The sequence below is a fragment of the Polypterus senegalus genome, chromosome 1 (assembly GCF_016835505.1).
Source record: "Polypterus senegalus isolate Bchr_013 chromosome 1, ASM1683550v1, whole genome shotgun sequence".
Lineage (NCBI taxonomy): Eukaryota > Metazoa > Chordata > Cladistia > Polypteriformes > Polypteridae > Polypterus > Polypterus senegalus.
In genome coordinates this window covers 154198815-154487172 of record NC_053154.1, presented here as the reverse complement: position 1 = coordinate 154487172, position 288358 = coordinate 154198815, and the positions used below count along the sequence as shown (strand labels likewise).

The 288358-nt window shown below is 38.3% G+C and overlaps 1 protein-coding gene across 2 annotated transcripts; it reads right to left on the bottom strand.

The window, feature by feature from the left end:
- Window positions 1–46564: 46564 nt before the first annotated feature.
- On the bottom strand, window positions 46565–283855 carry uggt1 (UDP-glucose glycoprotein glucosyltransferase 1). 2 transcript variants are annotated; one of them, XM_039760741.1, is made up of 41 exons: window positions 283839–283855; window positions 280569–280707; window positions 279615–279697; window positions 258014–258144; window positions 256758–256870; window positions 252316–252490; window positions 242112–242208; window positions 241938–242016; window positions 214095–214195; window positions 205258–205357; window positions 187795–187855; window positions 178757–178848; window positions 173952–174102; window positions 158247–158366; window positions 157662–157747; window positions 143177–143312; window positions 142854–142985; window positions 138810–138974; window positions 138351–138471; window positions 133515–133613; window positions 130332–130355; window positions 125339–125433; window positions 123464–123670; window positions 123134–123265; window positions 122591–122721; window positions 118817–118912; window positions 104711–104813; window positions 99970–100049; window positions 99485–99674; window positions 90464–90622; window positions 89051–89136; window positions 84951–85035; window positions 84464–84552; window positions 74920–75024; window positions 65568–65652; window positions 60238–60420; window positions 59833–59993; window positions 58059–58173; window positions 52738–52854; window positions 52333–52501; window positions 46565–50762 (listed from the first exon to the last, which is right to left on the bottom strand). In XM_039760741.1, exons 2-41 carry the CDS (start codon window positions 280703–280705, stop codon window positions 50737–50739), a joined length of 4617 nt encoding a protein of 1538 aa, XP_039616675.1. In that variant the 5' UTR covers window positions 280706–280707; window positions 283839–283855; the 3' UTR covers window positions 46565–50736. The 2 variants fall into 2 exon arrangements, with proteins under 2 accessions (XP_039616675.1, XP_039616683.1); XM_039760749.1 differs by lacking the exon at window positions 130332–130355.
- Window positions 283856–288358: the final 4503 nt, after the last annotated feature.

The following is a 288358-nucleotide window of genomic DNA, read 5'->3' as shown; positions in this document are numbered from 1 at the left end:
AACCAGTGTTATGATGGGGTTAGAGGTGGGGTACAAGCTCTGCTCCAAAAGAAGCTTGACAGATATGTCCCATACATCCACTGCTACAACCACAAACTGCACTTACTGGTTGTGCATGCCATGCAGAGTGACCCATGTGCAAATACATTTTTTAGCCTGTCTAGTTCACTCTACAACTTTTTTCACCACCACTATGTGCTCAATAAACATGATGGACCTTGTCTAAAAAGGCTGCTTGAGATCAGATGGACAACCACTATGAGGTGACAAGGTGCACTGTGGGCAATCAAGAACAAATCCTTAGTATCCTATCTGAGATGACAGAGGATGATGATGCTGCAGTTGACCTGTGCACCGATGAATCAGGCCTGCTATGCCAAATTAAGAGGCATCACTTCTTTGAGATTGGAAAGTTCCTAGTGCGGGTGCTTGGTGTCTTGAAACCAGCAAATGCTATTCTACAGTCTCAGTCAGTTGATCTGTGCAGTGCTTCTGAGGTTGTTAGTGCAGCACTGGACTCCTTAAAAAACATCCGTGAGGATGACCGTTGGAGAGTGTCATCTCCTGCTGAGGATGAGTCACATCCAACAAAGAGAAGGAGAACAATGAGCAAACACCTGGGTCAAAGTGTTGTGCTCTCAACTTTGGGCCATACAGACTCTGGTGACCCTACCATTTCCCCCCATCAGTCTCTGAAAAGATCCCTGCTCAACATCCTTGACAGGGCCATTTCAGAAATGGAAACTAGATTTTCACACAAGAATATTGACCTGATGAGAGTCATATCTAGTCTTGCACCCAAATCTAGCGCATTTCTAGATCCCACCCTGTTGCACCCTCTGGCTGTGATGGCTGGCACTGTAGCAGATGTTGTAAGTCTGAAAAATGAACTTCTTGTGGCAAAACAGATGCTGCTCAAAAAATGTTCAAAGGAAACAGACCTGTCCACTGTGCATAAACTCCTGCAGGAGTACAAGGAAGCCTTTCCTGAGTTGCATAAATTCTATGTAACAGCCCTGGTAATTGGCATGTCTTCAGCATCGAGTTCCTTCTCCACTTTGTCACAGGTCCTAACCCCCTATCGTCACACCATGTTGCATAAAACAAATAGGAATTTGGTTATCTTGGCCCATGAGAAGTCTTTAACAAATAACTTGGATATGGATGAATTTGTAAGAGTTTTTGCAAAGGGAAACAGGAGACTGTTGTTGTAGAGTGGATTGAGGATAAAGGAGAGTAGAGCTGTTCAGTTGCAAAACAAACAAGCTTAAAACAAGACAAAAAGAGAAGACAAGAGTTAAAAAGTTCTGTTCTAAATCTGTTGTGTTCTACAAATTAGTTTGAGAAATATAGGAAACAACATGGTGAGTTGTTGTTTTTTTTAATGACTATGCCAACCCTTTTTAGTTTTGTGAATATTGAGAGGTCTTATTTTATTCTTACTTTATTTTGCAAATTTATTTGAGAATTAGGCCATCCAATTAAGATACATTTTATGTTGTTGGTTGTAAAGATCTGGATGGATATTTTATTTTATTCTTTACTTTATTTTTTTTTTTTTAATTCTGTTTTTCAGTTTTATTTTTCAAGACTTGGTGAATTGATTTTTTTTTATAACTTGGCCTACCCTTTTTAGTTTTGTTAATATTGGCAATAGTGAGAAGTGTTATTGTTGGGTTCGAATATATATGATATAGGTTATCCAATTAAGGTAAATGTCATGATTTTAGTTGTTATAATCTGATGAGGAATATTTTATTTTTTGTTGTTTTATTTTTCAGTTTTCCACCTGAGGGATTGCTACCTTATCGTGGTCAGGGGGTTTGCGTGCCTCAGTGACCCTAAGAGCTACACCAGCAGAAGCTTAGCCTTCAGCTGGAACACCCAAGTTGGAGAGGTCTTAGGGTAGAGGCCTGACAAAGTGCAATCTAATTACATGACAAAAACAGTTATCCAGAGCACTCCCACCCCAACCCTACCCCTTTCCCACCTCCGTCACCACCATGTGCCCCTTCACATTTCTGTCTGCCCCCTCATATATGCCTGTCTAGAACCGGCCCAGAAGGAACCAGAACTTTTAAGAACTGCTTTAGTGAAAGCAGTCTGTTACATCTCTTGTCTGCATTTCAAATCCATTTCAGAAATAACTTACAATATCTGCTATGTATATTAAGTGCCTGTTGGCTAGCCATGGCAGTGCAATGCTCACAGATTTCTTGAATGAAATCACACATATGAGTATGGTTTCAATTTATTTTAATGTAAATATTTTAGCAGTTATTGGTTGGCTCATAGTACAGCAAGTGTGATGTGCTGAAATAAAGAGTTTTAATAATGATTTAAATGATAAAAAAAATAAAATAAAATACTAATGATCAATATCTGTAATAAAAAGCTTACATAGCATGCACACACACTGTCGGATTTTTGCCATGAATCCAATTCTCCAAAATCTACTTCAACACAAAGGTGCATGGAGGGTTTTCAGCTAATGACAAACAGTAGGCTGCAGGTCATGGTTGCCAGCCTTAAATGAAGTATAGATTTTCACTTCTTCCTGATTTCCCCTCCCTTACAATGTGTCTGCAGCATCTTGTTTTGTTATTTTTTTTTGTACTAATAATATTTATTGAGTGTTGGTGGAATTAAGAGTCCTGCACAATTTTCTAAATAATAAGCCTAGAAAGTATTACTAAAACTTATCACTGAGTTAAATAAAATTGATCTTGTTTCAATGCAATTCATTTTTTTTAAATAAAGGTTTACTGAGGTATTACAGTATTACTGAGTGCAAACATGGTGGTTGAATTGTGTCTACACAAGCTGCTTAAACTCTGGGGGCTTCTTTTTGAACTTTGTATGCTACCCCATATTCTCTTGGGTTCTACCAGGATTAATTGCTATTGAAGTGAGAGTGAGTGTGGGCATGTTTGTGTGATGTGTCCATATGAAAATGTCCCAGCATGCACTGGCATCCTGTCTAGTGATGAGACTGCATTTCACCTGCCAGAGTGCTAACTCTGGACAGCAGTCTCTGTGAGCCAGTAGATGGCATGTCTTTGTTAGTCAGGACAGATGAATCACTTCTTTCTTAGCAGATAGTATCCATTATTAACTCTTTACATACTTTTGAATGTTAATCCATCTCATAAATTCAACAGATCATTGTAGGAATTGTCACATTTGAAGCAAAATCAGACTTTTTTTCTGGATTTACAGTGCTAGACAGAAAATGACTGCATCAGCAGCAGTTTAAGATTTCATTGATAACACAAAGAAATCTTCTAATTCTTCTCTTTAGACAAACAGTTAACACTTTTAGCTGCTGTAAAAACGACTCTTACTGGGATTTTGCAATGCGAAACCTGAATCAAGAGACAGAAGAGCTGAGTGATGGCCTGTCATGCCCAACTACAAGTGGATGACGATAGATAGATAGATAGATAGATAGATAGATAGATAGATAGATAGATAGATAGATAGATAGATAGATAGATAGATAGATAGATAGATAGATAGAGTGGTGTGAAAAACTATTTGCCCCCTTCCTGATTTCTTATTCTTTTGCATGTTTGTCACACAAAATGTTTCTGATCATCAAACACATTTAACCATTAGTCAAATATAACACAAGTAAACACAGAATGCAGTTTTTAAATGATGGTTTTTATTATTTAGGGAGAAAAAAAGTCCAAACCTACATGACCCTGTGTGAAAAAGTAATTGCCCCCTTGTTAAAAAATAATTAATTGTGGTTTATCACACCTGAGTTCAATTTCCATAGCCACCCCCAGGCCTGATTACTGCCACACCAGTTTCAATCAAGAAATAACTTAAATAGGAGCTGCCTGACACAGAGAAGTAGACCAAAAGCACCTCAAAAGCTAGACATCATGCCAAGATCCAAAGAAATTCAGGAACAAATGAGAACAGAAGTAATTGAGATCTATCAGTCTGGTAAAGGTTATAAAGCCATTTCTAAAGCCTTGGGACTCCAGCAAACCACAGTGAGAGCCATTATCCACAAATGGCAAAAACATGGAACAGTGGTGAACCTTCCCAGGAGTGGCCGGCCGACCAAAATTACCCCAAGAGCGCAGAGACGACTCATCCGAGAGGTCACAAAAGACCCCAGGACAACGTCTAAAGAACTGCAGGCCTCACTTGCCTCAATTAAGGTCAGTGTTCACGACTCCACCATAAGAAAGAGACTGGGCAAAAACGGCCTGCATGGCAGATTTCCAAGACGCAAACCACTGTTCAGCAAAAAGAACATTAGGGCTTGTCTCAATTTTGCTAAGAAACATCTCAATGATTGCCAAGACTTTTGGGAAAATACCTTGTGGACTGATGAGACAAAAGTTGAACTTTTTGGAAGGCAAATGTCCCGTTACATCTGGCGTAAAAGGAACACAGCATTTCAGAAAAAGAACATCATGCCAACAGTAAAATATGGTGGTGGTAGTGTGATGGTCTGGGGTTGTTTTGCTGCTTCAGGACCTGGAAGGCTTGCTCCTATCCACTATACTCATTAATAAACACACAATAATTACAATAATACAATCCTCCACTCCCAGACGCGTTGCCACCCTTCCACCCAGCTCAGCTCACCGTCTGGGAGCTCCCACAGTCCTTTTATATTCCCTGACCCGGAAGTGTTCCAATCCCCAGTCCATATGATTCCTTATCACTTCCGGGTTGGATAAAAAGTCTTCTTCTTCACCCCGGAAGCACGTCATTCCCCTTGTCCATGTGACAAGGAGCATATGGCAAATAAACATCGTTCCTCCCAGCAGTGTCTCCTAGTGGCCCCCATGGTATCCAGCAGGATTGTGCATAAAGACTCCAATGTCCATGATGCCCTGCTGGTCTTCAGGGCACCCCCATACTGCAGGGAGGGCTCCATCTGGCAGCTTGGGGGTATTGGCCGGGATGAACTGCCGGCCATACACCACACCAGCCTATGCAGGACATTCAAACTTTGTTCTGTATATTGCTTCTTAGTCCTGAGACAAAAAGGGGGAACGGCAGTGCGGTTTCGGTCCTCTCCTTCTGGCCGGAATGATTGGCCATCAAGTCAAGGACTCTATGGGCCCACTCATCAACTGTCTCATCTTTCCATTGCTTAGCAGCAGAGATGAGTGACCAGTCCGTCTCCTTTTTAAATGTTTCTGTAATAGAGGCTTTTAAAGGTTCCCATTGTTTTAAGAATTGAGGCTCCTCATTTTCATTCCAGTTTAAGGAGTCATTCCATCTCCAGGCGGTCCCATTTCCTCTAGTCCCATAATTCACCGTCGCCCAGGTGGTGCCTAGCTTTTGGCGTAACACCTGCGTACACTCTGCAGCATTTGGCTTAACACTAGAATTACTAGAGCCTACGAAAAAAACTTGTAGATCTGTCCCACCTTAAATCGCTTCTTAAAACCGTTCACAGCTCTCCACTAGCGTCTTTTGTCATCTAAATGTGCTGATAAACTCAATCTGCAAGCAGCCGGCTATTCCATCCCCGCACCGACTTAGAACTTGCACAAATCCTGAACGCGACTGAGAGAATGAAAAGTGAAAAAAAACTCAAAGCTAACCTTTACAAGTATCATAAATTGCACCGGCTGTTCCAGACTGAAATCAAATGTATGTTTTTATTCTACAATAGCAAGAATAAGAGCAGTTTACTTCTCAAAACGGTGTCGTGAGGGATCGAACTCGTGACCTTTTGCTTACCAATCAGCAGCTGATACCTTTACGCTACTGCATCAGTTACAGTAAATACACGTCAGTATTGCCTGCTAAGGCATTTTTTTTTCTGCAGTTACACTTTAGAATAAAAGCGCATTTGTTCTGTTATATTTGTACCTTTTGTAAAAGTGTTTCTTTGATATTTGGACTTCAGGCTTCATACATTATATAGTTTATGCCTACATTTTGTCATTAACTACTAGAATATGAAAAATGTTAATATTTTAAAAATGTGTTTACACAGATTGCTGTATAAACGGAGCACACATGAAATGCGTGTGTTCCAAACAACGATCTATTATTTCCACTCTAAAACTTCACTCCCAGAAAATCAATCAAGGCACGAGCTGGGAGAAGTATGTGCACGTTCTAAGTCGGTGGGGGGATGGAATAGCCGGATGCTTGCAGCTTGAGTTTATCAGCACATTTAGATGACAAAAGACGCTGGTGGAGAGCTGTGAACGGTTTTAAGAAGTGATTTAAGGTGCAACGGATCCATGAGTTTTTTCCTAGGCTCTAGTAATTCTAGTGTTATACATGTCATCCAACTGCTTAACACTAGAATTACCAGAGCCTACGAAAAAACTCGTAATTCCGTCCCATCTTAAACTGCTTCTTAAATCCCTTCACACCTCTCCGCCAGCGCCCTTTGTCTTCTAAATGTGCTGATAAAGAGAAGCTAGGAGCAGCCGGCTATTCCATCCCCCCACCAATTTAGAACGTGCACGAACTTCTCTCAGCTCATGCCTTGATTGAGTATCTGGGAGTGAAGTGGAGTTTTACAGTGGAAATAATAGATCGTTATTTGGAACACACGCATTTCATGTCTGTTCAGTTTCTACAGTAATCTGTGTCAACACATTGTTAAAACAGAAACGTTTTTTATATTCTAGTAGTAGATGACAAAATGTAGGCATAAACTATATAATGTATGAGCCTGAAGTCCAAATAGCAAAGAAACATTTTCACAAGAATAACACAATTGCGCTTTTATTCAAAAATATAACTGCAGAAACAAAAAGCCGCCTTAACATGCGACATTGACACCAGTTTGTTGTAACTGCCTCCGTGGTTCAATAGACTCAGCCCCGCTTGGGAATCAAGGGGTCACGAGTTCGATCATGCGCCCTTCCGTTTTGAGAAGTAAACTGCTCTTATTCTTACTGTTTTAGAATAAAAGCATACATTTGATTTCAGTCTGTAACAGCCGGTGCAATCGGTGCAGTCGCGTTCAGAATCAATCCATACAACCCCATCTGACACGGCTGTTTTCACTAAAGACGCGCTATAGCTCTGCAGTGTACCACGATGCATACTAACGCCAAACAAGACACCCCGGTTCTGACACACAAACGCTGGCGAAGCTGCCTTCTTCGTATCTCACCGTCACTTGCTTTTCTTTTATTCAGTTTTATTGAGTGTTCCTGCCAGTCCTGCATGTTGCTGTATGCTGTTTCTTTTGTACTCCAGGACATGCAGAGGAAAGAATGGTAAAGACCAGTAACTTCGGCGCTATATGCAATCATCAGACACTCCCCATCTGCCCGTGTCGTTCAAACACAGGAACATATATTGGTGTAAAAGTATCACAAAAGTGCACTTTTATTCAAGTGCACTTTTCCCATCGCCTTTTCCTGTAAGAAGCAGTGTACACACTTCTCTCTATGCTGTGGTTTCTATTACACACCTGAAAGAAAGAGGCAATACATGTGAACATATCCAGCATACAGCAACATGCGGGGACTGGCAGGAACACTCAATAAAACTGAATAAAAAGAAAATCAAGTGACGGTGAGATACGAAGAAGGCAGCTTTGCCAGCGTCTGTGTGTCAGAACCGGGTGGGGGGGCGTTAGTATGCATCGTGGTACATAGGCAGAGCTATAGCGCGTCTGTATTCTGTTTCTTTTGTACTCCAGGGCACGCAGAGGAGAGAATAGTAAAGAGCAGTAAGTTCAGCGCTATATGCAATCATCAGACACTCCCCATCTGCCCGTGTCGTTCAAACACAGGAACATATATTGGTGTAAAAGTATAACAAAAGTGCACTTTTATTCAAGTGCACTTTTTCCATCGCCTTTTCCTGTAAGAAGCAGTGTACACACTTCTCTCTATGCTGTGGTTTCTATTACACACCTGAAAGAAAGAGGCAATATATGTGAAAATATCGCACTAATGCAATATTATTTGAAAACGAACAGCGTCAGATCGGGTGTGAATTTATGCAGGAACTGGAAATTCTCTGATGCGGGACCTTCCCCCAGGGAAGAAAGTACAGTGTCAGGTGCTCATTCAGTGTAATAGAAACCATAGCACAGAGAGGTGTGCACACGGCAACAAGTACACGTGTCGTAAATGTAGGAAGGACGGTCCTTGGGTGTGTGGGAACTGTTAATATTTGAATGTGATGATTTTATATAGCACGGAATGAAAATCAGCACTTCTTAGCATTGCACCATGCAAGCTGTCGTATCAATCGCCTACTGTAACTTGCTTTCTTTTTCCTGGTTATACAGGTAGTTTTGAAAATAAAGTGCACTTGTTTTGTTTGCGAAATAAAGTCTGCGTGCACTTTTCGTGGCATTACACGTGTATTTTTTGAGCATGCCCGTTTGAGCAGTATAAAAAGTATTGAAAAGTATAACAAAACAACGGGCAGATGGGGAGTGTCTGATGATTGCATATAGCGCCGAAGTTACTGGTCTTTACCATTCTTTCCTCTGCATGTCCTGGAGTACAAAAGAAACAGCATACAGCAACATGCGGGACTGGCAGGAACACTCAATAAAACTGAATAAAAAGAAAAGCAAGTGACGGTGAGATACGAAGAATGCAGCTTCGCCAGCGTTTGTGTGTCAGAACCCTTGGGGGCGTTAGTATGCATCGTGGTACACTGCAGAGCTATAGCGCGTCTTTAGTGAAAACAGCCGTGTCAGATGGGGTTGTATGGATTAATTCTGAACGCGACTGAGAGAATGAAAAGTGAATAAAAAAAGCTAACCTTTACAAGGATCATAAATTGCACCGGCTGTTACAGACTGAAATCAAATGTATGCTTTTATTCTAAAACAGTAAGAATAAGAGCAGTTTACTTCTCAAAACGGAAGGGCGCATGATCGAACTCGTGACCCCTTGATTCCCAAGCGGGGGCTGAGTCTATTGAACCACGGAGGCAGTTACAACAAACTGGTGTCAATGTCGCATGTTAAGGCGGCTTTTTTTTTCTGCAGTTTTATTTTTGAATAAAAGCGCAATTGTGTTATTCTTGTGAAAATGTTTCTTTGCTATTTGGACTTCAGGCTTCATACATTATATAGTTTATGCCTACATTTTGCCATCTACTACTAGACTATAAAAAACGTTTCTGTTTTAACAATGTGTTGACACAGATTACTGTAGAAACGGAACAGACATGAAATGCGTGTGTTCCAAACAACGATCTATTATTTCCACTCTAAAACTCCACTTCACTCCCAGATACTCAATCAAGGCATGAGCTGAGAGAAGTTTGTGCACGTTCTAAATTGGTGGGGGGATGGAATAGCCGGCTGCTCCTAGCTTCTCTTTATCAGCACATTTAGAAGACAAAGGGCGCTGGCGGAGAGGTGTGAAGGGATTTAAGAAGCAGTTTAAGGTGGGACGGAATTACGAGTTTTTTCGTAGACTCTGGTAATTCTAGTGTTAAGTGATTCGATAAATTTTAGCCCACCGAATCCCTTGGGGTCTTGCAGTTCTGACACCACATCTTTTAACTCTTGGATGTCCCAATTTCGATGTATTATGAACATGGTGGGGTTGTTAGTGGAAGTTCCCAGTTCACTCGGCTTTCAGGTAGAAATATCAGAGGAGGACAAGGGCTCCAGGGCTCACCCAGAGGCAGGCCAGTCCTAACTTTTTCCGGAGCTGGTCCTCCAAACCTGGCTGGAATTGGTCCTTTATTGGTCCTCTGGGCAGTCCCACTCAAGGAGCCGCTTGCACCGTTTCTACCCCATGTTGGGTGCCAAAAAACTAAAAGTCAGGAATAACAGGCGATGGACACCAATGTAGAGTAAAAAGAAATTTCTTTATTCTTGGTAAGCAGAAGACCGCAGCGGCTGTCAGCACAGTTCCACTGACAGCTCAAGTCAGATAGCAGCCTCCTGTCAGCAGGAAGTCTTTCCATTTTTATACTCAGGTTGTTTACGAGAATAAAAAGAGGAAGTGCAGCAGTTCATTTTGATAGATTGCTATAGCTTGTGGTCACACTCTGGATTGGCACGTGCAGAAGCACACAGTGTTTCTTACAGATAAAAAGAGTTGTCAGCACATTCACAGTCTTAGGCAATATGCCCCTACTAGCTCCTCACGTACACAAGACCAGTTACAGCAAGTTTGTCCTAACAGTGACAGGGTATATGCAACTTCAGCAGATTAGACAATACTTAACTTCCTCATTCTTTGCATGCACATAGCTTATACAATATTAAAAGTAACATCAAAAGATAGTTTGACATATTACATTAGTTTCAAAGAAAATAAATTCTTAAGCTTAGCATTTTGAATTCTATTAGAAAATCTGGGCTGACAAAGTACGAGTGTGGAAAGTTTACATCAGTAGTGTTTGGGCTAGGATTTCAACCCTGGGCTTTGCAGTTATGAGGCAGCAGTGGTAACCACTGCATCACCCCTTAAAATAATGGCTTTAGCCATTACAACAATTCACCCTGAGCTAGCTAATAGGGCTTGAAATGAATGGGTGGATGTTTAATAAACAATATTTTAAGATGCTTTCATAACTTTTATTTAAAGGTTTTAAAAAATGTACTTTGGCACCATGAGTGGAGATTACTTTAAAATATCGAGATTCTACTTAACCAGGGATTATGAGTTTAAAAAACAGAGACAACTGTAAATGGTTTAATATACACTGGGATGCAAAAGTTTGGGCAATCTTGTTAATAGTCATTATTTTCCTGCATAAATCATTGGTTGTTACGATAAAAAATGTCAGTTAAATATATCATATAGGAGACACACACAGTGATATTTGAGAAGTGATTTACAGAAAGTGTGCAATAATTGTTCAAACAAAATCAGGCAGGTGCATAAATTTGGGCACCACAAAAAAGAAATGAAATCAATATTTAGTAGATCCGCCTTTTGCAGAAATTACAGCCTCTAAACGCTTCCTGTAGGTTCCAATGAGAGTCTGGATTGTGGTTGAAGGTATTTTGGACCATTCCTCTTTACAAAACATCTCTAGTTCATTCAGGTTTGATGGCTTCCGAGCATGGACAGCTCTCTTTAACTCACACCACAGATTTTCAATTATATTCAGGTCTGGGGACTGAGATGGCCATTCCAGAACATTGTACTTGTTCCTCTGCATGAATGACTTAGTGGATTTTGAGCACTGTTTTACTGTAGGTAGCAGGTGTTTATCTTGGAATGCTGTGTTCTTTTTCCTCCATGCATAACGCCCCTTGTTATACCCAAATAACTCAATTTTAGTTTCATCAGTCCACAGCACCTTATTCCAAAATGAAGCTGGCTTGTCCAAATGTGCTTGAGCATACCTCAAGCGGCTCTGTTTGTGCTGTGGGTGGAGAAAAGGCTTCCTCTGCATCACTCTCGCATACAGCATCTCCTTGTGTAAAGTGCACCGAATGGTTGAACGATGCACAGTGACTCCATCTGCTGCAAGATGATGTTGTAGGTCTTTGGTGCTGGTCTGTGGGTTGACTCTGACTGTTCTCACCATTCGTCACTTCTGTCTATCCGAAATCTTTCTTGGTCTGCCACTTCGAGCCTTAACTTGAACTGAGCCTGTGGTCTTCCATTTCCTCAATATGTTCCTAACTGTGGAAACAGACAGCTTAAATCTCTGGGACAGCTTTCTCTATCCTTCCTCTAAACCATGATGGTGAACAATCTTTGTCTTCAGGTCATTTTTGTTTTGTGACCCCCATGTTACTACTCTTCAGAGAAAATTAAAGGAGGAGGGAAACTTACAATTGACCCCCTTAAATACTCTTTCTCATTATAGGATTCACCTGTGTATGTAGGTCAGGGGTCACTGAGCTTACCAAGCCAATTTGAGTTCCAATAATTAGTTCTAAAAGTTTTGGAATCAATAAAATGACAACAGTGCCCAAATTTATGCACCTGCCTGATTTTGTCTGAACAATTATTGCACACTTTCTGTAAATCCAATAAACTTCATTTCACTTCTCAAATATCACTGTGTGTGTCTCCTATATGATATATTTAACTGACATTTTTTATCGTAACAACCAACGATTTATTCAGGAAAATAATGACTATTAACAAGGTTGCCCAAACTTTTGCATCCCACTGTATACACTCACCGGTCATTATATTAGGTACATCTGTTCAGCTGCTTGTTAATACAAATATCTAATCAGCCAATCACATGACAGCAACTCAATGCATTTAGGCATGTAGACATTGTCAAGATGACCTGATGAAGTTCAAACCAAGCATCAGAATAGGGAAGAAAGGTAATTTAAGCGACTCTGAACATGGCATGGTTGTTGGTGTTAGACGGGCTTCTCTCAGTATTTCAGAAACTGCTGATCAAGTGGGATTTTCAGGCATACCAATCTCTAGGGTTTACAGAGAATGGTCTGAAAAAGGAAAATTTCCAGTGAACTGCAATTCTCTGTCTGAAAATGCCTTATTGGTGCCAGAGGTCAGGGGAGAATAGCCAGGCTGTTGTGAGCTGTTAGAAAAGGCAACAGCGACTCAAATAACCATTCGTTACGACCGAGATAAGCAGAGGAGCATCTTTGAACACACAAAACTTTACTTTTTGCTTTTGTGCAAAAGTGATATGAAGCTTGTCTGTGTTAATGCTGGTGACTGATGAAAACGATTTTTTAACAATGCTGACATAACAAATAAGTTCATTGTTGGCATGAATGTCCATATTAGATATAACTTGAGATACTCCAGGGTGAAGGAATTTTAATTGTAGTGCTGGGTTTTTATAGCTAAGAATTCTGATATTCTAAATAAAGGAATCACATGACAGTAGTGAAGACACAGCTGAAAGAGGAGTAGATCTCATCAAAAAGTAAAATGTCATACTGACAAACCATCATAGATGAAATGTTGAAAGCCATCACAGGAATTTTCCAACTTTATCAAAGACAGTGCTAATGTTTTTAGACTTATAAGTATAAACATTTGTCTGCAGTTCTGTTCAGATAACACACATACTGCCAAATGGAACAATTGTCAAATGTTTTCATTAAAATATTGTGTGGAGAACATGAATCTGTTATTTTTTGTGGTTTTTTTTTTGGACCACCATAATATATATACTTAATATATACAGTATTTGTATCGGTTATCCTCTGCAAGATTAGGCTTACTGTGTAAGTTTGGAAAATTTAACACCATGCTTTGACCTGCTGTTCCTCACACTCTCTTATTATTAGTTATTCTATCCAAGCCACTGGCGTTCTTTCTAAAGAGGGGAGGTAAAGCAAGAAGTACTGCCTGTGTTGTGACACCTGTGTCTTGTGCTTGCGTACTGAAGTTACAGCTCCTATTTTGAATGAAGTCTTGAGATCTGCCTTTTCCGTACAGTAATAAAGTACCTGTATTTGCCTTTGAAACCTAATCCAACCACAGGGGATACACAAACCAGTGTTTCTCCATGCTGGTCCCAAGCCCGGATAAATAAGGATGGCTACGTCAGGAAGGGTATCCGGTGTAAAATTTTGCCAAATCAATAAGCAGACAACAATACAAATTTCCATACCGGATCGGTCGAGCCCCCGGTTAACAACGACCTCCACCAGTATTGTTAGTCAACAAGGTGCTGGCGAAAATTGGGCTACTGTTGGCCGAAGAAGAAGAAGAAGAGGGGAGAGATGTGAGGAAGGTAAAGAGAGTAGAACCGAGGGTAGGAACTTTGCATGTTGGCAGTATGAATGGTAAGGATAGAGAGTTAGCAGATATGATGGAGAGAAGGAAGGTTGATATATTGTGTGAGCAAGAGACTAAATGGAAGGAGAAAGAGGCCAGGTGGATCAGAGGTGGATTCAAATTGTTCTATCATGGTGTGGATGGGAGGAGAAATGGGGTATGGCTTATTCTGAAGGAGCAGTATGTTAAGAGTGTTTTGGAGGTGAAAAGAGTGTCAGACAGAGTAACAATTATGAAGCTGGAAATTGGAGGTGTGATGATGAATGTTGTTAGTGCATATGCCCTGCAAGTTGGGTGTGCGATGGATGAGAAAGAAGAATTTTGGAGTGAGTTGGATGAAGTGTTGAACAGTATACCCAAGGGACATAAAGTGGTGATTGGAGTAGATTTCAATGGGCATGTTGGTGAAGAGAACAGAGGAGGCGAGGAGTTGAAGGGTGTCAAGGAGAGGAATGAAGAAGGTCAGATGATAGTGGATTTTGCCAAAAGGATGGGCATGGCTGTGGTGAATACGTATTTTAAGATGAGGGAGGAACATAGGGTGACATACAAGACTGGAGAAAGATTCATACAGTTAGATTACATCCTATGCAGAAGAGTCAATCTGAAGGAGATTGAAGACTGCAAAGTGGTGGGAGGGGAAAGTGTAGTTAAGCAGCATAGGATGGTGATCTGTAGGATGACACTGGAGATGAAGAAGAGGAAGAGAGTGAGGGCAGAGCCAAGGATCAAATAGTGGAAGTTGAAAAAGGAAGACTGCAAGTATGAGTTTAGGGAGGATGTGAGACAGGCACTGGATGGCAGTGAAGAGTTACTAGAAAATTGGGCACCTACAGCAGATGTAGTAAAAGTGACAGCAAGAAGGGTGCTTGGCATGACATCTAAACAAAGGAAGGAGGAAAAGGAAATGTGGTGGTGGAATGGGGAAGTACAGGAGAGTATACAGAGGAATAGGATGGTGAAAAAGAAGTGGGATAGTCAGAGAGATGCAGAAAGTAGACAGCTATGAAGACGGTGAAAAATGGAAAGGCAATTGGTCCAGATGACATACCTGTAAAAGCATGGAGGTGTTTAGAAGAGATGGCAGTGGAGTTTTTAACCAGATTGTTTAATGGAATCTTGGAAAGTGAAAGAATGCCTGAGGAGTGGAGAAGAAGTGTCCTGGTGCTGATATTTAAGAATAAGGGGGATGTGCAGGACTGTAGTAACTACAGGGGGGTAAAACTGATGAGCCACAGCATGAAGTTATGGGAAAGAGTAGTGAAAGCTAGGTTAATAAGTGAGATGATGATTAGTGAGCAGTAGTATGGTTTCATGCTAAGAAAAAGCACCACAGATGTGATGTTTGCTATGAGGATGTTGATTGAGAAGTATAGAGAAGGCCAGAAGGAGTTGCATTGCATCTTTGTGGACCTGGAGAAAGCATATGACAGGGTGCCTCGAGAGGAGCTGTGGTACTCTATGAAGAAGTCGGAGTGGTAGATAAGTACATAAGAGTTGTACAGGACATGTATGAGGGAAGTGTGATAGTGGTGAGGTCTGTGAGAGGAGTGATGGATTCATTTAAGGTGAAGGTGGATTAGCTCTGAGCCCTTTCTTATTTGCAATAGTGATGGACAGGTTGACAGACGAGATTAGACAGGAGTCTGAGATGTTTGCTGATGACATTGTGATCTGTAGCGAAAGTAGGGAGTAGGTTGAGGAGACCCTGTAGATCTGGAGATTTGCTCTAGAGACGAGAAGAATGAAGGTCAGCAGGAACAAGACAAAATACATGTGTGTAAATAAAAGGGAGGTCAGTGGAATGATGAGGATGCAAGGAGTAGAGTTGACGAAGGTGGATGAGTTTAACACTAGAATTACCAAAGCTTACGAGAAAACTCGTAAATTCGACCCACCTTAAATCCACTCGTATGTCTCCATTCAGCGTCTTTTATGTTGTAAATGTGTCGATAATCCCCAACAGCAAGCAGCCTGCTATACCATCCCCACCACCGACGGAGAAACTGCAAAAACCTCTCCCAAATGAAGCCTTGTTTATCAGTGAGTCAGGTACCTAGGTTAAAAAATATATTGTTATTTGGAACACATGCATTTCACGTGTGTTCCATGTCCACAAAGATCTGTGTAAGTGCAGGATGACAGAAATGTTGAACACATACCTAAAAGACAAACTTTTTCCATGTTTTAGTACTAACAACAAAATGTGGACATGAAGTGTATAATGTGTGAAGACTGAAGTCCAAATATCAAATAAGCACTTTCACAAAAGATACAACTTTAACAGAACAAATGCACTCTCCTTCTCCCCCCAAACCCCACCCAAAACATAACCAAAGAAAAAGAAATCAGGTTAGTGTTGTTTGTTGTCCTGACTTCTTGGGTAGTATACTCGTTAGAGCTGCTGACTCCAATTCAGAAGGTTCTGGGTGTGAGTCTTAATGTCTCCTAAAATAAATGTTTTGAGTAGTGAGCTGTTCTTATTGTTACTATTATACAATAAAAGCATACATTTGATATGAGTCTGTAACAGATGGTGTAAATGTAAGGTTACCGTTTTTTTTATTCAGTTTTATTCTCTCAGTCGCGTTCACACTCGCCCTGATCTGACATGGCTGTTTTCAAATAAAGACGCGCTATAACAGAGGTGAACTCAAAAAAGAGAAAGAGAACAGAAGCCCACCCCGCAAGAAAAGTCCACTCATATATACAGTGCATCCGGGAAGTATTCACAGCGCATCACTTTTTCCACATTTTGTTATGTTACAGCCTTATTCCAAAATGGATTAAATTCATTTTTTTCCTCAGAATTCTACACATAACACCCCATAATGACAGCATGAAAAAAGTTTACTTTAGATTTTTGCAAATTTATTAAAAATAAAAAAACTGAGAAAGCACATGTACTGTACATAAGTATTCACAGCCTTTGCCATGAAGCTCAAAATTGAGCTCAGGTGCATCCTGTTTCCCCTGATCATCCTTGAGATGTTTCTGCAGCTTAATTGGAGTCCACCTGTGGTAAATTCAGCTGACTGGACATGATTTGGAAAGGCACACACCTGTCTATATAAGGTCCCACAGTTGACATTTCATGTCAGAGCACAAACCAAGCATGAAGTCAAAGGAATTGTCTGTAGACCTCCGAGACAGGATTGTCTCGAGGCACAAATCTGTGGAAAGTTACAGAAAAAAGTCTGCTGCTTTGAAGGTCCCAATGAGCAGAGTGGCCTCCATCATCCATAAGTGGAAGAAGTTCAAAACCACCAGGACAATTCCTAGAGCTGGCCGGCCATCTAAACTGAATGATCGGGGGAGAAGGGCCTTAATCAGGGAGGTGACCAAGAACCCGATGGTCACTCTATCATAGCTCCAGAGAGGAGAACCTTCCAGAAGGACAACCATCTCTGCAGCAATCCCCCAATCAGGCCTGTATGGTAGAGTGGCCAGACAGAAGCCACTCCTTAGTAAAAGGCACATGGCAGCCCACCTGGAGTTTGCCAAAAGGCACCCGAAGGACTCTCAGACCATGAGAAACAAAATTCTCTGGTCTGATGAGACAAAGATTGAACTCTTTGGTGTGAATGCCAGGCATCACGTTTGGAGGAAACCAGGTACCACTCAACACCAGGCCAATACCATCCCTACAGTGAAGCATGGTGGTGGCAGCATCATGCTGTGGGGATGTTTTTCAGCGGCAGGAACTGGGAGACTAGTCAGGATAAAGGGAAAGATGACTGCAGCAATACAGTATACAGAGACAGAGTGCTCTTGACCTCAGACTAGGGTGACAGTTCATCATTCAGCAGGACAACGACCCTAAGCACACAGCCAAGATATCAAAGTGGCTTCAGGACAACTTTGTGAATGTCTGTTGAGTGGCCCAGCCAGAGCCCAGACTTGAATCTGATTGAACATCTCTGGAGAGATCTTAAAATGGCTGTGCATCGATGCTTCCCATCCAACCTGATAGAGCTTGAGAGGTGCTGCAAAGAGGAATGGGCGAAACTGGCCAAGGATAGGTGTGCCAAGCTTGTGGCATCATATTCAAAAAGACTTGAGGCTGTAATTGCTGCCAAAGGTGCATCGACAAAGTATTGAGCAAAGGCTGTGAATACTTATGTACATGTGATTTTTTTCAGTTTTTAATAAATTTGCAAAAACCTTAAGTAAACTTTTTCACATTGTCATTATGGGGTGTTGTTTGTAGAATTCTGTGGAAAAAATGAATTTAATCAATTTTGGAATAAGGCTGTAACCTAACAAAATGTGGAAAAAGTGATGTGCTGTGAATACTTTCCGGATGCACTGTAAGAACAACGCAGCTGCACCAGGCGTAAAGGCGAAAGATGACACTGTTTGGATAAAGGACAAAATCCGGCGTCATCCTGCCAATCACCTGTCCTTCAAAGAAACAGCTGTAAAAACTGTATGTGTTGTCCGGGCCAACAAAAAGTATTTGGTATTCTGAAAATTGTGTTACTTCTGTATTTGCCATACCAAGATTTAACCTGTATTTTAGGGGTTGGCAAAAGTTAGTTTACAGTTGCTCATATGGAAAAAGACATGTAGGTTATGACTGCTACACTCAAACACACTTCAATAATAAGAAGACAAATAATACAAATAAATAATACAATAATTAATAAACAGTAATACAAGAATAAACAGTGTTTTTAACATACAACAGTAAACTTACTTTTGCCTAGTCCTGTGTGTGTATACAGTATATACAGTATATATATATATATATATATATACAGTATATATATATATATATATATATATATATATATATATATATATATATATATATATATATATATAAATATATAAACTGTTCAGAGAGATGAGATGTGACCTTCTCAGAAAGACAGTTTCATGTCCTGTGAGACTAGACTTTGTGCCAAGATATTTAACCATGCCCAGAGACAGAAAAAGACAAAGAGTAGATGACAAAGTAAAATGTCATAAAGAATTCAAAAACGTTGGTGCAATACACATACAGAGCAGGTTAGAGATAATGGAAGTAGGAAAATTCGAAAGTCGCAAAAAATTATAGTAAAGATCGCATTAGCGCAAACAAATGGAAAATATTACTCGGTGAAATAATGGAACAGCGAATAGTGTTTGAGGATGTCTGGAGGAGAAGAGAGATAAGGCAGTGAGACAAAAGGACAGCTGCTGTACAGGCTATTAAATGTTTGAAGCACCGCACGAGATGCAGATCACAAGGCATGGCAGCAGCAGCAAGCCAGCAACTAAGTGAGCAAAGAGGAGGGAAAAAAAAACAAAAAATTGTATTTGTTTCCCATTGTATTACTGTTTAAGAGGGGTTTCAGAGGAGCGACTGTGTCTCCTTGGGGTGCGTTCAGCCCCCTCTTCACAGCGGCGCATAGCACAGGCGTTCGGGGGGTTCAACCCATCAGCAGGACTGGTATTTGCTTCTTTGGGCAAGGAGGAACAAGATGAGCACTGCCAGAGCCCTACAAAATGACCTTATGCAGCCCACTAGTATGAATGTCTCTAACCAAACAATCAGAAACAGACTTCATGAGGGTGGACTGAGGACCTGACGTCCTCTAGTGGGCCCTGCGCTCACTGCCCGGCACCATGGAGCTTGATAGGCATTTGCCATAAAATACCAGAATTGGCAGGTCCACCACTGGCAGCCTGAGCATATGTGACAGATGTGAAAGGGTCTGGAGAAGCCATGGAGAATGTTATGCTGCCTGTAACATCATCCAGCATGACCGGTTTGGTGGTAGGTTAGTGACGGTTGTGATGTAGGGCCGAAAACAGGACAACCATTCTGGGACTGGATGCTGCACCCCACTGTGCTCAGCTGAGGGTGGGGAAATGTGATGGATGGCCGGCAGTTCAACCTGGCCGAAACCCCCGGGACGCTAGATGGCGACTTCCTTGCAGCTTAGCAGTGCCCCGGATTCCCACAGGGCACTATGGGAGATGGAGTTCGGCTTCACAGCCCTGCAGGGTACCATGGGTGCCGCTGCAGGGAGACACGAGGACTTCTGTTTCCAATATAGCCCAGAAGTACTCCCAAGTCATGGGGACAGAAGGACAGAAGTACTTCCGGGCTGAAGAAAATACAAGTTCAGGTGAATCACATGGATGGAAGGACAGAAGCACTTCCGGGTCAAGGACTATATAAAGGACTAGTGGAGACCCAGCAAGAGCCAGAGTTGGAAGGGTGTGTGACGGAGCTTCTGGGAAGAGAGAATTATAATTGGGGATTATTGATTCATTATTTATTTTGGTGGTTGTGGTGCTTTGGGGCACAACATTGAAAAAAGAAGAAATGAAAATTGATTCTAAGAGATTTTATCCCATTTCTTACGTACTGTCTGTTGGGATAAAGGTGAGCAACAGCGCCACCAAGCGTCCACTTTGTGACATGGTCTAGGGAGGGCTATCCATGGAGGGACAGACAGACCTCTACAGGCTAGACAACAGCACCTTGACTGCCATTAGGTATGAAATCCATGGACCCATTATCAGGCCCGATGCTGGTGCAGTAGTTCCTGGGTTTCTCCTGGTGCATGACGATGCCCGGCCTAATGTGGTGAGAGTATGCAGGCAGTTCCTGGAGGATGAAGAATTTGATACCACTGACTGGCCCCCACACTTGTTTGACCTAAATCCAATGGAACACCTCTGGGATATTATGTTTCGGTCCATCTGATGCCACCAGACTGCACCTCATACTGTCCAGGACCTCAGTGATGCTCGGGTCCAGATCTGGGAGGAGATCCCCTATGACACCATCCGTTGTCTCATTAGGAGCATGCCACGACATTATCAGGCATGCATACAAACACTTAGGGGCCATACAAACTACTGAGTACGATTTTGAGTTGCTGCCATGAATTTCGGTCAAATGGACTAGCCTGCTGCATCATTTTTTTCACTTTGATTTTCGGGGTGTGTTTGCATTGAGCTCTCTGTAGGTTGATAATTTTCATTTTCATCAAACGATGTGGCATCCTTTCATTCCTATCACATTATCCAGTCCATATCAGTATAGATATCCAGCAAGATTTTTCTCCCATTGAGATCTGATGTGTTTTCAAAGTGTTTTTGAGCAGTTTTATATATAGATTAGCATTACAGGAGCATGAATTAAAAACAAAGTAATTTATATATACAGTATTAGGCATGGACCACTGGTGCCCACCTACAATGACAGGACTGAGAGGTAAAGAGGTAACTGGATTAAAAGTTAATATATTTGAAAACAGATAAAATACTTTTTGTATAGTATTTAAAGATGCTACTGTGTTACACTTTTATGATTTGGGTTTTTAGCATGATTACCTTTCAAGTTATAAACGCTTTCATATTTAACAGCCATAAACATTCATTAGCTCATTACTTTTCCAATTTTTATGGCTTCTTTTTTTGATATGAAAAATATTATATACAAAAACACAGAAACCCAGGATACCATTTCTCCCATATGCACCCCAGTAATCTCCTCAGAGATACTTGCTGACATGATGACTGGACGACAATCAAGTAGGAGAACTCTTGAGTTGTGCGTGTTGGAAGATATTTTCAATTATGGCACTTTTCAAAAGCACAGCAGCTTGTATGTTTTTCTGATTGTCATATTGCTTAGCATTACAGGAGTATGAATTTGAAAAAAAAAGTAATTTAAGGACCAAATTGCATTGTGTTTTTATAGAATGAGCCATTAACAGTTCAATTACCATAAAAAAACACATTTACTTTTCAGCCTTTGGTATTCATTTAATTGAGTTACTCTTCAGCTTGCCTACTTCACTCTGCTTTATATGCAGAGTGGTTTTCAATCAGATAGAAGTGTTACCTGATAGAACAGGCCTCTAAATTCCTTTTAGTTAAACATTCAGAGTTAAACATCTGTGAATATTTGCTGCCCTCTGCAGCCAGCCAAGGTGAAGTACAGGTCTCCAATCTTTAGTTCATGTGCTGGACCATTAGTTCTCAAATTTGATCATAAGAATACTTGTTTTTAATAAAAAATAATATATTGTCTGGGGTCAGTTCCTTTTTGGAGGTCACATGCAGAGTTAGCAGCTTTTCTATTGTATTAAGTCTCTAGCATCTTAGGCATCTATAACGTAGCCAAGGCAGCTGAGACAGATGGTTCTGGCTGAAGAGAAGAGAACTGAGGCAAGCACAAGCAGAAGACTGTCCATTCTTTATCTGGATAACTTGGGAAAAAGTGTGTGATTTCAAAAAACCCAAAGCATTGAATGATTTCTGGAATATCAATAGATGTATTTATTAGCTTCAGGGTATTTGGGCAGTCATTGGAGACGACACATCAATCACGATGTCCTGTTTCAAGAGTAATACGGAAATTCAGTATATATAAGTTTGTAAGCAATAATCACCCGATTTGTTTGGAACACCTAAAAAAAGTGCAGTGCACTCACCTCCTCTGTCCAACTAAGTCATCAATCAAACTTCCATGGGAAAGGAGTCATTAGAAAGTTAGCTAAGTGAAATGACTGAAAAAAGAATAATTTTCCAACATTGGACTATACAGTTTCATATGACATATTACATTTTTAAAAAAGCACTCTAGCCCTTCTTATATTGATTCCACTTTGTCCAAGACAAGACCTTTTCTTGGAATAATAGCTTTGTCTTGGTTAGTATTCAGTTCCTGGGATGGCGAAGGCCAAATGGGGTAGATGAGAAGAAAACAATGAATGGTAAAAACACAAATTGTACTAGGAAATAAGTGATGCATTCTGGGTTTTATGCTGTTATTATATTTGCCAAGCAAACTACTGAGACTACAAAAAAAAAAGTGTGTTTTTGTTATTCAAGTTCCATCAATAAAATAGTAAACTGTTTGTTTACCAGTCACACAGAAATGGCTGAGCTAATTTGAATTAAATTTTTCATGTGTGCTGCTGTTGGTCTAACTTTATAATACAGGCTATATGGGGAATTGGAGAGAAGAGTTGTAATGGAGCAGGAAACCCAAAATCCATTGCTGATATGGGGACTGCATACAGGCAACAGGAGAGCACTGGAGACAATGGGGAGGACAATGTTATCAGTATGCACAAAGTTTTTGTATTGCCCAAAGAAGGATATAAGATCACAGGTACAGCATTTTACTCTTAACCAATTTGGGTAACAATTTTATTGTCTCATTGGATTGCAGCTTTTGTCTAAGACTGCAAGGATCAATGTTCCTTTGTTTCAGACCTCCAAAAAATATTTAAAACAAAATACCCGTTTAACGCTAGAATTACCAAAGCTTACGAAAAATCTTGTAGATCCGACCCACCTTAAATCGCTTTGCACCTCTCTGTCATCGTCTTTTATCCTGTAAATGTGTCAATAAGCAGCAAGCAACAAGCAGCCTACTATCACATCCCCACACTGCCGCACAGTTTTCTCAGCTCGTCTCGTTTCATGTGTGTTCCGTGTCTACAGCAATCTATGTAAACACATCCTTAAAACAGAAACATTTTTCATCCTTTATTAATAATTGACAAAATGTAGACATGAAGTGTATAATGTGTCAAGCCTGAAGTACAAACATCAAATAAACACTTTTCCCAAAAGGTACAAACATAAAACAAGTGTGCTTTTATTCAAAAATATAACTGCAAAAAAAGAACCCGTGTTAGGGTGGACATTGACACCCCATTGATACGACCGCGTCGGTGGCGCAACAGTATCAACTGTTGACTGGTAATCAAAACTTCACAGGTTTGAACCCGGACAAATCCGTTTTAAGAAATGAGCTACTCTTATTCTTACTATTTTAGAATAAAAACATACATTTCATTTCAGTCTGTAACAGCAGGTGTAAATTTATGATACTTGGAAAGGTTTGTTTTTTTTGTTTTTTTTTTTATTCAGTTTTAGTCTCTCAGATGCATTCATGATCCCACCCCCCCATCTGACACTGCTGTTTTCACATAAAGACGCGCTATAACAGAGGTGAACTCAGATGATAACGTTGGTTCTACATTGGGGAAAGAATGCACATCGCACTTTTGCCATCGCTGTACTTTGTATATGTACATGGGATGCTCTGCAGTGTACTTGTGACTTTACGCTGTAGGAAGTAAGTAAATAAATAAAGGTAATTAAGTAAATAACATTCGACCCGGCTCTTATATACAAAGTACAGCGACAGGAGCTTCCACGGCAGCGATAGCCTCTTCAGTACACGAGCGACTCTCCATGCTAGTGTTTAGATCTGGATGGTGCATGTGCCCAAAACATTAATATTTATATGTTACTTACATAAAAGCCAGATCAAATGCTATTTAACGTGACCGTGAAGTCACACGTAAACTGCAGAGCTTCCTGTGTTTGATCGACACGGGTACTCTGACACAGTACATGTGTAGTGAAGTGACTTCAGCTGCAGGTGGAAGCTCCTGTCTCACCCTATACAGCTGTGTTTGATCTTATTCAGGAAAAGATCCCAGTCACCCACCGGGAGAAAGACTTTCTGAGACTCTTCACTACGCGAGTGACTCTCCACGCTAGTTTTTAGATCTGGACGGTGCATGTGCCCAAAAAAAAGTCTATCTGCATTCTCGTACCATTGCTTGCATACTAAAGTGTCAGCAGGCATTTTTCGTGGCATTAGACGTGAAATTTGTGAGCATGCCCTTGCCAATCAAACAGAGGAAGCTCTGCTGTGTACTTGTGACTTTACGCTGTAGGAAGATAAGTAAATACATTGAGGTAGATAACATTCGACCTGGCTTTTATATAAGTAACATATAAATGTTTCTTATGTAAAGACCATCACAAAACATAATCACAAACAGAAGTTTGCATGATACATTGGTGAGCTCTGTAAGCCATGCTATTTTTTTTGGAGGAGAGATGTGGGGTAGACTGACTGGCATGATGACGCTGGACTTCGTCCTGTATCCAAACGTTGCCATCTTCCGCCTTTACGCCTGGTGCAGCTGCATTGTTCTTATATGTGAGAGGACGCTTCTTGTGGAGAAGGCTTCTGTTCTCTTTCTCCGATCTGAGTTCACCTCTGTTACAGCGCGTCTTTATTTGAAAACAGCAGTGTCAGATTGGGGCGTGTGTGAACGTGACTGAGAGCATAAAAATGAATGAAAAATGCTAACCTTTCCAAGTATCATAAATTTATGCCGGCTGTTACAGACTGAAATGAAATGTATGTTTTTATTCTAAAATAGTAAGAATAAGAGTAGCTCACTTCTCAAAATGGACTCGTCCAGGTTCAAACCCATGAAGTTTTGATTACCAGTCAACAGTTGATACCATTGCACCAACGAAGCAGTTTAATCAATGGGGTGTCAATGTCGCACCGTAACGCAGGTTCTTTTTCTGCAATTATATTCCTGAATAAAAGTGCATTTGTTGTGTACTTGTACCTTTTGTGAAAGTGTATATTTGATATTTGGACTAAAGTCTTTACACATTATACACTTCATGTCTATATTTTGTTGTTAGTACTAAAACATGGGAATAGTTTTCTTTTAGGTATGAGTTCAACATTTCTGTCATCCTACACTTACATAGATCTTTGTAGACACGGAACACATGTGAAATGCATGCTTTGCAAATATCTATTTTGTTAGCCTATGCAGCTCTACCTGACTCCTTGATAAACAAGGGACAAACAGTTGGGAGAGGTTTTTGCAGTTTCTCCGGTGGGGGGGATGGTATATCAGGCTGCTTGCTGCTTGGGATTATCGACACGTTTACAATACAAAAGTTGCTGAATGGAGAGGTGCGAGCAAATTTAAGGTGGGCCGGAATTACGAGTTTTCTTGTAAGCTTTGGTAATTCAAGTGTTACGTGGGTTTCGTGGTTGCAGAAGTACATGGAAAACAAACTACCATCAATAATGTGTGAAACTGTACGTAAAGTACTACCTATTATTTTGTTATGTTATATCTAACCAGTGGAGTGAGACAGTGGCAGCTTTCTCTGCGTTAGACAAATGTGCAGATTGCAGTTTCGACGCATGGTGTACAAGTGACAATAAAACTGAAATGAACTGATGATGCAGTATTTTTTTTTATCAAAGGAAAGCCAATGCTGTCATTTACCTGAATATCATTACAAACAATATAATACACATAAGCTATGATGAAACAAAATTAAATGTCATTTTTTAGCACATGCCAAGTTGCTGTTCAGAATATGTTAGAAAGAGAATGACTAAAGATGGCATTATAACTTTGGTTATAATGGTGCGGCTGTTTTAATCAAATCTGCGCCTCCGAATTACAGCTTTGATCGCCAAGGTAAGAAAGGTGGCGGTTTAGCAAACATTTACTCGAACCGGTTAAAGTGTATAGATGTTATTTTCGGTAAATTCAAGTCCTTTGAGGATCTTGCCATTGTTATTCACGGAGTTTCTCAGTTTCTAGTATTATCCGTGTAACTTTCATATTGATAACCAGTGTGACTTGAAAGTAAAAGAATTTATGAACCTCCTGGACTCTTTCAATTTGAGCCAGCACATTAGTCAGTCAACACACAAAGCAGGTCAAACATTAGAATTAGTGATTGAAAAAGGACTAAAAGTTGATGTGAAGCAGATCATTGATCTATCAGACCATTTTCTCTTACTATTTAATATAGAAATAATGATAGAAAATATTCATAAGAAGCATATTGTTAAAAAACGCTTCTTTAATTCATCAGCAGCTTCAAAATTTACAAACATTCTAGTGCTAACTACAATAGTGAGAATAATGTAAATAGTGAGGTGAACATTTTTATACTAAGGTGAGAGCTGCTGCTGACATAGTTACTCCTGAAAAGATAGTTAAAAAATCTTCTAGCACTGTTATACCATGGAAGACCCAAAGAGTGTCTGATCTAAAGAGAACATGCCGGAGAGCTGAGCATAAATGGAGAAAAACTAAACTGATTATCCACTATGAGATACTGAAGGTTAAAATAACAGAATACAACAACATAGTCCGTCTTGAGAGGCGATGTTATTTCTCTAGAATTATAAATAATAATGCTAGTAATCCCAGAGTCTTGTTCTCTGCAATTGATCATCTGCTAAATCCAGGTCACTCAATGGAATGGCTCCAAAATACTTCCAGTGAAACTTGTGAGGCTTTGGCTGTATTTTTTAATCAAAAAATTCATGATATTAGAAATAATATAGTATATCATGCCTATACTGATTTTCTTAAACCCCGGTATTCCATTATAAACAAGTTAAATTATTTCACCAGAAAAGATTTACCCGATTTATATTAAATAATTTCTCAACTGAGACCCTTCACCTGTGTCCCTGACCCAATACCAACAATTTTTTTTCAAAGAAGTATCAGGTGTGCTAATTAGTAAACATGTCATTAGATACGGGGGTCTTCCCAGACTGTCTTAAGACTGCTGTAGTTAAACCCCTGTTGAAGAAAAATAATCTTGACTCCTCTGCTTTTGAAAATTTTAGACCTATTTCTAACCTGCCTTTCTTAAGTAAAATTTTAGAGAAGGAAGTCATTATGCAGCTTAATGATCACCTCAATAAACTTGCCATTCTTGATAAGTTTCAGTCGGGTTTCAGAACAAATCACAGTATAGAAACTGCACTCGTTAAAGTAGTAAACGACTTGCGGGTAAATGCAGACAGAGGCCGTTTATTTGTTCTCATCCTCTTAGATCTGCATTTGATACTATTGATCACAATATTCTTAGAATTAGCCTTAGTCAATGGGTGGGCCACTCTGGCAGTGTAGAAAATTCTTTGTTAGTTGTGGTAATTATACTTCAAAGACACATGATATTCTATATAGTGTTCCACAAGGCTCTATCCTGGGTCCACTGCTCTTTTCAATTTACATTCTTCTGTTAGGTCAGATTATCTCGGGGCATAACATGAGCTACCACAGCTATGCTGACGACACACAACTGTATTTATCAATAGCACCTGACAACCCCGACTCTCCTGATTCACTGACACAATGTCTCACTTGTGTTACTGAATGGATGAGTAGTAATTTTCTCAAAATAAATAAAGAGAAAACAGAAATTTTAGTGATTGGCAATAATGGATATACAGTAATGAGGTTATTAGAAATAAACTTGATACATTAGGTTTAAAACTCAAGAATTTGGAGGTAACTATTGACTCTGACCTGAATTTTAAATCACATATTAATCAGATTACTAGGGCAGCATTTTTTCACTTAAGAAATATAGCAAAAGTTAGACCTCTTATAACATTGCAAGATGCTGAAAAATTAGTTCACGCTTTTGTTATCAGTCGGCTAGATTACTGTAACGCACTCCTCTCAGGACTACAAAAAAAAGACATCAACCAATTGCAACTAGTGCAGAATGCAGCTGCTAAAATCTTATCTCGGAAAAGAAAATCAGAGCACATCACCCCAGCTTTGATGTCACTACACTGGTTACCTGTGTCTGTTAGAATTAACTTTAAAATACTGCTGATGGTTTACAAAGCCTTACATAATCTTGCTCCATCTTATATTTCAGAATGTCTTACACCTTACACCTCTGAATTGTAACCTTAGATCTTCAAATGAGTGTCTACTTAGAATTCCAAATGAAACACTTTGTAGGAAAAGACAGGATCTGCATTCAGAACTCAACCTTTTGACAACTAAAGAAACAGAGCAACTCATTTATAAATGAAGACATTATTACTATGAACATGGAGAGAATACTAATACAATCTTAGCTAAAACAAATCTAATGGATTTATTTTTTCTTGGCAAGAAGTTAAGTTCACAATGCAATCCCAGCAATTACCAACATAAACTGAGACAAAATCATTGACCATAAAAATACAATGACTGGACTGGCCAAATGTTCCATTCTAGTTTTACAAAGAAAACTAGAGGGGTGGGAATTCTCATACATAGAACAGTACCATTTGTAGCATCAGATGTAGTATTGGATCCTGAAGGGAGATATGTGATGGTCATGGGAGACTTATCTAACTGTAAAATGATTTTGATAAATGTTTATGCACCTAATGTTGATGATAAGGAATTTATACAAAATTTATTTGCATCCATTCCCAATCTGAACACTCATAAACTTATAATGGCTGGGGACTTTATTTGTGTTCTAAATCCACTTTTAGATAAGACTTCCTCCACAGGGGGAACGGCAACTAACACCGCAAAGATAATTACAAAGTTTATAACTGATCACAACTTATCAGATCCCTGGAGGTTTTTAAACCCAAATTCAAGAACATATTCTTTCTACTCACCAGTACATCATTGCTACTCAAGGATTGATTACTTCTTTATAGATAATAACTTCTTGCCTAAGATTAAATCTTGTAAATACGATGCTATTGTTATTTCAGACCATGCTCCGATGATCTTGGAGCTGAAATTACTAAGCCCCATACACTCACCCCGCAGATGGCGTCTCAATCCGCTTCTATTAGCTGACGAGAATTGTACTGAATTTATATCCAAACAAATTGAATTCTTTCTAGAGACAAATACATCCCCTGAGATCTCTGCAGGAATACTCTGGGAAACTCTTAAGGCCTTCTTAAGAGGACAGATTATCTCATATCTTTCCCACAGAAATAAATCGTAAGAAAGTAGCAGAGATAAAAAGCGAAATTACTAAAATAGATGAAGAACATGCCAGACTACCAAGCGAGACTCTACATAAGAGGAGGCAGGCTCTACATTCAGAATTAAACCTCTTGACAACTAAAGAAACCGAACAACTAATTTACAAATCCAGACATCATTATTATGAACATGGAGAGAAAGCTAATAAGCTTTTAGCAACAAATTCACAAGCAAGATGTACGCAACGCAATCTCGTAATTACTAACACTAACGGAGATAAAATCATCGAACACAAAAATATAATGTACACTTTTAGAGACTACTATAAATCCCTATATACTACTGAGTTTAAAGAAGACAATATACAATCTAATGCATTTCTGGATAAATTACAGATACCACAAATTGACGCTATTAGTGTGGAGGAGCTCGATAAACCTCTGTCATTATCAGAATTACTGGATGCTATAAAGTCACCCAAGGTGGAAAAGCAGCAGGCCCTGACGGCTACCCTGCAGAGTTTTACAAGAAATTCTCCGCTCAGCTAGCTCCCTCCTATTAGCAACATTTACAGAAGCCAGAGATAACCAATCTCTTCCACAAACCTTTCGCCAAGCACTAATCACTGTCTTCCAAAACAAAATAAGGACTTATTACAATGTGCATCATACAGACCAATTTCACTTCTGAATAACGACGTTAAAATACTCTCTAAAATCATAGCTAGAAGGATGGAGAAAGTGCTCCCTCAGTAATATCACAAGACCAAACTGGATTTATTAGGGGCCGACACTTATCTTCAAATCTTCGACGCCTGTTTAATGTAATATACTCACCAACTAAATCAAACACCCCAGAAATATTATTATCATTGGATGCAGAAAAGCATTCGACATGATTGAATGGAAATACCTTTTACTATTTTGGAGAAGTTTGGGTTTGGCCCAACATTTGTGCATGGATTAAATTACTGTATACTAACCCAGAAGCTTCAGTTTGCATCAATAACATTTGCTCAGACTACTTTAAACTAGAACGTGGCACAAGACAAGGATGCCCTTTGTCACCACTGCTGTTTGCAATTGCCATTGAACCACTGGCAATACATTGTCGAAATACTGATCAGATAAAGGGGATTAGCAGAGAAGGACTGGAACAGAAAATCTCATTATATGCAGATGACATGGTACTGTATATATCGGACCCAGAAAATTCTGTGCCTGCAGTCTTAGCAGCACTCACAGAATTTCAAAAGCTCTCTGGTCTCAGAATTAATCTGAATAAAAGTGTACTCTTTCCGTGAATTCGCAAGCATATAATATTAGATTAGACACCCTTCCTTTTATCATTGCAGAACAGTTTAAATACCTCGTAAACATCACAAGTAAACATAAAGCTCTTTATCAACAAAATTTTTCGCCTGCATGGAAAAAATTAAACAAGACTTGCATAGATGGTCAACCCTTCATCTCACACTAGCTGGAAGAATTAACACTGTTAAGATGAATATTCTTCCTAAGCTCCTTTTTATTTCAAAACATACCAATATACATTAATAAATCGTTCTTTAAGCAATTAGATTCAACAATAACCTCATTTATTTGGAATTCTAAACATCCACGCATCAAAAGAGCGACCCTACAAAGACAAAAGGCAGAAGGCGGCATGGCTCTACCTAACTTCCAGTTTTATTACTGGGCGCAAATATACAGTCGATAAGAACCTGGACACAAATAGAAGAACATACACAGGCATGGACCGCAATAGAAGTAAAATCCTGCAGTACTTCTTTGTATTCCTTGCTTTGTGCTCCAATAAACACACGCTATCGGCAATACACTAATAACCCAATTGTGCTCCACTCACTTAGAATCTGGAACCAATGTAGAAAGCATTTTAAGACGGAGAAGCTTCTTTCTGTGGCACCCTGCAAAAGAACCACCTCTTTCAACCCTCACAAACATATGCAGTTTTAATATCTGGAAAAATTTGGAATTAACTTGCTTAGAGATCTTTATATAGACAACGCCTTTGCATCCTATGAACAATTACATTCCAAATTTAACATTCCAGCTACAAATTTCTTTCACTATCTTCAAATCAGGAACTTTGTTAAACAGAACCTTCCAGATTTTCCTCATCTTGCACCCTCATCCACGCTGGAAAAATTATTGCTCAATTTCAAGGAGTTAGACTCCATCTCTACAATATATAAAATCCTTTTACAATCCCTTCCTTTCAAAGATCCAAGAGGACACTGGGAAAATGACCTCTCAATTAATATATCAGAAAAGGAGTGGAAAGTAGCAATGCAGAGAATTCACTCAAGCTCCATATGCAAAGCATACAATTATACAACTCAAAATTATATATCGAGCACATCTGTCTCGACTAAAACTCTCCAAAATGTTTCCAGGACATGATCCAACCTGTGAACGCTGCAAATTAGCCCCAGCCTCACTAGGTCACATGTTCTGGGCCTGCTCCAAATTAACATTATTCTGGACAAAAATTTTAATTACCTCTCAGACAGTCTTGGACTCACAATCCCTCCTAACCCATTAACAGCTGTGTTTGGGGTTCTTCCAGAGGGTCTTAAAGTGGAGAAAGACAAACAAATTGTGATTGCATTCACTACACTTTTGGCACGCAGACTTATTCTGATAAACTGGAAGAACCCAAACTCTCCTCTTTTAAGTCAGTGGGAAACTGATGTGTTATATTATTTAAAATTGGAAAAATCAAATACTCAGTTAGAGGATCTGTGCAGACTTTTTCAAAACATGGCAGGATCTAATCAGTAATATTTTGAAATGATTTTATAAAGCACAGAGAATTTGTTGATTTAGGTATTTTTAAAAGCCTTAAATTTTACACCGTTTGGCTTGCTCTCTCTCTCAAGGGTGGGGATCGATCTGTTCTTAGCATTTTTTTTTGTAAAAACTTGATTGCTATGTATTGATTGTAATAAAATTAAAAAAAAAAAAAAAAAATACAATGCACATATTTCCAGACTACTACAAGTCCTTATATACTACCCAGTTCAAAGAAGGCAAGACACAATCTAATGTGGTTTTGGATGCATTATAGACACCACAACTAGATACTCTCAGTGCAGAGAAATTGGATAAACCACTGGCACTATCATAATTGCTAGATACTATAAACTCACTTCAGAGTGGGAAAGCAGAAAGCCCTGATGGCTACCCTGCCGAATTTTATAAAACATTCTCAATTAAGTTAGCTCCCCTCGTATTACCAACATTTACAGAAGCTAGAGACAATAAAATTCTACCTCAAACATTTTGCCAAGTTTTAATTACCGTCTTTCAAAATAAGAACATATTACAACGTGCATCATACAGACCAATCTCACTTCTGAATAATGATGTTAAGATACTCTTCAAAGTCATAGCTAGAAGGACTGAGAAAATGCTTCTTTCAGTAATATCACAAGATCAAACTGGATTTATTAAAGGCAGACACTTAGCTTCACCCACAAAATCTAACACCCCAGATATATTATTATCAATTGGTGCAGAAAAAGCAATTGATATGGTGCAAAGGAACTACCTTTTCACTATATTGGAGAAATTTGGGTTTGGCCCGAACATTTGTGCATGGATCAAATAACTGTATACTAGTCCAGAAGCTTCAGTTTGAATTAACAACATTATTTCAGACTACTTCAAACTAGAACGTGGTACTAGACAAGGATGCCCCTTGTCACCACTGCTTTTTGCAATCGCCATTGAGCCACTAGCAGTTCACAGTCGAAATGCTTATGAGATAAAGGGGATTACAAGAGAAGCACTTGAACAGAAATGTTCACTATATGCAGCTGATATGGTACTGTATATATCAGATCCACAAAATACTGTGCCTGCAGTTCTAACAGCACTAAAAGAATTTCAAAAGATTTCTGGTTTTTGGTCTGCACCCAAAAGTAGATTGGAAAGCTTCCCTTTTATCATCGCTGATCAGTTTAAACACTTAGGTGTAAATATCACAAGTAAACATAAATCTGTTTTATCAAGAAACTTTTGCTGTCTGTATGGAAAAAATAAGCAAGACTTACATATACAGTCAACCCTTCAGCTCACTTTAGCGGGAAGAATTAACACTGTCACGATGAATATGCTTCCTAAGCTTCTTTTCTTCATCAATAAATCATTTTTAAGAAGTTAGATTCAATCATAACCTCATTTATTTGGAATTCAAAACATCCACGTATCCAAAGAGCGACCCTACAAAGGCAGAAAGTGGCACTGCTCTGCCTAACGTTCAATTTTATTACTGTGCAGCAAATATAAAAGCTATAAAAACCTGGACACTGACAAAAACAAATGAACACACACAGGCTTGGTCCACAATAGAAAAAAATCGCGCAGTACTTCTTTCTATTCCCTGCTTTGTACCCCAATAAGTACAAGTTACCGCCAATATAGTAACAACTCAATTGTGCTTCACTCACTCAGAATATGGAACCAATGTAGGAAGTACTTCAAGATAGAGAAGCTTTTATCTGTGGCACCTCTGCATGAGAACCACCATTTTCCACCCTCTCAAATGTACGCAGTTTAAAATGTCTGCAAAACATTCAGGATTAAATCACTTAAAGATCTGTACATAGACAATGTCTTCACATCCTACAAACAATTACACACCAAATTTAACTTTCCAGCAACACATTTCTTTCACTACATCCAAATTAGAAACTGTGTTAAACAAAATCTGCCCCATTTTCCTCACCTGCCACCAACCTCTATTCTGGAAAAAATATTGATCAGTCTTGAGGACTCAGACAGCATTTCTGTAATATATAAAAAAAAACCTTTTACAGCCCCTCCCTTTCAAAGATCCCAGAGTACAGTGGGAAAAGGATCTCTTACTCAACATTTCAGAAAAGGAATGGAAGGCAGCCATGTACCGAATTCACTCTAGCTCCAAATGCACAAATCATACAATTATTCAAATCTAAATTATATATTAAATGCATCTGTCTTGTTTAAAATTGTCCAAAATGTTTGCAGGGCAAGATCCAACCTGCAAACGTTGCAATCAAGTTCCAGCCTCATTGGGTTGTATGTTTTGGACTTGCACCAAATTAACATAATTTTTGACCAAAATCTTTAAATGCCTCTCAGACAGCCTTGGAGTCACAATCCCTCCTAATCCATTAACAGCCTTGTTTTGTGTACTTCAAAATGGGCTTAAAGTGGAAAAGGACAAACAAACTGTAATTGCCTTTACTTCACTATGGGCACGTAGACTTATCATGCTCAACTAGAAGAGTCCTAATTCACCTCTTTTAAGTCAGTGGATAACTGATGCTATACATTATCTGAAATCTGAAATATTTATTTACTTATTTTACTTACTATTAAAGTTTTATTCTGTTGGCCTAGTTCTCTTTTTTTTTTTGATTTGTTTTCGAACCTTGTTTTGTAAAACTTGACTTGCTTGTATAGAATGTTATTTGATTTTAATAAATTCAATAAAATGTTTTTAAAAAATGCTCTCTTACCTTAGCCAGTTATACAAATATACTTGGGCAAAGCTGCCTACTTCAGCTAGTCTTTATCTTAGTTCCTTTTACGGTAAAATAAAGACTGACAATTTAGTAAATAAAAAAGGTTCAATGTTAAGTGTTTCAAACACTTACAGATGTCATTCTCATATTGAAATCAGAGAGTAGGTGTTTTTTTTTTCCTCCTCCCATTACATGCACTCTCTGCCAGTGACTATTGACCTTTTTTTTTTTCTGGCTTGGAGTTGCTCGAGCGCATAGCATTTACAGCAGCGGCAACATTTTTGGGGTTGTTGTTGACACCCATACTTAGGCTACCAAATAAAGGTTCTTTGCCTGTCTCTAATTTAGAGATGAGAACTTATATTTCACACTACTGGATGCAGCATGTGGCTGCACTACCAACCAATTAAGGTCTGTAGCATTGTGATTGCATATGTATGAGGCTGATTAGCATTGTTCATATATGGTTGTTTGAGGGTGTAACCAAGTGGTGTTTGAGGCCAATCTACAATTGCACATTTGCAAGATGATTGTGATTTATAAAGGCTAAATTGAGTAGAAAAGTATGTATGCCAAGTTTTATAAATCAGATTGGGTTTTCCTGTTTTTTGTGAACACACCTCGTACATATTCAGTTGTCAAGCAAGCCTTTCCCTCAGAGGATCATGCTGAAGGCATGAAGGACTTAGACTTCATGGAAGATAGAGAGGCCAGTCAGTGCAGTTTGGGACTTTTCTGGGAAATAGCAGCAGACACCTTTACATTCAAAATGTCCACAAGTGATAAATGATTCACAATGTTTGTGAATGGGACACATCATTGCCAGAACAAAAGCAGCGACAGGCATGGGAAACTTGTAGGAATTTACTACAACATTTGTAACATCTTAATATTCCTCGTATGTATACTACGAGGAATATTAATCTAATGCAGCACGCAAGGAGCTTTGTGTGTTTTTTGATGCGTCTTCTAAAGCTATTTGGGCTGTGGTCTACATTAGAAGTGTTGGCAAAGAAGGGAAAATCAATGTGGGCTTTGTCTTTGGAAAAGCCAGGCTGGCTCCTCTATCTGAGCCTAAGATTCCTCGGCTTGAACTGTGTGGTGCGGTAATGTCAGTGGAAATGGCAGAGCTCATCCTCCGTGAAATAGACTTACAGCTGGACACGGTTAAGTATTACTGTGACAGCAAAGCTGTCTTAGGCTACATAAACAATCAGACTAGACGCTTCTATGTGTATGTGCACAACAGAATTCAGCGCCTTCGTCAGTCAACAAGGCCTGAACAGTGGTTCTACGTACCTCTACATGAATATTTGAATCAGCGAGTAACTCTTTAGTCCTTTTTAAGAGGTCAACAGCTTCTTCATCTGAAGACAAGGGCATAAGCCCATCATCCACATAAAAGTGTCTCTCAACAAACTGCCCTGTGTCTGTGCGCACCTGCTTCCGCTGCCCTTCTAAGTCCATAAATGGCAACTGCTGGTAGAGGACTGTTGCCAAAGACCTGAACTTTCATCCTGTACTCCACAATGTCCATAGACATGTCGTTGTTTCTATACCACAGGAATCTTAAGAGATTTCTATGGTCCTCCCTCACAATAAAACATTAGAACATTTGTTGAATGTCTGCAGTCAATGTTACTCTCTCCCTTCTAAAGCGGATCAAAACTCCTAACAAACTGTTGTTGCGGTCTGGGCCTTTAAGCAGCACATTGTTCAATGATGCATCCAGATGCCGAGCACTCGAATCAAAGACAACCCTACCCTGATTGGGTTTCTTAGGATGGTGGACCCCAAAAAATGGCAAATACCAGCATTCTTCATTGTTCATCAGAGTCGGTGCTAGCTCTGCATGATCATTTTCAAGAATTTTACCCATAAAGGTCAGAAACTGATCTCTCATCTCAGGTTTGCGATTCAGTGTGTGGTTCGGAGAGGCAAGCTGAGTCATAGCTTGCTCACAGTTGTTAGGGAGTCTTTGTCTGGGCATTTTAAATGGGAGTGGAACTACCCAACTGTTGACGTCATTGCTATACATTTCACGGTCCATATTATTTAAAAACATTGAATGTTCAATTGATGGAGCCAGATCATTGTCATTTATTGTATGATTGATCACTGTGCGCCCAATGCTGTACTCTGAAGTACTTTTTCCATATACACTCCTGGGGCCTCATGCATAACGCCGTGCATAGAATTCGCACTATAACATGACGTAAGCACCAAAGCCGAAATGTGCCTTTGCACAGAAAAATCCAGATGCAGGAATCTGTGCGTTCGCCCACTTCCGCGTTCTTCTACTACATAAATCGCGATCAGCGTGAAAAGTAACGCTCGTGCACACACTTGCTGTCCTTCCCCCTTCTCCTCCCAGAATTACGCCTCTTTGAATATGCAAATCAATATAAATAGCCCTAAAGCTCAGTATTCTGTGAAAAGACAATGGAAAAAGCATGATGGAAAATGGAAGAATTTCAGTGAATACCAAGTGGGGGCAAGGAATAACGTACTATTTGTTGGTTTAAACAGTGGTATAAACAACAAAAAGAAGCTGATTGACTGACATAGCATGTCGGAGAAACTCGGAAGCTCCGACGCTCAAGTTCACAAAGTCGCACAGTGCCCAAAATAAAAAAGAAGTTGTCACATATTAAAGTCGCCGTGAAAAGTCTGAGTGTCATATGAAAGCTTATTAGGGTACAGAGAAAAAAAAAAGGCACACAGTAGGAAAAAACATCATAAACTTCATCTTAAAATTGTTTAGTTAACCAATTTCTCAAATCACATCATAATTAAAGTAGCACGTTAAATGCTTTGTTTTGATCTTTTGCTTTATGTGTGTGAATCACTACGTGCTTCCGCTTTCTCCGACAGGACACAGAATCCATTACATTCGTGGTATTACAGCTCTCTGAATAATTAAAATATTGCGATGTATACGTGATATCTTTTTCATGATGATAGGAGTTAAAGCATGTTATTAAACAGGGGAACACGGTGCGTGATTGTGCACGACCTTCGATGAAATTATTGTAGCAGTACTGTCTCTTTCAAATGTACTAATCTCCAATTCCTGTGCTTACTTTTCTTTCTCCAAATTCCCAATCGCCACACAATCAGCTCTGTAATAGACGTTAAGCCATCTGTAAGCTTAAAATGACGATTCTTGAAAACTTTTAAGGAACATTGAAATATCTTTGTAGTACATGTTTAATTATTCTATCCATCTATCCTTCCAGTGTCGGGTCAGCCCCAGAAAGAATACAGCACAAGGTAGAATCAATCCGTGAACTAGCTAGTGCTGCGGAACCATGTCCTCACATTTTTATTTATTAACAATACAGATTATTTAAATGAAGTTAAAGTTTTATGTATATAATATAATCAACATATGTTGCTGCATTTCATCTTAAAAATGATATCGTCATCATATGTAAATACGCGCTTTATAAAGTGGCGCAGGTTGTGCAATATTATAACTGTAGTGCAAGTTTACAGTGAGGTGATTGTACTTATCAGTACGAACAGTTCTACAAGGAGCACTTGATGGACTGATTGACTGTTTAAAGTTTGTGGGCTGAAACTGTTTCTGAACCGCAAGGTCCGTACAGGAAAGTCTCTGAAACGTTTTGCCGTGGCTGAGGCAGCATGTGCTTGATGCTGTATACCACTAATTCTTTCCAATCAGCTGCTGCTGTGATTCCCCACTCAGATACAGTGATATAAATACTCCGAGTGGTGCAGTGAGAGTAATATGGAAAAAGATGATCCGCTGTGGCAACCCTTAACGGGAGCAGCTGAAAGAAGAAAAAAAGGTGCAGTGAGAGTAACAACGCTAAAGCAGTTATGGTATTTGGAATACTATGGCTATTCCCTTGACCATTATATTGTTACAAGTTAATTACAATCAGATGCATTACACTAATAAACAATATGCGGTTAGTTTCAGTGTACAGTATTTATAAAGCCGTGGCAGGAATGTAATTCTAAGAAATAAAGAGTAACCACACAGGAACAATAGCACTGTTTTGACGCTGGGTGCCGCCAGTCTGCAAAACCGAGCGGAGAACTTGCGTATGACAAGATATGAGGTACCGTGGAAAAGTGCGTGGCTTTATGCGAAGTGTAGGTTTTATATATCGCGATTTGAACGTGGAAACATTCTTACGCAACATTTCTGTGTGTATGCACCGTTTATGCATGAGGCCCCCGTTGTTTTGTTTCTCCCCGCCATGGCGCTTCCCTTCCTGAAGATGAATTAAACTTTCACACGAAGTGAGGGAAGTTGGTCACCCATTGAATAAAATGTTAGTATTAAATGAATTCACACTTGGCTTGTCTGCGCACCTCAAAGGCATACCTCACCAATAACGACCCAACCTAAATCAAACTTCTGTGCAAAGGGTGAATCATGGGGACCGTTGATCTACTGTCTGACTTTTTGTGCTTGTAAAATGTCTCTCACCTAGCAAAAGGAGGATTTCCGCTTCAGGGTCAATCTCAGTGTTGTATTTTGCCACAGGTTTTAGATGGGGATGATACATAGCAATATTTGGAGTTGGTATTTCTGACCTGTTGTCAGGTATCTGATTGCATTCGATGAGTGGTGGTAGAGGCAAGTTGATTTTTTCACTGACTGATTCAATCCAGAAGCCTTCTGCTCTTCTCCCAGACATGTCAGTTATTCCAGAGCAGGTTCTAAGGGAATACGAGTAAGGTTGACCATGAACATCAAACAGTTAAAAAAAAAAACTCTGACCAGGCAAGTGAGCGATTGCTCTGGTCATCAAGTACAGCATGCATCTTGACTGCTTTCTCTCTCTGACCCTGGGGAAACACTCTGACGAGACATATTTTGGCACATGACTTGGGTAACTGGGCTTCATTACAGACTTTGGTGCAGTGGCAGGTAACAGAGGAAGTGCCTATGGAATCCCTTTAACCTTTCTGACCATTATCTACTCCTGAGACTGTATATTCTGAATCTAGAGGGGGTGGACCAGGGTGCATTGCTGAGACATGATGGTCACTGCTACACTCTACACATTTAACTGGCACTTTGCAGTCCCTAGCTTGATGAGTAGTAGATGCACATCATTTGTAGCAGATTCTGTTGTCTTTAAGAAAAGCCTTTCTTTCTTCCAAAAACTTTGCCCTAAATGCTCTGCACTTTTTAAGTGGGTGTGGTTTCTTGTGAATGGGACACCTTTTGTCCGAGTCGTCATTCTGCACTGAAAGAACATGTTCCAGTGAATCAACTTTTGTGTCAATATCTGTTTTATGTGCAGATATAGGAATTTGTGAGTGTTGTTGCTGATAATACGATTTTTCTCTTGCTGGAGTGCCGTGGTTACTGAAGAGGATGAAACTAGGGTCATTCCTGGCTCATGCTTCTTGACATATAAATGTAGTGAAAAAAGAAAAGGGGAGGAAGCGTCCCTTGTTATTGGCCTTATACTTAGAACCACAGGACATCCATTTCTCTTGCAAAGCGTGTGGAAGCTTCTCTACAATGGGATTTATACCGCGGGCAGTATCTAAGAAGGCAAGTCCAGGTAAGTAGCCATCTCCTTTTGCTGACTGAAGTTCCATTAAAAGATCTCCTAGCTCTCGCAGCTTGCTATAGTATTTGCTAGAGATTCTTAGAAAAATGTCTTAGCCTTTTAAAGAGAGCATCTTCAATTACTTCTGGTGCAGCATAGCACTCATTCAGTCTGTCCCAGGCTTTCCTGAGGGCTACTTCAGTATTACTGATGTGCACTTGATGGATTCTCTTTACATGCTCAGATGATTCCTTTCCCAACCACTTTTTTATCAGGTCCAGCTCTTCTGCTGCTGAAAGCCACAAGCCTCCAGTAGCATTAGTGAAGGAAACTTCCAAGCCCTGAAATTCTCGGGCCGATCATCAAACTAGCGAAGTCTTGAATTTATCAATTCACGGCCACGCCTAGCAAAGTCTGTCATTGGAAGAACCTGAGTTTGATTCATTGTGGTCTGATTGTGAGGCTGTGCATAGTGCTGAGGTGACAGACTGAAAAAAATCAGGGCATGGCTGGGCATCCATGCAGTGATCGTTTTGTTCATGTCTATTTATATTTGGATTATAATCATCAAATGTGAGATATGAGTCAAAAAGGCATCACGATCTTCTATTAGCCCTGACTGCTTTTCCTTTCTAGGCACAGGCATCTTAACGACAAATTGTGTTCACCACGTGATATGATCATCTTCAGAGTGGGCATCCGACTGCAAACCTGCTTCCCTGAGTGAATCAGCGTGTAACTCCGCCTCCCTGCTGGAGTGGATGCTTGCATGCTTTGACGCAAAATTATCTAATGGCATGTGCCTCTCTCCTTTCACAGACGCCCTCCAGTCATTGTATTCAGCTGTTTGTAAAACTTCGGTGTGCGCTTCAGCAGCGGTCGCTTCTCTTTGTAATATCAGCGTTCCCAATTCAGCTTCCAACTTGACTTTCTCCATGGCCATTCTAGCTTGCTCAATCTTTAACCGCGCTTCGCGTTCAGCAAAGGATGCGCGTGCACGTGCGGCTTCCGCATTAGCGCGGGCCCTTGCTACTGTGCTGACACAAGATGCGAACGTCAGTGCGCCTGCGGAGCCGGCAGGGGTGAGTTTGTCGATATCGCACATGCCACAATCCTACTCGATACCGAAACGGAATCCCAACTGCTGAGAGCCTTTTCACTGTACTGTTCTCGTCTTTGGTGTTTGAACCAGAAACTAAACAGCAGCCAAACTCTACTTCACAAAAGATCATAAGAGTCAGCAGATTGAGCCTTGCTCCAATTTTATTTCAATTTTATGAAGTTAGAGTGAAAATGAAAAGATGTAAAATACAAACAATTACTGATTTAAATAAACAATATAACTTCGCTCAACACTTATCAAATTAACTTATACTTACAGGCTTTGCTTCGATGGGACTAACACTGACGAATCTTGAAACATGCTGCCTAACTACTGACTTCCTATAATTCTATTTCCGCTTCCTTACAACTATTTACATTAATATTCATAAGGTTATATTAATATTCCTTTGAACATCAAACAGCTATTCTGTGAGGCAGAACACACCAATTTTCACACTCTAAATCATGCACAGTTTTATAAATGAGGCCCCTGGTCTTGTCACTTACAGTAATTCTCGACACTTATGCTATGTATAGAAAACACAGAGTACAGAAGTCAGGTGGAGAACTTTGTTTCATGGTGAAAAGATAACTGTCTGCATGTTAACATCATTAAAACCAACGGAACCGATTTTTGACTTTCACTGTAACATAAGCCGCTTTTCCACTGCATAGTACGGCACGACACGGTTCAGTACAGCTCACTTTTGCGGGGCTTTCCACTGGGAACAGTACCTGGTCCTTTTTTTAGTACCACCTCAGCCGAGGTTCCAAGCGTGCCGAACCGTTACCAAAATGTGACGTGTAAACTCTGCTGGTCACTGATTGGCGGAGAAAATCGCCATTACTGCGTCACTGAACTTGCGACACGAGACACAACAGACCCGCGAAGGTTCGAACTGGTTTTAACCAAAAATGGCTGTTCTGTGGTCTGTTGAGGAAGTACACACGTTCCTCTCGTTGGTAGCCGAGGAGCGGATCCAGCAAGAGCTGGATGGGGCGACGCGGAATGAAAACATTTTCCAGGAGGTCGCCAGCTCTTGGCGCACACGCTACCATAGGACTTACAAACACTGTAGGGACAAGTTAAAAAAAAAATGAAGAGCGAGCAGTAGAGGCGGCGCAACTATAACGACACGTGAATAATCCCGCCCACTCTAAAGCGGTACTAAACTGCAGTCGAAACGCAAACCGAGCTGAACTGAGCCGAACCAAGGTGAGCTGTACTGAACCGTGTCGTGCTGTACTATGCAGTGGAAAAGCGGCTATAGTCCTTCACAACCCTGATGGACAGTACAATTTTCTACTCTGTGGAGTGCTGGGCCATTAATATCATCTCAAGAGGGCAGGCTTAGTTTTATTATGCAGTCTGGATCCCCTTGAGGTAACAGCAAAGGAGAGATTGAAAACAAAATTGAGTGCTATTATGAACAACGCTGCACACGTTCTCACTGACACACTAACACTGAGGACTTTCAGCCAACAAATTATTTAGCAAAAGTGTGTCACGAAATGCTACGGGGGCTATTTTTTTCCCCAACAGTAACACGCCTGCATAATACCTCAATGTGGACTGCTATGTTAGAAGTTTTCGTTATTTTTAGTAAATTCCAGTATGTGTATTTATAAAGTATTTAGTTTATTTAACAAGCTTCTGTAAAAAGCCAAATTTTCCCCGGGGGTCAAATAAAGTTCTATCTATTTTACATCACTGATGCATGGCAGAATGTCCCTTTACTATGTTTGTGTAATCACATTGCCAATTTCCATTCTCATTCTTTTGAGTATGAAATACTCCACCAAACTGTTTTCACAGTGACAAAACGTACTTGAATACCTTAAAACTGATGTTTTATGAATGTGATGAAGACAAGCAAAACATAGAATACTAAATTTAATCTGTACCTGTCTTCATACAAGGTAGCAAATAGCATAGCTATGTCGATTTTTCTGTTCTAAAAACATCCTGCCAAAGTAGGAAATGCATTTTCATCACATTCATCTACAAAGTAAAATGTTAATACTGATATCCTTCAACAGAATGGTATTATATAGATAATATTCAAATATCAGGCAAGAGGTTCTAAGTACACAATGATTCAAAATGGCCAACATGTGCTCTGTTACTAGCTAGTACAATGCATATTCTTAGCAATTAATGGGAAATCTCTCTTAGTTAGAAATTAGTTTGCACAAAAAAATACAAATTAGATTCAAAACAAATAAAAATATAAAGTTCTAATACCTTCTTATCTGATTCAGTGTAGAATGGCAGCCAGAACTCAAAAAACAAATTTGATGGCATTATTATTTGAATTTCTCATGAATGACCCATTTGTATCAATGTCATAGATTGGGTAAGCAGGAGGTTCTGCACTCCGGATCTGGCTACAGATGTAAGCCAAGTTAAAAACAGATGGAGAGCTTTCTGTATACTGACCTAGGAAGGGCTAGATTGAGTTTCCCTAAACATTCAATATGACGTCTGGTAAAGCACCCATTTGACATAACATACTAGAAATTTTTGAAACAGCCAGCATTTCTGTCTGTATAAATAATGACATTTTATAAGTTCTATTTTTTTTATTGCAAATCATTAATCATCCACAGATAACATTACATAAAGTCATAAAATACCAAGAATAGTATTAAATTACCCATTTCCCCCATATACAAATACAATGCATATTTTGTAAAAATGTTTCCTTAATTACAAGAAAGATGATGTCTAAAACAAGACAACAACTTCAATAATTATTGGGCAATCTGAATTGCTATGCAGATCATGACAATTATACAGAAGCAAAGGTGCAATTAAGATTACTTAACAAAATAAACAACAACAAAAAAAAAAATACAGAGAATACAAAAAAAATCACATTAAAAAAGCACAATAAACTCGCAATCTGAAATAGAAAAATAAACCATCATGTAATTTTATCATGCGTCTGAATCTCATTATGAAACCACAAAATAAGAAGAAAAAAAAAAAAAAGAATTTAGTTTAATATAGGCAACTTATGAGAAAAGAACAACTTGTCTAACAAACAGTAAACATTGTGGTCTTTTAGACAGGCTTGAGCAGAACACAACATTTTTATTTCAGCCAGGATGCAAACCAACTATTTTGCACTAATTATAATTAATTTAGATAAAATTAATTTGGTTTCAATAAGAAAACTATTGCAAACAAATCATTTTATATTGCAATTGAGTATTTACCAAAAAAATAGTTTTGTGATGCAGATCTTGTACATGTGGCCATCAGAAAAGCATGCCTAATATACCGTTATGTACAATGTTCACTGTAATGCTAACTGGGCCTCTCTGACAGCTAGCCACTAATATATATTAGTGTGACTTACATGCCAGTATGTTAACAAAGCTGGTATGTTAACGATTATATATTCCAAATGTTATACTTAATGTGTTTTTAAATAGAAAATCAAAACACATTCACTTTCAGTCCTTCATTTGTTAATTACTAAATATTTATGGAAATTTCCAGTTGTCTCAGCACCGGCATACAAAAGGACAACCTGGAGAAGAATGCCTTGGAGGTTGTTTTTGCCTCCATTTTGTCACCTTGATCAGCTTTAGAAGAGGCCTAGTATGTTTAAAGTGTATATGAAAAGTCTGAACTTCTGTAGTACAGATGGAGAATAAATTGAGTTTTCAACTGTAATAGCAATCTTTTTACGGCGGCTTATACTGTAGGTAAGCATCTTTATTATCCCTATGTATTGGGTTGTAGGGGCCTGGTTTCTTACAATTCTTAAATGAACATTTCACATGATTAAGTCATGATTTTCAAGTCATCTAAGTGGGGCATGTTTACATTTTTATCATAAAAATGTATTTAATTCTGCCTAAATTCGTAATAAGTACAGTTTGCCCTCTGATTCAGTGGGGGACTGGTTCCAGGACCCAAAATTCGTGGATGCTTAAGTCCCTTTTTACAGTTAAATGCCATAGTATTTGCATATGACCTGCACACATCCTCTGATATATTTTGTGTCATCTCTAGATTACTGATAACACTTAATACAATGTATATGCTATGCGAATAGTTCTTACACTGTACTGTTCAAGGAATAAAAAATAACTTTTTTTCTTGTTGAGAGAAGCATTTTATGCTAATTCTTAGCCTCTGAGGGCTCACTTTGATTACTTAATGCTTTTTAGGAGCCATGCAAAGGGCACACAAAATACAATGCCAAAGGCCTTACAGCAACTTACAGTCGTGATTGCCACCTAAACAGCATGTGTGTGTCCCTGTCAATAATAACGGGCTTGTCAATTAAAACTTTAGTATTTAAATTACAGAGTACTGATTATTTGGAGCAGGGGTGTCGAACTCCAGGCCTGGAGGGCCGCAGTGGCAACAGGTTTTCATTCTAACCCTTTTTGTGATAAATGATCAGTTATCACTGCTAATTAACATTTCTTTAACCCTGTTTTTAAGGATTCAGTCCCCTGAATTGATTCTTTTCTTAATTAAATGACGGCCAAACATAAATGAGACATGAAACGAGCCAACAGATGACCAATTAAACTGGGGATTCAAACTCCAACCAATTACTTAGAGAGATGCTGATTCTTGCTGTTAATTAAACCAATCATTTAATTCCATAGCTTGTTGCTATTTTCATTCTGCCACAGTAGACATTTCCAAAACTGTTGATTTTCTGTTTTACTGAGACTTTCACCTTTCTTTATTTTCAGCTATTGTGTGATGAGCACAGGTTAGCTGGTCATGTGGCGGCTTGTTTTGTGTCTCATTATCGTTTGGCTGCTAATTAAGGTAAAAGAAACAACTGAGGGGCCTGAGTCATGTCAATTAAAACAAAGGCAAAAGAAGTTAATTAGCAAAAACTGATCACTAATTAAGGAGATGGTTAGAATGAAAACCTGCACCCACTGTGGCCCTCCAGGACTGGAGTTTGACACCCCAGAGGTTTTCAATCATGCATGCAATTGTATCAATAACCTTACTTAAATTTAAAGTCAATGCCCTATCCAGATACCTGTGGGCTGATGGACAAACTCACTTTCACTGGCTATGGGCCAATAAAACACTTTAAGAATGTCTGATTTTATTTTAACTTTTTAGTTAGTGATTGTTTAGTCTTGTTTTTTGGAGTGTTCTTATTTTCAGGAATATGTGTATGTGTTTTGTTTAACGGGTACAGTACAACGGGAAATGTAAAGATGGAAACTGTTTCCCATGTTGGCAATTGGTAGTACTCAGAAGCTGAGGTAGGAAAAAAAATTAGCAAGATAAAGCTTTTCTTTTATAAAAGTGATGATTGCCAGAAAACATAGTCCATTACGTATGGAGTAGTGCAAGCGTGCTTCATGTAAGCCGACCTATCCAACTGATAAACAGTATGGTGACATAGTAATTGGCTGCCATATAGGAGTTGTAAGTCTACTTTTATTCAACTCCTATTGCAGGAGTCTACAGCAGGGTATGCCTACAAATCACTTCCTTCCCATGGATTCAGAATAGTGCTCGGCACACAGCAAATTGAAGATTTGGATTTTTTTTCCAATTAATATTTTCAGTCCAGTGTTGATTGAATGTGCAGATGAGGAACCCACAGATATGGAAGGCTGACAGTATATTGTTCTCATAAAAGATTTCATAATAATTTGTTGGTAAATTGTAACAGATGGGCTTTCCGAAATTTTTTTGTCAATGGATTTAGACTACTTATTGTAGGAAAGTGTAATAACACAATTAGCTGAAAGTAAATGTATTATTTTTCACTGCTCTTCATAAAATCAATAAATGTGCTTGCCTTATTTAATAAACATTTACTATAAAACTGACTGAAGAAAAAATTCAAAAATTCTACAGGTAATTAAGGATAGTTTACTCTGAAAGTCTGGAGTTTGCCTCTAATCAAGACAGCGGCTTGCAGTGAAAAATTGTAATCAGAGAGGCTGTAAGAATGTAGACTTTGTCACCCATATTAGATTCTCAAAAGGACAATGTACAGTAAGAAAACTACATTGGAAAATAAAGTCTAAAACTGCGAGTCAGCTACATTTATCCTTATGGCATTCAAATTCATCAATAACATTAACACAGCATGAGTTAAAATAGTAAATCCCATTCAAAAAATACATATCTCTAACCTGAACAGACGTTTTAGAAAGAGTGGCTACAGAAAGTAAAGAAAAAAATGAACAGTGTGTGAGATTAAAAAAAAAAACATTTATAAAGGGTCAGGAAGTATCACTGGACAAATCAGTTGTTTTTACTTATAACAAAACAAAAGGATTTTGTAACAAAAATAAAAAGGATGTTTTCAGATTATCTCAAGACCTTCAAAGTACTTTACACCAATTTTTAGACTAGGCTGCCAAATTACTAACAGAATTCAAAAAGAAATGCATTTTAATTTATATGTTTTAGTATTAAATATATACCAAAAAAGGCACTTACAAACCTGCAATTATGTGCAACCAGTCTGTAAAATTTTAAGCACTGTATCCTTTGCAGAACAGATCATATTTACAGAGAAGAAATATACTTTTTTATAAGCTGTTTGTTTAGGTACTGTCAGCAGTGTGTGCATTTTCTACTTTTAACAGGAATCCATTACATTTTTGGTTCATGATTTTGTTAATGGGAGAAGGATAAGCACAAAAGAGCAGATTTTAAGTTAACCTGAGTTAAACATTTGATTTTCAAGGCCAAGCAAAGTGGAATACTCGGTAAGTCAAAAGTTAAAATCACTACCCAAAACTCGGATTCTAAATAGAATTTGTTAAGGTTACTCAGAGCCAATCATATTCTTTATTTCTGAAAGGTTCTGCTGCAGTAAAGAGGAAGTTGCACCAAAATGGATTATAGCAAAGCATGCTAAGAACTGAGTGCTCTTCTATGATATACCTGAAAACAATGTTGGTGGCAAAAAACTGAACACTGTCAATGTGCTATAAATTATTATATATTGTAAATCTTTATTATATTCTTTTAAAATGATATTGTTATTTTGTTTTATTTTAACATAGATCATACTTAATTTCAATGCAGTAGAATGCAACTTCATTATTTTGCATTCGGCTCTTAAATGATGTCTATGAAACAATAATGTATGTACTGTATTTCATATACAGTGTGGCTAAAACATGCACTGTTACAAACAGAAGGCATAAATATTAGCTTAAAGAAACTAAAATCCAGTAATTAACCAACATGCTGAAGAGTGACATTCTTTCACCTGTGCCAAAGATTTTAAATAATGCAACAAAAACTGATTCATCCTTCATCATTAAATATCTCAGCACTCTAGCATCTATGAACATATACAATTGAATGTCTGAAAAAACACAAAACTTTAACAAAGATCAGTTTAACTTTTAAATAAAAGTTGTAAGAATTCTGCAACACCCTGAGTTTTTAAAATGATGACAAATAAAACTCAAAAAGTGACACTTATGTGACTGATTAATTTAGACACATGATGATTTTCAGGAGAACTGTAATTTGAACAACTAAGAATTCTCTAAAGCAGCAGCAGAAACCTTTTGCTAGATACAAATCTTAAAACGCTATTTTATTTTTTGCTGTATTGTACTTTTACATTTTGATTCATGGCAGTTTATTAAATAAAACTAAATTTCATATTCCAGTGTGTTAAATTTAACAACTTACTTCATATAGTCGGCCCAATTAGACTACAATATTATATTAATTTCAACTTAAGTCTATACTACAGATTTTAAACAAAATTATTAATAGTCATTTCTGCAATAAAATAATTCAAATCTAAACTGAGACTGATTAATAGTCTGAATAATTTTTGAATAAAGATATAAAGATTGCAGAATTGTTTTGATGATGCATATAAAAAGCATTTCATATCCAGTTTACCTAAAGACATAATAAGCTGGACAAAACAGGTCATAGAAATACTTAGTAACAGTCTTATAGATCAGACCTAGACTAACTATACTATAACATTGGAAACTTTTTGAGAAGTGATAATTATAACAAGAACCAATTTAAATCAACCATTTAATTGGAAAAACCATAAGGGTACCCACTCTGTAAACACAATGCAAACTTGTCTATTTTTACGTGATCTGCAGGCTACTATTTTTAGAAATATATACTTTCATTTCATTCTTTCAACGGCATGTTCTATTACTATACTACTTATGTAAAACAATACAGAAGCAAACTAAATGACTGTTTAGTGAGGCATAATAATAAATGTTTCCTTCCAAAAAAAAAAAGCTGAGCACAACCAATCAACGCCAAATGTTTTTCTGATAGATTCATCAACTACTGTAAATGGATGAAAAAAACAGACCTACTGCTTAATGAATCTAAGTAGAAATATTTATCTGTTGTAGCCTGGGTGGTAAATATGGAATTTACCCTTTCCATAATTTTCACTGTTTAAACTGAACAGCTGGCTGTCTGTTACCACTTCATAGTAAACAAATAGTGATTCAATGTGTGTTGCAAAATTTCACATTCAGGTTTTTTTGTAGGAACATTTTATGACTTGTATATGTACTAGAAAGGAAGATTGTATTAAAGAAAACAAAAACTAAAACAAATATTTTAACATGTTGGTAGAAAACCACCAAGCACATCTGTTTAAATTATTGGATACAGCATTTTACAACACAGTGTTGAATATACTGTATGTCAGCTTAAGGAAACTACAACAGAATAAACACTGTAAAAATAAACTAGTCTACAATATGAAGGTAAAGTCATCAAATATGTGAGGGCATTGTTTAAAATATGAAGGAAAAAACAATCAATCAATCTATATCCAATACAGTGTATTTTTTGCTTTACTTTTACAGTTTTAAATCAGGTTCACAAAAGGATGGATGTTCATCATAATTTATTTTAACAAAGAAACCAGTCCACTACTTATAGGTCAGAGATGCTTCATTTTTAAAATATGGCTACAAAATAGTATGGGAATTAATGTACAAAATAGATGACTAATGGACGGTTTTAAAAGTACAATCAAGTGAAAGTTTTTTTTTTTTTTTTAAATTATTATCTAATATCCCATGATATTGGTTAAAATGGAATGAAGGAAGTCTATCCTTGTTTTTGATTTAAACAAGTTTGACATTTCATTACAGGATTTAATGTGTTTTCGATTAGTTTTGCTGTTTTGAACTTTCTCTCAAAAAAAAAATAAAATAAAAAAAAAAATTGTAATGATTTCTTCAGCAGGTCTTGCATAATTGCATTCAATGAGACAGTCTTCACATAAAAAGAAAATAACTCTTTGAACAGAGTTAAATTTAATCTTGATGCCAGCATACACGGGTTATAATTCAATGTGCCCATTATAATCTGAAAAGCCGAAAGGAAAGAAAAATTAGAGTTCCACGAAGAAAAACACGTATATATACATTTTCTGATTTAGAGTGATTAATTAATACAGTGATGAAGTCAAATCCCAATCATCATCCCATTAAATAAATTCAATTCAGGGTCCTCAGAAGGTAGGAGACTATGCTAAGAGCAGCAGGTGCAAGGCAGGATCCAGGCCTAAATACAGAACTAATCCATTACAAGACTCACCTATATACACACTTGAGCTCAAACTTACACACTTATAATTTTGAATAACTAATAAATGTAGCACTCGTGTTCTTCAGAGTGTGTAAAGAATAAACTCATGTAGACATGAGGAGACAATAAAAGCTATAAATGGATAACAAGTGTGGTATTTTGGAATCATTATGGTGGATCCATAAAACAGCAGCAGCATTAACCACTGCATCACTCTGCTGCCCAGTGTATAGAGCATCATAAAAAATTACTAAACTGGTTATGCATTATTGTAAATATGTAAGAACATGGATACATATTTACAGACTATTATACAAACTAGATACTAATATATTTTTAGTATGAATTTATTGAAACATGTTCAGTACAATTAGAACAGCTGCTAGTTTAGCTGGCTTAACTTCTGCCCTGAACAAAACAGGCAGGTATTACATACAAACTGTTAAATGTGTACCAATAAATCCAATTATTCTTTATCAATGTACATAATCTTGGGTATGTTTACAAAGTACCAAAGCTTGAAATGGCAATAGAATGCACAAAGCCAAAGATGTGTGCTGAAGTGTGCCTATAAATCTAACAAGCATTTATTCAGGCCAAAAAAATAAAAGCACAAAGTTGGCTTGGACCTTGTGAAGGAACACAATGATAAAAACAAAAGTTAATAATTGTGCACGGATCCAGACCTGGAGTATGGAATCTATATAAAGGTGAATACTACCATCCTGATTATCCAGTACTGAAATTAAGAGCTAAAACACAAGACTCTTCCTTGAACTTGTTTACACTGCTTACAGATGCAACAAACACTAGGGAATTTTAATTCATAGAAAAGACCTACATAGTGTCTTTTTATGCTGCTTTTGAAGAATGACATCATCACTACTCATCTGCAATTAATTACTGAATCTGTGTTAACTACAGTTATGTATCTATCTCTGTCTATTTGATACTCTGCTTTGTTGGTTTTATTATGATGTCACAATTTCCTGTACAGTACTTGAATTAACACATTTATTTATCTTCTTTAAAATATATTATAATAAACTGTTTTGGCAATACACTATGAATACTTAGCAAGAACGATGGTACATGTACATGGAATAACTGAAAAGTTTAACCTTCTTTTCCAAAATATTCAGGCACCATGATACTATTAACATGACAGAAGACCAGCAGACCAATACATGTTTATCATAACATTCATTCATTGACACCACATATTTTTGCACATGGTCAGTAATAAAAAGGCAGGAACTCAGCAGAACATTTAGCTCCAACACATTTTCTATAACTAATTTTATTGTTCTATTTTTTTTTTTAAATATACTGTAGAGACAATACAAACCTGGCTTTATCCTTTTGGTGGAATCATGGGTGAGGGGAATTGAACCCTTTTCTTTCATTTCTACAAAAGTATTGTATAATTGTTTGACCTCTTGGTCATAATCTGTCCACTCAGAGACTATTCTTACAGCTGCCTGTAGCTTGGGTTCTTTGGTCTGTGGGTTATTACACTGCAAAATACCATGAGAAGACACAACATGAAACACATTTTTAAGGAAAGGCAACTTAATTTCAGGGATTACAAAAATACTAAAAGACTGTATTTTGTTGCTCTTCAATATTATGAGTATCAACTTATGTATGTCTGTAGGTCTGATTAATGCCAAAGATGTACCTGTACTGCCAAATAAATAACTTGCAATATAACAACATAGTCATGATTAATTACATAAAGTAAAAAACATACCAAATCAATAGTCTTTGCATGTTTTTTAGAGGAGTCATCACACCATGTTTCACACCATAACCACTCCTGTGGCAGAGATTTAATAGGAACTTGATGGATCATGTTATTGGGTAAATCCTGTAAAGGAAATATAAATATTGCTCATGTTGTTTTAAAAATGTACTTTAGGCAAATTAATTAAAACTGTCTTAAAATACCCAATAAGACAATTACATTAATGTAATAAATATTGCAGATTTTCTACAACACTAAATAAAAATAATTATGATTTCCGTTAGAGACAACTTTATGAAATACTAATTATACTAGAGTTGTTCAGCTGCAGGTCTACCATGCCCCAGCTTTCCACAATTCACCCCACGACCTACCACAGTTTGTAGGAAAGGAGTAAAGCAGTTATATGATTTTTCCAATTCAAAAAAGAAAAGGAGCTGAAAATGATTTTTGACATGGAACAATGGCACAACAGAATCAGGTATGGACTCACAGAATAAAATGCTCAGTATATTAATAGAAACTTTAAAGTTTTTAAACAAAACTAATGAGATGTACAATTATATACAGCATATGCTATGACTCCAAGAGTTTTGTGTTTATCGTCATTACTGACATATCCTATTTTTAAGCATTTCATTTTAAATAATTCTTTTTTCTTGTATTTCTTCTTTATATTTCAGCTATATTAATTTTTTAACTTATTATTAACTTATTTATGTTTATCGTCGTCATTAACGTTTGTTAGATATCTTATTTAACTTGATTTTACAGTAGTTAAGTTAGCTATTTATAAAAGCACAATAGCGCTTTCTGACAAATTAGTATTACATATTATTTTGGTCTTGATTTCCACATCCAAATTCCTACATAAAGGCCCCTCTATGTAAAAAGCAGGGAGACTTCTGCATCATTCTGTCTCACCTTCATAGCCATGAACCCCAAGTTGCATAATTACATGCATAATTTGCAAGTAGCATATGCATGAATGTTTCATTAAAAAACATGACATTAGGCTACTTTACTTGAAAATAATACTGATTGTTAGATTTCTAAACTAGTATTTTTTAAATGAAGTTTAAAAAGCCGAGCTAATCCTGCATTTTCCATTATTGGCCAGTTTTTACTATCTATAGATGCAACACATGGTGTGTCACAAACAGCCATTTCCATTGTTGTGTTTGTTTAAAAGTCATTGTCAACAGTGTACTGTATATCAGTATTTAATATTTTTCTTTAATTTTTTTGCTCCTTGTATTAGGGCCTTACAAGTCAGATGAATAGCCATGACTGTGGAATTTTCAGGTTGATGATAATATGAAATATGACCAATTCATATTATAATATATTCTTTATAATTTATGTTATAACTATATTTGTGTGTATGTCTGTATTTAATGTTGTGTCCAGGTTTCCAAAGGACCATTTTGTTGTTTCTCTATACAATGTGCTGTATGTTGTCCTTGAGGCCCCCTTCGATTTTAACGAGGAATGTCTGAACTTTAGTTCCTTCCTCTTTCATTGTCATTTGTGGTCTGAGGATTATATTTGGTTGTGGGTTCCCGTTTATGGCACTTCCAACAATTTGTGTTGGATACTTGTGTAGAGTTATGTTTATTTTTATTATTTTTTCTTTTAGCATACTGTCCCTACTGGTTTTGATGTTCTAGAAACACCTAACTTTCAAAATTCACATATTTTAAATGCATGTTTGTAATGGTTTGCTTAAATATTTTTTTAACATTAAACTTTTAAAAACTACATTCTGTTCGATCCTCTTTAGAATGACATGGTAGCCTGGAGGAAGTGGCTAAGATGTTGTTTGAGAACTCCAGCTCCGAAGGATAAATGAAGTTTAAATTTTCTTGAATAACTTCCGTTCAATTCTGCAGTAATGTGGCAATTATGCTTAGCCATGCTGTAAATCAAAGACACATAACCAAAATGTTTAACATTATAAGCTTAATATTTCTTTTGGAAATCACTGAAGTAAATGCTCACACTGGACTGAGCAAGCAAACACCCAACAAAAAATTATAAGGTGGAGAAATAGTGCACAGCCTGAACATTGCCATTTTTTGTTTATGTTCTTTTGGTTCTTTTTTTAACATTTCCTTAAATGAACATTTTTTCTATTTTCAGGTTTGGGCTCTTTTGAACCATTAATGAAAAGAGAGAAGATAGGTAAGACCCATGCACTACAACTAAAGTGAAAAAAATGTCTTGCTATTACATTGCACTGTGTAAATGCAGGTTTAAAATCTTTTCTTTTAGAGGAAATGTCAGCCTCCCTATTTCAACATCCAGTACAGGGCAGATAGGACATATTTTATAAACATCCATAAGAAAGATGAATTACATTTTGTTGAAGCGGTCTTAAAATCCTTATTATATAGTGAATAAAATATATGAGAAGGCTTGTAATGTTTGTCTCAGATGCATACTGTGAATCATTAACCAGTTTTTAGTCTAAGCCTAAAAGACTAAAAGCATGTTTTACCTCTTCTGACACAGAAATACAACACTTAAAGGCCTTATAAGATTTTAAAGGCACTGTGTTAATAATAGTGTATTGTAAGAAACATTGAAGACTTATAGAATCTGTGATTGAAAGCAGCAATGCTAACAATGTATAACAAATTAACAGTATACAGTACATAATTTTTTCTCTTTCCTTTTTTACATTCCTTGTAAATGTGGAGGAAAAGGCTACAAGCTTTATGATGACCATTTAAAGATTTTTCTTTTTTTTTTCCCATAAAAAGTATTACAGCAACATGGAATCCTTCAGCATCTAATGGAGGCAGGGAAGTGATGTGCGAAGAATAAATCTGTATTTAGGGGTCTGACTCTCTTCTTTATTGTCTCTCTATTTAAAAAAAAAAAAAAAATTTTGGAACGGAGACTAGGGAGACAAGACATGATCTTCTCGGAAGACAATTTGACATCCCGCGAGACAAGGCAGTGAGACAACATTTAAAATAAGTTCACTGAGATCTAACCTAGCAGTTGTTAGAATGCTTTTGGCAGACACGCTTCATGTGCTATCAGCTCTTAAAACAATTTCAAGCAACAAGCAGCTCGCCAGCAGCAGCAAGCCAGCAGATGATTTGACTGCTACTCCTTAGCTTGCGTTAAGCCCCCCCACCTTCACAATATGAGTGGCAGAGATGCGAAGTGCAAAAGGACAGCTGCTGTACAGGCTTTTAAATGATCGGCGCAGTGCGAGAAGTAGAATAAGCAGCAGGAGCAGCAGCAACAAGCCAGCAGATGATCCAACTGCTTCTTAGTGTACGTTCAGCCACCCCTCTTCACAACGCGAGCAGCGTTATACATCCTGCGGAAAAGACATTTAATGATGCCCCGGGCCGGAAATAAAGGACAAGTACAGTATTGTTTTTACAAAAGTTTTAAAGTAAAAGTGAAAATAATGCATATGTAACAATTCCCATGAAAATAATCTCTAACACTAGAATTACCAGAGCCTACAAGAAAACTCGTAAATCCAGCCAACCTTAAATCCGTTCGCACCTCTCCGTCAGCGTCTTTTGTCCTGTAAATGTACCGATTTAGACAAGCAGCCTGCTATTCCATCCCCAACCATCGCAGAATATTCACTAAGTTCTCCCAGCTGGAGTTTTAGAGTGGAAATAATAGTTAATTATTTGGAACACATGTATTTCATGTGTGTTCCGTTTCTACAGAAACCTGAACCTTTTGTGAAAGTTTTTATTTGATCTTTGGACTTCAGGCTTCGCACATTCTATAGTTTATGCCTACAATTTATAACATTTATTACTAAAATATGAAAAACGTTTGTTTTAACAATGTGTTTACACAGATTATTATAGAAACGGAACATGCTGCTGCTAGGTGTCTTGTTTTGTTTTGGACATGCTCTGTCTCTAGGTGTGTCAAAGGACTAGGACATTGTGAAGTGTGGTCCAGCCTGAAGTGGGAAGCAAAATGGGGCAGAAGAGAGCAAGCTCTCTCTAATCTATCCTTTTCATTCTTATAATTATAAGTGCCACCGTAACAATAAGCTTCATGGCAGTAACTCCTGGGAAAATTGGAAATTATGATCAAAGCTGTCTTATTTTCAGTTAAAACTAAAAAAATGACAACAAAAGTTCAGAAGCAATGTCTCCAAGACTGGACAGTTAACTTTGTGAGCTGGAATGTTAATGGCGTGAATCATGAATTAAAGAGAAAGTATTCTCTTACTTAACAGGTCTAAATGCTAAAATAGTATTTTTACAGGAGACCCACTTATTAAGCAACAATCAGTTTCGGCTACATTCGACTGAGAGAGGAAACCAGAACACCTGGAGGAAACCCACACAGACATAGGGAGAACATGCAAACTCCCTACAGAGAGGACCGGAGATGCAAACCTGGTCTCCTTACTGTGAAATAGCCGCGCTGCCACCAAGATACCAACAGTTTAAAAAATACTGTTCCACCAGGATAACATTTGAATGGAGAAATGTTTAATGGAAAGTGTAGCGAGTCCATCTTTGCAAACATTTGTTGTTCAATCCACCTTGAAACAATTCTAGTGGATTATAAGGGGTAAAAAGTTACCAAGTAACTTCTTTTTTGTAAGTAATAATTATATTCAAAACAATTATATCTGTAATTTATAATTTATTCAAGTCTAAATAATTAATTTTAAAAATACATTCGTTTTTTCTCTAAAAAGTTTTTTATTCATTTAAAACCATCTCTCAAACACTGGAAATGTCAAAACAATTCTGTTGCACGATTTGAATTCAGCACACTAAAGTCTTTAAAGAACACCTCAAAGTTTTGATGAGAGAAAAATGTTTTTGTCTGAAGACCAGTGTTATTAAAAAAAATAAAGCGGAGAAAATAAGTATTGAACATGTCAATATTTTTCTCAGTAAATATATTTATAATGGGGCTATTGATATGAAATTTTCACCAGATGTTGGTAACAACCCAAGTAATCCACAGCTTGTTCAGTACTTTTTCCCTGTGTTACTCCACTTTATTACACATAATTTATGGACTTATTTGTTTTGATGTATTTGTATGTGTGGATTACTTGGGTTGTTACCCTTTAGTGTTTGCAGATTCATTTCAAAACAGCTACACATTTTGCTTGCAGTTTTATTATTTTCATTTTAGTAAAATAGATAAAACTGATATCTAAGAAACATAATCTAACATTTTATTTATAGTTGTCATGAGTAAGTAATAACTAAGCAAGATAAAAAATTGTACAAAAATCTTAACTCCTTCGATTCAACAGCCAATATGACCAGAAAATTAATCAATAAAACCATGTAAAATTAGCAACAAACCTGATCAAGATTGGATAAGCTGTTAGGGTCTTGGCTGAGACCTTGGTATTGTCCTCTGAGTCGGTCCCCAGCTGCTATTTTTCTGAATTTTTTCAAATCGACCACATAAAGAGCGCTGAAATACAAGCATGTTATCTTGTAAGACTGAAGAATTATTTAAAAGTATACAAAGATAAAGGGTGATCCTCCATAAAGTAAAAGAATAAAGAAATAGATTATATAAAATAGATGTCACTTATAGTGTGCATTCATGTGTTTGTCATGTATATTTGTTAACATATACTACCTCTTTAGTCAGATTTATATTAACATATATAATAGCAGCAGGTTTAGTCTCACTGCAGTATACATTTTAATCTGATGTTCACATTCTTTACCCAAGTTAAATATTAACCATTGTAAGTTTTACTAAAGCATTGTGTACATTTTTGTAATAAGAAACAAATAGTTGTTTAAAAATCAGTGAATACCAAGACATTGGCTGGCTATGAATACTTTCATCCTCTTCAACTGATTTCGATTTTTCAATGCTAATTGATCATTTAATTGAAAAATACCATTGTAATAGCATTAGGCTTAGTGTGTGATTGTTAAGTATAATAAATACTAAAGTGGTGAGAATGTTTCAAGGCTGGATTTTTTTTAGTATTCATTTTTATTTACTTTTTCAAACTAAAGAGATCATGGCCCACCATAATGTAAACTTTTTTGAGAAAAAAATAAGTAAAGGTGTTTTATTCTTCAGCGTTTGCTTGAAGACGTCTGGACCATTTCAAATTTTAAGTATATTTTGTCTACAGCCAGGTCTGGCAGAATAATCAGCTTATGTATCTCTTTCACAGGCAAAGGTATGAGAGCTCTGGAAGCAATGTGGGCCACTGACAATAGGTTTAGTTAACTGTTGTAGGCCTTTGCCCTGTGGTCCTAAACTGAACCACATTATCCCTCTGCAGCCAATATTAACTGTTCCACTGCAACCTGCATCAGTGATTCTTCAAGGGGGACACAAAAAGGAGGATGGCTGCCATCAGTAATTCACCAAGGGTGAATTCTCCTGCCCTCTGAGAAGATGGTTAGCGGCAATTCTAAAAGGTAGACCCAACCACCTCGTTCGATTGCCTGCAACGACCCTCTACCAATATTCGGGAACAATGACGGACCAACCTGGATGACAGTCAGCTACAATTCTGGGTCTTAAAGAAAATAAAATGTGAAAGTGGGTCAAGAGAAATAATTTAACAGCTGCTTTATGTGATTAACTTCTTTTCATTACATTCCCTTATTCCTAACAGCAGCTATGATTAGCAAAAGATTACATATATAAAAAAAAAAAACTTTTTTTAATCATTTAAGTACTGCAGAACGATAATAACATATCTTGGTTTAAAAGTTCACTCATGCTGTACATTGCAAAAAATGAACTTGTCCTTTGGTTTTCTAGACATGCTTGCATTTTAACAGGAATATTCTGTCAATGGCCAGCCTTTTTTTCTTAAACAGTAGGTTATTCAGTTTATCTGTGAATATGTGAAGGTCAATAATGTTTAAAGATGACCAGAAGTGTGTTTCCAGGAAAACAGCCATAATGATAAACAACACTCAAAACTCATCAAAACTTTACAAAGAACTTCAATAATTAAGATTACAATATTTAAATTAAGAATTCATGTAAAAATAAAATGTGTACTTTGTTTAATTTTTCTCCATGGCTTTAAACTTCTTACAGAAACATTTCTTTAAAATACAAAATTAAAAAAATAAAAATAATTAGCACCTGATATGATATTTTCTACCAGCTAGATGACTAGCCCAATAGCCTGACTTCCAAAAGCGGTACCCATCCATCTCTCTGCGACTATCACAGAAAGGAGTATAACCATAAGGGGCACCATCCAAGTCAAAATCTCGCAACTCCTTCAGATCAGTGCGGACTATCTGTAGAAAAAACAGGAAAGTGATTTTTTTTCTAACTCAATAGCACAGTGGAGCAAACAGCCTTGCTGCTTAGTATCCAGCATGGTTCCTGGTTACACTGATACATATCTGCAGTTTGCATGTTGTCTCCATACTCACATGAATATCCTTCAGAGATCCCCATTTTCTACCACAAACAGATGGCATACTCCCAAAACAGACAGGCAATTTGAAACATTATATTTTAATATATTTATGGTCATACCTGATCAGCATCCACAAAAATAATTTTATTTACTGCTAGTGGGAAGAGCACATCTAAAAACAAGATCTTGTAGCCCCAAATAATTCGCTGCTTCTCTGTCTGTTGATGAAGCCACCTAGGCCACTTGTATTGAACCAGTTCATATTGAAAACCATATTGCTTTGCCATATAAGGAATGAATTCCTAAAAGTAAGAATTAAAAATCAATTAAAACGCTCATGTTCAACATACAGATTCAATTAATACAGCACAACATGAGGCAACCACACAGGTCAATAAACAGTTTTAACTGTTAAAATAGAGACAGATAAAAATGATTTAATTTACTTTTGGGTTATTTCTTAAAAGATTATTTAACCTAAATGAGGGCAGTCTACATACTTTATGCATTTTTACAACTGAAAACTTGTACATTAAATGATTATCTCAGGGACACAATGAATTAGATAAAAAGGTTACTCTTTTGATATTGTGGTTGACAGCTAAAATGCAATAAACAAGCAGAAATGAAAATGGAGGAACACCATGTGTCATCTGTTTGCCAGCTCCTTAAAGTTTTTTTTATTTATTTATATTTTGTATTTTAAAGGGTTCAGTGGTGCTTCACTTGGCACCAATCTCTACCTCTCAAGGAAACTTACAGGAAGATAGGATGATTTTAACACAGAAAAATCATGGTAAAATGGTAAATGGCCTGTATTTGATATAGCGCCTAACTAGAGTTCAAGAACCCCCCTAGGCGCTTTACAACACAACAGTCATTCACCCATTCACACACACATTCATACGCTGATGATTATAAGCTACTATGTAGCCACAGCTGCCCTGGGGCACACTGACAGAAGTGAGGCTGCCGAACACTGGTGCCACCAATCCTTCCGACCACCACCAGCAGGCAAGGTAGGTTAAGTGTCTTGCCCAAGGACACAACAGCTGCATTCTCATGCCGGGAGCCAGGATCGAACCTGTGACCCTCCGATTGCTGGACCACCCGCTCTACCGACTGAGCTACTGCTGCTCATAATCTCTGGAATTGTAGGGAGAATTGAATATAAAGAGAGTCAAATGTATACATTTGTTTGTTTTTTACTTTTGTGTTACTTCGAAAAGGATTTAGGAGTCATATTGGACTCCAAGTTATCGATTTCCTGACAGTGTTCAGAAGTTATTAAGAAGGCAAACAGAATGTTAGGTTAAATAGTATGATTTATGTATAGTACAAGTCCAAGGAGGTTATGCTTAAGCTTTATAATGCCCTGGTAAGAGTACTGTGTGCAGTTTTGGTCTCAAGGCTATAAAAACAACATAGCAGCGGCAGAAAAGATCCAGAGAGGAGAAACTAGGCTGATTCCAGGACTACAGGGGATGATTATGAGGATAAATTAAAAGAGTTGAGCCTTTTCAGTTTAAGCAAAAGAAGATTAAGAGGTGACATGATTGAAGTGTTTAACATTATGAAGGGAATTAGTAGAGTGGATCGAGACTTATTTTAAAATGAGTTCATGAAGAACACGGGGACACAGTTGGAAACTTGTTAAGGGTATAGTTTGCAAAAACATTAGGAAATTTTTCTTTACACCAAGAACGACAGACACTTGGAATAAGCTTCCAAGTAGTGTGGCAGACAGTAAGACTTTAGGGATTTTCAAAAGTAAACTTTTTTTTGAAGAGATAAGTGAATGAGACTGCTGAGCATTATTGGGCTGAATGGTCTGTTGTCTTCTAGATTATTTGAATGTTCTAACTGCATGATGCTATCAAATAAATATGGGCTAAAATCCCTGAGGAATGTTTCCAGCACCTTGCTGAATCTATACCATGATAGTTCTGAAGGCAAAAGGGGGGTACAACCCGATACTAACAAGGTATACCTAATAAAGTGACAGGTGAGTATATGTTATCATTGCATTTGTATGAATAAAAAAAAGCAAAGTACTTGATAATATTGTTGTTACATGTGGCCATTTATGAAACTTGTCCTTCCAGCTAAGGTTTGCTTGGGAATAAGACCATTTGACTTCAAATATTTTTTACCTATTTGTTTACTGAAACTACACAGATAAGCATAAAGACCAAACAGATATTTCTGGGGAAGTTCAAGGTTTGAAGTTGGATAAATCAAAAACATTTTCAGCCAGAATAGCAGTTTAGTATAGACTAGACTAGACCTTTATTTGACTCTGTGAAAAAACTGGTCTGAACACACACCACAGTGACTAAAATAGTAGAATAAAAAAAAAAACTTCTAAAAGAATATACAGTTTAAGCGAGGCATTACTGTATGTAGGCACACTGGTGTTGATATAAAGGAGCCCCAGTAGTGTTACTTCTTATAAGTAGTTTGTTGGCTGACAGTACTCAGTGTCTGTGTTTCAGACAGAGTATGTACAACATCATTTATAATGGCATTTTGTTTTCATTCTCTCTTTCACTACTACCTTCCTTGCCATTTTAAACAGTTTCTAGATTTAGTGGGCTCTCTTGAAATGATATTACAGGCCACAGCACAGTGTACAAAGTCTTATTGGTAATCAGAGAGTTGTATGCAATTATCCAAATTAAAGGAGCCCAGTCTCCTAAGTAAAAAAGAGCCTGCTCCTTGTGGTACCCTAGTGTTGCTCACATCAATACTAGAATCACAGTACTTTAGTCTCACAAACTGTGTTCTGACAAACAGATAGTCCATTACCCAGAACACCATAACCTCATGTACATATTTCTGAGCTTTCCTCTTTAACGCTAGAATTACTGAAGTCTACGAAAAAACACATAATCCCGGCCTACCTTAAATCCTATTGTACCTCACCGTCACTGTCTTTTGTGTTATAAATGTGTCAATCAGCACAAGCAGCCTGCTAAACCCCATCCCCTCCACAGCCTGCTAACCCCCAAAGACCCCCAAAAGGCTGCTCAAATCGCAAAGAAGATTCTCAGTGCTGAAGTGGTTTAACTAGGAGAGAGGTGCCTAGAATTGTTGAGGGTAAATAATTTATTGTCACTTGGAATACATGCATTTCATGTGTGTTCCATGTCTACAACAATCTATGTAAACACATCGCTAAAACAGAAACATTTATACACCCATTTTTATGAAAACCGTGTCAGACCTTATAAGTGAACGGGACTGGGAAAACTGTGGATGGGGGTGTGAGTGGTGTGCGTGACTGGAAATGATTGTGGATGTGATTTTTTTTTTTTTAACTCAGTTTTATTCTTGAGTGTTCCTGCTCACGCTGAATTAGTATTCACCTCCTGGTCTGTAACGTTAAAGCCACACTGACAAAAAAGAGAGACATACGTATATATGACATTTGGAATAAATAATTTTATGACCTTGATGACTGTTGATTGTATATAGCCTGGAAATTACCTTTGTGTACTACTCTGTCCTCTGCATTTCCTGGAGTGCAAAAGAAACACCACCATGCACCAAAATGTAGAGAGTGGGCAAGATTGACTACAAACGCATGAAGTTATGCAAATGAGTATGAACAATATGAAAAATGTTGCATTAGTGCCACAATATTTTCCAAAATGTACTATACAGGTCTAGTACTTTTACAAGCAATATAAATTAACATTGATTATTACAAATGTATGTTTTTATTGTACATATAATATTAACAATAAGAGCAGCTCACTACTCAAAACAGTAAATTTGAGTGGGCAGCCAGTATTGAACCAGCGACCACTTGATTAGGAATCAGCAGTTGTTACTGCTTCTATACCTTTTGTGAAAGTGTTTATTTGATGTTTGCACTTCAGGCTTCACACATTATACACCATGTCTACATTTTGTCAATTATTACTAAAACATGAAAAATGTTTCTTTTTTAGCAACGTGTTTATGTGAACACACATGAAATGTATAAATTCCAAATGACTATATATTATTTAACCTCTATAACTCCAGGCACGGAAAACCTCTTTGCGAATTGAGCTGTGGCACTGGGTGGGGGATAGGATACCAGGCTGCTTGCGCTGATCAACACATTTACTACAGAAAAGACGCTGAAGGAGAGGTGCGAAGGAATTTAAGGTGGGCCAGGATTATGGGTTTTTTTGTAGGCTTCGGTAATTTTAGTGTTAATAAGGATAACTGAATGGTATTTAAAACACCAGAGAAATCAAAAAACAATTCTTATAGTTTTGTCGTAGTGAAAATAAGCCTTGTGGAGCAGATGGATAATTACATCCTTCACTCCAATCCTTGCCCGATAGGCAAATTGCAGTGGGCACATGTGGTTTTCCGCAAGAGGACCCATAGTCCAGGATCAGCCTCTCAAAATTCTTCATGATGTAAGGCAGAAGTTCCACTGGCCTGCTGTCATTAGCTGCCTTCTTTGGAACAAGAATAATGTAGGATTATTTCAACAGAAACAGCACTTTCTGTAGCCTTAAGGGTAGACTGAATAGATTACAGAGGATGGCACAAAGTTGGAGAGTACAGGGATTAAGAGCCTAAAGACTGACTGTAACTGGTTCCACAGATTTTTCTGTATAGAGAATTGCTTCCTCAGCTGTTTCCTGACTTGGTCTCCCAATTACGGACAGTCTAAACTGATGGTCAGAAGTTGACTCATCACTGGCTATTCCAGTTGAAGTGGTAATAGTTGTTTATGTCATAGGGATGGTGTGGGGGTCATTAGAATGTGGCAGTGGGAGGAATCATTTATTTTAAAAAGTGGTTCAGGGCATTAGCTTTGTCCATATCTCCTTCTAGCACCTGAGTTATACCCAGTCCATTTCAGACATCTTTCATGTTATTCTGAGCGAGTGTTTTCTATTTTAGCTTTGTAAGATTCCATTATTTCACTCAGCTTTATCTTCAGCACTTGCTGTACATCCTTCAGGACCTCCTTGTCAACTGAATTGAATGCACCCTATTTCTTATTCACGAGACCTTTTAGCTACTTAGTAATCCAGGACTTGTTGTTTGGAAAGAAGCACACTATCCTTGAGGATGCCACAGTGTAAACACAAAAGTTAACATAATCTCTGATGCAGTAACTCAGTCCTTCAATATCGTCCCCATGTGACCACCACATCCTTTCCCAGTCTGTTATTTGGAAGCAGTTATTCAGAACCATTTCCTCCTCCAGTCTCCACTTCCTCACTATATTGGTGGTAACAAGTTGCCATCTAATAACAGGCTTTTAACTGGGAATATGATTAACTAGATTGTGGGCAGATCTGCCCAAAGGTACCAGAAGTTTAAACTTAAAGGTATCTTTAAACTTTTAATAGTGAAGGTCCAGTTGGCTATTACCTTGAGTAGAACATGAGTAGAAAAAAGTAACTAAAATATAATGAAACAAATGTCAAATTACCTTAAATGTTGGTGAAAGATAGTTCTTCAAAAACCAAAATTTCACTGGTGTGTTGGTGTTCTTTAGCACTGACAGCATCATAATCCTAGACACAAAAAAAAAAAAAAAGTCTATCCACGAAATAAAAGCTATAGTTAACTACTGTAAAATTTTAAGGACAAAATCATGGCAGTCACAAAGAAAACAGTTTCAGTTCAGTCAATTAGTTCAAATAATGAATAATGGTAAAGTTGTATGTAATATTTTACAACTTTCACACAGTGGCTGGCTTTCAATTACTTCCTGTAATATTTGATTTTTTAACTTATTTTGAATGAACATTCACAAGTGTTTACTGTGAAGGCCAAATTGTTCTGTTTATAGTTCTAACAGTTCTGATTTATATGTAAAGTATTAGCATTTGTTGTACCAGAAAAAGAACAAACTGAAGTAACTAATGTAGATTAAGCTAAAACTCTGTATTTACAATTATACAGAATTGCAGGTAATATTTTGAGAATGCAGCCAAAATGACATGCTTAATCAATTCACTGCTGTTTATCATTCATTTAACAGTTTTATTCAGAACCTTTAGCATTAGATAGCAATTTAACTAAGAGGTTAAAAAAAACACACTGATGTAAAAAGTTCAAAAATACACCTGAATGCAGGTACAAAAATCTATAAATAGACACTAGATGGTTTTTATATGCTTGAAGATTTTTTTTTTTTTTAAACTTGTGTAGACCTGTTAAGGATTGGTGACGTTAAGTCCACCTGATTAAACATTGAGCAGTTGCATGCTGCATTGATTGTCTACTCCAACTTATTATCATCCTTGATATTATCAAGTTATATGGATTCTTGACATAGCGTTTTGCTTTTAAAATTCAAGCAGTGCAACTGGACAACATGGTCTATCAGCAGATACATATTAATATGTAGGCTATAACATGAGCATATCATCTGGCATACTGAAATAGGTTTGCAGTTACCTACAGAGCATATTCAATTCTTGGCCAGCACATTAAGACAGATTTACTTTAGTCTTTCAATATATATGGATGTGCTAAATTACAAAGCCTGTATGCTATATATCAATTATTACCAACACAGCCCTAACCTTGATCACTTTTGAAATGGCAACAATATGTTCTGCCAGGACACTGAACATGCCTGGCAGATGCTCTACCAATTCCACCTTGACAAAATTCATTTTGAAAGTGTGGTGATAAGAGCAAGAGCAACTTTTGCAAAATATTGATTGTGTGAACTGTGCTCCATTTAGATATATAACGGTGGGAACATGGATAGATGATGTCAGAATGGTAGAAAAAGCTGAGATGGGAATGATTTAAAATGCATGTAGAGATGCTGGTGGACAAGGAAGACACATGCATAGTTGAAATGACATGCTATGAGGATTTTGGCAGACAAAATGAGGAAAGACTGTGGTTAAACACTGTGTTAGGAGGAACACTGTGGTGGAAGTGGAGGGGATAAGAACAAAGGAGGAGGTAGAAAAATGAAAGGAATAAAGTAATATTTTGTAAAGAAAGGATTGCAAACCTAGGAAAGACTCAAGACTACCAGAGGCGAAAGAAGGGAATCTGAGTTTTTTTCCCCATTTGATGTTGTATAGTCCAGTGATTTCCAGCTCCAGGTCTCAGAGACCTCATATGGCTACATATATTTTGACAGGCTTAAATCAACTTTTCATTAGCTGTTGTATAGTCCAGTGATTTTAAACTCTAGTTCTCTGGGATCTCCATGAACTCAACTCAACGAATTTCACAATCAGTGCCTTACTCTTACTTTTAATTGAGGTTGTTTGTTTAGTCAGCATCCCTTTACTGTTATGCTGTCTTAAAAAAAAAAAACATTTTTAAATGAAAACAATCTCTATAACCATGAAAATTATTTTTGTCCATACTAAAATAACGTAAATTGGGCATACATGAAGCATAGACATCTTTAACCGTGCATACAATGTACAATTTTTTCATGATCTTAAGCCTGATTTTCTGAGTTGGCTTGAATTTCAGCTTCATCTGCACTCACTTCAAATGCAGTATGACAGTGGATGCAATGCCCAATAGCATCAAATGATTGTGCTGTCATACAACCTGAAAAATTTCTATCATGTTAGAAATTTTAGTCAGCTGTCTTGTAGGATAAGCAATCTTATGAGACAACTTTTTGAAATTGCCATGAACTTTCCTGAAATTAATTGTGCAGCAACAGCGGTGAGGGTGTATTGTACTTCTATAGTCTGAACATCCACATCATGGCATATCAACTGGACCTAACGTGTTTGTGCAGTTTGAGCAGGTATATGACTGGTGACTGTCATGAAGTGTAACTAGTCGCTTGACCATTGTTTCGAAAAATGGCACAAAATGCAATTTAGATGCATACAGGTAAGTAGTATTGAAAGCAATTTTTCTAAACCTGATATATCAGAATATATTTTTTCATCCACGAAGGATGACCAATTAGGCAACGAGACGTTCCAATAAGCAGGATCCAATTATGGAAGAATAATGTAAAATGTACACACCAACCAAAGCTGTGTCTGTGTTTTCAAAAATCTTCATTTATGCTCACCTGCACTGATGTTTTAAAAGTATTTCACTCTGCAAAGAGATTTCAGAAGTAGCTGTTTTTGTTGATTGAAAATGCTAGTGTAATGTTGACGACAGGTGAAAACAGAGACAATGTCTGTGTTTTGAAATGAAAACAAAGTAGTGCAGATGGAACCAAAGAATGCATTTGATCTCTTAATTGTATCCAAATGGTCATAGCCCTAAATGCTAAAGTAAAGCAATTAAATCAGCGCCACATTCACTTGTTTGCTCACCAGTAAAGAATGCTCATAATGAGAAGACAAGTGAAAATGATAATAAAGATACTGCATCTCTTTAGCACTAAATGTTCTTTGCACCCATATTATTGGTAATGATCAGCATTTGGAAATAATCAATGAAGCAAATTCTAAAGAAAAAGGCAACTTAAAAGAGAAACTGCAAATGAAATGTACAAATTTAAAGCTATGGCAAAGAAAACAAAGAATGATGCACTTATTGTGACACTGATTGAAATAAAAATCTTCAGCCTTGGTGTTCAGAAGACTGGTTTTGAAATTCATTATCCTAGGACATATATACAAATAAACATTATTTTAATAATTTTTACATTTTACAAACATACATTATTTTAAATGACTGCTAAGGTGATGAAAATTCTCAACTGCATAACATTTATGTATTGTCCCAAAAAGACAAGGGAATAGTTTCTAAGATGTGTTTTCAGTAGTGCAGATATTATTTCAGTCTAGTAACATGATACACATCCCATTTCATTCAGTTAAACCATGCACATAATGATAATCAACAATTTATGGTAATCATCCACTCCCACATAAAAGATTAGGAAGGTATTATGCAAGTTTCTTTTTTTACTCAACTATCTTGATTGCATTTAACATATTACTAAATAAAACTCCTATAGTGTAGCTTGTCCTGTGATTCTACCTATGCATTAATTTAAATGAAAGATCTTTCATAAAATATTAAAATTCTGGAAGCTTAAGAGAGTAAAGAAAACAAGATTTTCTAAATACAGTGCATCCGGAAAGTATTCACAGTGTATTACTTTTTCCACATTTTGTTATGTTACAGCTTTATTCCAAAATGGATTAAATTTATTTTTTTTCCTCAGAATTCTACAAACAACACCCCATAATGACAACGTGAAAAAAGTTTACTTGAGATTTTTGCAAATTTATTAAAAATAAAAAAACTGAGAAAGCACATGTACATAAGTATTCACAGCCTTTGCCATGAAGCTCAAAATTGAGCTCAGGTGCATCCTGTTTCCCCTGATCATCCTTGAGATGTTTCTGCAGCTTAATTGGAGTCCACCTGTGGTAAATTCAGTTGATTGGACATGATTTGGAAAGGCACACACCTGTCTATATAAGGTCCCACAGTTGACAGTTCATGTCAGAGCACAAACCAAGCATGAAGTCAAAGGAATTGTCTGTAGACCTCCAAGATAGGATTGTCTCGAGGCACAAACCTGGGGAAGGTTACAGAAAGATTTCTGCTGCCTTGAAGGTCCCAATGAGCACAGTGGCCTCCATCATCTGTAAGTGGAAGAAATTCGAAACCACCAGGACTCTTCCTAGAGCTGGCCACCCATCTAAACTGAACGATCGGGGGAGAAGGGCCTTAGTCAGGGAGGTTGACTAAGAACCCAATGGTCACTCTGTCAGAGCTCCAGAGGTCCTCTGTGGAGAGAGGAGAACCTTCCAGAAGGACAACCATCTCTGCAGCAATCCACCAATCAGGACTGTATGGCAGAGTGGCAAGACGGAAGCTACTAATTAGTGAAAGGCACATGGCAGCCCGCCTGGAGTTTGCCAGGCACCTGAAGGACTCTCGGACCATGAGAAACGAAATTCTCTGGTCTGATAAGACAAAGATTGAACTCTTTGGTGTGAATGCCAGGCATTACGTTTGGAGGAAATCAGGCACCACTCATCACCAGGCCAATACAAATCCCTACAGTGAAGCATGGTTGTGGTAGCATCATGCTGTGTGGATGTTTTTCAGTGGCAGGAACTGGGAGACTAGTCAGGAAAAAGGCAAAGATGACTGCAGCAATGTAGAGACATCCTGGATGAAAACCTGCTCCAGAGCGCTCTTGACCTCAGACTGGGGCGACGGTTCATCTTTCAGCAGGACGACTCTAAGTACACAGCCAAGATATCAAAGGAGTGGCTTGAGGACAACTCTGTAAATGTCTTTGAGTGGCCCAGCCAGAGCCCAGACTTGAATCTGATTGAACATCTCTGGAGAGATCTTAAAATGGCTGTGCACCGACGCTTCCCATCCAACCTGATGGAGCTTGAGAGGTGCTGCATAGAGGAATGGGCGAAATTGGCCAAGGATAGGTGTGCCAAGCTTGTGGCATCATATTCAAAAAGACTTGAGGCTGTAATTGCTGCCAAAGGTGCATTGACAAAGTATTGAGCAAAGGCTGTGAATACTTATGTACATGTGATTTCTCAGTTTTTTTATTTTTAATAAATTTGCAAAAATCTCAAGTAAACTTTTTTCACACTGTGATTATGGGGTGTTGTGTGTAGAACTCTGAGGAAAAAAAATGAATTTAATCCATTTGGGAACAAGGCTGTAACATAACAAAATGTGGAAAAAGTGATGTGCTGTAAATACTTTCTGGATGCACCGTATTTAAATGCATGCATGTATGTATGGAGGAATATTTCGGACAAAATTAAATAAATAAATGCGTAAATAAATAAAAGTACTGTGAAATGTGAGCATAAATAAATAAATGTGTCATGAAATGAGTGCCTAAATAAATATGTCATGAAATGAGAGCATAAATAAATAAATGTGTCGCAAAATGTTTTTTGTTGCTTATTTATTTATTTATTTAATTTTGTTCGTTACATTCCTCCAAACCATAATGCAATACGACTTGAAATAAAACTGTCAACTTCACTCATCAAAGTTGAGAGGGTGGGCTCTAACACACCCTCTAGTTACTGATTGGTGAATCGATAGCAGAGAATTAATTAGAAAGATGCTTACTACTGCCGATGAAATGGATTCTGCCGAAGATATTACGTATTTCAGAGAAAGAATTGAAGATTTATCGGAAGAAATTGCAATGTTGGTGGCCCTTTTAGACTCCGATATATATGAAACTATTTTTGAAAATATCGAAGAACTGGTGGAAGGGACTCAACTACACTCTGGTTCAGGTGACGCAGTTCCCTGCTCTGGATGTCCATTCTTTGACATTCCAGCTGAGACAATAGAACACCTTCTGTTATGCGGTTTAAAAGTACGACCGATTACAGATCTATATGGTGTATCGGAGAAGAGGATCACATGGCGAATGAGCCAGTTTGATATACGGCTGTAATATACTGCTCAAAAGAATTAAAGGAACACTTTTTAATCAGAGTATAACATAAAGTCAATGAAACTTATGGGATATTAATCTGGTCAGTTAAGTAGCAGATGGGGTTGTTAATCAGTTTCAGCTGCTGTGGTGTTAATGAAATTAACAACAGATGCACTAGAGGGGCAACAATGAGATGACCCCCAAAACAGGAATGGTTTAACAGGTGGAGGCCACTGACATTTTTCCCTCCTCATCTTTTCTGACTGTTTCTTCACTAGTTTTGCATTTGGCTACAGTCAGTGTCACTACTGGTAGCATGAGGCGATACCTGGACCCTACAGAGGTTGCACAGGTAGTCCAACTTCTCCAGGATGGCACATCAATACGTGTCATTGCCAGAAGGTTTGCTGTGTCTCCCTGCACAGTCTCAAGGGCATGGAGGAGATTCTAGGAGAGCTGGAGAGGGCCATAGAAGGTCCATAACCCATCAGCAGGACCAGTATCTGCTACTTTGGGCAAGGAGGAACAGGATGAGCTCTGCCAGAGCCCTACAAAATGACCTCCAGCAGGCCACTGGTGTGAATGTCTATGACCAAACAACCAGAAAGACTTCATGAGGGTGACCCAAGGGCCCCATGTCCTCTAATGGGCCCTGCGCTCACTGCCCAGCAGCATGCAGCTCGATTGGCATTCGCAATAGAATACCAGAATTGGCAGATGCACCACTGGTGCCCTGTGCTTTTTACAGATGAGAGCAGGTTCACCCTGAGCACGTGACAGAAGTGAAAGGTTCTGGAGAAGCCATGGAGAACATTATGCTGCCTGTAACATCATTCAGCATGAGCAGTTTGGTGGTGGGTTAATGATTGTCTGGGGAGGCATATCCATGGAGGGTCACACAGACCGCTACAGGCTTGACAAAGGCACCTTGGCTGCCATTAGGTATCAAGATGAAATCCTTGGACCCATTGTCAGACCCTATGCTGGTACAGTGGCTCCTGGTGCACGACAATTCCTGGCCTCATGTGGTGAGAGTATGCAGGCAGTTCCTGGAGGATGAAGGAATTGATACCATTGACTGGCCACCACACTTTCCTGACCTAAATCCAATAGAACACCTCTGGGACATTATGTTTTGGTCCATCCAATGCCACCAGGTTGCACCTCAGACTGTCCAGGAGCTCAGTGATGCCCTGGTCCAGATCTGGGAGGAGATCCCCCACAACACCATCTGTCATCTCATTAGAAGCATGCACCGATGTTGTCAGGCATGTATACAAGAACACAGGGGTCATACAAAGTGCTGCGTACAATTTTGAGTTGCTGCAATTAAATTTTGGCAAAATGGACTAGCCTGCCACATAATTTTTTCACTCTGATTTTTGGGGCGTCTTTGAATTCAGGGCTCTGTAGGTTGATCATTTTCATTTTCATTTCCATCAAACGATGTGGCATCCTTTCGTTCCTAACACATTACCCAGTCTATATCAGTATAGATATCAGGGAGGATTTCTTTTTCCCATTGAGATCTGATGTGTTTTCAAAGTGTTCCTTTAATTTTTTTGAACAGTTTAGTTTAGGTACTTTGACATGGAATGCCCAAAGCAGCGGCAACTAATATTTTGATCTGAGTATTTGACCCTTGTTTTACGAGTATAAAGTCAGGTGCATAATCGCAGCTACTTTTTCAAACAACTTTACAACTCTGATCAGTGGCAAACGTTGTAACAACATTTCGATTTCTTCCGATAAATCTTCAATTCTCTCTCTGAAATACGTAATATCTTAGGCAGAATCAATTTCAACGGCAGTAGTAAGCATTTTTCTAATTAATTCTTGTGCTATCGATTCACCAATCAGTAACTAGAGGGTGTGTTAGAGCCCAAACTCTAAACTTTGACGAGTGAAAGTGACAGTTTTATTTCAAGTCATATTTCATGATGGTTTGGAGGAATGTTACGGACAAAATTAAATAAATAAGCAACAAAAAACATATTTCGTGACATTTATTTATGCTCTCATTTCATGACATTTATTTAGCCACTCATTTCGTGACACATTTATTTATTTATGCTGACATTTCACAGTACTTTTATTTATTTGCACATTTATTTATTTAATTTTGTCCGAAATATTCCTCCATATGCATGCATGCATACATACATACATACATACGAGGTGTGGCAGAAAAGAAATGAGACTGATTTTTTATTTACCAAAGTTTTTATTTTTTTCAAACATCAATGTTATCCCCTTCAAAGTAGTTCCCTTGGGCAGCTACACACCGATGGAGACGTTGTTCCCACTGTTGGTAGCAATGCTGGAAGTCTTCAACCGGTATGGTCTTCAACATGTCCGTTACACTCTTTTGGATGTTTTCTAAAATCCCGAAATGATGTCCTTCGAGGACATTTTTCAGTTTAGGAAAAAGGAAAAAGTCACACGGACTGAGGTCAGGTGAATAAGGGGGCTGGGGAACCACAGGAATGCGTTTTTTCGATTGTCCTTCTGCTCAATTGTGAGGTTTTTCTGCACCATTTTGGCACAGACCTTTCGCATGTGCAAATGTTCAGTCAAAATTTGATGAACGGTAAATCTATTCAAATTTAATTGTTCACTCAACATTCTTAATGTTAAACGACGGTCTGATCTCACAAGAGTGTTCACACATTCGATGTTTTCATTGGTTTTCGAAATTGAAGGCCTCCCTGAAAAACTTAAGCTCGGGATATGTTCCCCATAGGCCTGTTTTAACTTTTCAAACGTCACACTTGCCGATTCTCCAAGCTTAACACAAAATTTAATAGCACAATGTTGCTCCAAATTCCGCTGTTCCATTTTGCGTGACGCACAACCAAAAACACAACTTTGCTAATAGCAGTCACAAAAATCACGTAGTTAACGGAAGGAGTTGAAACTCGCACCGAGCTATGGGATGGTACTTATACACGTGCTCTATCAAGGACAACAGCGCAGCGCAGGTCTTTTCTGCCACACTTCGTACATACATAAATACATTTACATGGCTCTTAATACCCCCTTAAGGAAACAATAAAAGGAAGAGTACAGGTTCCTTGGAAGGGGAACAATTAAAAACTTTGTAACAGTCGTACATAAAATTACAACCATAGAAAATAATTTACAAGTATTAGGCGGCAGTATTAATTATATGCCTAATGATGATGAAGAGATAATTTTAAAAGAAATGTGTATTATTGTAACTCTGCTGTATTAAAAAGCTTTGCTGACTTCACTGTGCTTGAAACCCTGTTTGAGTAAGTGATGGATGCACTCAGTGGAAGATTTATATGTAACTCCTGTATTTGGCTTTCTTTCATAGTTCAGACTTACAAATTCGTTTTTTGTTTTGCTTGACTAATACAACTCACTAACAATTTCAACCATGATTTAGCAATCAATACATGAAATGAACCTTAGGAATCGCTCATAAAGATGTCCTGATGCTACAGAGAAGATATTTATCACATCGTCTTTCTCCTGCTTTACTTCTTCAGTCTTTGCTCTTCCAGTTAATCCCCTATAAAAGAGTACATATTAAATATTGCAGACAGATAATAGTTATTTCTTTCATTTCCACAAACTTACAAAAATAAATAAATAAATCAGTCCTATTAATAGTTAAGTGTTTTGCAAAAATGAATAAATAAATAAATAATTACAAAGATGACTGGCTGACTCATCAATCAACAAAAAATTTCCCATTTAGTTAAAAAAGTGGAAATTTAAGAGGATAGAGCATCTAGATCAGTAGGTTTCCACTAATAAAGGACATTTTCATATACCAATATTTAAGGTTGGGGAGGGGAGAACTAAATATCCCAAAATATCAAAAACAATTTGATGGATTTGACTGAAATTTGGTTACATTAGAGAACCAAGTAAATTAGCCAACCCATGTTATTTTATTTATTCAAAATAATATTTTACAGAGTACACTATGCTAATGTGCTATGCAGCGCTGACAGACTCCTAAAAAGAAGGAGTAGCAACCGCTTCACAGCCTGTTTAAGGCATGCCAGTGTATGCAGATGAAGGTCTCCAAAAGATGAGCAGTGTAGAGGAAGAACACCACTTAGCAAAAGGGTGGACTGACAAGAGCAGCACTGACACGTGCCGTGCAGAGTGAGCTGTGAAGTATTAGAATTAGGGAAAGTTCTGGTAAAAACTCTCGTTTCTATACACAATACCTGTTTCATGTTCTCTATTGGTTTAGATCAACTGGAATGGAATCCCTTTTGAGTGATAATGTACCAATTGCATACTGTATAATACAGTGCATCCGGAAAGTATTCACAGCGAATCACTTTATCCACATTTTGTTATGTTACAGCCTTATTCTAAAATGGATTAAATTCATTTTTTTCCTCAGAATTCTACAAACAACACCCCATAATGACAACGTGAAAAAAGTTTACTTGAGATTTTTGCAAATTTATTAAAAATAAAAAAACTGAGAAAGCACATGTACATAAGAATTCACAGCCTTTGCCATGAAGCTCAAAATTGAGCTCAGATGCATCCTGTTTCCCCTGATCATCCTTGAGATGTTTCTGCAGCTTAATTGGAGTCCACCTGTGGTAAATTCAGTTGATTGGACATGATTTGGAAAGGCACACACCTGTCTATATAAGGTCCCACAGTTGACAGTTCATGTCAGAGCACAAATCAAGCATGAAGTCAAAGGAACTGTCTGTAGACCTCCAAGATAGGATTGTCTCGAGGCACAAATCTGGGGAAGGTTACAGAAAAATTTCTGCTGCTTTGAAGGTCCCAATGAGAACAGTGGCCTCCATCATCTGTAAGTGGAAGAAGTTCAAAACCACCAGGACTCTTCCTAGAGCTGGCCGGTCATCTAAACTGTGCGATCGGGGGAGAAGGGCCTTAGTCAGGGAGGTGACAAAGAACCCGATAGTCACTCTGTCAGAGCTCCAGAGGTCCTCTGTGGAGAGAGGAGAACCTTCCAGATGGACAACCATCTCTGCAGCAATCCACCAATCAGGCCTGTACGGTAGAGTGGCCAGACGGAAGCCACTCCTTAGTAAAAGGCACATGGCAGCCTGCCTGGAGTTTGCCAAAAGGCAACTAAAGGACTCTAAGACCATGAGAAACAAAATTCTCTGGTCTGATGAGACAAAGATTGAACTCTTTGGTGTGAATGCCAGGCATCACGTTTGGAGGAAACCAGGCACCGCTCAACACCAGGCCAATACCATCCCTACAGTGAAGCATGGTGGATGGCAGCATCATGCTGTGGGGATGTTTTTTAGCAGCAGGAACTGGGAGACTAGTCAGGATAAAGGGAAAGATGACTGCAGCAATGTACAGAGACATCCTGAATGAAAACCTGCTCCAGAGCGCTCTTGACCTCAGACTGGGGCAACGGTTTATCTTTAAGCAGGACAACGACCCTAAGCACACAGCCAAAATATCAAAGGAGTGGCTTCAAGACAACTCTGTGAATGTCCTTGAGTGGCCCAGCCAGAGCCCAGACTTCAATCCGATTGAACATGTCTGGAGAGATCATAAAATGGCTGTGCACCGACACTTCCCATCCAACCTGATGAAGCTTGAGAGGTTGGATTAATGGGTAAAACTGGCCAAGGATAGGTGTGCCAAGCTTGTGGCATCATATTCAAAAAGACTTGAGGCTATAATTGCTGTCAAAGGTGCATCGACAAAGTATCGATCAAAGGCTGTGAATACTTATGTACATGTGATTTCTCAGTTTTTTTATTTTTAATAAATTTGCAAAAACCTCAAGTAAACTTTTTTCACGTCATTATGGGGTGTTGTTTGTACAATTCTGAGGCAAAAAATGAATTTAATCCATTTTGGAATAAGGCTGTAAGATAACAAAATGTGGAAAAAGTGATGCGCTGTGAATACTTTCTGGATGCACTGTACATGTAAAGGCCGGTGAAAAATGTTTATTTTATGGTCTATCAATGCGTGAATATGGTACAAATGTATTATCTCTGGAAACTTAACATCAAATTGTCCAATTTGTAATGAGATAGTAGACGCAAAAACAAAAAGGAGACAAGTGCAATGTCACTGTAATATATATGAATGCTATGCAAAACCCCTCAACATATGCTACCATTTCTGAGTTGTAAGCTGCATCAGAAATTTGTTATGTGTATTTGAAGTTTACTGTAATGGTGTATTATTTAAAAATTTTGGGGTAGTCATACAATTAAAACATTGTGCTTTACAGGAGCTTTATTCAGAGGTCATTTGATGACCAATTACTATTATTGATTCTGCTTAAATTCAAAATTGGTTACACCCAACACTGAAATCACATACATTCTCTTTCTTACCTGATGTGACCAAATTAGCTCAAAAACATATTAATAAAACAGGAAAATGTAAGTAATGTACTGCGTATACAGACAACATCAAATGAAATCAATTTAAGAAATTAATTAAAACAATATATTAGTGTATATCAAATCAATCATTTAGTGCAAAAGGAAAAACCAAAGGCAATTTCTTGTCAAATTTTAAGGTACAAGGACAGTTTGTCACCATTACTTTAGGAAGTGTAATAAATGTAGTCATACTATACATAAAGCTGGCACAACTAACATTACCTGCAACCAATGAGTGGCACTGAACATTGCAGCCAATACATTGTGATTAATACAGTCACAAGAACATATTATTTAAGCTATAGTAGTATTGGTTCACTGACAAATGTGCGATAGACATATGCGCCCCGACAAAACCGCAACGGACAAATGAGCGCCGACAAACCTGCTAACTGGTTTTCGACAAATGTGCACCGACAAAATCACGAGAGAGGCCAAGAGAGTGGGACGCGTACGTGCGCATTATGTACACATTATGTGCTAGGTTATAACTGCTGATGGCATGGCGTGAACAAATAACTCAGTCGAGGGTTGGCATAACGCGTCGTATACAAAGCGGAATTACCAGCAGTCAGGCAGCTAGCAAGTCTATCGCTTTGCTGCAATTCTTCCTACATATGCAGGGCGTGATCTTAAGGACAATCTGCGTGCCGTGCTGATGGAATGCCATGTCTCATAATATTGGCTTCTAAAATAAACATTATTATATATGATTTAAACTAGTAATTCATATTAAATGAAACTTTCACGATTTTGTCGGGGCAATTTTGTCTGAGCGATTTTGACGCCATGTTTTAATCGGCGCTATTTTGTCTATCGCGCAAATGTCAGGTCACAGTAGTATTAATGTAAAATATTAGGATTTACATCAAAGCACAATTTGAATCATTTGCTTATGATTAAAACTGTCCTATATGTTGTATGGAAAGTTTAAAGAAATAAATCCATTTGATGACATAAGAAAATTAAGAGACAATTTGACATCCTGCATTTCTCCATCATGACCTTGAATTATAACTCATATGTGAATAAAAGAGTTTTGTACTGTACCCATAATTTTTACATTGAGTTCTGCAGGATTCCAATGCACATTTTAATGTAAATCTCCATGTGCTAGCACCCCTCATTTGCTATATGCTATAACAGATGAAGGGTGAGCACTGTGATTCAAAATAATGTCTCCTGTAAAAGCTATGGTTAGACAAAAGCTTCAGTCAGAGTCGTTTATGGTTTCTAGAGTCAAAGAAAATATTTTCAGCAAATCTATAACGCTAATAAATATGTTATTATTCAAAATATCAGAATTTGTTGTGTTTAGCAAATGTTAGTATTAAATAAATGGACTTCGCCCAGTCTACATGTTTCCGTTAGGTCAGATTATCTCAGGGCACAACGTGAGCTACCACAGCTATGCTGATGACACACAGCTGTACTTATCAATAGCACCTGATGACCCCGATTCTATTGATTCACTAACACAATGTCTGACTAGTATCTCAGAATGGATGAATAGTAACTTTCTCAAGTTAAATAAAGAGAAAACTGAAATTTTAGTGATCAGCAATAATGGATACAATGAAGCTATTAGAAATAAACTGGATACATTAGGATTAAAAGTCAAGACGGAGGTAAAAAGCTTAGGGGTGATTGTTGACTGTAATCTGAATTTTAAATCACATATTAATCAGATCATTAGGACAGCATTTTTTCACTTAAGAAACATAAGTAAAGTTAGACCTCTTTTATCACTGAAAGATGCTGAGAAATTAGTTCGCGCGTTTGTTTTCAGTCGACTAGATTACTGTAATGCACTCCTCTCAGGACTACCCAAAAAAGATATAAATCGTTTGCAACTAGTGCAGAATGCAGCTGCTAGAATCCTAACTAGGAAAAGAAAATCTGAACACATTTCTCCAGTTTTGATGTCACTACACTGGTTACCTGTGTCATTCAGAATTGACTTTAAAATTCTGCTTATGGTTTATAAAGCCTTAAATAATCTCGCCCCATCTTATATATCGGAATGTCTGACACCTTATATTCCAAATCGTAACCTCAGATCCTCAAATGAGTGTCTCCTTAGAATTCCAAGAACAAAACTTAAAAGAAGTGGTGAGGCGGCCTTCTGCTGTTATGCACCTAAAATCTGGAATAGCCTGCCAATAGGAATTCGCCAGGCTGATACAGTAGAGCACTTTAAAACACTGCTGAAAACACATTACTTTAACATGGCCTTTTTATAACTTCATTTTAATCGTAATTTAACTTAATCCTGATACTCTGTATGTTCAATTCATCATAACAACTATTCATGGTGGCTCTAAAATCGGTACTGACCCCTACTCTCTTTTCTGTTTCTTTTTCCGGTTTCTTTGTGGTGGTGGCCTGCGCCACCTCCACCTACTCAAAGCTTCATGATGCTCCAACAATGATGGACGGATTAAAAGGAAGAAGTCTACGTGACCATCATCATCATCAAGCCTTTCCGTGAGAACCCTAAATCCAAAGAGGACTGTTTCATTTATGTTAGGTAGAATGCCCAGAGGGACTGGGGTATCATGGTCTGGAATCCCTACAGATTTTATTTTTCTCCAGCCGTCTGGAGTTTTTTTGTTTTTTCTGTCCCCTGGCCATTGAACCTTACTCTTATTCGATGTTAATGTTGATTTATTTTTTTTATAATTATGTCTTTCATTTTTCTATTCTTTAATATGTAAAGCACTTTGAGCTACTGTTTGTATGAAAATGTGCTATATAAATAAAATGTTGTTGTTGTTGTTGTTATATTAAGCTACAGCAGTGTTTCTCAGCCTTGGTACTGGAGACCCCCTGTGACTGCAGATTTTTTTCCAACCAGATTCCTAATTAGTGACAACACCTGACAGCACTGATCTCATTTATTAGCTGGTATCATTTTTCTTTTATTCTACATTCAGAAAAGCACAGCAGCATGATTTTTACAGTTATAACACATTTAGAAATATTTCTGCTTTTGCTTTAGATTTAAATGCTTACTCTTTGTTGCTTTCATTATATTTTGCCCTCTGTGCAGTTTTTCCCTTTCGTTGTATCTTATTAATGATGATTAAAAATGCAGAGCAGACACGCTGGCAAACAGCAATGAATAATGAAAAACATCAGACCCACTAATTAGTAAATAATGGATTAATTAAACAATTAGAACACCTAAAAAAAGTAGAATGAAAATCAAGATGAAAATATTGTTAAAAAGAAAAAAATACATTATTCCCATATAACTGCTTGGTACATTTTAATATCTATAGATCTCTCTCTCTATATATATACTCAGCAAAAAAAGAAACGTCCCTTTTTCAGGACTGTGTATTTCAACAATAATGTTTTAAAAATCCAAATAACTTTACAGATCTTCATTGTAAAGGGTTTAAACAATGTTTTCCATGCATGCTCAATTAACCATAATCAATTAACATGCACCTGTGGAATGGTCGTTAAGACCTTAACAGCTTACAGAAGGTAGGCATTTAAGGTCACAGTTCTAAAAACGCAGGACACTAAAGAGACTTGTCTACCGACTGTGAAAAACACCCAAAGAAAGTTGCCCAGGGTCCCTGCTCATCTGCGTGAACGTGCATTAGGCATGCTGCAGGGAGGCATGAGGACTGCTGATGTGGCTAGGGCAATAAGTTGCCATGTCTGCACTGTGAGACGCCTAAGAAAGCGCTACAGGGAGACAGGAAGGACAGCTGATCATCCTCGCAGTGGAAGACCACGTGTAACAACACCTGCACAGGATCGGTACATCCGAATATCACACCTGCGTGACAGGTACAGAATGGCCACAACAACTGCCCGAGTCACACCAGGAACACACAATCCCTCCATCAGTGCTCAGACTGTCCGCAATAGGCTGAGAGAGGCTGGACTGAGGGCTTGTAGGCCTGTTGTAAGGCAGGTCCTTACCAGACATCACCAGCAACAATGCCGCCTATGGGCACAAACCCACCTTCGCTGGACCAGACAGGAGTGGCAAAAAGTGCTCTTCACTGATGAGTCACGGTTTTGTCTCACCAGGGTGATGGACAAATTTGTGTTTATTGTCATGAAGGAATGAGCGTACTACAAGCGAGGCCTGTACCCTAGAGCGGGATCGATGGCTAGGGCCATTCCCCCCAGAAATGTCCAGAAACTTGCAGGTGCCTTGGTGGAAGAGTGGGGAAACATCTCACAGCAAGAACTGACAAATCTGGTCCAGTCCATGAGGAGGAGATGCACTGCAGTACTTCAAGCAGCTGGTGGCCACACCAGATACTGACTGGTAATTTTGAGCCTCCCTTCATTCAGGGACACATTGTGAAACTCTTTTAGTTTCTCTGTCTTCTGTCTCTCTCTCTCTCTCTCTAGTCTTCATACATATATATATATATATATATATATATAGAGAGAAGTAAAACAAAAAAGTCAGAGCAAAAGTTTTAGGCAGGTGTGAAAAAATGCTGTCAATAAAGAATTGTTTATTTTTATCAATTTACAAAATGCAAAGTGAGCGAACAAAAGAAAAATCTAAATCAAATCAATATTTGGTGTTACTACCTTTTGCCTTCAAACCAGCATCAATTCTTATAGGTACACTTGCACAGGGATTTTGTAGGATTATAGTCAGGTGTATGATCAACCTATTATACCAAACAGGTGCTAATGACCATCAATGTCACACATAGGTTGAAACACAGTCAAAAACAGCTGTGTAGGAGGCTTAAAACTGGGTGAGGAACAGCCAAACTCTGCTACAAGGTGAGGTTGAAGACAGTTTCATGCCATGGCAAGATTGAGCACAGCAACAAGACACAAGGTAGTTATGCTGCATCAGCAAGGTCTCTCTCAGACAAAGATTTCAAAGCAGACTAGGGTTTCAATATGTGCGGTTCAAGCTCTTTTGAAGAAGCACAAAGAAACGGGCAACGTTGAGGATCGTAGATGCAGTGGTTGGCCAAGGAAACTTAGTGCAGCAGATCAAGCTTATTACCCTTTGAAATCGGAATATGTCCAGCAGTGCCATCAGCTCAGAACTGGCAGAAACCAGTGGGACCCAGGTACACCCATCTACTGTCCGAAGAAGTCTGGGCAGAAGTGGTCTTCATCGAAGAGTTGCAGCCAAAAAGTCATACGTCAGACGTGGAAACAAGGACAAGTGACTCAATTATGCAAAACATAGGAACTGGGGTGCAGAAAAATGGCAGCAGGTGCTCTGGACTGATGAGTCAAAATTTGAAATATTTGGCTGTAGCAGAAGGCAGTTTGTTCGTCGAAGGGCTGGAGAGCGGTACAATAATGAGTGTCTGCAGGCAACAGTGAAGCATGATGGAGGTTCCTTGAACGTTTGGGGTTGCATTTCTGCAAACGGAGGTGGAGATTTGGTCAGGATTAATGGTGTTCTCAATGCTGAGAAATACAGGCAGATACTTATCCATCATGCAATACCATCAGGGAGGCGTATGATTGGCCCCAACTTTATTCTGCAGCAGGACAACGACCCCAAACATACAGCCGAAATCATTAAGAACTATCTTCAGCGTAAAGAAGAACAAGAAGTGATGGTATGGACCCCACAGAGCCCTGATCTCAACATCATCGAGTGTGTCTGGGATTACATGAAAAGACAGAAGGATGTGAGGAAGCCTACATCCACAGAAGATCTGTGGTTAGTTCTCCAAGATGTTTGGAACAACCTACCAACTGAGTTCCTTCAAAAACTGTGTGCAAGTGTACCTAGAAGAACTGATGCTGTTTTGAAGGCAAAAGGTGGTCACACCAAATATTGATTTGATTTAGGTTTCTCTTTTGTTCATTCACTGCATTTTGTTGATTGATGAAAATAAATGATTAACACTTCCATTTATGAAAGCATTCTTTGTTTGCAGCATGTTTTCCACACCTGCCTAAAACTTTTGCACAGTACTGTGTGTGTGTATATATATATATATATATATATATATATTTTTTTTAAAACACTTAGTTTTCTAATTTCTATATTGTTCCCAAAACACAGATCATGGGAAATAACACATCACTTAATTAGCCCAGGAGTCCAATTAAAAACAGAAACTGGTAGGAACAAAAACCTGCAGCAACAGGAGAGAGGTTGGGAAACACTAAACTACAGTGAATTCTTCTCTGTCTACCATTGGGAAAGTTTTAATAAAATACAAACTAATCATAAAATGTGTGCTATGTAGTGTTGTAAATTTAAATTTTTTTTAGTTACATATTAATTAGGGGCGGCACAGTGGTAGCGCTGCTGCCTCGCAGTAAGGAGACCTGGGTTCAGTTCCCGGGTCATTTCTGCGTTGAGTTTGCATATTCTCCTCGTGTCTGCATGGGTTTCCTCTGGGTGCTCTGGTTTCCTCACACAGTCCAAAATCATGCAGGTTAGGTTCATTGGCAATCCTAAATTGTGCTTGGTGGGTGTGCCCTTTGGTGGGCTGGCGCCCTGCCTGGGATTTGTTCCTGCCTTGCACCCTGTGTTGGTTCCAGCAGACCCCTGTGACCCTGTATTAGGATATAGCGGGTTGGATAATGGATGGATAGATTGATATTAATTACCTTGTAAGGGACTCCCAAAAACCTGAATCGTTTTCATGACTTCCATCATTTAACAACTCATCATTTATTTTGTCTGGCTTTTTCTGTACCTGCAACAATGACACATGAAGGTATTTTCAAGCTTAGGGAAAAGTTGCTAGATACTAATTTCTTACTGTAATTTATTCAAAAGCAATTTGTAACATATAATAGTTATAATACAAGACAAAGCTGTAATGAATCTAATAATTTAGCTAACCATGATTTAGGACAATGTATATTCATTTTATCCTTTTTAAAATTATACTAAGCAGGTGCCTGTGCACCTTAGAATAAACTAAAACATAAAACCTACTTCATAAATAAAAAAGTGTGTATATATAGTTCTTGCCAAAAAACAACCCTCCATTTTAAGAAGTAAATTATTTTTACAGTGAACCATTTAAACAAAGTATTTTGACAAAATGATTCAGCATTGCTTTATGTAAATATATTTTAAAAATCTTACCTTGACCTTTATTATTTTACTTTTAAAATTATTGAGGACCACTATTAAATCATCTGCATCAGTAGGAGAATCTGTACCTTCATGGCTAAAAAATAAAAATAAATAAATAAATATGAAGTAAACACCTATAAGACACTTTAGAAAAACGATAATTACCAATAAAATGTGGATAAAGTATAAAAAAAAAAAAAAAAAGAAAGAAAAAAAAAAGAGATACATTTCTCCTTTACAACTACATCTATGAAGTAAATTGTATTTTTCCACTGTAAAAACAAAAGCCATGTATTTCTACAAAATTCACAGGCATGAATTACCAAATGTATTTATTTTTTTAATATGTCAGAAAACATAGAAATTGCAGATGCAAGAATTATCTTCCTCCACAGATTCTGTTTCCTATGCAGAGGTAGAACTGTATAGAAGGAATAAAGGAATTTGGTAGAATGTGGCATTAAGAAATCCTATAAATATTGTGATAACTATCTCAAAGGACAGAACAAATAACACTATCTAAATTATTTTTCAACTAATCAGTGTCATTTTTTTTGAAATTTACTATAATTGTCCACTTCCATGCAAATGGTTATATATAAGAACTTAACCAGCTTCTGCTAGTGTTTCATGTTTAGAATATATTTTAAACTGGCAACAATACAAAAAGTCTAAAAAGATATATGCCATAATGTATCATTTGTCAATGGAACGCTAGAAATTAACCACTGAACTATAATATGTAACTAAAATCAAGTCAAACAGTAGCTGTTTTTACCATTAGTAAAAGAAGTAGTAAAAGAAATATTCCACGTTACTGCTCACAAATGGCAATTACTGTAAGCAAAATTTAACTACTGTATGTGTGCCCCAGCATCCAAAATAATTATTTAATTCTTGAAGTTTAAACAAGCATTGCAAGGATCAAGGACACAAATAGAAAGAAATTAACCATGTTACAAAAGCCCAGATGCAGTTTAATTTAGAACAGGTAAACACTGGATCAACAACAAGACAGCTCTGTGAAGCTGAGCAGAAATAAGTACAATAGTTAAACTATCTGTATTGTAATTAGGGCTGTCATAGTTAAAGTATTAATGCATGAAATTAATTTAAAACACATAACACATTATTTTAATCACACTCCAAAACACCATTCACAACATAGCGGGTTAAAACTGACTGACATTAAGTATGCATGTTCTTCAAGAGCCTTTGCTATTTAACACTAGAATTACCAGAGCCTACAAAAAAACTCGTAGATCCGGCCCACCGTAAATCTGTTCGCACCTCTCCATCAGCGTCTTTTGTCCTGTAAATGTGCCGATAAAGACAAGCAACAAGCAGCCTGGTAACCCATCCCCCCACCACGGCAGAAAATGTACAATGTTCTCCCAGCTCCTGCCTTGATTGATTATCTGGGAGTGAAGTGCTGGAGTTTTAGAGTGGAAATAATAGATCGTTATTTGGAACACATGTACAGGTGGCGGTCATAAAATTAGAATATCATGACAAAGTTGATTTATTTCAGTAATTCCATTCAAAAAGTGAAACTTGTATATTAGATTCATTCATTACACACAGACTGATGTATTTCAAATGTTTATTTCTTTTAATTTTGATGATTATAACTGACAACTAATGTAAGTCTCAAATTCAGTATCTCGGAAAATTTGAATATTGTGAAAAGGTTCAATATTGAAGACACCTGGTGCCACACTCTAATCAGCTAATTAACTCAAAACACCTGCAAAAGCCTTTAAATGGTCTCTCAGTTTAGTTCTGTAGGCTACACAATCATCGGGAAGACTGCTGACTTGACAGTTGTCCAAAAGACGACCATTGACACCTTGCACAAGGAGGGCAAGACACAAAAGGTCATTGCTAAAGAGGCTGGCTGTTCACGGAGCTCTGTGTCCAAGCACATTAATAGAGAGGCGAAGGAAGGACAAGATGTCGTAGAAAAAAGTGTACAAGCAATAGGGATAACCGCACCCTGGAGAGGATTGTGAAACAAAATCCATTCAAAAATGTGGGGGAGATTCACAAAGAGTGGACTGCAACTGGAGTCAGTGCTTCAAGAACCACCATGCACAGACGTATGCAAGACATGGGTTTCAGCTGTCGCATTCCTTGTGTCAAGCCACTCTTGAACAACAGACAGCGTCAGAAGCATCTCGCCTGGGCTAAAGACAAAACTGCTGCTGAGTGGTCCAAAATGATGTTCTCTGATGAAAATAAATTTTGCGTTTCCTTTGGAAATCAAGGTCCCAGAATCTGGAGGAAGAGAGGAGAGGCACAGAATTCACGTTGCTTGAGGTCCAGGGTAAAGTTTCCACAGTCAGTGATGGTTTGGGGTGCCATGTCATCTGCTGGTGTTGGTCCATTGTGTTTTCTGAGGTTCAAGGTCAACGCAGCCATCTACCAGGAAGTTTTAGAGCACTTCATGCGTTCTGCTGCTGACGAACTTTATGGAGATGCAGATGTCATTTTCCAACAGGACCTGGCACCTGCACAAAGTGCCCAAAACTACCAGTACGTGGTTTAAGGACCATGATATCCCTGTTCTTAATTGGCCAGCAAACTCGCCTGACCTTAACCCCATAGAAAATCTATGGGGTATTGTGAAGAGGAAGATGCAATACGCCAGACCAAACAATTCAGAAGAGCTGAAGGCCACTATTAGAGCAACATGGGCTCTCATAACACCTGAGCAGTGCCACAGACTGATCGACTCCATGCCACGATGCATTGCTGCAGTAATCCAGGCCAAAGGAGCCCCAACTAAATATTGAGTGCTGTACATGTTCATACCTTTCAGCTGGCCAACATTTCTAAAAATCCTTTTTTTGCATTGGTCTTAATTGATATTATAATTTTCCGAGATACTGAATTTGGGACTTTCATTAGTTGTGAGTTATAATCATCAAAATTAAAAGAAATAAACATTTGAAATACATCAGTCTGTGTGTAATGAATGAATCTAATATACAAGTTTCACTTTTTGAATGGAATTACTGAAATAAATCAACTTTGTTATGATATTCTAATTTTATGACCAACACCTGTATTTCATGTGTGTTTTCTTTCTACAATAATCTATGTTAACACAGAAAAGTTTTTCATATTCTAGTAGTAAAAGAAAAAATGTTGGCATAAACTATATAATGTATGAAGCCTGAAGTCCAAAGATCAAATAAACACTTTAACAAAAGGTAAGCGGTATAGCAGTAAGATTTGCTGACTTGTAATCAAGAGTCCCCGGTTCGATCCCGACTGCCTCCTATATTTGCCGTTTTCAGTAGTGAGTTGCTCTTATTGTTAATATTATATAGTACACACATACATTTGGTCTGCATCTGTAACAGACGGTGTATATTTATAGGACTTATAAAAGTTATTGTTTTTTTTGTTTTTTCACTTCTATTCTCTCAGTCACAATCATGATACATACTACCGCCCTAGGGATCTGACGCTGTTAGTTTTTATTTGAAACTGGGAGTAACTGTAGATATGAGTGGTGTTTTGAGGCAATGGAGCTGGACTCTGATCTGGAGTGATAAAAGCTGACACACAAATGCTGGTGAATCTGCCTTCTTCGTATCTCACCGTCGCTTGAATTTTTTTTATTCAGTTCAAATAACATATTCAAATAACTTCAAAAACACTAACTGATGTTTTCAGTCTTTGAGATTAATATTAGTTATTAAAACATAAGAACAATTATATAATTAACTTACATATCTCCCGTATTCAAATTAAGTAATCTTATCTAATACTTATCTCCTTATTACCATAAATTCATTTTCCTGGGCCATTAATGCTTACATGGCTATAAAAACTGACAGCATCAGTATTCTATTTCTGACCAATTTTGTAGGGCATTCTGAAACTGTAAAAGGTTCTTACATTCCATCTCTACCAAAGGTAATTCTAAATTGGTTATGTACGATATCACAACTGTATATGTTTTTTTCTAAATAATGAATATCACCAGCTTGACTTTACATGATAGTAAAGTGTTTGCCACGAGCATTTACACAAATTAAAATACTACTAGCACTTATTTAATTGCAGAATGAAAATAAATTGAATTAACAGTGAGTTACCTGTAAATTTTATATATTTCATCTGACCTTCCCTTTCTTAGTCTTAAAACCCAAGCCCCAGGGTTGGCTTTTAATTGGAAGTAACCCTAATAAAAGAAAACTTTGCATTAATGTTTGTAAGTTATATTATGCATTTATCAAATAATAAATCAAGGAATTAATAGCATGTTTAAAGTGAACAAACAAAAAATAATGCAGTGCACCATATATGCACAAATACAATAATGAAGAGTACATTGACAATGCTCTTAAATCTTTTCTTACATTGCAATGAAAATCTATTGTAACATGTACAAGTTCAATACTTATTCTACTGAATGGAAGTATATTTGATTATGACTAGTTGAATATTATTATTTTCATTTAACATCAAAATAACTGATATAGCATGTAAATGTTTGCAGACATTGTTGTAATGGATGCAGAACTGCAAAGCCTTACAAGTGCATGCTCATTTGCTAAACAGGACAAAGGGCAGAATAAACATCAAGTTAAAACATTCAAAACATGAAAAACATTCAAAACATGAATTCATAAAATAAAATGCAACGGTTACCCTCATACAACCTACAAATGTTTGCAGTCAAGAGTAAAAATAAAAGTTGTTCAAAATAAAAAAAATGGTAAAAAGTTATATATTATTCCCAAAATTAGAAAACTTTGGACTTGTGACAATATACATTATACACAGAGATACATATTAGTCATTTTAAGTGAAGGGTAAGTGAAGTGAATATTGATATTTTTGCTATACAAACAAATGCAAGTCTGAATTTAAGATTAAAAAAACTATTCATAAAGGAAAAGTAGAAAAAAAACCTTTTATCATTAGGTATTTTCTGTACAAATATATTGTTTTGAAAAATATTTATTTGGGCTTCATTACATTATTTTAGGGTAAAAGGAGGATTTAAACAAACAGCTATTTTAGCTTTATTTTATTAAAATCAAGAGTCATTACACTTCAAGAGGATGAGGCTAATTACCCTATTCTGTGACTTTAAATGCAATCGTTAATACAGTTGCTCTTATTAAAGGTGTGTAAACTTGAACTGTTTTTGGAGTATTTAAATTTTTTTTTTTACACATACACTTCTTTACAGGAGGTTAAAAAAAATAATGCATTTTGGTTTCAAACAGCAAAAAATGCTTTTAAGATATACAGTTTATATGCTTTATATAGTGCATAGTTTAAATAATAGTGTTTTAAGGGGTATAGATACCTAATATTTGTTATAGAAACGTCAAGTACCAATTATAAGCATTGTGCATTTCTGTAATTATGTTATTATTTATATTTTGTTTTACTCTATCACATGTGAAAAATGTAAAATAGCTAAAAGCTGGATCAGAAACCATGCCTTTGAATGCTGGTAATTTTTATCTATAAATATATTCTTATTTATCACTTGCCAGATTAGCCATCACAATTGTATCTACAATAAGAGGGTTGGAGGAAGTCCCCAGTGTAAACTGTAGTCCTCTAGGAGGCTGACCCGTGGTGACATCAAAACAATGACCTTCCAACAAGAGATATTCTAGCTCATACTCCGCTGCCACAATGCTGTCCACCTGCAAAAGTAAATAAATAAATGACACTCAAGATGGTAATAACAGATCTAATTTAGTAACCATTTTATAAAACTTATTTGTGTCAATGAATGTGAAATCATTAACCATCACACAACTGAATTCTAATTTAAACAGAGCTGAAAGAAAAACAAATCAAGCTCAATTATAAGACTTCAGTGCAGGAAAAAATAAATATGTTAAACAGCATGGCTACAAAGATCTTCTCACCCTTCATAATGAAAGGCAATGACCTGAAAGCAAAACAATCACTTGATAATTTTCTTTGTAAAGTAGCACAAAACAGTAAAATATTGATCTATTGATATTTGCCAAGTTGCTCTCCAATTACAAACAATTATAATATTTACATTACTTTAGTAAAGTGTGAAATCATGAAAGTCTCAAAAAAACATGTTCAGCTTTGGGTGTTTTAGAGAGGAAGACATTTTCCCCTTAATTAAGTATCATTTGAACAAAAACAAATAAGGGAAAACAATCTGATAAATCCTCTGTGTTATAAAATCCTGCCATAACATTTTAGTCAGCCTTCCAATTACCCCCAAACCACCTCCAATACACAAGACAGAGTTGCTTAGACCAAACTTTCATTCATGCATGGTGCTGCATACAACTCTCTGAGTACTCTTTCATTTTTTTCCTTAAATTTGTTAATATTTCTTAGCTTAAAATATAATAAAATATATCTGCATTAAAGAAAGCAGCAAAGGTTGCATACAGACAACTCTCCTTATCATTAATTGTTATTATTACACATATAAAGTAGCAAACTCCACAGAAAAAGGTGAGTAACTGGAAAACAATAAAATAGTGTTAAGATTTTAAAACTATGCTAAAAATATGAATACTGTATTTCTAAACTTATGATTGTAAAACTCAAAAAACTGCTGTAAATTCAGAAGAAGAGATAAAAAGTTGAACTAATTAAATACAGTAGTAGTATCAATTAGAAGGCCTGATTATGAAACTGGCTGGAACAAACAATTGGACACCAATGCATTATCCCCTCAAATCCTCCTTATCCCCAAATAATCTGTTGAAGGCCAAGTTCAAATGTACCTTTGTAATTTCAAGTTTTAGGGAATGCAGACTGACAGCTTGACTCTTATCGTAAGAAATTTACATTTGTCACAGTACAAGTACAGCTTTTACTAGCGTTATTTTTATTTAATTAGAGTGCATCTACTGATACTCTTGGTCTCAGCATTCTTCCACACAAGCTTTGGAATTTACTTGGCCTATTAGATACTGTTTTTATTTATTTTATGCTTATTAAATTGTTTTCAATATATACACACATCTGAAGACATCCCTCCCTTCTTTTCTGTCTGTAGTTAGCCACAGTGTCCAAAAAAAGTTTTCAGTCCTGGGACAAGTTCTCCTTTTTTACAGGTTACCTTTAGCAGGTACATTTCAGAAAAATAATATTCATATTCACTGCTAATGACAAGCTGCTATATTTATAATTTGTAACAAAATAAAATTTTATTACATTATTAAAAAAATATTTTACTAAGTAAAAATAATACACAACAGTAATGGTCTTTAAATTCAGAAAAAACAGAATTTCTTTCAGTTGCCCATAACATAGAGTAATAAGGCAATGCTAAAAATTTTACAAAACACTTCCATCTTAGGTTGAACTTCCTTAGCCAAAAGAAATTTTAGTTATCACATTTCAATATTTCCTAACATCTACATTATATAAATTGGAAATATTCCTGATTTAAAGTGATGACTTAAGCAGCAGAATTTTAAAATCTAGCTAATTCAATCATTTGAAACAAAGCTGAATGTTTGATGGTAACTCACTTTTTTCCCTGCAGTTAAAATAAAACATGACACAAATGATTAAAACTATTAACTAAAGCTCAAGTTTGTCTGTTGGCTTTAAAGTCATTTCCACATATAAAGTTTACCTACTACATCCCCTAGCTTATAAAATGTATTTACACATATTACCAGTGTATTATCAGTGTATAAATTACCATCACAGGACAGAGATCTGCATAAAAATCTGATGATCAATAAAGCTAGTGTAGGAGGCACTCCCTTTAGCTTTAAAGCACTCACACAGTAATAAGCTCATACAACATGTCTTTTAGCCATACTATACTTGTAATAGCTCTATAGGGTTCTGCAGCTATATTTAAATCAGTTTAATAAAAAAAAAAAAAATTAATAGGAAATAAACACTGCTTCAAAGATTATCAGAAGGTTACCACAAAAAATTAAAACTTGCAACAGGTCAATAATCAACTAGTGAATGCCTGTGAGCATTTAATCTGTTCGTTGTAACACATTGAGAAATGTGCCTGGAATCTTTATTTATTGACAAAAATGTGGGTGCAAAGCTGTAGAAAACATATTTACTAGAAAAGTGTTCTAAATCCTAAATGAAGATGTACATACACAAGTAAAATTAAGGGTGAGAGAGGTGCATGGGAGAAATTTAAGGCAGCTGTTGCCCAATCTAACTTCTAAAGAAACATCTTTGCCATTCAACTGGAAAGGTGTGTTATTTGGAATAGTATAATCTATCACAGTGAGATGTGGCCAATAAAGGGCGCACATGAAGTTAAGCTAGAAAAATATAGATGAGAATGATCATATGGATATATGGAGATAGGAAGATGAACTAGGAGAAAGACTTTATGCGGAGGCAACAGGTGTTTATGCGGATAAGAAACAGACTAATGTGGTTTGGGCAAGTGGAGGCAAAACCAAGAATGACTTGATAAAGCGGTCCACCAATGCAGAGGCAAATGAAATGAGGTCCAGAGAGGAGACCAAAGAAGATGGGATTAGGTGGTGTTGGATGATAACATAAATTATGGGTCTCATGCCAAAGGCTGGCCAAGGACAACAAAGAATAGAGAAAACAGATCTCAAGCAAGCAGCTAACCTTATGAGAAGGTAACCACAAAAAATGAAAAGTGGCATCAGGTCAACGATTAACTAGTGAATGTTTGTGATCAGTCAGTTCTCTGTGACACATTGTGAAATGTGGTTGCAAAGCTGCAAAAAAGTATTCGCCAGGAAAGCGTGCCATTTCCTAAATGAAGGCCTCTGCTGTAGACCATTGTATACATTCCTTCAATGCCTTTCCCTATGCAACAAATAATTCCCACATCCAATTAGGCTTCACTTAAAAATGAACATATACCATAAACTGTGTGGAATAAACTGCACTTTAATAATTTAAGATTTATAATCTTAAAGCAATATCTTAGCCTATGTTATTATTGCATTGTCTCCATTTATTAAAATGCAGTTTTTTTCTTTACAGTTTCATTCAGTTCAGTTTATTCATTATTAAGTACACTGATACTTATGTGCATACTGTACACCAATTTAATGCATAAAGTGAGAATAATACTAAAACAAATAAGGATATCTTGGTACTTTGCAACGTTCATCTTTTAAACCCTGGCTAGTCTCCCAGTCTTCGCTACTACAAAAAAAAAAAAACATCCCAACAGCATGATGCTGCCACTACCATGCTTTCACTGTTGAATTGGTATTGCGTAGATGATAAGAAGTACCTGCATTACACTTAAAATTGAGGCCAAACAGTTCAATCTTGGTTTCATCACAGCAGAGTGTCTTGTTTCTCATAGCTCTTTAAATGCCATTTTGCAAACTCCAAGTGGACTTTCATGTATTGTGTGGCCAGGTCAGAGAGCAGGCACTGGTACAGCGTGTTGTTGCACCCACTACACGAAAAAACAGCTGAGGGCTTCCTGTTTGGCAACCCCCCAGGCAGACATGTGGTTCTGCTGCAGCCAGCTGTTATGTGGGCATCCCCTTGGCCTGGTCCAGTCACAGGGGTCTTCAATGATGAGGATTCTGCGACCCGGATCACACTCCATGCTGTAACTGACGCTCCCTCTCACAATGCAGGTAATGTGCCTCATTTGAGACTCTCTGAGCAACCACTCATTCGACACAAAGTCAAACCAGCGGGAGCTAAGGATTCTCCGAAGAGATTCAGTACCAAAGGAGCCCAGTCTTTGTCTCAGCTCATTGGATAGCATTCATGTCTCGCAACCATATTGCAAGACAGGAAAGCACCAGTACTCTAAAGACTTGGACCTTCGTCCTTTTGCATAGATATCGGGTGTGCCACACACCCATTTCCAGCAACCTCATGACCCCTCATACTCTCCAGGATTGGTCTACTGACTTCATAGGAAGATGCACCAGAGACATGAATGTCATTGCTGATGTAAGTAAACCTATTGACAAGGTTGACTCTCTCTCTGCAGACAGACATACTGCTGATGGCTGTGCTTAAGCAGTTAAAAGGTCTGGATCCTGGGTTTTATCCAGGACACTTGCAAGCCCAGACACTCGCTTGCATTGAACAGAGTAGGTGTAAGAACAGACCCCTGAGGGACACCAGAATCAACTGGGACAAACTCAGAGGTTCTGCCTCAACGTTACACAGCACTCACAGTACCACTGTACAGGCAAGCCGTGATATCCAGTAATTTCATTGGGGGGCAGGGGATTCCACTAAGTGAGGATGTCCCACAGGGTGGCTTGATCAAATGAGTCAAACGTTTCATGAAAATTGACAAGGCTGCAAAGAAACTCTGCAGATATTTGTGTTTGCACTCAATGAGAACCCACAGTGCCAGGATATGATCAATGGTAGACTTCATAGATGTAAAACTGGACTGCTCCAGTCACTGGTAGGTGAGGAGGTGATCACAGATCCTATTGAGGATGAGCCGAAGAAGGACCTTACCTGGCACCGAGAGCAGTGTTATCCCTCTGTAGTTGCCGTAATCCAGGCGATCACCCTTCTCTTCCAGATAGGGACAAGTCGTCCCATTTTCTAGTCAGTTGGGATGACGCCCATCTCCAAAATGGAAGCAAAGATTGCTTGCAATGCTAGGATGACAGCCTTACCACCAGCCTGGAGAAGTTTAACTCAGATACCACAGATCCCTGCAGCCTTCCCTACCCTAAACTAGTTCACCACCTATGAAATTTCAGTGAGACTGGGTGGTTCACAGCTAATTGGAGGATCTGCCTCAAGAACTGTGGACCCAGAGATGTCCAACGTCACTAGACCAAAGGTGGTGTGTCACTTGCTCACAGTTTCCTCTAGCAAATACCTCATCTGCCCTTGCAGCCGTCTTTCTCAGATCCTGGTACAGACCGGAGTCACTATCAAACCGTACAGTGTGACTTCTCTCAATGATAACCAGGGTGCCCTCTGAGATTAAAAACACCTCCTTCTGGGAACACTGGTAACACCAAACCAACCCTCAGTAACCTGGCTGTGAACACTGCTGGAAAAAAATTACTTTTGCCCTGCACAAAGTATATGTCTTAACAAATATACCAAATGTATAATATAAAATCTGTAGAGGATTGCAAAGGGAGTTTTAAATAATTTACTCTAAGTGTGTGTAAATTTCTCACTTCAACTGCAAACTCATTAGACCAAATGTTTCAAAAGTGCCCCAAATTAACATCATTTTGGACAAAAATCTTTAAATACTTATCAGACAGCCTAGGTGCTACAATCACTCCTAAGCAATTAATAGCTATATCTGATATACTTCTAGCTGGGCTTAAAGTTGAGAAAGACAAATTGATTGTAATTGCCTACAATCAATCGATCGATAGATACTTTATTAATCCCAAGGGGAAATTCAAATAATCCAGCAACAGTATACTGTTACACACACAAAAAAAAAATAAAAAAATATTAAAGAATAATAAAAATACATGTAAAAACAGGCAATAACTTTGAATAATGTTAGCATTTACTCCCCTGGGTGAAACTGAAGAGTCGCATAGTGTGGGGTAGGAATGCTCTCCTTAGTCTGTCAGTGGAGCAAAACAGTGACAAAAGTCTGTCACTGAAGCTACTCCTCTGCCTAGAGATGACACTGTTAAGTGGATGCAGTGGATTCTTCATGATTAACAGGAGTTTGCTTAGTGCCCGTCGCTCTGCTACAGATGTTAAACTGCCCAGATTTATTCCTACAATAGAGCCTGCCTTCTTAACAAGTTTGTCCAGGTGCGAGACGTCCATCTTTATGCTGCCTCCCCAGCACACCATCGCGTAGAAGAGGGCACTCGCCACAACCGTCTGGTAGAACATCTGCAGCATCTTACTGCAGATGTTGAAGAACACCAACCTTCTAAGAAAGTATAGTCGGCTCTGACCTTTCTTACACAGAGCATCAGTATTGGCAGTCCAGTCCAATTTGTCATCCAGCAGCACTCCCAGGTATTTATAGGTCTGTACCTTCTGCACACGGTCTCCTCTGATGATCATGTGGTCCATGAGGGGCCTGGGCCTCCTAAAATCCACCACCAGTTCCTTGGTCTTGCTGGTGTTCAGGTATAAGTGGTTTGAGTCGCACAATTTAACAAAGTCTTTTATTAGCTCTCTGTACTCCTCCTCCTTCCCACTCCTGATGCAGCCCACAATAGCAGGGTCATCAGCGAACTTTTGCACGTGGCAGGACTCCGAATCGTATTGTATTGGTAGTGTGATGTATACAGGCTGAACAGGACCGGAGAAAGTACAGTCCCCGGCGGCGCTCCTGTGTTGCTGACCACAATGTCAGATCTGCAGTTCCTAAGATGCACATACTGAGGTCTGTCTGTAAGATAGTCCATGATCCACGCCACCAGGTAATGAGTCTACTCCCATCTCAGTTAGCTTGTCCCTAAGCAGCAAAGGTTGGATGGTGTTGAAGGTGCTAGAGAAGTCCAAAAACATAATTCTTACAGCACCACTGCCTCTGTCCAGGTGGGAGAGGGATCGGTGTAGCATATAGATGATGGTATCCTCCGCTCCCACCTTCTCCTGGTATGCGAACTGCAGAGGTTCGAGGGCGTGGCGGACCTGTGGCCTCAGGTGGTGAAGCAGCAGCCGCTCCATGGTCTTCACCACATGTGACATCAGAGCAACAGGCTGGAAGTCGTTCAGCTCACTAGGACGTGATACCTTTGGGACTGGGATGTATTCCAAAGCCTCGGGACTCTCCCCTGTTCCAGACTCAGGTTGAAGATGCGCTGTAGAGGACTCCCCAGTTCCAAAGCACATGCCTTCAGCAGTCGTGGCAATACACCATCTGGACCCTCTGCTTTGCTGGCACGAAGTCTCCTCAGCACTCTGCTCACCTGTGCTGCTGTAATTGTGGGTGGGGATGTCTCACCTACGCTGGTATCAGCAGAAGGATGGTTGGAGGATGAAGTACTTCGAGGCGAGTGTGGGTTAGGGTGGTCAAACCTGTTAAAGAAGATGTTCATTTGGTTTGCTCTCTCCATGTCTCACAAAAATGGTGGCACCCCACTTCGAGCTGCAGCCAGTGATGATCTTCATCCCATCCCACACTTCCTTCATGCTGTTATTCTGCAATTTCTGCTCCAGCTTTTTCCTGTACTGCTCCTTCGCCGCCCTGAGCTGGACTCGGAGTTCCTTCTGCACATGCTTGAGCTCATGCTGATCACCGCCTTTAAAAGCCCTTTTCTTCTGGTTCAAAAGGCCCTTGATGTCACTTGTAATCCATGGCTTGTTGTTAGCATAGCAGTGTACTGTTCTTACTGGAACTACAATGTCCATACAGAAGTTGATGTAATCAGTTGTGCAGTCAACAGCCTCTTCAATGTTCTCACTATGTGACCCCAGCAGTATATCCCAGTCTGTAGTTCCAAAATGCAGTCTCTCAGAGCCTGCTCTGCCTCAGGGGACCACTTCCTGAATGATCGTGTGGTTGTAGGTAGTGCCTTCACTCTTGGTTTGTAGTGAGTCTGAAGCAGAACCAGGCTATGATCTGCTTTCCCAAGTGCAGGCAGCAGGGTGGCTATGTATGCGTCTTTAACGTTTGCATACAGAAGGTCAATAGTCCTACTTCCCCAGGTGTTACAGTCCACATACTGGGAGAAGGCAGGTAATGTTTTATCCAGCGTTACATGGTTAAAGTCTCCAGCGATTAGCAATTGCGGAATGGATGATGTCACTCGGTATCACCGCGTTCGCTTGAGGGGGGATGTAAACAATAACAACAATCATGTGTCCAAACTCTCTTGGCAAGTAATAGGGATGCAGACTTACAGCCAACAGTTAGATGTCCCTGGAGATATTGGAGATTTTAACGTTTATATGACCAGAGTTGCACCATCTTGTATTCACATAGAGAGAGAGTCCTTCTCCTTTCCACTTCCCACAGGTATTTACGTCTCTGTCCGCTCTAACTGTGCTAAACCCGGGTAGCTCCACGTTAGCATCTGGGATGGTAGTTGATAGCATATTAGATATAGCATACTACTAGCATTTAGACTTATCCTTTTTAACTTAAAGAATCCTAACCTCCTTTTATAAATCAGTGGGTAACTGACATTCTATATTATTTGAACTTGGGGAAAAAATCTAATTCTCTCTTATAGGATCTGCCCAAAACTTCTTCTTCAAAAAAAAAAAAAAAATGGCATGACTTAAATATGAAAAAATTAGAATAAGCTCTCATTTAGAGGGGAAAGGAGGTTTTTCCCATTTTTCATGTATTTATTTTTTCCCTGTGTTTTTGGCTCTCCTCTTCTTCTTGCGAGTGGGGGTTGAATTCTTGCTTTGTTAGGTATTGAAGTTATTTGTGGTGTAAGTTCCATATTTTTTTGCTTGATTGTATACTACAATATGTTACTTTCTTAAAATACAATTATTAAATAAAAAACATTTAAAAAAATACAGCCAGTTTAGCATCAGTACTATTATTAGTACTTCAAAAGCAGTATACAAACTGTCAAAGACTTAAGTATATAACCTACCTACAAGAAAAGAACTTTTGTGCATCTCTTCTTAGAATAACTCACCTCTTCCAAATATATATTATCCAAGTCATAACGTGTATGAACTGACTCCACCATCCAACTTTCAGGTGTATTCAGGTTAAGTGTGAAAAGGGGAGAATGAGGCATGTCTAAGAATTTTGCAATAGGACCTGGAGCAAAACTATTGTCCACCATAAAAGAAATTTCAGGTTCTAGAACATAGCGATAAAAGCTGGAATACAAAAAAATGGAAAAAGGTAAAAATTATACATTATTAAAATATACTCAATAAATGAGAAATTAATTAAGTGTAAAATCCTAAGTGAACAAAAATCTTGAAAATACAATAAAATATATAAGAGAGAGTCACATTTATTGCTGGTGCATCAATATAATAAAAAGAAAGCAATCAATTTTAAGGAAATTCAGAACTGTAACTGCACAATTCTTAGAATTAATAAATTCTAATCATAAATTGTCATGGAAAGCTGATGATAGCTTAATAATTTACAGAATATACACCTCACCTTTTTAAAGGCATGTCAGATAGCTTAGACTGACAATTCATAAACACTCTCAGGTTCATGTTGATTAGATTCTTTAGAACCTGAAATAAAGTTGGAAAAACAAATCAATTAGATTAGACAAAACTTAATTTGTACCCAGAGGAAATTTTGTTTTTTACAGAAAGTCAACTCAATCAATTGACAGATAGATAGAGGTCTGAAAACACACCAGTATAACTAAAAAGGTAGAATTTTAAAAAGAAAAAAAAAATCTGACTTGGCAGTCACAGTGAGGCATATTATAGGAGCTCCAATAACATTTCCTGACACGCTTTTGCTAAATGATTTGTTGGCTTAAAGTACTCAGTATAAATCTGTCAGAGAGTGAGGATGTGCAGCATTGTTCATAATGGCACTAGTTTAGTTAAAAATCGCTCCTTCGCCACTACCTCCCGAGGATCAAGGGTGTGTCCCTTAACTGGGAATGCCCCTTTAATTAGTTTGTTGATTTGGTGGTCTGTGTAATAAGAAAATAAAGCCTGCTTTGCTTTTTGTTATACATTTCTTCTGTGTTATGAGACCAGTCCAACCTGTCATTGATGTGGACCCCCCAAGTACACAACATATTACTCCCTGAAAACTGACTGGACATAGAGACTGTTTGATGCAGCAAAATTCAATAACCAGTTCCTTGGTTTTGCTGATGTAAAGCTGCAATCAATTCTTTCCGCACCAAGAAAGGAACAAACTAATGAGACATGTTGTTGAAGCAGAAACCTCGACAACCTTTAAGAAGAATCTGGATGGGTTACTGGTACAGCTTGACTATAAGCTAAACAAACAGACTTAATGGACTGAATGGTCTCCTCGTTTGCCAAATTTCTTATGTTTCTTAAGACACAAAGTTCATCATCCGACTTCTATACTCTGTCTCATCACCCTTATTGATACACCTCAGATTGCATCTGAGAATTTCTGCAATGACATGACCTAATGTTATTTTAATAGTCTGAAGTATAAAAGAGACAAGACTGATCATTGTGATGCTATTCTGTTGCTAAAACCCATATCAAAAATGCAGTCTTTGAGCTTCACAAACTGCAATCTGACCGACAGATATACGTACAGTATATACGTACATATATACACACATATATATATATATATATATATATATATATATATATATATATATATATATATACTGCTCAAAAGAATTAAAGGAACACTTTTTAATCAGAGTATAGCATAAAGTCAATGAAACTTATGGGATATTAATCTGGTCAGTTAAGTAGCAGAGGGGGTTGTTAATCAGTTTCAGCTGCTGTGGTGTTAATGAAATTAACAACAGATGCACTAGAGGGGCAACAATGAGATGACCCCCAAAACAGGAATGGTTTAACAGGTGGAGGCCACTGACATTTTTCCCTCCTCATCTTTTCTGACTGTTTCTTCACTAGTTTTGCATTTGGCTACAGTCAGTGTCACTACTGGTAGCATGAGGCGATACCTGGACCCTACAGAGGTTGCACAGGTAGTCCAACTTCTCCAGGATGGCACATCAATACGTGTCATTGCCAGAAGGTTTGCTGTGTCTCCCTGCACAGTCTCAAGGGCATGGAGGAGATTCTAGGAGACAAGCAGTTACTCTAGGAGAGCTGGAGAGGGCCACAGAAAGTCCATAACCCATCAGCAGGACCAGTATCTACTCCTTTGGGCAAGGAGGAACAGGATGAGCTCTGCCAGAGCCCTACAAAATGACCTCCAGCAGGCCACTGGTGTGAATGTCTCTGACCAAACAACCAGAAAGACTTCATGAGGGTGACCCAAGGGCCCCATGTCCTCTAATGGGCCCTGCGCTCACTGCCCAGCAGCAAGCAGCTCGATTGGCATTCGCCATAGAATACTAGAATTGGCAGATGCACCACTGGTGCTTTTTACAGATGAGAGCAGGTTCACCCTGAGCACGTGACAGAAGTGAAAGGGTCTGGAGAAAACATGGAGAACATTATGCTGCCTGTAACATCATTCAGCATGAGCAGTTTGGTGGTGGGTTAATGATTGTCTGGGGAGGCATATCCATGGAGGGTCACACAGACCGCTACAGGCTTGACAAAGGCACCTTGGCTGACATTAGGTATCAGGATGAAATCCTTGGACCCATTGTCAGACCCTATGCTGGTACAGTGGCTCCTGGTGCACGCACAATTCCTGGCCTCATGTGGTGAGAGTATGCAGGCAGTTCCTAGAGGATGAAGGAATTGATACCATTGACTGGCCACCACACTTTCCTGACCTAAATCCAATAGAACACCTCTGGGACATTATGTTTTGGTCCATCCAATGCCACCAGGTTGCACCTCAGACTGTCCAGGAGCTCAGTGATGCCCTGGTCCAGATCTGGGAGGAGATCCCCCACAACACCATCTGTCATCTCATTAGAAGCATGCACCGATGTTGTCAGGCATGTATACAAGAACACAGGGGTCATACAAAGTGCTGCATAATTTTGAGTTGCTGCAATTAAATTTTGGCAAAAGGGACTAGCCTGCCACATAATTTTTTCACTCTGATTTTTGGGGCGCCTTTGAATTCAGGGCTCTGTAGGTTGATCATTTTCATTTCCATCAAACGATGTGGCATCCTTTCGCTCCTAACACATTACCCAGTCTATATCAGTATAGATATCCAAGAGGATTTCTTTTTCCCAATGAGATCTGATGTGTTTTTAAAGTGTTCCTTTAATTTTTTGAGCAGTATATATTACATACATATATATATATACACACATATATACATACATATATATATATATACACACATATATATATATATATATATATATATATATATACATATATACATATATATATATATACATACATATATATACATATATATACATACATATATATATACATATATATATACATATATATACATATATATATATATATACATATATATACATATATATACATATATATACATATATATACATATATTTTATATACATATATATATATATATATATACACATATATATATATACATATATATATATATATATATATATACATATATATATATATATATATATATATATATATATATACATACATATATATATATATATATATATATATATATATATACACACACACATACATACAGGGTGGGCCATTTATATGGATACACCATAATAAAATGAAGGTGTTTTGCCCATTCTGAATTTGCAGAATGGCCAAAACAAAAATTGGAACAGGACCCTCAGTTTACGCAGAACATTTTGTTCAGTGATGAGGCAAACTTTATGTGAATGGTGAAGTTAACAAACAAAACCACAGCTATTGGTCTGACACTAACCCACATTGGATAGATCCTCCAAGACTGTTGGAACAAAAAAATTGATGGTATGGTGTGGTATATGGGGTACAAAGATAGTGGGGCCATTCTTCATCAATGGCAACCTCAAGGCCACTGGATATGCGAAATTGCTACATGATGATGCGTTTCCCTCTTTATGCACTGAAGCTGGCACTTTCCCGGAGTTTTTCCAGCAAGATGGTGCACCACCACATTTTGGGTGTCAGGTCCGAGCATTCCTAGATGAACAGTTTCCTGGAAAGTGGATTGGTCGTCGTGGGCCAGTTGAATGGCCCCTAAGGTCTCCCGATCTGACCCCCTTAGACTTTTTTCTTCGGGGTCATCCGAAGGCAATTGTCTATGCTGTGAAGATACGAGATGTGCAGCACCTGAAACTACGGAGACTGGAAGCCTGTGCAAGCATTTCTCCTGCGGTGTTGCTATCAGTGTGTGAAGAGTGGGAGAAGAGGGTTGCATTTACAGTCTAACACAATGGGCAGCACATTGAACACATTTTATAAGTGGTCAGAAACTTGTAAATAACTCATGAAAGAATAAAGTTACGTTAAAACCAAGCACACCATTGTTTTTCTTGTGAAATTCCCAATCAGTCTGATGTGTCACATGACCCTCTTCCTATTGAAAAAACAAAAGCTGGATCCAAAATGGCCGACTTCCAAATGGCCACCACGGTCACCACCCATCTTGAAAAGTTTCCCCCCTCACATATACTAATGTGCCACAAACAGGAAGTTAATATCACCAACCATTCCCATTTTATTAAGGTGTATCCATAAGTATCTATCTAAATGGCCCACCCTGTATATATATGCACACACACACACACACACACACACACACACACGCCTTCATTCTATATAAATAATCTGAGGTATATAAAAGGGATAAAACTTTCAAATACAAAAACTATTGCTAAATCAGACATCTTTACAAAAAAGATGATTGAATGCGTAGTGAAAGGTGGAAATCACAGCAATGTTACCTTTCATGCTAATATCTATAAAGTACAATGAGTACAAAGTAGAAAGCTGAAAGTTACACAACTGTCATTTAGGTATTTCTGCTACCATTAACCTCAATTTCTTTGGACTATACAACAAAGAAAACTTTAAGATGGTTTCAAAAGTAGTTTACTAAATCACAATTAATTAGAATTTGGAACAGAAAACCTGGAATTCGATTACTTCACCTATATCCTTTTTCTTAAAATAAAAAAGATAATCTACACAAAGCAACACATTTCTCAATTCACAATTTTCCAAAACTAAGCAGTTGAATATTTAAAATAAGAACACATGTATCATGTGCCCTTAAGAGAATGTTAAAGCATTCTGGTAGAACAGTGAACATTGCATTGTACTGTTTAATATCTCACCATCAGTAGTGGTGCAAGCTTTTGTGCATCTCTAGTTGCAGGGTCAACAATAGCCACCACATCAAAATAGACTTCTCCTTCCTTAGGTCGTAGTTTGATTGCACTATTATGAAAAACAGAGTGACAATCTAAGCCAAAATCTTCAAAACCAGAAAATTTTCAAATAGGAACAAAATTTTTATACTTTAATTGTTGTCCGCATATATGAGGGTAGGAACTTTGAATGTTGGCAGTATGACTGGTAAGGGGAGAGAGTTAGCAGATATGATGGAGAGAAGGAAGGTTGATATATTGTGAGACTAAATGGAAGGTGAATAAAGCCAGGTTGATCAGAGGTGGATTCAAATTGTTCTATCATGGTATGGATGGGAGGAGAAATGCAGTAGGGGTTATTCATTAGAGGAGCATTTTGGAGGTGAAAAGAGGGTCAGACAGAATAATAATTATGAAGCTGGAAATTGGAGGTGTGATGATGAATGTTGTTAATGTATATACCTTGCAAGTTGGGTGTGCAATGGAGGAGAACAAAGATTTTTAGATTTTTATCGTATTAAGAAGTCGGGAGTGGCAGAGAAGTACGTAAGAGTTGTACAGGATATGTACGAGGGAAGTGTGACAGTGGTAAGGTCTACAGTAGGAGTGACGGTTGCATTCAAGGTGGAGGTGGGATAACATCAGGGATCGACTCTGAGTCCTTTCTTATTTGCAATGGTGATGGACAGGTTGACAGACAAGATTAGACAGGAGTCCCCGTGGACTATGATGTTTGCTGATGACATTCTGATCTGTAGCGATAGTAGGAAGCAGGTTGAGGAGACCCTGGAGAGGTGGAGATATGCTCTAGAAAGGAGAGGAATGAAGATCAGTGGAGACAAGACAGAATACATGTGTGTGAATGAGAGGGAGGTCAGTGTAATGGTGAGGATGCAAGGAGTAGAGTTGGCGAAGGTGGATGAGTTTAAATACTTGGGATCAACAGTACAGAGTAATGGGGATTATAGAAGAGAGGAGAAAAAGAGAGTGCAGGCAGGGTGAAATGAGTGGAGATGAGTGACAGGAGAAATTTGCGACAGACGGGTATCAGCAAGAGTGAAAGAGAAGGTGTACTGGATGGCAGTGAGACCAGATATGCTATATGGGTTGGAGATGGTGGTACTGACCAGAAAGCAGGAGACAGAGCTTAAGTAGAAGAGTTAAAGATGCTAAGATTTGCACTGAGAGTGACGAGGATGGATAGGATTAGAAATGAGTGCATTAGAGGGTCAACTCAAGTTGGACAGTCGGAAGACAAAGTCAGAGAGGCGAGATTGCGTTGGTTTGGACATGTGCAGAGGAGAGATGCTGAGTATATTGGGAGAAGGATGCTAAGGGAAGAGCTGCCAAGGAAGAGGAAAAGAGGAAGGCCTAAGAGGAGGTTTATGGATGTGGTTAGAGAGGACATGCAGGTGATGGGTGTAACAGAACAAGATGCAGAGGACAGAAAGATGTGGAAGAAGGTGATCCACTGTGGCAATCCCTAAAGGAAGGAACAATTGTGAATAAACAACTCACAAACATTAGCCTTTCATTTACATTCTGTACACATCATTAGCAAAGAAATACATTTCACATCTCTCTTAGTATTTGATTAGTGCTGGTAGCTAATGAAACTATTGTTGAGGCTGGCTAAAGGTAGTCAAATAAATGAATAATGCAATGAAATAACAACAGGAAACAATACAATCTGCATGTCAAATAAATCTTTTCAGCAGTATTCCAATATTGCACAACATTTACAAAGTACTAATTTCATACCTTTTGTGGAATCATTATAGTAAGCTTCATGCAAATATTTGTTTCTGTATTAAATCAGACTTCAACTAAACATACATTTAATTCTCTGTAAATTCAAAATATGATCAGTGTCATTGAAATGTGTAAATTTGGAATCACATTCAGAGATATATAATTCAACCTCCAGTCAGTTTAACGTAAGGACTAAAAAACAAAATTCTCCTTGAATATTTTAGTCATGTAAAAAGTACAAAAAGAGCAATGTTTTGAAAGAAAAATGTTATCCAAGATGTTAAAACCTAGTTAAAATATCACAATAAAGTTTAAAGAAATGTATAAATTTCTCTCAATTAAATACATAATCAAAATTATTACAACATATACATTCATCTATACTAATAAAAGGCAAAGCCCTCACGGACTCATCACTAATTCTCAAACTTCCCGTGTAAGTAGAAGGCTGAAATTTGGCAGGCTCATTCCTTATAGCTTACTTAAAAAAGTTAGGCAGGTTTCATTTCGAAATTCTATGCATAATGGTCATAACTGTAACCTACTTATGTGCATATATACCGGCCATAGCCTGCAGGTCAGTCGCCGTGTGAGGCGGAGTTGCGTTTCTCATCGTCACGCCTCCCACATAATCACGTGAACCGACTGTGAACGCAGTACGTAGAGAACAAGGAAGCACTCCAAAGAGCGCTGAAGAAAAAACGCATTACACAATTGAGAAGGCAGCAAAAGAATATCAAGCGAGTGACGCATACAAGCATATTCATAAGTGCACCTACTGTGGAAACAAAGCACAGTGTAAACCGTAAGTTTAAATTAAGTTTATAGACGCGCTCCCGCTGCCGTTTGTCATGCCTAAGACGAATACAATATTCGCGAGATACAAGTTTAATGAGAAGACACAAGGTATAAATGAGACTTTGGTTCACTTTGTAACAGAGTTAAATTTGCTGTAGTGAGAAACTTTTAAGTGCCAGGTCTTAGCTAACATTAAATAAAGCAGTGGACATCGCAAGATCACACAAGAGACCGGCTCATGTGAACTGACTGTGAACGCAGTAAGAGTGATCACTTCGATGAATCAAGCCTGTTTAAAAAATGCATTACTCAATTGAGAAAGTAAAAAAAGAATATGAAGCGAGTGACGCATACAAGCATATTTATGAGTGCAGCTACTTCAGAAACAAAGCACGGTGTACAGTAATCCCTCCTCGATCGCGGGGGTTGCGTTCCAGAACCATCCCGCGATAGACGAAAATCCGCAAAGTAGAAACCATATGTTTGTGTAGTTATTTTTATATATTTTAAGCCCTTATAAATTCTCCCACACTGTTAACATCATTAGAGCCCTCTAGACATGAAATAACACCCTTTAGTCAAAAGTTTAAACTGTCCTCCATGACAAGACAGAGATGACAGTTCTTTCTCACAATTAAAAGAATGCAAATAGATCTTCTTCTCTTCAGGAGCAGAGAATTTCAAAGGGAGAGAGCGCTCGCAAAGAAAAGCAAACAATCAAAAAATCAATACGTGTGCTTTTAAGTTTGCCGCGGCATTTTTTAGAGGAGCGTCAGTATCTTCTAAGCAAACAGCCCCTATGCTCACATCTCCGTCAGGCGCAGAGAACGTCAGAGAGAGAGAGCGAGATTAAAGCAACAATCAATGCCGAGCACCGCAATAAAGCGGCATTACTTTAGAGGAGCGTCAGCATCTTTTAAGCAAACAGCCCTCCGCCCCTCAGGCAGAGAATGTCAAAGAGGGTGAGAGAGAGGCAGAGACAGGCAAACAATCAAGCTCCGCGAGGGATGCATATCTTATAGCATTGAGGAGTTTTAGTTAATATGTAATACATGCTCTGATTGGGTAGCTTCTAAGCCATCCGCCAATAGCGTCCCTTGTATGAAATCAACAGGGCAAATAAACTGAGGAAGCGTGTAGCATGAATTAAAAGACCCACTGTCTGCAGAAATCCGCGAACCAGCGAAAAATCTGTGATATATATTTAGATGTGCTTACATTTAAAATCCGCGATAGAGTGAAACCGCGAAAGTCAAAGCGCGATATAGCGAGGGATTACTGTAAACCTAAAATTTAAATTAAGCTCACAGACAGGCTGCCGCTGGTGTTTGTCATGCCCACGACGAATACGATACTCGCGGGATACAAGTTTAATGAAAGGACGCAGGCTATAAACGAGAGTTTTGATCACTTTGTAACTAAGTTAAAACTGCTGGTAAAGGACTGTGCTTATGCAAATTCTGAGAGACTGTGTTTGAGGGGGGGATTGACAGTTAAGGCGGTTTGGGGAGTCACGTCATCATCTCCCCTCCCATTCACCTCATTTCATTTAATTCATTTCACTCCGAGCTAAGCTCCGAACCTGACGCGGTCTTACCGTTCTTTTTCCTTAGTGTTTAGTCCTCTCTCCTTTACTGATTTATATAAAGGGGAGTTGAGATCATCAGGGATAGAATAGTGTTTGGCACAAACTCAGAAAAAGTGCGAGAAAAACTTTTAAGTGCCGGGTCCAAGCTAACATTAAATAAAGCCGTGGATATCACAATCCGAGAGACTATTTGTGGAGGGATTGACAGTTAAGGTGGGTGGGGGAGTCATGTCATCATCTCCCCCCACAATCACCTCATTTCATTCACTTCATTTCGCTCTGAGCTGAGCTCTGCACCTCATGCGGTCTTGCTGTTCTTTTTCATTAGTGTTTAGTCCTCTCTCCTCTACTGATTTATATAAAGGAGAGTTGAGATCCAAGAGACTGTGTTTGTTGAGAGATTGACAGTTAAGGCGGGTGGGGGAGTCACGTCATCATCTCCCCTCCCATTCACCTCATTTCACTCACTTCATTTCGCTCCGAGCTAAGCTCTGCAGCTAACGCGGTCTTGCGGAAGCAACTTCGTGACGCCGCCACCAAATACTCACAGAAAAATCCACAAGTTAATACACACGCTGTCTCTAGAGTTTCTCCACACTCTGAATCCTCCAGGCACTACTGAGCATAATCTAATTTTGAGGGTTGGGACACCAATAATATTAGTGAAAACCTTACAGCCACCGAGACTTTTGTAACGGCACGAGACTTCAGGTCACGTGCCTGCAAAAGAACCTAATTGAGGCAACTATTTTTACTGGCAGTTACTCAGGTGAGAGAGTTTGTATTCCTCGCATCCCCGTTATACCCTCTGATCTACCATTTCAATTCAAATGCCTCCAAATTCCAGTAAGGCTCTGCTTCGCGATGACAACTAATAAGTCTCAGGGATAGACCCTACAAAAGATTGCCATTGATTTGAGGCAAGATTGCTTTTCTCCTGGACAACTATACGTTGCATGCTCAAGAGTAAGCTCGCACAGCTTGGTCATATTACAACCGGAGTGCTGAACTGACAACGTGGTATACAAAGAGATCCTTAACAAATAATTATTGGTATATTTTCCCTCAGTTTAAAAAGGTTTACTTTTCTTCTTAATAAAAATTTAAATGCAGTACTTCGCCACCGCGAAGCATGTGGATTTTGCTATATATATATATATATGTATATATGTATGTATATCTATACTAATAAAAGGCAAAGCCCTCACTCACTCACTCACTCACTCACTCACTCACTCACTCACTCACTCACTCACTCACTCATCACTAATTCTCCAACTTCCCGTGTGGGTGGAAGGCTGAAATTTGGCAGGTTCATTCCTTACAGCTTCCTTACAAAAGTTGGGCAGGTTTCATTTCAAAATTCTACGCGTAATGGTCATAACTGGAAGCTGTTTTTCTCCATTTACTGTAATGGAGATGAGCTTGAACGCCGTGGGGGCGAAGTTTCGTGTGACATCATCATGCCTCACACGTAATCACGCAGTACATAGAAAACCAGGAAGACCTCCAAAAAGCGCTGAAGAAAACATGCATTATATAATTGAGAAGGCAGCGAAACAATAAGAAGCGAAGCGAGTGACATATACAACCATATTGATGAGTTCTGCTACTTCGGAAACAAAGCACGATGTAAACCTACACTTTAAATTAAGTTCATAGACAGGCTGCGCTGGCGTTTGTAATTTAGTGCCTGCCCATATAAGGCCGTCCGTCAGCGGCAATCCAATAGCAAACTCCACTAAATATTCACGGGTTAAGGACTGTGCTTATGCAGAGGAAGATGAGATGGTCAGCGTGGTGTTTGGCACAAACTCAGCGAAACTGCGAGAGAAAGTTTTAAGTGCCAGGACTAAGGTAACATTAAATACAGCCATGGACATAGCACGAGATGGCACCAGCACAACTGGGGAACTTGGATGCATGTACACCGAGCAGCTCACGTGAACTGGCGCAGTGCACAGATAAAAGCAACAGTTCCAAAGAGCTGAACAAAACCGAATTACACAATTGAAAAGGCAGCAAAAATATGAAGCGCCTGATACATACAAGCATATTCATAAATGCAGCTACTGTGGAAACAAAGCACACGTGGAAAAAGTCAATGTCCCGCTAAAGGAAGACAGTGTAAAAAACCCGTGCATGCAGTGTGTCAGGTCTCAGATAAAGAAGAAGACGAGCTGTTTATTGATGCAGTAAGAAACGAATCGATGAATGAAACCTGTCATCTTTACAACGATTGACAAACACGGAATGTAACTTGAACACAACACATCCTACAAATACGAACCTGATTGAAAGAAATAATGATAATCAAATCCTTGATGACAGCAACACTCAGTAACACTCACAAAACAAATACTGTATATTGACAGTCATGTTACGTTATTTTTAAAATGTTCCCTTTTCTTTTCTAGCTTTTTAACACACTACTTCTCGCTGATACGCGGGTATATATATATATGTATATATATATCCCGATCTACATACTCGAATAATGGATACTTTATTCGCCATCAATGATTGTTTTGGTAAAGCCATACTCAGTGTATTCATTAGATGAACGGTAAAAAAGTAAGAGCGAGAGGAGGATGACTTATTGAGGCATGCAGGCTGTAGTGCGTCAACTCTATCTGAATTGCGATCACATTTGAAAAATATATCTTTTCAAGTTCTATTTAGTCCATATGTGTCAAACTCAAGGGCGCGGGCCACATCCGCCCGCGTGTAATTATATCCAGCCCGAGATCATTTTATATACTGTATTATTGTTATTAATGGCCCGGGTATATGAAGCGCTGGTAACACAATAAACTACAGATCCCATAATGCAGCGCTTCAGCTGCCTTGCCGAACACTTACGCGTTAATCAAGTCTACCTTATGATGCTGCAAGTTATTGCGAAGCTAGCTCACACGATGCTGAAGAGAAAAGTTGATTCTGAAAATAGAGCCTTTAAAACCGATGGGAGGCTGAGTATATGTTTACTGAACCCGTGTGTCTCATTTGTGGAGCTAATGTGGCTGTAATTACAGAATTTAATCTAAGACGGCACTATGAGACAAAACATCAGGGAGTTCTGTGTTGTGGAGATTCTCAGGATGGATTGCAGGTGCTCATCAGTGAGGCTGAAAGACCTGAATGCAATGCAGAAGATACAGAAAGCAGAAGAATTAAATAAGAATCTGACACTTCAGCGGACGTTTTACCCGTGCACAATCACAAAGTGATTTCAAGTGAAGTTGCTTTTATGGGAGACACAAATGCACCAGTGCAACTTTCCCTGTTGCCAAGTAATGTTAAACAAAGTCGTCACTACGGTGTTCCCAAACACGCACTTTGCTGATAAACCGAAGCGCACTGAGTTTGCACGCGCTTTGGTGACTTTGAAGAACAAAAAAAGTCCGTCTACATGCGGCTTGAACCTTGTGCATGTTTGGTAGCACATATCTGTGTGAGAAGCTCTTCTCAGTGATAAAGAATAACAAAACAGCACACAGGAGTCGCCTCACTGATGAGCACCTGCAATCCATCCTGAGAATCTCCACAACACAGAACCTCACACCAAACATAAACGAACCTGTTGCCAAAAATAGATGCCAGGCGTCCAGCTCTAAAATGACATATGAGCAAAGACAACTGAATGATTTGATTTGTTATTGCTGAAAGGAACACATTTTATTTATATTTCCAGGTTTTGTTATGCAGCATGTTCATATTTGAATTTGTATAATTTTGAAAGGATATATTTTTATGGAGAGCAAAATCTTTTGGGATATTTAAAATCTAAGTTTATTTTTTATATAAATTTACATAAGAGTAAAGAAATTTGAATGTTTGTTCTTTTAAGTTATTTAAGGTTTGAGTTGATTTATTCACGAATAATATTCCTGTCTGTTTTTACCATTCCTACCAAAGATATTTCTGTCGACTAAATAAAAATTCCTTCTATTTAAAATTTAAATAGAACTTGAACAAATATGATAGTTCATAATATCCACGCAGACTTGCACGTAAGAGCGGAGTTATCCGTTTTAACAAGCAGCGTATTGCACTGATACGAAATAGCTGTGTGTGTATATATGTTGATATGTATGTATATGTATATATATGTTTATATATGTGTGTGTGTATGTATATGTATGTGTATGTGTATATATGTGTATATGTATATATGTGTATATGTATAGATATGTATATATATATATATATGTTTATATATATATATATATATATATATATATATGACAGCAACACTCATCACTCACAACAGTGACAAAACAATTACATTGACAATCATGTTACGTTATTTTCAAAATGTTTCCTTTTCTTTTCATTGCTTCTTCAACACATTACTTCTCATGTAAGCTGGTATTTTGCTAGTATGTATATATATATGTATATATGTATGCATATCTATATATGCGTGTGTGCGTATGTGTGTATATGTATGTGTATATATATGTTGATATGTGTGTATATTATTATATATATATATATGTAGATGTAAATGTATATATGTAGTTATGTATGTATATATATGTTTATATGTAGTTATATATATATATATATATATATATATATATATATATATATATATATATATACAGTATATATATATATATATATAGATAGACACGCACGTGCGAATCGGATACCACGGAAGGATCTTGACACACTTGGGAGGACATTCGCCGGCAGGGAATGGCGGGTACTAACTTTCTCCCTATGCTTCTTTGCAGGAAAAAAGACGCTCTGCTGCCATAAGCCAGTTTCCCCTCACTATGTCTACTTCCGCCCTTCTTCCGCCATCTTCCTTGACGTCAGCGATCCCATCCTCCCTCACGGTTTTTCCCAACATTCCTCCACTTCCGGTTCCTCCTCTTTAAAATGGCCGCCGACGCCATGCTTGGTGTCACGCTTATGAACACTTGTTTGTTATTATTTTTGACCTCTTTGCTTTACAGTTTATTGTGGATCCAAGACAATATATGGGGCCGGAAAACCCCAAACCTTTGTGTTGTCTCCTCCTCAGTTTGTTACATTGGCGTAGTCGGCAGGATTCAAGATCTCCAGAGATGACAGAGGGACAGGACCTAAACACCGTGCTGCAGAACATGAACGCCCAACTCCAGGGCCTGCAGCAAGCGCAAGCCACCACCACCCGGGAGTTGGAGGCTACGAAGGCCAGGCTGGCTGAGGCCCAAAGAGCAAGACCAGACCCGGCCAAATTAATGCCTCCCCCGCTGGTGCCTATGACCGAGGCAGATGATATAGAATCCTACCTCGGCATATTCGAACGGATGGCCACCCGGAACGAGTGGGCGTCCATTTTGGCGCCTTACCTAAAGGGACCCGCGCAGCGGGCATATTATGACCTCCCTGAGGAGGAGGCCGCGAGCTACAACCTCCTCAAACCAGAGATCCTGGCCCGCTACGGCATCACGCCGGGCCAGCAGGCGGCAGAATGGCAGAACTGGCAGTTCATCCCAGAAAAGCTTGCCTGTGCCCAGGCGTTCGAGTTCTGGGGCAAAATGGGGCGCTGGCTACGGCCAGAAGGGCCCCAGGCTCAGAGTCGTAGAGCAGGTGGCCTGCGAGGGCCTGGTGAACGCCATGCCCAGTTCCCTCGCCCAGCAGGTCCGGCGGCACCCCTATAAAGACATGCCGGGTCTTCTGGAGGTTCTGGAGAGACAGCTCGCGGTTCTCTGAGTCGGGAAGGGAGAAAAGTCTGCTCGTGGGAACCGACAGGGACGGGTGGCCAACCCCGAGCCCACTCGACGCGCTGCGGAAGCGCCGCCAAGGCCTAAAGACAAACCGGCCTCTCCGCGCTGTTACAAGTGCGGTGAGACCGGTCATCTGCTACCTGCCTGTCCTCTGAACGCCGCGGCGGAGCTGATGGACTGCACCTGGGCATCCACCGAAAGGTACTGTACCCTGCCGCATCCCTTGGCGAGTCGAAACATGGGAGTGGTTTTATTGAATGGGCACGCGGTGGTAGCTTTGTTCGACTCCGGCAGCAACATTACCATTGTAGCTCGCCGTTATGTGTTACCGCGACAGTGGCTGAACCAGTGTGCATGGAGGGACCAAGTCATATCGTTCCGCACAATGTTATATTACTTGGAAGGGGGACTTAACCAAACTGATGGTCGCTGTGTTGCCCGAACCCCCCTATCCGGTGATAATGGGACATGACTGGTCAAAAAGAACATGCGGTAAGACACTTACCACTCCTGGGGCCTCGTTGGATCTAGTAATGAGGGGACAAGGCGCCTCTCCCGCGGTCTCCACGCCGTGCTCTGGGGCAGGCCCTAGTGGCACTGGTGCTTCGGGGGGTGTTTCTTCGGCGATGGACCCTGACCCGGAAGACTCCGCCGGGGAAGGGACAGGCCAGGGAACTCTTCCGGGGTCCAGGTCACAAGACCCTCTCGGTAGTTTCGATCCACGCTGGCCTCATTTAAGAGGGAGCAGTGGAACGATGATTCCCTGTGGGTTGCCCGTAATGCGGTGGTCTTGCCAAACAGCTCACAGGCCGACGGTTCTTCACCACACGAACCCTTCTTTGTCCTTGAAAATGATCTGTTGTATCGGGTCGCAACCCACGAGGGCGAGGTGCGGAAGTTGTTGCTAGTGCCGCGTACCTTCCGGCGGGAGATATGCGAACTAGCTCACGCCCAACTCGGCGCCAAGAAAACTCTGGAGAGGATTAAACTCCGATTTTAATAGCCTGGGATTAATGAGGAGGTCCAGCGTTTCTGCCAATCCTGTCCGGAGTGTCAGATCCACCAGATTCCTAGGAGGGACCGTGCTCCTCTCGTCCCTATACCCCTGATCGATGTCCCCTTTGAGAGGATAGGGGTCGACTTAGTAGGACCCCTCGAGCCCTCAACCCGTGGCCATAAATACTTATTGGTGATGGTGGACTATGCCACCCGATACCCAGAGGCGGTTCCCCTGCGCTCTGCTAACACAAAAAAAATCGCACGGGAATTAGTCAGTTTATTTTCCCGAGTCGGTACACCCAAAGAATTCCTCACGGACCAGGGTACACCATTTACCTCGGATACATTCAGGGAGGTGGCCAAATTACTGAAAATAAAGCACCTGAAAGCGTCTGTCTACCACCCGCAAACAGACGGACTGGTGGAACGTTTTAATCAGACGCTTAAGCAGATGCTCCGCAAGGTAGTCAACGCGGACGGCAGGAACTGGGATCAACTCCTCCCGCTTGTGCTTTTTGCCTACCGGGAGGTACCTCAGGCCTCTACGGGCTTCTCCCCTTTTGAATTGTTGTATGGGCGACAACCGCGAGGCATTTTGGACATCCTAAAAGAGGGCTGGGAGGCTGAGGCCCTGCCCTCCTCTAACATATTGGAGTATGTAGCGCAACTGAGCGATAGGCTCACAAGAATCAGACACCTCCTGAAAGACCACATGACTCGTTCGCAAGCAGCGCAGGCCCGGTGTTACAACCGCAACTCCGTCCTCCGGGAGTTCCACCTGGGGGACCGGGTTATGGTGCTCATTCCTACCTCCCATTCTAAACTTCTAGCTCACTGGCAGGGGCCATACGAGGTTAAGGAAAGAAAGGGGCTCGTCGACTACTTGGTGAAACAGCCCAATCGTCGGCCGAGCGAGAGGATCTACCATATAAACTTATTGAAACCCTGGAAGGACAGGGAGGAGGTTCCCGACTCCCGTAGGTCCCTCTCCCTTTTCTCATGCACGGCTGCCCTTAACCTCGGCGAAGAGCTAACACCCAACCAACGGCAGGAGTTAACTCAGGTATTCCGAGCCATCCCCGAAGTAGTGAGCGAGTCGCCTGGCCGGACCTCGCTGATTACGCATGATATAGTCACAGACCCCGGTGTAATCGTCCAGGAGAGACCCTATAGACTCCCGGAGGTAAAACGTGCAAAAGTAGAATTGGAGGTGCAATGGATGTTAGACATGGACATCATTGAGGAGAGTCATAGCCCCTGGTCCAGCCCTATCGTCCTCGTTTCTAAGTCGGACGGCTCCTGGAGATTTTGTAATGACTTTAAATGTCTAAATTAGGTCTCCAAATTCGATGCCTACCCGATGCCCCGCATTAAAGATCTGCTTGAGCGGCTGGGTACGGCTCGAAACTTGACTACTCCTGACATGACGAAAGGGTATTGGCAAATTCCCTTAACGGCATCCGCAAAAGAAAAGACAGCCTTTAGCACCCCTAGCGGGCACTGGCAATACAAGGTCCTCCCATTTGGGCTGCACGGGGCCCCGGCGACCTTTCAACATCTGGTAAAAAGAGTTCTAAAGCCCCACCAGTCCTATAGTGCCGCCTACCTGGATGATGTCGTCATCTATTCTGGCACCTGGGAAGAACATCTATTGCAGGGGCTGGCCTCTGCATAAATCCCCGAAAGTGTTTTTTTGGCTTAAAGGAGGCCAAGTATTTAAGCTACCTGGTGGGGCGGGGACAGGTGAGACCACAGTGTTCAAAAATCAAAGACATCTTGGAATGGCCCCGTCCGAATACCAAGAGGCAGGTGCAGGCTTTCTTGGGGTTGGCGGGGTACTACCGCCGGTTCGTGCCCCGTTTCTCCGAAAGAGCAGCACCCTTGACAAATATGACAAAGAAGGGTGCTCCCTTATACATGGTGTGGAACAACAAGGCAGAACTCGCATTCAGTGACCTAAAGAAGGCACTAACGTCGACACCTGTATTGAAGATGCCCGATTTCGGGCTCCCATTTATTCTTCAGACCGACGCTTCGGACACAAGCCTGGGCGCCGTGTTGAGCAAAAGCGTCGATGGTGTCGAACACCCTGTCATGTACTGAGCCGGAAACTGATGGACCGGGAGACCCGGTATGCGGCGGTCGAGAGGGAGGCCTTAGCCATTAAGTTGGCGGTGACCCATCTCCGTTACTACCTGCTGGGCCGCGAATTCACTCTGGTGACTGATCACGCTGCACTTCAGAGGATGTCACTTCATAAGGAGTCAAATCCGTGGGTCACCAGATGGTTTCTGGACTTACAGCCCTACAAATTCACCGTCACTTATCGGCGGGGTACCCTCCAGGCCAACGCCGATGCTCTCTCCCGTATCCACGACCTCTCGGTTAGGTCTGCCCGACCCGACGGTCTTGGGCTAAGGGGATCGTGTCACGCACGCGCGAATCGGAGACCGCGGAAGGATCTTGACACACTTGGGAGGACATTCGCCGGCAGGGAATGGCGGGGTACTAACTTTCTCCCTATGCTTCTTTGCAGGAAAAGACGCCCGCCGCCATAAGCCAGTTTGCCCTCACTACGTCTACTTCCGCCCTTCCTCCGCCATCTTCCCTGACGTCAGCGATCCCATCCTCCCTCACGGTTCTTCCCAGCATTCCTCCACTTCCGGCTCCTCCTCTTTAAAATGGCCGCCGACGCCATGCTTGGTGTCACGCTTATGAACACTTGTTTGTTTATATTTTTGACCTCTTTGCTTTACAGTTTATTGTGGATCCAAGACAATATACGGGGCCGGAAAACCACAAACCTTTGTGCTGTCTCCTCCTCAGTTTGTTACAAATATATATATATATATATATATATATATATATATATATATATATATATATATATATATATATATATATATATATATGACAGCAACACTCCTAACAGTGAAAAAACAAATTACATCGACAATCATGTTACGTTATTTTTAAAATGTTTCCTTTTCTTTTTCATAACTTCTTTAACACACTACTTCTCCGCTGCGAAGTGCGGGTATTTTGCTAGATTAAAATATATTTTACATGAATTTAAATCTTTTGAATATTCCAATATTCATGGAAGCTTTTTCAAGTGTCAGTGTATTATGCTTTCTGTAATGGACTTGCATTCTATTCAAATTCAGAACACACCCTTAGGACATTAACAAATGGTTTAATGAAAAACCTTACCTGTGGCGATCGTCAAAAAAATTATAATCAATCCTTGCATCCCCTTTTGGTTGAGAAGAAAGTAAAGCATCCACCTTCATAACCAAGTCGCTGGCACTGCAAAGTGAGGAAAAATACGTACAGGACAATGTTACCTATTTTGATTTTAAAACACAATGTAATAAACATAACAATTGAAATTTCTACTCTTGTTTAACCCTAATTTCTTCTATATTCCATATGACAAGTTATTTCACTATTAATAACTCAATGAATGATCAATTATTTATGCCAGAGATATATGCAGCTTAGTTTTATTCATACAAATGCAACGATCACATACACTAATGTGTCACTTTATTAGGTATACCTTGTTAGTATTGGGTTGGACCCCACTTTTGTCTTCAGAACTACTGTAATTCTTTGTGGCATAGATTCAACAAGGTGCTGGAAACATTCCTCAGGGATTTTAGCCCATATTTACTTGATAGCATCATGCAGTTAGAACATTAGAACAATGTAGACAAGAACAAACCATTCAGCCATTCTTAACAATGTAAATTCTTCCAGCTAAAGTGAGATGAAGGGTTGACCATCAATGCAAGTCTTGCTTAATTTTTTCCATACAGATAGTGAAATTTTGTTGATAGAGCGCTTTATGTCTACTTGTAATGTTTACCCCTAGGTATTTAAAATGATCTGCGATGATAAAAGGTAAGGTGTCTAATCTTGCAGTGTGTGCTTGAGAATTCATATGTGTCTCCACACATAGCGCTTAAAATTAAGGCCAAAATGTTCTATCTTGGTCTCATCAGACCAGAGAATCTTATTTCTCACCATGTCAGAGTCCTTCAGGTGTCTTTTAGCAAACTCCACGCGGACTGTCATGTGTCTTGCCTCTCCTCAGTGTGTGGAGACAACCAGGCACTGCTCATCACTTGTCCAATACAGTCCCCACAGTGAAGCATGGCGGTGGCAGCATCATGCTGTGGGGGTGTTTTTCAGCTGCAGGGACAGGACGACTGGTTGCAATTGAGGGAAAGATGAATGCGGCCAAGTACAGGGATATCCTGGACAAAAACCTTCTCCAGAGTGCTAAGGACCTCAGACTAGGCCGAAGGTTTACCTTCCAACAAGACAATGACCCTAAACACACAGCTAAAATAACGAAGGAGTGGCTTCATAACAACTCTGACTGTTCTTGAATGGCCCAGCCAGAGCCCTGACTTAAACCCAATTGAGCATCTCTGGAGAGACCTAAAAATGGCTGTCCACCAATGTTTACCATCCAACCTGACAGAACTGAAGAGAATCTGCAAGGAGGAATGGCAGAGGATCCCCAAATCCAGGTGTGAAAAACCTTCCCAAGACGACTCATGGCTGTATTAGCTCAAAAGGGTGCTTCTACTAAATACTGAGCAAAGGGTCTGAATACTTAGGACCATGTGATATTTCAGTTTTTCTTTTTTAATAAATCTGCAACAATTTCAAAAATTCTTTTTTTTGTCTGTCAATATGGGGTGGTGTGTACATGTTAATGAGGAAAAAAATTAATTTAAATGATTTTAGCAAATGGCTGCAATATAACAAAGAGTGAAAAATTGAAGGGGATCTGAATACTTTCCGTACCCACTGTATATAATGGCTAAACTTCTTTTAGCTTGATGCCCACCTCTCCTGTGGCACCTTATCAAATGCTTTCTGAAAGTCAAGACGAATAAAGTCATATGTCATATATAAAGTCACATCCACTTCGATCAAATACTTTAGTTGCTTCCTCATAGAATTCCAGCATGTTAGTAAAACACAACCCCCCTCCTGAAATCATGCCGACTGTTCTGAAAAAGCTTACTGGCCTATAGTTGCTTGGACCTGTCCTTTTTATACAATGGGATCAGAATCTCTACAGTGTGCAGTGACTACTTAAAAATATGCGTCAAGGGTTTATATATGTACTAACTAACCTCTTTAAGAACTCGAGGGTAAATATTATCTGGTCCTGGCAATTTGCTTGATTTCAGCCTATTTAATCTGCAGTACTTCTCCCTGTACAATTTCCAAATCCCTTGGTACATCCTTAGTAATCCAGTTTACCTGTGGGAGGTTATCCACTTCCTCACTTGTGAAGACCTCAGAAAAATTTTAGGGCATCCACTATTTCACTGTCTGTATCTTTTAATTCCCCTTAACTATTTCTGATGAACTTCACTATTGGATTGAGATCTGATAACTACTTAGGCCATTCGAGTACAGTGAATTCATTGTCATGTTCAAGAAACCAGTTTGAGATGATCTGAGCTTTGTGAGATGGAACACTATCCTGCTGGAAGTAGATATCAGAAGATGGATACACTATGGTTGTAAAAGGATGGACATGGTCAGCAACAATACTAGGGTCGGCTATGACATTTAAACAATGCTCAGTTAGTATTAATGAGTCTAAAGTGTGCCAAGAAAGCATTCCCCATAACATTACTCCACTACCACCACCAGCCTGAAAAGGCAGGATTTATCTATGCTTCATGTTGTTGACATCAAATTCTGACCCTACCATCTGAATGTTAAAGCAGAAATTGAGACTCATCACACCATGCAACATTTCTCCAATATTCTATTATATAATTTTGGTGAGCCCATGTGAATTGTAGCCTCAATTGCCTGTTCCTCACTGACACAAATCACACCCGGTGTGGTCTCTTGCTGCTGTAGTCCATCTGCTTCAAGATTTGCCGTATTGTGTTTTCAGAGATTCCCTACTGCATACCTTGGTTGTAAAATGTGATTATTTGAGTTACTGTTGCATTTCTGGAAGCTCAAACCAGTCTGGCCATTCTCCTCTGACCTATGACATCAACAACGCATTTTGGATTTTTTCCCTTTTTCAGTTGATTCTTTGTAAACCCTTGAGATGGCTTTGAGTAAAAATCTGAGCAGATCAGCAGTTTCTGAAATACTCGGACCAGCCCATTTGGCGTCAACAACCATGCCACCTTCCAAGTTACTGAAATCACCTTTCTTCCATATTCTGATGTTCCGTTTGAACTTCACCAGGTCGTCTTGACAATGTCTACATGGCTACACTTAAGATGCTGCCATGTAAATGGCTGATTAGATAGTTGGTTAACAAGCAGTTGAACAAGTGTACCTAATAAAGTGGCCAGTTAGTGTATATTCTTTAGGAAACAACAAGTAGACAAACAGCAATTCTGGGAGAAACTGAACATTGTGTCTATAAACAAGATGAGCGACACAAAGTTTGCTATTCCATGATGTACAGCATGATTAAAGTAAAAGCCCAAATAATTTACATTTTACCTGTCATTTTCATGGGTATAATGACTTGAAGAAAAATGTTAATATCTGCCAAATCATAAGTCTACTGATCTTTAACGTATTTATATCTGACAGTATGAATAAGATGTTCTTTGATTCCTTAAAACAAAACATCACCAAAAAAATTATCAGTAATATTTAATTAATTTTTGAAATTATATGTTAAATTTAAAGTTTTTACAAATGTCATCTTCTTTTTGTAAGTGTGAAGTGGAAATACTGCATATACAGGGATTTGTGCAATTTGTTCATATTACGTTTACTATTATTTTATGTAGTTCATTTGCACAGATATAGTCTCCACATTCCTAAGGTGTAGTGTATTTGGCCTTTCAAAAACCTTTATTGTGTTAAGCAATTTTGAAAATGTGAATGAACAAAGTAACACTTATTAATTGAAGTTCAATTATACATAGCTAACTGAGATGATTAGATCAGGTAAAAAAAACACTGAATGTTTACCGATCCTCTTCTATTCCTATTTGCTGTATCTTGCTTTTAATTCTCTCCCCAGACGTCTTTAGAATTATGCTTTCCAAAAGAAGGAAATCATCTTGATTGAACACTTCAGATTCTTCAAGTGGTCCAATTACCTGGTTTAAAAAAGTTAATTATTTTTTTCAGTTTTGTAATATGTTCATAGGAGACTAAGCAAAGTTGATATTAGAGCTAACACATGATTCTGCCTGTCTCCTTAAAAATTTCTAGGGTGAATAACTTAATTAAACAAAACATTAAAACACTTTTTTAAAAAAGAAAAAACAATGAAAAAAAAAGGTAATTGTATGCTGTATTACACCTTGACGAAATATTATGTTGTTGTTGCTTTCTATTGTTAAGTAGTGTTTAGAAAAAGAAAGGTTACTAAATTGTGTTGAGGCATTTTTGCAAGGATGCCAGTCTCCCATCACAAATTTGTACAAATATTGTAAAATCCACCATTTTTCATTGTTGAACTAATGAAATGTTAAACATAAACCCACAGGTTATGTCTGTAATATTTACCCTTCCATTGCTTATCACAGCTCTTTGTCCACTTTTGAACTTTAGAACATCTTTACAGAAGGAGGCGTGAGAATGAAGAAAGTCCAGTTTGAAGGATTCATAAGCACTTTTAAACAAATCTATATCCATTCCCTGTGACAGATTAAGAAAATAAAATACCTTTTAGGATGCACTTTTCATGACGCCAGTAAAAAAAACTCAGAGGCATCTATTTATAACAGAGTGCATAACTTGAAGCTAATGTTTTAAGTGTATTAAGCAGTCACTGTAAAATGTAAAGCATAAAATTCCTTAACAATTCCCTATATTCTCAAAAAACAATACACATACCCCTACAGAAAAATGTGTAATATCAGCCCCTAATTCCAGGGCTTCTGCAGTTTCTTCCTTAGACAACTTAGTGATGAAATTTTTGGCGTTGTTGGCTGTCTGTGTTTGAATTGCTGCCCACATTGCTCTTGCCACATGACTATTATTCATAGATGGATTCTCTGTTGGGTTGTTTATCATGCCAAGTCGAACATTGTTGCTGGATTTCTGAATATGGTAAAAGACAATATAAAATATTAAATACTACATTACAAGCAATCTACTAACCTTTGCATTGGTTAGGTCAAAGCTTCTTCATTTCTGATGATTTTTAACTTAGATCCATACTTTATCATCTTTATTCCTTCAGCAGGCAAATAAAATATAAACAGATTTAAACTTTTGAAATATGAGATCATGTTGAGTGTGTACTTGTTCACCTTCCATGTTTGAGTTCTGTTTAACTAATTACACATGTTGAGAGCTTTTCAGAACAAATCATTCCTTAGGGCTTTGTTTAAAAATTGGTTTCACTTAAGTGGTTTAAAGAAAAGTATGTAAAATATTTGCAAAACATATAAAGCTGATTGTGTGTATGTATGTCTGTTCTTTGGATTAGCATGCAAATCCACACTGTTGAGCATATCTCCACCAGATTTTGCACAGATTCTCCCCGTTTGTATAGGGGAACACCACAGCAAATGTTTGTTCCAGCATCTGGCTGTCTCTGCTAGTAATATATGTGTACAGTGATCCATTGCTATATCGCGCTTCAACTTTCGTGGCTTCACTCCATTGCAGATTTTAAATGTAAGCATATCTAAACATATATCATGGATTTTTCTCTAGTTCGTGGATTTCTTCGGACAATGGGTCTTTAATTTATGGTACATGCTTCCTCAGTTGGTTTGCCCAGTTGATTTCATACAAGGGATGCTACTGGCAGATGGCTGAGAAGCTACCCAATCAAAGCACGCATTACGTATTAAATAAAACTCCTCAATGATATACAATATGCTTCCCGCACGGTGCTTTGCATACTTGAAAGCTTGAACAGCACATATTGATTTTTGATTGTTTGCTTTTCTCTGTCTCTCTCACTCTCTCTGACATTCTCTGCTCCTGACGGAGCGGGTGTGAGCAGAGGGGATGTTCGCACACTGGCCTACAGGATATGGATGCTCCTTTAAAAAATGCTGAAAGACTACCTTCACGTTGCTCCCTTCTTTGCAGCTGCTTTGTCCGGCGGTGCTTCGCATACTTAAAAGCTCGAACAGCCCTATTGATTTTTGATTGTTTGCTTTTCTCTCTGTCTCTCTCTCTCTCTGACATTCTCTGCTCCTGACGTGCACTCCTTTGAAGAGGAAGATATGTTTGCATTCTTTTAATTATGAGATGAAACTGTCATCTCTGTCTTGTCATGGAGCATAGTTTAAACTTTTGACTAAAGGGTGTTATTTCATGTCTAGAGGGCTCTAAAAATGTTAAAAAATGTATTTAGAAGGTCGTAAACAGGTTTTTTATGCTCTAACTGCAAAAATATTTGATTTATAAATAAAGAATCCTACTTTGCGGAAATTCATTTATTGCGGTACAGTCTGGGACGGATTAACCGCGATTAACGAGGGTTTACTGTATAGTACAATGTTTAAAATCATTTTTAGTGGATGCTAAAGCAAGGACTATATCAATATATTACACAATTATCATTTTACATAATCATATACAAATTTTATTCTAATGTACAAGTAACAATTGGTTAATTCTTAGAACACAATTAACAGGTGGTGTGTACATTTTTCACCTGTTAAGTCCTACATCTTCACAAGATAAATAAGGGTATAGGAAAGTACATTTACTGACAGTTATTACTAATTATATTGAAAAACAGCTTACCATATGCTTTATTGCATCATACAATAATTGTCTTCCCGAACGCTTATCGAAGTCACCCACAATCCAAAAAGTAACTGGACGTATGTAGGAGTCATCTTAAAAAAATATATATATTTAATCATGACAATTGCAACAAACAGAATGTTAAATTAAATATACTGTAAATTACTAAAACCCTCTTTGTACTTCTCTCCTAAACTAAGATACAGACTACTCTAAATAGTATATAAGTTATTTAAACCATGCTATTGAGAACAATGAATAAAAATTGCTTGCAACATGCTGTTATTTAGATAAAACGAATTATTAAATTCTTTGAAAATTGAATTGTACTATTACACATGCATATACATTTCGTGCTTTACAAAGCATGTTTCCCTAATAATAAAATATAATTTACTGGCAAGTTAAACATTTTGTATTATGCAGCAAATAGTCATTTCTCTGCTTCATTATAAATATGCAAATATTCGGTGGTCCCGATCTAATTATGCAGATCCAAATCATCTGGATGACTTTGATTTATGCAGGGACGATTCCAGTTCAGTGCGAAGACGATTCTTCATGTCATTAGCTCGCACACTTCTCGATGTTCTGGGATTTTTCGGGTGATTTTCTAGGTATTAAACTTAAGTTTTAGCGTGATGAAAATTCCACAATTAGATCTGGACCACCCTATACAATTATTTACCTTATTTTACAAGAACAAACACTTAATCACGATTGGAAGAAAATAATTAAGTAAATGAACAATATGATATCTGAAAATATTTACCAAATTAAACAATTACAGTAATTTCTAGAGGTCAATAAATGTAATGTATCAATATTAAACTATGTAAAAAATACACAACACTAATAAAGTGGTAAGTAATGAAATTATGTGAAATCCATCCTTCTTTGCTTAATAGTCCAGTTTAAAGTAACTATAATTTATCCACATAAATGAAAATATTAAAAATAAAAAACACCGCTGTGATATCTTTTTTAAGTAACACTACAGTGAAACCTTGGATTGCGAGTAACTTGGTCTGCGAGTGTTTTGCAAGACAAGGTAAAATTTTAAATAAATTTTAACTTGATAAACGAGTGAGGTCTTGCAATACGAGTAGTACGTATACGCTTTGTCTGCAGAGCGTCATGTGGGTATTGTGGGTAATTGCCTCCCACACTCATTCTCAGTCGGCGTGCCTCACTCACATAGTCAAAATCCATATGAGCGTATACTGTTTACTATAGCATAGTGACCACGTGTGTGTGTTGTAATATGCAAGTCCCTGTCATGCACCCTAAAGCACGAGGCTGAGTCTCAGAACTTTAGCAAAACCAGCTTTATTCAGCTTAAGGCAGGAACAGCATGGCTATTTATTGTAGCAGGATATACCGCTCTCTTACACAGAGACAAAGCAACCAGGCAGGGTTGTGACCAGGGGCCTCATGTATAAACGGTGCATACGCACAGAAATGTTGCGTAAGAAGTTTTCCACGTTCAAATCGCGATGTATAAAACCTAAACTTGGCGTAGCCAGGCACATTTCCACGGTACCTCATACCCTATCGTACGAAAATTCTCCGCTCGGTTTTGCAGACTGGCGGCACCCAGTGTCAAAGCAGTGCTACTGTTCCTGTGTGGTTACCCTTTCTTTCTTTGAGCAACATTCCTGACACGGCTTTATAAATACACTGAAACTAACTGCATATTGTTTATTAGGCCTTGTTCACACGAGCGTTAAGTTTTTGGATAAACGAACTTGCTCTGAACGTCCTAGACGTTTATGTTGCATTTTGTGGTGGCGATCGATTGACTTCTACACCGGCTTTCGTTTGTCTCTGTCTAAAGGCAGCCTGCAGCCCAAATTGTAGTTTGTGTGTTAACCTGTGGAGGCAGTGTCAGGAACTGGATATGAAAGCCCTTGTCGTTTTATTTGAGGTGCCTCCTTTCAATATGGACCATTTTGCTATGTTAGATATTAATCTTCTTGTTTTAAAATACTCGTAATACGGGCGTAGGGAGAGAAAAATCGCCCGCTACTGGGTTCATCCTCTGACTGCACAATGTCGGGTTAAAGGAAGTTTTTTTGTGCTTTATGAAGAAATGCGAAAATTTCCGCGCAAGTTTTTTAATTACTGTCGGATGTCGGTTTCCACTTTTGATTGTCTGCTGCAGCTGGTGCAATGCTACATTGCATGCTGATCAACCAATATGCGACTTGGTGTTAGCCCCAAAGAGAGACTACTTGTCACTTTGAGGTAAGGAAACAGTAGTCGAGTGTGCGCTTACACCGGTGTTATGCACTGAAATGCCCCCGCCATGGATTGCCCCCCCTACATAATCGTTATCAAATATTATATTAGAACATAAATTAAAAGGTTCATGGTTTACAAATTACATGAGACAATAAAATAAAATAAGCAATATGAAAATATATATGTTGTATATGAAAACATAAAAATATTAATATCATGGGATATATCCGGTCCTCCGAAGCGTAAAATAAACGTGCAGAAAACGAACTAGAAGCGGTTTCCTTGCGTTCGTTGGGTTTTGAACGCCAAGAAAAAGCTGCATGCAACGTTTTTTTGATGCCGTATAAACGCGCTGCCGGACAAATGCATGTCACCAAAGCCTGTGTGAACACTCTCATTGACTCCTACGTGTAGAAAACACTCGGCGCTTGATCCGCGCTCACCGGACACTACGAACGCAAAGAAAACGCTCGATTTTAACGCCCGTATGAACAAGGCCTTAGTGTCATGCATCTGATTAAAATTAACCTGTAACAATATAATGGTCCAGAGAATAGCCTCTAGCGTTGTTAGTCTTACAACAACTTCTTTTTCTTCTTTCAGTTGCTCCAGTTAAAGGTTGCCACAGCGGATCATCTTTTTCCATATTACTCCATATTACTTGTCGGTGACAACCTGTGATGGGCGCAACATCAGGACTGATGAATCCACACAACATCTCAAATGTCGGCCGTGTCATTCTAAAATGTTGCAGCCAGAGATTTTCTGTGAAGTGTCTCCCCACCACCTCCTCCCAGAAGGTCTTATTCCGTCGTCTCTCCCATACCCGTGGGTTTCGTCGCACTGGGGTACTTTCTTCGAGCTCTAGGGCTATCAGACAAGCAACTGCTTCATTCTGCTGTCGTCTTCGAATATTATGTACAATTCCAATTATTTATGAAAGTGAAATAACAGTAAGCTGGCAAATTTCAAAAAACTGTCTGAATAATCTCTCAATTTCTTTGTTTAGTGGAGGGGGTGTAACGTGGAAAACAAAAGGTAGATAATTTGCGACATACACAAAATTATGTATGGAAACGGCTCATGAGGAGCAGGTGTGTTAAATTTGGTGTTATTGCACTTACACTCTCATATACTGGTCATTGGAAGTGCAACATGGCACCTCATGGCAAAGAACTCTCTGAGGATCTGAAAAAAAGAATTGTTGCTTTACATAAAGATGGTCTAGTCTAGAAGAAAACTGCCAACATCCTGAAACTGAGCTGCAGCATGGTGGCCACGACCATACAGTGGTTTGACAGGTCAGGTTCCACTCAGAACAGGCCTTGCCATGGTCGACCAAAGGAGCTGAGTGCACAAGCTCAGTGTCATATCCAGAGGTATTCCTTTGAAAATAGACGTATGAGTGCTGCCAGCATTGCAACAGAGGTTGAAGGGGTGGGAGGTCGGCCTGGCTGTCGTCCCAGAAGGAAGCCTCTTCTAAAGATGTTGCATAAGAAACCCTGCAAACAGTTTGCAGAAGCCAAGCAGACTAAGCACATGGATTACTGGAACCATGTCCTGTGGTCTGATGAGACGAAGATAAACTTATTTGGTTCAGATGGTGTCAAGCATGTGTGGCAGCAACCAGGTGAGGAGTACAAAGACAAGAGTCTTGCCTACAGTCAAGCATGGTGGTGGGAGTGTCATGGTTTGGGGCTGCACGAGTGCTGCCGGCAATGGGGAGCTACAGTTCATTGGGGGAACCATGAATGCCAACATGTACTGTGACATACTAAAGCAGAACATGATCCCCTTCCTTTGGAAACTGGGCTGCATGGCAGTATTCCAACATGATAATGACCCCAAACACACCTCCAAGACGACCACTGCCTTGCTAAAGAAACTGAGGGTAAAGGTGCTGGACTGGCCAAGCATGTCTCCAGACCTAAACCCTACTGAGCATCTGTGGGGAAGGTGGAGGAGCACAAGGTCTCTAACATCCACCAGCTCCATGATGTTGTCATGGAGGAGAGGAAGAGGATTTCAGTAGCAACCTGTGAAGCGCTAGTGAACCCCATGCTCAAGAGAGCTAAGAGGTGCTGGAAAATAATGGTGGCCACACAAAATATTGACACTTTGGGCACAATTTGGAAATTTTTTAATTAGGGGTGTACTTACTTTTGTTGCCACCAGTTTAGACATTAATGGCTGTGTGTTGAGTTATTTTGAGGGGACAGCAAATTTACACTGTTATACAAGCTGTACACTGACTACTTTACATTGCATTAAAGTGTCATATCTTTCAGTGTTGTCCCATGAAAAGATATAATAAAATAATTAAAAAATGTGAGGGGTGTACTCACTTTTGTGAGATACTGTGTTTGTGGGTTGTGAAACGAATTATCCGAGTTTCCATTATTTCTTATGTGGAATTTCGCTTTGATATATGAGTACTTTGGATTTACAAGCATGTTTCTGGAACGAATTATGCTCGCAAACCAAGGCACCTCTGTATTTCAATAATGAACATTAATGCACATTTAACTAAGAAAAAAACATAAATAAGTAAATAGTAACATAAAGCAAATTTATTAGGAATGAAATGTGGATAAATTATTCCAATTTCAATTATTGCTGTAAAGAACCAAAAATGATTTACAATATGCAAAAGTGCTCTGAGATTGCTATTGACTACTGCACAAGGTACTGTCAAAGTAAAGAAAGATAGATCCCAAAGTTATAGAAAAGAAAGCCAGCCTATTACCATAGACCTCTCTGGAAGACATTCCTGGACAGGAAACATAGAATAATAAAAGCCATGAAAATGTTGGATTAAAATATCAACAGTTATCTCTAGAAACAAATAAAAGCTCGATTAAATATTCTGGTTTTAAAATGTACTATGCACAGTACACACCAACTGGCATTTTTTAATGGTTGTCCTTCATAAAAGAGTGAAGAAAAACAATTATAAACATAAGTATACGGATAAAGAAATTGTTGATAATGCTTCATCACTTCAGGGCAACATTAAGAAATGTATGAAATATTCTAAACATATTTTTTTGTTAATTGTAAATTCACGAATAACTATTAGGGATTAAAGAAGGGGAGACACTGATTCTGTAAACTCTGTATTGTCATAATTAGGAGCATACACATTATTAATTTTGTTTTCATTTAGTCTTCTCACCACTATAATATACAATATGGTTCTTAGAGACTGAAATTCTCATTAAGTACAAAAAGGATTGCTTTATGAATAAATATTCTCACTACTCAGGTCTTCCCAGCAGTGAGAAAGTCAACACCTGGATTAATCAATCTCTTTTCTTAATACTGTAGGTATATTCTTAGTATTTAAAAGGGTCCCTTCCAAGAATGCTTTAATTTAACTACAATAGTTCACGATTGAGATGTGAACATTCCATCTTAAAATTTAAATGATTGATACATATTTGAGAGTTTATTTTTAAAGACAGCAAAATATTTTTAAATTTTTTCATTTTTAAAAAAAATTGCACATTGTTCTCACTTCCATGAAATCAGAAGAGCACTGCAACACTTAAGAATGATATAAATTTTTCTTTGTCAAAGTCTCTGAAGCATTATCTTTTCATTTATAAGAATAAATGTAGCATTTCTTTTATTGAGTTCTACACACCGGTGTACAAAAGAAAAAGCCAAGCAGACCAGTATCTCATCATTCATTCTTGCCACTAATCCACCTACTATTGTCATTAACACCATTGCTGCATCTGGACCTTTGCTTTCAAATTCTTCCTTCTGATGTCTTTGCATTGCAATTCAAGAGAAGAAAGCAGAAAACATGGACAATCCGGAAATTGAATTTAAAGAACTCTGTGCCTCTTCTTTTTCATCTTTTCCTTCTCTATCACCCTTTTGCTCTTTGCAGAAATATCAACCAGCCCACAAAAATGATACTGCCATCATTCCTACCATTTCTATTCATTTTTAATTTATTTGATACATTTTCATAGCTTTTTTGTGTCCTCCTTGTCTTTGGTATACAATTACAGTTTTGTAACAGCTTCTATAATTAATGTACAAATATTTTGGTTATATAACAAGATATATCAGGTTGTAACATTAAGTATCATGTTTGATTTGTTTCCAAATGCAACTTTACACTACATAATACTGTAACTATGAAAAAGCTTAATGAGATTTTATAAACAGCGGTCTTATTGAGTCATTAATTAATGGATTACGCGTTTTAAGAATGTAATCTGATAATTGTATTAGATACTGAAATGACTATGTTGATTTTAGATGAAAGCGGATGTTTGTTAAGGAAAAAAGAAATGTTCGTTTTGGGACTCATGAATGTATACCTGTTTTCCTCCATTGAATTATTAGTCATTAGGTTTTCCCAAATTACAAAAAATTGCTTTTGAAGGGATGTTTCAGGAATAAATTACGCTGCTACAAAGAGGAAAGATACAAGTGTGAAGGCCACAAATTAAGGACTCTGTAAAGCAAGAGTAAGCAGCTATATAAAATAAAGTCTCAACACAGGGAACAGAAGATTCACTTGCAAGCTAGACAAAATGGGTTCCATGGAGACTAGTTGAATCTACTAGTTCTCTGTGCTGTGCCATTTGAACCCTAGGCTGACTCTGCTTAACCTCTGCTATTATCCATGATGACAAAATCTGGAAATTTTTGCAACACAAGTTGAGGCCCAAACCCAGGTCACCTTAGTTTCTCTTGGGCAGACTTCACCATCAGAAACTGCAATAAGCATTACTGCTACCCGGACATGTCCACAGATCAAGTGTGCAAAGCTTGAACTTGCTACCATTTGACCTAAAAACCTTTGTTCTCTACTTCCCTGATGCACAAGTTGTTGAAATTAAAAAAAAGCACAGTTTGTCTTCAAAAAGCACAAGAATGTGGCTTTTAGGTTGATAGTTCTGCATGCTAGGATACACTACATTCTCTGTTGCCAATAGAAAGTTTTGATGGCATTCCCAAAAATATAATGTATTTTTTGAAGAATTTTCAAATCTAATACCTATAACAATAATAATAAGATAATAATGCAGTGAATAAGTGCAACCCCAAAGCAATAGAGTTTATTAACAGTATCCCTTTGACCTCAGTCAGCATTCCACCCAGCAAACACATGTGGAAGGACACATGCCAGACCTAGTTACAGTTAGGTCTGTTAAGTATTTAGACAGTGACACAATTTTCATAATTTTGGCTTTATACGTCACCTCAATGGATTTGAAAATTAAGCAATCATTATGTGATTGAAGTGTAGACTTTCAGCTGTAATTTAAGGGGTTTACCAAAAATACTGAATGAGCCATTTGGCAATAACAGCCATTTTTCTGCATAGCCCCCTCCTTTACATTTCCAGGTGCTCAAAATTATTTGGGTATTGGGCTGACAAGCTGTTCCATAGCCAGGTTGGAGCAGTTCCCTCATTATTTTATTAATTATTAAGCAGGTAAAAGGTCTGGAATTGATTCCAGGTGTGGAATTTGCACCTATACGTTAATTTAAGAAAATAATAAAATCAATTAAAGACAATATTCATATGAAGAGAAAACACACAGTACTCTATGACTAAACATGCTCTATTCTTATAAAAAGCAATGCTATTTAACTTAAATTGCTAAGTTGTTGCACCTACAAAGATGACCAAGAGATTTCTGCTTAGTACTAGGTTATTTGTAAGTAAGTATTACTGCATTGTAAGCAATGGTAAATTAAGCGACTTCCTTGGGATCAAACTGTGACGTAGTGAGGAGAATCAAACTGGTAACCTTACGGTTTACAGTTCAACACCTAAAAACTAAAACATCTAATACTCTCTTCCTATAATGCATTTAACAATTAATATTAAAACATCAACTTAAAACAGCTGAAAGTAAGAAAAAATGTTTAAAGTAAGAATAATATAACAATATGTTACCTTTTTTGGTCAAATAATTCATGCTGTTGGCTACAGCAGCATTCTTCTCTTTCAAATTAAGGAAAACGAATCTACTAAAATCATCAATAAAATGATTGTCTAGAGGGAAAAAAAAAACAAACTTTAATTTACATTTAAGAAACACATACACATACAAAACAACATTTATTATACACACTTTTGTAAAACTTTTTGTTTGGTTTATATTTACCACATAGCCCCTGAAGGTTTCAGCATTATCTGAGTAAAGTGAAAAACTGAAGAGTACAATACACGAAACACAAATTGAGCATCTTAGCACCAGCATTTAAAAATCCTCAAAGCATTTCAAAGCACATTCGTATTAAACTTTAAAATGCTGTCCATAGAGTAAAATGTTTTAGAATTTAGTCTGTGCCACCAAATAAAACAGTATAAATATTGGTTTCTGGCAAATATTGAGATCCAAAAAGATTACAGGCATCATTATATACATCTACCAAATGCTGAAAGACCAATATACTGTATTCATTGTTTCTCTGCAGACACATGTATGTTGTCAATCAAATCTTCTTATCTATAGCAGATTTTTAACAACTCAAAAAATATATAACAAAATGTTACAAATTTTAAATGTAAATGGACTTTTAAACAGCTCAAAAGTAATTAGAAAGAGACTAGAGAACTAGATTAAGCAGGTTTGAAAATGTTGATGTTGTTTATTAAAAGACTAGCAAAATACCCGCACTTCGCAGCGGAGAAGTAGTGTGTTAAAGAAGTTATGAAAAAGAAAAGGAAACATTTTAAAAATAACATAATATCCCTGACCATCTCATCTTCGTTGTCAACCGTTGTAAAGATAACAGGTTTCATTCATCGAAGTGATCACTACCCAAATCGGTACTCGTGAATCTAAGATGTTTAACAGGCATTCTCGGTATTAAGTTGTGGATTTGCCTGCGAATATTTAGCGTCAGCGTGTCTATGAACGCAATTTAGTCTATGAACGTAATTTATACTTAAGCTTTACACCTTGCTTTCCTATTGATATGTCTACAAAGGCTTGTTCAGCTTCAGAGGGTTGTCCCTTTCTTACTGCATCAATAAACAGCTCGTCTTCCTCTTTATCTGAGGCATCACACACTGCATGCACGGATTTACCTTTCCCAGTCCTGCAAATTTTAGCGAAGTGGTGTAATTTACCACATTTTTTACACTGTCTTCCTTTAGCTGGACATTGAATTTTTCCACCGTGTGGTTTGTTTCAGCAGTAGGTGAACTTATGAATATGCTTGTATGCGTCAGTCGCTTCATATTCTATTGCTGCCGTCTCAATTGTGTAATGTGTTTTTTGTTCAGCAGTCTTTGGAGCTCTTGTTTGTTGTCTGCGTACTGTGTTCGAAGGTTCTCAGCTGTGCTTGTGCTATCTTGTGCGATCTTGCCATGTCTACGGCTTTATTTAATGTTAGCTAAGACCCGGCACTTAAAAGTTTCTCTCGCACTTTCGCGGAGTTTGTGCAAAACACTAGTCTATCCCTGACCATCTCATCTTCGTTTGCATAAGCACAGTCCTTCACCCGCGAATATTTAGCGACAGCGTGTCTATTGGATTGCTGCTGATGAACGGCCTTATATGGAAGTCACGTCTATTCTGTAGTTTGGTTCCAATTATTGAATAAAAATCTGACAATTGTTTCAGAGTAAACGAGACCTGAAAACTATAAAAATTCTTATCTTTAACATTACAATATTGAAACTACAGAAAAAGCAACTGTGGTCAGAGATATAGAAATAAATTGTAATTAATACAGTAATCCCTCGCTATATCGCGCTTTGACTTTCGCGGCTTTGCTCTATCGCGGATTTTATATGAAAGCATAACTAAATATATAACGCAGATTTTTCGCTGCTTCGCGTGTTCTGCGGACAATGTGTCTTTTTACTTCCTGTACATGCTTCCTCAGTTGGTTTGCCCAGTTGATTTCATACAAGGGATGCTATTGGCGGATGACTGAGAAGCTAACCAATCAGAGCACGCAGTTAAGTTCCTGCCTGCTGAATGCGGTGTTAACCAGGAAGTCTCATCTCGCTCATTCAGCATCGTGTTTCTCTGTGTAAAGAGTTGTGCTCTTTTGTGTTTATCTTTGTGCATAGTCAAGCCCTTCATTATGGCTCCAAAACGATCTGCTACTGCTTCAGGGCCGTGCCCAAGCGCAAACGGAAGATGTTAACGATTGCGAAAAGGTAAGCGCTTTGGATTTGTTGAAGGCTATGATTCTTTTATTTAAAAAGTAGGAAAGGAATATAAGATCTACGGCCGCAGTGTCCTTTTAACCAGGGTGCAAAACGAGTTGTAAGTGGATGCAATAAGGCAGTAGTCTGGATGGAATCTGCTTTAGGGATTTGGATTTAAGAAGAACAACGGCAGTGATATACAATCTCCTGAATTGGCTCCTTTAAGGGCTGTAACGCTCTCCTTTGTTGTGCAGTAAAATTAAACTCATTGTTATCGGACAAGTCATCGTGTCATTGTTGGTGAGTAACCATAATTAATTTTCTACTTACAGTACTTAGTACATGTACGTACGTTTAGAGTCACTGTACACACATTTACTGTATACTATTTTTGTTGCATTGTACGTATTTATTGCTGGTGGCCTGTCTATCGTGATATGTGATATCGGAGACACTCAATATCTTTAAAATAATATTTAGGTTTTACTGTATATAACCAGTGTGTTTATATACATAATTTCAATGAATCTTACCTAATATCTAAGAGAATACAAAGGGATTATGCTGTATAACTCTGCGGGGAATATTTATAAACAGTGTGGGAGAGTTTATAAGGGCTTAAAATATATAAAAATAACCATAGAAACATATGGTTTCTACTTCGCGGATTTTCACCTATCGCGGGGGGGTCTGGAACGCAACCCCCGCGATCGAGGAGGGATTACTGTATATTGTGTGATCTATAAGCCTGGATTTTTTATATACAAGATTATATTACAGAAGTATATTGTAGTATATATAAAAAATTCTGACGTGAGCGTCAGTAGGTTTTGCGCTCTAGTAACTAAGTTACATGAATATTCTATAACATTTCAGTAATTATTTACAGCTTTGATGCTGATCTTTCTGATCATAAAACAGGTCATTACGATAGCAACTGGTGAGAAGAATTCATAATTAACTGCAGAATTACAGTATTTGAGGGTTCCTCTAGACTGACTCTTTCTCTTGCAAGATTTGGCTCAAAAACTAATCAGCATATCGTCATCTAATAACAGGTTTAAGTTTCGAATTTGGTATTTTTCTGTCAAGCTGTTTAAGCTCCAGACTGTCATCAAGGAACTGACACACAGACACACCCACCATCAAGATATTAATGTTTTCAGTATCAGGGCAGCCTAAAAGCCCCAAGATCCATAGAAAAACGAAAATCTAAATTTTTGACAAATCTAAATCTTTCACTTCAACCCAATAGAAGATAGGTTATGGCTGGAGGTTCACAAACCAATAAAGACCTGATAGGTCACACACAGGAAGTCAATTTTTCTGGAAACTAAAGTGTGACCAAAGGTTAAAATAATCAGATGTTACTGATTATGTGTCAATTACCGATAGAATCTTTATATGAAGTATATACTAGAAGTGGTTTTTGAGAAAAACTAACGGTTATTAAGGGCCCTATGTGACATGTTTTGAACATTGATGAGGTGGGCCACGTTTAAAAGGTCCAAGGGCCAGATCCAGCCTGAAGTTTGACATTCCTGGTTCTAAGGGTATGAAATGGCATATAGCCACATATAGTCACTTTTAATGCATTTCCTTTGGGCGGATGGAAGACGTCACCTGCTGTCCATGACTAGAAAAATGCCTCAGACAGAGCTAAGCCATAATAAACCGGACTAAAATGCCACAAAACCAATTATTAAAATTTTACAGTGTATGCTTAACCATTGTTGCTAAGAATATAACAACAACAGAACAAGTGAAGAAAAAGTAACTAGTTACTTTCCCTGTTTCATCCCGGTTTCCATTTACTCATGCCCATAAAATGATGAGGTGGTTCCGAGTTGTGATTCACAGGAATTTTAAAGTCTACTTTGAATTATCGTTAATTATCATCATTGCACTACTGAATCACACTTGCACTGTTGTTCCAAATCCCATCCTGTAGCAATATCTATGTTTCCAAAATCGTTCCCTTGCTGTAAATGATTCCTTGTCTTCATGATTGAAATAAGCAGAGAAATGACAGTTTTCAGATTTGTCTATGTTCTTTTTTGTCGAACCTAGACAAAGACTGTGAGTAATTGTTAAAATTTGTGGTTATTATTGTGTAGTTGTCTACAAAACTGAGACTGAAATTCACATTTGGGCCAAATATTAAAACAATTCCAATAACCACACTTGGAAACAATTTTCCGAGATAAAAAGTATATGCTAGAGGAAACTACACACCTAGAGCTGAAAGGTTGCCATAGAAGAAGAGGAGCAGTGAGGTGAAAAAAAACTCACAAAAATGTTATTTTTTTTCTTTCCTTTTCTAAAAAGAACATGGATATCCAGTTCTACAGTGCAAAACACTGAGTAATACTGGTACCATTTCAGCTTGAAAATGGATTGATTCAGTAAGTTCCAAGGCTTTTATTTCACATTTGGACTTGTGACCTTTATTTTCTATTCATTTAATTTTTCCGCAAAACCAGAACACTGCAGTGGCATTCAACGGATTAAACATATTATAATAACCTAACAGGTACAATTACGTCAAATCAATTACAATGAAAGCAAAGGAAAAATAAAAATAAGGCTACACTTTTACATTGATAACTGGGTTGTACTTACTGCTGTGTGACAAATCAAGGTACTGTCTAGTAGTGGCAAGAATTCTTGAGTTAATTCTTGGAACAACATTAGGCTGGTTCATTATAAAGTCAACAACATCTTGGTCACTTGTCAGTTCACCCTGAAACACAATAAAAAGTTAAACAAAAATCCTGTATTAACATCTTTGCCAACTATTTGTTAATTTATGCAACCAATAATAATGCATTTTATTCTGCTGGTAGAAAGCATAATTCACAGCTATGCATTACACAATCAATATTGTCAAATATTTTTAAATTGCTTTATATGCAATTTTGAATATAAATATAAAATTCAAGAACTTAATACTTTAACAATTCTTTGATGCTAGTCTCTGTTACTGCAAACCAAAACAATGAATTATTATTAGGTTAGGTGCTGTATTTAAAGACTTAAAATATTTAATATGTACAGTCTTAAAAATAAAACCAAATTCACCAGGTAGACTGCTCTCTGGTAGAAACTAGTGGTCTCTAGAATTTTCTGCATAGTTACAGTTTCCAGCTCATCGGCATCCATTTGCTCTTTCTGAAAGGGCATTCCATTGTACATTGCAACTGGAAGAGGGCCAACTCCAGTTTGTTCATAGTAACCTCGACCCTCCTAGAAAAACAAAAATATGATTCAAGTGCTCATCAAAGGAGTGGCTCATTTCTAAACATAACCTATCTTTTATTAAAATGCAAAGTTAATAAGTCATAGTTAATATAAAAAGACAATCCTACTATACAATTAAAGATTAGTGTTTTATTAAGGTATGTGACAAGCTGTTTCTTTATATATTCATTCTGCAAAAATAAACATTTTAAAAAAATGTTAACTCCTACTTTTTACAAAAGCACTTATACAGGCCGGGCATCCCTAATACAGAATTCCAAAATACATATTGTTTCAAAATCCAAAACAGAAACCACCATTGTTTAAATACAATGATAATGTAAGGGTCGGTGTAAGATTGAAGGAACTAGCAGCTATGGCTGTGTTCACATGCTGTTAGAGAGACAAAACATCTGAGTTTCCGACTCAGAAATTCCACATGAGTGCACTATGAACTTGACACTACAATTTGGAAAGAAAACAGTTACCCATATAGTTTGAGTCATGATGTAATGTTGATATTTCACCTTAATTTTATAAAACAAAACATATAACCTGGTCACCCAGAAATGCCATTTTTGGCCTAACTGCATTAGAAGAGAAGTGAAAAACATTTGCTACATTTGTTTTGTTCTTTATTTTAATGGAAAATGCCATTAACCTTTTTTTTTTTGGCAGACTAAGTCTGACTGGAAATTCACATGAATGCACTGAAGTGGGAAGGTAAAATATTACAACTCGGAGCTTCAAATCAACTGAAAAGCACTTGAGCACAAAACATTTTTGTGAAAATATGAATTGTAAAATATGCATTCTAAGTAAAGAATGTGTCACACCCCATCAAAAAGAAGGGAAAAAGACTGCCATTAAGTGACCTGATAATTGAGAACACACAAGATGCAGAGTTCAGTACTCAAAACACCCAAAATATGCCTAACACCACCAGTAGAAGCACAGACGAGGCTGTACAGCATCCACCTTCTGATTGTATTGATAAAAAATAACTTAAGGATGTTAACCTTACTATGAAATTGTGGTTATATTCTGGCAAGACATGGTTGCATTTCCAGTGTTTTAACACATTGTATATCCAAAAAACACAATGCTTATGTCAATTTTATTTGTTGTTATTATGCCATATAGTGATGAAAGAGTCAAAATTACAGAATGACATTATAGCAGACAGAAGCCCTTCTCAAATGCATGAAGCTAAGTTGCTACTGTGACCTAATTGTGTGAGTGTGTCTGTCCGTTTCCTCTGTCGCTTCACTCATTAATTACAAATTAATCAGTAAGCTTTAGTTACCTTGTGTTACTGAAATCCTGAATGGTTAACTTTAAGCTTTTAATTTTTTCACACTGTTTCTTTTGGTTCTCTCTCCTTGAAACTATAGGAAATTAAAGTGTATGGACTGGCGAAATTGATGGTGGATATTTTGGGATGAAAACTATGCAAATATTCAAAAATCTGTAATGCTTTTGGCCTTAAGCATTTCGGAATATTGATGCTCATCCTATGTTTCTAAATTTACTCATGCTTTATGTAGAAAAATGTGATAACATCCAACAACAAATAAAACCTAAACTGACTTCATCAAAGGGACAGATATAATTGTATGTAATATGTAAAAACAAAAATGAATATCTAAAAACTGAAAATAAACATCTTGCGAAACTGATTAGCAAGTGTTTTTTGTTGTAAAGTAAAAATCTTAAAATTTTTACCAACCTGACATTTTTGCATTCGACCTATCCTTCCCCATTGGCTGGTATTTCAATGCATGTAAAGAACTTTGGAATTTTAATATAAAGCTTACTAGCACCTAGAGAAATCTACCTGCATCTGATATGAATACTACTAAATCAAACCAAAGTGAAATTACACAAGGTTTTCAATGACACATATATGCTGGTTTAAGAAGCAGCTTTATCTGGTTAACTCACTTAAAAATGTTCAACAAATTAATTTTTTAACAAAATTAATGTGCTTTTTCTTCCAAGATACTAATTCTGATATTTATTATTTTGCTGACAGAACAGAGTGTGCCTTTAAAAAGAAGGAAACCATATCACTAAGACCTTCTTTTCAAATAAACCTAAAAACACTATTGGTACCTATGCTGACTCTATAAACATAATCAAGGTTAGGAATGGGACAGAAACAGTAAATAGCTACAACAGTGCTTTAACTTTTTACGTGGTATCCCCAAAGGACTTTCAAAATTCTTCTGCATACCCCAATGTGATAGGCATGTGTATTTACATACATTGCTAAATTTTAGAAAGGGAACAGAGAAAAAAACTCAAATTTACATTTGCAGTTAGAGCCTGGTGAGTTTTACAGATTTATTTGATGTTTGGTTGAACGTGGGACAAGTTGCATTTCCTCAGTTATTTTTACATTTCCTTATTTTAATATTTTCTGTTAAGAGATAGAAAGACTTCATGTAAACAGTGCCCATTTCACTTTCTCTTTATGTTCCCATTTTTGTGAAGATTTTTCAAGTATCAAATTTGTTTGGAAAAGAGATGGATCAATTGATCTTTATTTATTCTCAAGGGGAAATTTGTTTTTTTACAGAAGCTCTTTAAATAAATATATAAACATACAAACACTTTGGTTTGAACACACACTAGGATGACTATAAAGCAAGAAAATTCAAAAGAAATTGCCAGATCAGAACAAGTGAGCTAAAAAGTGTACAGACTGAATAAAATGATATGCACTGAAAGCCATGCCTGCTATCAAAAATATGAAAAGTTTCCAAAGAAGAAAACTATCGCAATTAGATTGCTGGCATATAACATTAGAAAGCAAGCTATTGAACGGTATTACCGATTAAAGAGTAAAACATGTCTTGAAATTAAGAAGTTATCTGCAACTAAAAACTGCTCCTAGTGCATTAACTCAGGTTTACTGCAGCCAAACATAGATACATTTGAAAAGACTGTTTTCATTTCAAACATTTTACACCCACACTACAATTTTCAGATTGTCACTGAAATACCAAATTATTGCACATCTAGCCTATTAGGCACGGACACTGTGTCATTCAAGAGCAATATTTTTATTAAGAAAAAGGCAAATGAAAAAAGTACAAGAACAACAGCACTTGAAGAATAAATTAAACCAGACCTTGTAAATATAGACTAGGAGTTGTACAGTAGGAAATTGTAGCATGTGATAAAAAGAAATTACAATTGTATCAACAATAAACTGTGGTTTGTCTCCACGAAATAAAGAGTTCCTTTAATCTTAAAAGAACTGTTTTAATATTGGATAAGATGGGCCTTTTCTTAAGGACAAAGTTGTTAAAAGTCTTCCACCAAACCACCAAAGGGAGAGTCAACCAGTTTTATGAGATTTTAAATGAATGAAATGAAATTAATTTATGAGTTTCTACAGCATGTGTAATGCCTTCATGTATGCTGAAATATACACAGAAAAATATTAAAGTGTTTCAAGGCACAGTAGAGTTTGGCTGATGCACAGAAGACAGGAACACTTTGAGCAGCAGTATTCAAAAATATTCATTTCATAGTTGAAAACACCTTTTCAGTGGAAATAGAAGGCCAAGTGATTTTTAAATGAACAAAAAAAAAAAGATGCATTTTCATATTTATTCTTATTACTGCTGACTACTCCTTACTGTGACTGTGTGAAACCCATGCCCTAGGCATATTTTGTTTACATTTCTCATTTCAGTGAGTTAAAGAACTTTTTTTCTTACATGTTTTAAAAGGAAACTGCTTAAAAAGGAAAAAAAAAAACTAATTACACAGAAGAATGTGTTCAATGATACATGTTTACCATGCTCTAGATCACTAGAGTGTAGATGCATTTCAAAAGTAGAACTATTAATCCAAATGAAGTAATCTACCTACCTTTCTGTTCTTGTCATAAGGTGAATCAGCTCCCAAAACGCTGCTTATTTCTACATATGGATATTTCTTCTCCAGAACGCTAATTACATGCTCAACTTTAAGCTTCTCTCCAGGCTGAACTTTGTTGTACATCTGGAAAGCAATATAAGAATTTGACATTTTTATCTGCTATAGATCCCCCAGGGTTTTGCTACCGGTATTCTTAGTCTTTCTTCCGTGAATGTTTCTTACTATTTTGTTTTCTATGGCTTAAAAGACTTTTTTGTACTCTGAAACAAGGAATATATTCATAAATTATTTATATTGTAAAGAGTAATACATACCGATGTTATTACTTGAAAAGCTTGATGATTGTCCATTTCTTCAGAGATATAATTGAAAGCTCTGAGCAATGCAACACCAGCATCCTGCATCCCATCAATTTCGTCAGAGTCATCAACAACAAATACAAGACCAATTCTAAACAATTACCACAAAGAAGAAGTAGCATTAGGAGATGATGCTTTTTGTTGTTTGTTACACTGTTGGCAAATTAAGGAAATAATCTGAAACATTAAATGCTAAATATTTCAGAAAATTTTCAAATCTCTAAAGCCTGCTAGTGTTCTTAGGGTCAATAACCATTCCTCCTGAATTATGATGCATTAGTACATTCTGTCTAATAATAAATAATAAATGTATATAAATTTACCTTTTGTTCTGTATACAGTGCATCTGGAAAGTATTTACAGTACATCACTTTTTCCGCATTTTGTTATGTTACAGCCTTATTCCAAAATGGATTAACTTCATTTTTTTCCAGGTGTGTGCCTTTCCAAATCATGGAAAAATTCCAAAGTTCTTTACATGCATTGAAATACCAGCCAATGGGGAAGGATAGGGCGAATGCAAAAATGTCATGTTGGTAAAAATTTTAAGATTTTTACTTTACAAAAACACTTGCTAATCAGTTTCGCAAGATGTTTATTTTCAGTTTTTAGATATTCATTTTTGTTTTTACATATTACATAAATTATATCTGTCCCTTTGATGAAGTCAGTTTAGGTTTTATTTGCTGTTGGACGTTATCACATTTTTCTACATAAAGCATGAATAAATTCAGAAACATAGGATGAGCATCAATATTCAGAAATGCTTAAGGCCAAAAGCATTACAGATTTTTGAATATTTGCATAGCTTTCATCCTAAAATATCCACCATCAATTTCGCCAGTCCATACACTTTAATTTCCTATGGTTTCAAGGAGAGAGAACCAAAAGAAACTATGCCAAAGACTTGACAGTGTGAAAAAATAAAAAGCTTAAATAGCTGTTATCCATTCAGATCTCAGTAACACAAGGTAACTGAAGCTTACTGATTCATTTGTAATTAATGAGTGAAGCGACAGAGGAAACGGACAGACACACACACAATTAGGTCACAGTAGCAACTTAGCTTCATGCATTTGAGAAGGGCTTCTGTCTGCTATAATGTCATTCTGTAAATTTGACTCTTTCATCACTATATGGCATAATAACAACAAATACAATTGACATAAGCATTGTGTTTTTTGGATATACAATGTGTTAAAACACTGGAAATGCAACCATGCCTTGCCAGAATATAGCCACAATTTCATAGTAAGGTTAACATCCTTAAGTTATTTTTTATCAATACAATCAGAAGGTGGATGCTGTGCAGCCTCATCTGTGCTTTTACTGATGGTGTTAGGCATATTTTGGGTGTTTTGAGTACTGAACTCTGCATCTTGTGTGTTCTCAATTATCAGCTCACTTAATGGCAGTCTTTTTCCCTTCTTTTTGATGGGGTGTGACACATTCTTTACTTAGAATGCATATTTTACAATTCATATTTTCACAAAAATGTTTTGTGCTCAAGTGCTTTTCAGTTGATTTGAAGCTCCTAGTTGTAATATTTTACCTTCCCACTTCAGTGCAAATTTTGAGCTTCATGGCAAAGACTGTGAATACTAATGTACATGTGCTTTCTCAAGTTTTTTATTCATAATAAATTTGCAAAAGTCTCAAGTAAACTTTTTTCACGTTGTCATTATGGGGTGTTGTGTGTAGAATTCTGAGGAAAAAAATGAATTTAATCCATTTTGGAATAAGGCTGTAACATAACAAAATGTGGAAAAAGTGATGCGCTGTGAATACTTTCCGGATGCACTGTACCTATCTATTTATGAAGATATTTTATGAGGAATTAAACATTTTCAAAAGATAAACTACACTAAAATTAATATAAATATAAATACTAATTATCACATTAAATACAGCATCTCGTCAGCTGTAAAACAGTATGATAGAGGAAAGGTATAACACTAGACAAAAACTTCATTTTAGGAGTAACTAGAGGAAAAGGGAAAGCATTCAGTCACTAACACTTAATGATGACTTACTCTGGCCTGCAATTGTAATATGTGTTGACTTCAACCATGTGACTTTGGAACAAAAAATGACAAATTTCTGTCAGTTTGTGACCAGTTACACTTGAATACAACTGATCCAGCTTGTTATTTTCTCAAGTATTAAAGACGAGTGAAATCTACTTTCTCCTTTAGATAAATATGAAAACAACCTAATTCATCTTATTCCCAGCTAGAAACCGCTTATTAGACAGCAACCTGTTACCACCAGAAAAGTGAGAAAGTGAAGCCTGGAGGCTAAAATGGCTCTGAATGATTTTCTCCAAATGACAGACTGGGAAATGATGTGCAAATCAAATGGGGACAATTTTGAAGGACTCTGTCACTTCATCACAGTCTATATTTACTTCTGTGTCAACAAAGACTCTGTGCCACAAAGACAGTGTGTATTGTCTTCCAAACAATACGCCCTAGGTTACTACACAGCTAAAAGATCTCCAGAATGAGAAAAAGAGAAAATTCAAATCTGATAACAAAGAGACTCTGAAGGATATACAGAATGTGCTAAAAACAAAAGCTGAGTGAAGGAAAGGAAGCTTACAAAGCTAAAATACAAAAGAAACTCACTCAGAATAACATGAACGATGTCTGGAATGGACTGCATATAATTACTGGAAACAAGCAATCCAGGGCTCAGGTGCTAGCACATTACAAAGTTGTCTAAATCATGCTTCTTCCATCTTAAAATGTTGGGAAATTAAGTCATTTTCTAAATATGCAGGATTCTGAAAAATTATTTCATGCATTTATTTCTAGTAGGACTGACCACTGCAACTCGGTGTTTGCTAGATGCTCAAACTGTTCTTTATACAGCTTTCAGTTAATCCAAAATAGTGCTGCAAGAATTATTACAAGAACAAGAAAATATGAACACATAACTCCAGTTCTTAAATACTTACACTAGCTCCCAGTTAAGTTTAGAGCAGATTTCAAAACCCTCCTTTCAACATATAAAGCCTTAAATGGCCAAGGTTCCGCTTACTATCTGAACTTATAATGACTTACAAAACAGAACATACATTAAGATCTCAAGATGCCAGTCTGCTTATGATTCCAAGGATTAATAAAATAACAGTGGGATGTTGAGCTTTTTGTTACAGGGTCCCTAAACTGTGGAATGGTCTGCCTGCTACTATAAGAGATGCCTCTTCGGTCTCAGCTTTCATATCCCAGTTGAAGACTTGTAGCGCTGCCACATAAAGATAATGTTTTCTGCTGTCGATCAGTTTGTTTGGGGGGGGGTGGGGAATAGTCTTCTGACAGCGATTGACAGCGGTACCCCAGAGGTGGAACTTCCGGTTGGTTCGGGGATTCATTTGCATAAAGCGCGCTGTCTTTGAGGGAGGAGAGGAAGAAAGAAGAACATTGGATAACAGAAAAAAGGCAGATCAGCTTCTGCTCTGGCCATGGGAAAAGCCTAGAAGCTCCTATCAGTCCTGTCAGAAGGTGGATGGTCTTCTCTTTAGTACCTGGGAATCGATCGTTTCGCTATTACCTACGGACTTGGGTGAGCTATCAAAAACGGACGTACTGTACTATACTTTAATCATGGCGCAAGACTGACTGTATGTCTTTTATGACGAAGAGGAGATTGGTTATAGAGTCCGCTATTTTCAGGACTCCTCATCAGCTCGCAGGTTGTTGCGGGAGTATTACAGTGGACTATTCTGCGGATCTATTTATTATCTCTGGAACAGGATTTGGGGGAATGAAAACTGTTGATGTGTAGATACTTGTATATGTGTGTGGCGCTGCAAATTAAGGGCTTAGGTTCGGGCAGGGCGATCCATGTGTAAGGGATGGTTTTTCTATTTGTTGTTTACTTGATTCTGCAAGGGTAAATATGGACTATGGTGTGCAGTGACCTATAAATGCATTGATATTAAGGAATTGTTTAATTAGAATAAAGGCGATACAGGAAATTTATTAAGGTTTGATATTGGCCTATCCTTTTATCATCTGCCTTTAGCTAGGTCAGAATAGTGGTAGCATTAACCTCAGGCTAGTGCTTGAAACGAATTGTTACAGACTCACTACTTCAGTTTTGCATATCCTGATTAAAGCTGCTGATTAACCGTGCTGACTGCATCTCTGTTGTTAGTCATTAGCACTAAAACATAAGTAATATGATAGTTATAATTTGTTACTAACCCTCATCTATTCTGTTTCTCTTCTTGGTACACAAATGTGCCACTTGGTGCAACTGCCAAGTTGTTTTGCCCGCCTAAGGTAAATTCATCACTGATGGAGGATCATAGGAATTGTCAGGTAGATGGTTCCTTTCATTAGATTGACTGGTTCAGCGCTGTCTCAGCTGTGGAATGGCCAATAGGGGGAGGCAGCTTGATGGCCAAGGTCTCCAGGACTCTGAACAATTCCAAATCGTATTATATGATTTAATCTACTGTTGAATTCTGCTCTGTACTTGAATATTTCTATTGCATATTCTATTCTATTTCTATCATATTGTATTGAGGATTATTTGTGTTCTAGTCTGTGTATTGTTTTGTATTTAACCACTTTTTTTTGACATCCACTGCCCAACCTACCTGGAAAGGGTGAACTGCCTGCCTTTCTCAAGATTTCTTCCATTTTTTTCCTACAAGGGTTTTTCCTTGTTTTCTTAGAGAGACAAGGCTAGGGGGCTATCAAAAGGCAGGGCCTGTTAAAGCCCATTGCAGCACTTCTTGTGTGATTTTTGGGCCACTGCTAGAGAAAACATCCAGCACTGTTCCTTTTCCAAAGAAGGCAAGCGTCTCCTCAGTTAATAATGAAAGCCCAGTGGCACTTGTGTCTCATATCATGAAGACCTTTGAGAGACGTGTCCTGGAGTATATGAAATGCTAAGAAGTTTACTAATCTTGAGCAAAGATTTGAATGAGGATGCAATCTCGTACAGCACTGCGAGAAGTACGTCGTTTGATTTCTCAGGTGCCTTAAATACCATCCAGCCATCCCTGTTAAGGGGTAAACTCAGTGATATTCAGGTGGATGAGCCCATTGTGTCCTGGATAATGGACTATGTGTGGGGCAGGCCACTTTTTGTGAGACTCAAGGACTGTGTCTCTGTTACAGATATGAGCAGCACCAAAAGGAACAGTCCTGTCTCCTTTTGTAGAAAATGTTTTGTAGAATGCCTAGAGGGGGCTGGGCGGTCTCGAGGCCTAGAACCCCTGCAGATTTTATTTTTTTCTCCAGCCGTTTGGAGTTTTTTTTTGTTTTTTCTGCCCTCTCTGGCCATCGGACCTTACTTTTATTCTATGTTAATTAGTGCTCCCTAATATTAATTATTTATTTTGTCTTTTTTATCTTTCTTCATCATGTAAAGCACTTTGAGCTACATTGTTTGTATGAAAATGTGCTATAGAAACAAATGTTGTTGCTGTTGTTATCTCTGTACACCTCAGAATATAAATATAACACCAGATCATGCCACTTGCACAAATTCTTAGGTGATTCTGCCCTTACAGTGTATATTGATAAAGGGGATGAGACAGTATTGGAGTCAAGTGGAAAAAAGTTTGTTTCTTGGTACAAACAGAATTTTCTGCATCTTAACATCAGCAAAACCAAGGAACTGGTTATTGATGTTCGCCACACCAAAGAGTCTCTATTTCCAGTCACTATTCAAGGAGTGGGTGTAGAGGTGGTGCACTCTTACAAGTACTTGGGGTGGTGGGGTCAACACTAATGAAACTGGGCTCGGAACATAGCAGAATTATTTAAGAAAGTGTAGATCAAGTCGGAAGTGACATCCTTCTCATCTTCTTTAAGTGGCCAGTATGATTTTTCTATTGTTTGATGCCCTGGGCTAATTAAATCACTTCAAGAGGTGCCCACTGCATCAACAAGCTAATAAAAAGAGTAAGTTCATTTATAGGATGGACTGGATACCCTGGAGCATCCCAGGGAAGAAAATGTCCTGAATAAACTCTCTCCCCTGGTCCTTCCACCCACTGTTGAGGCATCCCTGCAAGTAAGGGCCCCAGTGGTCCACCACAGTGTACTGTTTAAATTGGTGTAGAACAGTGCCAGTGTTGTTACTATTTTTAAAATATATAAATGATTTAGAAAGAAATATAAATAACAAGCTGTTTAAATTTGCAGATGATACCAAGCTAGGAGGACTGGCAGACAATCTAGAATAGAAGCTTGGGCAGATTTGTGGCAGATGAAATGTAATGTGAGTAAATGTAAAGTATTACACGTACAATTAAAAATGTGAGATTTGAATACACAATTGTAGGTCTTAAATTTGAAAGGACACCTTATGAGAAGGATTGTGTAAAAGTTTTGTGTACAAGGAGTTTTTTTGAAGCTTTATAACACACTGGTTAGACCTCATCTGGAGTGTTGTGTGCAGTTTTGGTCTCCAGGGTACAAAAAAGACATAGAATCACTAGAAAAAGTCCAAACAAGAGCGAGTAGGCAGATACCTGGAGTATAGGAGATGATTTATGAGGAAAGATTAAACAGGTGAGCCTTTTCAGCTTAAGGAACATAATGAGGAAGAATGGACACGATTAAAGTGTTCAAAATTTTGAAAGGAATTAGTACAGTGGAAAGAGACTGTTACTTTAAAAAGAGTTTAACAAGAACTTGGGGACACAGTTTGAAACATGTCAAGGGCAAATTTCTCACTAACATTAGGCCGTTTTTCTTCACACATAGAACCATAGACACATGGAATAAGTTACCAAGTAGTCTGGTAAACAGCAGGATGAGACCTTCAAACCTCAACTTGATGTTATTTTGGAGGAATTAAGTGGACAGGACTAATTGGCTTGTTCTCGCCCAAATCTTTATAATGTTCAAATCTATACTAATAAAACGCAAAGCCCTCACTGACTGACTGACTGACTGACTCATCACTAATTCTCCAGCTTCCCGTGTAGATAGAACTCTGAAATTTGGCAGGCTTATTCCTTACAGCTTACTTACAAAAGTAAGGTTTCATTTCGAAATTCTACACGTAACGGTCATAACGGTCGATAACGGTTGACAACATCCGCCATGTTGGACTTTCTTATTTACGGCCCCATCTTCACGAAATTTGGTAGGCAGCTTCCCTGCGCTAACCGAAACCGATGTATGTACTTATTTCGATGGTATGACGCCACTTTCGGCCGCCATATTGAACTTTCCAATGTCACTAATTCTCCAACTTCCCGTGTAGGTAGAAGGCTAACCACATCTTCACGAAATTTGGTAGGCGGCTTCAATGCGCTAACCAAAACCGACATACGTACTTAGTTCGGAGTATGACGCCACTGTCAGCCGCCATATTGAACTTTCCAACATCACTAATTCTCCAACTTCCCATGTAGGTAGAAGGCTGAAATTTGGCAGGCTCATTCCTTACAGCTTACTTACAAAAGTTAAGCAGGTTTCATTTTGAAATTCTATGCGCAACGGTCATTAACGGTTGACAACGTTCGCCATGTTGAACTTTTTTATTTATGGCCCCATCTTCACGAAATTTGGTAGATGGCTTCCCTGTGCTAACCAAAACCGATGTACATACTTATTTCAGTGGTATGATGCCACTGTCGACCGCCATATTGAACTTTTTAATGGTCTTTGTTAATTATGGGCCCATCTTCAAGAAATTTGGTATGCGGGTTCCCAACGCTAACTTAATCCTACTTACTTACATATACAGTGGTGTGAAAAACTATTTGCCCCCTTCCTGATTTCTTATTCTTTTACATGTTTGTCACACAAAATGTTTCTGATCATCAAACACATTTAACCATTAGTCAAATATAACACAAGTAAACACAAAATGCAGTTTTTAAATGATGGTTTTATTATTTAGGGAGAAAAAATCCAAACCTACATGGCCCTGTGTGAAAAGTAATTGCCCCTTGTTAAAAATAACCTAACTGTGGTGTATCACACCTGAGTTCAATTTCCGTAGCCACCCCCAGGCCTGATTACTGCCACACCTGTTTCAATCAAGAAATCACTTAAATAGGAGCTGCCTGACACAAAGAAGTAGACCAAAAGCACCTCAAAAGCTAGACATCATGCCAAGATCCAAAGAAATTCAGGAACAAATGAGAACAGAAGTAATTGAGATCTATCAGTCTGGTAAAGGTTATAAAGCCATTTCTAAAGCTTTGGGACTCCAGCGAACCACAGTGAGAGCCATTATCCACAAATGGCAAAAACATGGAACAGTGGTGAACCTTCCCAGGAGTGGCTGGCCAACCAAAATTACCCCAAGAGCGTAGAGACGACTCATCCGAGAGGTCACAAAGACCCCAGGACAACGTCTAAAGAACTGCAGGCCTCACTTGCCTCAATTAAGGTCAGTGTTCACGACTCCACCATAAGAAAGAGACTGGGGAAAAACGGCCTGCATGGCAGATTTCCAAGACGCAAACCACTGTTAAGCAAAAAGAACATCAGGGCTCGTCTCAATTTTGCTAAGAAACATCTCAATGATTGCCAAGACTTTTGGGAAAATACCTTGTGGACTGATGAGACAAAAGTTGAACTTTTTGGAAGGCAAATGATGGATGGATGTCCCGTTACATCTGGCGTAAAAGGAACACAGCATTTCAGAAAAAGAACATCATACCAACAGTAAAATATGGTGGTGGTAGTGTGATGGTCTGGGGTTGTTTTGCTGCTTCAGGACCTTTAAGGATTGCTGTGATAGATGGAACCATGAATTCTACTGTCTACCAAAAAATCCTGAAGGAGAATGTCCGGCCATCTGTTCGTCAACTCAAGCTGAAGCGATCTTGGGTGCTGCAACAGGACAATGACCCAAAACACACCAGCAAATCCACCTCTGAATAGCTGAAGAAAAACAAAATGAAGACTTTGGAGTGGCCTAGTCAAAGTCCTGACCTGAATCCAATTGAGATGCTATGGCATGACCTTAAAAAGGCGGTTCATGCTAGAAAACCCTCAAATAAAGCTGAATTACAACAATTCTGCAAAGATGAGTGGGACAAAATTCCTCCAGAGCGCTGTAAAGGACTCATTGCAAGTTATCGCAAACACTTGATTGTAGTTATTGCCGCTAAGGGTGGCCCAAGGAATTATTAGGTTCAGGGGGCAATTACTTTTTCACACAGGGCCATGTAGGTTTGGATTTTTTTCTCCCTAAATAATAAAAACCATCATTTAAAAACTGCATTTTGTGTTTACTTGTGTTATATTTGACTAATGGTTAAATGTGTTTGATGATGAGAAACATTTTGTGTGACAAACATGCAAAAGAATAAGAAATCAGGAAGGGGGCAAATAGTTTTTCACACCACTGTATACGTCCATAGCCTGCAGCTCGGTCACCGTGTGAGGCGGCGTTGGGTCCCCCATCCCAATGCCTCCCACGTTGTTGGCTGCCTGCCTACATAAGGCCGCCCGTCACTCCGGTCTCTACATTCCCTTCCTTGCCACGGGATTCAAGTCTCCCTGCTGATAACTACAGCCATTTCATTTAATCCATGGCTTCTCCGCTGTTTTATTCTTCGTTTATTACGATTATAGTTATTGTTTAGGTATTTTAGACTTACTTTACATTGTTCAGGTACCCATTTCCATTACCATTCCAACCGTACCCCCATTAACATGTCTATCGAGGTGATCACCATCTGTCAAAGAACTGTCACTTACCGAGTGGTTTCCATGCCATATCAGGAGATATGGTGGACTGATGATGGTACAGGAGATAATTATACTACACAGGAGCACTATAAAAGTGAAATGCTTAAGCCCTTCACCTATAGTTCTGCATGTGTATTGATGGCTGCCGCTGAATTGTTCGGTTTTCGCTTTTAAGTGTACCGAAATTGCCAAATATATTACACCTTTCGACAACTTCCAGTGCCTCTTAAACATCTTAGACACACAGGTGACGATTTCAGTAGTTGACACTTTGATGTTTATGAATGTTTAAACTCTCAAAAGCTGGATGTGAAGTTATCGATGAAACTGGTTGTATGCTTACAACGCTTGACAGATGCCGAATGTCACTTCAACACAAGTCCTGCAAATACTGTCGTATTTGAAACAAACCATGAAACTCAAACCGATTATGACAGCAGCAATTCAAGCAGTGAGATTTGAAACAAGATTTAGACATGGCCAACTATACATTGCATGCTCAAGAGTAAGCTCAGCGCACAGCTTGGTCATATTACAACCGGAGGGCCGAACTCACAATGTGGTATACAAAGAGATCCTTAACAAATAATTATTGGTATATTTTCCCTCAGTTTAAAAAGGTTTAATTTTCTTCTTAATAAAAATTTTAAGGCAGTACTTCGCCGCTGCGAAGCGCGGGTATTTTGCTAGTTTAATATAAATTCCAAAACAATTTTTATTAAAATGATATCCATAACATCTATGAACGTTTACTCTCTCTTCACTCTCTTATTTTAAATTAAGCTGCAAAGTGATAACTGCTTATATATATTTTATCAACTTAAGACAAGGATGTTGATGACATGTTTACTGTGCAATGTGTACACAATATTATTATTCTACCAAAATGATTTAACTTTTTATTATCAGGTACCTATTAATTTAGAAAGGCTTCTTTACTCTGTCTCCCATTTACTTTCTTTTTATTGACATCATTTCAAACTTCTTCTGTACTGTGTCCATTTTCTGAGTTTGTTTTGTTTTTTCTTCCCCAGTGGGCATGGCCATATTGTTTAACTGTTGTTGTAACCATGTAGAGGTGCCTAGGGTTTAACATGCTGTATTGCATCTCCTGTCCATAAAAGATGGTGGCGCATTACTGTTTGTATCACACTGTTGTGATTCAAAGATCTTTTACTTCTTAACTTTTTGGCAACCAGCTTTACAGTTGCTCGACTTTCATTATTGGCTGTCGTTTTGGCTAGGCTGTTTTGATCGGTAGTCTTTAAGATTACAACTATGGTTTGTTTTCTGACCTTCACTATGCTTTTTATCACTCATCTCTTATTCCATTTTTAATTGGACTTTTAAGGACAAGCGTGGCTGTTTCATCCTTTGACACAAGGTAAGTATTCTGGCAATCAGAATATTCACCATTTATAACTTTTGAAATGACCTTACTCTTACTATATACAATGGGTAAATTTGTGTACTCTGGAGAAAGTTTATGGTATTTTGATGGGTGTGTTTTACACTGGTTAGTTTATACTACACATGGTGACAAATTATCAAAATACTAATTTCTCATCCACATTTGCCAAAATCAGAAAATATTACTAGTGAAAGGAAATATTCCTGTACAGCATAGTAAAATGATCCAAGAAAAGGCAACTGCATTAGAACTTGGAATTTTAATCTTGTGTGAGTTCCTGTAGTAATGTGCTGATTCTAATAAACACCACCAATCAGCTGTGCAACTAGCAGTTTTGGACAGAAAACAAGAGTTTCCTTTAAAAAAAAAATCTTCAGAGTGGCCAGCATTTTCTGAGACACGGAACTGGACTGAATAATTTTACTTAGGGTTACTTCAGTGTTCAGAGAACACAATACATATCTAATAAGCCAACTACTAATTTTAGTAATTTTGGAAACTTCGTAAGAATGTTGGTTTTCACAGTAAATTTTTGTACGACTGACAGATTATAGCACTCTGGCAGGGGTGATTATACTGAAAAAAGCTGTGAAATATAAAGTAGCTAAGCTAGAAATCAAAACAAGTCTAACAATTAAATAAAATATTAGCAAAACTTGTTGAATGAATAGACAAGGTGTGAAAAAATGTATATCATTATAAATAAACAATTGTAAAAAAAATTGTTTAATCCTTAATATTGAAGACAAAGTACAACGAAATTAACTGTATATGAAGTCTGAGTGTTCTGGCTTCAAAATAAGCTACAAACAACTCTAGTACAGTGGACCTTTGACTTACAAACACAATTTGTTCAAGAGGGTTGGTTGTAACTCAAGTTGGTTGTAAGTCAAGACTATTTTTCCCATAAGAAATAATGTAAATACCCATAATGCGTTCCGAACCTCCCACAGCAACACTTACTTAAACTTTTCATAATAAAAAAGGGTTGTATAATGTGCATAATTTACCAAAAACGCCAATAATTTTTCTAATGTACTAACCAAACAGTTATAAAAAGTGCCTAGCCTACCAGAAACAACAGTTTCATACTGTACTCACCATTTAAGTTGACATCTTTGGCTTGCAGGAACGGAGGAGGAGGAGAATGAAATGGAAGGTGGTTATTGTTTCGAAGGGGAGCCCCCTTCCATAAGAACATCAGGACTCTGGCTCTCTGGTGTCCTTTCTCTCCCTGGGAGAGGCTGTAGCCCACTAGGACCTGCTTCTGGCTCACTAGGTCTCAACCTTTTCGGAAATAAAAACTGGTCTAAGGTTGTCTGTTTCTGTCTTTTCTTCAACACAGTTCTGTAGTATATGACATTGTCATTAAGCAAGTTAATGCAACGATTAGCTTTTTCTCTGTCTGGGTGGGTCTTCTCTACAAATGTTTGTAGCTCTGTCCATTTTTTCAGGATGTCCTTTATTTCAGAAGAGGACATTTGCTGCACTGATTGTTGATCCTCCCCCTCCTCTTCAGAAAACTCCTCAGCTGCCATTCTCTGTTGCTCAGCCAGAAGTTCCTCTGTAGACAATTCCTCTGAGTGTTCCTCCACCAGTTCCTCAACATCACCACTGTCAACCTGCAAGCCTATGGAATCCGCTATAGTGACAACGTCATCAACCACAGGGTCAGTTGCAGGCTCAGGCTCCTCTACAAAGCCTTCAAAGTCTCTCTCCTCTATAATTTTAGGCCACACTTTCTTCCAGGCAGATCTCAGTGTCCTTAGAGAGACATTGGCCCAGGATTTCTCTATTAACCCCCCACAGGAAAGGATGTTGTAATGTTTCTTCCAGAACTCTGTAAGAGTTAAATCTGTATCTAAGACCATCTGGAAGCACTTCTGGAACAGTTCTTTGGTGTATAGCTTCTTAAAGTTAGCTATAACCTGCTGGTCCATAGGCTGCAGTAGTGGAGTTGTATTAGGTGGAAGGAAATCTACTGTAAGCCATGGGAATTCTTCAGTCAACTCTTCTTCCAAGTCTCTTGGGTGAGCAGGAGCATTGTCCATGATGAGGAGAGCCTTGAGTGGTAAGCCTTTGTCCTCTAGATATTTCTTAACAGTAGGACAGAAAACCTCCCTGATCCACTCAAGAAAAAGCACTCTTGTTACCCAGGCTTTTGCATTAGTTTTCCACATGACCCCCTAGCCTATTCTTCATGACTGTATGTTTTCTGAACACTCTAGGGGTCTCAGAGTGATAAACCAAGAGAGGCTTTATCTTGAGGTCACCACTCGCATTGGCAAAACAATAAGGTTAGCCTATCCTTCATAGGCTTGTGGCCAGGCATTTTCTGCTCTTCCTGGGTAATGTATGTTCTCCTGGGCAATATATATTCTCCTGGGCATTTTCTTCCAGAAAAGCCCAGTTTCATCACAGTTGAAAACTTGATGAGAGCAAAAGCCATTTCTCTGTGTTATCATTTCAAAGTGGTTTATGTAATTTTCGGCAGCCCTTTTATCAGCGCTGTCTGCTTCACCATGCCAAACTACGCTATGAATCCCAGTTCTCGCTTTAAAACTGTGAAACAACCCCTTACTGGCATGCAATGTTTCACCACTACCACTTGTTGATGGCTTATCCTTTAACAGATCTGCATTTATAGCCCTAGCTTTTTCACAAATGATAGACTCAGATAGGCTATCACCTGCCATCTGCCTTTCGTTTATCCACACTAATAATAGCTTTTCTACCTCGTCTAACACTGTTGATCGTGACTTACTAATTTGAGTAACACCTTCAGCAACACTAGCTTCCTTATACAAATCTTTTCATTGTAAAATTGTGGAGATGGTAGATTTCGACATGCTGTACATGTTAGGAAGATCGGTCACATGAACGCCACTCTCATATTTACGCACAATTTCCTTCTTTGTTTCGATTGTGATCGCTTTCTTTACCTTCATTGTCTTCTCTTCCTTACTTAGCTTCTTTAGGGCCATTTTGATAATAATTATCAAAATAAATAATATAAATCGCTGCACTGAGAAAAATTACGTCCACAAACACAAGTATCCGGACTCCGACTGCCACTTGCAAACGCTCTTGGCTGTTTGTTTACTATAGCGCGAGCGTATACACGTGACCGCATTCGGGTCGTAACACAAGATGTTGGTCGTAAATCAAAACTAAAATTTTGGTCGGAAATCAAGTTGTTCGCATGTCAGGCCGGTCGTAAATCAAGGGTATATCAAGGTATATCAGCTGTTCCCTTTCCACACAAGATTTCATTACAATTGAAGTTACAGGAAAAGTAATCTCTAGAAACTAAATCATTTTAAACTCTTGCATATGTTAAGCTTACCTTAATGGAATATGATTGCTAAAAAACATTTCTGCAACATTTATCAGCTCGACAGTACTCTCATGAGTAGGGTCAACAATAAGTACCTGAAAGTAAATAATCAGAAGTATGTTTTATGTTACAATCATTAATTATAATGAAAAATACAATGACTTCACCTGACGGTGCTGACCTACATAAAGCAAAGTCACTTAACTCATATTTTGTCCATCATTAACATGACACTCTACTATGGGGAAAAAAAAAATAGGAACTGTTCATTCAGAAGTGTCATGCAACTATAGTACAACTATAGCCATGAAGTAACCATATGCTACAACTACAGTATACTCATCAAGAATCCCCAAACAGCAGTGTGTAATCTAATCTAATGTATTTAGATTACATGAAGCCCAAAAGGATGAGCTACCTCTTCTATGTAAGTCAAACTTTATACTAAAACAGGTATTCTGTCTCTTATAAAAAAAAAATACAATACACAATATAACACACCAGAAAATCAATGCCAATATTACAATTAACAACAGGCTGAACACTAACTGCACAACGATAAAGCCAGAAATATTTTAAGTCATTTAAGCTTACAAAATTATGAAAATTCTTTCTGATCTGTCGAATAACTCCAGGAAAAGTGGGTCGCAGGAGCTCCTGCACACTAGAGGGCCAGGAACTGTATCTGGTGTCAGTCTCAAGGTTATTAATCCACTGTAAAATATAAAATAAATAAAACATCTAAAACCATGTGAACATTATATTCTATTTCATTATTAATACAGATTTTAACTATTAGACTGTACAGTCTTAACAATAATAATTGATTTAAAATACAAATCTGCTTTAATTTTATAGAAAACAAACTTTAGGTATCAGTGTTATGTACAGAAGATTTCTTAATTTCTCAAGAAATCAAGTTCTCAGCCATCTAATTTAATAAGACAATTACTAAATGAAAAACAAGGAAAAAGTATTAGTATATAACATATTAATATCTATCTATCTAACAGACACAAATGAGGCATATCCATTTTATAAAATTAAAATCCACCTCATGAATGGATCTGAAAAGCCTTCCCACCCTCTCCAAACATAAAACTGAACCATGGGTTTTAGAGGTATGTTTATGATGAGAAAAGTGCTCTGGACTCTATGGCTGAAGTTTGGGAAAATTATACAATACAGCCAAGTGCTGTGAAGCAGAATATTATAAATGATAAGGAAGTAAAATTCATGTGTACAGGTGATGTTATATCCTTAGAGTGAAAAATATTTTGAAATCTGCAAAACCTAGGATATGAACATAAAATGAAAAACAAAAAAACAAATTGGATATATAGTGATCCCTCGCTATATCGTGCTTCGAATTTCGTGGCTTCACTCCATCGCGGATTTTAAATGTAAGCATATCTAAATATACATCACGGATTTTTCGCTGGTTCGTGGATTTCTTCGGACAATTTTAATTAATGGTACATGCTTCCTCAGTTGGTTTGCCCAGTTGATTTCATACAAGGGACGCTAATGGGGGATGGCTGAGAAGCTACCCAATCAGAGCACATATTACGTATTAAATAAAACTCCTCAATGATATGCGATATGCTTCCTGTGCGGTGCTTCGCATACTTAAAAGCTCTAACAGCACCTATTGATTTTTGATTGTTTGCTTTTCTCTGTCTCTCTCACTCTCTCTGACATTCTCTGCCCCTGACAGAGGGGGTTTGAGCAGAGGGCCTGTTTGCACAGAGGCTGTTTGCCTTGAGGATACGGATGCTGCTCTAAAAAATGCTGAAAGACTACCTTCACATTGCTCCCTTACTTGCGGCCTCTTTATCGCAGTGCTATGCATATTTAAATGCCCAGCAGCACGTATTGATTTTTGATTGTTTGCTTTTCTCTCTCTCTCTGACATTCTCTGCTCCTGACGTGCACTCCTTTGAACAGGAAGATATGTTTGCATTCTTTTAATTGTGAGAAAGAACGGTCATCTCTGTCTTGTCATGGATCACAGTTTAAACTTTTGACTAAAGGGTGTTATTTCATGTCTAATAATGAGCTCTAATAATGTTAAAAAACATATTTAGAATGTCATAAACAGGTTTTCTATGCTCTGACTGCCAAAATATTAGATTTATAAATAAAGAATCCTACTTAAAAGAAGTGGTGAGGCGGCCTTCTGCTGCTATGCACCTAAAATCTGGAATAGCCTGCCGATAGGAATTCGCCAGGCAAATACAGTAGAGCAATTTAAAACACTGCTGAAAACACATTACTTTAACATGGCCTTTTTATAACTTCACTTTAACATAATCCTGATACTCTGTATGTTCAATTCTTCATAATAACTATTCATGGTGGCTCTAAAATCCGTACTGACCCCTACTCTCTCTTCTGTTTCTTTTCCGGTTTCTTTTGTGGTGGCGGCCTGCGCCACCACCACCTACTCAAAGCATCATGATGCTCCAACAATGATGGACTGAAAGCCAGAAGTCTACGTGACCATCATCATCAGGTCCTTCCATGAAAATATGATGATTTATGTTAGGTAGAATGCCCAGAGGGGACTGGGCGGTCTCTTGGTCTGGAACCCCTACAGATTTTATTTTTTCTCCAGCTTTTGGAGTTTTTTTTGTTTTTTCTGTCCACCCTGGCCATCGGACCTTACTCTTATTCTATGTTAATTAATGTTGACTTATGTTTATCTTTTATTGTGTCTTCTATTACTCTATTCATTTTGTAAAGCACTTTGAGCTACATTTTTTTTGTATGAATATGTGCTATATAAATAAATGTTGATTGATTGATTGATTACTTCGCGGAAATTAATTTATTGCGGTAGTCTGGAACGGATTAACTGTGACAAACGAGGGTTTACTGTATTTATAACTACTTCGCAGTTTTCAAACTAGCTACTGGTAACCATGTCCATGGCAGTAAAGGTTTGCTACGTGTTAGAAATGGAACAAGGTGAACAAAGAAAAAACTCGTAATTCCTGCCCACCATAAATCCCTTCACACCTCTCTGTCAGCTCCTTTTGTCTTGTAAATGTGTCTGTCAACACAAGCAGCCTGCTATACCATCCCCCCACCGCCGCAGAAAGGGCAAGAAGTTCTCCTATACAACTAAACGCACCTCACACACAGGTAAGGAGCCTTGAGCTGCAAGAGATTCTTCAATTAAAGTAACCACTGTGTGCACTAATTGTTCCTTGTACTCGCATCAACCATGGATGTGCAGAGTCACAACTTTGAGCATTTTGGCATACCCTTCTGGGGTATTTCTTTAACACTAAAATCCATGAAGCCTACGAAAAAAAGTCATAATCCCAGGCAACCTTAAATTCCTTTGCACCTCCTCATCAGCATCTTTATCTTGCAAATGTTGAACACATAACTAAAACAGAAACATTTTCATCTTACTGTAACAATGACAAAATGCAGATGTAAAGTGTATAATGTGTGAAGACTCAAGTCTGAATATCAAATAAACATTTTCAAAAATGGCTCTTTTAATCAAGAATATACTCAAAATAAAAATCATTCAATTTACATGTTGCTGTCAATGAGCAAAATCCCAAGCCCAAAAATCAGCCGATGTGTCCGTTTGGCTGGTGCAGAGGTAAAAACTGTTGTTTTGTAACCAATAGGTTGTGAGTTAGAGTACGGGTTATTCCCATTTTGAGTAGTGAGCTGCTGTTATATAATAAAAACATATATTTGATTTCAGTCTATAACACCCGGTGTAAATTTTTGCTACTTGTAAAAGATATCACTGAAGGGATATAAGCAGACATGCAAGCACTGGTGAATCATTTCTTCTTGGTTTCTTGCTGTCACTTGAATTTTTTGTTATTCAGTTTTATTCTTGAATAAAAGCACACTTGTTTGGTTATTCCTTTGCAAAAGTGTTTATTTTATATTTCAGTTACCACCTGAATGACACCAGATCTGTCTCGGCTTCTCTCGCACATGAAAACACACATCCATGCATGGAAACATCATTAGCTGAAAGAGCTATGTCATTTGAACATGAGTTGTTATTTGAACATTGTGTTTTTTTACCAGTCTTGGCCAAACTCCACGTTATGGTGCACGGTACTGGGAATGCAGACAGATTTCTGCTTTATGGGTGCATACACCGTCAGCATGACACTGCAAGATCTAAACACTAACGTGGAGAGTTGCTTGCGTTCTAAAGTGACTTTAGCTGCAAGTGGAGGTTCAACTTTATTTATGGTGCCAAGCAGAGTTGTGTTGCAGTGCAGCAGTCTATTAGACAGCAAAAGCAACATGAAGAAGTTGTCTTTTGTTACAGTTCTCTCTTTGTACATAAATGGATCCTTAACCTATATGACTAGAATCTTTTAAAATCTATCTCCCAGGGGCTGGGGGGCATGAACGTGACAGAGAATAAAACCGAATAAAAAAAAAATAAAAAAATTTACACCAGGTGTTACAGACTGAAATCAAATGTATGTTTTTATCGTATAATCTGTAAAGTTGACTCCTGTGAGCTCCCAGTTCAGAGTTCACGGCCTCATCATTCGTGGATTTTTCCTTACAACCTATTTAATAATTGTTAGCGGAAACTGCAAATATCCTCCGCAATTTTTATGGCTTTTTTTGTGGAAATACTGTACTGTAGAGAGAACAGGAAGCAACTATAGAGGAAAACACGGCTTGGGGTGGTGAAAATAGCCAATAGAATTTGAAATTGCAACTCCTAGCAGTCCTTGCAGTGGCACCGATTGGTCTTCTACTGAGGGTGCTAGGGCTTTGGGGTCAAAGGATGGCAGCACGACTTTTAGAAAGGGGACCGGTGACTAAAAGTAAAGGATAAAAGTTTTTGCAATTTGTGTTTTAAGTTCCTGTCTGCCTTCTTTTGGGTTTCCTGTAATTATTCGTTTTTGTCCTGGATCGTTTTCTAGTTGGCGTCTGGATTGTCTGCCGTCTGACTATGCAAATGAGGACTGTAAGTGGATTCACGGCCTTTTGCAAAGAAAGGAGCGCTCCTGAACCCGTCCACCCATCTTCACCATTTCAGGAACTAGCTATAGGACTTTATCTTTACATTCTCATTCAACTTGCAGATCTCTGGACTATCTATTTTCCATCATTACATTTCATCCGTTGCATTTATCATGAACGTTTTCCATGATTTACCGTGTGTGTTTTGTTTGTGCTTTGTTGTATTTAATGTGTAATCGCCTTAAGGGGAACAGGGGTGGTATCGTTGTTTTCATTTATTTCATTTGCTTTCATTACATTCTTTATTTGCTGCTTGATTACCGGTTTGCTTTGTTTTTGTCTCTGTTTGTGAGTGTGTACGGGTCAGGCCCGCGGTGTCTCCCTGGAATCAACGCCATAAAAATAAATAAATTACCGTCTTCTCGATGGTGTGAATGTTAGCAGCACCACACCGCTACAGAGTTATTCATTTCTCCTTGCTGCTGATTGACTGTGAGGCATCTACAGCTGACTGTTCTTCTGTTTTGTTCCTCTTAACCCTTAAACTGCCACAACCGGTTACAGTCTTTTCCCAGTGCCATTTGCGACCATGCAGGAGCTGATCAGTCAGTGCCGTAGTAGCCAGCTCATGACAACTGCCAGCCCCTTGTGAGCAGGGGGACTGAACGCGACCCTAGAAGTCACGGACGCTCCTCAAAAAACCCCTCTTAAAAAACGCTGATAGTCTGCTTTCACATTGCTCCCTTACTTGCTGGGCTTACTTGCGGCTGCTCTGTTGCACGATATGCTTTTCGTGCTACGCATACTTAATAGCCTGAACAGAACTTGTCCTTTTTGGCCGATTGCTTTGTTTCGCTCTCCTCTCCCAGATATCCTCTGCTCCTGTTGGGGGTCCCACTCCCGTTGTGCTCCCCTATGATGTTTGTCTATTCTTTAATCAAGAATTAACTGCATACCGAGTTAATTTTACTTCTGAAAGAGACATGTTTGTTTGAAGTGTTTGAATAAAGTTCCTGTCTCTACAATCTCCTGTGTTTCTGTGCAATTCTGTGACCCAAGCATGACACCCTGCAGCCTCACTGTCCCGGAGATTGACCTACTGCACTAGACTAGCCTGCAAGCATCAGTGCTTGAGTGCATCCAGTTCAAGTGCAGTTGGCTCAGTGATTTACTGAATTTCATCCAAGGCGTCAGTTGCACCTTGTACATATTTTTCCAGTAGTTTTTAAATAGTTTTTACAGTTCATTAGCAGCTCTTTGCATGGAAAAAAAAAGTGCTCCATTGAAATTTCATGTTTTCTTTGTGAATTGTGAGGTTTACTTAAAGTGCAGCAAAAAAGTATTTGCCATCTAGGGATGCATTAGCCCCCAGGTATGTGGCAGTTTAAGGGTTAAAGCCCTAAGATATCGCCAAAATGCCCTGCACCTTCAAAGGCTTCTGGCAATTAAAATGCACTTGCATGAATTACAGTAAATATAGAGGTAGCATCGGTATTTTACATTCTAGCACTGCTGGAGACATAGCAGTACAGTACTGCATAGTGAAAAGACACAAGTGGAAGACCCGGCACTTGCAAAATGGCTTCTCCATCTATACCTGTATATTCAACAATACAGTATAGTGGAGTGCAATGTGCAAATATCACTGTGGTGCTAAGGCTTCTGTTCATAATGTTCACCTATCACTATAAATCAACAAAAGACATATAAATATGGTAAGTGAAAAACTAGGCCATGGAAAGTTAACGCGTTCACTTTTTCAATTAATCTGGCCAGGTTAACGCGTTAAAAAATATTGTTTGTTAAAAATATTGGTACCAAAGGAGTGCAGTCTTCGTCTCAGGTCACTGGATAGCATCCACGTCTTACAACCACATAGTAAGACAGGAAGCACCAGGGGCCTCATGCATAACGCCGCACGTAGAATTCGCACTATAACATGACGTAAGCACAAAAGCCGAAATGTGCTTACGCACAGAAAAATCGAAATGCAGGAATCTGTGTGTACTCCAACTTCCACATTCTTCCGCTACATAAATCCCGGTCAGTGTGAAAAGTAACGTACATGTACGCGCCTGCTGTCCATCCCCAATTCCTCCCAGAATTTCGCCTCTTTGAATATGCAAATCAATATAAATAGCCCTTAAGCTCAGTGTTCTGTGAAAAGACAATGGGAAAAATATAAGAATTTCAGCAAATACCAAGTGGAGGCAAAGGAAAAACATACTATTTGTTGATTTAAACAGTGGTATAATCAACAAAAGGAAGTTGATTGAGTGACATAGCGTGTTGGAGAAACTCGAAAGCTCAAGTTCACAAAGTCACAAAGTGCCAAAATAAAAAAGAAGTCGCATATCAAAGTCGCCGTGAAAAGGCGAGTTGTAACCCACCATCTGAGTGTCATATGAAAGCTTATTAGGGTACAGACAAAAAAAATGTCAACTTTAATCTTGAAATTTCCACTTTAATCACAGAGCCCCAGACAGAAAAAAAAAATGTGGGAGCCATTGGCTCCTAAACCCAAAATATTTAGGAGCCAAATGCTTTTTTTGGGAGCCATAATCTCTACCGCATGCCAAATGTGAAATAAACAAATAATATTTACTTGTATTGTTTATTTGTTTCTTCAGTCTACCTCACACTGCCTTTTCTATATGAGGAAATTTTTCGTTTGGCCATTTTGCGTGTTACACGGAAAGTTAGGACGGAATTCAGGGAGTAGTCGTGGCCCGATTCTCTTCTATTTCAGATCCCAATCCGCAGCAGTTAGCGAGATGACGTTTGAAGCAGAGTGGGTGTGTCAGATGATGCCTCGTTTCGGTTTGGCTTTAATCACGTGATAGTGTAATAGGAAAGGCAGACGTGGGCTGAGAGTGTCCGCACATAATTAAAAGCCGTTTCTGCTGCTTTAAATTTTAAACTTTTCTTAGATAAAGAGAGTCGCCACCGGTGACTGGAATGAAAAAACTAGTCGCAAAATAGAAAATCAAGTCGCATTGGCGACCATTTTAGTTGCCATCTGAAGCCCTGAATCACGTAGTTTATTTTGTCATTAAAGTGGAACATCATAAACTTAATCTTAAAATCATTTAATTTACTAGTTTCTCAAATCCCATAGTAACTAAAGTAGCATGTTAAATGCTTGGTTTTGTATTTGATCTTCTATGTGCTCTGTGTGTGTGAATCACTACGTGCTTCCGTGCTTCCTCCGACAGGACACAGAATTCATTACATTCATGATATTACAGCTCTCTGAATAATTAAAATATGAGAAATATATGTGATGTGTGTGTGTGCAGTGATTGTTCATGTCTCACACAAGATGCTGCTGCGACATTCGATGAAATAATTTATTGTAGCAGTACTGTCTCTTTCAAACATACTAACCTCAAATTCCTGTCCTTCCTTTTCTTTCCCCAAATACCCACATCGCCACGAAATCAGCTCTGTAATAGACGTTAAGCCATCTGTAAGCTTACGACGACGATTTTTCAAAACTTTTAAGGAACATATCTTCGTAGTACATGTTTAATTATTCTATCTGTCTATCCTTCCAGTGTCGCGCCAGCCTCAGTATATACAGCGCGAGGCAGGAACAATACATGAACTTGCTAGTGCTGCGGCACCGTGTCCTCACATGTTTAATTATTAACAATAAAGATTATTTAAACGAAATTAAACTTTTATCTGCATAATAAAATCAACATATTTTGCTGCACTTTATCTTAAAAATGATATTGTCATCATAAGTAAATACACGCTTTATAAAGTGGCGCAGGTTGTGCAATATTAAACCTGTAGTGCAAGTTTACAGTGGGGTAATTGTACTTATAAGTACAAACAGTTCTACAAGGAGCAATTGATTGAGTGCATTTATAGTTCTTGGGATAAAACTGTTTCTGAACCACGAGGTCCGTGCAGGAAAGGCTTTAAAATGTTTGCAGTGGCTGAGGCAGCATGTGCTTGATGCAGTATACCGATAATTCTCTTTCCGATCAGCAGCTGCTGTGATTCCCCACTCAGATACAGTGATATAAATACTCTGAGTGGTGCAGTGAGAGTAATATGGAAAAAGATGATCCGCTGTGGCAACTCCTGACGGGAGCAGCTGAAAGATGAAGAAGATGATGCAATGAGAGTAACAACACTAAAGCAGTTATGGCATTTAGGATATTATGGCTATTCCCTGGACCATTATATTGTTACAGGTAATTTACAATCTGATGCATTACACTAATAAACAATATGAGATTAATTTCAGTGTATTTATAAAGCCGCATCAGGACAAGAAAGGATAACCACACAGGAACAGTAGCATTGCTTTGATGCAGGGTGCCACCAGTCTTTAAAAAACCAGGTGGAGAACTTGCATACAACAGGGTATGAGGTACCGTGGAAATGTGCGTGGCTTTACACCATGTTTAGGTTTTATAAATTGCGATTTGAATGTGGAAACGTTCTTACGCAACATTTCGGTGCGTACGCACCGTTTATACATGAGGCCCCAGAACTTTAAAAAGACTTGGGCCTTCGTCCTTTTGCATAGATATCGGGAGCGCCACACACCACCTTTCCCGCGACCTCATAACCCCCCATGCTCTCCCAATCCGTATACTGACTTCCCAGGAACAGTCACTAGAGACATGAATGTCACTGCCAAGGTAAAAGAAAAGAAGGCTACGTTCGAGCGGATCAGCGAGCGGAAGCAGAGAGCGGCGGCGTCTCCCACAGGCACGTAGCCCTTCGAAAGCACCCGAGCAAGTTCACCTGAGGTAAAGCTGGCAGCTGACCAGTAGAAATAACCGGCAGTGAGAAATTAAAGTCGATCGCTCAGCGGGTGGTGGAAACTTAAAGCGACGGTGATTCAGCTCAACACACATTTAATGTAAGTTCTATCTGCTCTCTGCCCATCGAGGGCACGTTTATATGTTGTGTGTCCTGCAGTATGTACAGCTCAGGTTTTCCGGCCGACAGTGCAGATAGCTTCACCTGCCAAAAATGTTTAGTTAATTTAGAGTTGGTCGGGAAAATATGCGAATTGGAGGACAGCGTTAGGAATCTGATAGCGATTAGGCAAACCGAAAATTGGATCGACTCGGTTTGTTTAGACAATTCGGCTACATCTGATTCGGCTTCAGTCTCTCCAGGTCCCACTGTAGTCAGTGCGAGGCCGAAATCAGCAGCACCAATTCAGCCACAGGGCGAGTGGGTAACAGTAAGACGGGGGTCTAAGAATCCAAAATTTAGTCCCCAGCACCCAGGTCACCAATTCGGACCCAGAACAGGTTCTCAGCTCTCCGCAGCGCATGTGGAAACTGAGAATAATAAAGTGCTCATAATTGGCGATTCCATAGTGCGTAATGTTAGAATTCCAAACTATGTTAAACCAGCAGTTAATGTTAAGTGCCTTGCAGGGGCCAAGATTTCTGGCATAAAGGCCGCATTGGACCGTGTTGCCGGCGATGAAGTATCTACCTTATTGCTGCATGTCGGCACTAATGATATTTATTTACAGCAATCTGAGGTATTAAAGCAGAACTTCATCTCTCTATGCACCAAAGCTAAAACAAAATGTCGGAATTTAATTGTATCTGGTCCCTTACCAAGATTATATAGAGGGGATGTGATTTATAGCAGATTGCATTCCTTTCACTGCTGGCTAGAAACCTGGTGTGCAAATAAAAGCATAGCATTTGTGAACAATTGGGATGATTTTTGGGAAAGGCCTGGATTTTTCAGAAGAGATGGTCTTCATCCTAACTGGAGGGATCTTATGTATTATCCCAAAATATGGCAGCAAAACTGCCTGGTTGACTGATTAGAGCACCATCCAGGCCGCAGTCATGTGATCTTAAATCACAGGCTGTTGTTTATCCCACCTGTTATTTTCCTGAAGCTGTTACCCATAATCCCTGTTGTGGGGCATCCAGTAAATTTAGTCTTGATACAAACCATAAATTAATTGATAACCAAAAATAAGGTGTATAATTAGACCAAGGGATAAAACCAGACACTCCACCAGGGGCATCTGTAATAGAAATTTAATTCAAATTAAAACAAAAATATATCAGCAGTTCAGAAAGAACCATGCAGTTTTAAATGCTGTTTATTGAACATTCGCTCTCTTGGCACTAAAGCTGTTTTGGTAAATGATATAATATTAAGTACAAAATCTGATCTGTGTCTTCTTACTGAAACCTGGCTTAGTAAATGTGACACTGTTCCCTAGCTGAGGCGTCACCAGATGGATACTGTTCCTTCATAAGTCTAGAGATTCTGGTCGAGGAGGAGGCCTTGGAATAATTCATTGTAACAAAATGCAAATCACTCCTAAAAATTTAGGCAACTTTACATCCTTTGAGGCATTCATTTTAAATATTAAAACAGATTCCAACACAATTATAGTGCTAGTCTACAGACCACCAGGGCCATATTCATTGTTCATGACTGAATTTAGCAACCTTCTGTCTGATTTGGCTATAAATTATGATCACGTAGTTCTGATGGGGATTTTAATGTACACATTGATGTGGAAACTGACACTTTTAGCAAATGTTTTACTTATTTGTTAAATTCAGTAGGATTTTGTCAGATTGTCAAAGGTCCAACTCATAATCATAACCATACATTAGATTTAATTATAACTTACAAAGTTGAAATTCAAAATTTAAATATTACTCCATTAAATGTAGTTATTTCCGATCACTTCTTAATTACATTTGATTTAGTTCTGCCCATGCCAGCACTCAGATTAAAACAAAGAAAGTGCGACATCTAGATTGTAATTCTGCTTCAAAATTTATAGATACCTTGAGTAAGTCGAGTGTAATTGTGGAAAACCATTTAGATCAGTTAACATCAAATGTAAACGTGGAAAACAATTTAGATCAGCTAATATCACATTATAATGTGACCTTGAGAGATGCTCTGGACACAGTGGCTCCCCTAAAACAAAACTCATCAAAGCACATAGAAACTCTCCCTGGTTTAATGAAAATACTCGAGCTCTTAAATTAGAGTGTTGAAAACTGGAGCGCAGATGGAGAACAACAAAGCTACATGTCTTTCAAATTGCATGGACAGAGAGTGTAAATAAATATAAAAAAGCCCTCTTTAAAGCTCGCTCAGAATACTATTCTACATTAATAGATAGCAATAATAAAAATCCTAGGGTACTTTTTAGAGCAGTGGCTAAATTAACAAATGGCAATTCAGATCAACAGTGCAAAATACCATCAGATATTAGCAGTACAGACTTTATGAACTTCTTCAATGAGAAAATTAAAAATATAAGATCCCAGATCTCAGCATCACAGTACAAACCAAATACTAGCTTAACAGACCCTGTCGCACATTGCATTCAGCACTTTAGTAATTTTAATCCTGTAACTCACCAGGAAGTCTTAACTTTAATTACTAAAATGAAGCCCACTACTTGTTCCCTAGATCCAGTGCCAACAAAACTAGTAAAAGTGCAATGGATGTTCTTGCAGCCTATTCTAACCGTTATCAATAGTTCATTACTGCATGGCACCGTACCTGATGCACTAAAAGTGTCAGTCATTAAACCTTTACTTAAAAAGTAAATACAATTTATTTGAGAAATTCCAGTCTGGCTTTCGCACTGGTCATAGTACAGAAACGGCACTAATACGGGTTGTAAATGACATTCTGATATCCTCTGATGAAGGAAATTCCACTGTAATTATGTTGTTGGACTTAAGTGCAGCATTTGACACCATTGACCATTCTATTTTACTGCACAGGCTAGAAAACGATGTTGGGCTTACAGGCCCGTGCTCGCTTGGTTCAGTTCTTATTTATCAAATCGATTCCAGTATGTACAGAAATGTGCAGACAGTACTCCATCATTATACACAGAAGTTCAATATGGTGTCCCGCAGGGCTCAGTACTGGGACCTTTACTGTTTTCACTTTACATGCTTCCACTGGGATCTCTCATTAGGAAACATAATGTTAATTTTCACTCGTATGCAGATGACACCCAGTTATACCTTTCATTTAAATCAAATGAAGTTTCTCCGATGTTGTCTTTAATTAGTTGTGTTAGTGAATTAAAGGAATGGATGAATGAGAACTACTTGTCTTTAAATACAGATAAAACAGAGATGTTAATTGTTGGAGGGAATGACGCTGATCACAGCAATATTTTGTCGTCATTTAACTCAGTTGGAATCCCAATTAATTTTACTGAATCAGCCCGCAATCTAGGTGTTATCTTTGACTCTAGCATGTCATTTAAAGCGCATATTACAAAGTCGTCCAAAACATGTTTTTTCCATCTTAAAAATGTTAGGAAATTAAGGCGCTTTCTAAATAAACAGGATTGTGAGAAATTAATTCATGCATTTATCTCTAGTAGGATTGACTACTGCAATGCGGTGTTCACTGGCTGTTCAAACTGTTCTCTATACAGCCTCCAGTTAATCCAAAATGCGCTGCAAGAATTATTACAAGAACAAGAAAATATGAACACATAACCCCAGTTCTTAAATCTTTACACTGGCTCCCAGTTAAGTTCAGGGCAGATTTCAAAATCCTCCTTTTAACATATAAAGCATTAAATGGCCAAGGTCCGCTTACTTGTCTGAACTTATCATGACTTACAAACCTGAGCACATTAAGATCTCAAGATGCCGGTCTGCTTAGGATTCCAAGGATTAATAAAATAACAGTGGGAGGTCGAGCTTTTAGTTACAGGGCCCCTAAACTGTGGAATGGTCTTCCTGCTTCCATAAGAGATGCCCCTTCAGTCTCAGCCTTTAAATCCCGGCTGAAGACTCACTACTTCAGTTTAGCATATCCTGACTAGAGCTGCTGATTAACTGTACATACTGCATCTCTGTTGTTAGTCATTAGCACTATAACATAAGTAACATGATAATTATATTTGAATACTAACCCTCACCTATTCTGTTTCTTTTCTCGGTACCCAAATGTGGCAATTGGTGCCACGGCCCACCTGCCAAGTTGTTTGCCTGCCTATGGTAAAGTCATCCCTGATGGAGGATCACAGTAATCATGGGAAAGAGGGGTCCTTTCATCGGAGCAACGTTTCAGCCGTGGCATGGCCAAATGGGGAGGCAGCTAGATGGATGAGGTCTCCAGGACTCTAAAAATATCCAAACCTAATTATGTCATATCTACTGTTAAACCATACTTCTAAAATGTGTATTATTATGCTGTCTTAAGGAATTGTTCTGTTCTGTATATTGTATTGTATTGACCCCCTACTTTTGACACCCACTGCATGCCCAACCTACCTGGAAAGGGGTCTTTCTTTGAACTGCCTTTCCCGAGGTTTCTTCCATTTTTCCCTACAAGGTTTTATTGGGAGTTTTTCCTTGTCTCTCTCAGAGTCAAGGCTGGGGCTGTAAAAGGCAGGGCCAGTTAAAGCCCATTGCGGCACTTCCTGTGTGATTTTGGGCTATACAAAAATAAACTGTAATGTAAAGGTAAGTAAACCTCTCAACAAGGTCAACACACTCTCTGCAAACAGACACACTGCTGATAGCTGTGCCCAAGAGGTCATTAAAGGCCTGGATCTCGGTTTTTATCCAGGACACTTGCAAGCCCAGACACTCAGACTCCTCACTAAGTCTCTCAAGCGCCCCGATCAGAGCCTCCATTGACTCCATGAAGATCACAGCATCGTCAGCAAAGTCAAGATCCATGAATATTTCTTCACCAACAGATGCCCTACAGCTGCTGGACCCCACGACCTTGCCCAACGCCAGTCCATACAAGCATTGAACAGAGTAGGAGCAAGAACACACCCCTGACGGACCCCAGAATCAACTGGGAAAAATTCAGAGGTCCTGCCTCCACTCTGCACAGTACTCACAGAACCAGTGTACAGGCCAGCCATGATATCCAGCAACCTCGAGGGGATCCCGTAAACCCTCAGGATGTCCCACAGGACAGTTCGATCAACGGAGTCAAACACTTTGCAAAAATTGACAAAGGCTGCAAAGAAACTCTGACGATATTCGCGTTTGCTCTCAATGAGAGCCCTCAGTGCCAGGATGTGGTCGATTGTAGAACTCTTAGGCGTAAAACCAGACTGTTCCAGTCGCTGGTAGGTGAGCAAGTGATTACGGATCCTATTGAGGACGACCCTAGCAAGGACCTTACCCAGCACCGAGAGCAGTGTTATCCCCCTGAAGTTGCTGCAATCTAGGCAATCACCCTTCCATTTCCAGATAGGGACGACAAGTCCCGTTTTCCAGTCAGTTATGATGATGCCAGTCTCCCAAATGGAAGCAAAGATTGCTTGCAATGCCAGGAGGCCAGTCTTACCACCAGCCTGGAGAAGTTCACCCCGGATACCACAGATCCCTGCAGCCTTTCCCCACTTCAGCTGGCTCACCACCTGTGAAATCTCAGTGAGATTGGGTGGTTCACAGCAAATTGGAGGATCAGCCTCAAGAACCGTGGACCCTGAGATATCCAACATCCTAGCCAGAGGATCAGCTTTGAACAACTGCTCAAAGTAGCCAGCCCAGCAGGCCACAACTGCAGTGTCATCCATAAGGACCATTCCATCAGCTGCCCTGACTGCAACTCTCCGAGGAACAGATTCAGATGTGTGTAATGCTATAATTCCTCTATAAGCAGGATGTGGGTCGCTAGACCACAGATGGTGCGTCACTTGCTCACAGATTCCTCTAACTAACGCATCTTTATCTGTCCTCAGAACCCTCGCAGCCGTCCTTCTCAGTTCCCGGTACAGACCAGAGTTGCCATTAAACCATGCGCTGCAACTCCTGTTGATGATATCCAGGGAGCCCAGCGAGATGAAACACCTCCTTCTGCTTATACTTCAATTAAATCAGTCTAGAGCAGTGCATTCAAAATATACAGTCGATTTGATTGTTTAGTTTTAATTTGACACATCTTTTATTGACTATGCCAATTTCAGAATTAACACAATATTTTTTTGTTTTAATTATTGTATATTGGACTCACTTTCTTATTGCCTTCTTTACAATTTAGTTTTTAGGAAGGCATTCAAATTCAGAATGTACTTGCTTAAGTAGTTTTTTGTTAAAAGTTCTGATTTAAGTTCATTGTTTAAGCTATCCCGTTAACATTTTTTTTTAATTCCTTTGTGTTAATTCTACATTATTCTTGTGATTCAGTGCGTATCTGCTTCATGATTTAAGTACTTATTTTAAGATTACATGTTTTAATGTTACATGCCATTAACCACAATTACTTACATACAATTATGCAATTGTTTAGTTAATTTTTTTTTTTTAATCGATTCCCAAACCTATAAAAACTAAACCCAAAGAAGACACTCACATAAATTGCTGAGTTCCGGATATCCACAGCATAGTCTGCATCTGAAGGCTGTACATTGAGTTTCAATATGTCATGAATAAATGATGTTTCTATCAATAAACTACGCAGGCCTTCCATTACGTGGGCTTCACTTCGCAAAACATCAAAAATACTGTAAAGAAGGAAAGAAACCTTGTAAGAGAAGCTGTATATACATGGAAACTTCAAATTTGTATTCGTTAATAAACTCAGAATGGTGTACTCAAGAGAATAACTCCAAACAGAGTAATAGACTATTTCATAAGAAAAGGTATAAAAATATTGACAAGAATTACCAAGCAATACTACCAGGTCAGCTTAAAAGAACTATTTAAAAATGATTTAACTATTAAAATGTTAAACTGCTACATCAAATACTAGGTTATTAAAGTTTGAAAATCTAACATTCCAAACTAAAGAATTACCCATTACAAGCATTCTTCCACAGAACTAACAGACATGCAGACATTTGATGAAAATGGATTATGTATTAAAACTACAGAGATCCTAGTTTAAGACAGTTCTTTGTTTAAGCCAAGCTTTGCCTGTAATAAAACTTTGATGGCTTAAAATTTTGATTTATATTCTTGAATGATAGTTCAGCTTCAAGTGAAACACATCTTTGCTTGTTTATGGCCTATTTTGCAAAATTTCAATACTAAATAATTGTTTCTGACCTGTGCTACACTCCAAATAAATTCAATCTTTGTAGACATCAAAAATGGGCATAATAAAATTCTGACTAGTTGACCTCATCACACACTCCAGATAAAAGTGATCATATGCATACTATTATGTTAACAGAAGAAAACACAAATAAATGTGGTGAGCAATTTTCCTGAAACTATACCATTTTCCCACCAAATAAAGAAACCATGTAAAACCAAGTTAAACCCACTGCCTCTTTTATTTTCATTCCCTTTTTCCTAAAGGTTTATGAAACTATCCAATTACTGCTTATGGTTTGCTTGTTTTGTAACATAAATGGAATCTACAGGAATTCCTTCAATGAGGTTGTGGTAACATTAATTGTTTTCCACTAATAGTCATTAACTTCATTAGCATTGCGTTTTATTCCAAAAGAACATTGTTTTTCTGGCATGAAAAATTACATTTTTATTAAATCTCAAAAGTATAATAATGATACAAATAATAATAGTAATGATGAATAAAATAATATGAAATTAACAATAATAAAATAACAGTAATAATACTACTACTAATGATGGCATAACACTATATAATCTCAAAATTAGTCCTATGTGTGGTAAATGTTAAAGCACAGTGAAAGATACAATCCAACGTCACAGTCTATATGATAACAGCATGTTTCATTTCGGATTTTCTTTCCAGTTTTATCATCAGTTTTTGAACAGCACACTGCACATGTATGAGCTGGATTCTGTTTTTTATCTGTTGGAGGTATATCTATACTAATACAAGAAAAAGCACTGACTGACTGACTGACTGACTCACTCACTCACTACTAATTCTCCAACTCTCCAACTTCCTGTATAGGTGGAAGGCTGAAATTTGGCAGGCTCATTCCTTACAGCTTACTTACAAAAGTTAGGCAGGTTTCATTTCGAAATTCTACGCGTAACGGTCATAACTGGAACCTACTTTCGACCATATATATGGCCACAGCCTTCAGCTCGGTCGCCGTGTGAGGCGGAGTTGCGTCCCGCATCATCACACCTCCCACGTAACTGAGTGCCTGCCCATATAAGGTAAATATTTGCGGGTGAAGGACTGTACTTATGCAAACGAAGATGAGATGGTCTAGTGTTTGGCACAAACTCCGCAAATGTGCGAGAGAAACTTAAGTGCCGGGTCTTAGCCAACATTAAATAAAGCCGTGGACATCGCAAGATCACACAAGAGAGCGGCTCACGTGAACGGACTTTGAACACAGTACGTAGAGAACAAGGAAGAGCTCCAATGAGCGCTGAACAAAAAACGTATTACACAATTGAGAAGGCAGCAAAAAAATATGAAGCGAGTTACGCATACAAGCATATTCATAAGTGCAGCTACTGCGGAAACAAAGCACAGTGTAAACCGTAAGTTTAAATTAAGTTTATAGACACGCTGCCACTGGCGTTTGTCATGCCTAAGACGAATACGATATTCACGAGATACAAGTTTAATGAGAACACACGAGGTAAACGAGACTTTGGATCACTTTGTAACGGAGTTAAAATTGCTGTAACGGAGTTAAACTTGCGGGTGAAGCACTGTGCTTATACAAACGAATAGGAAAGAAAAGGTGTAAAGCTTAACTTTAAGTTAAGTTCATAGACACGCTGCCACTGGCGTTTGTCATGCCTAAGACAAATTCGATATTTGCGAGATACAAGTTTACTGAGAGGACGCGGGGTATAAACGAGACTTTTGATCACTTTGTAACTAAGTTAAAATTGCTGGTGAAGGACTGTGCTTATGCAAACGAAAATGAGATGGTCAGGGATAGAATAGTGTTTGACACAAACTCGGCAAAAGTGCGACAGAAACTTTTAAGTGCCGGGTCTGAGCTAACATTAAATAATTGCTGGTGAAGGACTGTGCTTATGTAAACAAATAAAAAGCAAATGTTACGTTATTTTTAAAATGTTTCCTTTTCTTTTTCATAACTTCTTTAACACACTTCTCTGCTGCGAAGCACGGGTATTTTACTAGTAATCAATAAAATGTCTACCAATAATATGCTCTGGAGATGTGCTGGGTCGATTGCATAGTGTTAACAGTAGTGTGGACGGTGGATGTGTGGCGATGATTTGTTCTATAAGCTGGCATGTAAAGTTTGCATGAGACACAGTTTTGCCAGCTTTATGCTTGTATACTACAAATGCATTCCAAATGCACTACTCTACCAGATGACCAAATACTGTATATTTTTGTATTATTTCTTTTGTTGCCTTCACCAAACAGGATAAAAAGTCAATTCTTGATCTGCACAATCTACACTGCCCATCATGCTATTGTAGTCGACCATAGGACAAGGCTTCATAACCTTCCTGTTGCCTTTTGTCTGTACAGTGACCGTAGCTGCATTATGTACACTGCTAAGACGACAAACATCTTTCTTGTCTTTCCATTTCAGCGCAAGCACTTTACCCTTTGCCAATCTATTAGCGCACATCACTGTAATTTAGCTCTGCCAGTCTACTAGCATGCCACGACAGTTGGGACACACTGATCCATATGCATTAGTATTACTTTGCAGCAAGATGACAAATAACTCTGGCAAAGTATTAAAATTGTCCACAGTAACCTTGATCCTGCAGAACATCTATCAACGTCAGCACCGATGACATAGTAACGCCATAGTGATTGTATTTTAGATCAAACATTGTCCCTTTCAATGTGTACAGAACCGAATTCCAAATGTATCCTGTTTAAGATGCAAAAAGCTTGTAAAACTTTATGCCAAATCTTGCTCTTTTTGACGCAATGTACCATATCCATGACAGACTGCCTCATGAGGCTTTCATCGATACCAACATCACGGTCTGGAATGTATTGTAAATGCTCTGAAAGTTTGCTACAATAGCCTGGCATATCTTGCAAATTTTCTTCAGTTAGGGTGCTGGATGGGTATTCTCACCAAAATCATCACTGTTGGTAAAGTGTAGATATTTCATATTAGTAAAAACCTGCACTTAGACATATTTTTTCCAAGGAACAGCAGCACTAACAGCACTTTTACAGCCTGAGTGATTCTCGGTGCTAACGATTACACCAGACGCATTTGTACAGTTCCAAGAGTGACATTTTGGACTAACACTTTTAGCATGGTTTTCCTAGCCGACCAACGCTTGGGTCTAATGCTAAGGAGGTTTATCAAAGTATTTTGATTCAGAAAAGAGTCTACACACTTACTTCAGTGGTTGAATTGATTTGTCTTATGTGTTACTCACTTTTTTAAAATAGAGTCACAAGTGGCCAATAGGTGAAACTTAAGCACTTACTGTGGATTAGGATGATGACTAAAAATGTACTGTATAATGAAAAGTAATAAAAGAAAATTATAAAATTTAGGTCTATAGTCTTTGTAAGTGTTATGGCAGAATGACTGAAGCTACACATACAATAGAACTGCCTTTTTGAACCACTCAAGTCTAGTTACACCACTAGACACAGCACTAAGACTAAACCTTTTAATGGATCAACATGATTATCTTATAGATGCCATTTTGTCACTGGACCATTTCATACACGTTGCTTTGTTTTACGTAGAAGTGATATGGATTTCTTTAAACACAAGATGGATTCAATTTAATTACTTCTGAAAAGCAAAATTTTTATGTAAACCAAAAAATATTTTCAAAAGTTACATGTCCATCCTAGTAAATATATACAGTACTTTTAATAATCTTAAAACCTGTACTTGTTCATAAAGTTTAATAACATGAACTAATTGCAATGGATGCTTAAGCTTTCAGTTTTTCTACATCCAGACGATAATGAAAAACATATCTGACCACCGTGTTTCTTTATCTATGCTTGAACAATATTTTAGGGAATAGCATTTTGCATTTCTGATCTTTTACTTTAATGTGCAGAAACTTCTGTCCAGTTTATAACTACTGAATCTCAATTCAACTGACTTCAGAAGTTAAGATAAACCAATTATTTGTAATTAATTCATACATGAAATTACTCGCATAGGATGAACATTTTTGTAAGGCATTGTCTCCTAATTTGGAACAGCTGCACTTTTGTTGATACTACATACTAAAATTACACAATATTCTTTGAAAAAAGTATTCTTTTCCCCAACTTACCTAAAGATATCTTGAACTTCCAAGTCGATATGAAGACCATTGATAAAAAGTCCAGAGTCTCCAGGCTGCAGGCCTAAAGTTCCTTTAAAGTACTGAAAAGCAAAATATCAATAAAATAAATTAGAATAAAAAAATGAATATTCTTACTTTATATGTTAATAAACAAAACATGCATACTTTGACTCTTACATTTTTGAGATATAACTCTTTGTAGGAAGAGCAACCCTTAGGGCTCATTTATACTTCATGTTCAGAACGTGTATGGGCACGCATCATGGCTGCCACACATTCCCAGCGTTTAATTTGACGAGTCCTCATTGCAGGTCCTCAGAAATGAACGCGACATGTGTGCGAGTTGCTGTACAAGCAAAAAGTCAGGGGGTGCAGTTTCATAAAAGTTGGAATGTGACATCAGAGTTTCTGTTTACTATCTACATGTGACAGAAAGCCTTTATGCGGATCCTACGTTATGAATGTGCCTTCTTCGATATTAGATGAATGGTTCGATGTGGTGAAGCAAAATGGCGACATACAAATGCATTCATGGTGCTTTTATACTCAAGCGTCGCATATTCACAATCGTAATGACACGATTCATTTTAAAAGTCTCACACCATCTTTTGTGCTGCCTTTTTTTTTCCTGTGGCTTCCTCCAGACCTGATAGCAGCGGCAAACGGCAATAGATTGCCACACTGAACACATTAAATTTATGATATTTCAGCTCTCTGCACATTTAAGAATCCTTAGATTTATACTTGATATCACTTTCATGATGAAATGCATTAAAGTATATATGTTACATTTTACAGATAAATCGTTCATTTTGTTTAAATAATAAATACTGTTAATAATTACATACATGGGGATGAAACAGAGGGGAGCAGTAGTGCTGCTGTCTCGCTGGGAAGTCATGTCACTGTTATTCTCTGCCTGGAGTTTGCATGTTTCCTGCTAGATTTCACAGTGTGTTTCGGTTTCCTTCCAAAGATATGCAGATTTGGTGACACTAAAATGACGTGAGTGCTTGTATTCACCTTGCGATGAGCTGGTGCCACGTCCAGGGATTGTTTCTGCCTCATGCCCAATTCTTGCTTGAATGGACACATCCCTGGATTGATGGATTTAATCATTAATCTGCCTCATGCCCAATTCTTGCTTGAATGGACACATCCCTGGATTGATGGATTTAATCATTAAACATCTTTTTTAGAGATATTGCGGTAAGGTGTCTTCTGAACTTAATGGCTGTTGCAGGCAATTCACAACACAGAGAAGCCGAACCTGTTCTCACAGTGATAATATCTCGCACTGCCACGTGCTGGATTCCTCCAGATTTACGTAAAGTACGCACGGAAGTATAAACAGTAAAATGCTTGCGTAGCAGGAGTGTCCCCTGAAGTATGCATCGGCCTTACAGACTGTTATGGATAAATCTCTTCCATTTTTAACTACAGTGGCATTAAACACACTCAAAATGTAAGCTTTTCAACCTGAACTGTAATCAGTTTTCTTCAAGTCTCCCAAAATTTACAAAAATATGTAAATGTTACCAAATTTCATATTAATATAGACATGTCACATGTTTTTGTACAAATACTCTTGTTTAGTGCAAGTTTTAACCTAGTTGCATTAACCAAATGAAAGTCAAGAAAAGAGGCAGTAAAAGTGTGCCTTGCATGTCTAAATGTGAAAGCTTTCAAAAAAAAAAAAAAAATTTTGGATGGGAAAAGTTTGTTACTTGGTGCAAACAGAACTGCATGAATCTGAACATCTGCAAAACCAAGGTTTTGACTTTTGCCGCACCAATCAGCTTCTATGTCTGGTCACAATTCAAGGAGTGGATGTAGAGATGGTCGACTCATACAAGTACTTGAGGGTCCACAATAATGACAGGTTGAACTGGTCTTGGAACACAAAGAAAGACCCGTGTAGGCTCTTTTTCCTTAGGAGGTTGTGTTCCTTTAAGATCCTTCACATCTTCTGTAACTCTGTGATGGCCAGTGTAATTATCTATGTTAAGGTGTACTGGGCTGAAAAAATCAACTTGAGAGAGGCCCACCGAATCAACAAGGTAATTAAAAGGGCAAGCTCACTTACAGGATGCGTTCTGGACTCCCTGGAGGTAGCAGTAAAGATGAAAATTAAAACAAAACTGAGTGCCATTATGAGCAATGCTTCACATCCTGTCTCTGGCACACTAACCCTAAATACTTTCAGCCAACAAATTATTCAGCAGAAGTGTGTCAAGGAACACTACTAGGGCTCCTTTATACCAACAACAAAAAGCCTCACTGCAATTGTGACAACCAAGGCAGAACTTTTCTTTTCCTTTTAATTTTCTTGCTTTATAGTCATTCTAGTATGTGTTCAGACCAAAGCGTGTGTATATATTTATTCATTTACCTAAATATGTATTTATTTATTTTTTTTAAACAGTTTCTGAAAAGAGACAATTTTCGCCTGGGGACAAATACAGTTGTACCTATCTAAAGTGCTAATCGACTCCACATAGTAGAAGCCATATTGCCTGCCAAGCACTGTTCATGACTCATCAGATTGACACAAAGAATATAAACCACACTCAGACAAAACAATACAAGTCCCATCAATTTAAAACTCACAACATATACAGAGGGTGGAGTCATACAACTGTAAATGAACCATATCTACATGTGTTCACATTACTATTTATAACCAATATGCCACAGCCACAGTGATGTTGTTTCTGCACAAACAGTTCACTGACATACTGTACTACCTCATGAAGATACTGACGTGGAGCCAGAAGACAATATATATCAAAAAATATCCAAACAAAAGGACAGCTTGGAGAAAAACGGTGATTATTGTGAACACAGTGGTGAGAAAAGGGATCAGGTGCAAGACAGACATTTACATTCAAAAATGGTGTTATTGTCTGATTCTAAGCACAGTATGAAAGAGAGCTGGAAAACAGCAGAAAATGTCATACAGATGACTCCAAGTGGCTACTTCATATGCATCAAGAATTGATTCAAATTTCCAGCACATCTTTCTGTAGGCCAATTAGAATATAATCATTGACATGATACACCTAGGACTACAATGCAAGCTAACATGTCGAGAAGAATCTCAACAAAGTCATGGGCACATATAGCCCTTCACCACATTCTACATTATTACTGATATCTCCATCTACAACTCCTTTGTGATATGGAGTAAGCTGTATCATAAATGAAACACAAACAAAGGGAACTGGTGTGAGTAGTTTTTGGAGAAGCTTGAAAAAGAAACAGTATCTTCTCTCCTGTAAACACTGTGACACATTCCCCACACATCATATGCTGGAGTGCTTATATATGCTAGAAAGCATTCTGCTCATGACCAAGCTGAATTCACACATCCAAACACGCTATCCAAAATGAAGATCTGCAGTTGCTTACCTGACAAAAAGGAATGCAAAGCTAGCATCATTCGCATTATCCGTGGACGTAACATTTACAAGGCAGCACATTGAAATTTCAATCTACTGCCATTCTTGTAAGGCGTATAATTTGTTAGTGTAGAAGTAGGAGTATGCAATATTGGCAAAAAATTCTCTCTATAATAAATTATTATATCTCTATATTTCTGGGACTTTGAGCCTTAAATAATCTCGCCCCATCTTATATATCGGAATGTCTGACACCTTATATTCCAAATCGTAACCTCAGATCCTCAAATGACTGTCTCCTTAGAATTCCAAGAACAAAACTTAAAAGAAGTGGTGAGGCGGCCTTCTGCTGCTATGCACCTAAAATCTGGAATAGCCTGCCAATAGGAATTCGCCAGGCTAATACAGTAGAGCAGTTTAAAACACTGCTGAAAACAAATTACTTTAACATGGCCTTTTTATAACTTCAATTTAACTTAATCCCGATACTCTGTATGTTCAATTTCCTCATAATAACTACTCATGGTGGCTCTAAAATCCGTACTGACCCCTACTCTCTTTTTCTGTTTCTTTTTCCTGTTTCTTTGTGGTGGTGACCTGCGCCACACCTCCACCTACTCAAAGCTTCATGATGGATGGATTAAAAGGCAGAAGTCTACATGACCATCATCATCAAGCCCTTCCGTGAGAACCCTAAATCCAAAGAGGACTGTTTCATTTATGTTAGGTAGAATGCCCAGAGGGGACTGGGCGGTCCCATGGTCTGGAATCCCTACAGATTTTATTTTTTCTCCAGCCGTCTGGAGTTTTTTTTTGTTTTTTCTGTCCCCCCTGGCCATTGGACCTTACTCTTATTCGATATTAATTAATCCCCCACACAAAGCCAGGTTAGCTTAACATATGGTCTTGGGGGGTTGCAGGTGTTAAAATGTACTATTTCTCCCATTGGTCTGAGATATGGCTATCTGGATTGGCTGGAGGTGTTGGAGAGAAAACCTATAAATTTGCTTGCTCAACCACATTCTCTCTTGCTAACCAACATATGATGAAGAAGCATCTCTCATGCTAACCTGTGATGATGAAGACAACACAATGAAGAGTACAGCTCAGCAGCCATATTGAACAGACATGTGGCTAAAAGCTGAGCACCAACGATGCTTTAACTAGAGACATTAAGTAACTACAAGTCTGTGCGCCACCTGAATTACACATCACCATTTTATCAGGTTGTATGGTTGCCAATATTCAAATGTATTTTGCATTTTGTTATTATTTATGAATATTATCAATAATACATTATTTTATATGTAACTTAACTCCTGCTTGTCTTTTTACTACATCTAATTGCCTGAGGTTATAGATATAGAAGGGAAGGTGGGGATAAGTTATATACAGTACTAAGTCTGTGAGATTAGGGTTTCTAAGGCTACATATTAATAATACTATAGGGGTAAGTAGAGCAATTTATATATTACTCTACCAAGATAAAACAGATACAAATCCAAAAGGCAATAAAATACTAATCATAATTGAACTACAGGGCATGAACATTAGTCTGAATAAAAATAAACTGCTCTGCTACAAGATGAATTGTGCAACATACAAGCAAGAACAAAAATCTATCATGCTGTATTATTGTGTACAAATTCAAAGTTCTGTCAAATACTGCACAGGCAAAAAAAAAACTATACCATTTGTAAACAAGTTCTGTCATATATTACACAAAAATATAAAAAAAATCCCAACATAACATTTTAAAGCAAATTACTAACTTCAAGTTCTGTCCAATACTGCACAAAATATCAGAAAAAATAAAACAATTGCAAAATACTACTGAGTTATATGAAAGAAACAGCAAGTCTATCCACATCATTTGGCCTCAGAGTAACACGGTGACACGTTACAACATTTCATCCAGTGCTGAAAGCCCACTCAGACAGGCTGCTTGAGGCAGGGGATGCACAGGAACTTTTTTGCAAGTTTACCCTATTTAGGGAAATGTACTTCTTATATTTTACACCACTGTCCATCTCAGGTATCATCAAGTAGCTCTTGATCTCTTTTTCAATGACAGTGTGCAGAGACTCGCCTTTTCTTAATTATTGTGCTTTTGGAATAGTTGCCAAAAGACTTTTTCTTTTTTACCAAATAATGGTTGGTTCAGATGTATGCATCAGTTTGAACAGAACGATTGGGATTTACAGGCAGGCACTTCATCATTGCTTTAACATTGTTGTCATCATTGTACATACTTTATAAACAAGTCATGACGGGAAAGATTGGGGATTTGTGCAAGTGTTTTAAATAAAGAAAGAAAAAAAAGACATTTGTTTCCCTAGCCAAACTTGCCCAACAGATATATGCTTCTTACGGAAATAAAAATTACATAATTCTTTCGAATAGGTGTCAAAAAAAAAAAAATCTACGCAGCTCCATACTTGTGTTGTTTTGACCGTGAACGGCTATGCATGTGTTTTTGTTTTTTGTAAAGTGTGTGACATAATTTCAGCTCCCACACGATTGAAACAATAATTAAGATATAACTGTAGACAATACATATTGCACAATTGTATGTGGAAGTAATATTGAAGAAATACTGAGTAGTTTTATAGTGTAAGAGAAGTGTTGGAAGCTAATCAGGTGTTGTTGATTGATTAACTTTTTTGTGTTGTTTGACAATGTATTACTTTAATGTTCACAGAAAAAATACAAGAGATTCTGTTCCTACTTGCAGTAAAGGATGATTCACAAGACAGCTCAAAAATGTTTATAAGCTTTCTAGCCAATTTAAAGCAAATATATAACATTTCTTTCATCAGTATATTATACTAATAAACATTGTGCATACCAAGCATTTATAGTTTCATTAAGTACAGGATAAGCCAAAATGAAGTACCACATTTCTCAATGTCATTGTGCGAGGTAGAGGCAGCCGAATGCACCTTCTGAATGCACTTCAGCATTCCTCCTAATGGCGACATCCCAAATCAGAAACCAGTTCTTCAGAGGGTGTCTAAATTTAGACAGACAGGTACAATACTGAACAGACGTTCAGCACGCAAGCACGCTTCTAACTTAAGCATTTACAACTGGTCTTTGAGGAGGATTTTGCATGAGGACCTTAATTTACATCCATACAAAATGATGGTAGTGCAGGAACTCACTGAGAGAGACTGGGAGAGCTGTAGAGAGTTGTGCGCGAACATTCTGCAAACCGTTCACTGAGATATGTCATGTGCAGTGACGAGGCACATTTCCATTTGAATGGTGGCATAAATAAGCAAAATGTTTACTACTGGGCTGAAACCAACCCTTGTCAACTTCATCAGAGACCCCTGCACAGTGAGCATGTTACAGTTTGGTGCGCCGTTGCAGAATTTGCCATTGTAGGCCCTTACTTTTTTGAGGAGGGGGGAGAAATGGTCACCGTCACTTCAGAATGTTACATTGAAATGCTAGAAAACTTTTTGTGGCCCCAGCTAGAATAAATTGATATGGTGAATGACTGGTTTCAACAGCTCATACGGCACGGAGATCCACGCAAGTTTCGAAGGAGATGTATCCGGAGAAGCTGATCTCCCTGTGCGCCGATTTGGGCTGGCCTTCATCTTTGCCTGATCTTGCTCCGTGCAATTATTCTTGTGGGGCTAACTCAAGTTGAAGGTATACACACACCAACCTCAAAACCTTGAAGCCCTCAAGGACGTTATTCGCCTCAAAATCAACGCTATTCTCCTTGAAATGGCTGAACAAGTCCTGCGAGCGATCAGAAATTTTCTTGAAGAGTTTATCGCTAAATCTATTTTGTATACCCTTTCTTTCGTCATAATTAAATTTATTTCATCTTGTAGCGTTTTAGTAGAATAAACGTTTGAAATGTGGCTCACCCTGTATTAAGTACAGTAATCCCTCCTCGATCGCGGGGGTTGGGTTCCAGAACCCCCCGCGATAGGTGAAAATCCGCAAAGTAGAAACCATATGTTTGTATGGTTATTTTTATATATTTTAAGCCCTTATCAACTCTCCAACACTGTTAACATTATTAGAGCCCTCTAGACATGAAATAACGTTTCAAATAAAGTTTAAACTGTGCTCCATGACAAGGCAGAGATGGCAGTTCTTTCTCACAATTAAAAGAATGCAAACATATCTTCTCTTCAAAGGAACGCCGTCAGGAGCAGAGAATGTCAGAGAGAGAAAGAGTGACAGAAAAGCAAACAATCAAAAAATCAATACGTGCTGTTGGGCTTTTAAGTATGCGCACCGCGATAAAGCAGCCGCAAAGGAGGGAGCAATGTGAAGGTAGTCTTTCAGCATTTTTTAGAGTAGCGTCCATATCTTCTAGGCAAACAGCCTCTGTGCAAACAGCCCCTCTGCTCACACCCCCTCCGTAAGGCACAGAGCATGTCAGAGAGAGTGAGAGAGACAGAGAAAAGCAAACAATCAAGCACCGCTCAGGAAGCACATCGTATATCATTGAGGAGTTTAAGTTAATACGTAATACATGTTCTGATTGGGTAGCTTCTAAGCCATCCGCCAATAGCGTCCCTTGTATGAAATCAACTGGGCAAACAAACTGAGGAAGCATGTACTTTAAATTAAAAGACCCACTGTCCGCAGAAATCCGCGAACCAGCGAAAAATCAGCGATATATATTTAGATATGCTTACATTTAAAATCCGCAATGGAGTGAAGCCGCGAAAGTCGAAGCGCGATATAGCGAGGGATCACTGCATTATCAATTTTATAATTTGACAATGAATTAGATGAAAAAAAATGTAAATAAAGATAAAACCGACAAAGACAGATGTCAATTATAAACTCTCTCTATGCAAATGTAAGTGATGCATTTAATTCCTTATCTTCCCACCCCAGACAAACAGAGGCGGGTTAAGGGATTTTAATGGTTATCTTGTGGCTTAATATCCAATAGCTTGTACATTATAACACAAGCCTAGTCATTCTAATAAACTTGCACCATCCTGATCTTGAAATGATACCTTAGGCAGGATGTGTGTCCTGCACATGACTATCATGCATCCACAACATCACACTGGGTCTGCCATCCTTCATCGTGTTTGATCACTGTTGCTTTATTGGATCAAGCTTAGAGAACATCTGGGTTACTCAGTCATTACCAGCTTGCCAGTATATACTACCTAGAGGCCTAGTTCGAGAGATGGGTCCCGGTATGGAACATTTTAGATAACCTTTGTAAATAAATATTTTAAATGTACATTTAACTAATTTTTTCTGTTAGTATCATAATGGAAAGAATGTCATTTTACTTTCAAGAGGTGCCAAAATCTAATTTCTCAGGGTAGGGGGAATTAACTCTAAATCAAACAGAGCCTTTATTTTTTAGAGATTTTTTCTAGACAAAAAAAAAAAAATACCATAAAGAAAATAATACATTTTATTTAAATAGCGCCTCTCCCATGCTCAGGGGAAATGTATTGGTCATAATGTTAAAAGACATATGCACAAATGTATGTACATTATCTATAAAAAAAAAGTCTAGATAAATAGATAGACCCATCAGTTAATCAATATTTGACACCGTTGGAAATTTGGCGTGTAAAAGAACACATAATAAAACTTAACCCTAAGTGCATTAATTTTTACCTTTTGGTTTTCTTCTATTTCTTTTCTGAGTTCCGAGTTTACTACTGTTCGTGTAATTGACCTAAAGAGATGAATAAAATATATTATTTCATACATCAATTCATTGCCTATTTTAAGTCAAAAAATGAAATAGTTCATTCAATTCATTGTTACAATTCACTTCCAATAAATCCACAGTGTTGCACACATTTAGAAATATAATACAAAATACCCTCCAACAAAACATACCATCACCTTTGTAAATACACACCTAAGAATATGCAAAGGTATAAATATGAAGATATTTTTCCTGAACATTCCATTTTATTTTTATTTACACATCCATCTCTCTCCATTTCGAAATATTTTATATTTACACACAGACACACTTACAGGTAGTTAATGGAGTTTTATGCTTTAAAACTACACTGAATATTATTTGACCCCTTGACAGTTTTAGCATTATGAAATGCTAAGAAGTTTACTAATCTTGAGCAGAGTTTAGAGTGGAGGATGCAATTATCTACCTCCTCCACAAGGCTTATTCTGACCTGGGCAAAGCTGGCAGCACTGTGAGGATTATGTTTTTGGATTTATTCAGTACAATCAATACCATGTAGGAACCTCTACTAAGGGGTAAGCTCAGAAATACGCAGGTGGATGAGCCCATAGTATTGTAGATAATGGACTGTCAGGCAGTTTAGCAGGCTCATGGGCAGTGTTTCTGATATGGATGTGAGCAACACTGGAGCACCACAAGGAGCGGTCTTGTCTCTTGTTCTCTTCATTCTGTACACCTCAGAATATTAATATAACACCAGATTATGTCACTAGCAAAAATTCTCTGATGAGAATCTACACTTATGGGGAGTACTGATAAGGGAAATGATATAGGAGTCAGTTGGAGACTTCTGTTTCTTGGTGCAGAAAGAATTGTCTGCAACTAAACACAGCAAAACCAAGGAACTGATTATTGAATTTTTCCGCATCAAAGAGTTTCTATGTCTAGTCACTACTCAAGAAGTGGATATACACTCACCTAAAGGATTATTAGGAACACCTGCTCAATTTCTCATTAATGCAATTATCTAATCAACCAATCACATGGCAGTTGCTTCAATGCATTTAGGGGTGTGGTCCTGGTCAAGACAATCTCCTGAATTCCAAACTGAATGTCAGAATGGGAAAGAAAGGTGAATTAAGCAATTCTGAGCGTGGCATGGTTGTTGGTGCCAGACGGGCCAGTCTGAGTATTTCACAATCTGCTCAGTTACTGGGATTTTCACGCACAACCATTTCTAGGGTTTACAAATGGTGTGAGAAGGGAAAAACATTCAGTATGCGGCAGTCCTGTGGGCGAAAATGCCTTGTTGATGCTAGAGGTCAGAGGAGAATGGGCCGACTGATTCAAGCTGATAGAAGAGCAACTTTGACTGAAATAACCACTCGTTACAACCAAGATATGCAGCAAAGCATTTGTGAAGCCACAACACGCACAACCTTGAGAAGGATGGGCTACAACAGCAGAAGACCCCACCGGGTACCGTTCATCTCCACTACAAATAGGAAAAAGAGGCTACAATTTGCACGAGCTCACCAAAATTGGACAGTTGAAGACTGGAAAAATGTTGCCTGGTCTGATGAGTCTCGATTTCTGTTGAGACATTCAAATGGTAGAGTCAGAATTTGGCGTAAACAGAATGAGAACATGGATCCATCATGCCTTGTTACCACTGTGCAGGCTGGTGGTGGTGGTGGTGTAATGGTGTGGGGGATGTTTTCTTGGCACACTTTAGGCCCCTTAGTGCCAAATGGGCATTGTTTAAATGCCACGGGCTACCTGAGCATTGTTTCTGACCATGTCCATCCCTTCATGACCACCATGTACCCATCCTCTGATGGCTACTTCCAGCAGGATAATGCACCATGTCACAAAGCTCGAATCATTTCAAATTGGTTTCTTGAACATGACAATGAGTTCACTGTACTAAAATGGCCCCCACAGTCACCAGATCTCAACCCAATAGAGCATCTTTGGGATGTGGTGGAACGGGAGCTTCGTGCCCTGGATGTGCATCCCACAAATCTCCATCAACTGCAAGATGCTATCCTATCAATATGGGCCAACATTTCTAAAGAATGCTTTCAGCACCTTGTTGAATCAATGCCACGTAGAATTAAGGCAGTTCTGAAGGCTAAAGGGGGTCAAACACCATATTAGTATGATGTTCCTAATAATCCTTTAGGTGAGTGTACACTTAGTATATACTCCTATAAGTAATTGGTTGCCAAAGTCAATGACATGCCGGACCGGTCTCAGTACACAGAGGAACTATATAAGAAAGGGCAGGGGAGGTTCTTTTCTCTTAGGAAACTGCATTTCTTTTCTTTTGGGTGGTGAAGTCCTTCACACGTTCTAAAATTCTGTGATGGCCAGGGTGATTTTTTATGCTGTGTTGTGCTGGGCTGGTAATATCACTTTGAGAGAGACCCACCAAATCAGCAAATAAATTAAAAAGCTAGGCTCAGTCAAGGAATGCTATCTGGACCCTATGCAGTTACTAGCAAATGAAAGAATTTAAACAAAACTGAGTGTCATTATGAAGAATGCAGCACATCCTCATCATGACACACTATCCCTCAGTAATTTCCATCAACTAACTATTCAGCAGAAGCAGGTTTGGGAGGGAACTTCGCACGCCAGTGGATTTGGTGTTTGGCTCGCCCCCTGAGCCTGAGATTGTTGGTGGGCCCGAAATGGATTATTTTAGACGGTTAAAAGAGGCTGGACACGTTCATCGACTGGCCAGGGAGGCCTTGGAGGGAGCTGGAGCTCGCCAGAAACGGGCTTACGACACACGGGCTCATGGCCCGACGCTGAAACCAGGGGACAAAGTGTGGGTATTTTGCCCGCAACGGAAACGGGGACTGTCTCCAAAATTAACTCATCATTGGCAGGGGCCTGGAGCAATTTTGGACAAAATTTCGGAGGTAGTTTTCCGAGTCCGAATGCCTGGACGGGGCAGACGGGTGGTGCTGCACAAGGACCGGTTGGCACCATACCACCCACTGGCCCCAGAACAAGAACGACTCGAGAATACAAGCGGCTCTCCAACCTCCACCCCCGGCGCCGAGACAGACATTGACAGTCTCAGGACTGAGCCTGACACGAGTAATGGCACATCCGGCAGGCCGAAGCGTGTCCGTCGCCGGCCAGGACACTTGCTCGATTTTGTCTGTGAGGAGTAGGGTTGTGGGGACACTAACCCTCTTGGGTGGGGGCTGTGTAACGACCCGGCAGCAAGCGCTGGCGGAGTGACGCCTCACGGGTAATTTATGTAAATAGTTTGTGGGGAATTTATGTAAAAGCTTATTGTTGTGTCAAAATTAACTAAGTACGTAATTGTCTTTCCTGTTGTAAGTGTTGTATGTGTTTGTGCTCAACCGATGGGGTGGGTTGGGTTATCGCCGTCTGGGGTTGTGTAAATGTACATAGTCACCATCAATGAGAAAGATGGCTCTGTAAATGACCTTGACCATGGCTATTCAATGAGTTTTAAGCTTTGTTTTACTGGCTATCTGTTAATAAAAAGATACAACAGGACAGAGCTGTATCATTGCTAAGATTCTATCTAAGCAATTATTGCCGAGACACTCGGAGTCGTGCGGTGTATGGGACACGAGTGCTCGTTATCTAAAGAGCTGGGTGAAGCTGCGTGCATAACGCTAGCAATCCGCTAGCCGACAGCCTGGGAGAGGTGCACGGCAGAGTTCGGCTCTAAAATCTTTAAAGACTCCACCACGGATCATTTATACCAACCAGCAATATGCCTGCCTAATACCTCAATGTGGCTGTCCAAACTTTTTTCTTTTTCATTTTCTTTGATTTTAGTTATTCAGGTATATGTTCAGACTATAGTGTGTGTGCAAATATTTTATGATGATAATAAAACAGCAACCCTGAATGGAACCCACAAGAAAAAGTCTTAGAAAAGCCAGAGATATCCTGAGAATTTCCCAGAACTATTCAGAGCCTAGAAATGACTCTTTATGCTCACAACCACTCAAATAGTTCAGAACCTTTTAGAACATTAGAACACTCTAGACGAGAACAGGCCATTCAGCCCAACAAAGCTCACCAGTCCTATCCACTTATTTCTTCCAAGAAAACATCAAGTCGAATTTTGAAAGTCCCTAAAGTCTTACTGTCTACCACACTACTTCAAAGCTTATTCCAAGTGTCTATCATTCTTTGTGTCAAGAAAAACTTCCTAATTTTTGTGCGAAATTTACCCTTAACAAGTTTCCAACTGTGTCCCTGTGTTCTTGATGAACTCCTTTTACAATAACAGTCTCGATCCACTGAGCTAATTCCTTTCATAATTTTAAATGCTTTAATCATGTCACCTCTTAATCTTCTTTGGCTTAAACTGTATACGCTCAGCTCTTTTAATCATTCCTCATAATTCAACCCCTGTAGCCTAGTCGGTCTTCTCTGGACCTTTTCTAGCGCTGCTATGTCCTTTTTGTAGCCTGGAGACCAAAACCGCACACAGTACTCAAGATGAGGTCTCATCAGTGCATTATAAAGGTTGAGCACAACTTCCTTAGACTTGTATTCCACACATCGTGCTATATATCCTAACATTCTGTTAGCCTTCTGAACGGCTTCTGAACACTGTCGGGAAGTCGATAGCTTAAAGTCTACTATGACTCCTAAATCCTTCTCATAAGGTGTACTCTCGATTTTCCAACTGCCCATTGTGTATTCAAACCTAACATTTTTACTAAATCATTTATATACATTAAAAATAGCAGCGGCCCTAGCACTGACCCCTGTGGAACACCACTCTTAACATCAGCCAGTTCTGATGAGGTTCCTCACACTATCACCCTCTGCTTCCTGTGTCTGAGCCAATTCTGCACCAATCTAAAAACATCATCCAGAACTCCTACTTCTTTTAATTTGATGCCCAACCTCTCGTATGGCACCTTATCAAATGCTTTTTAAAAGTCCAGATAAATCATATCATAAGCTCCACTTTATCGTATCCTTTTGTTGCCTCCCCATAGAATTCCAGCATGTCAGTAAAACACAACCTTCCTCTTCTAAACCATGCTGGCTGTTCAGAATAACTCCTGTCCTTGCCATGTGCTGCTTAATCTTATCCTTAGTAATTCCTTCCATTATTTTTCCTGTGATGCATGTTAAGCTTACTGGCCTATAGTTGCTTGGATCTGCCCTGTCACCCTTTTTATATAATGGGATGATATTTGCCATTTTCCAGTCCCTAAGAATCTCTCCAGTGCGCAGTGACTTCCTAAAAATATGTATAAAGGGTTTATATATGTACTCACTAGCCTCCTTAAGAACATGAGGATAAATATTATCTGGCCCTGGTGATTTCTTTGATTTCATCTTATTTAATCTGAGCAGCTTCTCCCTCTACAATTTCCAAATCTCTCAGTACCTCCTTAGTAGTCGCGTTTACCTCTGGGAGGTTATCCACTAGCTCACTTGTAAACATCTCAGAAAAATTTAAGTTTAGGGCATCCGCTATTTCACTATCTGTATCTTTTAATTCCCCTTTACTATTCCTGATGCAATTTGACCTCCTCCTTGACTGTTCTTTTACTACTAAAATACTGAAAGAATCTCTTAAGGGTCTTCTTTCGCCTTATCTGCCATATTCCTCTCCAGATGTCTTTTAACCTCCCTGATATCCTTCTTAATGGTTGCTCTCATGTTCTCATACACTCTACGATTCACTTTGCAGTCATTAATCTTATATACCTCATAAAGCAGTTTTTTTCCTTTGCAACTTCTTTTTTAAATCTTTATTAATCCACCATGGAGTTTTTTTAGTTTCCTATTAATTCCAAATTTAGGTATGCATCTGTCCTGCATTACATGTAATGAAATTTTTAAACCTGTTCCACTGCTCCTTGACTGTCTCTACACTTAAAAGCTTATCCCAGTGTATCCTACATAGACATTGTCGCCTCTGCTCAAAATTAGCCCTACCAAAGTTCAACTTAACAATTTTAGTCCTTGCATCTGTAACTCTTAGAAAATACTGAGAATTGTATTACATTATGGTCACTTGACCCTAGTGGTTCAATCACCTCTACGCCCTCAAATCTATCCTGATTATTACAAAATACTAAATCCAGACAGGCTTCACCCCATGTTGGTGCTGAAAAAGCCGAAAAAACATTATTAACTGTAATGATTATAAGTATCCATTTATCCATCCATTATCCAACCTGCTATATCCTAACTGCAGGATTGCGGGGGGTGTGCTGGAGCCAATCCCAGCCAACACAGGGCACAAGGCAGGAAGCAGACCCCAGGCAGGGTGTCAGCCCACCGCAGATGATAATAAGTATTTTAACTCATAAAATACCAACAACTATTTTGTATTAATGATGCTGCAGAACTATATAATTTTATACTTCTATATGATTTCATCTGAATTTAGGTAGGAAAGGAATTATGAGACTGATTTAATTCTTCTATGTGAAAGTGCTGACCTCTTGATATTAACAGAACACCCTGTGATATTATCAATGTGATCGTTTTCTTCACTCTTGCTTAAAAAATAAGACAAAAATGTCATTTATGAATTAATAAATAAGGATTATTAATCTAATCAAACAAATATAATCTAATGAAGATATTAAAGTTATAAGAATGTAATCTCTTTATAACTAACGCAATAAACTTTAAGAAAACTGCTTAAAATGGGTTTGTATGTGTGTACTGAGAAGGGCACAGTCTTTAGAAAATGTAAGTGCATGGTACTGCTTTGTTTTTCTATACTCCTGTATGTCATAAATTAAGATGTAACCCTAATCTATGTATGACCTCATAATGAACTGTAATGTGTTCTTCTGTTCTCTCTTTGGCTAATGAACAAACTATGTGATAAAAGAGAGAACAGTTTTTCTTTTTAGTCCAGGCTCTCCAAACTCAAATCAGTTGGCTGAGCTGAGGGGGTGTGGGAGGTTTGTTGGCAGTCTCACAGTCTGTCTAACTCACCAAGAATAAATATTAAAGAAATTGCTTTTAATTTTAAATTGGTGTTTATCTCCTAATTTTTCGACTTCAGCGCTCACAGTGCTTTAACATGCTGTGTTAAAAAACAGTCACTGATTATTTCTAAAAACTCCTGTTCTTGTACTACTCCATCTGCAAGGTTATCCCAGTTAATATTTGGATAATTAAAGTCCCACATGACTATAATATCTCCATGTAAACTCGCTTTTTTGATATTCCCAAAAAGATGTGTGTTGAAATTACTGTCTGAATTGGGTGGTCTATAACACACTCCTAAAATAAGACCTGTTTCCCTAATATTTTCCAGACGAAGCCATATGTCCTCACTAAGATGGGGCTCATCATCCAACTGAAGAGGACTTACATTTAAACCCTGTTTGGGATAAACAGAAACCCCACTTTCTTTTCTGTTATGTCTGTCCTTCCTAAAAATGTGTATCCCTCTATGTTACACTCATCCCCATCTTTGTTATTTAGCCAGGTTCCCGTTATTGCTATAATATCATAATTATGCTCTGCTACATACAACTCCAACTCACTTACCTTATTTTTGATACTTATAGCATTAAGGCAAGCTATTTTTAATGTGTTACTCTTTCTACATTTAAATGTTTGCTTACAATTTACATTACTATGCATTTTTATTTCTACACCATTGTTTGTTCTTCCATCTATAGATCTAAACCTTGCCTACCCTAAACTCCCTAACCCATTCCCTAGTTTAAACAATCCTCAACTAGCCTACACATAAGCCTCCCCAATACATTGGTGCCCCTCCAGTTCAGATGTAACCTGTCATGGTGGAACAGGTCCCATCTGTTTCAAAAGGAGTCCCAATGCCCCATAAACCTATACCCTTCTACCCTGCACCAAGATTCAATCTTACCTGGACTGGCACAGGCAGAACTTTGGAGAATACTACCTTGTCAGTTCTGCTCCTCAGCTTGGCTCCTAACTCTTTGAATTTGGATCGCAGAACCGACAGACTACCCTTATGTATATCATTTGTTCCAAGATGGACAATGACAACTGGATCCACCCCCGCTCTGGCCAAGAGTCTATCCACCCTTCCAGGGAGTTCTCGCACCTGTGCTCCTGTAAGGCAACACACTGTGCAAGACTCTCTTTCTCTCTGGAGCACACCTGCACTTCAATCCCCCTAATGATTGAGTCCCCAACTATCACAACCCCTCTCTTTTTGGGAACTGGTTTTGAGGTGGCCCGTTGGGGCTCCTCATCCCTGCCTACCATTATCAGAGACACCGTTCAGCTCTGCAAGGACAGGATAATGGTTTGACACTTTTAATTCTATGGTTGATGCCCCCGGACAGTGTGCACCCTTTACCTTATGCCCGTGACACTCCTATTTATACCTCTCTGGTCTTGAATCTACTCCTGCGCTACATTGGGGGTGCACACTATCTCTCTAAAGGACACCTGGGCCAATTCTATATTACAAAGCAGGTCAGCCAACTCCTCCTCCAGTTCAACGACCCTGAGCTCGAGGTGCTGGATCAGCTGGCATCTCCTGAAGATGTAGCCCTCATAGACAACTGGCTCTTCCAAACCATCATCTAAAAAGTTCAACATCTAACAGGACTTGCATTTCACTGGCCTCATTATTAAAATTTGATTTGGGATTACGAAACTGCTTTAACTTTTTTTTTTTTTTTTACTTAAAATTAAATTTCTTCTTCTTTCAGCTGCTTCTTACCTTAAACGGTAACACTAAGATCTGCTACAGATATTTTACACCTTTTTCCCTTAAGCTCCTGTACGGTTCTCCCTCTCAGCTGCCTGCTTTTTGTGTTTCTATGAGGTTAACTTTACTTTTCTCTGTCTCTTCTACTAACTTTGCGCTCCTCTTACTTATAAGCTCTCCACTCGCACTGTTTGTATTATCCCATATTATTGAACCCTTACGCTGTCGCCCGCTTAACTGTTCTACATCTGGACCGCTAAGGACAGTTTAATCTAACATAAACAAATAAATAAAACTTTACTACCTTATTTGGTCATAAAGGGTCTCATTCAGCTTACAGGCTGTTCTGTTTGTTACCAAAAAGTTCAAAACTTCAAGTAACCAATTGCAGATGCAAATACTGCAACTTGTTTATAGTACACGGAGAAGGCTCGCTAGCTAAAAGTCAGCAGCAATTTTTCAAATGAACATAGACTAAGTCAATGAAGCATGTAAGAGTTTCATTGTACTTTGTACAAATAACAACCAATCCATAAATACATGAGGATAACTTTCAAAACTCGTGCAGACCATGGTACTATGAGGCAGGATTAAAGACTTTGAGCCAGCAAAAATAAAGCTCCATGAGTGGCAGCAACAGCTCTTTGGGCTGGGAGGCAAAGGGATATTGACATCAAATGGTGAAAGAATGAAATAAGCTTCATTCATAGTAAAGAATATAAGTGATCTTAAAGTTTATCTTTTTCAATTTTTATTGCCTAGCTACCTAGAGAAGCACAAACAGTCAAGGAAAGTACCACTTAATGTTCTGCAATTTTTGTCAATGTTGGTAGCAACTAAACATTTAGAAAAGCCATTTTTAGTGCTGTTTTTCAGATTCATGTGATAAGGCTCATGACTACTTGCTTTGGTCAAAAATGTATCCATATTGGACACAGATCCAGAAAGCAGATGGAAGAGAATTAATTTGAGACATAAAATTTCACAAAACTCATAAACAGGTCATGTGTGATCTATTGTTTTGTGTTAACCAGAAAATCTTAATTTAAGACCAAATTGGAAGTACAATGCTGCACTTTTGTCAAGTGATGAAGATGATGAAACCCTACCAGCAGCCCTGTGACCTCCAAGATTTAATAAAAGTAAGATGTCTTGTCATATTTTATCTGTTAAGTTCTAAATGGTTAATGTGTGACATGTTAATTTTTGTTTTTTACTCGGATAGTGCATAACAAAAGACAGGATCACAAAACCTACTGACTTGTCATTTTAACAATTGTCTCAATAAGGGGCAGAAAAAATAGCACTAAGATTGTGGTTGATGAAACTATTCTCTGGACAAAAGCGAAAAGATAAAATAAATATTTGATTCCCATTCTAACATACTACATTTCGGTATTTAATAAATAGACTGGTAATGTAGCGAAGTAAACATTTACCCTCTCAGTATTGCATGACAGTAGTACACATTTTGTTTTTCAGGTTTAAGTCATGCTTTATGGACCCATCACCAAGAATGGCCATTCACCTGAAAGATAATTCTACACTGACACCAAGCACCCATGGATAGTATAACACTTTATATAATGGTGCAACAAAGACCACATCAGAAAGCCACTGCAAACGTGACACTTCTTGATAATTTCTCATTCAGTGCCAGAACCACTAGTGCTACCACAAATACCAGGGGCCTCATGTATAAACGGTGCGTACACATAAAAATGCTGCATACGCCGGTTTCCACACTCCACTACACTTGGTGTAAAGCCACGCACATTCTAACAGCAGCTCAAAAATCCATTGCATACACAAGTTTTCGGCTCAGTTTTACAAACTGCCGGCACCGAACATCAGAGCAGTGCTGCTGTTCCTGTGTGGTTTCCCTTTATTTTTTAGATCCACATCAATGACGCGGCTTTATCAAATACACTGAAAATAACCGCATATCTTTTATAAATTTAAGGCATCTGATTGTAATTATTGCACTATCTGCACTATATATGTACATGTATATTGTACTTATGCTTTCATATTGTGTATTTTTCATTGTTTTTATCATTTTTTTTTTATTATTTTATAGGAAAATAAGTTTATGGACGATTTGAATATTGAATCTCATTGTACCATACAATAACAATAAAGGAATTAAATTCAATAGAAGACAGTGCGTATTTACAGATGATTACAACTTGCTTCTAAGTAGATTTAGATTTACAAGAGCCATCTTCTTGGAACTCTTGATATCATTTTTAAGATGAAACACAATAAAGTATATAAATTACATTATAAAGATAAATTGTTAACTTCATTTAAATAATGTATATTGTTAGTAATTAAACGTGTGGGCACAGTGGCACAGCAGTAGAGATGAGCTGGTGTCCCGTTCAGGGATTAGTCCTGCCTTGCGCTCTATGCTTGCAGGGACTGGCGTGACCCTTGATTAACAGATGAGTGGAATAACTAAACTTTTACGATGAAGATATTTCAATGTTCCTTAAAATTTTTGAAGAATCGGCATTCTAAGACTACAGATGTCTTGACAATTATTACTGATTGTGTGGCAATTGGTTACTTGGAGAAAGAAAAGGTAGGAGAGGAATTGGGCGTTATTACATTTGAAAGAGACAGTACTGCTGCAATAAATGATTTCATTAAGGGTCACCCACGTCCCAGCAAGCATCTTGCAGGAGCCAGGAAAAATCTCTGAACGGGGAGCAAGCTCATCGCTATCACTGCGCCAACGTGCCCCCTTGTTTAATACATGCTTTAATTCATTTCACATGAACATGATATCTTGTATAGATCTTAGTTTTTAAATTGTTAAGAGAGCTGTAATATCATGAATGTAATGTACTGTATTCTGTGTCCTGTCGGTGTAAGAGAAAGCCTGTTTAAGAAGTATGTACTGATTTACACACATAGAGCACAGAGAAGAACACATAAAATATGAAGCATTTAAAATACTACTTTAGTTTCGATGGGATCTGAGAAAGTCTAGTAAATTAAACACTGATTTTAAGATCAAGTTTATGATGTTTTACTGTAATGAAAAAAACTACAAGATTGAAGTGGACATTTTAAACTTTTTTCTTTTCTTTGTACTCTAATACGCTTTCATATGACACTCAGACAGTGGGTAATGACTCGCCTTTTTACGGCGACTTTGATATCTGACCACTTTTTTTATTTCGGACACTGTGCGATTTTCTGAACTTGAACTTTTAAGTTACTCCGGACTCTGTATCACTGGATTGACTTCCTTTTCTTGTTTATACCACAGTTTAAGCCAACAAATACTATGTTTTTCCGTGTCTCAAGTTTGCATTTGCTGAAATTCTTTTTTCACATGCTTTTTCCATTGCCTTTAAACCGAACGCTGAACAGAAACGGCTATTTATATTGATTTGTATATTGAAATATTCAAAATTCTGGGAGGAGACAGGGTGGAGTGGCAGGTGCAAGCATTACTTTTCATGCTGACTGGGATTTATGTATCGGAAGTGCATGGAAGTTGGCTTACACACAGTTTTGTAAATATGAACTTTTTTCTTTTTACACACATTTTCACTTTATTTCATTGGCCTTGTTTTAGTGTAAATTCTACGAAAGGCGTTTTGCATGAAGCCCCAGGTGAGCAGCTGGTGACTGCAGCCATCCTCAAGAAAAAGATAAAATAATGGTCTCATCACTATGGAAATACAAAGCTATATGCATTTGGTAACTACATTTTCCTTACTATAATTGTCAATCAAATTTTGTCATATTAATTCATTTGTTATATTAGTAATGTAATGTGGCTTTAACAAAATGCAGTAGGTCTGGACCATGGCAAATTCCAGCAGAACCTGTGTATATTAGAATATGCTTGACAGCATGTATTGTGTACAAATAACACACATTAGACAGAGTACCAACCTACTTTTACTTTTATCACTTTTGATATATCCCATTTTTACATAACATATTACTTCAGAACAACCAGAACACTGATTTGGAAGATGCAGGAGGAGCATACCAACAAATTCTCCGGCATCATATGGAGCCTATGCAACACAAAAATGTGCACAAAATAGTACACTAAATTATTAATATTATTCCTACTTTCATTATCGATATGTTACACTGTATACATATTACATTCTGTATATGTAATGTACAGTATATGTATGCATATACATTTTACTATATTAGGGTATTTTTGCACATTTCTTATGTTTTTATAATGTCTGTTATAAATAGGTCTTACTTCAATATTGTTTTTTCGAATACTAGGCCTATCTGTGTTGCATGAAGGCTACATTTGTGCATTCTATAATCTTTGCTGTTTGAAAATTCGAAAATATCAAAAATTGTAATAAGCGTGTTGTAGTCTAGATCAATTCATGCCTACATGAGGTGTGGTTGATTAATGGGCTGCCACCAGCGGATTTCTGTCGGCAAATGCTCTACTGCCACCCAAGGAATGACTGTCAGCCGGCCACTGCTACCACAAGCGGGCCACCCAAAAGCTGATGTGCAAAATTCCAGTAGACCAGTGGATGCTGGACATTTGCTATCAGAGAATGTCTCATTTTCATACTTGTATTTTTATTAAAAAGAAAAAAATTGCTCTGTTCAACATGGGAGAGACAAGAGAACATGCCGTTCAAGTAAGGCAGATGTGTTTCGACCTTCATAAGTCGGGTAATGGCTACAAGAAAATAGCTACTCGCACAAACCTGCCTGCATCTACAGTCAGAGGAATAATAAAGAAGTATAAAACAATGGGAACAGTGACAAACAAGCCTGGACGAGGACCCAAGTTTATCTTGTTCACACACACAGTGAGGAGGATGGTAAGAGAAGTAAAAAAATTCTCCAAAGCTCACTGTTAGAGAAATGCACCAAAAAATGGTATCTAAGGGGGTCATAAAGTCCCCATGACAACCAGAAGACGCTATCTCCATGCCAACAAGCTGCTTGGGAGACATGCAAGGAAAAAGCCTTTTCTAACCTACAATCACAAACGTAAATGTCTGGAGTTTGCTAAGCGAAACTGGGGTTTCAACTGGGACCGTGTGCTTTGGTCAGATGACACTAAAATTGAGCTTTTTGGCAAAAAACATTCTAAGTGGGTCTGGCATGAATCCAAGAATGAATATGCGAAAAAGCACCTCATGCCCAATATAAAGTATGGTGGAGGATATGTGATGCTGTGGGGCTGTTTCTCTTTCAAATGCCCTGGAAACCTTGTTAGGGTGCATGGTATTAAAAACCCTTTGAAATACCAGGGGCCTCATGTATAACGCCATGCGTAGAACTCGCACTATAACATGGCGTAAGCACAAAAGCCGAAATGTGCTTACGCACAGAAAAATCCAGATGCAGGAATCTGTGCGTACTCCAACTTCCACGTTCTTCCGCTACATAAATCCCGATCAGCGTGAAAATTAACGCTCGTGCACGCGCATTATGTAACGCCCCAACTCCTCCCCAAATTGCGCCTCTTAGAATATGCAAATCAATATAAATCACCCTTAAGTTCAGCCTTCTGTGAAAAGACAATGGGAAAAGCACGGGGGAAAATATAACAATTTCAGCGAATACCAAGTGGAGGCAAAGGAAAAATATACTATTTGTTTAATTAAACCGTGGTATAATCAACAAAAGGAAGTTGATCGAGTGACATAGCGTGTTGGAGAAACTTTAAAGTTCAGATATCAGTCGCTGTGAAAAGGCGAGTCGTAGCCTACCGTCTGAGTGTCATATGAAAGCGTTTTAGGGTACAGAGAAAAAAAAAGGCACACAGTGGGAAAAAAAACACGAAATGTCAACTTCAGTCTCGAAATTTCAACTTTAATCATGTAGTTTATTTTGTCATTAAAGTAGAACATCATAAACGTCATCTTAAAATAATTTAATTAACCAGTTTCTCAAATCATATCGTAATTAAAGTAGCACGTTAAATGTTTTGTTTTGTATTTGATCTTCTATGTGCCAATGTGTGTGAATCACTACTTGCTTCTTAAACCGGCTCTCTTCCTCCGACTGTACACAGAATCCATTACATTCGTGATATTACAGCTCTCTGAATAACTAAAATACTGAGATGTATACGTGATATCATTTTCATGATGATAAGAGTTAAAGCACCTTATTAAACATGGGTTTTACAGCGCGATTGTGCCACCATCGATGAAATTATTTATTGCAGCAGTACTCAGGGGCGGCTCTAGGCTTGTGGTGGCCCTGGGCAGAAAAAGAATCGGTGGCTCCTTAGCCGCCAATGTCAGTGAGGTATCTTATGCACGGATGGCCACGTCAGTTGCGGACACTGGATAGCCGCCTCGTGCTCATGACACAAGCATTTAACTTTTGTCGAAATTTGCCGCTGCGTTTTTAGCTGTGTCGTTATTTTATCTTTCTGTTTTATATTCAATGTATATTGGCGTGGCCTCCCATGCAGCTCTTGCTTTTCTTTCTCCAAGTAACCGATTGCCATCTGTAATAGATGTTAAGCCATCTGTAAACTTAGAGCGCTGATTCTTTAAAAAGTTTAAGGAACACTGAAATATCTTCGTAGTACATGTTTAATTATTCAATCCTTCACGCCAGTCCCAGTGAAGAATATAGATTATTTAAATGAAGTTAAAGTTTTACCTGTATAATATAATAAACATATTTTGCTGCATTTCATCTTAAAATGAAAAAATATCGTCATCATATGTAAATACGTGCTTTATAAAGTGGCTCAGGTTGTGTAATATTATAACTGTAGTGCAAGTTTACAGTGAGGTAATTGTACTTAAGTACAAACAGTTCTACAAGGAGCAATGATTGAGTGCATTTAAAGTTATTGGGATTAAACTGTTTCTGAACCGCGAGGTCTGTACAGGAAAGGCTTTAAACGCGTTTTGCGTGGCTGAGACAGCGTGTCCTTAAAGCTGTATACCGATAATTCTCTTTCCGATCAGCTGCTGCTGTGATTCACACTCAGATACAGTGATATAAATACAATACTCCGAGTGGTGCAGTGAGAGGAATATGGAAAAAGATGATCCGCTGTGGCAACTCCTAAATAAGAAGAGGAAGGTGCAGTGAGAGTAACAACGCTAAAGCAGTTATGGTATTTGGAATACTGCTGTTCCCTGGACCATTATATTGTTACGAGTTAATTACAATCAGATGCATTACACTAATAAACAATATGCGGTTAGTTTCTGTGTATTTATAAAGCCGCGTCATGAAAATAATGAGTAATCACACAAGAACAGTACCATTGCTTTGACGCTGGGTGCCGCCAGTCTGCAAAACCGAGCGGAGAACTTGCGTACGACAAGGTATGAGGTACCATGGAAAAGTGCGTGGCTTTACGCCAAGTGTAGGTTTTATACATCGCGATTTGAACGTGGAAAAGTTCTTACACAACATTTCTGTGCGTACGCACCGTTTATACATGAGGCCCCGGGACATTTTAAATCAAAATCTGGTGTCCTCTGCCAGAAAGCTGAAGATGGGTCGTCATTGGATCTTCCAGCAGGATAATAACTCTAAATATAGTATATGGCAAAATCTAAACAAAAATGGCTCAGCAGTCACAAAATCAAGCTCCTCCCATGGCCATCTCAGTCCCCAGACCTCAACCCCATTGAAAACCTGAAAAGGAGAGTGCATAAGAGGGGACCCAGGACGATCTAGAACGATTGTGCAAAGGGGAATGGACAAAAATCCCTGTCTCTGTATTCTCCAACCTTGTGAAATGTTATAGGAGAAGATTAACTGCTGTCTTGTTGGCAAAAGGGGGTTGTACAAAATATTAATAGCAGGGGTGCCGATAATTGTGGCACACATGATTTCATGTAAAAAATATATTTGTTAATGTGGGATTTTTTTTTTCCAAATGAATAAATGTATTTCAATTAAAGGTTTCATTTTTCTCTTTTTAGTTTTCTGAGCCTATATTTTTTTGGGTTACAAAAAAAAAAGAATTTATTAGAAGCCTAAGAACACATTTTAGCCAGGGATGCCAATAATTGTGGAGGGCATGGTGTGTGTGTGTGTGTGTGTGTGTATATATATATATATATATATATATATATATATATATATATATATATATATATATATATACTCACTCATTCTTTTAGCCTCTAAAAAAAGGTAGAGGAAAAGAAAAAAGGCCATTCACAACAAAGTTCTAAATGCAGATGTGAGTCTGGAGGTATAGGTTAATTCAAGTTTATACAAGTACCTTTAAACCCTTTATCCCATTAAAGAAGCAATCTATTCTTCATCACAACAGCCACTTTTCACTGCCAAATGCAGGTTTACCCGGTTCATCCCACATAGGCCTGTCACCTTTTGGAAACTAATCAGACAATGGCTGCATGTAGCTTCTTTGATTTAAGCCTGACTGGACTATGCATACATGCCATAAACTTTAATAATCGTCCCTGGCATGGCTCTATGAATAGATCACAATATCCAGGTTTTAAGTAAGAATCACTTTTTTCTTAAAGTGCAATAACAGAAATAAAATTTAGGATTACATTTGGTATGATGACTCTCCTTATAGCAATATGATTATTTCAACTTTCAATCCAAAATCTAGTATTAAATTTAACAGCAGATGTCATAAAATTAAGAGATTCAACTAAAATGTACAATATTAAAAACATACAAAAATGATAGGAAAAGAAAATATGCTGCCCTTGGTCATAAATTGTTCTAGATTTATGCTTACCTGGCTTTATTAGGGAAGTTCTGGCTTAGATCCCTCATGACCATCAATGCATCAACAGAGGGGGCTGAAAGGATTCGAGCTGCTGTTTGGAAACTTAGGTCTGAAAAGAGTTATTTAAAAAATTATTAAATTATTATTTAAAAAATTACTAAAGCCAAATGTAGACCCAGTAAATGATAAACACAATTTTATAAAACTCATTTTATAGTAACCCCCTCCCCCCAGTCGCAATCCCCAAGGCTGTAAATGTGTTTTATGTGAAAACATCGGTTAAGGATTTAAGAAGCTTTCCTACTGTGTGTTCCACTAAAAATAAACACAAGAGGAGTAAAGTAATCCCTCCTCGATCGCAGGGGTTGCATTCCAGAACCCCCCGCGATAGATGAAAATCCGCAAAGTAGAAACCATATGTTTGTATGGTTATTTTTTATATATTTTAAGCCCTTCTAAACTCTCCCACACTGTTAACATTATTAGAGCCCTCTAGACATGAAATAACACCCTTTAGTCAAAAGTTTAAACTGTGCTCCATGACAAGACAGAGATGACAGTTCTTTCTCACAATTAAAAGAATGCACATATATTTTCTCTTCAAAGGAGTGCGCGTGTCAGGAGGAGAGAGAGAGAGAGAGAGAGAGCGCTCGCTAAGGAAAGCAAACAATCAAAAAATCAATACGTGCTTTTGTGCTTTTAAGTATGCCGAAGCACCGCAATAAAGCGGCATTTTTTAGAGGAGCGTCCGTATCCTCTAGGCAAACAGCCTCTGTGCAAACAGCCCATCTGCTCACACCCCCTCCGTCAGGCAGAGAGAGTGAGAGAGACATAGAAAAGCAAACAATCAAGCACCGCGCGGGAAGCATATCGTATATCATTGAGGAGTTTTAGTTAATACATAATACATGCTCTGATTGGGTAGCTGCTAAGCCATCTGCCAATAGCGTCCCTTGTATGAAATCAACTGGGCAAACAAACTGAGGAAGCATGTACCATAAATTAAAAGACCCATGGTCCGCAGAAATCCACGAACCAGCGTAAAATCTGTGATATATATTTAGATATGCTTACATTTAAAATCCGCGATGGAGTGAAGCCGCGGAAGTCGAAGCGCGATATAGAGAGGGATCACTGTATACAGAATATAATGATACATACACAAGAGGGGAAAAAAAAACAATCAAGATGATGCTAATGATGATGATGATACAAAGCTATACAACTTAAAACGTACACTTTGAAATAAGTTTTCTTCTACAATTTGACAAAAAGCTTGTAACAAGTGCAACTATTGTCCAGCAGCAAATGAAGAGGAGTAACTGTAACTAACAGTGTTAGGTTTAGAAAAGATGCTGTATTTTTTTTAAAAAGAAAGAAAAAAGAAATTCTTGCAAATACTACAGCCAAACTACAAGCACTACAGCAGGTGGTATTTGTTTTCAGAATACAAATAAATAACAATTATCACCATGTTGTGATGATTTGTTAACAACATTTACTACTGACTTTTCCCTAGCGATGATTTAACTCCACTGACTTTGCATTGACTCAAGTTTGGCAGAACCACAGAAACAGTGAAACACATTGAAGTCAATGGGGAAGGGGAAACTCAAGTAGCTTTGAGTAGATTATAATGGTGCAATGGTCTTTTACGTGTCCCTGAGGGCTGGGGGAAATGTCTGTTAATTATGCTGGATCTATTGTTGTGGCCAAAAATGAGCCTCCTTGAGCTAGGCATTGGGCGGCATTGTCACTTTCTTGAGTCCTCTCAGTTGTAGAGAAAATGCACTTTCACATAGTTGACTCATGTATCATGGTAACCAAAACATTAATAAGCAATTGATTATGTGATGTAATCGTGTTAACCCATCTGAGATGCTCGCCTCGTAATCTGGATTGTGTAGGCCAGCCCCTCTACAGTAGGACAGTTCCATACAGCAGCATTTTTCAAACCATGCACTACTTTTAAATCTTTATTTAATCAGTGAATGTCATGGTTGTGTACTTCTATGAATTTTTCCTCAACTACTGCACTTCAACCTCCCATTCTGTACCAATACTGAAAGTCTATTTAAAAAAATGTGATTGATGGTATTCTTCTTTTTGAACATGTTTTTTTTTTTCTTCACAAAGATTTCTTATTGCCACTACAAGCAAGAACCATGAACACTGATACCCAGGCATGAATCAGTGTCTCTCTCCTCCAGCTCACACTTGACTGTCCTTGCATATCCTTTTAACCTGACAGGTTCTTTCCTGCTGTGACTGACATTACTGAACACTGTGCCCCAGATGTGTACTGGTGTCTGTCTTCAACAGGAGGCTAGGGATCTGCACTGGCAATCGGAAGATTGCCGGTTCGAATCCCATAAATGCAAAAAGAGACTCTGCTCTGTTGGGCCCTTGAGCAAGGCTCTTAACCTGCAATTGCTGAGCACTTTGAGTAGTGAGAAAAGCGCTATATAAATGCAAAGAATTATTTATTATTATTGTTTCACTGTGGGTGATAAAGAAAAATCTGAAAACTATTGGAGCTCTACTCATTTCAGTTGAGTAAAAAATGACTATCAATTCACTTGAAATGGCATCACAATATTTTTTAAACATCATGGAAAATAAAATGTATATATAGCTTGTGAACATGTGAAGTGGTGCATATCAGACTGAGCAATAAAGCCACGAACTAACAGCACAGCAGTGGACTGTGGCTCATTCACAAAGTTTTCAAATACATGGCAGACTTGACAATAAAAGCAAATGCAAGAATACAGCGTGGATTTTCTTAGTGAAAATTGAAGGACAGGTGCAATGTAGTACTTTATTATAAATGAGGCACCTTTTAGAGGATGAAAATATGAGTAGAGTTATAATAATAATTATTAATAATTATTTACACTTATATAGTGCTTTACATAGTGAGTGGGGATCCCAATACAGCAACCACTAATGCCAAAATCGATCTGGATGATGTGACGGCAGCCATTTCTAACCTAGTACACTCACCACACACTAGTTGTTAGGTGGTGAAGAGGCGAGAGATAGTTAGCCAATCAGACACTGGGGACTATTAGCGGGCCAGAATAACAGAAACACCATACTCTTTACGAAGGATGCCCAGAGAAGTTTTAGGACCACAGAATCAGGATCTCGGTTTTACAGATCATTCAAAGGATGGTACCATTTTTACAGCATGGTCTCCCTATACTGCACTGGGATGTTGGTATCCACATTCAGACCACAGGGTAAGTGCCCCTAATGGCCTCAACAATACCTCTTCCAACAGAAACCCACGTTTCTCCTGGTTGGTCTCCCATCCAAGTACTGGCTGGGCCCAAACATGCTTGTATTTCAGGTAGATCATCATGTGGCATGGCTGCCTATATTGAAATGAAATGCATATATTGAATTACATGCACATACAATTGCAGGTGTTGAATTACGTACATGATTTAATGGCAGATGCATACACATGCAAAGAAAAGTGTTTATTCTTGTATTTGTATACTTTTCATGTGTGCTGTGTCTGTGAAATCACTGCAAGTGAGCTGCAATCATTCTTGGGTCGCTCCTTTCACAATGTGCCATCTTGCATGGTCGCCTTTCCTCATATAAAATGGATACTGGCTGTGTCCGTCTAATACTGAGAGATTTGCTGCTACATCAGAAATTTGATGCACATTGTGCAAAATTTCATCCTGTGTTAAGAGTATGGGCAGATACATTGATGAGCAAAGAATCAACATTGTATAATTGGATAGGGGGTGGTCCCATCCACAATTAGCTGCTACAGCTCTATGATGTTATGCTGGCCTTTTAAAGCATCATAGGGTGCTGGGGAAAAAAAAAAAGTTTGCATAAGCCGGCAGTACTGCTGAGTTTTCAGGAAAACACTTGGTTGAGCAAGGTCACTGACAAACCTAGAAAATTCCATGCAAAATACACTTTGGCGATTTCACCGATCAACACACTTTCAACCAAGTAGTGTTACAGATGAGGTAGTTAGGCTTTAGTTAGTCTTTATACTTTACAGAGGGAAATAGTTGCATGATGATTTCAAATTGAATTACTCTTTGGAAAATAACCTGAAAACATTATTTATTTTGTTTACAAATTAAACTTTAGAAGTGTACATCCCTACCCTTAACTCTATTGAGAATTCACTAAACCATTTAATTATTTCTAAAATATGACAAACATGGTGAATAATGCTATTACCACCGGTCAATTATTTAATATACTAAACTGTGCATAACTTATAATTAGCATCCAAATTGCTAAACATAGTTGAACAAAATACAGCCCAGCAGGAGGTGATCAAAATCTTCATCATTCTAAGAACCCCGTGTACAAGGACTTATTTGGAAACATGAAAACAGATCTCAGTCCTGGAAAGGTATTTTCTCTAATTAATTAGTAACCATTTTGGAGACAAACCAAGACTTAGTTAAAAAAGGTTGAATTAAATTACAGCTGCAGGATACAGGATATTAAAGTTGGAGCAAAAAGTATTGTGAATAAACCAGAAAACGAGATCTAGATATTAAAGCTAACAAATTATCATGATAATCAGAAAATGCTCTTGCTAAGTTTAATTAACACTAGAGTTATGAAAGCCTATGAAAAAACTTGTAATTCCAGCCCATCTTAAATCCCTTTACACCTCTCCATCAGCATCTTTGGTCTTGTAAATGTGTCGGTCAAAACAAGCAGCCTGCTATACCACATCCCCCTCGCCCACGACCCCGCAACCCCCCCAACCCCCCGTTGCAGAAAGGGCAAAAATTTCTCCCAGCTCAATCCTTCATTATCTTGGGGTGAAGTGCAGGAATTTCAGAGGGTAAATATTATTTGGAACACATGCATTTCATGTGTGTTCAGTGTTTACAACAATCTATGTAAACACATTGTTAAAACAGAAACGTTTTTCATGTTTTAGTAATGAATGAGAAAATGTAGACATGAAGCATATAATGCGTGAAGCCTGAAGTCCAAATATCAAACAAACACTTTCACAAAACATGCAAGTATAATACGCAAGCCTCCATGGTGCAGCAGTAAGAACTGCTGACTTGTAATCAAAAGGCCTCCGGTTCGATACTGGCTGCCTTGAAAATTTACCGTTTTGAGGAGTGAGCTGCTCTTATTGTTAATATTATACAACTAGCCAATGCCCGTAATAGGAACGGAAAACAGTGAGAAAGGAATTCAGAAATCAAGAAGAAAGAAATTTCTAAATTGGCCCTAGTGTGTGCTTGGTGTGTGGGTGTGTTTGTGTGTGTCCTGCGGTGGGTTGGCACCCTGCCCAGGATTGGTTCCTGCCTTGTGCCCTGTGTTGGCTGGGATTGGCTCCAGCAGACCCCCCGTGACCCTGTCTTTGGATTCAGCGGGTTAGAAAATGGATGGATGGATGGATGGAAGAAGAAAGAAATACTTCTTGAAAGATGCAGTTGTGAATAGGTGTTTTGCTGGAGACAACAGATAATGAGTCGAAAGATCTAACCCTAGAAAAAGCCACGTACAACTGACCGTGGCTGAAGACTGATTGTTGTAGATTAACGCAAATCTTTGCAAACTTTTGTCCTTGGGACTTGATAGTCATGGAGAAGGCGAGTCAGTTTGTGTCAAGAAATAACCCACTGATAGGAACAGGCAGTTTTCGGATTCCGGAATAGAGATGATGTTGTACAAAAACCCGTCGACAGAGAAGATACTGTCGTTCATTTTATAACAAAGGCTTAGGAAACAACTGTCACAGTATAACGAAAATAGCAAGGAGCAAAACCAATGCCAATTGTCGAGAGAGTACCTTCCTGTAGCAGGCTACAGAAAAGACTCCCAGGTGCACACATGGCCGAAGTGAAAGGTCACGTGGTCAAGCTAGATATAGGGCGGTGACATGACACCAATGGGGTCATGAGAGAGGAACAGGGAATGCGTTAGTCCGAAGGAGGAATAGGAATCGAGAAAAGTGGTGTGGGGATGTATGGGAGGCTGCAGTCAGCGTGGGGAATGAGGAAAATTAATGTTCTCTTCGTTCCCTTGTACTAATTCATGTCTGATGTAAAAGCATGCTTTGCTGAGCAAAACAGAAAAACATTTGTCCAAAGGATTCAAAGTCTAAGCATTCCACACATGAGTCTGCCTTATCACATTTTCCCTTAGCTTACATCTGAACGCCATAACAAAAGGGGCCAAGAAATCAACTTGCACAAGGGGCGTTGAAGGGGCTCCAGGATTGTGTATAATAAACGTATTGACTGTTGCATTTCATAATGATATTAAATCACGCATTCTAGGGGTATAAAAACTTGCCCCACCCAACAGAAGAGCCCGGACACTGTCATATATATTGATTGTCTGTTTTTCTGAAACTCTTCTCACTGTGACTCTGCAAAATAAAACTGCTTTATAAACACACCTGCTGTCTAGTCTGAAGTCTTCGTCCACAGGAAGGGTTTGGAAAAGGAGGAATAGGAATCGAGAAATGCCGTGTGGTCTGTGTGTGGGGGGGACCAGTTTTAAAGAGGAAGCAGGATGAACCAATAGGAATCGAGAAATGCCGTGTGGGGGGACTGGTTTTGAAGAGGAAGCAGGATGAACCAGAAGAGAAATATATATAAGAGATAAAAACATACATTTGATTCGAATCTGTAACAGCTGGTGTAAATGTATGGTATTTGTAAAAGGTAGCAGTTTTTTTTTCACTTTTATTCTCTCAGTCACAATCACGATTTTCCCCTGATCTTGCCCAGTCTCCACATTTTGGTGCATGGTGGTTATTTGAAAACAAACAGAGTCAGATCAGATGCTGATACTGAAAGTTAGGGTCAGATCAGGAGGGGGAGAGGGAGAGCATGAGCATGATAGAGAATACAATTGAAAAAAGTACCATAAACTTACACACGATCTGACGTTGTTTGTTTTCAAATAATATTGCATTAATGTGATGATGTTTTCTGATTGATACTATTCAGGTCATAAAATGATTTCTTCAAAATGTCACATTTGTTTGTATCTTTCTTTTTTTCCCTGGTGGTGAGCTGACATCATGGACCAGAACACGTGAGCTTATTCATTGTGAGCAGGAATATGCAGGTTGCCGGTTGCTGTGTGCTACAACATGGCGGCGATGAACGTACATGTACTGTACAAGGCATGCACGGGTCCACTGAGAAAAGAACAGTGTTCTTTGCTCACCTTGCAGAGGAACTTCGTCGTTTCTTCTTACAAAAAAAAGGTGATGGAAAAAGAAAAGGAGGATGCAACATCGACAAGCTTCTGTTCCAAGACCGCCGCTTCCCCCGGGAAAGCAACCTCAGCCAGTGTCAGGTGTCCCTTCAATATAACAGGAACCACAGCATAGAAAGAAGTGTGTACATTGCAACAGGTACACATGTCGTAAATGTAGGAAGGACGGTCCTTTGGTGTGTAGGAACTGTTAACATTTGAATTTGATGATTGCATATAGCATTAAACTGACATCTCTGTACTATTCTTTCGTCTGCATGTCTTGCGGTACAAAAGAAACACCACCATGCACCAAAATGTGAAGACTGGGCAAGATCGGGGGGAAATAAAAACTTGATCACTGATTACAACTGCAAGAAGGTATGCGAATGAATATGAATAACGTTGCATCAGTGCCACAATATTTTCCGAAATGTACTATACAGGTCATAAAGTTAATATTTCCAAATATATATGCCTATGTCTCTGTTTTTTTGTCAGTGCAGCTTTGACATCATGGACCATAAGGTGCATACTAATTCAGCGTGAGCAGGAACACTCTGAATAAAACTGAATAAAAAAATTTCAAGTGACAATGAGATACCAGGAAGGCATAATACACCAGCATGTGTGTTTTAGCTTTTATCCCTCCAGATCAGATGATTTCCAGTTCCATTGTCTCAAAACACCACTCACAACTACAGTTATTCCCAATTTCAAATAAAAAATGTCAGATAGGGGTGGTGGTTTGGGCATTTATCGTGATCGTGACTGAGAGAACAAAATTGAAAAAAACAAAAACACACAGTATTATAAATTTACACCGGCTGTTACAGAAACAAATGAAATATATGTATTATTGTATAATATTAACAATAAGAGCAGCTCACTACTCAAAACGGTAAATTTGCGAGCCAGCCAGAATCAAACCGGCAGCCTTTTGATTACAAGTCAGCAGTTCATACAGCTGCACCACGGAAGCTGGCTATTGCACCTTTTGTGAAAGCATTTATTTGATATTTGGACTTCAGGCTTCACACATTATACAGTCTGTCATTTATTACTAAAACATGAAAAATATTTCTGTTTTAACAATGTGTTTACATAGATTGTTGTAGACACAAAACACACATGAAATTCATGTGTACCAAATAACAATATATTATTTACCCTCTAAAACTCCAGCACTTCACTCCAAAATAATCATGGCTTGAGCTGGGAGAACTTTGACCTTTCTGTAGTGGGGGGAGTTGGGTTGTTGGATGGTATAGCAGGCTGCCTGTGCTGACTGATACATTAACAAGACAAAAGACACTGACGGAGAGGTGCGAAGGGATTTAAGGTGGGTCGGAATTACAAGTTTTTTCGTAGGCTTTGGCAATTCTAGTGTTAAGAAACAAAGTTCATGTTTTGCAGAGCAGGGATTACTTGATAGGAGATGCTGCTTGGGAAAACTGAGGTACTGTAGCTTGGGGAGAACCAGAATTTAAATAACAGAATATGGCAACTTCAATGAAATGGGAAGGAGTAAAAGAAAGAAATTTAAATAATGCATTTTCTGTGTTTTATTACATTTTGCTATACTTCTAGTTTCCTAATATAAACCCTAAACATACCTTGCAGCTGCCAAACTTTGAGTGGTGCCATTTCATTGGTGCTTTCTACAAGATGTTTTCTGAGCTCTTTCAGCTGCTCTACAAGATCAGGATATAGAGTCCTAGAAAGAAAAAAAAAAGGGTAATGTCAAATTAAACTTTCACAAAATCATCTTTTTTTAAGTTTTTTTTTTTTTTTTTTTAAAGCTTAGGTTTACTTTACAATGAATAAACTGCTTCTTATACTCCTCATCCATTCACAGAGAAAAGACTGAAAATTATTTATTAAATGCATGTTTTTTGACAGCTCTCTGTAAAGTAAATTTGATTTTAAGTGTAGTAGGACATTCTCTCCCCTTTATATTTTAATGGAAGGGTTAGGATATTTTCAAATGAGCAAGAGAAGGCGGCATGCTAGAAATGCAGTGTAGGTTAAGACCATAAATAGTTCATTAGGCATTAGTATCTATTAGAATAATTCAAATAAAAAAAAATATCTTAATAAGGTCTAAGGAGGGGACCTTCTGAAAACATGCAAACCAGTTTAGTATGTGCCTGATGAAATCATTAACAACTAGAACCTCAACTCAGATATATTTAGATAGACAAGAACAATGTGTGAGATGGGCAATTTTGAGTTGCACCGTGGATTAGCAAATATTTCTCACAAACTGATGAAGAGTTTATTTTATTAAGATTCAACATCCATTCATTATCCAATTGAAAAGTTTCATTTCTAAAAAGCTGTCTTGGACTGTCTCCTGACATACGCTTTTGAAAGCATTACTTTAGATTGGGTATATTAAAGTATCTATATTGAACCAAGATTTTTTTAAATTCTTCAATAGATATTGATGGTTAGGAAAGTTGGTCAAAAATCCTTTAGTCTCTACAGTGGATGTTTATATTACACAACTTTTAGTTATGGGACACAGCAGACTTACTGACTGAAGTTGCTGATGTTGTCACTGGACCATACCAGTTTAAACACATATATATACATATACATACAGTTATATCATTCTTTTGTAAGGGTACAAAAGATAGTAACACCTCAACCTTAAAATATCTTCTGCTTTGCTACCATATTCTATGTGATTGATTTTAACAGTAGTTACTAGTAACTAGTGCACAAAGTGACACATACGAGCACAATTTAGGGCAGAATTATCTCTTTATTGCTAACAAAGCAGGCAAAAGTGAAGTTTCTTTCTGACTCCTATCATCGCAAACATATGTATGTTTGCAACCAATTAGATTAATTAATTAGTAAAATAATCTGAACATATATTATTTACTTAAATTGAAGTCACTGGGCTAGAGAATAATAACAACAATAATAATAATAAAAATGTAAATGCATTGGCTTCAACCCCAAATTGTGAACAAGTAAATCCATTCTGCTCTATGAAAGGCATTTCTGCATACAGAAAAAGCAAGATCTTAGGAAGTACTACAAATGTGGAGGTATATATTTCGTAGAACTGATATCAAAGACTTGAAAGTAATTGTCTGCTTTTAACAAATCCAACTATAATTAGAACATTTTTATGAAAACATGCAATTCACCCTAACAAAGCCCATTAATCCCATTTGTCTAATTTCTGAAAAGTCACATCAATTCAGGCTTTGAAGATCCCCAAAACACAAACACACTATTTGGTAAGTAATTCCACATGTCTATCTATGGTATTCAAAAGAATCTTTCAAAATTTGTGCAAAGTTTCCCCTAAAAAGTTTTCATCTGTATTCTCATGTTCATGAAGATGAGCTAATTTTACATTTTACATCTGGGATGCATAGTACTGATCCCCTTCACAATTCTAAATACTTCAATAATGTCACCATTTAATCTCCGATTGCTTAAACTGAGAAGCCTCAACTCCAACATTTACTCATACTTCACAGTCCTGGAATAAGCCAAGCCACTCTTCTCTAGACCTTGTCTAGCACTGCTGTCAGTTTTGAATTATAGAGGTTAAAACTGCACACATTAATCCAAATGAGACCTCACTAGTGTATTATATAGGGTAAGTATAAACTCCATTCACCTACATTCCACGCATCAGACTATATATCCTAACATCCAACTTCTTTAACAGGTTTGACCACCCAAACCCACTCTCACCTCTGAGTACCGCACCCTCCACCAATCCTTCTGCGGATACTAACATAGGAGAGACATCCGCACCCACAATTACAGCAGCCCAGGTAAGCAGAGAGCTGAGGAAACTTCGTGCCAGCAAACCAGTGGGTCCAGATGGAGTATCGCCACAACTGCTGAATGCCTGTGCTTGGAGCTGGGGAGTCCTCTACAGCACATGTTCAACGTGAGCCTGGAACAGGGGAGAGTCCTAAGGCTTTGGAAAACATCTTACATGACCCCAGTCCCAAAGGTATGAAGTCCTAGTGAGCTGAATGACTTCCAGCCTGTCGCTCTGACGTCACATGTGATGAAGACCATGGAGCGGCTGCTGCTTCACCACCTAAGGCCACAGGCCTGCCACACCCTCGACCCTATACAGTTCGCATACCACATTTTGTTATGTTATAGCCTTATTCCAAAATGGATTAAATTCATTTTTTTTTCCTCAGAGTTCTACAAACACCCCATAATGACAACGTGAAAAAAGTTTACTTGAGGTTTTTGCAAATTTATTAAAAACAAAAAAAAAAAAATAATGTACAAAAGTATTCACAGCCTTTTCTCAATACTCTGTCGACTTTGGCAGCAATGTCTTTTTGAATATGATGCCACAAGCTTGGCACAGCTATCCTTGGCCAGTTTCGCCCATTCCTCTTTGCAGCACCTCTCAAGCTCCATCAGGTTGGATGGGAAGCATCGGTGCACAGCCATTTTATGATCTCTCCAGAGATGTTCAATCGGATTCAAGTCTGGGCTCTGGCTGGGCCACTCAAGGACATTCACAGTTGTCCTGAAGCCACTCATTTGATATCATGGCTGTGTCCTTAGGGTTGTTGTCATGCTTAAAGATGAACCGTCACCCAATCTGAGGTCAAGAGTGCTCTGGAGCAGGTTTTCATCCAGGATATCTCTGTACATTGCTGCAGTCATCTTTCCCTTTATCCTGACTAGTCTCCCAGTTCCTGCCGCTGAAAAACATCCCCACAGCATGATGCTGCCACCACCATGCTTCACTGTAGGGATGGTATTGGCCTGGAGATGAGAGGTGCCTGGTTTCCTCCAAAGTGACGCCTGGCATTCACACCAAAGAGTTCAATCTTTGTCTCATCAGACCAGAGAATATTGTTTCTCATGGTCTGAGAGTCTTCAGGTGTCTTTTGGCAAACTCCAGGTGGGCTGCCATGTGCCTTTTACTAAGGAGTGGCTTCCGACTGGCCACTCTACCATACAGGCCTACAGGTTCTTGGTCACCTCCCTGACTAAGGCCCTTCTCCCCCAATCACTCAGTTTAGAGGCCGGCCAGCTCTAGGAAGAGTTCTGGTGGTTTCGAACTTCTTGCACTTAGGGATGATGGAGGCCACTGTGCTCATTGGGACCTTCCAAAGCAGCAGAAATTTTTCAGTAACCTTCCCCAGATTTGTGCCTTGAGACAATCCTGTCTTGGAGGTCTACAGAAAATTCCTTTGACTTCATGCTTAGTTTGTGCTCTGACATGAACTGTCAACTGTGGGAACTTATATAGACAGGTGTGTGCCTTTCCAAATCATGTCCAATCAACTGAATTTACCACAGGTGGACTCCAATTAAGCTGCAGAAACATCCCAAGGATGATCAGGGGAAACAAGATGCACCTGAGCTCAATTTTGAGCTTCATGGCAAAGGCTGTGAATACTTACACTTTCTGTAAATCCAATAAACTTCATTTCACTTCTCAAATATCACTGTGTGTGTCTCCTATATGATATATTTAACTGACATTTTATATCGTAACAACCAACGATTTATACAGGAAAATAATGACTATTAACAAAGTTGTCCAAACTTTTGCATCCCACTGTATGTACATGTGCTTTCTCAATTTTTTTATTTTTAATAAATTTGCAAAAATCTCAAATAAACTTTTTTCACGTTATCATTATGGGTTGTTGTGTGTAGAATTCTGAGGAAAAAATTAATTTAATCCATTTTGGAATAAGGCTGTAACATAACAAAATGTGGAAAAAGTGATGAGCTGTGAATACATCCCAGATGCACTGTATGTTTCTGGACTTCTCTAGCGCCTTCAACACCATCCAACCTCTGCTCCTTGGGGACAAGCTGACAGACATGGGAGTAGATTCATACCTGGTGGCATGGATCGTGGACTCTCTTACAGACAGACCTCAATATGTGCATCTCGGGAACTGCAGGTCTGACATTGTGGTCAGCAACACAGGAGCGCCGCAGGGGACTGAACTTTCTCCTGTTCTGTTCAACCTATATACATCGGACTTCCAATACAACTCTGAGTCCTGCCACTTGCAAAAGTTCACTGATGACACTGCTATCGTAGGCTGCATCAGGAGTGGGCAGGAGGAGGAGTATACGAACCTAATCAAGGACTTTGTTAAATGGTGTGACTCAGAACCACCTACAGCTGAAAACCAGCAAAACCAAGGAGCTGGTGGTGGATTTTAGGAGGACCAGGCCCCCTCATGGATCCCGTGATCATCAGAGGTGACTGTGTACAGAGGGTGCAGACCTATAAATATCTGGGAGTGTAGCTGGATGATAAATTGGACTGGACTGCCAATACTGATGCTCTGTGCAAGAGAGGACAGAGCCGACTATACTTCCTTCGAAGGCTGGCGTCTTTCAGCATCTGCAATAAGAAGCTGCAGATGTTCTGTCAGATGGTTGTGGCGAGTGCCCTCTTCTACGCGGTGGTGTGCTGGAGAGGCAGCATAAAGAAGAGGGACACCTCAAGCCTGGCAGAGCGATGGGCGCAGAGCAGGCTCTTGTCAATCATGGAGAATCCACTACATCCACTGAACAGTATCATTTCCTGACAGAGGAGCAGCATCAGCGACAGACTCCTGTCACTGTCCTCATCCACTGACAGACTGAGGAGATTGTTCCACCCCCACAATATGTGACTCTTCAGTTCCACCCGGGGGATAAACGTTAACATTATACAAAGTTATTGTCCGTTATACCTGAATTTTTATCAGTCTTTAATTTAATATTGTTTTTTTATCAGTATGCTGCTGCTGGAGTATGTGAATTTCCCCTTGGGATTAATAAAGTATCTATCTGTCTATCTATCCTATTAGCCTTCTTAATCACTTCTATGCACTGCCTGGCTGTAAATAACGAACAGTCCACTATGACCCCAACACATTCTCATAAGGTATATGGTACATTTAATTTAAAATCTCCTATTGTTTAATAAAATCTAACATTTTACAAACCTTAAATATGTCCTTGTAAATCAGCTTGTTACATATAGCTTAGCCTGATCACTGATCCAACAGGTGGCACTTTTAATATCACCTAATTCTGATAAGGTTCTTCTCACAATAACCCTTTGATTTCTGAACTTAGATCAATTTTAAAATAATTTACGCACGGTGCCTTAAGCACCTATTTATTTTAGGTGAATCACAAAAAATGAAGACATACCAAACCATATGCTCTCCTCTGATTACGTATATACTTGTTGCTTAATCCAAGAATTCCATTATAATTATGAAACATAATTGCCCTATCTAAAACAATGCTGACTGTTCACTACTTACACCTGTTGTTGCTGCATTTTCTCTACATTGCAATTGTTTCAATTAATTTAATTGCTATGCATATAAAGTTTACTGGACTCTAGTCTTTTAGATCAGCCGGTTCACCTTATTTATATACAGTAGACCCCCGCAAAGTCATGGTTCAGAGTTCGCGGATTTTTCCTTAGAACCTATCTAATAATTGATTGTGGAAACCGCAAATATCCTCCACGATTTTTATGGCTTTTATCATGGCATTACTGCACTGTAGAGAGAATAGGAAGCGACTGTGGAGGAAAACGTTGCTTCAGATGGTGAAAGTAGCCAACAGAATTTGAAACTGCAACTTCCAGTAGGCCCGGCAATGGCTCCAATTGGTCTTCTGCTAAGGGTGCTGGGGTTGTTGGGGTCAAAGGATGTCAGCACGGCTTTTAAAAAAGGGGCCGGTAACCAAAAGCAAAAAAAAATTTTGTAAATTGTGTTACAAGCTCTTGTCTGTCTGCCTTCTGTTGGGTTATCTGTACTTATTCATTTTGTCTTGGATCGTTTCATGCGTCTGCCCGTGTACATGAGCACTTTAAGTTGATTCATGGCCATCCTGCAAAGAAAGGAGCACTCCTAAACCCGTCTTCACCATTTCAGGAACTAGCGGTAGGACTATCTTTTACATTCCCAATCAACGTGTGGATCTCTGGACTATCTATTTTCATCATTACATCTCATCCGTTGCCATTTTTCATGATTTACTGTGAGTGTTTTGTTTGTGCTTTGTTGTATTTAATCTGTAATCGCCATATGGGGAACAGGGATGGTATCATTGTTTTCATTTATTTCCATTACATTATTTATTTGCTGTTTGATTACTGATTTGCTTTATTTTTGTCTCTGTTTCTGAATGCGTGCAGGTCGGGTCAAGGCTGGGTGAGTCCCTGGAATCTCCACCATAAAAATAAATAAATCATCGTCTTCACAACGGTGTGAATCTTGGCGGCACCGGACCACTACAGCATTATTAATTTCTCCTTGCTGCTAATTGACTGTGATGCATCTAGAGCTTAGTGTTCTGGTGTTTTCCGTTTTGTTCCTCTTAACCATGAAACCGCCACAACTGGCTATACTGTAGTCGTTTCCCAGTGCCATTTGCAAGCACGCAGGAGCTGATCAGTCAGTGCCGTACATTCGTTGAGCAACAAGCTCATGACAACTGCCAGCCCCTTGTGAGCTGGGAGGCTTAACAAAACCCTTGAAGACACGGACGTTGCTCAAAAATCCCCTCTTAAAAAATGCTGATAGACTACTTTCACATTGCTCCCTTACTTGCTGGACTTACTTACGGCTGCTCTGTTGCGTGATATGCTTCTTGTGCTGCGCTATGCATACTTAAAACCCTGAACATCTTTTCATTTTGGCTGATTGCTTGGTCTCTCTCTCCTCCCCCAGACATCCTATGCTCCTGTTGGGGGTCCTGCTTCTGTTGTGCTCCCCTATGATGTTTGTCTATTCTTTAATCGAGAACTAACTGCATACTCAGCTTGATTTACTTCTGAAAGAGACATGTTTGAATAAAGTTCCTGACTCTACAATCTCCTTTGTTTCTGTGCAATTCTGCAACCCAAGCGTGACACTCTGCAGCACTGCCCCTGGGATTGAGCTGCTGCACTAGACTAGCATGCAGTCATCAGCGCTTACCTCTGTGTGCTTGCGTGCAGCAAGTTCAAGCGCAGTTGGCTCAGTGATTTACTGAGTTTCATCTATGGCGTTAGTTTCACTTTGTACATATTGTTCCAGTAGTTTTTACAGTTCATTAGTAGTGTGTAAAATAATCAGTGTTGCAGTAATTGTGATGCTCTTTGCATGAAAAAAATGTGTTCCATTAAAATTTCACTTTATCCTTGTAAATTGTGACGTTTACTTTAAGTGCAGCAAAAAAGTATTTGGCATCCAGGGATGCATTAACCCCTGAGTATGTGGCGGTTTAAAGGCTAAAGCCCAAAGATGGCGCCGAAACGCCCTGCAGGTTTCTGGAAATGAAAATGCGCCTGGCATGAATTACAGTACATAGAGCAGTAACATCGGCATTTTACATTCTAGCACTGCAGGAGACAAAGCAGTACAATATACAGGTTTTTTTATGTAATGTATTAAGCCAAGTTTGAAATTAAAAGTCTTTTGGGGACATATTTAGGGTTTAAACTATAAAAATAGGCATTTTTTTTAACCACATCCAAAATTCGCAGCTTTTCATAATTCGCGGGTGCTCTTGGAACGTAACCCCTACGAATTTTGGGTGTGTACTGTACTGGGCACCAACTGATAGCTTCAAATCTGTAGAAATAGCCTCAGTATGCAGGGATTGTTGAAAAAAAGTATCAAAAGGTTGGTATATAAACTCTTATTCTTCCTTAATCACTTTTCGATAAAAGTAAATTGGTCTTCAGTATTTCTTTGATTTTATTTTTTTAGGATAAGTAGCAATTCTCAATCTAAAATTTTCAAATTATTAATTCCCACACATTATTAACTTGTATAGATGTGAAAACTTCACAAAATTCTCACGTTACTCAAATACTGACATACCGTAATCTCTTTGCGTCATCTTTCACATTTACTGTAATAGTTATCTGCAACTTCTTCCTTATCTTCTGTTTTGCTTTCATAATCAATATGATTACTGGTAGAGTTGGCAGTCTTAAATGCATTATACAGCTATTTATTCCTTTACAACTTATTTTTGTTAATTACTACTCACTGCAGAGTTTTCTTTAATGTCTTACTAAATTCTGGGACGAACTTTCCTGGATTATATATGAAATGTTTTAAAACCTGCTCCAGTGCAACGGATATTTAAAAATGAAGGGTGTCCCAAAAAGCCATCTTCTCCATACTGCTTCTGCCAATGCTGTGAAGTAAATATACTACATTCATCAGTTGTTTACCAATCACCTTACAAACTACAACATTATCAGTCACTTTCTTATCTTCACCACTTAGTCCATTATTTTAACATAAGTACAGCAAGCCCAGCACTGCAGTAACTGTTCTCCTTTCAGGAAAAAAATCTGTACTTTGCACTATATCCACCAAGCATTCTCACACCTTTACATCTAATCACCTGTTCACAGCACATATCCGCTTTGCTTCTGTTCAGTATTCCCGCCACTTTGTTGAAGTTTCCTACCAGACTCACACTATTCCAAGTGTCAATGCCAATACTTTCTCTTTTATATTCCTTAACCCACTACCCTTCCTTCATTTCCTTTGCCTCCAAACCAGCCCACAATTAGTACATCACGTCCAAGGCTATCATAAAAGAGTTTTTTCTTCCTATAGATCAGCCAGATTCTCCAAATTTACTTGACATTGGCAGTTATTGGTGTCCACCGGTCTGCAACATATTTTTGTCCAAACTGAAAAATGTTTGCTAATTTCAGTATGCACCTGCTGTACATTTATCACTTGTCCAAGTATTAAAGATTACACACATTTTTTGGAAAGTGAGCTTTAATCCTATCACCTGGGGTTTGAAAAAGTACAATATCTATTTTGTGTGGCACGGAAAAAACTTATACTCCCATATCTCCTTGATGATAAAATAAAAATATGAGAGATACAAAATCAAGTAATAAATCTGTGAATAACACTTTTTACAAATGCTGGGTGCTTTTACTATTGCTTATAATTTTTCCTACCCAGTCTTATACTGTTAATGAAAACGCAAAAAGAAACTAATGTTATTCAACATTCGATGAAATGGGGTACACACTGAAAGCATAGCACTTAAGTCATTGTTTCCTACTCTAATTAAGAAGATTGTTGAATGTGTCCATATATCCATTGTGGCGAGCGGCTGGGGGTGGTACGCAGCCGGGATGCCCAGAAGAACCGGAGGAGGGAATATGCCTCCTCCAGACCACAAGGGGGTGACTACCCTGGTTGCTTTGGGGACCACGGGAAAGGAGCATGGAAGCTCAACCCTATAGGGGCCCATGATCACCGCCAGGGGGCGCCCAGATGCCTGATGAGCAATGGCCCTCAGTATTTCTGCCACACCCGTAAGTGCTGCTTGGGGGCAAGACCAGGGAAACACGGAGTGCTTCCAGGTGCACAGTCAGTACTTCCGCCACACCAGGGAGTGCCGGCAGGAGCTCATTGGAAGGCACCTGGAGCACGTCCGGGTAGATATAAAAGGGGCTGCCTCCCTCCATTCGATAGCTGGAGTCGGGTGGAAGAAGGACAGAGCTCAGAAGAGAGAAGTGGAGGCAGACCTGAAGAAAGTAATTGGAAAAGGCCTGGACTTAAGGGTGATTGGTGCTGGGGCACTGGGTTGTGTGTGCTTAGACATTGTAAATAATAGTAATTGATACTAATAAAAGGCAAAGCACTGACTGACTCACTCACTCACTCATCACTAATTCTCCAACTTCCCGTGTAGGTGGAAGGCTGAAATTTGGCAGGCTCATTCCTTACAGCTTACTTACAAAAGTTAAGCAGGTTTCATTTTGAAATTCTACGCGCAACGGTCATAACTGGAACCTACTTTTGACCATATATACGGCCATAGCCGGCAGCTCTGTCGCTGTGTGAGGTGGAGTTGCGTCCCGCATCATCATGCCTCCCACGTAATTGAGTGCCTGCCCATATAAGGTAAATTTTCGTGGGTGAAGGACTAGAGGCTTACGTGAACTGACTGTGAACGTAGTACGTAGAGAACAAGGAGGAGCTCCAAAGAGCGCTGAACAAAAAACGCATTACACAATTGAGAAGGCAACAAAAGAATATGAAACGAGTGACGCATACAAGAATATTCATAAGTGCAGCTACTGCAGAAACAAAGCACGGTGTAAACCGTAAGTTTAAATTAAGTTTATACACTGTGTGCACAATTATTAGGCAAGTGAGTATTTTGACCATATCATCATTTTTAATGCGTATATTCCAACTCCAAGCTGTATTAACTTGAATGCTTATTGGATTTAAGCACGTCAGGTGATGTGTATTTGTGTAATGAGGGAGGGTGTGGCCTAAGGAGATCAACACCCTATATCAAGGTGTGCAGAATTATTAGGCAGCTAGTTTTCCTCAGGCAAAATGGGCCAAAAAAGAGATTTAACTGACTCTGAAAAGTCAAAAATTGTAAAAAGTCTTTCAGAGGGATGCAGCACTTTTGGAATTGCTAAGATATTGGTGTGTGATCACAGAACCATCAAACATTTTGTTGCAAATAGTCAACAGGGTTGCAAGAAATGTGTTGAGAACAAAAGACGCAAATTAGCTGCTAAAGATTTGAGAAGAATCAAACGTGAAGCTACCAGGAACCCATTATCCTCCAGTACTTTCATATTCCAGAGCTGCAACCTACCTGGAGTGCCCAGAAGTACAAGGTGTTCAGTGCTCAAAGACATGGCCAAGGTAAGGAGGGCTGAAACCCAACCACCACTGAACAAGAAACATAAGTTGAAACGTCAAAACTGGGCCAAGAAATATCTGAAGACAGATTTTTTCAAAGGTTTTATGGACCGATGAGATGAGAGTGACTCTTGATGGACCAGATGGATGGACCTGTGGATCAGTAATGGGCACAGAGCTCCACTCCAACCTGGAGGTGGGGTACTGGTATGAGCTGGTATTTTTAAAGATGAGCTAGTTGGACCTTTTTGCATTGAAGATGAACTCAAAATCAACTCCCAAACCTACTGCCAGTTTTTCGAAGACACTTTCTTCAAACAGTGATACAGGAAAAAGACCATGATTTTTATGCAGGCCAATGCTCCATCACTTGCATCGAAGTTCTCCACAGCGTGGCCAGCCAGTAAAGGCCTTAAAGATGAAGGAATAATGACATGGCCCCCCTTCCTCATCTGACCTAAACCCTATCGAGAACTTGTGGGCACTTCTTAAACGCTAGATTTACGGGGGAGAAAAACAATACACCTCTCTGAAGAGTGTCTGAGAGGCTGTAGTCACTGCTCCACAAAAAGCTGATCGTCAACAGATCAAGAAACTGACAGACTCCATGAATGCAAAGGCTTACGACTGTTATTGGAAAGAAGGGTGGCTATATTGGTCATTCATTGATTGATTTATTTTTTTTGAAATGTCAGAGATGTTTATTTGTAAATTTTGAGGTGTTTGTTTATTATTCTCACTATAACAGATGAAAATAAACAAGTGAGATGTGAAAATTTTCATTTTTCCTTTAGTTGCATAATAAATCTGCACACTAATAGTTGCCTAATAATTGTGCGCACATATGTATTCCCCTGATGATGTTCACACTCACATTTCCGTTGTGAAACATTCAGGTTTCAGGTTTATTAACATTTTGGATTGACTGATAGCACTGTGTTTGTTCCATATTAAAATTAATCCTAAAAAATACAACTTGGCTAATAATTCTGCACTCCCTGTAGACACGCTCCCGCTGCTGTTTGTCATGCCTACGATGAATACAATATTCGCGAGATACAAGTTTAATGAGATGACACGAGGTATAAACAAGACTTTGGATCACTTTGTAACAGAGTTAAAATTGCTGTTATACCAGGTCTGAGCTAACATTAAATAAAGCCGTGGACATCGCGAGATCGCACGAGATAGCACAAGCACAGCTGAAAAGCTTCGATGCATGTACTCCAGAAAGCTCACATGAACTGACTTTGCAGGAGTGGGAAAGGTTAAATTAAGTTCATAGACACGCTACCTCTAAATATTTGCAGGCAAATCCACAACTTAATACCGGGAATGCCTGTTAACCATCTTAGATTCACGAGTCCCGATCCTCCAATTACAAACCTGATTGAAAGAAAAATGATAATCAAATCCTTGATGACAGCCACATTCATAACAGTGACAAAACTATTACATTGGGATATATATATATATATATATATATATATATATATATATATATATATATATATATATATAACGCCCTTTTCAGGACTATATATATTCAACAATAATAAAATATATATAAAATATATATATATAACTTTATATATATTCATATATAAATATATATATATATATATATATATAACACACATATATACACATATATACATATACAGTATATATACTCAGCAAAGAAAGAAACGTCCTTTTTCAGGACTGTGTATTTCAACAATAATGTTTTAAAATCCAAATAACTTTACAGATCTTCATTGTAAAGGGTTTAAACAATGTTTTCCATGCATGTTCAATTAACCATAATCAATTAATTAACATGCACCTGTGGAATGGTCGTTAAGACCTTAACAGCTTACAGAAAGTAGGCATTTAAGGTCACAGTTCTAAAAACGCACGACACTAAAGAGACTTGTCTACCGACTGTGAAAAACACCCAAAGAAAGATGCCCAGGGTCCCTGCTCATCTGCGTGAACGTGCATTAGGCATGGTGCAGGGAGGCATGAGGACTGATGTGGCTAGGGCAATAAATTGCCATGTCCGCACTGTGAGACGCCTAAGACAGCGCTACAGGGAGACAGAAAGGACAGCTGATCATCCTCGCAGTGGAAGACCACGTGTAACAACACCTGCACAGGATCGGTACATCCGAATATCACACCTGCGTGACAGGTACAGGATGGCCACAACAACTGCCCGAGTCACACCAGGAACACACAATCCCTCCATCAGTGCTCAGACTGTCTGCAATAGGCTAGGAGAGGCTGGACCGAGGGCTTGTAGGCCTGTTGTAAGGCAGGTCCTTACCAGACATCACCAGCAACAAGCGCGCCTATGGGCACAAACCCCACCTGCGCTGGACCAGACAGGAGTGGCAAAAAGGGCTCTTCGCTGATGAGTCACGGTTTTGTCTCACCAGGGTGATGGACGGATTCGTGTTTATCGTCGAAGGAATGAGCGTTACACCGAGGCCTGTACCCTGGAGCGGGATCGATTTGGATCGATGGCTAGGGCCATTCCCCCCAGAAATGTCCAGAAACTTGCAGGTGCCTTGGTGGAAGAGTGGGGAAACATCTCAAAGCAAGAACTGACAAATCTGGTCCAGTCCATGAGGAGGAGATGCACTGCAGTACTTCAAGCAGCTGGTGGCCACACCAGATACTGACTGGTACTTTTGATTTTGAGCCTCCCTTCATTCAGGGACACATTGTGAAACATTTTTAGTTTATGTCTTATGGTGTTGACTCTTTTAGTGTTCATACAAATATTTACACATTAAGTTTACTGAAAGTAAAAACATTTTTTGCTGAGTATATATGTACAGTATATGTAGATATATATGTGTGTGTGTGTATATATATATATATATATATATATATATATATATATATATATATATATATATATATATATACTGCTCATAAAGAATTAAAGGAACACTTTTTAATCAGAGTATAGCATAAAGTCAATGAAACTTATGGGATATTAATCTGGTCAGTTAAGTAGCAGAGGGGGATGTTAATCAATTTCAGATGCTGTGGTGTTAATGAAATTAACAACAGATGCACTAGAGGGGCAACAATGAGATGACCCCCAAAACAGGAATGGTTTAACAGATGGAGGCCACTGACATTTTTCCCTCCTCATCTTTTCTGACTGTTTCTTCAATAGTTTTGCATTTGGCTACAGTCAGTGTCACTACTGGTAGCATGAGGCGATACCTGGACCCTACAGAGGTTGCACAGGTAGTCCAACTTCTCCAGGATGGCACATCAATACGTGTCATTGCCAGAAGGTTTGCGGTGTCTTCCTGCACAGTCTCAAGGGCATGGAGGAGATTCTAGGAGACAAGCAGTTACTCTAGGAGAGCTGGAGAGGGCCATAGAAGGTCCATAACCCATCAGCAGGACCAGTATCTGCTCCTTTGGGCAAGGAGGAACAGAATTAGCACTGCCAGAGCCCTACAAAATGACCTCCAGCAGGCCACTGGTGTGAATGTCTATGACCAAACAACCAGAAAGACTTCATGAGGGTGACCCAAGGGCCCCATGTCCTCTAATGGGCCCTGAGCTCACTGCCCAGCAGCATGCAGCTCGATTGGCATTCGCCATAGAATACCAGAATTGGCAGATGCACCACTGGTGCCCTGTGCTTTTCACAGATGAGAGAAGGTTCACCCTGAGCACGTGACAGAAGTGAAAGGGTCTGGAGAAGCCATGGAGAACATTATGCTGCCTGTAACATCATTCAGCATGAGCAGTTTGATGGTGGGTTAATGATTGTCTGGGGAGGCATATCCATGGAGGGTCACACAGACCGCTACAGGCTTGACAAAGGCACCTTGGCTGACATTAGGCATCAGGATGAAATCCTTGGACCCATTGTCAGACCCTATGCTGGTACAGTGGCTCCTGGTGCACGACAATTTCTGGCCTCATGTGGTGAGAGTATGCAGGCAGTTCCTGCCATTGTTATTCATGGAGTTTCTCACGTTCTCGTTTTATCCGTGTATAGACCTCCTAAATTTAACGCGTCTTTCATTGAGGAATTCTCAGACCTAATGTCAATTTTAATTTACGAATTATGACACACTCTTAATTGTAGGCGACTTCAACTTTCATATCGATAATCAGTGTGACCTAAAAGTAAAGGAATTTATGAACCTCCTAGACTCTTTTGATTTGAGACAGCTCGTTAATCAGCCTACACATAAAGCAGGTAATACGTTAGACTTAATTATCACCAAAGGACTAACAGCTGATGTGAAGCAGATCGTTGATATTGGTCTTTCAGACCACTTTCTTCTACTATTCAGTATAGAAATAATGATAGAAAACATTCATGAGAAGCATATTGTTAAAAAACGCTTCGACTCCTCAGCATCTGTAAAATTTACAAACATTCTAAGCAATCAGTCCGTTTATAGTGCCAACTATAATAGAGAGGATAATGTAATTAGTAAAGTGGAAAACTTTAATTCTAAAGTAAGAGCTGCTGTTCACATAGTTGCACCTGAAAAGACAGTTAAAAAGTCTTCTAGCATTGTTATACCTTGGAAGTCCTAAAAAGAGTGTCTGACTTGAAAAGAACATGTCGTAGAGCTGAGCGTAAATGGAGGAAAACTAAACTAACCATTATGAGGTATTGAAAGTTAAAATAACAGAATACAATAACACAGTCCGTCTTGAGAGGCGCTACTATTTCTCTCAGATTATAAATAACAATGGTAGTAATCCCAGAGTCCTATTTTCTACAATTGATCGTCTGCTAAACCCAGGTAACACAAAGGAATGCCCCCATAATACTTCCAGCGAAACCTGTGAGAACATTGCTATATTTTTTAATCAAAAAATTAATAATATTAGAAATATAGTATATCTCCCCAACACTGTGGAACCTCCTAAGCCTCAGTACTCCGTTATAAACAAATTAAATTCTTTCACCAGGATAGATTTACCTGATTTACATAGAATAATCTCTCAAATGAAACCCTCCACCTGCGTCCTTGACCAAAGACCAACAAGGTTTTTCAAGGAAGTATCAGACGCGCTTACTGATAATATCCTTGACATAGTAAACTCGTCATTAGATACGGGGGTTTTCCAAGACTGTCTTAAGACTGCTGTAGTTAAACCCCTACTCAAGAAAAATAATCATGACCCCTCTGCTTTTGAAAATTTTAGACCCATCTCTAACCTGCCCTTCCTAAGTAAAATTCTAGAGAAGGCAGTAATTATGCAGTTAAACGACCAATAAAGAAAACATGCTATTCTAGATAAATTTCAGTCAGGTTTTAGAACTAATCACAGTACAGAAACTGCACTCGTTAAAGTAGTAAATGACTTGCCGGGTAAATGCAGACAGAGGCCATTTATCTGTTCTCATCCTCCTCGATCTGAGTGCCGCGTTTGATACCATTGATCACAATATTCTTAGAAATTGCCTTAGTCAATGGGTGGGCCTCTCTGGAAATGTCTTAAATTGGTTTGAATCTTACCTAGCAGGAAGAAAATTCTTTGTTAGTTGTGGTAAGCACAACTCAAAGACGCATGATATTCTATATGGGGTTCCACAAGGCTCTATCCTAGGTCCGCTTCTTTTCTCAATCTATATGCTCCCATTAGGTCAGATTATCTCAAGTTACAACGTGAGCTACCACAGCTATGCTGATGACACACAGCTGTACTTATCAGTAGCACCTGATGACTCCGACTCTCTCGAATCAATAACACAATGTCTTACTGGTATTTCTGAATGGATGAATAGTAATTTTCACAAGTTAAATAAAGAGAAAACTGAAATTGTATTGATTGGCAAAAACGGATTCAGTGAGGTTATCTATACTAATAAAAGGCAAAGCCCTCACTCACTCACTCACTCACTCACTCACTGACTCATCACTAATTCTCCAACTTCCCGTGTGGGTGGAAGGCTGAAATTTGGCAGGTTCATTCCTTACAGCTTCCTTACAAAAGTTGGGCAGGTTTTATATCGAAATTCTACGCGTAATGGTCATAACTGGAAGCAGTTTTTCTCCATTTACTGTAATGGAGATGAGCTTCAACGCCGTGGGGGAGTTTCGTGTGACATCATCACGCCTCCCACGTAATCACGCAGTACATAGAAAACCAGGAAGACCTCAAAAAGCGCTGAAGAAAACATGCATTATATAATTGAGAAGGCAGCGAAACAATAAGAAGCGGCGAGTGACATATACAACCATATTCATGAGTTCTGCTACTTGAAACAAAGCACGATGTAAACCTACACTTTAAATTAAGTTCATAGACAGGCTGCGCTGGCGTTTGTAATTTAGTGCCTGCCCATATAAGGCCGTCCGTCAGCGGCAATCCAATAGCAAACTCCACTAAATATTCACGGGTGAAGGACTGTGCTTATGGAGAGGAAGATGAGATGGTCAGGGTGGTGTTTGACACAAACTCAGCGAAACTGCGAGAGAAAGTTTTAAGTGCCAGGACTAAGGTAACATTAAATACAGCCATGGACATAGCACGAGATGGCACCAGCACAGCTGGGAACCTTCGATGCATGTACACCGAGTGGCTCACGTGAACTGACGCAGTGCACAGATAAAAGCAACAGTTCCAAAAGGCTGAACAAAACCGAATTACACAATTGAAAAGGCAGCAAAAATATGAAGCGCCTGATAAGCATATTCATAAATCCAGCTACTGTGGAAACAAAGCACACGTGGAAAAAGTCAATGTCCCGCTAAAGGAAGACAGTGTAAAAAACCCGTGCATGCAGTGTGTCAGGTCTCAGATAAAGAAGAAGACGAGCTGTTTATTGATGCAGTAAGAAACGAATCGATGAATGAAACCTGTCATCTTTACAACGATTGACAAACACGGAATGTAACTTGAACACAACACATCCTACAAATACGAACCTGATTGAAAGAAATAATGATAATCAAATCCTTGATGACAGCAACACTCAGTAACACTCACAAAACAAATACTGTATATTGACAGTCATGTTACGTTATTTTTAAAATGTTCCCTTTTCTTTTCTAGCTTTTTAACACACTACTTCTCCGCATGCGATACGGGTATATATATATCCCGATCTACATACTCGAATAATGGATACTTTATTCGCCATCAATGATTGTTTTGGTAAAGCCATACTCAGTGTATTCATTAGATGAACGGTAAAAAAGTAAGAGCGAGGGGAGGATGACTTATTGAGGCATGCAGGCTGTAGTGCGCGTCAACTCTATCTGAATTGCGCGATCACATTTGAAAAATTATATCTTTTCAAGTTCTATTTAGTCCATATGTGTCAAACTCAAGGGCGCGGGCCACATCCGCCCGCGTGTAATTATATCCGCCCGAGATCATTTTATATACTGTATTATTGTTATTAAAGCCCGGTATATGAAGCGCTGGTAACACAATAAACTACAGATCCCATAATGCAGCGCTTCAGCTGCCTTGCCAACACTTACCCGCTAATCAAGTCTAGCTTATGATGCTGCAAGTTATTGCGAAGCTAGCTCACACGATGCTGAAGAGAAAAGTTGATTCTGAAAATAGAGCCTTTAAAACCGATGGGAGGCTGAGTATATGTTTACTGAACCCGTGTGTCTCATTTGTGGAGCTAATGTGGCTGTAATTACAGAATTTAATCTAAGACGGCACTATGAGACAAAACATCAGGGTAACCTGAATGCAATGCAGAAGATACAGAAAGCAGAAGAATTAAATAAGAATCTGACACTTCAGCGGACGTTTTACCGTGCACAATCACAAAGTGATTTCAAGTGAAGCTGCTTTTATGGGAGACACAAACCACTTGCCCCACTTTCCCTGTTGCCAAGTAATGTTAAACCAAGTCGTCACTACGGTGTTCCCAAATACGCACTTTGCTGATAAACTGAGCGCACTGAGTTTGCACGGCGCTTTGGTGACTTTGAAGAACAAAAAAAGTCCGTCTACATGCGGCTCGAACCTTGTGCATGTTTGGTAGCACATATCTGTGTGAGAAGCTCTTCTCAGTGATAAAGACTAACAAAACAGCACACAGGAGTCGCCTCACTGATGAGCACCTGCAATCCATCCTGAGAATCTCCACAACACAGAACCTCACACCAAACAGAAACGAACCTGTTGCCAAAAAGATGCCAGGCGTCCAGCTCTAAAATGACATATGAGCAAAGACAACTGAATGATTTGATTTGTTATTGCTGAAAGGAACACATTTTATTTATATTTCCAGGTTTTGTTATGCAGCATGTTCATATTTGAATTTGTATAATTTTGACAGGATATATTTTTATGGAGAGCAAAATCTTTTGGGATATTTAAAATCTAAGTTTATTTTTTATATAAAATTACATAAGAGTAAAGAAATTTGAATGTTTGTTCTTTTAACGTTTACTTTATTTCTAACTTGTATAATTTAGACAGGATATATTTTTATGGAGAGCAAAATATTATAAGTTGTTTAAGGTTTGAGTTGATTTATTCAGGAATAATATTCCTGTCTGTTTTTACCATTCCTACCAAAGATATTTCTGTCGACTAAATAAAAATTCCTTCTATTTAAAATTTAAATAGAACTTGAACAAATACGATAGTTCATAATATCCACGCAGACTTGCACGTAAGAGCGGGAGTTATCCGTTTTAACAAGCAGTGTATTGCACTGATCTGAAATAGCTGTGTGTGTATATATGTAGATATGTATGTATATGTATGTATATATATATGTTTATATATGTGTATGTGTGTATATGTATGTATATATATATGTATTTGTGTGTATATATATATATGTGTGTATATATATATATATGTATATATGTATATATATATATATATATATATATATATATATATATATATATATATATATATGTATATATATGACAGCAAGACTCATCACTCACAACAGTGACAAAACAATTACATTGACAATCAGGTTACGTTATTTTCAAAATGTTTCCTTTTCTTTTTCATTGCTTCTTTAACACACTACTTCTCCGCTGCGAACTGCGGGTATTTTGCTAGTCAGAAATAAACTTGACGCATTAGGATTAGAAGTAAAAAACTTAGGGGTAACCTTTGACTGTAACCTGAATTTTAAATCACATATTCATCAGACCACTAGGACAGCATTTTTTCACTTAAGAAATATAGCAAAAGTTAGACCTCTTGTATCATTGAAAGATGCTTTGAAATTAATTCACGCTTTTGTTTTTAGTCGATTAGATTACTGCTCTCAGGACTACCCAAAAAAGATATAAATCATTTGCAACGGGTGCAGAATGCAGCTGCTAGAATCCTAACTAGGAAAAGAAAATCCGAACACATTTCTCCTGTTTTGATGTCGCTACACTGGTTACCTGTGTCTTTCAGAATTGACTTTAAAATTCTTCTTATAGTTTACAAAGCCTTAAATAATCTCGCTCCATCTTATATATCGGAATGTCTGACACCCTATATTCCAAATCGTAACCTTAGATCTTCAAATGAGTGTCTCCTTAGAATTCCAAAAGCTAAACTTAAAAGAAGTGGTGAGGCGGCCTTCTGCTGTTATGCACCTAAAATCTGGAATAGCCTGCCAATAGGAATTTGCCATGCTAATACAGTGGAGCACTTTAAAACACTGCTGAAAACACATTACTTTAATATGGCCTTCTCATAACTTCACTTTATCTTAATCCTGATACTCTGTATGTTCAATTCATCATAATAACTATTCGTGGTGGCTCTAAAATCCGTACTGACCCTACTCTCTCTTGTTTCTTTTTCCGGTTTCTCTGTGGTGGCGGCCTTTGCCACCACCAACCTACTCAAAGCACCATGATGCCCCAGCATTGATGGACTAAAAGTCATAAGTCCACGTGATCATTATCAACATCATCAAGTCCTTCCGTGAAAACCATAAATACAAAGAGGACATTTTAAATAATGTTAGGTAGATTGCCCAGAGGGGACTGGGCGGTCTCATGGCCTGGAATCCCTGCTTTCATTAAGATTTTATTTTTTTCTCCGGCCGTCTGGAGTTTTTTTTTTGTCCCCCCTGGCCATTGGACCTTACTCTTATTCTATGTTAATTAATGTTTACTTGTTTTATTTTCTTACTGTGTCTCTTATTTTTCTATTCTTCATTATGTAAAGCACTATGAGCTACATTCTTTTGTATGAAAATGTGCTATATAAATAAATGTTTTTGTTGTTGTATTACACTCACCACATATTAGCTATTAGGTTGTGGAGTGGTGAAAGGTAGACAGCCAATGAAAGAAGCCCACGGATCTTTAGTAAACACAGAGACTCAGGATCTCAGTTTTATGTCTCAACCGAAATGGATGGCACCATTTTAACAGTACACGTGCCCGATATTGCACTGGGGCATTGTGACCCACACTAAGACCACCGAGTAAGGAATATGGTATGGTATAGCCACAACACTTAAGATGGTCCTCCAAACAACAGAATCACTTGGCATGTCCTATTTGCCTACCCATGGCTGGGATAAGGACAATATATTTAATTTCGCTCTTTTGGCTATTTTAATTCTTTGATCGCTTATTTAATTTGAATATGTTTCCTCTCTTTTCCTTCATGTAAACTATTTAATTTTCTTTATGCATCAATTTCAACATACAGAAACAAATTCATTGAACTTCAACTCCGCATGAGAAAGAAGAATCAATGGTTTACTCTGACATCCACACTGATTGCACTTCTGTTGATCTAACTGGATTTTGTCACTCTCACAGTTCTTTTGCAATCTCTTAGAAATTATAGCTTACTTATCCACTCATTAAGACGGTCGTACAATTCACCACCTTGTTCCATGAAAAACTATACTCATTAAATATGTTCAACTAAGTTTACTTTCTTTTGCCAACTTTACCCCCACTTTTTTGAATACTATTGTACAGTGCTGTAAATATGAAACTTTCCTAACTTTATAACTCAGTCCTGATACTTCTCACATGTAGTTGTTCAAATCAAAACTAGACTGCTTCAAACTTAACACCCTTGCTTGTCGGCTGAAACAATGATGATAAAGCGTGATCCGTCTCTGTGTTACTAAAGAACTCTTATCTTCCTACCACCATCAGTTCAGAAAATTCCTTGCAGAAACCATGGTTAAAACATCAGTAGCATAACAAGTAAGAAAACTGTAACAAAAATCAAGTCTCTTTAACTTGGCACAATCTTCCTAGTCACTATTTAATTACTCACAAAGTCTAGCTACTTTTCAATGTGTCCCATTTTGACCCCGTTGCTTTCACTCCCATTGTTTTTAAGTAACTTACAACTTGTTTCTCTAATATCTCATACCCTTTCTCCCAATAAAGACAATCTTCATTCATAGTCTTCCATCCACCAACCCTTTAAAGTCTTGGTGCAGTGATATTACTTAATTTATCACCTACACAATAAATCTGTTCATCTTTATTCTTTCCTCAACCAGTTTGAGCAATCTGAAGTACGAGACTAACTGACACATTTCTCAACCAGCTTAGTTGCCAAAAGGCATCTTTTGATAGAGGTTACATTTTTATGCATCATCCCATAGGGATGTCCCTCAGTTTTATACTTGCCACAGCACTGTTCAGTATCTTTTCATTGCAATTGCCACTGAGATTACAGATTCATCTGCATTAAGCATGTGTATACTGATGATATGAAGTTTATGATGTGAAGACCATGTTTAGATATTTAAGCTCACTCTTCCTTAAAAGCATGATAACTATTAGCAAATTTGATTATGTATCTCAAGAACCCAGCCACACAAACCAGTGTGTTTCTTTGTGCCAGTCCCAAGCTCGGATAAATGGGGAGGGTGATGTCAGGAAGGGCATCCGGTGTAAAATTTTGCCAAATCAATATGCAGACAACAATACAAATTTTCCATACCGGATTGGTCGAGCACCAGATTAACAGCAACTGCCACCAGTACTGTTAGCCAACAGGGTGCTGGTGAAAATTGGGCTTCAGTTGGCCAAAGAAGAAGAAGGAAAAGAAGAAGGGGGAGACGTGTCACGAGGAAAGAAGAGAGGAGGAAGGTAAATGGAGTGGAACTGAGGGGAGGAACTTTGCATGTTGGCAGTGTGACTAGTAAGAAGAGAGAATTAGCAGGTATGATGGAGTAAAGGAAGGTTGATATATTGTGTGTGGAAAAGACTAAATGGAATGGGAGAAAGGCCAGGTGGATTGGAGGTGGATTCAAATTATTCTATTATGGTGTGGATGGGAGGAGGAATGGGGTAAGGGTTTTTCTGAAGGAAAAGTATGTCAAGAGTGTTTTGGAGGTGAAAAGAGTGTCGGACAGAGTAATGATTATGAAGCTGGAACTTGGAGGTGTGATGATGAATGTTGTTAGTGCAAATGCCCCGCAAGTTGGGTGTGCGATGAATGAGAAAGTAGATTTTTGTAGTGAGTTGGATGAAGTGATGGACAGTGTACCCAAAGGATAGAAAGTGGTAATTGGAGAGGATTTCAATGAACATGTTGGTGAAGGGAACAAGGAGGTAGAGGAGATGATGGGTAGGTATAGCGTCAAGGAGAGGAATGAAGAAGGTCAGATGATAGTGGATTTTGCCAAAAGGATGGGCATGGGTGGGGTGAAAACATAATTTAAGAAAAGGGAGGAACATAGGATGACATACAAGAGTGGAGGAAGACACACACAGGTAGATTACATCCTATGCAGAAGAGTCAATCTGAAGTAGATCAAAGACTGCAAAGTGGTGGCTGGGGAAAGTGTAGTTAAGCAGCATAGGATAGTGGTCTGTAGGATGACGTTGGAGTTTAAGAAGAGGAAGAGACTGAGGGCAGAGCCAAGAATCAAATGGTGGAATTGGAAAAAGGAAGATTGCAAGGTTAAGTTTAGGGAGAAGGTGAAACAGGCACAAGGTGATAGTGAAGAGTTACCGGACAGTTGGGAAACTACAGCAGAAGTAGTAAGGGTGACAGCAAGAAGGGTGCTTGGCATGACATCTGGACAGAGGAAGGAGAAAAAGGAAACCTGGTGGTGGAATGGGGAAGTACAGGAAAGTATACAGAGGATGGCAAAGAAGGAGATAAGGTACAAGGTGAAGAAAGAGGTGGCGTAGGCTAAAGAAAAGGCATATGATGAGTTATATGAGAGGTTGGACACAAAGGAGGGAGAAAAGGACCAGTACAGATTGGCAAGACAAAGGGACCGAGCTGGGAAAATGTGCAGCTAGTTAGGGTAATAAAGGATAAAGATGGAAACGTTCTCACAAGCAAGGAGAGTATGTTGAGAAGATGGATAGAGTACTTTGAGAGGCTGATGAATGAAGAGAACGAGAGAGAGAAGAGGTTGGATGATGTGGAGATAGTGAATCAGGAAGTGCAACAAATTAACAAGGAGGAAGTAAGGACAGCGATGAAGAGGATGAAAAATCGAAAGGCCACTGGTCCAAATGACATACCTGTGGAAGCATGGAGGTGTTTAGGAGTGATGGCAATGAAGTTTTTAACCAGATTGTTAAATGGAATCTTGGAAAGTGAGAGGATACCTGAGGAGTGGAGAAGTGTACTGGTGCCGATATTTAAGAATAAGTGGGATGTTCAGGACGGTAGTAACTACAAGGGGATAAAATTGATGAGCCATAGCATAAAGTTACAGAAAAGAGTAGTGAAAGCTAGTTTAATAAATGAGGTGATGATTTGTGAACAGCAGTATGGTTTCATGCCAAGAAAGAGCACCACAGATGTGATGTTTGCTCTGAGGGTGTTGATGGAGAAGTATAGAGAAGGCCAGAAGGAGTTGCACTGCGTCCTTCTGGACCTGGAGAAAGCATATGACAGGGTGAGTCGAGAGGAGCTGTGGTATTGTATGTAGAAGTCGAGAGTGGCAGAGATGTACATAAGTGTGGTACAGGATATGTATGAGGGAAGTGTGACAGTGATGAGGTCTGCAGTAGGAGTGACGGATGTATTTACGATGAAGGTGGGATTACATCAGGGATCCGCTCTGAGCCCTTTCTTATTTGCAATGGTGATGGACAGGTAGACAAACGAGATTAGACAGGAGTCCCCATGGACTATAATGTTTGCTGATGACATTGTAGCGAAAGTAGGGAGTATGTTAAGGAGACCCTAGAGAGGTGGAGATATGCAATGGAGAGGAGAGGAATGAAGGTCAGTATAAACAAGACAGAATACATGTGTGTGAATGAGAGGGTGGTCAGTGGAATGGTGAGAATGCAAAGAGTAGAGTTGGAGAAGGTGGATGAGTTTAAATACTTGGGATCAACAGTACAGATTAATGGGGATTGTGGAAGAGAGGTGAAAAAGAGTGCAGGCAAGGTGGAATAGGTGGAGAAAAATGTCAGGAGTGATTTGTGACAGACACGTATCAGTAAGAGTGAAAGGGAAGGTCTACAGGACAGTAGTCAGACCAGCTATGTTATATGGGTTGTGAGACAGTGGCACTGATCATAAAGCAGGAGACAGAGCTGGGGGTGGAAGAGTTAAAGATGCTAAGATTTGCACTGGGTGCAACAAGGATGGATAGGATTAGAAATGAGTACATTAGAGGGTCAGCTGTAGTTGGACGGTTGGGAGACAGTCAAAGGAGCAAGATTGCGTTGGTTTGGACATGTGCAGAGGAGAGATGCAGAGTATATTGGGAGAAGGATGCTAAGGATAGAGCTGCCAGGGAAGAGGAAAACAGGAAGGCCTAAGAGAAGGTTTATGGATGTGATGAGAGAGGACATGCAGGTGATGGGTGTAACAGAACAAGATGCAGAAGACAGAAAGATGTGAAAGAAGATGATCCGCTGTGGCAACCCCTAACGGGAGCAGCCGAAAGAAGATTATTTATCTCAAGCTAAAGTCATTTTAAGAAGCATGACTCTTTACTGAATCTTGGTTCCTGCAAACTTCATTGTACTCAACACTCAGATCAGCTTTGATTATCTAGCCTTCAACCATCCTTCAATCCATCCTCTTTCGCTTATGCGAGGTCAAGTCGTGGGGACAGGAATTTGAGCAAAAAGGCCCAGACTTCCCTCTCCCTAGCCACTTCTTCTAGCTCTTCCGGGAGAATCCCAAGGCATTCCCAGGCCAGCCAGGAGACATAGTCCCTCCTGCGTGTCCTGGGTCTTCCCCGGGGCGTCCTCCCAGTTGAACGTGCCCCAAACACCTCACCAGGGAGGCGTCCAGGAGTCATCCTGATCAGCAACAACAACAACATTTATTTATATAGCACATTTTCATACAAACAGTAGCTCAAAGTGCTTTACATAATAAAGAATAGAAAAATAAAAGACACAATAAGAAAACAAAATAAATCAACATTAATTAACATCGAATAAGAGTAAGGTTCAATGGCCAGGGGGAACAGAAAAAATAAAATCTGTAGGGATTCCAGACCATGAGACCGCCCAGTCCCCTCTGGGCATTCTACCTAACATAAATGATCAGATGCCCGAGCCACCTCATCGGACTCCTCTCGATGCGGAGGAGCAGTGGCTCTACTCTGAGCCCCTCCCGGATGACTGAGCTTCTCACCCTATCTTTAAGGGAAAGCCCAGAAACCCTGCGGAGGAAACTCATTTCAGCCGCTTGTATTCACAATCTTGCTGTTTTGGTCACTACCCATAGCTCATGACCATAGGTGAGGGTAGGAATGTAGATCGATTGGTAAATTGAGAGCCTTGCCTTACAGCTCAGCTCCTTTTCCACCACGATAGACCGATGCAGAGCCCACATCACTGCAGATGCCGCACCGATCCGCCTGTCGATCTCACGCTCCATTCTTCCCTCACTTGTGAACAAGACCCCGAGATACTTGAACTCCTCCAGTTGGGGCAGGATCTCTCCCCCAACCCTGAGAGGGCACTCCACCCTTTTCTGGCTGAGGGCCATGGTCTTGGATTTGGAGGTGCGGATTCCCATCCCAGACGCTTCACACTTAGCTGTGAACCAATTCAGAAAAAAAAATTTGGATGGCATTTTCCCTCGCCCGGACGCGGGTCACCGAGGCCCCCCTCTGGAGCCAGGCCTGGAGGTGGGGCTCGATGGTGAGCGCCTGGTGGCCGGGCCTGCACCCATGTGGCTCGGCCAGGCACAGGCCGAAGAGGCAACGTGGGTTCCCCTTCTCATAGGCTCACCACCTATGGGAGGGGCCAAGGAGGCCGGGTGCAGTGTGAATTGGGCGGTGGCCGAAGGCAGGGACCTTGGCGGTCCGATCCTCGGCTACAGAAGCTGGCTCTTGGGATTATCTAGCCTTTTATAAAAATAAATAGAAACAGACTTGAACCTTGGCTGATGAAAAAGCCTTAATGACTTACAAAATACTACGAGTAACCAATCCTCACTCCATTTTTCTTCTGAAGAAATACTGTGATGCTTACTGGTTGAACTATTGCAACCTTCTTTAAAATTATCTTCTTGTATATAATATTAACACAATAAAATGTTGCTAGAATCATGACAAACAATGCATAATGCCAAAACTGGCTTTACAGGGCTGCTGAATAGGGGAGGTAGGGTCTTCAGTTCAAAAGCTCGATTTCACTTGATTGTACTTCAGTTTTTTTTCATAGGGGTTTTAATACTGTTTGCTGTTTTTTTGTGTTGTTCCTTGCTGACTCCCATTAAACCCTATTGTATGAGAATCTTTGTCATCTACAGTTTCCGTGAAAACACGAGATTACAATTTTTTCTTTGCCATCACCACAAACACAGTTTAAGTACGTATTCCTTTACTTATCTTGCTAATTTCTTAATTAATTAATACTTAAATACATTTACCTAAGTTTTCCAAACAGGAATCCATGAACTTCATCTACTGGATCATTTTCTCCAAACACTGTAGCATTCACCTCTGCACCTTAAAAAAATGGTGTGAAACATATTAAGCAACATAATAAATCTTAAATTCAACTACAACCAGAAGAGATCAAATCAAATCATATTAAAATTTACCTTGAACTTGAGTATCATCCTTTGCTTTGTATTCTTGGTTTTTGATTGCCAGTTCAACACCATATCCAGAGAGGAAAACTTTATTTTTACTTGGATTCTACAAAAAAAAAAATGCAGGTGACTTGGATTCTAATATCTTTAGCTACATTAACTAAATGCCTATGTATAAGGAATCTTAATTTTTTTATACTATTACTTTCTTTGAAAGGTTAGTCGAGAATGGTTCTTTGAGAATTTCACTGACGGAGATATTTATGAACAAATTGTGGTTCTGGCTGAAACAACCGGTACAGTCAACATACATTTCTATTGGTGAATTTTTATATACATTTTCAAAACAGGCAACAAATATCCAAGGAATTAATGACTTAACCTCAAGGGGAGTGCAATACTGGTACAGCATCACAACAGAACAAGCTTAATTAACTGGAACAAGACAGACACACACAATGGTAGAAATTTGAAAAGGAAACAAAGTATGGGAACATTTTGCTTAAACAAAAAATAAAAATGTAACACCTAGATGAGCTACTAACAGTCCAATCAATTCAAGTACTCTGTCAAAATTAGCTACCCTTGTCAAAAAAAAAAAAATCACTGAAGCCCACTAGATACTATCAATAACTTGTTTAGAAACTACAGTCACATATTGATCATCTTGCAGTTTTTAGTTTGAATCCAATTAATTTTTTTTAACATGCATCTGTAACATGCTTACTATAGATATACTACATTTCTCTCAAGAATCCTCTTTAATAAAACCCCTGTGTGCGTCCAGGTGTCCGTGTGTGTGTGTCTTTTGGTGAAATGCAGCATGTGCGAGGCTCGGTCACGACACACGACCGGCATCGTGGGCGTAGCACACACACTGGAAGCTGAACACACAGTGAATGGCATAGCCGCGGCCGCACATGATAAGCAAATAAAGGACATCGCTGCTGGGGAGACCGTGGACGCACACACACTGGAAGCTGGGCACACAGTGAATGGCGTAGACGCAGCCACGCATGATAAGCAAATAAAGGACAGCACTGCTGGGGAGAGTGCTGATTGGGTAGTTGCGGCTGCGCACATAAAATCCATTGGTGGGGAGACGCCACGCATACTGCCCTGTGCATGTTTACTAACTATCTACTAACAACACGCCACCCACACAAAAGGACACGTCAAGTAGGACAAAAGACACAGACACTCAAATCGTATTTAAGCAACATCTCCTGGAAGAACGGTCAGCTCAGCAAGTAAACATCAACAAAAGAAAGGCTGAAAGACAAAGAAAAATATGAGCAAATAGATCGATTGTAAAAAAGAAAATGAGCGTCAGAATATTCCCCGTATTGATTTGGCTCTATCCTCTACTAATTTACCCTTTACCATAAGAAGGCGACAATTTCCAGTTACATTAGCCTTTGCCAGAACAATTAATAAAGCTCAAGGGCAAACCTTAGAAAAAGTTGCAGAACCAGTGTTACAGTTATATGTTGCATTATCAAGAGTTAGAAGTTTTACAGATGTTGTTGTCAATGTTGTAGATGGTCCTGAACAAGAGTGTTTACAAAAAATGTTGTCTATAATGAAATTTTATTGAAAAATTTCCTGAAAAAAAATTCTTAAATATCTTCTTCAGATATTGTGTATTACAGATTGTTATAAAGTTGTACACTAAGGCAATATTAATTATACTTACTGTATTGTCATATATGTTTCTATTTTATTTTTAATATTATTTTACTTTAGGCTTCTAGGAAAAATATTTTTAACAAAAAATTAAGACAACAAACAGAATGAGGTCAAGGTCCCTTGCCATTTAATATAGACTGTTCCTAATAATGTTTATGCAATACTGTTCTAGCGCCCGTAATTGTAACGGCCTTAATGTCTAGTAAGTAAATAAAAGGTGTCAGCTGCCATAATGAATAGATCATCTGATCAAAATAAAAAATGTAATATTTGATATTTTACAAATATCAACCAATAACCTCATACCTATCCCTTCTTTAAAAATCTGAGCAGGCATGAAAACATTTTGTGGCATTTTAACCATCAGATAGCCAATAGTCTTTATTTAAACTTTCACAAAAGACACACTTGAGATTTCACGTGCATCTAGGTAATTAAGTATATGAAACACAGAATCCACTGGGAGTATTCCTTATCAGATTCACTAAGAGGGCACCTTTTCATGCACCAAAGCATTTATCAGTGTTTTACTATGAATAAGCTCACACTTTTATTTGAATATTAAGTAACTAATCATCAAAGTAAGCAAAATGCATTTAACAAATTATTTTAAAAATGTATTAAGTCTAGTAGTCCAAAATAGTCCACACATTTTTAAAGTATCTCACAATGGAACAGTGTCATGTTGGCCAGAGCCTATTGTGGCTACATAAGATGAATGAATTTAGTACTATTTAGTCTTAAAAAAATAAAGTTACAAAAATAAGAAAATTAAAAGTATGTTACAAAAAGCACAAATTTCTTTTGTATTATCAATAAACTCATTCAAGTTGGTGTAATTTAGCAGCAACATTTTCAAATATTGTGAACTTTAAATAAAACATGTCTGTCTGTGTACAATATTTTTGATGAGTTGTGCCTATGTAATTATTACCCATGACTCGGGCAAAAACAACAGGGGCCAATAAATGTAGAAGAATTACTGTGAACTCTATTTTCCTTAGTTTAATTATAGTGATAAATAATAGAATAGCTTATTTACTCTATAGACCCATCTATTTATTCAGTGCCATATTTTTGGTACTTACAATCTGCACCACAATATGAATGGGTACGTGTGGGAATTTTTATTGATTAAAACAGCCACCCAGGAGGATGCCATAATAATGTGGGATTAATCCATTAATTTGGCAAGGCTGCTACTTTATTTAGCTTTACCTTTCTCTGCTGTGGGAGGCGGGTCTCTGACATTTAAATTTCTATCAAGGTAAGTGAGGCACACTCATTTTTAGAAGAAACGGAATACAATTTATTGATAAACATAAGGAGTATAGAAATATAACTGCATATAAATATTGACATAGAAGACTGGACACAGGCAGACAAGACAGACAAACATAAAACATATAGGCTGGCTGTTTAATGGTATTTAGAGTTCTACTTTATCTTGGTGCAGGTAAATAGATTTATGATACCAAGTCTTTATAGATGATGTCAGATGTTGTGTGGAGTTGTGCTTTGTTGTTCTTCCGGATTCCAGTGGAATATTCTTCATGCATTGGAGTGTACTCTTTCTATTTGCTGCATGATCTTTGTCAGTGCTGTGCTGCTCCTTCCTCTGCTTGTTTTCTGTTGCTAGGCTCTTTGCTGTGCCATCTGCATTCTAGGGAAAAGAAATTGTTTCTGGCACAAGAGTGTAGATGGTGAAGTTCCCTTCTTGAAGTGAAGCTCATAGCTTTTGTTTTGAAAAATGATTTTAGAAAGTCATTTTGGAGAGTTCCCCCACTCCCAGAGGTCCCAGAGAGGATGCCCTCAGAGAATCCCCAAGGAGTTCAGTGAGTATCCAGCGAATATCCCAGAGAGAAATTCTTCTACCTCAAGCGATGGCGTGCATATGGTCTTAATGGAAAGTTGAACCTCCTCCAGATTAAATTAAAGTCATTTCCAGGTAAAATATCAGTATCTTCGAATAGGTGGGTTATTCTTTCCATCTTAGTTGTCATCCCTTGAATGACAGGTCTTTGACCTTGCTTGAGTCTATTTCATGCTTTCTGGCTCAAGAGATCTGCAGTGGAGCCTCTGCAGAGATGTCAGGTCACTTCTGATTTACACCTTTCTTATCAGATGAAGTCCAGGCATATCCTCATACAAGCTGAAGTTTAGTCACTTAGTTTGCAATGCAAGTGGGGGTTTTGTGCAGCTGGGTGCCTGCACCCTGTTAAATCTTCTTTCTTAACTGGTCTGGTATACCACTAAAGAATAACAGAATGATCTGCAGAGAACAACACCACACCGAATGGCCTCAACTACATAACATGTTTGCCAACACAAATACTAAGACCAAGTGGAACACAGCAGCACCCTGAGAATCCCCATACGCCTGCAGTACCTGCCACAAATTACTGCATAGTACACAAGCATAAGGTTTTTCCAAATTCAAAAGCACACATAGACAGGTATAGCAGATTCTCATAACCTCTCAAATATATATTGAAAGGTAGAGAGTTGATCCATGATCGCCAATTCTGAACATAATGCTCCTTCTCATACGGGGACTGGAAAGATATTTTTGGTAGAGGAATGTGCTGCCTTAAAAGTTGGAAAACACCCACTTGTGACCTTTTTAAACCATTCACTCTCTAATAAGAAGTACTTTTTATTTCTGGACCTCTATCACTGAGCCACTAGTGACCTTTGGAGTCTCTGCACCTCCAACTCCATTCAAACAGCATGTATGCACCAGGTTTAAGAATACATCAATGATATCCAGAGGTTATGTCAACATTTAATCACCCTTGCAAAGTTACCAAATGGTTTACTAAAATCTTTTCAATGCTGTCTAACAATAATGGCCATAACAACCTTTACCTACATATGTTGTATAATTTTGGTCACTGCCTTAGCTGTCACCTTTTTGACGCATCTTATTCAATTCTGATGTACAGAAGAGCTCTCTTTTCACTTTGATAGCTTCCTTTACAGTTGTATTCCACCAACAGGTCCAAGGGTTGCCACCATGACAGGGACAATTTGGAAGTAGCCCTTTGTAAGTACCTCCACTACTGACACTTGTAAACGTGGTCGATTAGGTTTCACGGAGGATACAGTTAGATTACAGTTACATTTTACATTTACAGTTACATTTTTTTCTGTTCTGCAACCAAATTGACATTGAAGTGATCCTCAGGTCCACCAGAATAAACTTAATTATACAACACCAAGATGGGGGCTTGTGATTATCCTCACACCCACCCAAGGCCTCCTCCATGGGACAACTTCAGAGTAGGAGAGAGAAACTACTCTTCATTGTGGAGTTGAAGTCCATTTCCAATGCTTTGAATAGAGGTGAGTCCACTCATATCTAGCCAGTATTTTTCAACCTCCAACTTGAGTTCTGGTTTGTTCCCAGTAAATGAAAATAATTTACAAATCGAATACTTCTCTTAATATGCTATGAAATGTACTGTATATTTATTGAGTGCTTATACCAAACCTTCTTGACCCTTTTTTTCAACTAGCAAGCATAATCAACATTAAAGTGCCTTTTTGTAACCAAGTTCAATCTTACTAAACAAAGCTTTTATAGCAGAAAACATAATTTTATATACCTCCACAGACTTCAATTTTATGATGTTAGAGTTCTTCTAAGAGTTCCTGTAAGTTCACAACACATTACCTTTATTAGGCATTTAAAAAAAAACAATCAAGCAAATAAATTGTTCCAAGATTTTTTTTTTTTTTAATCACACACAGACAAACAGCTCTTGCTACTTTGCTGTTCCTTTTACAAGAAGAGATTAGGGAGATGTGTTTTACTGACTAAGAATACTAAGCTCTTAAGTATGAGAAGCACTTGTCTGAATAGACAGAAAAGCAAGGTAATTATCCTACAAAATAAAAAAGCAATGATAAAATAATTATAAAAATGAAGCTGCTCTATTTAAAATAGATTAGTTTTAGTTTACCATGCTGGCTTAATAGTATTTTATGCATGTTCTCTGAAGAGAATTACTAAGACATTTAAATTATTTTAAAATTTTTAGTATTTTACAATTATACAACATACAAAACTCACTCCTTTTTTGATTGAATATCGTTCACTTACTTCACAACCACAGCTCTAAAGTACAGTATAGTATAAACAACATACTGTGGATTCTGAAAGTATTCATATCCCTTTACTTTCTGCACACTTAATTGTGCTGTAGATTTAATTTTAAATGGGCAGGATTGTCATTTTTCTTTATCAATCTACACTCAATAACTTATAATGACAAAGAGAAAACTTTTTAGAAAGGATTGCTAATTAATTAAAAATCAAAAACTGAAGTCTCTAATTCATACAAGTATTAAGACCTTGAATTTAAAAATCTGTAAAAGACCCTTTTGTAGCAGTTACAGCTTTGTATCTTCTTAGGTAATTCTGTACAAGTTTTCAACACCTGGAATTAGACAGCTTACCCCATTCTGCCTGGTAGATCATCTCAAGCTCCATTAGACTGGATGTAAAGCATCTGTAAACTGCCATATTAAGCTGTGTCCACAGATATTCTACGAGGTTCGGATCTGGTCTTTTGCTGGGTCACCCAATGACAGACTGAGGCTTGTCTTGAAATGATTTGGCAGTATGCTTTGGGTCACTGTTGTACTGAAAGGTGAACTGTCACTCAACATGAAGTTGCATTCACTTTGAAGCTAGTTTTCTTTAAGGACATCTGTGCATTTGGCTACATTTATCTTTTCCGCAATTCTGAATAGTCTTCCTGCCCCTGCTGCAGAAAAACACCCCCATAGCATGATGATTCCGCTACCATACTTGACCATAGGATGGCATTAGGCAGGTGATTAGCGGTGCATTGCTTTTAACTGACATAGTGATAGGGTTCTGTCTAAAAAGTTCAATTTTTGCCTCATTGAATAAGAAAATCATTTTCGTCATGTTCTCAAGAATCTTTAAATGCGGTTTGGCATACTCCAAAATGGCTGTCATATGCCTTTTACATAAGAGTGACTTCTGAGATTGTCTTAGAGATTCTCCCTATCTTAGCAGTTGATATCTGAAGTTCTGCGAGAGTAACCATTGGGTTCTTGATCACCTCCATGACCAAGGCCCTTCTCGCCTGGTTACTCAGTTTGGCAGGACAGTCAACTCTAGGAAGAATCAAGGTGGTTCCAAACTTCTTCCATTTCACAATTTAAAGCCATTATTCCAGAAACACTTAAAGCCTTAGAAATGGTTTCATACCCTTTTTCTGATTTACACCTCACAACAATTTAATTGCAGGTCTACAGAGAGTTACATGGACTTCTTGGCTTGGCTTTTGCCCGGACATACAGCATAAATTGTGTGACCTTATATGCGCAGGTGTGTGCCTTTCTAAACTATATCCAATCAATTTCATTTGCCAAAGATGCACTCCAGTCATGTTCTAAATATATAATAGATTATTAGTATAGATAATTAAAGCAAACGGAACACAACTGACCACAATTTGGAGGGGCACAGCAAGGGGTCCAAACACTTATATAAATAAGAGATTTGAGTTTTGATTTTTAATAAATTTTTAAACCTTCCTGAAAACAACTTTTCACTTAGTCATTATTGTTTACTGAGTGTGAATTGAGCGGTTAAAATGGTAAATTTATTAATTTAATATTATATCCACAGCACAATACAGTGTGCAGAAAGTGAAGGGGTCTGAATACTGTCTGAATCCACTGTACAAAACAATGGAGTGCAAGAATTATGCAAAAGAAAAACATAATTGCTACTTAATATTAAAAAAGCTGCTGGTTATTGTCATATTATGCTTAGTATACAAGATATAAAAAATGTGAACCCTTTAAACAATCCCTAATGTTAACTGAATATACCGAATACAACATTATGCTGAAAATGGTACTCGGAAATAAAAGGAATATTGATTTTTAGTATTGAAGTGATAAGAATCATCATCTGTGAATTAAACTCCTCTGCCCAATTCTGCATTTAACATGCTGTATTTGTCATTTTAGTTTTCCATCTAACCTAAACCATTAACATCTTTACTGTGGTTGTGTGGGTGCAAGAGCTTATGTCAGGATTAACTTGTTGCAACACTACTACATGCTATTTGCAACTGACCCAGGCACAAACTACATCTGTGGCACCATACTGCTTCAGTCTGCATCTCCAAGCAAACAAATAAGTTCAATATTTAAATGACAGCATCAGCAACCATTTGGGGGACTTCAGGGATGAAAGGGATTTTAATACATTTTTTGTCAGTGCTGCAGCCTCAATATAAATTACTTTTGAATTTCCATATTTTGATTTGTATATGGAATTAAAGTGCTGTTTGGTTTGGAGTTTGTTCTACATGTCAGTGATTATCTAGGTGTTAGAACAGTAAGTTTGGTCTTAATGCATGCTTCCAACATTGAAAAATATTATAAAGTACAGAACATTATTAATAATAGAACAATGTCTAGGATTAATCTTCACTATGGTAAGTCATTGTTTGCAAAACTTCCATCTTTCATCTGTTAAAACTGGAACCTTCAGGACTTCATTTTTGGACTTTGTTTATGTTTGTTTTTATCTGCTTACAATTTTTTTCTTTTTTAGTTTTACAAATTGCAATCAATTTATTATACTGCAATGTGCTTTTTTTGAATTCTTTTCCCCAGATTATTACTTGCCTCTGAAGGGTGGGTAGTGAGCCTAGTCTGAGCTGGGTGAAGGCTAGTTATTCATAAAAATAAAATAAAAAGCAGATGTAATCTTTGCAAATCTAGGTCAAGTTGTTAAGGGGACAATAGCTCTTCACAGAGTACACCCTTACACCAAGGTAGTGTAAAGACATCAGTTAAAGTTTTCTCTCTCCATTTATATTCTGAAAGAGCTAAATCCAATTTTATTACTACAACAGATAAATCTTATTCTAGCAGCATCAGGCTCAAAGGAACCAACCTTGGACATGAGAAACTCATTTGCACAGGAAAAACTCACAGAATAAGACACTCACTTATACTTGACCAAATTCAAGCTACTAATTACTCCAACACATGTGCCTTTTAAATACAGAATGAGAAAGTCACAGAGAAAAATACATCTAAGAAAAGGAGAACAAGCAGAATTCTCACAGATAATACTTTTAATAGAATCCAAATCTTGTCCACAGCTGTGAGGAAGTAACAGTAACATCTGAGAAACCCAGTCCAGAGCTGTGAGGAAGTAATGATAACACCTGAGGCACTGTGCTGCCATACTTCACAAATAGTGAATCCCAAAGTTAGCAAAGCAGGGGCCTATGAGCACTGCATATCTGTATCAATTGTTTTCATATTTACATAAGACACTTTTAAGACAAATTAAACATGTTGCTGTTAACTCGGGACTGCCCATCAGATTTTTTTTGGACCATACAGCTTTAGACATTGACAGCCAGAGATGAGGAAAAACAGTATACAGTAACAAAATAGTCTATCAGGTAAAAAAAAATAAATATGTAAATAACAAGTGCAAAATAGAACCTCATTAATAAAATCACAATTTAGAAAATTAAACACAAAATTACAAAAAAAAAAAAAACATGAGTAATGAGCAAAGTTTAGTCAAGTCAAGTTGGGGAGCATGCCATGGTACAGTGCATTGCCGCACCCACCACATGACAAAACAGCTCGGGATCCTGGTTAGCAACCACCCAGGCAGATAGGCGATCCAGATCCACCCTCTGGAAATGACCCTCTATCTGCCGCCGCCAGGTGTTACGTGGGTGACTCCTTGGCCTGTGTTCCAGCCACTCGGGTACTCAACAATGACGATCCTATGAGCTGGAACACACTTTGGGAATCGCACCACGTGGCCATAATGCTGTAACTGACGCTCCCTCACAATGTAGGTAACATGCCTCATTTGGGACTTCATGAGCAACCTCTCATTTGACACAAAGTCAAACCAACGGTACCTAAGGAGTCTCCGAACAAACACAGTACCAAAAGAACCCAGTCTTTGTGTCAAATCACTGGCACAAACCATATAGCAAGACAGGAAGCACCAGGACTCTAAAGACTTGGACCTTTGTCCTTTTGCATAGATATCGGGAGCACCACACTCCCCTTTCCAGCGACCTCATGACCCTCCCTGCTCTCCCAATCCTACTTACTTCATTGGAAGGGTCACCAGAGACATGAATGCCACTGCCAAGGTAAGTAAACCTCTTGACAAGGTCGAGACTCTCACTGCAGACAGACACACTGCTGATGGCTGTGCCTAAGAGGTCATTAAAGACCTGAAACTTGGTTTTTATCCAGGACACTCGCAAGCCCAGATACTCAGACTCCAAGTATAGGGTCCTGCTTAAATATATCAGTTAATTAGGGCAGAAGAACCACAGATGACCACAAATAAGAGACCTGGCAAATCAGCTTAGTTTGCTGTATTGTCAAAGGCACTGCAATGGCCATGAAAGGTGCAAGCATGATTCCTTACAAAGAAGACTCATTTAAGTAATAAGAAAAGCATTTAAAAGTAAGCAATTACCGCAATGTAATGTCTGAGAACATAGGTAATCTCTCCACGGTTAACCTTTGACACAAGAAGCTGGTGAAACTGGGAGAATTCTTTGGTGCCCATTTCAGCATACAAGATAACTACAGGTGCAATTGGATTTGACAATGTGAATCTGTGATCTCCTTTAAATAAAAAAGGTCTTGGTCTTAAAAAGAAAAGAACAAAAAAAAATTTAGTTTTATGCATAACATTTACTTGTAACAATTTCCTTATTCCATTTCATGAAAAATTAGCATAAAAAGGGTTTGAGTTCTCTAGAGTAGCTTACCTTACTTTAACACATGAAAACATTTTTATATTTCCCATTTCCACACAGAGATAAATTACTTAATTAAAACCACTGTGCTTGGTCTACAATAAATTTCAAGGAGGCAATATTCCGATAATCTTCAATATTTTTGAAGGGACACCATTCCAGATGGGGGTTAATGTTCAAATAACATGAAAGCAGCAAAATAAATTTCCTTTTTTTTTTTTTTTTATTAAAAAAGTAGTTCTGGGCGGTATGACCAAAATTCTATATCATGGTATTTTTCAAAACTATACCGATTTCAGGGTATTCAACAGTATTTTTTTTCCCTTGCATGAATGGATGTTAACCACATTTTCCATTGCAATTGCTGCAATAGACTAGCTAAGAATAACCTATTCCACTGTCATGAGAAATGCACATTGTACAAAATAACATTTTAATGTGAACACAAGTATTAATACAGGTTTGCATGGCCCCATAAAGTGACAGTTTTCAAGAGGGTGGCACTAATGAAGAGAAGGAATCACATTGCATGACAGTTGCAGTCAAAATATATATCATTTTTATTGAACAAATCTTGCAAACAACTTAAACTATAATTTTGACAACATATTTTCAACCATTCAAAGAGGCATTTAGACTTAGTAAAATATCCAGAGGAGCTTGTCAAAAGTTGTTTTGTACTGAACATGTCTTAGAAAAGGAATGAATCCTTCTATATAAAAGCGGTCGGGATTGTCCTTCCGTCCCGTGAGTGCTACGCAGGCACGGAGTTTCACACATGCCCCGTCCATTTTGCAATGCACGATGGGATTTGTAGTTTCGATTTTCCAGGTAAAAGATGATTTTCTACTCTAGACTATGCGTTATCTTCTTCTTCTTTCTTACTATATAAAAGCGGTCGGGATTGTCCTTCCGTCCTGTGAGTGATTCCGCTTATCACAGACTTACTACTTGCAGTATGGCGACATGATGTGAGCAGAGTTCTGGTGCTCCCATCGTTCCCTTGCTTTCATGCACGATGCGCTGGAAAAATAGACAAAATTATGTCTCTGGAAATAATTAATGTTGATGGACTACAAATGCCTCACTGCGTAATAAATATCAGTGGGGTTCAAAAGGGCGACCTCAATATAGAAAAAAAGTTTAAATTTCATCACAAAAATAACAGAAACTACGAGTATTAAAGTAATACCGCTCAAATGCAATATAATAAAATTAATGAGTTTGTATAAAATATCAAATTGATCTACATATTGAATTGCCTTAAGAAGTGGTCAACTTAAAGGTCGGTCGCCTTAAAAGGCGGGTGAGCCTAGTAGTAAATATTTTTTGTAAACCAACTACACTTTCTGTTAATGTTAACAATCTCTGCCTACTGACACATCAGCTATATGGGTTGTTATGGTATTGGTTATCTTGATCCACTGCTTGCTTTTTTTATCATAGGCAGTACCACTAGCAAACAAGTCTACAAGTGTCCTATAGCTTTTTCAGTTTTACCCAAGGACGTGGAGGGTGCCAATCTTCCATGCATTCATTGTACTCCAAAGCATTTGTGCGGCTAAGGTGGTGCAGCAAATTGCTTGTGTTGCTGCCTCTGGAGACAACTTTAGCTTTACAGCATTTGCAGTAAACAGTTATTTGGTCCACATCCGACCTTTTAAAACCAAAGTATCTCCAGACAACAGACATGGCTCCTTTTTTCAGCAAAAGTTCTTCTGTGTCATCATAATCAACTGTATCGTCTGCTACAGCTTCAGTTTCAGAATGTTCTTTGTCCATTTTCTCCGCTCGAAAGCTCCACTAATGGCTGTACTCTATTGCATTTGTGTTTAGCGGTGTAGCAGTGAAAAAGGTCCCCCCTTAAATAGTTTCCCGCTGTGTCACATTCCGAACATTGTTTAGGCTATTTAAACCGGTATTGTGGTGTAAGGAAAATCCATATCATAACAAAAATAAAAAACGTTTTTCGGTATGAACCGGTATACCTCCCAGCACTAGTTTTAAATAACTCAAACATTACTTAAAATTTAAAAGCTCTCCAATAGACTGCATCCTATTAAATTTCACTAAACTCTGCTATTATGGGTTCACAACCCCATGTTCTACACTGTTTTGATAATGGAATGAGTTTTATAGCAGAGTGCAAACATTTAAACTAGTACTTAGTATTAATCAGTATTAGTACATTTTAAATAATACTTACAAGTTCTCATTAAAAAAAATATACATGCAAAAATCAGCACTGTTTTTCCACTTTGAAAATAATATTCATAATTTTACCCCTAAAAAGTTTTATTCTTCAGTCTTTTTGAAAAAGATTGTCCAGCATATTTGGACTATGGCATTTAAATGATCAGTGAGTTTTGGCTAGAATATTGCAGGGATGTTATGGTGTATAGGTTGTGTGAAAATTGTAGCCTTCATCTTTCAAAGAGAGTTACTTAGAATTTCTGTCCTGGAAAATGCAAAGATTTATTAGGAGGAATGTCCTTCTCATATCTTCTATTAAAGAGCTAGAGTTTATCACTAATATGACTGTGCAGTTCCTTGAGAAGAATGAAAAGACTAAGTGCTACAGTGGTGCTGAGAAGTTTGTGAACTCTTTCGAAATTTTTCAATTTTTCCATAAATTTGATCAAAATGTGATATGATCTCCATCTAAATTATAATATTGGAAATAGAGAACACAATATCAATAATAGAAAAAAACACTCAAATTTTATTATTTTACATTTATTTATCCAAAATTAAATGTCTGTTGCAATAAAGTAGAGCTGGACAAAAACCTGGAAAAAATTAACACAATAACTTCTTTCAAAGCAGTCGATATCGATGTATAGCACAATATAAATCAAATCACTGTTTCTGCCAAACTTAAAGGTTCATTTTTACTCTTATGTGACATATGAAGATGTCAGAAGATTAATTTTATTAATAATAATAATACATTTTATTTATATACTGCCTTTCCCACGCTCAATGTGCTTCACAGAGTCTACGGAAGAAACAGCAGGTATATGTAACATTGGATACAAATGTCTTCTGAAATGTTACAGCAGGAATGACTTCAACCAAATGTTTATAGTAACAGACATTCAGTCCCAAACATCACCTTGGAAGATCTGATTACATTTTAAGTGAAATTATGCAAAAAGAAAAAAGAAAAAAAAAAATCTAACGGTTTGCAAATTAAATTCCTGAAAATTATATATATATATATTCATTCCATGGAGAATAAAAGCAATTTTTGCAGGAAGTCATTTTGAAATATCTTGAATTGCACATCACATATCTTAAGTCTGTATTTATTGTGCAATCTCATAATGCACTGGAACTTACTTCTTATGGAACTGTACTATAAATACCTCGAAATTAATATTTGATAAATGTTAAAATGAACAGAGGATCATTTTAAGTTATCGTGAAATCTATTTGTGATATCAATGCATTTTCAGGTTCTCTTTAATTTTAATTTTTAATTATGGCTTGCCATATTATGACCCGGAATGCTCACTAACTGTGCAATTAGTGAAAAGAAAAAACATACTGTTTGATAATTCACTCAAGTGTAAACTGCAAACACTGTATATGGATTTGGTCCAAAAATTCCTGTGTATGGAATTATGTAAATTAATAATCAAACTGCATATAAATTGCTAAATTTTAGATATCTAGAAGTTGTTTTTATAAAGACTGAAAGAGAAATATGCTGTACATATAAAACAGTTGCCTGCTTTGGCTTGTTTTCACAAGGAGGAATTTGAAACAGACATAAAGAAGGATACCTTATACACTGATGCCTCCAAGTTCTTAATATGCATCATTTGCATTTATAAAATAGAAAAACTATATTAAAAAAATGTTTTTCAACTTTCAGCTAAAATAATAAAATTTACTTAAAAGAAGCATTTAAGCAAACTGATTGTAAAACTAAAGCTAATTTTGTATACTGTATTTCTATAATTGCATTGCTTGTATGGCTAGGTAATTTACTTAATGTCACACAAAAAGTAAAAGGCCTCCAAAATTAATGCCATCAAGCAAGAAAAAACAATTAGCCTCTGTAAATTAAAGCTACATTTTTGGAAGGATTATCTGTTATATGTTTATTTAAATAAATTTAATACAAATGGTAACCACACATTTACTTTACCTCTCTGATGCAGACTCCAGCAGATTTGTTAAACTTTTTGGATCGCATGTACTCTCCCCATGAATGCTAAAGAAAGCACTGCAGTCTGGAGGTGGGGATTCATTTGCTGCGATCTGTAAAAGAAAAAAATGTAACCATTAGTAAGTTTATATATACACAGACACATAGATATACATACATACTATTTTTCCATTTGTCACTCAAATTTCTGAACCAATTAACCCAATTTGTTGGTCAGAAACCAACACTGCACTAAATTACTACAGTTCCAGTTCACAAATACACTTGCATTCCAGAACAACTTGGCCTACCTAAATGTTCCTAATTTGCCTCTCTTATCCTACCTTCCACATTATTTTAGTGTAAAGAACCCAGATGATTAGGACTGAAGAGATTTTTGGGTTGGATGGCCTGTTCTCATCAAAATTGTTCTAATGTTGGAGAAAAAAAGACAGGATACAGAGAAAACGTTTCCAGGGATAACACGTGAACCTGACACTGTCTGACCAAACTAATATTCAAAACTCGGCTCCTGGAAAAATGAATGAGTAGCACAAACTGACTGCAGCTCCCCTGGGAAAGTGGAGGACTCTCTTTTAAGCTTGACCTAGGAATACTTCCAGTGTCCAAATCATTTTCTCTAGGATGCACTTTTAGGTCAGGTGGAACCACCCTAGAGCATGGAATTCAACTAATATGTGGTTCCAGATAGTTCCCTGTGGTGGCCCACAAGGAACCAGAACTCAAATGCTGCCCTGTCAGGAGCTCGTCACCCAGTGCATGAAGGGAGGTGCTGTGAATGGGAGGCAGCTTCCCACTGTGTCACATTTCTTCTGGCCTACCAACTGGGAAAAAGACTGCTAACCATCCTGGTCAGTATACCCCCTCCATCAAGGTTGTCAGTCCATTATGCTGGCCTCCCAACCAGGTAAGGAAATTACATTCCTTACTGCCTGCAGTCTTAGTGCCCACCTGCTCCTGGCCGGGAATGGGATTGTCACAACTCCTTTCCTGACCATCCGTTACACTGGCTTCCTGGCCAGGTAGTGGAAGAAGGTTCATCCTGGGTAAGATGCCACTCCATCCATTACAATATGTACTCTAAAATCATCTGCTGGTGAAAAACCTAGACTGCATTGAAAAGAAGCACTTCATTTATGACAGATTCTGAAGGTTCAGAGCTCTCAGAGTGTTTGGTCAAATTATGACCTAAACAACATAATAAAAAGTATCCAAAAATTCTTAGATAACCTTACCTGTTGAAAGGACTGCACTGTTGCAGAATATGCACGCAAAGACAGAGCAAATTTCATCAAATTAAGCTGCAGAGCAGTGAGGAATTGGCTAGCTCTCTTCAGGATGAGATGATAGTAAGACTGATCAGTGCCTGAGTAAAAAAACAAAAAAAAAAAGAAAGAAAAGCTAAGAAACTGCTGCCCAAACTAAGTACCATAAACAGATTTACAGATTGACAGAATTAACTTATTACTCCCCAAGGACAAATGAAAACTTTCTAGAAGCTCTGGGAAAAAAAAGAATTAAAAAATTAATATGGAGTATATAAAAGCCTAACAAAATATATAGTAAAGCCTGGCAAAGGTACACAAGTTGTTTTTTTGTACAGCTCCACCACAATAAAACCATATAGCGTAACCTAGCTTCTGACTAGTTCCATAGACCGTGCCTTCTGCTTTACATTTGGGCTTACATTTAATTGAGAAAATAAAGTACAAACTTTTACGTGATACACGATATAGTCAAAAGTATGTGGACACACCTCCAAATTACTGAGTTTAGGTGTTTCATTATGAACAAGTGCATATAATGAAGCAGTCAACCATGCAAACTCCATTGACAAACATTGGCATTAGAATCAGTCTTACTGAATAACTATTAAATGTGGCATTGTCATAGGATGCCACCTTTACATAAGTCAGTACATTAAACATCTACTGTTCTTGATCAGCCATATTTAATAAGTGATATTGTGAAGTAGAAGCACTTGGGAGAAAATGACAGCTCAGACAGAATGTGGTAGGCAATACACACAGAATGAAGTCGCCAATTGCTGAAGTGCTTTGCTCTTAAAAATTGCCTTTGTTGCACCAACCATAACAGAGTTTAAAACTACCCCTAGAAGCAACATCAGCACAAGCATCTGTGCATCGGGAGCGTCATGAAATAGGTTCCTAAGGCTGAGCAGCTACACACAAGCCTAAGATCGCTATGTGAGTCAGCTGGAGTGGTGTAAAGCGCACTATTGGACTGGGGAGGTGGAAATATTTTCTTTGAAGTAATGAATCATGTTTCAATATCTGGCGGCCTGATTGACTAAATCTAAGGCTGGGCTAGGCTAGGCAATGTACCAAGTTCCTTGGTTTCAGCGAAGAGTACTGTTAGTGCTGCTGCATAAAAAGGCATTTTAGACAATTGAGCACATCCAAATTTGTGGCAACAGTTTGGAGACGGCCCTTTTCTGTTCCAGCATGACTGTTCCCCAGTGCACAAAGCCACGTTTGGTGTGGAGGAAATAGAGTAGGTTGCACTGAGAGAGCACTTACCTCAAACCTACTGAACTCCTTCGGGAACAGCGATTTCAAGTCACGGCCTCTCTTCCAAAATCAGTACATGACCTCACAAATGCTCTTTTGGCTGCACAGGCATAAGTCCCCAAGGACACACTCAAACATTTTGTGGCGTCTCACCAGAAGAGATAAAGCTATTAAAAACTTAATTGTTAGGGTGTGGTGTGGTAAAGTGAGGTCTGGAGCTGTTTAGCAGTTTTTAAATAATCGCCGCACTAATGTCTTTGTGACGGAGGGAGCGTGGATTTGTGGCAGGAGCAGTTCCTCTACTGCGCACTTCAATTAATGAATTATTTATTTATTGACATTTTGAAGCACTGCATTTTTTGGACACCTTGTTTGGTGAATTGTTTTTAGTAAAAGCACTTTCACCATCCCCTTGCTTGGTGAGTTTGTCCTCATCTGCTCAGCTCATCCAGGTCATAACTATTGATTGCGACGGGTTCAAGAGGCTCCCAAAAACAAGGAGGGAGCAAGGAGCCAACCTGGACCATCACTGGTGGCTGGGCCATTTCTTATAATGCCTATGGTGTTGGAATGGGATGTAAAACTAGATCATATGGGTGTGATGGTAAGAAGCTTGATTATTTTGGGTCCCAAAAGAGTTCAGAAACCTCTCAGTATGAAGAAGAAGAAGAAAAGGATGATTCGGCTTCTGATTAATAACTGTGCTGCCCACAACATGCTTCCGCATTTAGAGAATGTTTGCATTGAATTCCTCCCACACAATTGCACAGCAGTGCTTCAGCCATTGGATTTGGGCATCATTCGCACCATAAAAGTGTACTACCGCAAGGAAATGCTGAGAAAAATTCTTGTACGCATAAATTGTAGACAGGAGAAGATTAAAATTAACATGAAAGAAGCTATTGAAATGATTGCAGATGCCTGGATGAAAGTTAAAGAAAGTACTATAGCTACAAATCTAGAATCTCATTACGACAAAAAAATTTTCAGGTCCCTGGAAGTTCGTTGTAACGTAATTTTACCTGTGTGTTTGTATGATATATATATATATATATATATATATATATATATATATATATATATATATATATATATATATATATATATATATACACACACACACACAAACACATATATACATACATACAGTGCATTCAGAACGTATTCACAGCACATCACTTTTTTCACATTTTGGTATGTTACAGCCTTATTCCAAAATGGATTAAATTAATTTTTTTTTTTTAATTCATTCCCCAGAATTCTACACACAACACCCCATAATGACAATGTGAAAAAAGTTTACTTGAGATTTTTGCAAATGTATTAAAAATAAAAAAATTGAGAAAGCACACGTACATTAAGTATTCACAGCCTTTGCCATGAAGCTCAAAATTGAGCTCAAGTGCATCCCGTTTCCCCTGATCATCCTTGAGATGTTTCTGCAGCTTAACTGGAGTCCACCTCTGGTAAATTCAGTTCAATGGACATGATTTGGAAAGGCACGCACCGGTCTATATAAGATCCCACTGTTGGCAGTTCAAGTCAGAGCACAAACCAAAAGCATGAAAGTCAAAGGAATTGTATGTAGACCTCCAAGACAGGATTGTCTGGAGGCACAAATCAGGGGAAGGTTACAGAAAAATTTCTGCTGCTTTGAAGGTCCCAATGAGCACAATGGCCACCATCATTCGTAAGTGGAAGAAGTTCAGAACCACCAGGATTCTTCCTTGAGCTGGCCGGCCATCTAAACTGAGCGATCAGTGGAGAAGGGCCTTAGTCAGGAAGGTGACCAAGAACCCGATGGTCACTCTGTCAGAGCTCCAGAGGTCCTCTGGGGAGATAGGAGAACCTTCCAGAAGGACAACCATCTCTGCAGCAATCCACCAATCAGGCCTGTATGGTAGAGTGGCCAGACGGAAGCCACTCCTTAGTAAAAGGCACATGGCAGCCCGCCTGGAGTTTGCCAACAGGCACCTGAAGGACTCTCAAACCATGAGAAACAAAATTCTCTGGTCTGATGAGACAAAGATTGAACTCTTTGGTGTGAATGCCAGCCGTCACATTTGGAGGATACCAGGCACCTCTCATCACCAGGCCAATACCATCCCTACAGTGAATCATGGTGGTGGCAGCATTATGCTGTGGGGATGTTTTTGAGTGGCAGGAACTGGGAGACTAGTCAGGATAAAGGGAAAGATGCCTGCAGCAATGTACAGAGACATCCTGGATGAAAACCTGCTCCAGCTAGTTCTTGAACTCAGACTAGGGCCACAGTTCATCTTTCAGCTGGACAACGACCCTAAGCACACAGCCAAGATATCAAAGGAGTGGCTTCAGGACAAATATGTGAGTGTTCTTGAGTGGCCCAGCCAGAACCCAGTCTTGAATCCGATTGAACATCTCTGGAGAGATCTTAAAATGGCTGTGCACCGACACTTCCCATCCAACCAGATGGAGCTTGAGAGGTGCTGCAAAGAGGGATGGGCGAAACTGGCCAAGGATAGGTGTGCCAAGCTTATGGCATTATATTTAAAAAGACTTGAGGCTGTAATTGCTTTCAAAGGTACATCGACAAAGTATTGAGCAAAGGCTGTGAATACTTATGTAAATGTGATTTCTCTGTTTTATTATTTTTAATATATCTGCAAAAACCTCAAGTAAACATTTTTCACATTGTCATTATGGGGTGTTGTGTGTAGAATTTTGAGGAAAAAAATGAATTTAATCCATTTTGGAATAAGGCTGTAACATAACAAAATGAAGAAAAGGTGATGCACTGAATACTTTCCGGATGCACTGTATATAGACTTTTTCTATTGGATTTTAACGTCCACTTCACTTCTGTTTACAGCGATCAGTTCATAGCGTGCATTGTTGCAATGTTACTTTTCTTGGTGGTTTATTAAATTACGGATTTTTCAAATTTTCATTTTTATCCCTGTGCTTAAAACTCATTAAAAAAAGTGTTTTTAGCAAGCAGTTCATAGTGCTATAGCGCAAACTCTTGCAGTGTTAGTTTTCTCTGATGTTCAAGGTTTTCTCAGTGTTATTCAATGTTTTTACATTTAGTCTACTATTACGCTGTGCATTCTATGGTATAATTAACTATATTAGTACTTAAAAATCTTAAAAAAAAAAAAATTACATACATTGTGTACTGTTTGGAACAGATTAATTATATTTACATACAATCCTATGGGGGAAATTACTTCGGTTCACGACAAATCGGTTTACGACCAAAGTTTTGGAACGAATTTTGGTTGTGAACCGAGGGTTCCACTGTACATAGTTAGTGATTAAATACGTTTAGCCAGAATGTTGTTTGGAGGCTCACTTGAGCACATAAATGCATATCTTTGCTATCTTAGATTGCTAGATCTTAAGTTAAGATTATAAATCTATACTAATAAAAGGCAAAGCCCTCACTCACTCACTCACTCACTCATCACTAATTCTCCAACTTCCCGTGTGGGTGGAAGGCTGAAATTTGGCAGGTTCATTCCTTACAGCTTCCTTACAAAAGTTGGGCAGGTTTTATATCGAAATTCTATGCGTAATGGTCATAACTGGAAGCAGTTTTTCTCCATTTACTGTAATGGAGATGAGCTTCAACGCCGTGGGGGCGGAGTTTCGTGTGACATCATCACGCCTCCCACATAATCACGCAGTACATAGAAAACCAGGAAGACCTCAAAAAAGCGCTTAAGAAAACATGCATTATATAATTGAGAAGGCAGCGAAACAATAAGAAGCGAGCGAGTGACATATACAACCATATTCATGAGTTCTGCTACTTCGGAAACAAAGCACGATGTAAACCTACACTTTAAATTAAGTTCATAGACAGGCTGCCGCTGGCGTTTGTAATTTAGTGCCTGCCCATATAAGGCCGTCCGTCAGCGGCAATCCAATAGCAAACTGCCACGGGTAAATATTCACGGGTGAAGGACTGTGCTTATGGAGAGGAAGATGAGATGGTCAGGGTGGTGTTTGACACAAACTCAGCGAAACTGCGAGAGAAAGTTTTAAGTGCCAGGACTAAGGTAACATTAAATACAGCCATGGACATAGTACGAGATGGCACCAGCACAGCTGGGAACCTTCGATGCATGTACACCGAGTGGCTCACGTGAACTGGCGCAGTGCACAGATAAAAGCAACAGTTCCAAAGAGCGCTGAACAAAACCGAATTACACAATTGAAAAGGCAGCAAAAATATGAAGCGTCTCATACATACAAGCATATTCATAAATCCAACTACTGCGGAAACAAAGCACACGTTGGAAAAAGTCAATGTCCCGCTAAAGGAAGACAGTGTAAAAAACCGTGCATGCAGTGTGTCAGGTCTCAGATAAAGAAGAAGGCGAGCTGTTTATTGATGCAGTAAGAAACGAATCGATGAATGAAACCTGTCATCTTTACAGCGATTGACAAACACGGAATGTAACTTGAACACAACACATCCTACAAATACGAACCTGATTGAAAGAAATAATGATAATCAAATCCTTGATGACAGCAACACTCAGTAACACTCACAAAACAAATACTGTATATTGACAGTCATGTTACGTTATTTTTAAAATGTTCCCTTTTCTTTTCTAGCTTTTTAACACACTACTTCTCGCTGCGTATATATCGCGGGTATATATCCCGATCTACATACTCGAATAATGGATACTTTATTAGCCATCAATGATTGTTTTGGTAAAGCCATACTCAGTGTATTCATTAGATGAGCGGTAAAAAGTAAGAGCGAGGGAGGATGACTTATTGAGGCATGCAGGCTGTAGTCTTGGCGTCAACTCTATCTGAATTGCGATCACATTTGAAAAATATATCTTTTCAAGTTCTATTTAGTCCATATGTGTCAAACTCAAGGGCAGCGGGCCACATCCGCCCGGCATGTAATTATATCCGCCCGAGATCATTTTATATACTGTATTATTGTTATTAATGGCCGGGTATATGAAGCGCTGGTAACACAATAAACTACAGATCCCATAATGCAGCGCTTCAGCTGCCTTGCGAACACTTACCGTTAATCAAGTCTAGCTTATGATGCTGCAAGTTATTGCGAAGCTAGCTCACACGATGCTGAAGAGAAAAGTTGATTCTGAAAATAGAGCCTTTAAAACCGATGGGAGGCTGAGTATATGTTTACTGAACCCGTGTGTCTCATTTGTGGAGCTAATGTGGCTGTAATTACAGAATTTAATCTAAGACGGCACTATGAGACAAAACATCAGGGTAACCTGAATGCAATGCAGAAGATACAGAAAGCAGAAGAATTAAATAAGAATCTGACACTTCAGCGGACGTTTTACCCGTGCACAATCACAAAGTGATTTCAATTGAAGCTGCTTTTATGGGAGACACAACCACTTGCCCCACTTTCCCTGTTACCAAGTAATGTTAAACCAAGTCGTCACTACGGTGTTCCCAAATCGCACTTTGCTGATAAACTGAGCGCACTGAGTTTGCACGGCGCTTTGGTGACTTTGAAGAACAAAAAAAGTCCGTCTACATGCGGCTCGAACCTTGTGCATGTTTGGTAGCACATATCTGTGTGAGAAGCTCTTCTCAGTGATAAAGACTAACAAAACAGCACACAGGAGTTGCCTCACTGATGAGCACCTGCAATCCATCCTGAGAATCTCCACAACACAGAACCTCACACCAAACAGAAACGAACCTGTTGCCAAAAAAAGATGCCAGGCGTCCAGCTCTAAAATGACATATGAGCAAAGACAACTGAATGATTTGATTTGTTATTGCTTTTTGCTGATAAGGTTTTGTTATGCAGCATGTTCATATTTGAATTTGTATAATTTTGACAGGATATATTGTTATGCAGCATGTTCATAAAGAAATTTGAATGTTTGTTCTTTTTGTTTACTTTATTTCTAACTTGTATAATTAGACAGGATATATTTTTATGGAGAGCAAAATATTATAAGTTGTTTAAGGTTTGAGTTTATTTATTCACGAATAATATTCCTGTCTGTTGTTACCATTCCTACTAAAGATATTTCTGTCGACTAAATAAAAATTCCTTCTATTTAAAATTTAAATAGAACTTGAACGCAGACTTGCACGTAAGAGCGGGTGTCATCCGTTTTAACAAACAGCGTATTGCACTGATACTGAAATAGCTGTGTGTGTATATATGTAGATATGTATGTATATGTATATATATGTTTATATATGTGTGTGTGTGTATATATATATATATAGTATATATATATATATATATATATATATGTGTGTGTATATATATATGTGTATATATATATATATATGACAGCAACACTCATCACTCACAACAGTGACAAAACAATTACATTGACAATCATGTTACGTTATTTTCAAAATGTTTCCTTTTCTTTTTCATTGCTTCTTTAACACACTACTTCTCTGCTGCGAAGCGCGGGTATTTTGCTAGTTAAGATTATAAAACGGGATTTTCTAATGGCCAAATATAACCAAAACAATTGTTCAGCCTTACCTATGAAATGTAATCCCCTGGGATCTGGTTTGGAGCATACAGCAGTTTGTACAATCCCAAGCAGCATATGCGTGAGGCACCTTTATCCATTACTTTACTCCACAGCAGTGCCATTCACAATATGGCGGCAACGTTGACATAAGATGCTGCTGGTCATGCGGTGTCTAGTAATTCTATGTCTATGCTGGACAGTAGCACTTCCGCCACACCAGGAAGTGCTGCCGTAAGAAGAACTAGCCACACCTGGAGTGCTTCCGGGTGTCCATGAAGCACTTCTGCCACACCAGGAAGTGCTGCAAGAAGACCATCAGGGAGCACCTGGAGCACACCTGGGTGTGCCATTAAAGGGGCCTCCTCCATTAGGGGAGCCGGAGTCAGGAAGCAGAGGACAGAGCTTGCGGGAGAGGAGTGAAGAAAGAAAAGAGAGTTAAAGAAAGGACTGTGAGCATTGTTGGTGGTTGGTGCACTGTGTGCTGTATGTACAAAAGAAGCAGAAAATTAAAGTGTGTGCTTTAAGGACATTGTGAGTCGGTGTCTGTTTGGCTCGACAATGATCTTTCCACTAAAATATATATATATATATATATATATATATATACACACAATTCAAAGTTGACTTACTCACTCACTCACTCAGTCATCAAAATAGACACAATTTACCATTTAGTTAAAAATCTGAAATTTGTCGGAATGGTAAATCTAGGTCAGTAGGTATACGCCAAGACAGGACATTTCGATATCTTCATATAATATGCTATCATGGCTGTCAGTTTGTCTGTCCAGGATTTTAAATCACCCGTAGCTCACAAACCGTTTGACCTAATGACCCCTACTGTCTGCTTTCAGGGTGATGATTTTATTACTTTTTATTTTATTTTATTGTACAATCAACTCTCTGCAGTGCGCAGCAGGTCAGCTGTGCGGCGCATATGTATAGGCACCGTTCTCATCCCTACCACCTTCACCATCACTACCTCTTCATATTTTAATCATTCTTGAAGCAGATTGAACACTCAAGTGCCAGCTTAAGTGAAAAATGAAGAAAGACGTACTAAGTAATTGCAACACAAATACTGACTTAATCAGTTTTAATGCAAAAAGATACCGACGGAAAAAGAAAAGAAGCAGGCCGCTAGAGTGGAGAAAACAAGAGCTGTTCACGAAGCAGCAAGCACAACAATCTATGATCAACCGAATGCTAAACATACAGAGAAAGAGTATGAAAACCTTAAGTCAAGTGTATTCACTGCACATTATAGTGCAGTACACCGTAAGCTAAATACCCCCAAATCTTGAAAATGCCTTGACTTATTTGGCTGAAATATGGTAACGTTATAGAAGAAAAAAAAAAGTTACCAAACATATGTTTACTTGCTGATAAATATACAGTGGTGTGAAAAACTATTTGCCCCCTTCCTGATTTCTTATTCTTTTGCATGTCACACAAAATGTTTCTGATCATCAAACACATTTAACCATTAGTCAAATATAACACAAGTAAACACAAAATGCAGTTTTTAAATGATGGTTTTTATTATTTAGGGAGAAAAAAAAATGGCCCTGTGTGAAAAAGTAATTGCCCCCTTGTTAAAAAATAACCTAACTGTGGTGTATCACACCTGAGTTCAATTTCCGTAGCCACCCTCAGGCCTGATTACTGCCACACCTGTTTCAATCAAGAAATCACTTAAATAGGAGCTGCCTGACACAGAGAAGTAGACCAAAAGCACCTCAAAAGCTAGACATCATGCCAAGATCCAAAGAAATTCAGGAACAAATGAGAACAGAAGTAATTGAGATCTATCAGTCTGGTAAAGGTTATAAGGCCATTTCTAAAGCTTTGGGACTCCAGCGAACCACAGTGAGAGCCATTATCCACAAATGGCAAAAACATGGAACAGTGGTGAACCTTCCCAGGAGTGGCCAGCCGACCAAAATTACCCCAAGAGCGCAGAGACAACTCATCCGAGAGGTCACAAAAGACCCCAGGACAACGTCTAAAGAACTGCAGACCTCACTTGCCTCAATTAAGGTCAGTGTTCACGACTCCACCATAAGAAAGAGACTGGGCAAAAACGGCCTGCATGGCAGATTTCCAAGACGCAAACCACTGTTAAGCAAAAAGAACATTAGGGCTAGTCTCAATTTTGCTAAGAAACATCTCAATGATTGCCAAGACTTTTGGGAAAATACCTTGTGGACTGATGAGACAAAAGTTGAACTTTTTGGAAGGCAAATGATGGATGGATGTCCCGTTACATCTGGCGTAAAAGGAACACAGCATTTCAAAAAAAGAACATCATACCAACAGTAAAATATGGTGGTGGTAGTGTGATGGTCTGGGGTTGTTTTGCTGCTTCAGGACCTGGAAGGCTTGCTGTGATAGATGGAACCATGAATTCTACTGTCTACCAAAAAATCCTGAAGGAGAATGTCCGGCCATCTGTTCGTCAACTCAAGCTGAAGCGATCTTGGGTGCTGCAACAGGACAATGACCCAAAACACACCAGCAAATCCTCCTCTGAATGGCTGAAGAAAAACAAAATGAAGACTTTGGAGTGGCCTAGTCAAAGTCCTGACCTGAATCCAATTGAGATGCTATGGCATGACCTTAAAAAGGCAGTTCATGCTAGAAAACCCTCAAATAAAGTTGAATTACAACAATTCTGCAAAGATGAGTGGGCCAAAATTCCTCCAGAGCTGTAAAAGACTCATTGCAAGTTATCAAACGCTTGATTGCAGTTATTGCTGCTAAGGGTGGCCCAACCAGTTATTAGGTTCAGGGGGCAATTACTTTTTCACACAGGGCCATGTAGGTTTGGATTTTTTTCTCCCTAAATAATAAAAACCATCATATAAAAACTGCATTTTGTGTTTACTTGTGTTATATTTGACTAATGGTTAAATGTGTTTGATGATCAGAAACATTTTGTGAGACAAACATGCAAAAGAATAAGAAATCAGGAAGGGGGGCAAATAGTTTTTCACACCACTGTATCTGTCAAAATTTAGTAATATTAGGCTAATTTATATACCCTTGGCTGTGTTGAGAATGCTTTATACAAATGCAAATAGCACCAGTAACCAATAGGGTGGATGGATGACTGAAGATGGTGTGGAACCCTGGATAGGAAAAGATACGTGATGACATTGTAAAACGGAAAGGGAGATGAAAAGGAAGCAAAGCTCAATGTTTAGCAGACACTGTTTTTTTGCTGTTAACTACCAACAGTGTTAGATGGTAGGTTATCCATTCCACTCCATCAACCCCCAGCTCCTGGTCGTGCCACAGAAAACCAACACCACATCACTCCCCACCCTAACCATTTAACAATCACTCTGCTACAAAGTGATGTCGGTCTTAGATATTGCCACTTGAATTTCTAATAGAGAAACCATGGAAATTATGTTGGGATGATCAAAGCTACTGTTTCACACTCTTTGCTCTTCAAGTTCATACATCATGTTAACACAAACAATACTGGCACTTATACTGTACTAGCAAAATACCCGTGTTTTTGTGTTAAAGAAGTTATGAAAAAGAAAAGGAAACATTTTAGAAATAACATAATATGATTTTCTATGTAACTGTTTTGTCACTCTTATGAGAGCTGCTGTCATCAAGGATTTGATTATCATTATTTCTTTCAATTTGGTTCATATTTGGGGGGACGTGTTGTGTTCAAGTTACATTCTGCGTTTATCAACTGTTGTAATGATACAAAAGGTTTCATTGATAACTTTGTGTCCACATTGTCAGAGTTGAAACATTCATAAACATCAAAGGGTCCACTACCCAAATCACTACCATGAATCTAAGATGTTTAACAGGCATTCCCAGTTGTCCAAAGGTATAAAATATTTCCCTACTTCTAAACACTTGAAAGCGACAACGAAACAATTCCGCAGCAGCTATCAGTTTACATGCAGAACCATAGGTTGACACCTTAAGCATTACTGCTATAGTGGTCGTGTGTAGTATAATTGTCTCCTGTACCGTTATCAGTCCACACCTTGAACCTGTCCCAGTCATTCAGTACATAAGACACAATGTCACTTTGGATATCAAGGCCGAGACTGATATGGCCATGCAATAAGTAAGAGAGAGAATGGAAGAGGCAGGCGCAATCTCGGGGGATGGAAACCACTGGATATGGGTCGGAGAAATTGTGATCGACTGTGATCACTGGAATAGACATGTTATTCGGGGTAAACTTGCACCCGTTGAGAAAGAAAGTATAAAGGAAGCTGAGAAGCGGTGGAATACGTAATGAAAAGCAGAAGTCAGCACCAGGAAGAAGTACGTGAGCAAGTAAGGAAGCCCAACAATGACAGCCTTGAAGCGGTGCAGTAAAAGAAAAGGCAACAGTCACGAGGAGGGACACGTGAGGAAATAACAGAAATAAGGAATGAAACCGCCAAAAGGAGAGGTAAGTTCTGAAAGTTCCTTAAGGCATAATGTCGAGAAACGCCAAAAAGACAATGTTATTTTTTGAAAGTTCATTATGGGACACAACGCGAAATGAAACATACTTAATGTTTGTAAATATATATTGTTTTTTTTATGTATAGATATATCGGCTTCATGCACTGCTTTGCATGTACCGGGGCAGTCACATCACAGGGCTAAACATGCTAAAATGTAAATGCAATCTGATCCCAAAAAACGGTGAATGTATTTATTTTGTTTGCAGCAGCTTTCGCAAAAATTAAAGAATATAAGTAATGTTGAACCTAGATCATCTGACACTTTTTAGATATTTAAGTACCAAAATGAATTGAATTGTCAATAATCTGGAAATATTTTGTTTATGAAAGTGCTATGTCAAAAATGTTAAACCACTGCAAGTCAAAATTTATACAGTGATTCAAAATTCAACTGTATAATCTACTATGAAGAATGCATGAAAGCTAAGCAAACCTGTAATATTAGGTCTGCAACATACAAACACATTATCAGTTTGCATACCCATATATAGCAGGCTATCGAAAGTAAAATCAGATAACAGTAGTCACTGTATATTGTTCATCAAAAGACAAGGCTCCATTTAAAACTGTGTGCAACGAGGGTATTTAAAAAAAAAAAAAGACAGACACTCAGGGTAATAGAAGTAATAAACTCCCGTAATTATTGCTCAAAAGTTGTGTTGAATTCACTTTACTTCAAATGTTAGACAAAAATCAAAATGGATCTGAAACACGTAGCACTTTACGTAACTGCAACCAATTTGTGGTTGAGTAGAACTATGGAAGCATACTTGAGCATAATGGTTTTTTACACTGATGAGGAACATACACTAAAAAGAAATGTTGCTTATTTAAAAGGAGTGTGCCTTTCTTTATAATACTTTCTTCAAGGACCAGGGCACCACTGTTCAAGGACTAAGCTTGGCAGCAGCATGTGCTACTATCAAATTAATGTACTTCAAGCTTTCTAAATATTAATATTACTACATTTAATGCTTTAGTACACTAAAACTGTAAGGTTGTGTTCCCATTCATTTTTTAGTCCTATATTTTTGCCATTTTTGATTTTATCGCATACTTAAAAGTTTTACATACATATGAAACTTTTGTTTTCTTAATGCAACAGAATCCCAATTTAACATTCCTCATATTTACCATTTTCCCAACATTTTACATTTTTGAATGGTAATTGGTGGTGATGGAAGGTTTTTCCAGAAGGAACATCTGGGAGAAAAAAAAAAACAGGAAATACAAACACACACAAACATACATTACACACAGATTTTATACTAAAAAACTACAGCATAAAGCAGTCAACATATTAGAACCATCTAGACGCAAACAGGCCATTGAGCCCAACAAATCGTGCCAGTCCACTTAATTCTTCTATTTATATTATATATATATATATTATATATATATATATTATATATATATATATATATATATATATATATATATATATATATATATATATATATATATATATATATATATATATATATATATATATATATATATATATATATATATATATATATATAATATATATATATATAATATATATATATATATATATATATATATATATATATATATATATATATATATATATATATATATATATATATAATATATATATATATATATATATATATATATATATATATATATATATATATATATATATATATATATATAGCTTATTCCAAGTGTCTATGGTTCTGTGTGTAAAGAAAAATCTTCATATTTTTGCGATATTCACCCTTAACAAGTTTCCAACTGTATCCCCATGTTTTTGATGAACTTGCTTTAAAATAACAGCCTCAATCCATTGTACAAATTCCTTTCATAATTTAAAACACTGCAATCCGTCACATCTTAATTTTCTTTTGCTTTAACTAAAAAGGCTCAGCTCTTTTAATCTTCATATTTCATCCCCTATAGCCCAGGAATGAGCCTAGTCGATCTTTACTAGAGCTGCTATGTCCTTTGTGTAGCCTGGAGACCAAAAATTACACACAGTACTCCAGATGAGGCATCACCAGTGCATTATAAAGACTGAGTACAGGTAGTCCCAAGGCTACGGACATTCCATGTACGACTTACAACTAGGGCCGCAGCTGCGACGCATGCGCCTCATTAACTGTGGCTCCATCATCTTTGGCCTGGGGATGCTGTAAACGGTGGCTGGACAGAGGCTGTAGGGGGGCGATTTCACTGCCCGCGCAGTGTAGTGTCCCTCGGGCAGCTCCCGGCGGCAAGCGGTTTCACTGACCGCCCACCACACACGACTGCCCTGTTCGTTCTCAGTGGGCGTCTGGTAATGCTGTAAGAGGTGACCCGGTTGTGGCTGAACGGGGCGGCGGGGGGTAGCATTGTAGTGTGCATTGGATGGCTACCTATTGAATGGGGGTAATTCACTAACCCCCTTTGGCCGCACCGTGTTCATTCTCGGTGGGCGGATGCTACAAGCAGCATATAGAAGAGCTCATCTTAATCTTTTGTCTTCAACCTTCAACAATTTCGCTGAAACACAAATCTGATGCAAGTGCTGGTGATACAGTAAAGAAAAGAAAAACCATCAAGATTAAAAATAAAGTAGAAATAATAAGGTAAGAGAGAGGTGAAACTCCATCATTCATTGGCAGAACACCTGTTCCGACTTACATACAAATTCAACTTAAGTACAAACCTACAGTCCCCATCTCGTAAGTAACCTGGGGACTGCCTGTATATCCTTCTTGGACTTGTACTCCAAACATCATGCTATATAACTTTAGTGGCTTATGAATGCTGTCTAGAAGAAGTTGATAGCGTAGATTCCACTACAACACCTAAACCCTTTTCATAAGATGCACTCTCAAATTTCAGACCTCCCATTGTGTATTTAAACCCAACATTTTTACTTTCTCTATGTAATACCTTACATTTACGGACATTAAAATTCATCTGCCACAAATTTGCCCAAGTGTATAGTTTTTCTTTTTGTGTTTTTTTTAAATAGCAGCGACCACAGGACTGACCCCTGTGGAACACCCACCTTTTAGTTTGATGCTCAACCTTTCATGTGGCACCTTAGCAAATACTTTCCGAAATCCAAGATATCATCATACGTTCCACTTTAATAATATCCTTGTGTTACTTCATCATAGAATTCCAGCATATTAGTAAAACACAACCTCCCTCTTCTGAAACAAAGCTGACAATTAAGAAAAATTCCTGCATGTCCTCAATCGTATCCTTAATTCCATTCATTAATTTTCCCGTGAAGCACGTTAGGTTTACTGACTTATAGTTGCTTAGACCTGCCAAGTAACCCTTTTTATATATCTGGATAGTATTTGCAATTTTCCAGTCCATTGGAATTTCCCCAGTGTGCAGTTATTTCCTAAAAATACAGTTAGGTCCATAAATATTTGGACAGAGACGTTTTTCTAATTTTGGTTCTGTACATTACCATAATGAATTTTAAATGAAACAACTCAGATGCAGCTGAAGTGCAGACTTGCAGCTTTAATTCAATGGGGTGAACAAAAAGATTGCATAAAAATGTGAGGGAGCTAAAGTATTTTTTTAACACAATCACCGCCAAATATACCAATGTAAACAGCTGCCCGATGCTCTCATTCCAATTTTTCTGATGAAGGAAGTCAAGGAGATCAGTGGGAGATTCTCCTGCAAAATCATCCATGGCATACATTACAGTAAGTTCTGATTTTACCCGAGACAGATCAAAAAGCATTCCGTGGCTCGTGTTAAACTGGAGAAGGCTGCATCCGTGAAATTTTTCTTGTATTCCCGAAACTTCTGGGGCTCGAGGAGCATGACAAACATCAGGTTTTAATGGTCTTCAAATCTGGTCTGTGTCTGGCAAATAATATTGTCCAGAATCCTGCCATGGAGGTGGCCGTAATGCACTCGACGATCTTTCGCTCGGAGCGTTTGCGGTGCGTTCAACGGCCTCATAGAGTTCCTCATATCGGCTTCTATCCAATCAATGGGTCTGAACACGGTGACGTTGCAGTACGCCTGCTAGAGGGCCCTACTGACACCAACTCAAAATCTGATTGGTTGAAGCAACAGGTTAATTGACATTTATTCTGTGTTAGAGTGCCTCCACAAAAGATTGTGAAAGCCTCTCTGCCTGGCAACAAATGATGGCTGAAATGTGATTGGTTAAATATTGTAATACGAATCTCTGCCTCCCACGGCTAGCGAGCTGCATTCTATTACAGTATATGGACGAAAATACGTTCCAGTTATGACCATTATGCGTAGAATTTCAAAATGAAACCTACCCAACTTTTGTAAGTAAGCTGTAAGGAATGTGCCTACCAAATTTCAGCCTTCTACCTACACGGGAAGTTGGAGAATTAGTGATGAGTGAGTGAGTGAGTCAGTCAGTCAGTCAGTCAGTGAGTAGTGAGTGAGTGAGTGAGGGCTTTGCCTTTTATTAGTATAGATAATTTGATATAAAGAGGTTCAAATGTTTGTAAAACTTACACATTCAGAGTATTTAAAATGTGTACTTGTACGTAAAGTTGTAACTTAGTGTATGTATTTAATTTTGTTTACAGACCACAGGAACAGGAATTAAAGTACTTTCAGAGTTCAGATTGTGTTTGAGATTAATCGTTACCTTGATATTGAAAAGGGGAGTTTACAAACAAAGTTGTACCACCGTGGAGTTAATAGCGGTACCTCCCGTGGCCAGACATCTGATCGTGCCTACAGTCGTTTGGACTTTATCTCACCCGCATTTCTTACACCAGCCTGTCGTACTGAGACCAGCTCTCATTTTTAGGGTGTATTGGTCCAAATGTGCTTTGTCCCCTGGTGGCTTTGGACAGGGTATGCCGCATGATAGGTACATGCTCCTGCAAAGTGATTGTAAGCAACTTCGCTTTATAAATTCTGACACTAGCGATGAGGAGTTCTTGGGGTTTCCAGAAAACTAGAAGAGTACTTGAACATTAAAGTCCCACCTCATTTGTTAATGATGATGGTTCTTAATACCGCTGTTGACTTTACATGGTTGAAATATTATTCTTCTATATTTTATTAAATATATTAGTACACCTTTTGGTTCAGAATATTTTTTTTCTTGTTTTCCTCCTCTAATCCTGTGCATCTTATGGAGCGAAAAAAAATACAGTGTACTTTTGCATTGCACAAAGCAGATGTTTTGAAAAATATGCCAAATTTATAGTTTGTTAGTGTAAAATTTGTGGGGAAGTAATAAAGGGAGTTTTAAAGAATTCACCCAAAGTGTATGTTAACTACTGACTTAAACGTCATATATATTTGTATATCACTAATTTATTATATTCACTGTATTAGAGTGATAAATTTTATAAGCAATCTTTATAATAATAATAATAATAATCACATTTATATATAACAAAAAAACAAATCAAAACACTACATTTTTCAATTAATCTAGCACTTTAAATTTCCATTTCCAAAAAAGTTGAAAACGCTGTGTAAAATGTAGATAAAAACAGAATGCAATGATTTGCAAATGTCATAAACCCATATTTTATTCACACTAGGACATAGAAAACATAGTAAAATTTCTCACTTTCAACATTTCATATTTCATGAAAAATATTAGCTCATTTTGAATTTGATGGCAGCAACAAATCTCAAAAAAGTTTGGATGGGGGCAACAAAAGGCTGGAAAACTAAGTGGTACTAAAAAAGAAACAGCTGGAGGAATATTCTGCAACTAATTAGATGAATTGGCAACACTTGAGTAACATGGATTGGGTATAAAAAGAGCATCTTAGACATGCAGAGTCAGTTAGTCAATTTGCAAAAAACTGAATGGTGGAGCGGGCAGCATGGCTGCCTCACAGTTAGGAGACCCCGGTTTGCTTCCCGGGTCAACCCTGCATGGAGTTTGCATGTTCACCCTGTGTCTGCGTGGGTTTCCACCTGGTATTCCAGTTTACTCCCACAGTCCAAAGACATGCAGGTTAGGTGCATTGCCGATCCTAAATTGTCCCGAGTGTGTGCTTGGGGTGTATGTGTGTGCCCTGCGGTGGGCTGGCGCCCTGCCTGGTGTTTGTTTCCTGCCTTGCGCCCTGTGTTGGCTGGGACTGGCTCCAGCAGACCCCCCGTGACCCTGTAGTTAGGATATAGCGGGTTGGATAATGGATGGATGAATGGTGGAGCAATTTCAGAATAACATTCTTCGATGTACAATTGTGAATACTTGAATATATCATCACGTACAGTACATAAGATCATCAAAAGAGTCAGAGAATCTGGAGAAATCTCCGTGTGCATGGGTCAAGGTCGAAAATCAGTGTTGGATACTAATGATCCTCAGGCAGCACTAAATTAAAAACTGACATGATTCTGTCATGGAAATCACTGCCTGGGATTAGGAAAACTTCCAGAAATCAATGTCTGCGAACACAGCTTGCTGTTCCATCCACAAATGAAGGTTAAAGCTCAATCATGCAAAGACAACAAAATATGTGAACATGACCCAGAAACACCGCCATCTCCGGGCCAAACTCATTTAAAATGGACTGAGGCAAAGTGAAAAACTGATCTATGGTCAGATGAATTGAAATTTGAAATTCTTTTTGGAAAACATGGAAGAGGAGAGGAACCATTCGGGTTGTTATATGTGCTCTGTTCAAAAACCTGAATCTCTGATGGTATGGGGGTGCATTAGTGTCTTGCGAGTTGGCGGCTTACATATCTGCAAAGGCACCATCAGTGCTGAAAGGTATATAAAGGTTTTAGAGCATCACATGCTCCCATCCAGATGACGTCTTTATCACAGAAGGCCTTGCACATTTCAGCAAGACAAAGCTAAGCCGCATGCTGCATCAATTACAACAGAATGGCTTCATAGCAGAAGAGTCTGGGAGCTGAACTGGCCTGCCTGCAGTCGAAATCAAAAACGTTTGGCACAATCACGAAATAAAGTTCATGAACTGGTCTCCTCAGTTCCCAGACATTCACAAATTGTGGTAGAAGAGGGGATGCTACACAGTGGTAAACATGTTCCCGTCCCAACTTCTTTCAGATGTGTTGCTGCCATCAAATTCAAAATGACCCTCTTCTTTTCTTAAAATGGTATATTTTCTCAGTTTAAACATTTGATAAGTTTTCTATTTTCTGTTGAGAACAAAATATGGGTTTATGAGATTCACAAATCATTGCATTTTGTTTTTATTTACATTTTATGCAGTGTCACAATTTTTTTGGAATTGGAGTTATAATTTTTAAGTCATTCAGTGTACAATGATGGTTGCACTGTACTGTGCCAAAGAGAACAATGGATATGCAGTTTTTAAGACATGTGTATTTTTCATTGTACTGATAATTAGAAGTAATAATCAAAATTATAATATCAAAGGTAATTATCTTCCATTATTAACTTTGTCAGAACTGTGAACCCCTATAAAAACTCTGTGCATACTTTAAGCAGTCACTGCATGCAAGGGATATGCAACAAAGTACGAAATGTGACTTTTTATGACTGCACAAAAATTATGGTACCCTGAAATGGTATGACAGAAATATATGCAAATATTCTTAAATTAAAGTCTGCAATGTGCACTTTAATAATGTCTGAATTGTTTGATTTGTAATTTTAAACAGAGGTGTAAATCAAGGAAAAATGTGTCTTTGTACCAAATATTACATTGGTCACGCAAACAGCGATTCTCATCCGCGACAAACATGCTTCTTCTTAGATGGTCCTGCAGGAAGAGGGAAAACCTTAGTCTACAAAACCCTGATTCATACAATCAGAGCTAGGAAGCTAGGACCATCGTCCTGCTTTCACCTCAAAACCGGTCCCACCCACACGCAGCCAACACGGCATTTCTCGATTCCCATTTGTCCTCTTCCAAACCCCTCCCCATGCTGCCAGCGGCTCCTCTTCTACACCGGTCCTGCACAGCTTCTGCAGTACGCTTAAAAAAAATAAAGAAAATTCTACATGCAGCAAAAATTTACTTCTCCAGCTAGATTCCATGCTCAGAATCATCAAACTCTTCGATAAATCATACAAACACATGCATGAAATCGCTCAGTCCAATCCAACATCATCTGTACAGATGCTTTTCGAGGAAAACCCTAGGCAGGATTTACGACGATACAATGCCCCGACATGTCGCACCAATGTTGCAGCAATTTTCGTCGGAGAAGATGATGAACTGCCTGCCAAAAGGGACATTTGCATCTGTCCCATAGGCAACTCCTGTAAACAGAATTTCCACGCTCTATATGAATTGTGATCCTATGGTTTACCCACTTTTATTCCCTTACGGAGACATTGGCTGGCACAAAGATTTACAACATGTTCCCGATAAAGAACCGCCAAGCAAAGAAGGCTTACTCAATGCCAATTGAGTATTTTTTAGTATTTTGCACTTCAGCGATGAACTATTCTAACAGTACGTTGTAGATGCGTATGTTAAAACAGAGGGTGCGCGTCTCAACTATCTCAGATTAGATCAACAACATTTGCGTGTGGAACAATACAAAGGACTGTCAGACGCACCGCAAGCAAACGCTGTAAATAACAATGTACGTGTAGGCAAAATGATCATATTACCGTCCACATTTCCAGGACGTCCAAGATACATGCAACAAAACTAGCAGGATGCCATGGCCATAGTACGTAAATTCGGACAGCCTCATTTATCACTTTCACACGTAATCCTGCTTGGCCGGTTATTCTATGTGCACTGTCGGATACCCAAAGACCGGAGCACAGACCTGATATTGTAGTATGAGTCTTTTGGATTAAGCTGCAGGAATTATTTAGAGACATTCTACAACAAAATCTTTTTGAGTTTGTTATTGATTATATTTACATAATCGAATTTCCGAAGCGCGGCCTTCCTCATACCCACATGCTGTTTACTCTTCACAATAACTCTAACAACCAGTCTTCAACCACGGTCAGTTGTACGTGGCTTTTTGTAGGGTTAGATCTTTCAACATTGGTCGTCACCACCAAAACACCTATTCACAACTGCGTCTTTCAAGAAGATTTATTTTTTCTTGATTTCTGAATTCCTTTCTTACCGTTTTCCGTTTCTATTCTTACACCGCCGTATGCTCGGTGGCTGGCTTCGCTAGTCCTTCCTAATGCCTTTAAAATGTGAATGTCTGTTAAACATACGTTTTCTTAAAATGTGTATAACACTGTAGTATTACTCAAACATTTAATAAATCAACCCTTTCAATTAATTAAAAAAAAAATAAAGAGACTTAAATGACTAAATAAAGAGTGCTAACAAAACAGAACTTGCCATGCTGATCTATCAGATTAAAAAATAAAATGGATAGTACCTTCATGATCATCAGGTCCAATATATTGATTAACTTCTACAAAATCCCAAAAAAACTCTTGTCTTTCTTCTGCTAAATATTCACTGAAAAGAAATTTGATATTGTTATAAAATTACAGCCAATACACACATACTGTACATTGGTGAGAATTATATACATTATAAAATATAACAAGTAGGCTATGCTCGGCACTGGGCTGTAAAATACAAGACTACTGATGTGATTAATTGAAGTATGTGGAGAAAGTGCATGTATATGTCACTGCTTTAACAGCTGAATGATTTTATAACATGATGCTCTTTTTTTCCAATTTAAGTGCTTTGGATAAAAAAAAACAAAATGTGTAATATAAAATAACTAGCACTAGCCATACTTTCACTGACTTCAAAATCTCAACAGATCTCTCTACAGTTAGAATTTGCAAAACTAAAAAACTAAAACAAATGTTTTTTCAACTTTTACATTAAAATTTCTTTAATTCACACTAGATTCTTATGCTCCCAAAAAAACATTTTTTAAAAATGTTGAGAAAAAAAAAAAACACCAAACAAGCTGCTGTCTGAAGGCATGTAAAAGTTGAGTTCATGGTCATGTAATGTGCATAATAAACACATGATAAACAACTTTCTTCATTAATCAGGATCATTGAGGTGGCATCTTAAAAAATGCATTGTCTGCAACTAATCTACAATAAAATTATGAGGTGTCAATGAATTTAACCTTTTTCATATTTAACGGCATAGGTTGAGTGATGGATACAGCTCACAATTTGCCACTAAGAAAGAGAAAGATGAACATAGGGTTGAAAGAAAAAAACTGATATTGATCGAGTACTTGTTGTGGTAAGAAGAAAGTAGTGAGGGCATATGCAAAGAAAGGCAGAAAATGGGTGAAGAAGTACAAAAACACGGTGAAATGAATGTCACTAATTAAACTAATCCTTAATACCATTACCTTGCTTCTAGGAGCAGTGGAGTAGAAGCCCATTTTGCTGTAAGGCTAGTTGTTATAGCCTTTGAATCTCCATTTGCAAAAGCAACACACAGACAACCAAGAAAAAGACTTGCAAAAAGCCTCATGTTGAATGGCATACCTTAAAAATAAAAAGACATAAAAAGTACTTAATGTAATAAACTAGTGGGGCTATAATTTATATTAGTCTCATATTAAATTAAGATATCCACATTTTTGTCATCAAAGCCTTATCCAGATAAATGACAATATTATGCTATCATTAAAAGGTTAAACAAGGAAAACAATACCACATAATCTAAGAAAAATTTATTTTAGCACCTGCATTTCCTATAAACCTTAAGTAAGTCTAGGGTAAATTAAATTAATAAATTTGTAATAAAGACACAAAACAGAATGGATAATTCTCTACCAAGATGTGTGTTCTGTTTGCTTTAATTTAAGCACTTCTTGAAATTAAATCAAATCAGCAGTTACTGAAAATGGATAGAGACAAAATCAGATTATGTGACAGTACGAAACTAGCAACCTATTTCAGTGTGATTTATTAAAACTACATTTTAATCTGTTTGATCAAATCAATGGATCAATAATTTTTGAATAGGTGCTATTGATAATTAATCACTGATCCCAGCAACATGTTGCTAGGTTGATTAATTTTCATGCAATTGTGTGTGTGTGTGTGCGGGTGTATGTAGGTACTACGATACATTGACAAACAATGCTTCTGGAAAAGAGTTCAGTTATTCTGAGTGTTGAGATACATTTTTCTACGAGTACTGTAATAAACCAGTCCAAAGGGGAAAAAAGCTTTATAATACTCCTTTGTATTTAAATGCATTGATTTTGCAGGTTTGTATGGTTTCAAAAATAAGTATAATTCTCTCTTTAACACTAGAATTACCAGAGCGTACAAAAAAACTCATAAATCCGTCCCCCCTCTCCATCAGCCTCTTTAGTCTTGTAAATGTGTCGATAAGCCCAAGCAACAAATAGCCTGCTATAAAGAAGTTCTCCCAGCTCATGTCTTGAGTATTTTGGAGTTAGCTACCTAGAATTGTAATGGGAAATAATTTCATGTGTGTTTTGTGTCTACAATAATCTATGTAAACGCATCGTTAAAACAGAAATGCTTTTCATGTTTTAGTAATAAATGACAAAATGTAGTCACGAACTGTATAATGTGTGAAGATTGATGGCCAAATTTCAAATAAACAGCTTCACAAAAGGTACAAGTGCAATATGACAGCTTCCATTGTGTAGCGGTTAGAACTGCTGACTTATAATCCAGAGGTCGTGAGTTCGAAACCAGATCCTCTGCAAATTTACCGTTTTGAGTAGTGAGCTTCTCTTATTGTTAATATTATACAATAAAACATACACTCCTTTTGGTGCACAATGTTTTTGTTGTATCGTGACTGAGACAATAAAAGTGAAAAAGAAAATGCTAACTTTTACAAGTACTATAAATTTACACCGGCTGTTACAGACACAAATCAAATGTATGTTTTTATTGTAAAATATTAACAATAAGGGTAGCTTACTACTCAAAACAGTAAATTTGCAGGGGAACTGGCTTTGGCATAGAAAAAAAGGTAAAGTTAATTTAGGTAACCATAGGAAAAAAGCAATGGGTATTTGGGTCCTAAATAACTTTTAAATGTAACTGTGCTAATAAGCAAAAAAAGTTTAATGTCTAGAATTCTGTAATAAATCACACAGTACTTGAGGAATCTACTAAATCTTATCTATTAATAAAGTATCTATCTATCTATCTATCTATCTACTAGACCTTTAGTGGCCACTTTATTAGGAAAATGTACTTTTTAATAAGGAGCCTGTGTTCCAAACAGGAAATAATGTGTCTGCCAACTTAATATAATGTACAAAGTCAACAAACATGTTCAGTACATTTAGTTTTTGTGCATCCAAACAAAAAATGGGTAAGCTAGGTCATCAAAGCAACCTTGACAGTGGCAAGACTGATGACCCCAAATGTAAAGTAAAAATGTAATTATAAAATGCCAATCACAGATAATGAAATATTAAAACAAAATACAGAGCAATAACAATAAAAAAAAAAACACCCACAAATGACAGTGCCACCTAAATGCCAGTCCAAATAAATGCGTCCCAAGTTCACACTGCGAAGATGCAGGTCAGCACCAGCTCCTCTACTTTTCTGGAAGCCTCTCAAACCCGATACTGAGTACCGTAACCAAGATGAGCTTGGAAAATGAGGACACACTAAGCAAGCGGATGGTGAAAAAGTACAAACGTGCTTTTAATAAACAAACAAGTTCAAAACAGTGTTCAAAGTGCAGTGCTTCCATATCCATAATAAATAGTCCAATAAAATGAAGATGTTTGTGATGGATAAAAAGTTACAATAAATAAATCCAGTAAAAGCAAGTTAAATAACACAGAATTACTGGATTCTTAATATTCTTTTTAGTACAGGATGACCCCAGCCCCACCTTCCTTCTTCGCCTCCCCAGCTCGCCCATAATTCATGCAGCCAGTGGAGACTCAGCAGTCATGGTCTTCATCACTCAACCCCCAGATTGGCTGCAGCCACACCATCCGAGGTTGGCACTCCTCCCGCCATTCTTCATGCACCTGCAGTCATAACTCAGATTCCTGGGGAAGTCATCCGTTGTGCTCGACCAACTCCACAGAAATGATCAGTGGAGTGAAGCAGCCCCTAGAGCGCCAAAACCTATGTTCCCGGATCACGCTGTCTTTACTCCATAGGTGGCCAGGTCTTCATGCTCGAGACTACTCTTCAGACTCTTTCTAACCTCTGAAGCCATTTCTCTTGTAACACATTCCTTCCTTCATCGCCCCAACCCTTGCAGGCTCTTTTTAAAACTGTTAGCCAATTGGGTGCAGGTGTGAGGATCTGCTATCTCTGCGGCAGCATGGAGGCACCCGATTGATTCCGACCGCCTCTGCACATGAATGTGGCGCAGTCAAACATTGCTTAGCGCTAGCTGCAGATCAAAACACATTTACATAACCTCATACACACCGGGTGCGATTATTTAATATCGCCATTGCGCCACGGAGCACACATCTCACACACATCCCAATAGTTCAGATTCTGCTGATGTCAAAGTCAGTGGAAGACTGTTCCATAACTTATGCAAGCTCCAGAGACTGCCAGGAATCAACATGGCAACAATCTGATTCGCACTCAGCCAAAATGCATCCCTCCTATCAAAGCAAAGCCAGAAGATATCCAATTCTTACCAACAAATGTGATGGCTGCAATATCTCAAAACAGCTGCTCTGCAGGGATTTTCACATGTTAAAATCTCTAATGACTGCAGAAGAAGGTGTGATAAACAAAACAAAGAAAACAGTAAGCAGCACTACCGTGGGCAAAATCACGTTGTTAAAGAGAGAGGTCAGAAAACAGGAAGATGAGGCTGCAGTTGAAATGTGACCACCAAAATCTGATTACTAAAAAATGAAATCATGTTACTTGGTCTAAGCAATCTTGATTTTTACTGTGATATGCAAATGCTAGTTTCAGAACTTGACATAAATCGCAGAAATTATTGATCCATTCTGCCTTGTTTCAATTATCATAAACTTTATTAAGAAGCACTTCAGCAACTTCAGAGTCAGCATCACTGATGATGTAAAGTGGGCTCAACAAACATCAGCTATTATTAAACAGACTCATTAGCATCTTTTCATGCCATACATTTTGTCTGTTCATACAAACTTAACATTATTTGAATGACACAGTGTACCTAAGCACCTTGTTGCTTACCTTTATGGAAGGGAAACTGAAGCTTGTTGCTTACCTTTATGGAAGGGAAACTGAACCTTGTTGCTTCCCTTTATGGCCAAAGTCTACCCAAGTCAAATGGACAGATCCAGCAGAATACCATGACAAGCAACAAAGCATACATTACCTTCACTTCATTTCACAAAAATTCAATTATCAGCCACAACATTAAAGCCACTGATAGGTATAGTGAATAACACTGATTATATCATTATAACAGATATATAGGCAGTAAGTGAACATTCAGTTCTTGAAGGTGATGTATTGAAACCAGGGCTGTGAAGTTTATGTACACAAAATCTTCAATGCCAACTTCTCAATTTATGTACCACTGACTCCAAATACTCCATATGTAATTAGACTAAATATACTAACTAAACTTTGATATGAAGGCTGTAGCAATGTTGTTATAGCTGACACAGTAACATTAAACATAAGAATAAATGTGCAAAATTAAAAAAAGAAGCTATATTGATTACATAAATATTTAAAATGACTCATTTTGTTAATACAGTTGGAGTTTCATTTACAGTAATAATATATTTAATACAGCTGTTGGTTGCCAGGTGTGTCTAACGGGGAATACATTTAATCCTATTGAATAGACATCAGTTTGAACAAAAATTAGCAGTAACAAATGCCCTTTTCTAGCTCAGATTTTGATATTAATTCTTTATATTATTCGTTATAATACTTTTTACCATATTATAATATTATTTTATAATATGATATTCTTATTACTAATAAATAATAATGATCATCATCTTTAATATTTAACATTATTAAACCAACCTAGTTTAAATGGTGGGAGAAGAGGTATAAAGTAGCTAATTGCATTTTCTTATGTTACTGTAAGTGTATCCTTTCCCAAGTGATTCACATACTCTTAACACAATACACTGTTTAGTACTAGTTTAGGTAATTGTTTTTTTATTGAACAACTGTTACAAAACACAATTGGTTTTATTGGTGATGTCCAAAAACAGGACAGCAGCGGTCATTTCCAGTGAGATGTGTGACCACAAGCTAACAGAGCAGGCTATGCATATTACTTGAGGCCTTTTCAAAAGGTGCCACCACCCCTTTAGTTAAATTGAATAGTCATTGATATTCCAGAACCAGCCTGCTCTAGTAAATGTATGTACAGGAGTATTTTTGTATTACCACCAAGATCCATATGACTTCTTTATATTATATGTTGCAATAAGCTGGTGATGTAGGTACTGGAACAGCACTTTACCTTACCTAGTTAAACAAAGATTTCATTTTCTGTCTCTGATGTCAACTTTGAAGTCAGTTTGTTTTTCTATATGGAGTTGTTCTACTAACATTTTGTATTTTTGTAAAATAATATGTACGATATATTTAACAAGTAAATGAAGTGTTAACATTTTCCTGACATAGTCTTCTTTTGGCAACGACTATGTTCCATTTCCCACCCTTGAGCCAGAGATGTCATCAAGGTTAGATTTAAAGTGAGCCAGATAGGAAGGAACCCTGAAGTCAAAATCTCCCATGGTCACTAATGGATATTCTCCTTTAAGTTTAACAGCTCAGAAACAAGGTTAATACATTTCCATTTTTTTTTTTAAATTGTCAATAGTCCTCTCGTGTCTCCAAGAAAGGTTACAGTTTTTTGTGTAATACTGATGATTCTAAAGCGTTCTGCCTTTATGCTAGGATTGTAGCATGAGCAAGAAACTGTACTGTAGTATAACTTATAGGGAATGTGTCCTTTCAACACGCCTTGCTCCATCAAAAAAAATCCTCACAATAGCAGATTACATCCACAGTCTGTATGAGGCTTTATAGTGCAGAGTCTTTTTTCTCTCATCTACATCTTGTGAAGGCTGGAGGGGCAGAATGTACTCCATAACACTTTCAAGATTTCTCAGAGAACTCTCATAAAAAAAGCCAAGTTATTACCCGCAAAAATAATAAAAAAAAAAATATCCTGATTATTAGAAAATACTAAGCCTATACAGGAGGGCTTACTGCTAAGTTATAAAACATTCACTGATAACTTCTAAAAACTCCTGTTTAAAACTCCTGCCTTCTGTTATTTGCAAGGTTATCCCAGTTAATACTCACAACTAGAAAATCCCCCTGTAAACTTGCCTTTATAATATTAGTAAATTAAGTTACTGTCTGCATTGTGCAGCCTATAACATGTTCCTACAATAAGACCTGTTCTCCTAATGCTTTCCAGGTGTAGCCACATGTCCTCACATCATCCAAATGAAGAGAACTTGTGTTTAAATTCTGATTGTCATAAACAGCACACCCTTTCTGTTGTCTGTCTTTCCTCTAAACTGTGTGCCTCTTGATGTTCTGCTCATCCACATCTGGTTTCTTTTCCTGCTGTAAATCTTAGCTACATATTATTACAATTTATTTATTTACTGTCATTATTGAGAGCATTACGCAAGCATTTTTCATGTGTTAGCTTTTCATTTTTGCACTGCATTTTTATTCAATTACTGTTCATGTTAGAGATTTTAAAATACTATGGCATTTGCCACTTGATTGACAAACAGGCGGCCAGTCTGAGATCTCTTTTCTTCAAACACACTGGTCATCCCGCACGCACAATCAAACGAGCGAGCTACTGTAAAACTCCAGCTGTGATATAGTTAGCCTTCCAATTTATATCGACTAAAGAAGGGATATAAAAAAATGTTTGAAGAGAGTATGGGCTGAACACGTGTAGCGTACTCTTTGCATTATTTGACAGTTAACTATGTAACATTCTATGAAATGCTTCTCGCAACAGAGGGCAACCGTGGCAGGTGTTTGACAACATATACATATATACCCCAGAGGACAGGGGAGCGGTGGGATAGAAGATACACCATTCCCCCAAGGTTTGCTGGGGGCTCTAGACAACGCAGCCAAGGTCCGGATGATGCGTCCTCCTGGAGGAGGACGTCCCTCACGGGGATTGACGCTCCGCCCCCGTTGTCGTCGCTAAGGGGGGGGAACTGTGGTAGATTGCCGAAATTTTACTCTGGCCCTCACCCCCAGGCCGCCAGGAGAAGCTCTCCCGACAGCATGATCATGCCCCAAGTTCCAGCAGGGCATCATGGACTATGTAGTGGATACCTTGGGGGCCACCAGGCGTCGCTGTAGGGGAGCTCGTAGGCTCGCATGTGCCCTATAACCCGGGAGTACGTCATAGTCATGTGACAGGAAGAAACAACATGCTCCCAGGGTGAAGAAAAGGACTGTTTGCCCTGACCCGGAAGGAATAAGGAACTGTGCACTGATGGGGCAGGAAAACCTCAGGGTCAGGGTATATAAAAGGATTGTGGGAAAGCCCAGACAGTGAGCTGAGCTGGGAGATAGGAGGGTGAAGAGGAAAGAGAATAGTGTTGTTGTGGTTGATTTATTTGTGGTTTATGAGTATAGAGTGGAGGGTGCTTTATGCACTGTATAGTAAAAAAAGAATATATACATACATACATACACACACACACACACACACACACACACACACACACAGTGCATCCGGAACGTATTCACAGTGCATCACTTTTTCCACATTTTGTTAGGTTACAGCCTTATTCCAAAATTGATTAAATTCATTTTTTCCACAGAATTCTACAAACAACACCCCATAATGACAATGTGAAAAAGTTTACTTAAGGTTTTTGCAAATTTATTAAAAACTGAAAAAAATCACATGTACATAAGTATTCACAGCCTTTGCTCAATACTTTGTCGATGCACCTTTGGCAGCAATTACAGCCTCAAGTCTTTTTGAATATGATGCCTTGGCACACCTATCTTTGGCCAGTTTCGCCAATTCCTCTGTGCAGCACCTCTCAAGCTCCATCAGGTTGGATGGGAAGCGTCGGTGCACAGCCATTTTAAGATATCTCCAGAGATGTTCAATCGGATTCAAGTCTGGGCTCTGGCTGGACAAGGACATTCACAGAGTTGTCCTGAAGCCACTCTGATATCTTGGCTGTGT

What these genes read in the sequence shown, in the direction of transcription:
- uggt1 (XM_039760741.1), bottom strand. Translation starts at nt 280,705, where the DNA reads ATGCCATTCAACATGAGGCTTTTTGCAAGTCTTTTTCTTGGTTGTCTG. An exon ending in AGCAATCATATTCCATTAAG is followed by an intron (nt 143,313 to 157,661) that starts GTAAGCTTAACA and finishes GTAATTGTTTAG; the next exon opens with AATTGGTCTTGTATTTGTTG. An exon ending in CACCAAAAGGATAAAGCCAG is followed by an intron (nt 50,763 to 52,332) that starts GTTTGTATTGTC and finishes TCGGCTTTTCAG; the next exon opens with ATTATAATGGGCACATTGAA.